General features: G+C 45.8%; 4 protein-coding genes across 8 annotated transcripts; 2 read left to right on the top strand and 2 right to left on the bottom strand.

The window, feature by feature from the left end:
• Nucleotides 1–1,429: 1,429 nt before the first annotated feature.
• Nucleotides 1,430–147,178, top strand: LOC141165128 (17-beta-hydroxysteroid dehydrogenase type 3-like). 2 transcript variants are annotated; one of them, XM_073650767.1, is made up of 11 exons: nt 1,431–1,693; nt 71,407–71,453; nt 73,030–73,105; nt 77,693–77,803; nt 86,405–86,472; nt 88,046–88,090; nt 130,288–130,322; nt 130,580–130,661; nt 134,582–134,647; nt 146,609–146,758; nt 146,982–147,178. In XM_073650767.1, exons 1-11 carry the CDS (start codon nt 1,462–1,464, stop codon nt 147,090–147,092), a joined length of 1,023 nt encoding a protein of 340 aa, XP_073506868.1. In that variant the 5' UTR covers nt 1,431–1,461; the 3' UTR covers nt 147,093–147,178. The 2 variants fall into 2 exon arrangements, with proteins under 2 accessions (XP_073506869.1, XP_073506868.1); XM_073650768.1 differs by lacking the exons at nt 130,288–130,322; nt 130,580–130,661 and having other exon boundaries at nt 1,430–1,693.
• LOC141165613 (posterior protein-like) lies at nt 112,841–120,070 on the bottom strand. Its single transcript, XM_073651339.1, has 4 exons — nt 119,389–120,070; nt 116,738–116,759; nt 113,247–113,987; nt 112,841–112,856 (listed from the first exon to the last, which is right to left on the bottom strand). Exons 1-4 carry the CDS (start codon nt 120,068–120,070, stop codon nt 112,841–112,843), a joined length of 1,461 nt encoding a protein of 486 aa, XP_073507440.1.
• Nucleotides 147,179–175,401: 28,223 nt separating the features above from the next.
• LOC141166193 (hydroxymethylglutaryl-CoA lyase, mitochondrial-like) lies at nt 175,402–199,294 on the bottom strand. Its single transcript, XM_073652650.1, has 9 exons — nt 199,121–199,294; nt 196,836–196,919; nt 196,538–196,645; nt 193,983–194,078; nt 193,269–193,417; nt 190,811–190,874; nt 186,622–186,810; nt 179,094–179,219; nt 175,402–177,537 (listed from the first exon to the last, which is right to left on the bottom strand). Exons 1-9 carry the CDS (start codon nt 199,196–199,198, stop codon nt 177,436–177,438), a joined length of 996 nt encoding a protein of 331 aa, XP_073508751.1. The 5' UTR covers nt 199,199–199,294; the 3' UTR covers nt 175,402–177,435.
• A 116-nt stretch (nt 199,295–199,410) lies between these two features.
• On the top strand, nt 199,411–239,908 carry LOC141166192 (uncharacterized). Of its 4 annotated transcripts, none has more exons than XM_073652647.1 (7): nt 199,468–199,602; nt 210,074–210,742; nt 211,259–211,774; nt 212,794–213,501; nt 214,416–214,865; nt 226,155–226,364; nt 238,152–239,908. In XM_073652647.1, the coding sequence occupies exons 2-7, from the start codon at nt 210,163–210,165 to the stop codon at nt 238,658–238,660; spliced, it is 2,973 nt and encodes a 990-aa protein (XP_073508748.1). In that variant the 5' UTR covers nt 199,468–199,602; nt 210,074–210,162; the 3' UTR covers nt 238,661–239,908. The 4 variants fall into 4 exon arrangements, with proteins under 4 accessions (XP_073508750.1, XP_073508748.1, XP_073508747.1 ...); XM_073652646.1 differs by having other exon boundaries at nt 199,496–199,609; XM_073652648.1 differs by lacking the exon at nt 199,468–199,602 and adding an exon at nt 203,487–203,635.
• Nucleotides 239,909–244,726: the final 4,818 nt, after the last annotated feature.

Below are 244,726 nucleotides of genomic sequence, written 5' to 3'. Positions count from 1 at the left end.
ACGGCACCAGGGAGCGCGTCACTTACCCATTCACGTATATGGGTGTGTGAAAAAAATCGGATGCCATACAGAGACACAATATAGCATCTGATTTTTACAGATACATTGCAATTCTGTAAGATGGGAAACTGTAAATTGTCTTGTAAATGTTTAATAGCTGCTGCTGAGTAAAAAAACGTATGACACACGGATGACAAGTGGAAAAAAATCATCCGAGTTTTCTGGATGAAACTCTGACCAAGTTTTTAATATGCTCATGTTAACCTACCCTAACTAGAATTTGGAATGCATATGTAAGAGGGTGAGCAGTGCTAAAGAAGACATCATGGCAAGTGGGTGGAATTTGATAAGTGTTTTTTTGTTTGCATATGTTATTTATATATAAAAGTGTATCTTATCCTTATGGCCAGTTTGTGTTCGGTTTCCTGGAGGTTTAACCTCAAGGCCATCTCCAGGGAGTGGGGAGGGCTGTCTAATAGGAGAACCAGTGGAAGTCTGTAGGGATTTAGTGAATACACACTTGGTAAGATACAGTTAATTGTTTGGGAATAGCCCATATACTGGAAGGGGTTATAGCAAACAAAAAGTGGAAGCACTTCCTAAATAGGGGAGTTCTCAGACAGTGTTAGTGCAAGGTTCAAGTTCACGTACAAGCTGTGATGGGCCCCATCAATACCAAGCTTCCAAACAGCAGGAGGAAATTCCGGGAGTGTAGCCCGTATCGCTGAACGGTCCGGGACCTATGGCCCGGAGTAGGCATTGGAGTCCATGTCTCATTCTCTCCTAAGAGGAAGAGGCCGGTCGGGGAAGAGCTAGAGGGAATGTTGGTGGGCCCCAAGAAAGCTGGGTGGCCGGACAGGGAGTCCCTGGTGGCAACAGAAGCTGGTAAGGTGGGGATAGTTCAGGAAAGACAGAAGCAGAACCTTGAAGCGTACTGTTTTATGGGAACATCACCCGGAGAGGGGGCTGCCCCATACTGCATGCCACAGCCGAATGTATCTGAACTGTATCGTAAAACCGTAGCTGTTGAATCGGACACAAGGTCTCCTGGTGTGTGTGTTACTAAGTCCAGGTCCAAGAACAGAGGCCTACAAGTAAGAGCAGAACAAATACCGCAACATGGCACACAGGATGAAAGTTTCTGTTTACAAGACGGGTTTCAGGGCTAAGAGAAGTCAGCACCGACCTTGAGCCCCCTTTCACATAATTAGTAGGAGTGAGATATTCCGGAATATAATCATATCTTTTCCTTTACATTTTCCTGTTAGAATATTTTATTGCCATTTCTTTCATCAGAATAGATCTGACATTCTTTTACTACAGTCGTACTTATATATTTCTGACTGCATGATTTCTCCCTGACCTTGAACGTGGAATTGTCAATGTAATGTCTATTCACATACATGTGTGTACTGGTGTGTCTGTAATGTGAGATAGTGGAACACTTTGTCATGTAGTACAATGAGAGGAGGTCCTTGCCCAGCACATCCCAGTTTGTCTCTTCTCTCTGTACTCAGTGGCAGCATGGCCGGAGAGGAGTCCTGTCTGTGCACACAGGGTTTCGCCCTGTTTGGAATATTGGCAGCTGCTTACATAGTAATATCGCAGACATGGAAGGTAATACGTGGGCTGAGAAGCCACATTCTATCCCAGTGGTGGAGGACGGACCTCACACAGTATGGACGATGGGCAGGTAATGAGGCTCCTGCTGTTAGCTAGTCCGGTTTTGTGGTTTTTATTTGTCAACTTTGTATTTTTTTTCTGGGCTAAATGCATCAAGTCCATAGAGAATTTTTTTGCATGCTGTTCAGTGTTGGTGACAGCTACAATGTGTGACAGTACTATTGTATATGACAGGTCTTCCATGCAGTATGTAGCGTACTTAACGTTACTGCTGTTACTACTAAAGTATTACTTGCCTTTTTTCTCTGGAGCTTTATAAGAATTTTAATACAACTAGCTGCAGCACATATTCATCTTTTTAACTCTTTGAGTGTTGTGCTGAAGGCGTTATTCACTCAATTTTGAATTTAAAATTGCAACCATAATGTATTACACTTGTGAAAATCTGTATGCTACCACATTTTGTTCTTCACAATTACCAGACAAGTTCCATTTACGTTATTGTTTTACATTCTATAAGCTATTATATGATATATTCTAAAAAAAAATCACTGACAGACAATATTTTTTACAGACACATTGGAAAACCATAATAAATAAATATCATCATTAATTATACATATCTACAGCCCATAATTCTGATATGAATACATCAGCTACATTCAGTGTAAACTGTAAAATGATGATCGCTACAGTCAGAAAATCTGTATATTTGTTCAACTATTTCTATGGACTGTCAAGGAATTTCTGGACGTTTGGCAACCCTGCATACAGGCTTCATGTGAAATTAAATGTATGTTCATTGCTCAGAGTTCATAATCAATACAGCATTTAAGAACTATCAATACAGAAATTTCAATTTCAGAAAATGTAAAATTATAATAAGCTATGACCTTGATATTTTTTATCTATTTGAAAAACTATTATGATAAAAGCAAAAGGTTAGACTTGGTCTGAATAAATTCACAAGATCCGGTCCATCAGCCACGTCAATAATATATGGACAGAAGCCATGAAAATTGCCTCTTACATGATGGCATCTGCAGCTCCTCTTTTGATTAGCCGGCCTGGCGCAATGACATCATTGCGGTGTGACGTACAGTACAGACCAAAAGTTTGGACACACCTTCTCATTTAAAGATTTTTCTGTATTTTCATGACTATTAAAATTGTACATTCACACTGAAGGCATCAAAACTATGAATTAACACATGTGGAATTATATACTTAACAAAAAAGTGTGAAACAACTGAAAATATGTCTTATATTCTAGGTTCTTCAAAGGAGCCACCTTTTGCTTTGATGACTGCTTTGCACACTCTTGGCATTCTCTTGATGAACTTCAAGAGGTAGTCACTGGAAATAGTTTTCCAACAATCTTGAAGGAGTTCCCAGAGATGCTTAGCACTTGTTGGCCCTTTTACCTTCACTCTGCGGTCCAGCTCACCCCAAACCATCTCGATTGGGTTCAGGTCTGGTGACTGTGGAGGCCAGGTCACCTGGCATAGCACCCCATCACTCTCCCTCTTGGTCAAATAGCCCTTACACAGCCTGGAGGTGTGTTTGGGGTCATTGTCCTGTTGAAAAATAAATGATGGTCCAACTAAACGCAAACCGGATGGAATAGCATGCCGATGCAAGATGCTGTGGTAGCCATGCTGGTTCAGTATGCCTTCAATTTTGAATAAATCCCCAACAGTGTCACCAGCAAAGCACCCCCACACCATCACACCTCCTCCTCCTCCATGCTTCACGGTGGGAACCAGGCATGTACAGTCCATCAGTTCTCTTTTTCTGCATTGCACAAAGATACGGTGGTTGGAACCAAAGATCTCAAATTTGGACTCATCAGACCAAAGCGCAGATTTCCACTGGTCTAATGTCCATTCCTTGTGTTCTTTAGCCCAAACAAGTCTCTTCTGCTTGTTGCCTGTCCTTAATTGTGGTTTCCTAGAAGCTATTTTACCATGAAGGCTGCTGCACAAAGTCTATTCTTAACAGTTGTTGTAGAGATGTGTCTGCTGCTAGAACTCTGTGTGGCATTGACCTGGTCTCTAATCTGAGCTGCAGTTAACCAGCGATTTCTGAGGCTGGTGACTCGGATAAACTTATCCTCAGAAGCAGAGGTGACTCTTGGTCTTCCTTTCCTGGGGTGGTCCTCATGTGAGCCAGTTTCTTTGTAGCGCTTGATGGTTTTTGCAACTGCACTTGGGGACACTTTCAAAGTTTGCCCAATTTTTCGGACTGACTGACCTTCATTTCTTAAAGTAATGATGGCCACTTGTTTTTCTTTACTTAGCTGCTTTTTTCTTGCCATAATACAAATTCTAACAGTCTATTCAGTAGGACTATTAGCTGTTTATCCACCAGACTTCTGCACAACACAACTGATGGTCCCAACCCCATTTATAAGGCAAGAAATCCCACTTATTAAACCTGACAGGACACACCTGTGAAGTGAAAACCATTTCCGGTGACTAACTCTTGAAGCTCATCAAGAGAATGCCAAGAGTGTGCAAAGCAGTCATCAAAGCAAAAGGTGGCTACTTTGAAGACCCTAGAATATAAGACATATTTTCAGCTGTTTCACACTTTTTTGTTAAGTATATAATTCCACATGTGTTAATTCATAGCCTTCAATGTGAATGTACAATTTTCATAGTTTTGAAAATACAGAAAAATCTTTAAATGAGGTGTGTCCAAACTTTTGGTCTGTACTATATATATATATATATATATATATATATATATATATATATATATCTATATATACTGTATATATATATATATATATATATATATATATATTTTTTTTTTTTCACTAGATGTGGGGGAGGGTGGTAGTAGGGAGCTGCAGGACAGTGAGGCTGCTAGTTGGGTGACAGTTAGAAGGGGGGGGGTAGAGGGAAGAGTGCCAGGGAGGTTAGTCCTGATCTGGCACACCCCAATAAGTTTGCAAAGTTGGCAGATGAGGGGAGTAACGGTACAGGGGTAGCACTGCTGAAGCAAGGCATGTCCCCTGAAAGCCGGAGGTGTGTCAGCTCCAGTAAAGAGGGAAATAGGAGAGCAGGGCAGGCCAGGCAGGTGCTGGTAGTGGGGGACTCAATTATTAGAGGAACAGATAGGGCAATCTGTCACAAAGACAGGGATTGTCGAACAGTGTGCTGCCTACCTGGCGCACGAGTCCAGCACATCGCTGATCGGGTTGATAGATTACTGGGAGGGGCTGGTGAGGACCCAGCGGTCATGGTGCACATTGGCACAAATGACAAAGTTAAAGGTAGGTGGAAGGTCCTTAAAGATGATTTCAGGGAATTAGGCTGCAAGCTGAAAGCAAGGACCTCCAAGGTGGTATTCTCTGAAATACTATCGGTACCACGTGCCACGCCAGAGAGGCAACGGGAGATTAGGGAGATAAATAAGTGGCTCAAGAACTGGTGTAGGAAGGAGGGATTTGGGTTCCTGGAGAACTGGGCCGACTTCTCAGTTGGCTACAGACTCTACTCTAGGGACCGGCTGCACCTCAATGGGGAGGGTGCAGCTGTGCTGGGGGAGAAAATGGCTAGAAGGTTGGAGGAGTGTTTAAACTAGGGATTGGGGGGGAGGGTATTCATTTTATAGGTGGGGAAGATAGTGCAGATAGTGACCTGGGCACAAATAAAGAAATTGGGGGTGGGGTTAGAACAGTCAATAAAGTAAGAAGAAATAGAGGTACAGAGAGATACATAAAATGCATGTACACTAATGCCAGAAGCCTCACCAACAAAATGGAGGAATTAGAATTAATTTTGTTGGAAAATAATTATGACATGATGGGCATATCTGAGACTTGGCTGGACGAGAGCCATGACTGGGCAGTTACTTTACAGGGCTTTAGTCTGTTCAGAAATGACCGTACAAACAAGCGAGGGGGTGTGTGTGTTTATATGTAAAATCATCCTTAAAACTCATCTTGCGGGAGGATATATGTGACTCTAATGAAAATGTAGAGTCCCTGTGGGTGGAGATAAGGGAAGGGGGAAAAAATAATAAATTACTGATAGCAGGGTGGCACATGTTAAGGAGCTGAAACTCCTAAACCCTTCATCCAATTTTAATGTGGATACCCTCAAATGAAAGTTGAAAGTCTGAGCTTCAACTGCATCTGAAATGTTTTGTTTAAAATTCATTGTGGTAATGTTTAGAACCAAAATTAGAAAAATGTTGTCTCAGTCCAAATATATATGGACCTAACTGTAATAGGTTTTTGACAACTATGAGAGACAATTACCTTTCACAACTGGTTCAGGACCCAACAAGAAGTGGGGCACTGCTAGACCTAATATTAACCAATAGGCCAGACCGCATATCAAATATACGAGTTGGGGGTCACTTGGGTAATAGTGATCACAAAATAATACGTTTTCATGTAACCTTTAATAAGATGTGTAGTAGAGGGGTTACAAGGACACTAAACTTCAGGAAGGCAAATTTCCAACGGTTGAGAGATGATCTTAGTGCAATAAACAGGGACGATATCCTGAGACATAAAGCTACACAAAGCAAATGGGAGACATTTATTAGCATTCTGAATAGGACCTGTGCACAATATATACCCTATGGGAATAAACATGCTAGAAATAGGAGGAAACCACTATGGCTAAATAGAGCTGTAAGGGGCCCAATAAGTGACAAAAAGAAAGCATTTAGAGAACTTAAGCAAGAAGGTAGTGATGAGGCATTAAATAAATATAGAAAATTAAATAAATTCTGTAAAAACCAAATCAAGGCAACAAATATTGAGGCAGAGAGACTCATTGCCAGAGAAAGTAAACATAACCCCAAAATATTCTTTAACTACATAAATAGTAAAAAACTAAAAAATGATAGTGTTGGCCCCCTTAAAAATAGTCTGGGTGAAATGGTGGGTGAGGATGAGGAAAAAGCCAATATGCTAAATGTTTTTTTTTCAACCGTATTTACACAAGAAAATCACATGACAGATAACATGATTAGTGATAACAAAAATTCTCCATTAAATGTCACTTGCTTAACCCAGCAGGAAGTACGGCGGCGTATAAAAATCACTAAAGTTGACAAATCCCCGGGCCCAGATGGGATACACCCACGAGTACTGCAGGAATTAAGTAACGTTATAGAGAGACCATTATTTTTAATCTTTAAAGATTCCATAATAACAGGGTCTGTACCACAGGACTGACGCATAGCAAATGTGGTGCCAATATTCAAAAAGGGGACAAAAACTGAACTTGGAAATTATAGGCCAGTAAGCTTAACCTCTACTGTGGGTAAAATCCTGGAGGGTTTCCTAAGAGATGCTATACTAGAGTATCTGAAGAAGAATAACCTCATGACCCAATATCAACATGGGTTTACGAGGGACCGTTCCTGTCAAACTAATCTGATCAGTTTTTATGAGGAGGCAAGTTCTGGACTGGACCAAGGAAATGCTGTGGATGTTGTGTATATGGACTTTTCAAAAGCTTTTGATACGGTTCCACACAAAAGGTTGATACATAAAATGAGAACAATGGGGATAGGGGAAAATATATGTATGTGGGTTAAGAATTGGTTCAGTGATAGGAAACAAAGGGTGGTTATTAATGGGAAACACTCAGACTGGGTCTCAGTTAACAGTGGAGTACCACAGGGGTCAGTATTGGGCCCCTTTCTTTTTAACATATTTATTAATGACCTTTTAGGGGGCATACAGAGTAATATTTCAATATTTGCAGATGACACTAAACTCTGCAGGGTAATCAATACAGAGGAGGACAATTTTATATTACAGGAGGATCTATGTAAACTAGAAGCTTGCGCTGATAAATGGCAAATGAGCTTTAATGGGGATAAATGTAAGGTAATGCACTTTGGCAGAGGAAATAAAATGTATAATTATATGCTTAATGGTAAGACACTGGGCAAAACTGTCACTGAAAAAGACCTGGGTGTATTGGTGGACGACAAGCTCACGTTTAGTGGCCAGTGTCAGGCAGCTGCTGCAAAGGCAAATAAAATAATGGGATGCATTAAAAGAGGCATAGATGCTCATGAGGAGAACATAATTTTACCTCTATACAAGTCATTAGTGCGACCACACTTAGAATACTGTGTACAGTTCTGGTCTCCGGTGTATATGAAAGACATAGCTGAACTAGAGAGGGTGCAGAGAAGAACGACCAAGGTAATTAGAGGACTGGGGGGTCTGCAATACCAAGACAGGTTATTACACTTGGGGTTATTTACTGTGGAAAAAAGAAGGCTTAGGGGTGATCTTATTACTATGTACAAGTATATCAGGGGACAGTACAAAGACCTGTCTACTGATCTTTTTACTCTTAGGCCAGAGACGGGGACAAGGGGGCATCTTCTACGTCTGGAGGAAAGAAGGTTTAATCATAATCACAGACGGGGATTCTTTACTGTAAGAGCAGTGACACTATGGAACTCTCTGCCGCATGATGTTGTAATGAGTGATTCACTATTAAAATTTAAGAAGGGCATGAATGCCTTTCTTGAAAAGTATAATATTACAGGTTATATATACTAGATTCCTTGATAGGGCGTTGATCCAGGGAACTAGTCTGATTGTCATATGGAGTCGGGAAGGAATTTTTTTCCCCAATGTGGAGCTTAGTGTTTGCCACATGTTTTTTTTTGCCTTCTTCTGGATCAACATGTTAGGCTATGGGTTGAACTAGATGGACTTTAACCTTAAAAACTATGTTACTATGTTACTATGTTACTTTATGACATTTTTATTACTTTTACACTTTGTTCCACTATAGGACTTTCACTTTTTGCAGCCTAATCGGCTGTATAGCACAGGAATGCAGAACCATCCCTGTGCTATGCAGCCTGTCAGCCCTGCACATGGAGAAGTTACTTTGGTCGCGCACTGCACATAGCCAAAGCAACTTGCTGCCTCCTGGTGACCCGGATGTTGTCATGATGACATCGGGTCACTATGGTAACATCCGAGACAGCTGGCAGAGAAGGTAAGTATCGCGCTTACCTCCTCTTGCCACCGGAATGCTGCGATCGATTTAGATTGCAGCATTTCGGGGGTTAATGTGCCGGGAGCAGTGCAGGACTGCTCCTGGAACATAGCACCGGGTGTCAGCTGTAACAATCAGCTGACACCCGGCGGCGATCTCGCCCGCACCACTTGTGTGCGAGCGAAATCGCCAAGGCATACTAATACGTCTCAGGCCCATAAGGCCCAGGGCACAGATACGTATTAGTACTTCCTGGGCCAGAAAGGGGTTAATAATGTCCCCTGTCCTGGCACCTTCTTTTAACTTCCTTTAATATTGTCTCCTGTCCTGGCCCCTTCCTTTAATAATGTCTTCTGTCTTAAACCACTATCCTGTAATCCTGTAATAATGTCCCCCATCCTGTAATAATGTCCACCATCCTAGCCACTTCCTGTAAAAATGTCCCCCATCCTGACCCCATTCATAACTAATGTCCTCCATCCTGTTCCATTCCTTTAATAATGTCCCCTGTCCTGGCAACTTCCTTTAACTTCCTTTAATATTGTCTCCTGTCCTGGCCCCTTCCTTTAATTATGTCTTCTGTCTTAAACCACTATCCTGGCACACATTCTGTAATAATGTCCTCTGTCCTGACTAGTGTTGAGCCACCCCCGTAGTGTTCGAGTTCGGTTCGGTTCGTCGAACACCCGTGTGTTCGCCGAACTGTTCGTCGAACTGTTCGTCGAACACCTTCGAACACCGTTAAAACCAATGGCAGGCAAACAAAAACACATAGAAACACATAGAAAACACCTTCAAAGGTGTCCAAAAGCTGACAAACTGCTCAGAAGACATAACTAACACATGGAAAAGTGACAAGTACATATAGTCATGCGAAAATAAAAGAGGTGGAGGAGTAAAAGGAGGGGGAGACACAGATATAGGCATGTCATGCCCTTCTAAAATCCAAAAAGTGAGAAGCCGACACGGCCAGTCCGCTCCTGCCCGTGCCACCTCCGTGTCGCCGGGTTTGTGCCAGAGCCGCGGTGAACCCTGACGGCCAGCCCCCCTCTCCCAATACTGGTGCCTGTCCGCTGGTGGGTCGAGCGAGCCCCCCTGTGGTGGAGGCAGCTCTAAGCTTTTTAATTTAAATTGTCTCTCTAATTTGAATGAATACACTTTAAATCCATTTACAAGGATCTATTGGAGGGCAAGTCTCATGCCAGCAGCCGCGGTAATTCCAGCTCCAGTAGCGTCCACTAAAGCTGCTGCAGTTAAAAAGCTTTTATAAGGATCGAGCTTGGCTGTCCACCGCAAGGCATCCTACTGCCAGTCCCAGCCCCTATGCCTTGGGGTGCCTCCTGATGCTCTTCACTAAGTATCCCATGGTCCCGAAGCATTTCCTTTGAAAAAATTAAGTGTCTAAACTACAGGTGGTGCAGCTTGCTTAACAGCCGGGATAATCCGCTGACTAGCAGACACTGCTACTAGGCACAAAGTATTTCCTGGGCTAGATGCAGTTAAAAATTTGTAATTAGATACTCTCGTTGGATGCTGAGAAAGCATTCCATAGAGTCTCCTGGCACGCCATATATGATTCTCTTAAAAAGCTTGGGGTAGGGGTCTAGGGGACCCTTTTATAGCCAAAATCACGGCCCTGTATCGCAATACGTCACCTAGGCTGAAGATAAATGGAACTGTAGCACCCTGAGGGCTCGGTTGCTACAGACGTATTGCACCTCACCCAGAGGTGTGATATCTCACTCTCAGGTAAGGATGGAGTGTGGATCAGGACCCGACACCTGCATGCATTACACCACATTGCCGTGGGGCAGGGCGACCAATATGCCCCTGAGATGGGCACGACAGTCCCTGTCCCTGGCTGGAGTGGGGGGAGGGAACACTGAGGAAGGGGAACCCTGTAGTGCAGGAGCAGGGAGGAAGCAGTTCCTGGGTGCATTGAGAAGGGAGTATAAAAGGTGGGCACCATCTTAGTTCAGTGCAGAGAAGTCTGAGCAGAAGTGGCAGGGAGCAGGGGCTCTGCATGAGCTCTGCTCCAGAGGCGGGCCTAGTAACAGAGGCCCAGGCCTGGAAGAGGGAGAAGGAAGGAAGAGGAGCGGAGAAGGCTCCAGGAACGAGGAATGAAGGGATCCCAGGGGTGCGGACGGGCGAGTCGCCACCGCACGCCCGAATCCACCTGCGTGGAGGGGTCAGGCCAAAGGGGGAGACCGGTCCCCGAACTAGTGGAGGCAGGAAACGACCCTCAGCTAGAAACCGGAGGCTCTGACATTTTATGTGGCGCAGCCCCTCGCTACACCCGCTAGGAAGGCACCACATAGGGTCAGGGAAACTGGCGCCAAGTTTACCAAGAGGAGGCCCGAGGCAGCCGGACAGAAGTGTTGGTAAGAAAGGCCAGACAAAGGACACACAAAGGGGGTCCTGTGAAGTGCTCCAAAGTTATCTGGGAGTTGTCTGAGCCCCTCACCTGGTGAGCACAGTACGACGTGGGCAGCCGTTACCTGCAGACGTGGTCTGGATAATAAGAACTGTGAGTAAAGGCCCTGGACTGCATCACTGACTCCGTGTCGTTACTGCTGCTGCCCTGCACCATCACCCCCATCCTCCGCATACACTGCCCTGAGGCTATACTCCTCCCGTGGGGAGTTATGCTACGCTCTGCTGCACCCACAACACCAGCCTCAGCGGTCTGCCCTGTAGCGGCGGTTCACTCTGACCGCAATCCACGGGTGGCGTAGTCGGACATTTAAACATCAAAACCACATAAATAGTTCCGCCACTGGTTTGACCGCCCTGAGCCACGGAACCGGGTCGCCGCCACGAAGACTACAACCACCAGCATCCACCAAAAAGGGTCCGGCTCCGGGTGTCCCAAGGCCCAGGGGGTGCGTCAGAACATTTTCATCACCTTTCACAATCACCAATGGGACAAGGCAGTGATGTCCTCTGTCCCCTCTCTTATACATCCTAGTGACGGAGCACCTGCTCTCATCAATTCGCCATAACCCCAATATTAGGTGGATTGAGGTGGGAGGCACCGAGTACAAGTGCTCTCTATTTGCTGATGATGTCCTAGTATATATCACTCAATCACATATATCCATCCATGCTGTTATGGCTGAAATAGATCACTTTGTTACATGGTAAAATTTTAAAATCAATGCAGCGAAGTCTGAGGCCCTCGATGTCTCCCTCCCCAAATCCATATAGGATTCCATCCAGTCCAACTTTCCCTTTGCCTGGCCCTCACAGGGTATCAAATACTTAGGAATTCCTATTCATAGAGACCTCTCCCATCTATGTTATCTTAATTTTGGGCCCTTTATTGAACAACTCCATACAGACCACGGTTGGCAAGTTAGAACTGTAAGATTCACTACGTGAACCACTGGTGTTTTGTGGAAAGGCACATGTACACTGCGTTCCAAATTATTATGCAAAAAGTGTTTAGGAGTGATAAGGGAAGAATTTGTTTGTTTGTCAGTTAAACTCATTGATGGTGATGTGTGTCAGGGCTCTTTATATCACTGTAAGCAATTGCAGACACCTGTGCTAATTAGTTTGGCAGGTGTGTCCAATGAAAGGCAAGACTACTTAAGAAGGCTCTCTCACATTATTAAGCAGCCTACATTTTCTGCCAAAATGGGAAAGAAAAAGGATGTGTCGGCTGCTGAGAAGCAACAAATTGTGGAGTGTTTAGATCAAGGCATGACTACAATCAACATTGTGCGATGATCAGGATGAAGTGTCTTGGCAATCAAGAAGTATGTAGCTGATTCACAGTACACACGTGTGCGTGCTGATAAGGGCAAATTGAGGACTCTTTCCTACAGGCAATTACGTCAGGTTGAAAGAGCAGCGGCAAAAAAGCCTTGTCATAGCAGCAGACAAGTTTTTGAAGCTGCTTGTGCCTCCAACGTCCCCCGAACAACAAGATGCAGGGTCCTTCAGAGGTTTGCAGCTGTGCATGCGCCATCCTGTCGACCTCCTCTATCCACTTCACACAAGCAGAAACGGCTCCAGTGGGCCAAACATTACATGAAGACTGATTTCAAAACTGTTTTGTTCACGGATGAGTGCCGTGCAGCGCTCGATGGTCCAGATGGATGGAGTGGAGGATGGCTGGTTGATGGACACCCCACGCAAACACGGCTACAGCGCCAACAAGGAGGAGGTGGAGTAATGTTTTGGGCTGGAATCATGGGGAGAGAGATTGTCGGCCCCTTTAGGATCCCTGAAGGCGCTAAAGATGAACTCCATAATGTATGTGGATTTTCTCAAACAGCACTTCCTGCCATGGTTCAAGAAGAAGAACCGTGTATTTCACAGCAAGATCATTTTTCTGCATGATAATGCACCATCTCATGCTGCACATAAAACATCTGCATCTCTGGCTGATATGGGCATAAAAGGGGACAAACTTATGGTGTGACCCCCATGCTCCCCTGACCTCTACCCCATTCAGAACCTTTGGAGCATCATTAAAAGGAGTGTCTATGATGGCGGGAGGCAGTTCACATCTAAGCAACAGCTCTGGGAGGGTATTCTGTCCTCATGCAAAACAATTGAAGCAGAAACCATCCAAAACCTGACAAATTCAATGGACGAGAGAGTTCAGAAGCTCCTTTCGAACAAGGGGTCCTATGTGAAAATGTAACATCACCTAGAATAAAGTTTTGAGTTGAAAACTGTTTGATTTCAGTTTCTAACAACCTGCTAATGCTTATAATTTCAAAAATGACCATTTTTTTGGTCTTTATTAAAATGAAAAGGTTGATCGAAAAGTTTGGGGGATCTAAGAGTGTGGCAACCCAGTAGTCATGATTACTTCGAATTCTGACAATATGAGGGTCATGCTGCAGGTAGTGCAGCAAGAAGGCACTTATGTGCCTTGCGCATCTCGGAGCCCCAAAATTATTTTCCGGGCTAGATGCAGCTAAAAATTATTTTTAATTTTAAATCTGGTGAAGCTTTAGTATAGATGGCCTAATAGGATCAGTGCTGCACACTGCTACAAAGCCCAAATTATTTTCCAGTCAAGATACAGATAAACATGATTAGTAATTTGAAAGCTTAAAACGGTTGGTAGGGTGATTTTAACCAATCATCAAGCTTTTACTCTCCCCAGGATGACACAGGGGTAGAAAAGTCGTTTCGGATCCATGATTTGTTCATCTTTATGAACGTGAGTCTGTCTACATTATCAGTGGAGAGCCGCGTGCGCTTATCTGTCAGCACACCACCAGCAGCGCTGAACACACGTTCAGACAGAACGCTGGCTGCGGGGCATGACAAGATCTCCAAGGCGTAAGTGGCTAGCTCCAGCCATTTATCCAGATTGGAAGCCCAAAAAGAGCAAGGGTCCAGTGACACAGTCGTGGCTTCAATGTTTACTTGGAGATACTCCTGTACCATCGTCTCTAGGCGTTGACTATGTGTCAGACTTCTTGTCTCCTGTGGCCTTGCAAAGGATGGGCTAAAAAAGTGGTGAAATGATTCCGCAAAATTGATGTTACCAGCAGATACTGTGGTTCTGTTACGGTTTGAGTGCTGAACACTTGACGGTCCCACGGTTGGCAAGTTGGAACTGTGAGATTCACTACGTGCACCACTGGTATTTTGTGGAAAAGCACATGTAAGATTCTGCAACAGTCTCTGCTGATACTCCTGCATGCGTGCATCCCTTTCTATGGCAGGAATAATTTCTGCAAATTTACTTTTGTACCGGGGATCTAACAGTGTGGCAACCCAGTAGTCAGGATTATTTCTAATTCTCACAATTCGAGGGTCATGTTGCAGGTAGTGCAGCAAGAAGGCACTCATGTGTGTTGCGCATCCAGGAGCACCAAGTCCCTGTTGTGTTGGTGGCGAGGTAACAATCATGCTTCCTTCCTCTGTCCTCTCCCCCCAACCTCGCACAACAGAAATGTGATCAAGGTCTCCCTCATCTGATGAGTCTTCCATCAGTTCGTCCTCCACTTCTTCCTGGGCTCCTGCACCTTCCTCACTAGTTTGGCTGCTACCATGCGCCCTGGTAAAACCATCTCCCCCACCCTCACATGCCTGCCGCCTTGGTGCTGCCGACCGTCTGGACCTTGCAGATGTTAGCCCTTCCGCATACAACTCCTCCTCCTCTACTTCCTCCACCTCCTCTTGTGCCACCACCTGACTCCGAATTCTGTTTAACATGTGCTCCAGCATGTAAATCACCGGAATAGTCATGCTGATAATGGCATCGTCAGCACTAAACATCTTCGTCGCCATTTCAAAACTGTGCAGAAGGGTGCATAGGTCCCTGATCTGAGACCACTCCTCCAGCGTGATTTGCCCCACCTCTGAATCTCGTTGGCCCAGGCTATACGTCAGAACGTATTGCACCAGGGCTTGTCGGTGCTGCCACAGTCGCTGCAACATGTGCAGAGTTGAATTCCACCGGGTAGGCACATCACATTTTAGCCGGTGAAGTGGCAGGCCCAACGACTTCTGTAGAGATGTAAGTCGCTGAGCTGCGGGATGCGAACGGCGGAAGTGAGCACACAGCGACCGTGCCCTCTGCAGAAGGCCATCTAGTCTGGGATAGTGGGCTAAAAATTGCTGGACAACCAGGTTCAACACGTGAGCCATACAAGGCACGTGTGTGACATTGCCCAGGCGAAGGGCCGCACCCAGGTTTGCAGCATTGTCGCACACGGCCTTCCCTGGTTTCAGGTCCAGTGGAGACAACCATTCATGAAATTGGTTCTCCAGAGCTGACCACAACTCCTCAGCTGTGTGACTCACATTTCCCAGACATTTCAATGTAAAAACCGCCTGATGACGTTGAGCCCTACTGCCAGCATAGTAAGGAGGTGTGCAGGATCCCTTCTGCGCAGTTAGAAAGCTTGTGGCATGACCAGACAGGCTTTGGGTGCAGGTGGAAGACCGAGAGGAGGTTGAGGAGGCAGAAGCAGTGGAGGAACTTTGACATAAAGAGGATTGACGCACAACTCGTGGGGACGGCAAGACTTGGACAGCAGCCCCTTGTCCTGCTGTCACCATAGTTACCCAGTGCCCAGTCAGCGACATGTAACGCCCCTGTCCATGCCTACTCGTCCAAGTGTCTGTGGTGAAATGCACCCTGTCACACACAGAGTTTCTCAAAGAAGCGGTGATGTTATGTGCGACATGCTGGTGGAGCGCAGGCACACCTTTCTTTGAGAAGTAGTGCCGACTGGGCATCTGGTACTGGGGCACTGCGACGGACATAAGGTCTCGAAAATCCTCTGTGTCCACCAGGCGGAAAGGCAGCATTTCTGTAGCCAAGAGCTTGCAGATGGTGAAATTCAACCTCTTAGCTTTCTCATGGCTAGGAGGAAATGGTCTTTTACTTGTCCACATCTGAGGGACCGAGGGCTGGCTATTGTGCTTAGACGGGGTTGATAAGGGTGTCCCCGGCAAACTGCCGGTCTGTGAGGAAGATGCAGGCGGACATGTTAGGTTGCCTTGATCCAAAGGTGGTGCTATCGATGTCGGACAGCGCTCAACACCAGCTGGTGTTACCACCTCCAAAGAAAATGATGACCTGCCAATCACGCTGGCTGTTGCGGGTAAAGAGGTGGCAGGTCTGCGCCCCAAAACAGGTGTGACTGCTGTCCCCCCAGTCACAGAGGATGAAGAGGCAACGGATGCACAAGATATGGCAGACGGTGGTTGGCCCGGCCGGCTAGGCCACATTGTAGCACACTGAGCTTCCCACTGCAACTTATGCTTCATGTCCATGTGCCGGTTCATGCATGAAGTACTCAAACTATGTATTTTTTGGCCTCTACTTAGCTTTTGCTGACAAATGTTACAGATAACACGAGTTGGGTCATCTTTATCTATCTGAAAAAATGCCCAGGCTATGCAAGGCTTAGCACCCATGCGACCTGAAGAGCCACCACGACTTGTGGTGAGAGGCAGAGTTGTGTTTGAGGATGCAGTTGTTGACGTGCTTCCAGTACTACGTCTCTGTCCAGGAAGGCGCAACCTGACCTCGTCGTCACTAGCATCTTCCTCCACCTCCTCTGCTGACCTCATCTCTTGGCTGACTGTGGGTTGACAGTAAGTGGGATCTCCGACCTCATCATCATCACCCTGTGCGTTATCACACCCGTCGTCCTCAGAGCCAACCTGTTCCTGCCCTGACAAAAAACTAAAGTTGTCGCTCCAATCAGGTATTTTAGTCTTATCATCGTCTTCCTCATTGTCTCCACCAACAGGAGTTACAGTTTGGGAATGAGGGTCTACATTATGGTCAGAACCTTCTGCGTCTGGTCCTGGATCCGACTCATAAAGATTCTGGGCATCAGTGCAGATCATTTCCTCGTCTGGATTCACAGAAGCGCTGGAGTCGACCTCTGATTCCCAGGCTATAGTATGAGTAAACAGCTCTGCAGACTCAACCATCTGTTCTACCTCATACTCAGACGGGCAGCTGGAGATTTGGGAGCTGTGAGGAAGCAAGTGCGATTTGGGTGACACCTTTGAGGACTGGAGTATTTGTGATGTTGAAGTTGGTGTGGAGGAGAGCCCACTTAAAGGAGCACTTGATATCCGTTGAAGCACCTGCTGTTTTTGTGCCTCATCTGGAATTTGTAGCGATTGGCGTGGCCGTAAGAAAGGGATCTTATCACATTGTCCGCTAAAAGAAGTAGACATTTTAGTTTGGCTGGAAGATGGTCTTTCTTCTGCAGATGTTACTGTTGCTTTAACACCTACCCCACGGACACAACCTTTTTTCCCCTTCCCAACACGCCTATTCCCCTTTCCACCAGCAGCAGGCCTTTTTCCACTCATTTTGGTGGTTAACTAATTCACAACTCTGGAGTTGTTTGCACAAAAAAACAATGGATGGTAACCGAGCAGAGCTGAGTGGCCAAACTGTGGTATTAGGCCAAAACTATTGGCTGGGTTAGATGCAGAAAAAAATTATTTTGAATTTGCAACCTGATTGAGGTCAGTATAGATGGATTAATAGAACAAGACCCACACACAGCTAGAAGCCCAATATTTTTTCAGAGGTAGATGCAGGAAAAAAATATATTCAGTTTGCAACCTGATGGAGGTCAGTATAGATGGACTAATAGAGAAAGTCCGACACACTATTAGAAGGCCAAATATTTTTTCAGAGCTAGATGCAGAAAAAAATTATATTCAGTTTGCAACCTGATGGAGGTCAGTATAGATGGATTAATAGAACAAGACCCACACACAGCTAGAAGCCCAATATTTTTTCAGAGGTAGATGCAGAAAAAAATATATTCAGTTTGCAACCTGATGGAGGTCAGTATAGATGGACTAATACAACAAGTCCCACACACAGCTAGAAGCCCAATATTTTTTCAGAGGTAGATGCAGAAAAAAATATATTCAGTTTGCAACCTGATGGAGGTCAGTATAGATGGACTAATACAACAAGTCCCACACACAGCTAGAAGCCCAAATATTTTTTCAGAGGTACTGTAGATGCAGATAAAAATTAGTTTTAATTTGCAACCTGATGGAGGTCAGTATAGATGGACTAATAGAGAAAGTCTGACACACTACTAGAAGGCCAAATATTTTTTCAGAGCTAGATGCAGAAAAAAATTATATTCAGTTTGCAACCTGATGGAGGTCAGTATAGATGGACTAATAGAGAAAGTCCGACACACTACTAGAAGGCCAAATATTTTTTCAGAGCTAGATGCAGAAAAAAATTATATTCAGTTTGCAACCTGATGGAGGTCAGTATAGATGGATTAATAGAACAAGACCCACACACAGCTAGAAGCCCAATATTTTTTCAGAGGTAGATGCAGGAAAAAAATATATTCAGTTTGCAACCTGATGGAGGTCAGTATAGATGGACTAATACAAGTCCCACACACAGGTAGAAGCACAAATATTTTTTCAGAGGTACTGTAGATGCAGATAAAAATTAGTTTTAATTTGCAACCTGATGGAGGTCAGTATAGATGGACTAATAGAATGATGCTATGCCCAAAAGATTTTACTTCACTAGGTGCAGTAAAAAAATTGGTATTCTATACACAGGTGGTATATCTTGCAACACAGATAGGCTACTCCACTGACTAACACACTCTGCAATAGGCCAAAAAGGATTAGCTTTGCTAGATTCAGCCAAATGCTGTGAAAAAAACTTGCACAGCACTGGCACAGACCTGCCTGGCAAAAACTGATAGGAACTGATGTAACCTAGTCCTGAAAAGGACTCCAATTACAATTAGTCTTTACTCCCACAACCTATCTATTTAAGAGCACAGACGTCCCTGATAAAAGTCGTAGGAAATGCTGTAACCAAGTCCTTAAAAGGACTGCAATCACAACTATTCCCTACTCCCAAGCTATCTGTAGATTTGTGCGAAAATTGGCTTGAAATTAACAAGGTATAGCGCACACAGCAACAGCGGTGCCGTCTAACACGCAGCTGCAGCAGTGAGAAAATGGTGGCGACGGGGAAAATGGCTTGGTCTTATAGGGCAAGGACATGTGACATACACTGCCAATGACACATGCCCTTGCTTGTGTGAAAAAAAGCACTTCGCTCCGTGTGTGCGCTGCTGATAGGCTGACAGATTGCACCTCCCCACTGAAAATGCGGGAAAGAGAAAAAAAAATGGAGATCTTCATTGTTCCTGCAGAGATCCATCCCCTGCCCCTCCCCCCACCCCGCTGTACACTCAAACTGCGTATTAACATTAATTTTCATCATTACTGAGAAAAAATCCAGTTATGATTTTGGTGCACGAACAGTTATCGAACATAACCTCGAACAGCCGAATTTTTCTCAAATTGTTCGTGTTCGCCGAACGGCTCGAACACCGCCCAAAACAGCTCGAATTTGAGATTGGCGAACAGTTCGAGTAGAACAACGCTCATCTCTAGTCCTGACCCCCTGACGATTTTTCCAAAGTCTCCAAGGAGCCATCTTTAGATGTTGCAAAATTTTGGCGCCTTTGGCCAACTTTTTAAAAAGAGGTCGGAGTTTCATGGTAAGTTGGTGTAGACCAGCACAGTCAGGAAATTCACATAATTTCCTCAAAAAAAGTGGCATAAATATGTAATGTGGTGCAGGGCAGCAGTTGTTGGTGAGGCTTGCATCATTCACGCCAGCCACGCTACATGAAAATGGGGTTCTGGCTAGGTGTGTGTGCTGGTGTTACCTTGGAGACACGCCTCGGCATACCGCATACTGTCGTTTGACTTGGCAGGACAGGAGCAGATGAGGTAAAAATGAATGAGGGAGACCAAAGTCCAAAAATAAACCTTTCTTTACTTAACAGCAACATGATGAGATGTACAGTGCTGGCCAAAAGTATTGGCACCCCTGCAATTCTGTCAGATAATACTCAGTTTCTTCCTGAAAATGATTGCAATCACAAATTCTTTGGTGTTATTCTCTTCATTTAATTTGTCTTCAATGAAAAAACACAAAAGAGAATGAAGCAAAAATCAAATCATTGATCATTTCACACAAAACTCCAAAAAAGGGCCGGACAAAAGGATTGGCACCCTCAGCCTAATACTTGGTTGCACAACCTTTAGCCAAAATAACTGCGAACAACCGCTTCCGGTAACCATCAATTAGTTTCTTACAATGCTCTGCTGGAATTGTAGACCATTCTTCTTTGGCAAACTGCTCCAGGTCCCTGATATCTGAAGGGTGCTTTCTCCAAACTGCCATTTTGAGATCTCTCCACAGGTGTTCTATGGGATTCAGGTCTGGACTCATTGCTGGCCACCTTAGAAGTCTCCAGTGCTTTCTCTCAAACCATTTTATAGTGCTTTTGGAAGTGTGTTTTGGGTCATTGTCCTGCTGGAAGACCCATGACCTCTGAGGGAGACCCAGCTTTCTCACACTGGGCTCTACATTATGCTGAAAAATTTGTTGGTAGTCTTCAGACTTCATAATGCCATGCACACGGTCAAGCAGTCCAGTGCCAGAGGCAGCAAAGCAACCCCAAAACATCAGGGAACCTCCGCTATGTTTGACTGTAGAGACCGTGTTCTTTTCTTTGAATGCCTCTTTTTTTTTCCTGTACACTCTATGTTGATGCTTGTTCCCAAAAAGCTTTTGTCTCATCTGACCAGAGAACATTCTTCCAAAACGTTTTAGACTTTCTCAGGTAAGTTTTGGCAAACTCCAGCCTGGCTTTTTTATGTCTCGGGGTAAGAAGTGGGGTCTTCCTGGGTATCCTACCATACAGTCCCTTTTCATTCCGACACCAACAGATAGTATGGGTTGACACTGTTTTACCCTCAGACTGCAGGGCAGCTTGAACTTGTTTAGATGTTAGTCGAGGTTCTTTATCCACCATCCGCACAATCTTGCGTTGAAATCTCTCATCAATTTTTCTTTTCCGTCCACACCTAAGGAGGTTAGCCACAGTGCCATGGGCTTTAAACTTCTTGATGACACTGCGCACGGAAGACACAGGAACATTCAGGTCTTTGGAGATGGATTTGTAGCCTTGAGATTGCTCATGCTTCCTCACAATTTGGTTTCTCAAGTCCTCAGACAGTTCTTTGGTCTTCTTTCTTTTCTCCATGCTCAATGTGGTACACACAAGGACACAGGACAGAGGTTGAGTCAACTTTAATCCATGTTAACTGGCTGCAGGTGTGATTTAGTTATTGCCAACACCTGTTAGGTGCTACAGGTAAGTTACAGGTGCTGTTAATTACACGAATTAGAGAAGCATCACATGATTTTTCAAATGGTGCCAATACTTTTGTCCACCCCCTTTTTTAGGTTTGGTGTGGAATTATATCCAATTTGGCTTTAGGACAATTCTTTTTGTGTTTTTTTCATTGAAGACAAATTAAATGAAGATAATAATACCAAAGAATTTGTGATTGCAATCATTTTCAGGAAGAAACTGAGTATTATCTGACAGAATTGCAGGGGTGCCAATACTTTTGGCCAGCACTGTATATACATCAGATAGAAGGCACAACACTTCATTAATGCTTGTTCTTCATTATGCAGGAACTTTATGGTTACACATGGCGGTACATTACTTCCATTACATGTTACAACAGTCCAGCAAACCATTATGGGGAGTTCCATATTCCCCTGTGAGGACAACACAGGTCAAGTTGAAGTGAGAACCAAAGCTCCTTGCTGTGCAACTGCATCTTCAGCTCTCTGTAGGAGAGCCCCTGCCCCAGTATGCAGGGTCGGTCTGGGCTGGCGGGATACCGGGAATTTTCCCGGTGGGCCCCGCCCCTTGCTGCAGAGTAGAGGGGAGAGAAGAGAGCAAAAAAAAATCCTGCGGTTTTAAGGGGCACGGGCCCTTTAAAAGCGCAGGCACAGTGTATGCAGGGACGCGCACACGCGGCGTTCATTACCTGAACCACCGCGGTGCACGTCCCAGTGAAGCAGCTGAAGCTGCGAGTCTCCCTTCGCCAGCCGGCGTATGACGTCATCGTCATGCGGCTGCTGTGAAGGAGGCGCGCAACTCAGGAGAAGGAGGACACCGCACAGAAGCGCAGGAAGGTAAGAGGTGTGTGTGTGTGTGTGTGTGTGTGTAATGGTCTGGACCCACTGGCTGGACACACAAGGGGGGGCCCAGCTGGACACACAAGGGGAAGCCCAGCTGGACATACAAGGGGGGGCCCAGCTGGACAGACACACAAGGGAGTAGCCTGGCTGGACACACAAGGGGTTAGCCGACTGGACACAAAAGGGGGGGTCCTGGCTGGACACACAGGGGGGAACCCTGGCTGGACACACGAGGGGGGGGCCAAGCTGGACACACGAGGGGGGCCAAGCTGGACACACGAGGGGGGAGCCCTGGCTGGATACATGAGGTGGGAGCCCTGGCTGGATACATAAGGGGGGCCCTGGCTGGACACGCAAGAGGGAACCCTGGCTGGACACACAAGGGGGGGAGCCCTGGCTGGACAAACAAGGGGGGGCCTGGCTGGACACACAAGGGAGGGCCCTGGCTGGACACACAAGGAGGGACCCTGGCTGGACCCAGGCAAAGGGGGGGTGGGCAGGATGGATATATGGGGGGGAGGCTGGACACATGGAGTCCAGGATGGATATATGGGGGGGGCAGGCTGGAAACATGGAGGCAAGGATGGATATGTGGGGGGGGGCAGGCTGGCCACATGGGGGGCTAGGATGGGTATATGGGAGGGAGCAGGCTCGATACACGTGTGCTAGGATAAATATATGGAGGGGCCCCAGAACATAACAGCCACCCCCATGTTTCACAGTAGGGACAGTGTTCTTTTCTTGATATGCTTCATTTTTCCGTCTGTGAACATAGAGCTGATGTGCCTTGCCAAAACCTTCCATTTTTGTCTCATCTGTCCATAGTACATTCTCCCAGAAGCTTTGTGGCTTGTCAACATGTAGTTTGGCAAATTCCAGTCTGGCTTTTTTATTATTTTTTTTTTCAACAATGGTGTTCTCCTTGGTCGTCTCCCATGAAGTCCACTTTGGATCAAACAACGATGGATAGTACGATCTGACACTGATGTTCCTTGAGCTTGAAGTTCACCTTTAATCTCTTTAGAAGTTTTCCTGGACTCTTCTGTTACCATTCATATTATCCGTCTCTTTGATTTGTCATCAATTTTCCTCCTGCGGCCACGTCCAGGGAGGTTGGCTACAGTCCCATGGATCTTAAGTTTCTGAATAATATGTGACACTGTAGTCAAAGGAACATAAAGCTGCTTGGAGATGGTCCTATAATCTTTACCTTTAACATGCTTGTCTATAATTTTCTTTCTAACCTCCTGAGACAACTCTTTCCTTTGCCTGTCACCAAACCTCACAGTGAGTATCTGTAGCCCTATATACAGGCCCACTGACTGATTACAAGATTGTAGACACCTGTGATGCTAATTAGTGGACACAACTTGATTTAACATGTCCCTTTTGTCACATTATTTTCAGGGGTACCATAATTTCTTTCCAGGCCTATTTCATGAGTTTAATTTTTTTTTAAATTCTGTGGAAGCAGAAAAGCAATGTCTGACTTTCATTTCTTCATTTTCATAGATTTTTAATTTATTATTACCTTTGTCAGATTCAAGTTATTTCTGTGACCATTGTGGGTTTTTCTTTCATTAAACGAAGGGTACCAACAATTCTGATCACGTGTGTATATAGTATATACAGTTCTCCTGTGTATGTCACTGGTGATCACTGTATTACATATACACTATATACAGAGCTTCTGTGTATAATATCACTGGTGACCACTGTATTACCTGTACACTATATACAGAGCTGCTGTTTATGATGTCACTGTTGATCACTGTGTTACCTGTACACTGACACTATATACAGAGCTCCTGTGTATAATATCACTGGTGATCACTGTATTACCTGTACAATGACACTATATACAGAGCTCCTGTGTATAATGTCACTGGTGATCACTGTGTTACCTGTACACTGACACTATATACAGAGCTCCTGTGTATAATGTCGCTGGTGGTAATAACAGTGTTGTTAGTATTGTGGTTTGTATTCATGATCAGTATTGTAGTATTTGGTCACTTTGGGGTGGTAATATGTGGTCTGGTCATAGTGTGGCCATATTTGTTCCTTGTATGTGGTATTATTCGGTCACTATGTGGTGGTAATATGTGATCTAGTCATGGTGTGGCGATATTTGTCCCTTTTGTATGTGGTATTATTGGTGTTGATATAGTGTTGTATATGGCGGTCATTTTGTTCTTGCTGATATTAACTAGGAAAAGATTTTTTTCCATTAGGCCACAGCCCCACCATTAGTATTTGGTTAGTATTTTTTCTCAGGAGTCGCTGCCAAAACAAGTAGTGGGTGATAAATGCAGAATTGGTGACTTGTTTCTCTGATTGTTCCTCACCTGGTTTTGGCTCCCACTCCTAAGAAAAATTACTGACCGGATACTGACCAAATACTGATAGTGGGGCCGTGACTTTAGAGATTAAAAACTTGGACCACAGCGACAGAGATGCACTTACAGGGGTTCTCCGGTGAAAACAAGTAATCACCTCTCCACAGGATCAGTGATAATATTGATTGGTGGGGGTCTGACTGCTGGGACACAATTGGCAGAATGTGGAGCTTTTCTCCCCATTAGACTGGAGCGGCATGTGAGATGCGATCACTGATCCATTCATTCCTTCAGTGGCTGTGAGCGCTGTTCTTTTTTGGAAGCCCCCAAGAGAATGAATGGAGCTGCGGTCAGACGTCCCAGCTGTCGCTGCATTTTAAAATGGGGATAAGTGTCCTGTCAGGGATAAAACTTCCCCATTCTTCCGATAGGTGCGTTTTCCAATGTTTGGACCCAAACGATCAATAAGTTATCACCTATCCTGTAGAGCCCATGGATCGGTGATAACTTGTTTTAACCAAAGAAGCCCTTTAATGCAAACTACCGTAATTGTACATCCCAGTTACAGTGGAGCACAGTAGATGTGCAGGAGCCGCCAGTCAATGCTCCACTATAACAGGGATAGCGGATAACAGATATTTGCATATGGCTGTAGGTGGGCCCCTAGAGTCAGTTTTCCCTGTGGGCCCCAGACACCCCAGTCCGACCCTGCCAGTATGTGACATTCTAGCTTTCTCTCTAGTGTCGATAATTGTTTACTTAAGTCACGTTTATCTGAGATAAAGAACCATTCCTTCAGCTTAAAGCCCCCGTCTCACATAGCCAGATTGCTAGCGAAATCGCTGCTGTGTCACGGTTTTGGTGACGCAACAGCGACCTCACCAGCGATGTCGCTATGTGTGACACTTTGCAACGATCAGGCCCCTGCTGTGATGTCGCTGATCGCTGCAAAGTGTCCTGGACCATTTTTTGGTCGTTGCTCTCCCGCTGGTCAGCACACATCGCTGTGTGTGACCAGCGGGAGCAGCGATTAGGCTGGTAACCATGATAAACATCGGGTTACTAGGGGCACACGCGTACCTAGTAACCCGTTGTTTATCATGGTTACGAGCCTGCTAAAGTGAGCGGTAACCTCCCGCTCACTGTAGCAGAGTGGTAACCATGATAAACAACGGGTTACTAGGTGTGCGTGTGCCCCTAGTAACCCGCTGTTTATCATGGTTACCAGCCTGCTCCTGCTTCAGCAGGCTCGTAACCAGGAGCAGGACATCGTGGAAAGATTCTTTCCACGATGTCGCTGCTCCCCTGATCGTTGGTGAGCCTGCCTGTTTGACAGCTCACCAGCGACCACATAGCGACGCAGCAACTATCCCTGACAGGTCGTATCGTTGTCGGGATCGTTGCATCGTCGCTAAGTGTGACTGGGCCTTTATTCCCCTTTAATTAGGCCTCCTGGCCTTCCACTTTCCGGGGCAAAATTCCGTACTGTTTAAGTAGGTCTCCTGGCCTGAACTAAGGACCTCGTCCCGCTGCTCACCTCAGTGATGTTCCATTCTGTTAATTAAGCCTGCTGGCCTGGGCTAAGAACCTCATACTCCCCTTAATCTCAGTAAGGCTTTCTGCCTGGGATCCGAACTCCTGCTGTCATTAGATCCTTAATTTCCTTCAAAACATACTATCTGATATATTGTGGTCTTCCCTCTTCGCACCCAACACATTTTCTATGCAGGTCTGTAAGCAGTTAGACCATAGGTCTGTTACTTCTCAAGTACTGTCTCTAACTAACTAAGTAACTAATCAACAGGAAACTGTTTTTACTATGTGCCCAAACAATTAACCCTGTTCACTGCTGACTAACTCCTGCTGAGCAGAAAATAGATGAAACAGCATTTAAAACAGGAAAAAACACACACATTGAGCTAGAGTTTGAGTTGGTATACAGTACATGCAACATATAAATGTTCACATTGGCCATAAAACAGACAAAACCTACAACAAGCAAATAAGCATAAACCCTCCTGTAACTAAATAAGTAAGTAAAAAGCAAAATGTATTTAAATTACATAGGGTTCTTAGTAACACTGTTTTTGATCAAAAATAGCATAAAAGCCATACCACCACGGCAAGGTGACCCTATTCGGGATGGGTCTACACTAAAACCTTACCATGTGTCAGAAGTGACCTGTGTGAATAAGTGCAGACAAAGAACTGGGTCCCGAACTCTGGACACCTCAGCCTTGGGAAGCTTTATAAATGTAATATCCTGTGCAGGATGGCAAACACAACAATTGTGGAAAGACTGACTATATTTGGTGTGTGAAGACCTCCTAACTCTGCCAAACTAATGACATCAAGCGAAAAATGGATTGTACAAGTTAAATTTCAGCAACCAATATTATTGTTATTGTAATGCACACGCCCGGACTGACTGGCGTGTGCGTGTTTATGTAGTGATTCCACTGTGCAATGAACCGGAGAGTGCCTGGAGGGGCGTAACTAAGTATCTGCCCGATCCGACCAAGGTCGCACGACGGCATACGACGCCAGTGCACCAGGGAGGAACCGAGCAGAGGAACCAGGGTCTACTCCAGGTCAGACTCCGGACACGGCTGTTGACCCACACCGGGGAATACAGGAACAGGCAGACTAGAGCGCAGGCTGGGTAGGGTCCAGTACAGACTGGGAGACAAATTCGAAACCGCAGACGCGGCGGACAGGGCAGAGCAAAGCGAAAACCGCAGACGCGGCGGACAGAGCTGAGCAAAGCGAAAACCGCAGACGCGGCGGACAGAGCTGAGCAAAGCGAAAACCGCAGATGCGGCGGACAGAGCTGAGCAAAGCGAAAACCGCAGACGCGGCGGACAGAGCTGAGCAAAGCGAAAACCGCAGACGCGGCGGACAGAGCTGAGCAAAGCGAAAACCGCAGACGCGGCGGACAGAGCTGAGCAAAGCGAAAACCACAGACGCGGTGGGGACAGGGCTCTGTACACACGGAACAGACTAGAAGGGAAAGGCAGAACCAGATACCCACAGGGTACTTGCAGAGAAGTAGCGAGTGGACCACAAAGTCACAAACGGAAGTACAGTGACAACGAGCAGGAGTTAGGTACGAGTTCAGACTCTGCAGAAAAAGGGAAAGTACGGACATAGAGAAAAACAAAACAGGCTAGGAGAGTATTCAGACAAGAACAGACACAGCAGCAAGATACAGGAGCGGCTTCACACAGGCCTGGAAATACAGCCTCCAGGATAGGCAAAAGACAACAGGCTAGAAGATAATACAGACAGGACACAGTTCAGACACGGGAACTGATACCGAAGGCAGGAAACATAAACGGGACCTGGCATATCAGTGACCAAAGGCCAATTGACAGAACACAATGCTCAGGCAGGGATTCATTGGAGCAGCTGGGTTAAATACCAGATGGCAGACAGCAATAGGCTAAGGACGCACAAGGGGTGTGCCTGCAGCAGGTACAAAAAGCAGGAAGTGATTGGGCGCCGCCCTTAAGCAGCAGACACAGAGGCAAACAGACAGCATGCAGGGAAGCCAGCCTAGCAAACTGGACTGGAGATCAAGTGCGCGCTCTTGCACAGTGGGAGATGGACCACTATGCAAGGACACCGCCAGGTATGTTACAGTTATCATGGTAAATAAGCAGCTGCCAGAAGAAAACATGTATGCTTAGTTAACCCCTTAAAGACAAGGACATATATAGTTTGTTTAGCGCTTTTGTCTTTTTCCTCCCTTTCTTGCAAGAGTAATAACTTTTTTATTTTTCTATTGACATAGCCAAGACAAATTGAAGTTATAATTGTCACCATTCATTTTATCATTTAATGTACGGATTAATGGGGAAAAAAATCCAAATGGAGTGAAATGGGGAAAAAAATTCAATTTCACCATTGTTTTTTACATGTGTTTTATGGCACTCATGGCGTAGTGTAAATGAGCTGGCAATATGATTCACCAGGTCAGTATGATTATGGTGATACCAAATTTATATATATATACAGTACAGACCAAAAGTTTGGACACACCTTTTCATTTAAAGATTTTTCTGTTTTTTCATGAATTTGAAAATTGTACATTCACACTGAAGGCATCAAAACTATGAATTAACACATGTGGAATTATATACTTAACAAAAAAAAGTGTGAAAAAACTGAAAATATGTCTTATATTCTAGGTTCTTCAAAGTAGCCACCTTTTGCTTTGATTACTCCTTTGCAAACTCTTGGCATTCTCTTGATGAGCTTCAAGAGGTAGTCAACGGAAATGGTTTTCACTTCACAGGTGTGCCCTGTCAGGTTTAATAAGTGGGATTTCTTGCCTTATAAATGGGGTTGGGACCATCAGTTGTGTTGTGCAGAAGTCAGGTGGATACACAGCTGATAGTCCTACTGAATAGACTGTTAGAATTTATATTATGGCAAGAAAAAAGCAGCTAAGTAAAGAAAAACGAGTGGCCATCATTGCTTTAAGAAATGAAGGTCAGTCAGTCCGAAAAATTTGGCAAACATTGAATGTGTCCCCAAGTGCAGTTGCAAAAACCATGAAGCGCTACAAAGAAACTGGCTCACACGAGGACCACCCCAGGAAAGGAAGACCAAGAGTCACCTCTGCTTCTGAGGATAAGTTTATCCGAGTCACCAGCCTCAGAAATCGCAGGTTAACAGCAGCTCAGATTAGAGATCAGGTCAATGCCACACAGAGTTCTAGCAGCAGACACATCTCTACAACAACTGTTAAGAGGAGACTTTGTGCAGCAGGCTTTCATGGTAAAATAGCTGCTAGGAAACCACTGATAAGGACAGGCAACAAGCAGAAGAGACTTGCTAGGGCTAAAGAACACAGGGAATGGACATTAGACCAGTGGAAATCTGTGCTTTGGTCTGATGACTCCAAATTTGAGATCTTTGGTTCCAACCACCGTGTCTTTGTGCGATGCAGAAAAGGTGAACTGATGGACTCTACATGCCTGGTTCCCACCGTGAAGCATGGAGGAGGAGGTGTGATGGTGTGGGGGTGCTTTGTTGGTGACACTGTTGTGGATTTATTCAAAATTGAAGGCATACTGAACCAGCATGGCTACCACAGTGTTATGCACACGCCCGGGCTGAGCGGCGTGTGCGTGTGATTGTAGTGATTCCACTGGACCATGAACCGGAGAGTGCCTGGAGGGGCGTGACTAAGTATCTGGCCGATCCGACCAAGATGGCACGACGGCATACGACGCCAGTGCACCAGGGAGAAACCGGGCAGAGGGACCAGGTGCTACTCCAGGTCAAACTCCGGACACGGGGGTTGACCCACACAGGGATTACTGGATCAGGCTGGTTAGGCTGGCGCACAGACTGGAGGGTATAGGCAGGCACGACTGGTATGCAGGCAGGCGGGTAAAGGCAAGCGCAGCTAGAGTGCAGACAGGGAGGCACCAGCAGGCAGGAACACAGGCGGGACAGGACCCAGTAAACACTGGGACTCAGGAACAATACAGGCAGAGGGGTACAGGCAAGCACAGCTAGAGTGCAGACAGGGAGGCACTAGCAGGTAGGAACACAGGCGGGATAGGACCCAGTACACACTGGGACTCAGGAACAGGCAGGTTAGGCTGGCACAGACTGGTGGATATAAGCAAACACGGCAGGTATGCAGATGGGTGGATACAGGCGAGTATGCAGGCAGGGAGGTACTGGCCGAAAGGACGGGCTGGAGCACAGAAAGGTTAAGACCCAGTACAGACTGGGTCACAGAACCGCAGATGCGGTAGACAACCACAGCAGAGAGGGAACGCCCGAAGCGGTGGGCAAGAACAGAGCAGGACGGGGCTGCAGGAGCAGCGAGCACAAGCAGGGCAGGACAGGACTGCCGGAGCAGCGGGCAGAAGCAGGGCAGGACAGGACTGCCGGAGCAGCGGGCAGAAGCAGGGCAGGACAGGACCGCCGGAGCAGCGGGCAGAAGCAGGGCAGGACAGGACCGCCGGAGCAGCGGGCAGAAGCAGGGCAGGACAGGACCGCCGGAGCAGCGGGCAGAAGCAGGGCAGGACAGGACTGCCGGAGCAGCGGGCAGAAGCAGGGCAGGACAGGACTGCCGGAGCAGCGGGCAGAAGCAGGGCAGGACAGGACTGCCGGAGCAGCGGGCAGAAGCAGGGCAGGACAGGACTGCCGGAGCAGCGGGCAGAAGCAGGGCAGGACAGGACTGCCGGAGCAGCGGGCAGAAGCAGGGCAGGACAGGACAGGACTGCCGGAGCAGTGAGCAAGGAGTCAGAGCAGGCTAGAACCGCCGGAGCGGTAAGCAAAGGAGTCAGAGCAGGCTAGAACCGCCGGAGCGGTAAGCAAAGGAGTCAGAGCAGACTAGAACTGCCGGAGAGGTGAGCAAAGGAGTCAGAGCAGGCTAGAACCGCCGGAGCGGTGAGCAAAGGAGTCAGAGCAGGCTAGGCTGAGTAGGGGGGACAGGGCTCTGTTCACACGGAACAGACAGGAAGGGAAAGGCAGAGCCAGACACCCACAGGGTACTTGCAGTGAAGTAGCGAGTGGACCACAAACTCACAAACGGGAGTACAGAGACAACAAGCAGGAGTTAGGTACGAGTTCAGACTCTGCAGAAAAAGGAAGGGAACGGACACAGAGGCAAAACAGGTAAAGGATAGGAGAGAGTTCAGACTGGAACTGAGTGTACGGAGGAGACCAACACTGCAGCGGGATACAGGAGCGGGTCTGGGAATACGGCCCCCAGAGAGGCAGGACGAACAGGCAAGGAGCGTGTTCAGACAGGACAGACAAGATACAGGACCGGGTCTAGGTAATCAGCCCCTAGAAGGCGAGAGGAACAGGCTAGGAGCGTGTTCAGACAGGTCAGACAAGATACAGGAACAGGTCTAGGTAATCGGCCCCTAGAAGGCAGGAGGAACAGGCTAGGAGCGTGTTCAGACAGGCCTGGAAATACAGCCTCCAGGATAGGCAGACAAGAGAACACAGAACGGGACCTGGCACCTTCAGAGTGCAAGCACACACTGAAAGAAACACTATGCTCAGGCAGGGATAGATGGGCGCAGCTGAGCTATATACCAGGTGACAGACAGCAATAGGCTGAGGACGCACAAGGGGTGTGACCCACAGCAGGTACAAAAAGCAGGAAGTGATCCGGCGCCGCCCTTAAGCAGCAGAAACAGACACAAACAGACAGCATGGAGGGAAGCCAGAGAGACATTCTGGACAGGAGATCAAGTGCGCGCTCTTGCACAGTGGGAGATGGACCACTATGCAAGGACGCCGCCAGGTATGTTACAGTACCCCCCCCCTTACGCCCCCTCTTCTTCAGGCCTGCCAGAATCTTCCGCAGGGAATTCGAGGGCCAATTCTTCACTTCGAAGAGATCACTTCCACTGTCCACCGGAAAAACTGGTCTCCTCTGGGTAGCTAGGATGCTACCTCCCATCCAGCCACCCTTAGCAACAGACGAAACGGGTGGAGTACCAGGAACAGCACACAAGGAAGTCTCTCTCCACATATTTTCAGGTGGCACCCCAGAGGGTACAGGAGACAACTGGAAGTCCTCCACCGGGTTGGAGGGGGACAGAGACTTGGGGGTAATCTCTGCTTCGAGGTATATCTTGTCAAGCTCACAGGAAGAAATAGACGGGTTATCAGGTACATAATGAGGAAAAGTCACTGTCTCTTTGTTTTCTGGTGGTACCCCGGAGGATTCAGGAAACAACTGGAGGTCCTCTGCCGGGTCAGAAGAGTGCAGAGGCTCAGAGAAAACATCTGCTTCAGAGTACACTAGGTCGGACTCACTGGACGAAGCAGGCGAGGTATCGGGTACCGAGTATAGGAAAGTCTCTGTCCATTCTCCACCAGGTGGCACCCCGAAGGGTTCTGGAGACAACTGGCGGTCCTCCGCCTGGTCAGAGGGGTGTAGAGACTCACGGGTAACCTCTGCTTCAGAGTACACTAGGTTGGACTCACTGGACGAAGCGAGCGAGGTATCAGGTACAGAGTATAGGAGAGTCTCTGTCCTTTCGCTACCAGGTAGCACCCCGAAGGGTTCAGGAGACAACTGGAGGTCCTCCGCCTGGTCGGAGGGGTGTAGAGACTCGGGGGTAACTACCACTTTGGGGTACCCATTGTCAGGCTCACAGGACGAAGCGGACAAAGTATCGAGTACCGGGTGTAGAGAATTCTCTCTCCATTTGTCATCGAGTGGTATCCCGGAGGATTCAGGAGGCAACAGGGGGTCCTCCGCCAGGTAGTAGAGGTGCACAGACTCTGAGGTAACCACAGCTTTGGAGCATCCTTGGACATGCACACCGGTTAAAGTGGGTGAAGCATCTGATGCCGGGTGCAGGAAGTTCTCCTGTGTGGAGTCTGGATGGGCAGAAGTCTCTTCGGGCAGGAGAACTGGTGCACTACCCACGCACATTACCCGTTGGGGCTTCTCCGGGATACAGGGAGATGAAGCTTCAGTAGGGACTTCAAGGTTGGGGTCAGGAGGTCTCAGGGAGGACAGACCCTGGCGTGACGGCTTGCCTCTACGTCTAGCACGTCTGGACTGCCTCTTGAGGTTGGGAGAAGTATTCCGGAAAGCGTAGTCACCCTGTGAGGATTCTGGGTGGGCAGTAGTCTCATTGGGCTGGAGGACTATTGCGCTACCCACACACATTACCCATTGGGGCTGCTCCGGGATATTGGGAAGTGAAGCTTCAGCAGGAGCCTCCGGGTTAGAATCATCGAAGACCATTAGAAAGGCCACCAGGAAGGCCATTAGGTCCAGGAGGATCGGATCCTGTGTTTCATATAGGGGGTTGATCCATTCCAAGGCATCACCCGCCAGGTAAGACATAATGAATGCCACCTTAACCCGATCGGTGGGAAAACATAGAGGGTAGAACTTGAAGTGTAGCATGCATTGCTCCACAAATGCACGACTTTGTCTAGGATCCCCATAATAACGTAGCGGATCCGCGGGAACGAGAGCAGATAGATCCATCTGGACGGGGGCGTAATTCGCCTGGAACTCAGCTAAAGGAAAAAAAAAAAATATTTATTTATTTATTTTAATGCATGTATTCGCTGGAAAACTTCTCAGAGAGCGAAGGCCGTGGGGCTCAACGGGAACCATGGCCTGAGCATGCTGTTATGCACACGCCCGGGCTGAGCGGCGTGTGCGTGTGATTGTAGTGATTCCACTGGACCATGAACCGGAGAGTGCCTGGAGGGGCGTGACTAAGTATCTGGCCGATCCGACCAAGATGGCACGACGGCATACGACGCCAGTGCACCAGGGAGAAACCGGGCAGAGGGACCAGGTGCTACTCCAGGTCAAACTCCGGACACGGGGGTTGACCCACACAGGGATTACTGGATCAGGCTGGTTAGGCTGGCGCACAGACTGGAGGGTATAGGCAGGCACGACTGGTATGCAGGCAGGCGGGTAAAGGCAAGCGCAGCTAGAGTGCAGACAGGGAGGCACCAGCAGGCAGGAACACAGGCGGGACAGGACCCAGTAAACACTGGGACTCAGGAACAATACAGGCAGAGGGGTACAGGCAAGCACAGCTAGAGTGCAGACAGGGAGGCACTAGCAGGTAGGAACACAGGCGGGATAGGACCCAGTACACACTGGGACTCAGGAACAGGCAGGTTAGGCTGGCACAGACTGGTGGATATAAGCAAACACGGCAGGTATGCAGATGGGTGGATACAGGCGAGTATGCAGGCAGGGAGGTACTGGCCGAAAGGACGGGCTGGAGCACAGAAAGGTTAAGACCCAGTACAGACTGGGTCACAGAACCGCAGATGCGGTAGACAACCACAGCAGAGAGGGAACGCCCGAAGCGGTGGGCAAGAACAGAGCAGGACGGGGCTGCAGGAGCAGCGAGCACAAGCAGGGCAGGACAGGACTGCCGGAGCAGCGGGCAGAAGCAGGGCAGGACAGGACTGCCGGAGCAGCGGGCAGAAGCAGGGCAGGACAGGACCGCCGGAGCAGCGGGCAGAAGCAGGGCAGGACAGGACCGCCGGAGCAGCGGGCAGAAGCAGGGCAGGACAGGACCGCCGGAGCAGCGGGCAGAAGCAGGGCAGGACAGGACTGCCGGAGCAGCGGGCAGAAGCAGGGCAGGACAGGACTGCCGGAGCAGCGGGCAGAAGCAGGGCAGGACAGGACTGCCGGAGCAGCGGGCAGAAGCAGGGCAGGACAGGACTGCCGGAGCAGCGGGCAGAAGCAGGGCAGGACAGGACTGCCGGAGCAGCGGGCAGAAGCAGGGCAGGACAGGACAGGACTGCCGGAGCAGTGAGCAAGGAGTCAGAGCAGGCTAGAACCGCCGGAGCGGTAAGCAAAGGAGTCAGAGCAGGCTAGAACCGCCGGAGCGGTAAGCAAAGGAGTCAGAGCAGACTAGAACCGCCGGAGCGGTGAGCAAAGGAGTCAGAGCAGGCTAGAACCGCCGGAGCGGTGAGCAAAGGAGTCAGAGCAGGCTAGGCTGAGTAGGGGGGACAGGGCTCTGTTCACACGGAACAGACAGGAAGGGAAAGGCAGAGCCAGACACCCACAGGGTACTTGCAGTGAAGTAGCGAGTGGACCACAAACTCACAAACGGGAGTACAGAGACAACAAGCAGGAGTTAGGTACGAGTTCAGACTCTGCAGAAAAAGGAAGGGAACGGACACAGAGGCAAAACAGGTAAAGGATAGGAGAGAGTTCAGACTGGAACTGAGTGTACGGAGGAGACCAACACTGCAGCGGGATACAGGAGCGGGTCTGGGAATACGGCCCCCAGAGAGGCAGGACGAACAGGCAAGGAGCGTGTTCAGACAGGACAGACAAGATACAGGAGCGGGTCTAGGTAATCAGCCCCTAGAAGGCGAGAGGAACAGGCTAGGAGCGTGTTCAGACAGGTCAGACAAGATACAGGAACAGGTCTAGGTAATCGGCCCCTAGAAGGCAGGAGGAACAGGCTAGGAGCGTGTTCAGACAGGCCTGGAAATACAGCCTCCAGGATAGGCAGACAAGAGAACACAGAACGGGACCTGGCACCTTCAGAGTGCAAGCACACACTGAAAGAAACACTATGCTCAGGCAGGGATAGATGGGCGCAGCTGAGCTATATACCAGGTGACAGACAGCAATAGGCTGAGGACGCACAAGGGGTGTGACCCACAGCAGGTACAAAAAGCAGGAAGTGATCGGGCGCCGCCCTTAAGCAGCAGAAACAGACACAAACAGACAGCATGGAGGGAAGCCAGAGAGACATTCTGGACAGGAGATCAAGTGCGCGCTCTTGCACAGTGGGAGATGGACCACTATGCAAGGACGCCGCCAGGTATGTTACACACAGCATCTTGCAGCGGCATGCTATTCCATCCGGTTTGTGTTTAGTTGGACCATCATTTATTTTTCAACAGGAAAATGACCCCAAACACACCTCCAGGCTGTGTAAGGGCTACTTGACCAAGAAGGAGAGTGATGGGCTGCTACACCAGATGACCTGGCCTCCACAGTCACCAGACCTGAACCCAATCGAGATGGTTTGGGGTGAGCTGGACCGCAGAGTGAAGGCATAAGGGCCAACAAGTGCTAAGCATCTCTGGGAACTCCTTCAAGATTGTTGGAAGACCATTTCCGGTGACTACTAGTGTTGAGCGATACCTTCCGATATCGGGAAATATCGGATCGGATTGGATCGGACCGATACCGAAAAAGTATCGGATATCGCCGATTCCGATACCGGAAACCAATGCAAGTCAATGGGACATAAATATCGGAATTAAAATAAACCCTTTCTTTCCTTGTAGGTTATTTCTACATGAAGGAAAACAACTAAGAATAATGTAGAATGTATTGGGGGAGGTGGGGGAGACAATAAAGGCATAGAGGTTTAGCCCAGTCAAATGGAATAGCAGGAATTAATATTTTTTTATTATGTTCTGAGTTACGGAAATATTAACTATGTTAAGTATTTTTATATTTTGTCAGATATTTATGTTTCACTACTTCCATGCTCTTCACCTTCTTTTTTACTTCTCCCACACTTTCTCCTTCATCATCCTCAGCATCTTTTTCATCCACTTCTTCTTCACCTTCTTCTTCTTCACCTTCTTCGTATTATTCTTTTTTTTACATTCTTCATATTCTACTTCTTCATCTTCTTCATATTCTTCTTCTTCATCATATTCTTATTTGTGACAGGCATTCCTGTAGTTGTTATCTATAAAAGGTTGGACATTACACCTTTCGTTCTGCCCGTCACAAAAGATTTACAACAGGATTTGTCCGCGTTCAGTTTGGCCTGCAGCAGCAGGTCTTTTCCAGGGGCACCACGAGGAGGAACGGACTCACCCCCATACACTGCTTAGTCATCTTCTGCTTATAATTTAGATATTATCTTTTGCTCTGATTTTTAGTCTTATGCTTAATGTTCTTCCGCTTTTTGTTCTGCAGCTTCTTGTATTTCTGCTTCTTGGTTTTCTGTCTCTTGTTTTTCTGTATCTTGGTGCTTGTCTTCTCTTCTTTGTCTTCTTGGTCAACTTCTTCAGGGTCATCTTCTTGGTCTTCTTCGGGGTGGTCTTCAGGGTCGTCGTCTTCGGGGGTCCTCGTCTTCGGGGTCCTCGTCTTCTTCGGGTTGGTCTTCTGGGTCCTCGTCTTCTTCGGGGTGGTCTTCAGGGTCCTCGTCTTCTTCGGGGTGGTCTTCAGGGTCCTCGTCTTCAGGGTCATTGTCTTCGGGGTCCTCGTCTTCTTAGGGTTGGTCTTCAGGGTCCTCGTCTTCAGGGTCCTCGTCAGGGAGATCCAGAGTGATTACCAAGAACCATTTCAAAAAGCTTGAACTTGGAAATGTAGCAGAAGGTACAAGAAAGCTGAGGAACTACCGAGGACCAGCTGACGGTACTGGAACCCGGATGGATAGCAGAAGGTACAAGAGCCAATGGAACTACCGAGGACCAGCTGATGTTACTGGAACTCGGTTACTAAGCAGGAGGTACCTGTGCCAGAAAGCACTACCAAGGACCAGCAGACGTTGGTGGAACTTGGATACCGAGAAGGAGGCACCTAATCCAAAGGCACTGCCGAGAACCAGCTGACGGTACTGGAACCCGGATGGGTAGCAGAAGGTACAAGAGCCAATGGAACTACCGAGGACCAGCTGATGTTACTGGAACCCGGATGGGTAGCAGAAGGTACAAGAGCCAATGGAACTACCGAGGACCAGCTGATGTTACTGGAACTCGGTTACTAAGCAGGAGGTACCTGTGCCAGAAAGCACTACCAAGGACCAGCAGACGTTGGTGGAACTTGGATACCGAGAAGGAGGCACCTAATCCAAAGGCACTGCCGAGAACCAGCTGACGGTACTGGAACCCGGATGGGTAGCAGAAGGTACCCATGTAAAAAAAAAGTTCAAGGCCGCGAGCCGGCCGCAGTTACCAAAACCCACAGTCCTACAGAGGGTGCTTGTCCTATTGGCACTATGGAACCAGCCTTCATTGCCAGATCCCGCAGCCCACATAGGAGTCACCTAAACTGCAGGCACCATAGAGTCGGCTAACCCGACCGCAACACGACAGGACAACGCATTGGAGGCAAAGTGACGTTGACACTACCCGGAAACAGCTGGCGTGCTGGAACCAGGCTGGGCAGGAGGGAGTACCCGTGCCAAAGACACTGCCGAGAACCAGCTGACGGTACTGGAACCCGGATGGGTAGCAGAAGATACAAGAGCAAATGGAACTACCGAGGACCAGCTGACGGTACTGGAACCCGGATGGGTAGCAGAAGGTACAAGAGCCAATGGAACTACCGAGGACCAGCTGATGTTACTGGAACTCGGTTACTAAGCAGGAGGTACCTGTGCCAGAAAGCACTACCAAGGACCAGCAGACGTTGGTGGAACTTGGATACCGAGAAGGAGGCACCTAATCCAAAGGCACTGCCGAGAACCAGCTGACGGTACTGGAACCCAGATGGGTAGCAGAAGATACAAGAGCAAATGGAACTACCGAGGACCAGCTGACGGTACTGGAACCCGGATGGGTAGCAGAAGGTACAAGAGCCAATGGAACTACCGAGGACCAGCTGATGTTACTGGAACTCGGTTACTAAGCAGGAGGTACCTGTGCCAGAAAGCACTACCAAGGACCAGCAGACGTTGGTGGAACTTGGATACCGAGAAGGAGGCACCTAATCCAAAGGCACTGCCGAGAACCAGCTGACGGTACTGGAACCCGGATGGGTAGCAGAAGATACAAGAGCAAATGGAACTACCGAGGACCAGCTGACGGTACTGGAACCCGGATGGGTAGCAGAAGATACAAGAGCAAATGGAACTACCGAGGACCAGCTGACGGTACTGGAACCCGGATGGGTAGCAGAAGGTACAAGAGCCAATGGAACTACCGAGGACCAGCTGATGTTACTGGAACTCGGTTACTAAGCAGGAGGTACCTGTGCCAGAAAGCACTACCAAGGACCAGCAGACGTTGGTGGAACTTGGATACCGAGAAGGAGGCACCTAATCCAAAGGCACTGCCGAGAACCAGCTGACGGTACTGGAACCCGGATGGGTAGCAGAAGGTACCCATGTAAAAAAAAAGTTCAAGGCCGCGAGCCGGCCGCAGTTACCAAAACCCACAGTCCTACAGAGGGTGCTTGTCCTATTGGCACTATGGAACCAGCCTTCATTGCCAGATCCCGCAGCCCACATAGGAGTCACCTAAACTGCAGGCACCATAGAGTCGGCTAACCCGACCGCAACACGACAGGACAACGCATTGGAGGCAAAGTGACGTTGACACTACCCGGAAACAGCTGGCGTGCTGGAACCAGGCTGGGCAGGAGGGAGTACCCGTGCCAAAGACACTGCCGAGAACCAGCTGACGGTACTGGAACCCGGATGGGTAGCAGAAGGTACAAGAGCCAATGGAACTGCCGAGAACCAGCTGGCGGTGCTGGAGCCCAGGGTAAATACTAAAAACAGAAGAGCCAGAGGTGTATTTGGAGGAGGTTTTAAATCCGTACTACAGTGGATGTGGAGAAAGCAGGAGAATTTGCCGGACACACAGCTGGGGATCAGCTGACGTTACTGAATCCCAATAACACTGGAGCAAGCGTTGACTGTGCAGACGGCACTTCTGAGCAGCAACTAGCGGTATTGGAGCCCAGGGTAAATACTAAAAACGGAGGAGCCAGAGGTGTAATTGGAGCAAGTTTTAAATAAGTAGCACAGTGAATATGGACAGAGCAGGAGAAATTGCCGTGAACACAGCAGGGGAACAGCTGACGTTACCGAACCCCAATAACACCGCAGCAAGTGTTGACTGTGCAGACGGCACTTCCGAGCGCCAACTGGCGGTGCTGGAGCCCAGGGATAAGAATGAAAACAGAGGAGCCAGAGGTGTAATTCGAGCAACTTTAAAATGTGTAGTACAGTGGATGTGGACAAAGCAGGAGAAATTGCCGTCCGCACAGCAGGAGAACAGCTGACGTTACTGAACCCCAATAACACGGCAGCAAGTGTTGACTGTGCAGACAGCACTTCCGAGCGCCAACTGGCGGTGTTGGAGCCCAGGGTAAATACTAAAAACGGAGGAGCCAGAGGTGTAATTGGAGCAAGTTTTAAATAAGTAGCACAGTGAATATGGACAGAGCAGGAGAAATTGCCGTGAACACAGCAGGGGAACAGCTGACGTTACCGAACCCCAATAACACCGCAGCAAGTGTTGACTGTGCAGACGGCACTTCCGAGCGCCAACTGGCGGTGCTGGAGCCCAGGGATAAGAATGAAAACAGAGGAGCCAGAGGTGTAATTGGAGCAACTTTAAAATCTGTAGTAGTGAGAATGTGGACAGAGCAGGAGAAATTGCCGTCCGCACAGCAGGGGAACAGCTGACGTTACTGAACCCCAATAACATGGTAGCAAGTGTTGACTGTGCAGACAGCACTTCCGAGCGCCAACTGGCGGTGCTGGAGCCCAGGGATAAGAATGAAAACAGAGGAGCCAGAGGTGTAATTCGAGCAACTTTAAAATGTGTAGTACAGTGGATGTGGACAAAGCAGGAGAAATTGCCGTCCGCACAGCAGGAGAACAGCTGACGTTACTGAACCCCAATAACACGGCAGCAAGTGTTGACTGTGCAGACGGCACTTCCGTGCGCCAACTGGCGGTGTTGGAGCTCAGGGATAATACTGAAAACAGAGGAGCCAGAGGTGTAATTGGAGCAACTTTAAAATCTGTAGTAGTGAGAATGTGGACAGAGCAGGAGAAATTGCCGTCCGCACAGCAGGGGAACAGCTGACGTTACTGAACCCCAATAACACGGCAGCAAGTGTTGACTGTGCAGACAGCACTTCCGAGCGCCAACTGGCGGTGTTGGAGCCCAGGGTAAATACTAAAAACGGAGGAGCCAGAGGTGTAATTGGAGCAAGTTTTAAATAAGTAGCACAGTGAATATGGACAGAGCAGGAGAAATTGCCGTGAACACAGCAGGGGAACAGCTGACGTTACTGAACCCCAATAACACGGTAGCAAGTGTTGACTGTGCAGACGGCACTTCCGAGCGCCAACTGGCGGTGCTGGAGCCCAGGGATAAGAATGAAAACAGAGGAGCCAGAGGTGTAATTCGAGCAACTTTAAAATGTGTAGTACAGTGGATGTGGACAAAGCAGGAGAAATTGCCGTCTGCACAGCAGGAGAACAGCTGACGTTACTGAACCCCAATAACACGGCAGCAAGTGTTGACTGTGCAGACGGCACTTCCGAGCGCCAACTGGCGGTGCTGGAGCCCAGGGATAAGAATGAAAACAGAGGAGCCAGAGGTGTAATTCGAGCAACTTTAAAATGTGTAGTACAGTGGATGTGGACAAAGCAGGAGAAATTGCCGTCCGCACAGCAGGAGAACAGCTGACGTTACTGAACCCCAATAACACGGCAGCAAGTGTTGACTGTGCAGACGGCACTTCCGTGCGCCAACTGGCGGTGTTGGAGCCCAGGGATAATACTGAAAACAGAGGAGCCAGAGGTGTAATTGGAGCAACTTTAAAATCTGTAGTAGTGAGAATGTGGACAGAGCAGGAGAAATTGCCGTCCGCACAGCAGGGGAACAGCTGACGTTACTGAACCCCAATAACATGGTAGCAAGTGTTGACTGTGCAGACAGCACTTCCGAGCGCCAACTGGCGGTGCTGGAGCCCAGGGATAAGAATGAAAACAGAGGAGCCAGAGGAGTAATTGGAGCAACTTTAAAATGTGTAGTACAGTGGATGTGGACAAATCAGGAGAAATTGCCGTCCGCACAGCAGGAGAACAGCTGACGTTACTGAACCCCAATAACACGGCAGCAAGTGTTGACTGTGCAGACGGCACTTCCGAGCGCCAACTGGCGGTGTTGGAGCTCAGGGATTACAGTTCAGGTGGTAGAAACATGAACAGAACAGGAGACCTGGATACTGTTGCCAACCAATTATTTATTCTGGAAGAGGACTGGCAAATTCATGAGAGATCCAGGCCTTGTTCATTTTGAGAAAAGTAAGCCGGTCAACGTTATCGGAGGATAGTCGCATGCGACGGTCTGTTAGTACACCACCTGCGGCACTAAAGACGCGTTCCGATAATACACTAGCAGCAGGGCAAGCTAGCACCTCCAGTGCATACTGACTAAGCTCTGGTCATGTATCCAGCTTACAGACCCAAAACTTGAAGGGAGAAGAGCCGTCTGGGAGTACACTAAGAGGGCAAGACATGTAGTCTGTCACCATCTGACGGAAACGTTGCCTCCTGCTGACTGGAGCTGTCTGTGATGGTGTAGACATTTGTGGCGGCGGGGACACAAAACTTTGCCACATTTCGGCCATACTGGTCTTGCCTTGTGCTGAGGCGCTGCTTCTGCTCCCTCTTTGTGCAGAGCTTCCTCCACTGCCTCGACGCACTGAGCTGCTTTGTAAAGCACTAGCAGCACTGCTCTCGGTTGGAATGGAGAACATGATGGAATGCACCAGTGCGTCTTGGTACTCCCGCATTTTACGCTCCCGGTTCAATGGTGTTATGAGGCTTTGTAAGTTGTCCCGGTAGCGAGGATCTAGGAGGGTGGACACCCAATAATCAGCCGTGTTGAGAATGTGGGCGATGCGGCGGTCGTTTCTGAGGCACTGCAGCATGAAATCAACCATGTGCTGCAGACTGCCAACTGGCCAAGAAACGCTGTCCCCTGCTTGAGGCGTGATCTCTGCCTGCTCTGCATCACCCCACCCTCGCTCTAGATACTGACTACTAGAGCATTGTGTACCTCCCTCCTCTGGACAGATGTCTTCCTCATCCATTGACTCCTCCTCATCCTCCTCACAAAGTGTCCCCTGCCTAGGCCTTTGTGAGGAACCACGTTGCGCAGACTGTAGAGAAGCAGATGGCATTTGTGACTCCTCATCCTCCACCTCTTCCAAAACCTCGTCCCTTAGTGCTTGCAGTGTTTTTTCAAGCAGGCAGATAAGGGGGATAGTCATGCTGACTAGTGCATCATCTGCACTCGCCATCCGCGTGGAATAATCGAAGGCACGCAAAACGTGGCAAATGTCCTTCATAGAGGCCCACTCAGTGGTGGTGAAGTGTGAACGGCGCGCACTGCGACTTGTTTGCGCCTGCTGCAGCTGGTACTCCATTACTGCTGCCTGCTGCTCACACAACCTCTCCAACATATGTAACGTTGAATTCCACCTGGTGGGTAGGTCACATATGATGCGATGTTCCGGAAGACATAATCGGCGCTGCAGAGCTGCAATGCGTGATCTTGCATTGCTGGAACGCCGCAAGTGAGCGCACTCTATGCGGACCTTGTGAAGCAGTGCATCAAGATCCGGATAGTCCCTCAAAAAACTCTGCACGACCAAGTTGAGCACATGTGCCAGACATGGGATGTGAGTGAGGTTGCCTAGGCCCAGAGCTGCCACCAGATTTCGGCCATTGTCACACACTACCATGCCTGGCTGGAGATTCGCTGGCACAAACCACACGTCACTCTGCTGCTTGATGGCATTCCAGAGCTCCTGCGCTGTGTGGCTTCGATTCCCCAAAGAAATTAATTTTAATACGGCCTGTTGACGTTTGGCCACGGCTGTGCTCATATCGGTCATCATAACAGGTAACCGTTCACGGGTCGATGTGGAGGTAGACCGTGACGGCTCCTGCAGCGCTGATTCAGAGGAACTGGAGTATGAGGAGGAGTCAATGTGTACAGACTGGATTCCTGCAATCCTTGGAGTTGGCAGAACACGTACAGCGCCACTCTCAAGATCTGTACCCGGCTCCACAACATTTACCCAATGGGCAGTGAGGGAAAGGTATCGTCCCTGTCCATGCTTACTGGTCCACGCATCAGTGGTCAGGTGGACCTTGCTACTGACGGCGTTTTGTAGCGCATGTTTAATTTTTCCCTCCACATGATGTTGCAGGGCAGGGACGGCTTGCCTGCTGAAATAAAAGCGGCTGGGCACGTTGTATTGTGGGACTGCCAATGCCATAAAGTTACGGAATGTGTCAGTCTCCACCAGCCTGAATGATAGCATTTCAAGGGCCAGTAGTTTAGCAATGCCAGCATTCAGAGCCTGTGCTCGGGGGTGGTTTGCCGAGTATGGGCGCCTTTTCTCCCATGCCTGTGCTAACGATGGCTGTAGACTGGCCTGGGAGTGTGAGGATGACTGGGAAAGTGGTGCTGTGGGTGGAATTACACTGTGTCTCTGTACAACAGTGCCAGAGATTCTTCCATGGCGATCCTGTGAGGAAGCCGAACCAGCTGTGTGTGAGCTGGAGGAAGAGGCTACAACACGAGCTGAAGAGGTGGTAGGTGGCGCTGTAGGTTGGCCTAGGTCTTCAGTGTGTTTGTGTAACTCCACCACGTGCTTGGTCCGCACATGTTTCCACATATTTGTGGTATTGAGGTTGCTGACACTTTTCCCTCTTTTCACCTTCTGATTACACAGCTTGCATTTGACAAAGCAAATGTCATCTGCAACTGTGTCAAAAAAGGACCAGGCACTGCAAGTCTTGGGAGCGCCCGCTTTGGATTTTGGAAGAGCCATGCTCCTAATGGGTGCCGAAGTGGAGGCTACAGGCAACCAAGTCTGCCCCCTCCCTCTCCCTCCTTTTTGGGCCGTTCGGGGAATCTCTTCCTCAGAGCTGCTCCCACCACCTTCCTGTCCCTCACGCCATGATGGGTCAAGGACCTCATCATCTACACCACCCTCTTCAAACAACTGCTTCTCCTGGGTAGTCTCGACAGCACAGTACGCACCAGAAAGTGGCACCTGAGTCTCATCATCAGATGCGTACTGAGGTGTGCTGCTGACCATAGGCACTGGCCCACCCGCCTCTTCAGATTCAGAGAGACAAAACGGTTGCGCATCACTGCATACTACCTCTTCTTCAAATTCTCGAATTCTGCTTGGCTGGCCCCCTCTTTCCAAGCCAAGAGATTCAGAGAACAGAAGTAGAGATGGCTCCTGTCCAGGGCTCTCTGACTGCCTGGGCAATTTGGCAGGTGGTGAAGAGACAGATGGGTGCTCTTCAGTGCTCAGGACCTGAGAGGATCTGGAACTAATTGAAGTCGATGCGTTAGCTGCCATCCATCCGACAACGGCTTCAATTTGGTCCTCGCGCAGCAGTGGGGTACGGCTAGCTCCTACAAAGCTGCGCATAAAGGACTGTTCCCTGGTAAAACTGGGGGATGCTGAGTCACTGGTGCCCGCAGCAGGCACAGAATCCCCACGTCCTCTCCCTGCAGGCACAGAATCCTCACGTCCTCTCCCTGCAGAAACTCCACGCCCACGCCCACGACCACGACCACATGCCTTACTCCCTGCCTTCTTCATCTTGGTAGACTGATAAAGATAGGCAGAAAAGTACTAAGGGCTTAGTGTGCTTATTCCTGAACAGCTGCTAACAGGTATAAGAAACACTAATTTTATAAAGTGTGGACTAGACTTTAATATGAGCTAATGTGGCCTACACAACTGTAAAGTGGAGTGTTTGGTGAACTTTATTTAGGTTTTTTTTGTCACAAAAAGACACTGGATGTGCCTAAAGATGTAATAACGATAGTATCACAAACTTTTTGTAGCTATTACAATGTAGGAAGGTAACCTACAATGCAATAGATGAGGCTGCAAAAAATAGGCTAATACTAATCTGGCTGGGGCTGCAGGGCCCAATGCTGCAGAAAGGCTCCTCTATCTACTCCTATATAGTGTGTTTGGAATCAATTTAGCTGAATATGGATGGAACCACCACACTAATAGGAGATATCAGGAAAAATTATGAATTGGCAATAAAGGACAATGTATGAGGCAGTGACACACACTGAGTGCACTACAACCAGACGGGGTTGAAGCACACACTACAGGGTGAGCTGCACTCACACACCAGACCTTGCAGACAGCGGTGAACAGTACAGATGCAGAGCACTGTGCACTAGTGCTGCAAGACGGAAAAAAATTTCTCTATCTACTCCTATATAGTGTGTTTGGAACCAATTTAGCTGAATACAGATGGAACCACCACACTAATAGGAGATATCAGGAAAAATTATGAATTGGCAATAAAGGACAATGTATGAGGCAGTGACACACACTGAGTGCACTACAACCAGACGGGGTTGAAGCACACACTACAGGGTGAGCTGCACTCACACACCAGACCTTGCAGACAGCGGTGAACAGTACAGATGCAGAGCACTGTGCACTAGTGCTGCAAGACGGAAAAAAATTTCTCTATCTACTCCTATATAGTGTGTTTGGAACCAATTTAGCTGAATACAGATGGAACCACCACACTAATAGGAGATATCAGGAAAAATTATGAATTGGCAAAAAAGGACAATGTATGAGGCAGTGACACACACTGAGTGCACTACAACCAGACTTGGCTGAAGCACACACTACAGGGTGAGCTGCACTCACACACACAGACCTTGCAGATAGCGGTGAACAGCACAGGGAACTGTGCACTAGCACTGCAAGGCACAGTGATTTAGAAAGTAGCTTGGGTAAAGCAGTATAGAGCAAATAGGTAGCTAAAACTGTCCCTCAGAACAACAGCGTCCTATCCCTAACTGAATTCACAGCAGAGTGAGCTCAAAATGGCGGCGGTGGCTTTTATAGTGCATCATGACATCATTTCAGCAGCCAATCACAGCCATGCCATTAGTTAAGATGCCTACATGCCTAACAGGATGTGCCCACACTTCTTAGGATCCTCATTGGCTGAATAAAATGAAAATGTCTCATTGCATTATGGGAACTTCCGATTCCGGTATACGATATTGCAATAGTATCGGAATTAAGTATCGGAATTCCGATACCGCGAATATCGGCCGATACCCGATATTTCAGTATCGGAATGCTCAACACTAGTGACTACCTCTTGAAGCTCATCAAGAGAATGCCAAGATTGTGCAAAGCAGTCATCAAAGCAAAAGGTGGCTACTTTGAAGAACCTAGAATATAAGATATATTTTCAGTTTTTTCACACTTTTTTGTTAAGTATATAATTCCACATGTGTTAATTCATAGTTTTTATGCCTTCAGTGTGAATGTACAATTTTCAAAGTCATGAAAATACAGAAAAATCTTTAAATGAGAAGGTGTGTCCAAACTTTTGGTCTGTACTGCATATAATTGTCTTATCCCGTCTGTCTGTCTGTCCAGGAAATCCCATGTCGCTGATTGGTCCGGCCGCGGCCAATCAGCTACGCGGGATTTCAGAAAAAAGATGGCGGCCTTTAGCTGCTCATCTGCCGCACAGAGGTCAGCGGCGATGCAGCCGGGAGATGACCGGCGCCAGCTAGGGCCGCTGATCTCCCGACGGCAAGTGTGAAGGGAGGACCAGGGAGCGGCGGCGCCGCCGGTCGGGATGCTTCTGCTGCGAACAGCCGGTCATCTCCCAGCTGCTCGCAGCGGAAGTACCCGCACAAGCAGCACCGCTCCCGGGCCCACACTAATACGACGCTGATTGGTCGCTGCCGATGGCCGCAACCAATCAGCTATATTGGTGCCAAGTCTAAACACCGCTCTGCGCCAATCAGCTCAGCGGTGTTTAAATTTGGCGCCAATATCGCTGATTGGTCGTGGCTAGTGTTGAGCGATACCTTCCGATATCGGGAAATATCGGATCGGATTGGATCGGACCGATACCGAAAAAGTATCGGATATCGCCGATTCCGATACCGGAAACCAATGCAAGTCAATGGGACATAAATATCGGAATTAAAATAAACCCTTTCTTTCCTTGTAGGTTATTTCTACATGAAGGAAAACAACTAAGAATAATGTAGAATGTATTGGGGGAGGTGGGGGAGACAATAAAGGCATAGAGGTTTAGCCCAGTCAAATGGAATAGCAGGAATTAATATTTTTTTATTATGTTCTGAGTTACGGAAATATTAACTATGTTAAGTATTTTTATATTTTGTCAGATATTTATGTTTCACTACTTCCATGCTCTTCACCTTCTTTTTTACTTCTCCCACACTTTCTCCTTCATCATCCTCAGCATCTTTTTCATCCACTTCTTCTTCACCTTCTTCTTCTTCACCTTCTTCGTATTATTCTTTTTTTTACATTCTTCATATTCTACTTCTTCATCTTCTTCATATTCTTCTTCTTCATCATATTCTTATTTGTGACAGGCATTCCTGTAGTTGTTATCTATAAAAGGTTGGACATTACACCTTTCGTTCTGCCCGTCACAAAAGATTTACAACAGGATTTGTCCGCGTTCAGTTTGGCCTGCAGCAGCAGGTCTTTTCCAGGGGCACCACGAGGAGGAACGGACTCACCCCCATACACTGCTTAGTCATCTTCTGCTTATAATTTAGATATTATCTTTTGCTCTGATTTTTAGTCTTATGCTTAATGTTCTTCCGCTTTTTGTTCTGCAGCTTCTTGTATTTCTGCTTCTTGGTTTTCTGTCTCTTGTTTTTCTGTATCTTGGTGCTTGTCTTCTCTTCTTTGTCTTCTTGGTCAACTTCTTCAGGGTCATCTTCTTGGTCTTCTTCGGGGTGGTCTTCAGGGTCGTCGTCTTCGGGGGTCCTCGTCTTCGGGGTCCTCGTCTTCTTCGGGTTGGTCTTCTGGGTCCTCGTCTTCGGGGTCCTCGTCTTCTTCGGGGTGGTCTTCAGGGTCCTCGTCTTCTTCGGGGTGGTCTTCAGGGTCCTCGTCTTCAGGGTCATTGTCTTCGGGGTCCTCGTCTTCTTAGGGTTGGTCTTCAGGGTCCTCGTCTTCAGGGTCCTCGTCAGGGAGATCCAGAGTGATTACCAAGAACCATTTCAAAAAGCTTGAACTTGGAAATGTAGCAGAAGGTACAAGAAAGCTGAGGAACTACCGAGGACCAGCTGACGGTACTGGAACCCGGATGGATAGCAGAAGGTACAAGAGCCAATGGAACTACCGAGGACCAGCTGATGTTACTGGAACTCGGTTACTAAGCAGGAGGTACCTGTGCCAGAAAGCACTACCAAGGACCAGCAGACGTTGGTGGAACTTGGATACCGAGAAGGAGGCACCTAATCCAAAGGCACTGCCGAGAACCAGCTGACGGTACTGGAACCCGGATGGGTAGCAGAAGGTACAAGAGCCAATGGAACTACCGAGGACCAGCTGATGTTACTGGAACCCGGATGGGTAGCAGAAGGTACAAGAGCCAATGGAACTACCGAGGACCAGCTGATGTTACTGGAACTCGGTTACTAAGCAGGAGGTACCTGTGCCAGAAAGCACTACCAAGGACCAGCAGACGTTGGTGGAACTTGGATACCGAGAAGGAGGCACCTAATCCAAAGGCACTGCCGAGAACCAGCTGACGGTACTGGAACCCGGATGGGTAGCAGAAGGTACCCATGTAAAAAAAAAGTTCAAGGCCGCGAGCCGGCCGCAGTTACCAAAACCCACAGTCCTACAGAGGGTGCTTGTCCTATTGGCACTATGGAACCAGCCTTCATTGCCAGATCCCGCAGCCCACATAGGAGTCACCTAAACTGCAGGCACCATAGAGTCGGCTAACCCGACCGCAACACGACAGGACAACGCATTGGAGGCAAAGTGACGTTGACACTACCCGGAAACAGCTGGCGTGCTGGAACCAGGCTGGGCAGGAGGGAGTACCCGTGCCAAAGACACTGCCGAGAACCAGCTGACGGTACTGGAACCCGGATGGGTAGCAGAAGATACAAGAGCAAATGGAACTACCGAGGACCAGCTGACGGTACTGGAACCCGGATGGGTAGCAGAAGGTACAAGAGCCAATGGAACTACCGAGGACCAGCTGATGTTACTGGAACTCGGTTACTAAGCAGGAGGTACCTGTGCCAGAAAGCACTACCAAGGACCAGCAGACGTTGGTGGAACTTGGATACCGAGAAGGAGGCACCTAATCCAAAGGCACTGCCGAGAACCAGCTGACGGTACTGGAACCCGGATGGGTAGCAGAAGGTACCCATGTAAAAAAAAAGTTCAAGGCCGCGAGCCGGCCGCAGTTACCAAAACCCACAGTCCTACAGAGGGTGCTTGTCCTATTGGCACTATGGAACCAGCCTTCATTGCCAGATCCCGCAGCCCACATAGGAGTCACCTAAACTGCAGGCACCATAGAGTCGGCTAACCCGACCGCAACACGACAGGACAACGCATTGGAGGCAAAGTGACGTTGACACTACCCGGAAACAGCTGGCGTGCTGGAACCAGGCTGGGCAGGAGGGAGTACCCGTGCCAAAGACACTGCCGAGAACCAGCTGACGGTACTGGAACCCGGATGGGTAGCAGAAGATACAAGAGCAAATGGAACTACCGAGGACCAGCTGACGGTACTGGAACCCGGATGGGTAGCAGAAGGTACAAGAGCCAATGGAACTACCGAGGACCAGCTGATGTTACTGGAACTCGGTTACTAAGCAGGAGGTACCTGTGCCAGAAAGCACTACCAAGGACCAGCAGACGTTGGTGGAACTTGGATACCGAGAAGGAGGCACCTAATCCAAAGGCACTGCCGAGAACCAGCTGACGGTACTGGAACCCGGATGGGTAGCAGAAGGTACCCATGTAAAAAAAAAGTTCAAGGCCGCGAGCCGGCCGCAGTTACCAAAACCCACAGTCCTACAGAGGGTGCTTGTCCTATTGGCACTATGGAACCAGCCTTCATTGCCAGATCCCGCAGCCCACATAGGAGTCACCTAAACTGCAGGCACCATAGAGTCGGCTAACCCGACCGCAACACGACAGGACAACGCATTGGAGGCAAAGTGACGTTGACACTACCCGGAAACAGCTGGCGTGCTGGAACCAGGCTGGGCAGGAGGGAGTACCCGTGCCAAAGACACTGCCGAGAACCAGCTGACGGTACTGGAACCCGGATGGGTAGCAGAAGATACAAGAGCAAATGGAACTACCGAGGACCAGCTGACGGTACTGGAACCCGGATGGGTAGCAGAAGGTACAAGAGCCAATGGAACTACCGAGGACCAGCTGATGTTACTGGAACTCGGTTACTAAGCAGGAGGTACCTGTGCCAGAAAGCACTACCAAGGACCAGCAGACGTTGGTGGAACTTGGATACCGAGAAGGAGGCACCTAATCCAAAGGCACTGCCGAGAACCAGCTGACGGTACTGGAACCCGGATGGGTAGCAGAAGATACAAGAGCAAATGGAACTACCGAGGACCAGCTGACGGTACTGGAACCCGGATGGGTAGCAGAAGGTACAAGAGCCAATGGAACTACCGAGGACCAGCTGATGTTACTGGAACTCGGTTACTAAGCAGGAGGTACCTGTGCCAGAAAGCACTACCAAGGACCAGCAGACGTTGGTGGAACTTGGATACCGAGAAGGAGGCACCTAATCCAAAGGCACTGCCGAGAACCAGCTGACGGTACTGGAACCCGGATGGGTAGCAGAAGATACAAGAGCAAATGGAACTACCGAGGACCAGCTGACGGTACTGGAACCCGGATGGGTAGCAGAAGATACAAGAGCAAATGGAACTACCGAGGACCAGCTGACGGTACTGGAACCCGGATGGGTAGCAGAAGGTACAAGAGCCAATGGAACTACCGAGGACCAGCTGATGTTACTGGAACTCGGTTACTAAGCAGGAGGTACCTGTGCCAGAAAGCACTACCAAGGACCAGCAGACGTTGGTGGAACTTGGATACCGAGAAGGAGGCACCTAATCCAAAGGCACTGCCGAGAACCAGCTGACGGTACTGGAACCCGGATGGGTAGCAGAAGGTACCCATGTAAAAAAAAAGTTCAAGGCCGCGAGCCGGCCGCAGTTACCAAAACCCACAGTCCTACAGAGGGTGCTTGTCCTATTGGCACTATGGAACCAGCCTTCATTGCCAGATCCCGCAGCCCACATAGGAGTCACCTAAACTGCAGGCACCATAGAGTCGGCTAACCCGACCGCAACACGACAGGACAACGCATTGGAGGCAAAGTGACGTTGACACTACCCGGAAACAGCTGGCGTGCTGGAACCAGGCTGGGCAGGAGGGAGTACCCGTGCCAAAGACACTGCCGAGAACCAGCTGACGGTACTGGAACCCGGATGGGTAGCAGAAGATACAAGAGCAAATGGAACTACCGAGGACCAGCTGACGGTACTGGAACCCGGATGGGTAGCAGAAGGTACAAGAGCCAATGGAACTACCGAGGACCAGCTGATGTTACTGGAACTCGGTTACTAAGCAGGAGGTACCTGTGCCAGAAAGCACTACCAAGGACCAGCAGACGTTGGTGGAACTTGGATACCGAGAAGGAGGCACCTAATCCAAAGGCACTGCCGAGAACCAGCTGACGGTACTGGAACCCGGATGGGTAGCAGAAGATACAAGAGCAAATGGAACTACCGAGGACCAGCTGACGGTACTGGAACCCGGATGGGTAGCAGAAGGTACAAGAGCCAATGGAACTACCGAGGACCAGCTGATGTTACTGGAACTCGGTTACTAAGCAGGAGGTACCTGTGCCAGAAAGCACTACCAAGGACCAGCAGACGTTGGTGGAACTTGGATACCGAGAAGGAGGCACCTAATCCAAAGGCACTGCCGAGAACCAGCTGACGGTACTGGAACCCGGATGGGTAGCAGAAGATACAAGAGCAAATGGAACTACCGAGGACCAGCTGACGGTACTGGAACCCGGATGGGTAGCAGAAGATACAAGAGCAAATGGAACTACCGAGGACCAGCTGACGGTACTGGAACCCGGATGGGTAGCAGAAGGTACAAGAGCCAATGGAACTACCGAGGACCAGCTGATGTTACTGGAACTCGGTTACTAAGCAGGAGGTACCTGTGCCAGAAAGCACTACCAAGGACCAGCAGACGTTGGTGGAACTTGGATACCGAGAAGGAGGCACCTAATCCAAAGGCACTGCCGAGAACCAGCTGATGGTACTGGAACCCGGATGGGTAGCAGAAGGTACCCATGTAAAAAAAAAGTTCAAGGCCGCGAGCCGGCCGCAGTTACCAAAACCCACAGTCCTACAGAGGGTGCTTGTCCTATTGGCACTATGGAACCAGCCTTCATTGCCAGATCCCGCAGCCCACATAGGAGTCACCTAAACTGCAGGCACCATAGAGTCGGCTAACCCGACCGCAACACGACAGGACAACGCATTGGAGGCAAAGTGACGTTGACACTACCCGGAAACAGCTGGCGTGCTGGAACCAGGCTGGGCAGGAGGGAGTACCCGTGCCAAAGACACTGCCGAGAACCAGCTGACGGTACTGGAACCCGGATGGGTAGCAGAAGGTACAAGAGCCAATGGAACTGCCGAGAACCAGCTGGCGGTGCTGGAGCCCAGGGTAAATACTAAAAACAGAAGAGCCAGAGGTGTATTTGGAGGAGGTTTTAAATCCGTACTACAGTGGATGTGGAGAAAGCAGGAGAATTTGCCGGACACACAGCTGGGGATCAGCTGACGTTACTGAATCCCAATAACACTGGAGCAAGCGTTGACTGTGCAGACGGCACTTCTGAGCAGCAACTAGCGGTATTGGAGCCCAGGGTAAATACTAAAAACGGAGGAGCCAGAGGTGTAATTGGAGCAAGTTTTAAATAAGTAGCACAGTGAATATGGACAGAGCAGGAGAAATTGCCGTGAACACAGCAGGGGAACAGCTGACGTTACCGAACCCCAATAACACCGCAGCAAGTGTTGACTGTGCAGACGGCACTTCCGAGCGCCAACTGGCGGTGCTGGAGCCCAGGGATAAGAATGAAAACAGAGGAGCCAGAGGTGTAATTCGAGCAACTTTAAAATGTGTAGTACAGTGGATGTGGACAAAGCAGGAGAAATTGCCGTCCGCACAGCAGGAGAACAGCTGACGTTACTGAACCCCAATAACACGGCAGCAAGTGTTGACTGTGCAGACAGCACTTCCGAGCGCCAACTGGCGGTGTTGGAGCCCAGGGTAAATACTAAAAACGGAGGAGCCAGAGGTGTAATTGGAGCAAGTTTTAAATAAGTAGCACAGTGAATATGGACAGAGCAGGAGAAATTGCCGTGAACACAGCAGGGGAACAGCTGACGTTACCGAACCCCAATAACACCGCAGCAAGTGTTGACTGTGCAGACGGCACTTCCGAGCGCCAACTGGCGGTGCTGGAGCCCAGGGATAAGAATGAAAACAGAGGAGCCAGAGGTGTAATTGGAGCAACTTTAAAATCTGTAGTAGTGAGAATGTGGACAGAGCAGGAGAAATTGCCGTCCGCACAGCAGGGGAACAGCTGACGTTACTGAACCCCAATAACATGGTAGCAAGTGTTGACTGTGCAGACAGCACTTCCGAGCGCCAACTGGCGGTGCTGGAGCCCAGGGATAAGAATGAAAACAGAGGAGCCAGAGGTGTAATTCGAGCAACTTTAAAATCTGTAGTAGTGAGAATGTGGACAGAGCAGGAGAAATTGCCGTCCGCACAGCAGGGGAACAGCTGACGTTACTGAACCCCAATAACACGGCAGCAAGTGTTGACTGTGCAGACGGCACTTCCGAGCGCCAACTGGCGGTGCTGGAGCCCAGGGATAAGAATGAAAACAGAGGAGCCAGAGGTGTAATTGGAGCAACTTTAAAATCTGTAGTAGTGAGAATGTGGACAGAGCAGGAGAAATTGCCGTCCGCACAGCAGGGGAACAGCTGACGTTACTGAACCCCAATAACATGGTAGCAAGTGTTGACTGTGCAGACAGCACTTCCGAGCGCCAACTGGCGGTGCTGGAGCCCAGGGATAAGAATGAAAACAGAGGAGCCAGAGGTGTAATTGGAGCAACTTTAAAATCTGTAGTAGTGAGAATGTGGACAGAGCAGGGGAAATTGCCGTCCGCACAGCAGGGGAACAGCTGACGTTACTGAACCCCAATAACACGGCAGCAAGTGTTGACTGTGCAGACGGCACTTCCGAGCGCCAACTGGCGGTGCTGGAGCCCAGGGATAAGAATGAAAACAGAGGAGCCAGAGGTGTAATTCGAGCAACTTTAAAATGTGTAGTACAGTGGATGTGGACAAAGCAGGAGAAATTGCCGTCCGCACAGCAGGAGAACAGCTGACGTTACTGAACCCCAATAACACGGCAGCAAGTGTTGACTGTGCAGACGGCACTTCCGTGCGCCAACTGGCGGTGTTGGAGCTCAGGGATAATACTGAAAACAGAGGAGCCAGAGGTGTAATTGGAGCAACTTTAAAATCTGTAGTAGTGAGAATGTGGACAGAGCAGGAGAAATTGCCGTCCGCACAGCAGGGGAACAGCTGACGTTACTGAACCCCAATAACACGGCAGCAAGTGTTGACTGTGCAGACAGCACTTCCGAGCGCCAACTGGCGGTGTTGGAGCCCAGGGTAAATACTAAAAACGGAGGAGCCAGAGGTGTAATTGGAGCAAGTTTTAAATAAGTAGCACAGTGAATATGGACAGAGCAGGAGAAATTGCCGTGAACACAGCAGGGGAACAGCTGACGTTACTGAACCCCAATAACATGGTAGCAAGTGTTGACTGTGCAGACGGCACTTCCGAGCGCCAACTGGCGGTGCTGGAGCCCAGGGATAAGAATGAAAACAGAGGAGCCAGAGGTGTAATTCGAGCAACTTTAAAATGTGTAGTACAGTGGATGTGGACAAAGCAGGAGAAATTGCCGTCCGCACAGCAGGAGAACAGCTGACGTTACTGAACCCCAATAACACGGCAGCAAGTGTTGACTGTGCAGACGGCACTTCCGAGCGCCAACTGGCGGTGCTGGAGCCCAGGGATAAGAATGAAAACAGAGGAGCCAGAGGTGTAATTCGAGCAACTTTAAAATGTGTAGTACAGTGGATTTGGACAAAGCAGGAGAAATTGCCGTCCGCACAGCAGGAGAACAGCTGACGTTACTGAACCCCAATAACACGGCAGCAAGTGTTGACTGTGCAGACGGCACTTCCGTGCGCCAACTGGCGGTGTTGGAGCTCAGGGATAATACTGAAAACAGAGGAGCCAGAGGTGTAATTGGAGCAACTTTAAAATCTGTAGTAGTGAGAATGTGGACAGAGCAGGAGAAATTGCCGTCCGCACAGCAGGGGAACAGCTGACGTTACTGAACCCCAATAACATGGTAGCAAGTGTTGACTGTGCAGACAGCACTTCCGAGCGCCAACTGGCGGTGCTGGAGCCCAGGGATAAGAATGAAAACAGAGGAGCCAGAGGTGTAATTGGAGCAACTTTAAAATCTGTAGTAGTGAGAATGTGGACAGAGCAGGAGAAATTGCCGTCCGCACAGCAGGGGAACAGCTGACGTTACTGAACCCCAATAACACGGCAGCAAGTGTTGACTGTGCAGACGGCACTTCCGAGCGCCAACTGGCGGTGCTGGAGCCCAGGGATAAGAATGAAAACAGAGGAGCCAGAGGTGTAATTCGAGCAACTTTAAAATGTGTAGTACAGTGGATGTGGACAAAGCAGGAGAAATTGCCGTCCGCACAGCAGGAGAACAGCTGACGTTACTGAACCCCAATAACACGGCAGCAAGTGTTGACTGTGCAGACGGCACTTCCGTGCGCCAACTGGCGGTGTTGGAGCTCAGGGATAATACTGAAAACAGAGGAGCCAGAGGTGTAATTGGAGCAACTTTAAAATCTGTAGTAGTGAGAATGTGGACAGAGCAGGAGAAATTGCCGTCCGCACAGCAGGGGAACAGCTGACGTTACTGAACCCCAATAACATGGTAGCAAGTGTTGACTGTGCAGACAGCACTTCCGAGCGCCAACTGGCGGTGCTGGAGCCCAGGGATAAGAATGAAAACAGAGGAGCCAGAGGAGTAATTGGAGCAACTTTAAAATGTGTAGTACAGTGGATGTGGACAAATCAGGAGAAATTGCCGTCCGCACAGCAGGAGAACAGCTGACGTTACTGAACCCCAATAACACGGCAGCAAGTGTTGACTGTGCAGACGGCACTTCCGAGCGCCAACTGGCGGTGTTGGAGCTCAGGGATTACAGTTCAGGTGGTAGAAACATGAACAGAACAGGAGACCTGGATACTGTTGCCAACCAATTATTTATTCTGGAAGAGGACTGGCAAATTCATGAGAGATCCAGGCCTTGTTCATTTTGAGAAAAGTAAGCCGGTCAACGTTATCGGAGGATAGTCGCATGCGACGGTCTGTTAGTACACCACCTGCGGCACTAAAGACGCGTTCCGATAATACACTAGCAGCAGGGCAAGCTAGCACCTCCAGTGCATACTGACTAAGCTCTGGCCATGTATCCAGCTTACAGACCCAAAACTTGAAGGGAGAAGAGCCGTCTGGGAGTACACTAAGAGGGCAAGACATGTAGTCTGTCACCATCTGACGGAAACGTTGCCTCCTGCTGACTGGAGCTGTCTGTGATGGTGTAGACATTTGTGGCGGCGGGGACACAAAACTTTGCCACATTTCGGCCATACTGGTCTTGCCTTGTGCTGAGGCGCTGCTTCTGCTCCCTCTTTGTGCAGAGCTTCCTCCACTGCCTCGACGCACTGAGCTGCTTTGTAAAGCACTAGCAGCTCTGCTCTCGGTTGGAATGGAGAACATGATGGAATGCACCAGTGCGTCTTGGTACTCCCGCATTTTACGCTCCCGGTTCAATGGTGTTATGAGGCTTTGTAAGTTGTCCCGGTAGCGAGGATCTAGGAGGGTGGACACCCAATAATCAGCCGTGTTGAGAATGTGGGCGATGCGGCGGTCGTTTCTGAGGCACTGCAGCATGAAATCAACCATGTGCTGCAGACTGCCAACTGGCCAAGAAACGCTGTCCCCTGCTTGAGGCGTGATCTCTGCCTGCTCTGCATCACCCCACCCTCGCTCTAGATACTGACTACTAGAGCATTGTGTACCTCCCTCCTCTGGACAGATGTCTTCCTCATCCATTGACTCCTCCTCATCCTCCTCACAAAGTGTCCCCTGCCTAGGCCTTTGTGAGGAACCACGTTGCGCAGACTGTAGAGAAGCAGATGGCATTTGTGACTCCTCATCCTCCACCTCTTCCAAAACCTCGTCCCTTAGTGCTTGCAGTGTTTTTTCAAGCAGGCAGATAAGGGGGATAGTCATGCTGACTAGTGCATCATCTGCACTCGCCATCCGCGTGGAATAATCGAAGGCACGCAAAACGTGGCAAATGTCCTTCATAGAGGCCCACTCAGTGGTGGTGAAGTGTGAACGGCGCGCACTGCGACTTGTTTGCGCCTGCTGCAGCTGGTACTCCATTACTGCTGCCTGCTGCTCACACAACCTCTCCAACATATGTAACGTTGAATTCCACCTGGTGGGTAGGTCACATATGATGCGATGTTCCGGAAGACATAATCGGCGCTGCAGAGCTGCAATGCGTGATCTTGCATTGCTGGAACGCCGCAAGTGAGCGCACTCTATGCGGACCTTGTGAAGCAGTGCATCAAGATCCGGATAGTCCCTCAAAAAACTCTGCACGACCAAGTTGAGCACATGTGCCAGACATGGGATGTGAGTGAGGTTGCCTAGGCCCAGAGCTGCCACCAGATTTCGGCCATTGTCACACACTACCATGCCTGGCTGGAGATTCGCTGGCACAAACCACACGTCACTCTGCTGCTTGATGGCATTCCAGAGCTCCTGCGCTGTGTGGCTTCGATTCCCCAAAAAAATTAATTTTAATACGGCCTGTTGACGTTTGGCCACGGCTGTGCTCATATCGGTCATCATAACAGGTAACCGTTCACGGGTCGATGTGGAGGTAGACCGTGACGGCTCCTGCAGCGCTGATTCAGAGGAACTGGAGTATGAGGAGGAGTCAATGTGTACAGACTGGATTCCTGCAATCCTTGGAGTTGGCAGAACACGTACAGCGCCACTCTCAAGATCTGTACCCGGCTCCACAACATTTACCCAATGGGCAGTGAGGGAAAGGTATCGTCCCTGTCCATGCTTACTGGTCCACGCATCAGTGGTCAGGTGGACCTTGCTACTGACGGCGTTTTGTAGCGCATGTTTAATTTTTCCCTCCACATGATGTTGCAGGGCAGGGACGGCTTGCCTGCTGAAATAAAAGCGGCTGGGCACGTTGTATTGTGGGACTGCCAATGCCATAAAGTTACGGAATGTGTCAGTCTCCACCAGCCTGAATGATAGCATTTCAAGGGCCAGTAGTTTAGCAATGCCAGCATTCAGAGCCTGTGCTCGGGGGTGGTTTGCCGAGTATGGGCGCCTTTTCTCCCATGCCTGTGCTAACGATGGCTGTAGACTGGCCTGGGAGTGTGAGGATGACTGGGAAAGTGGTGCTGTGGGTGGAATTACATTGTGTCTCTGTACAACAGTGCCAGAGATTCTTCCATGGCGATCCTGTGAGGAAGCCGAACCAGCTGTGTGTGAGCTGGAGGAAGAGGCTACAACACGAGCTGAAGAGGTGGTAGGTGGCGCTGTAGGTTGGCCTAGGTCTTCAGTGTGTTTGTGTAACTCCACCACGTGCTTGGTCCGCACATGTTTCCACATATTTGTGGTATTGAGGTTGCTGACACTTTTCCCTCTTTTCACCTTCTGATTACACAGCTTGCATTTGACAAAGCAAATGTCATCTGCAACTGTGTCAAAAAAGGACCAGGCACTGCAAGTCTTGGGAGCGCCCGCTTTGGATTTTGGAAGAGCCATGCTCCTAATGGGTGCCGAAGTGGAGGCTACAGGCAACCAAGTCTGCCCCCTCCCTCTCCCTCCTTTTTGGGCCGTTCGGGGAATCTCTTCCTCAGAGCTGCTCCCACCACCTTCCTGTCCCTCACGCCATGATGGGTCAAGGACCTCATCATCTACACCACCCTCTTCAAACAACTGCTTCTCCTGGGTAGTCTCGACAGCACAGTACGCACCAGAAAGTGGCACCTGAGTCTCATCATCAGATGCGTACTGAGGTGTGCTGCTGACCATAGGCACTGGCCCACCCGCCTCTTCAGATTCAGAGAGACAAAACGGTTGCGCATCACTGCATACTACCTCTTCTTCAAATTCTCGAATTCTGCTTGGCTGGCCCCCTCTTTCCAAGCCAAGAGATTCAGAGAACAGAAGTAGAGATGGCTCCTGTCCAGGGCTCTCTGACTGCCTGGGCAATTTGGCAGGTGGTGAAGAGACAGATGGGTGCTCTTCAGTGCTCAGGACCTGAGAGGATCTGGAACTAATTGAAGTCGATGCGTTAGCTGCCATCCATCCGACAACGGCTTCAATTTGGTCCTCGCGCAGCAGTGGGGTACGGCTAGCTCCTACAAAGCTGCCATAAAGGACTGTTCCCTGGTAAAACTGGGGGATGCTGAGTCACTGGTGCCCGCAGCAGGCACAGAATCCCCACGTCCTCTCCCTGCAGGCACAGAATCCTCACGTCCTCTCCCTGCAGAAACTCCACGCCCACGCCCACGACCACGACCACATGCCTTACTCCCTGCCTTCTTCATCTTGGTAGACTGATAAAGATAGGCAGAAAAGTACTAAGGGCTTAGTGTGCTTATTCCTGAACAGCTGCTAACAGGTATAAGAAACACTAATTTTATAAAGTGTGGACTAGACTTTAATATGAGCTAATGTGGCCTACACAACTGTAAAGTGGAGTGTTTGGTGAACTTTATTTAGGTTTTTTTTGTCACAAAAAGACACTGGATGTGCCTAAAGATGTAATAACGATAGTATCACAAACTTTTTGTAGCTATTACAATGTAGGAAGGTAACCTACAATGCAATAGATGAGGCTGCAAAAAATAGGCTAATACTAATCTGGCTGGGGCTGCAGGGCCCAATGCTGCAGAAAGGCTCCTCTATCTACTCCTATATAGTGTGTTTGGAATCAATTTAGCTGAATATGGATGGAACCACCACACTAATAGGAGATATCAGGAAAAATTATGAATTGGCAATAAAGGACAATGTATGAGGCAGTGACACACACTGAGTGCACTACAACCAGACGGGGTTGAAGCACACACTACAGGGTGAGCTGCACTCACACACCAGACCTTGCAGACAGCGGTGAACAGTACAGATGCAGAGCACTGTGCACTAGTGCTGCAAGACGGAAAAAAAATTCTCTATCTACTCCTATATAGTGTGTTTGGAACCAATTTAGCTGAATACAGATGGAACCACCACACTAATAGGAGATATCAGGAAAAATTATGAATTGGCAATAAAGGACAATGTATGAGGCAGTGACACACACTGAGTGCACTACAACCAGACGGGGTTGAAGCACACACTACAGGGTGAGCTGCACTCACACACCAGACCTTGCAGACAGCGGTGAACAGTACAGATGCAGAGCACTGTGCACTAGTGCTGCAAGACGGAAAAAAAATTCTCTATCTACTCCTATATAGTGTGTTTGGAACCAATTTAGCTGAATACAGATGGAACCACCACACTAATAGGAGATATCAGGAAAAATTATGAATTGGCAATAAAGGACAATGTATGAGGCAGTGACACACACTGAGTGCACTACAACCAGACGGGGTTGAAGCACACACTACAGGGTGAGCTGCACTCACACACCAGACCTTGCAGACAGCGGTGAACAGTACAGATGCAGAGCACTGTGCACTAGTGCTGCAAGACGGAAAAAAATTTCTCTATCTACTCCTATATAGTGTGTTTGGAACCAATTTAGCTGAATACAGATGGAACCACCACACTAATAGGAGATATCAGGAAAAATTATGAATTGGCAAAAAAGGACAATGTATGAGGCAGTGACACACACTGAGTGCACTACAACCAGACTTGGCTGAAGCACACACTACAGGGTGAGCTGCACTCACACACACAGACCTTGCAGATAGCGGTGAACAGCACAGGGAACTGTGCACTAGCACTGCAAGGCACAGTGATTTAGAAAGTAGCTTGGGTAAAGCAGTATAGAGCAAATAGGTAGCTAAAACTGTCCCTCAGAACAACAGCGTCCTATCCCTAACTGAATTCACAGCAGAGTGAGCTCAAAATGGCGGCGGTGGCTTTTATAGTGCATCATGACATCATTTCAGCAGCCAATCACAGCCATGCCATTAGTTAAGATGCCTACATGCCTAACAGGATGTGCCCACACTTCTTAGGATCCTCATTGGCTGAATAAAATGAAAATGTCTCATTGCATTATGGGAACTTCCGATTCCGGTATACGATATTGCAATAGTATCGGAATTAAGTATCGGAATTCCGATACCGCGAATATCGGCCGATACCCGATATTTCAGTATCGGAATGCTCAACACTAGTCGTGGCCGGCGGCCGCGACCAGTCAGCGAACCGTGTTAGTGAGGGACGGAGAGCCTGTTTAAATTTGGCGCCAATATCGCTGATTGGTCGCGGCCGGCAGCCGCGACCAATCAGCGAATTGTATCAGTGAGGACCGGGGAGCGGCGCTGCGGGAGATGACCGGCTGCTCACAGCAGAAGTATCCCGACCGGCGGCGCCGCTCCCCGATCCTCCCTTCACACTTGCCGTCGGGAGATCAGCGGCCCTAGCCGCTGATCTCCCGACGGTAGCCGCATGGAGGTCAGCGGCGCCGCCGGTCGGGGTACTTCGGCTGCATCGCTGCTGACCTCTGTGAAGAGCGGTGTTTAAAGTTGGCGCCAATATTGCTGATTGGTCGCGGCCGGTGGCCACGACCATTCAGCACAACAGTGTTTAAATTTGGCGCCAGTATCGCTGATTGGTCGCGGCCGCCGGCCACGAACAATCAGCGATATTGGCGCAAAATTTAAAAACCGCTGTGCTGATTGCGCCCGATGTACCACATACATATTCTAGAATACCCGATGCGTTTGAATCGGGCCACCATCTAGTATATATATATATATATATATATATATATATATATATATACAGTGTGTGTGTACATATATATATATATATATATATAATATACAGTACAGACCAAAAGTTTGGACACACCTTCTCATTTTAAGATTTTTCTGTATTTTCATGACTATGAAAATTGTACATTCACACTGAAGGCATCAAAACTATGAATTAACACATGTGGAATTATATACTTAACAAAAAGTTGTGATACAACTGAAAATATGTATTATATTCTAGGTTCTTCAAAGTGGCCACCTTTTGCTTTGATGACTGCTTTGCGCACTCTTGCCATTCTCTTGATGAACCTTCAAGAGGTAGTCACCGGAAATGGTTTTCACTTCACAGGTGTGCCCTGTCAGGTTTAATAAGTGGGATTTCTTGCCTTATAAATGGGGTTGGGACAATCAGTTGTGTTGTGCAGAAGTCAGGTGCATACACAGCTGATAGTCCTACTGAATAGACTGTTAGAATTTGTATTATGGCAAGAAAAAAGCAGCTAAGTAAAGAAAAACGAGTGGCCATCATTACTTTAAGAAATGAAGGTCAGTCAGTGCGAAAAATTGGGCAAACTTTGAAAGTGTCCCCAAGTGCAGTTGCAAAAACCATCAAGCGCTACAAAGAAATTGGCTCACATGAGGACCGCCCCAAGAAAGGAAGACCAAGAGTCACCTCTGCTTCTGAGGATAAGTTTATCCAAGTCACCAGCCTCAGAAATCGCAGGTTAACAGCAGCTCAGATTAGAGACCAGGTCAATGCCACACAGAGTTCTAGCAGCAGACACATCTCTACAACAACTGTTAAGAGGAGACTTTGTGCAGCAGGCCTTCATGGTAAAATAGCTGCTAGGAAACCACTGCTAAGGACAGGCAACAAGCAGAAGAGACTTGTTTGGGCTAAAGAACACAAGGAATGGATATTAGACCAGTGGAAATCTGTGCTTTGGTCTGATGAGTCCAAATCTGTGCTTTGGTTCCAACCACCGTGTCTTTGTGCGACGCAGAAAAGGTGAACGGATGGACTCTACATGGCTGGTTCCCACCGTGAAGCATGGAGGAGGAGGTGTGATGGTGTGGGGGTGCTTTGCTGGTAACACTGTTGGGGATTTATTCAAAATTGAAGGCATACTGAACCAGCATGGCTACCACAGCATCTTGCAGTGGCATGCTATTCCATCCGGTTTGCGTTTAGTTGGACCATCATTTATTTTTCAACAGGACAATGACCCCAAACACACCTCCAGGCTGTGTTAGGGCTATTTGACCAAGGGGGAGAGTGATGGGGTGCTACGACAGATGACCTGGCCTCCACAGTCACCAGACCTGAACCCAATCGAGTTGGTTTAGGGTGAGCTGGACCGCAGAGTGAAGGCAAAAGGGCCAACAAGTGCTAAGCATCTCTGGGAATTCCTTCAAGATTGTTGGAAGACCATTTCCGGTGACTACCTCTTGAAGCTCATCAAGAGAATGCCAAGAGTGTGCAAAGCAGTCATCAAAGCAAAAGGTGGCCACTTTGAAGAACCTAGAATATAAGACATATTTTCAGTTGTTTCACACTTTTTTGTTAAGCATGTAATTCCACATGTGTTAATTCATAGTTTTGATGCTTTCAGTGTGAATGTGCAATTTTCATAGTCATGAAAAAACAGAAAAATCTTTAAATGAGAAGGTGTGTCCAAACTTTTGGTCTGTACTGTATATATATATATACATATATACATATTTAATCTTTCATGTCCTCTCTCCCACCCCCTACCCCCAATTTATTATGCTAGGTTCTCCCATACTGTGTTGGGAGCACCATAGGGGCCTCCGTACTTTGTTGGAGGTACTATGGAGGCCTGAATACTGTGTTGGGGCACTGTGTGGTTCCCCATGCTGTGTTGGGTGCACTGTGGGGGGCATCATACGGTGCGAGCGGGAACACTTAAAGGATTTAATAGGAGAAAAATATGTCTTTAAAAGTTGGGGGGATATGCCTTCCTCTGACTATGTCTATGCAATGTGACCCCACCAGCTCTGCCGAATATATATATATTTTTTTTGGGATGGTGGTGTCCAGTTAGGACTTCTGCTATGGGGCCCATAATTTCCATCCATGTCCCTGATCTTAGTAATTGGTAAATCTGTATTCACTGAATACAGATTTTACCCATAAATTGAGATTGAATAATCAATCCAGGAGGAAAAAGAAGCAGATTTCTATAAGACATATTACAATGTTGCTTATTTTCATATAATATATTGATCTGTGAAATAAGAAAATTAAAACAACAGCTACTCTCTAACCCTTTATGGATCTGGTGTTTTTTCATTTTTGCACTTTCATCTACTTTCAAGAGCCATAACTTTCTTATTTTTCCACCGACATAGCCATATAAAGGCATTGTACTTTTAAATTACACCATTTATTTACCATGCGACGTACTGGAAAATAGGAGAAAAATGCTCTAAGTGTGATAAAACTGTGAAAAAAAAACGCAATTATTTTTGGGGTTTTGTTTTTATGACGTTCATTGTTCAGTAAAAATAGCCTGACACGATTCTACAGGTCAGTACTGTTACAGGGATACCAAACTTGTAATTTTTATTAAAATAGTGAAAAAAATTAGAAATTTGTAAAATAAAAAAAAATAGCTTGTGTCACCATTTTCCGAGACTCTTAATGTGTTCATTTTTCGCTCAATGGAGCTGTGTGGGGGTTAGTTTTTGGTGTAGTGAGTTGTTGTTTTTATCTTTACCGGTTTGGGGTAGATAAAACGATAGCTTTTGATCAAATTTTTTTTCTGAGATGTAATGACTGTTTCTCTTTACGGTTTTTACTGATTGGGTTAAATTTTAGATTTTAATAGATTGGACTTTTATTAATGTAAATATGTTTTTTTTTTTTAAATATCTTGAAATTTTAACGAGGAAAAAGGGGGGTGGTTGTCTAAACCAGGGGTGGGGAACCTTTTTTCAGCCAAGGGACATTTGGATATTTATATCATCCTTCAGGAGCCTAAGTGCCTACTCTGCCTGACCAAGGTCACACGGCGGCTTAGTTGACTCCATGAACCAGTGAGGAACCGGGCAGGTGGACCAGGTGCCACTCTGGGACCGACCTAGTGTGAGAGCAGGTGACTCCCACGGGTCAGATGGCAGGAACTGACCGGTGCAGCGGATGAGCACGGCAGGAAGGCTGAAGGGTAGAGCGGGTAGATAAGCAGGCTTGTTCGGCAGAAAGCCAGACGGGTGCTCTGGGTAGGCGAGCAGGTGGGCACGGCAGGTAACTGGCAGGTGCTCCGGGTAGACTGGCTGGCGGGCACAACAGGAAACAGGCAGGTGCTCCAGTTAGGCAGACTGGCGGGCACGGCAGGTTACATTCAGATGCTCCAGGTAAGCAGGCTGGCGGGCACAACTGTAGACAGACTAGAGAACAGAACTGTTAGACAGGCTGGCGGGCTGGACTGACAGACAGACTGGCAGACAGGTGCCTTATATAGGGGACTTTATAGGACGGCGCGCGCGGCCCCTTTAAGAGGGAGGGAGCGCGTGCGCCCTAAGCACAGTGCCGGGGAAGCAGCGCGTGATGCGCGCCACAGCAGCAGGGGAGCGGGAAGACGCCGGACCTGGACCGCAGCAGTGAGGGGAACGGCGTCTCTGCCCAGCAGGAGGCAGAGACGCTGATGCTACACTGTGTCACGCAATGTGTGGGAAAGACTTAGTGCAACATAGAGGGAAGAAGGAAAGGGAGCCCAGACACTAGGGAAAGGGGGGAGGGGAGACTTCCTAGTCTAGTCTAGTGTCACCCTGTCTCAATTACCATCCCTAAATTTGCTCTTCACCAATCGCTGCTCTCATGCCTCGCCCTGACTTTCCCTGGCATATGGCAAAGGCTAGGGAAGGAAGGAGATGAGCACTAGTCGACCTCCACTAAACTCTGTAGACAACAACGGTAGACAAACGAGGGGGGGGATTGCTTAGCTTTAGACAACTCCAAACAAATGTGCACACGGCCTCAAGCTCCAGAGAGGACGAAGTACTGCTCTTGCTAAAGCCTCATAAGTAGTAATGAATATTGCCAGTACCTCCCTCTCAGACACACCAGGTATTTATACACCCAGGCCAGGGAGCTAATTAGCCAGAGGGAGGTAGCGCTGGGTCATAGAGACAGCCAGCCTATAAGAAGATGTCTGTAATGCCAAACGTAGAGATCTCCTGCAACCAACTGCAGGGCGACTGTCTGTCACCTTTGACACACCCGTGACAGTACCCCCCCTCTACGAGTGGCCTCCAGACACTCAGGACCGGGTTTCTCCGGAAAAGAGATGTGAAATGAGCGAACCAATCTGGGAGTGTTCACCTCTGATGCTGAAATCCACATCCTCTCCTCTGGAGTATTGTAGAGAACGACGTTGGAGATGAGAATCTACAATCCTCAAAATCTGGAACTCCAGATTACCATCAACCATTACTGGGGGCGGTGGTAGAGGCGAGGGCTCAAGAGGTTCCACGTATTTTTAAAGAAAGGACCTATGGAACATGTTGTGGACTTTAAGGACCTGAGGAAGTTCAAGACGAAACGCTGCTGGGTTAATGACGGAGGTTATTTTATAGGGACCAATAAACCTAGGTCCCAGCTTCCAACAAGGGACTTTCAATCTTATATTCCTGGTAGACAACTACACAAAGTCATTCACTTTCAGGTCCGGACCTGGCAAGCATTTTCTCTCAGCCATACATTTATACCTGTCTCCCATGATCTTTAAATTACTCAGCACACCCTGCCATACCGAGGAGAGCGACGAAGCAAACTGTTCCTCCTCAGGAACTCCTGAAGCTCCTCCCCCACTAAAGGTAAGAAACTGTGGGCGATAACCGTATGTACTGAAGAACGGTGACCTGCCAGTGGATTCTAGACGATGATTATTACTGGCAAATTCTGCCAGAAGTAGGTAGGATGCCCAATCCTCCTGATTTTCAGAAACGAAACACCTGAGGTAGGTCTCCAAATTCTGATTTAACATGCTTGCTCTGTCCATTCGACTGAGGTTGGAAGGCAGAGGAAAAGGACAGCTGTACCCCCAGTCGAGAACAGAATGCCTTCCAGAACTTGTAAACAAACTGGGTCCCCCGATCTGACACCACATCTGAGGGAACCCCGTGAAGCTTCACGACCTCATTTATGAACACCTAAGCAAGTGTCTTGGCATTTGGAAGCGCAGGCAATGCGACAAATTGAACCATTTTACTGAACCTATCTACTACCACCACCGTTTTGCCTGCAGAAACCAGTAGGTCAGTAATAAAATCCATGGACAAGTGTGTCCATGGCCTACTAGGAATAGGTAGCAGAAGAAGAGTACCCCAACCCCGACATCCGATGCATCAACCTCCACAATAAAGGGTTGAGAAACATCGGGTTGACTGAGTATAGGTGCAGTGGCAAAATGATTCTTTAAGGAAGAAAAAGCCTGGAGGGAAGCATCCGACCATTTGGAAAAATCAGACCCCTTCTTAGTCATGTCAGTAGGGGGTTTCACTATAACAGAGTAATTTTGGATGAATTTCCGGTAAAAATTAGTAAAGCCCAAAAAACGATGTAGAGCTTTCAGGTTCTCGGGACGTTCCCAGTCAAGGACTGCACGGATCTTCTCCGGATCCATCCGAAAACCCGAAGATGACAAGTACCCCAAAAACTGCACCTCCTGAACAGCGAAAACACATTTTTTTAGTTTGGCATAAAGTTTGTTATCCCTTAATATCTGAAGCACCTGCTTAACATGCCCCCGATGAGTCTCAAAATCAAGTGAGTAAACCAAAATATCGTCCAGATAGACCACCATAAACCTCCCCACCAAATGACGGAAAATGTCATTTATGAAATGCTGGAATACTGCAGGTGCATTGGTCAAACCAAAAGGCATAATCAGACTCTCGAAATGTCCTTTCTGGGTATTGAATGTTGTTTTCCATTCGTCCCCTTCTCTGATTCTAACCAGGTTGGAGGCTCCCCTTAAATCCAACTTGGAGAATACCTTAGCTCCCACCACCTGGCTGAACAAATCAGGAATCAGAGGGAGCAGGTATGGATCACGGATGGTAATTTGATTCAATTCCTGGAAATCTAAACAGAGACGTAGACCGCCATCTTTTTTCTTCACAAAGATGAACCCTGCTGCCACGGGCAAAGATGAGGGTCTGGTATGTCCCTTCTCCAGACTTTCCAAAATGAAATCCTTCATGGCTTGTCTCTCAGGGCCAGAAAGATTATACAGTCTGGACTTCGGTAGTTTAGCTCCGGGGGTCAGGTTAATAGGACAGTCATAAGCATGATGAGGAGGCAAGTCCTGACACCCCCTCATCAAAACGTCCTCAAAACCAGCCAGAAAAGCAGGTAATATTTCAGTAGAGACAGTAGCAAGGGAAATATCTAAACAGATCTCATGGCAGTAATCTCCCCATTCAATAATCTCCCCGGTTTGCCAATCCACCAACGGATTATGTTTAACAAACCAAGGGATACCCAAGACAATCGGTGTGGGAAGATTGTCCAGAACATAGCAAGGGATAATTTCTCAATGAACTGACCCCACCCTCAGTTTTACATAATGTAAATCTGAGTAAATGCTTTCTGTGCAAGTGGCGCCTAGTCGATGGCGAAAATGGAAATAGGTTTATCTAAAATACAGCAAGCAAGACCATGAATTTTCACATCCACCATGCTGACTCTGGCTCCACTGTCAACAAACACAGAAATTTTCTCAGTTTTGCTCTCTAGCACCACCTCTGCTGTCAGGACAAATCGGGAACTGCAGTTTGGCCACCATTGCACCACTTGTTTATCCAACTCCAGACTACCAAGAGTTAATCGAGTTTCCTTTTGTTTAGGAATTGAAAGACAGGTCCCAACAAAATGTCCCTTTTTCCCACAAAAAAAAATACGCCTTTTTTCTTGCGAATCTCCGGGGAGATGTATGATGCAGAGACACCCCTCAACGGCATGGGTTCTTCCACCTCCCCCAATACTGGTTTACCTCCAGACTGCTCCCCTGGCAGAGGTACCCAACCCTGACAAGAAGGCCCCGGAGAAGGTGGTCTCACCCGTCTATCCCGAAGGCGTCTATTAAGACGTATGGCCAAAGATATGGCAGCCTCCAAGGACTGAGGGGCTTCATATACTGCTAGGGCATCTTTTAACCTTTCAGTAAGCCCCTCACAAAATTGACTTCTAAGGGCTGAGTCATTCCATTTGGAATCCGCTGCCCATCTACGGAATTCCGAACTGTATGTCTCCACTGACCGTTTTCCCTGCTGAAGGCGACGTAGCCTAGACTCAGCCATGGCGACTCGGTCAGGGTCATACTAGATAAGGGTCAGAGCCCCGAAAAACCCCTCCACAGACTGGAAACAAACCGAGTCCTGCGGTAAAGAAAACGCCCAGGATTGAGGATCGCCCTGCAGTAGAGAGATCACAATTCCAACCCGTTGCTCCTCATTACCGGAGGAGTAGGGACGAAGCTTAACATACAAGGGCAACCTTGGGTTCAGGCTGGTCAGGCCTACCTGCAGAGATCCCCATATTGGCGACCTGTAGCCGGTGATGCTGCTGCTCAGCTGCCCAGTCAAGAGATAGTACCTGGCAGCTTTTCTTGTCTAATGAGATTCGCCATGAAAATACTCAGGGTGCCTAAAAGTCATTATGATTCTGTTTCTGATGTTTGAAGAAAGTCAATTAGACTCACACATCAAAATCAAACATCATTTGAATTTGGCTTGGGGGAGGTATTTCTGAAAGTCCCAATCAGTTTCAGACAGGTTTGCACTGAAAATCATATAACCAAATAGAACTTCTAGGTTTCATCAACTGAGTTTATTAGCTCAGTGGTTAGAGCACTGGCTTCTAGACACAGAATTTTGGGTTCAAGTCCCATCAGCGAACAGTGCCTTTATTATTATTATTATTATTATTATTATTATTATTATTACAGTTGTAAAAGTCACTTATCAAAATCACTTGTCAGAATCATTTATCAGGATCACTTGTTAAAATCACTTGTCAGAATCACTTGTCAGAATCACTTGTCAGGATCACTTGTCAGAATCACTTGTCAGAATCATTTATCAGGATCACTTGTTAAAATCACTTGTCAGAATCACTTGTCAGAATCACTTGTCAGGATCACTTGTCAGAATCTCTTGTTAGGATCACTTGTCAGAATCACTTGTCAGACAGGGTATTTAGCCTCAAACTGGCATCATTCTGATGTTTGATTTTGATATCTGATCATGTCCTAAAATGGACACTGTAGGTGTGAGTTGTCTCTGCATAAAGGTATGTATCTCCATCTGACTGTTGCAAGACATATTGACAGGAGTGGCATAGTCAAACTGCATATGAATATTTTATTACCTTTTAGTTATTTGACAATTATTTGAAAGAAAAGAAGAAGAAAAAAGAATTTTAATGAAAATAGAGAATAGCAGAAAATACCAGAATATAGAAAAAAATTAGCACTTTTATGTAAAGTCTTTAGGAAGCAGCTGTATACCAGACTTTATAAGGTTTTGTTCAGTGTTTAATTTTTGTCTTTGGTTTTGTAGTGGTCACTGGTGCTACTGATGGGATAGGAAAAGCCTATGCTCTCGAGGTAAGTGATTGCCTAAGGTGGCAGTATACTGCACGCTATTTGTCAGAAATATTGTTGATGGAGGTAAGGTAATGTCATGGAACAAATGGTTGCCAACCTGAACTCTTCTTTATTTATTGACGGCTTTAACCTCTTCCCAACAGGTCGACTTAGCTTTTGGTGAGTTTTTTAAGCTGTAGAATTTCTGCACTATTTCTGCACCCATTATGTAAATTAGGTTGCTTGCGTTTTTTTTCATTGCGTTTTTGCGTGCTTTTTTTTACCGTGTTTTTGACGCAGAGGTTTATGTCTCTTGGTGTGTCATGCTTTAAAGAAAGCTGTTTTGTGTTTGATACTTTCTGGAATTTGGCTTTGACAAAACTTTATTTATATACTTAGTTGCGGACTACATTCGTTTTTTTCTGCATTTCCACCGCTGGAACGCAGTAAAAATGCAAGTGCTTTTTTTACTGGCAGATTTTCCATATGTAATGCAAGTCTATGGGGAAAATCTGCATAGAAAACTCAGCATTAAAATGATAGCTACTGTAAATCAGCCACACTTTAGCCTACAAAATCCCCCTGTTTCAGTTTACAAAATAAAAAAAAAAGAAGGCGTCATTTTATTTTTTTCATCCAACACTAGAAGAGTCCCTTATTTTAGGACTGTCTAGGAATTTTTGTACGGTGGTCAACCCTGGTTACAAGAGACCGAAAAACAAGGATACATTTTTTTATTTTGAACATTTTTATTTGGGCAAAGAGACAATCAACAAACATCAATGATACAAAAATGAAGTTCACATACTCCGCTGTTTTCTAAAATTTTGTATGGTTAAAGAAGTTTTCCAAAAAAATATAAGCAACTCATCTTTAAATAGTTGATTGTGTATTCTTTAATTTGTTGCCTGGAAAACCCATTTAACAGCTGACAAGATATAATCCTACTTAGATACAAGGTTGGGCAAGCAAAAATGGTGCAACACATAGCTGTTCAGTTATCAATAACCTAATAGACTGTCGCAACACTGAGTTATTTCATTGGAGCAGATATCACTGTGGAGCAAAGTATAAAGGAACAGTTACTACTGAGAGGGAATCATACCTGTCTGACATTAAGTGAAAGAGAAGGAAAAAACCCTGAAAAACTGAAAGAAAAAAAAAAGAATGAATGAGATTCGTCGGTCATATAAAAAAGTAACAGATCAGTGTGGAATCAGTGTGTCAGATGCTTGCCATTGAAGATTGTTGCAAGTGCAAAAATAGACTTATAGCACACTTATAGTGGGTCCTTTTTCACTTTCTCTTAACACAGTCTTGGTGGGTCTGATTTTTACTGTTGTACAGTTTTATTGGATACATGCATCATTCAGCAATGGAGTCTATTTAGTTGGTAAGGTCCAGAGAAACAGGGCCCACGCCTGTTTGTTAGTATATTTGTAAATTACTTTCAGCTCCCACGCCAGTGGTATTCTATGGAATTATTTTAGATCAATTCAATAAGATTTTACCATGTGTATGATAAAAATGAATTATATTTATAGTATTGTCAAAAATATTTCTCTGCTTTATTACTAATGATTGACTTTATTCTCAGCTTGCAAAGCGAGGCCTGGATGTGGTCCTGATAAGTAGAACCCTGGAGAAGCTGAAGAGAGTGGCGGCTGAGATAGGTAAAATTGTGGAAATTACTGATAAGACTTAAAAGGATTTTAAATATGACATAGACATACACTACAAATATATTTAGCTATCCAAAGGCAAATTTTTATAAAACAAATGATGATCAAAGAAAGTTTTCAAGTTGATAGAATGGGAACAAAACAGAAGGTCCACTCCATCCATTAGAGTGGTCATAGATTTGTGCTACCTACTGAGCCTCAATAGGGGCCAGCTAAGAATGCTCTTCTATGAAGGTGTAATTTATTCACACAGGGCTTTCAGCCTTGGGAAGAGGGGTAGTCATCCTCTACGAAAGATAGGTATGAATTGGACTAATGTGTGACGTTTTATGGCGGAAGCAGTAGGCTTTTCACCCAAATAGGTGAACTTGTAACTAGGTAACGTGTTTAGTTAGTGACAAGACAGTCTGGGCAAGAAAAATGAAAAAAGCATATACAGAATGGGAGGAATAGGGCTAAGCAACATCACATGTAAAAAAGACTTGGGTATACTAATAGATCATAGATTGAACATGAGTAGTGATGAGCAAGCACTAAAATGCTCGGGTACTCGTTTGAGTCGAGCAAATTGGAATGCTCGAGTACTCGGTCCGAGTAATGAGCCCAATGTAAGTCTATGGGAAACTCGAGCATTTTTCAGGCGGCTCCCCCCGGCGCTCTGCAGAGGGCCTAAAAATTGCCCAAATCGATGGGAACAGTGCTCAAATGACGTGGGAACAGCATGGGGAAGACCCCTGGAAGCATTTCTGACTCCCAGGTCAATGCTGTCAACAATGTTGTTAGAGGTATAATGCCACTTTTACGGACTCACAATAAAACATACAAAAACTAAACCAAAATGGATAAGGAACATCCTTTCCAGGGTAATGACTTGTATATAAGGCAAAATAAATATACAAAAAAAATTTGGGAAAAACCCCACTAACAATTTAAAGACACATAGAGCTGGGCCAAAGTAACAACATGTTCCCATTAGAAAGGAGAGGGTCTGCTATTCAGTTATAGGGTATGCAGTGAGTCCAACGGCTGCCAAAATTTAGGAAAAACCCAAACTAACAATTTAAAGACACATAGAGCTGGGCCACAGGAACGACATGTTCCCATTAGAAAGGAGAGGGTCTGCTATTCAGTTATAGGGTATGCAGTGAGTGCAACGGCTGCCAAAATTTAGGAAAAACCCTACTAACAATTTAAAGACACATAGAGCTTGGCCACAGTAACGACATGTTCTCATTAGAAAGGAGAAAGTCTGCTATACCGTTATAGGGTGTGCAGTGAGTCTAACGGCTGCCAAAATTTAGGAAAAACCCCACTAACAATTTAAAGACACAAAGAGCTGGTCCACAGTAATGACCTATTCCCATTATAAAGGAGAGGGTCTCCCATACTGTTTGCCTATGCAGTGACTGCAATGGCTGTCAAAAATTTGGATACACTCCAATGCCCCTTGCAAGAGATGTAGAGGTCAGAGGGCCTCCTGTAAACAATGTTCCCATTATTAGGAAGTGAGACTCCCATACTGTTTGCCTATGCAGTGAAGGAACGGCTTCCAAAAATTTGGAGGAACTCCAATGCCCCTTGCAAGAGACGTAGAGGTCGGAGGTTCTCCTGAATACAATGTTCCCATTATTTTGAAGTGGGTCTTCCATACTGTTTGCCTATGCAGTGACGCAACGGCTGCCAAAAATGTCTGAGTGTGAAGACAGAGGTGCATGGAAATAGTTAGACCTCCCAAAAAAAAGACACTGTATTTGAGTTTGTTACGCTGCTATCATTCGGTGGTGTTGAGAAGTCTGGCCCAATCCAGCCCTTGTTCACTTTTATAAGAGTCAGCCTGTCAGCATTTTTAGTTGATAGGCGGATGCACCTATTGGTTAAAATTCCACCAGCGGCACTAAAAACCCGCTCTGACAAAATACTAGCGGCAGGGCAGGCCAGGACCTCCAAGGCTTAGAGAGCCAGTTCATTCCACGTATCCAGCTTGGATACCCAATAATTATAAGGCACAGAGGAATCACGGAGGAAGTTAGTACAGTCGGCAAGTACTCCCTCACCATATTCCAAAACTTTTACCTCCTTAGGAGAGTACCCTGCGCCTCAGGGCCTGTGCGATGGGAGGGTCTGAGAAAACTGTCCCAGAACTTTGACAGTGTTCCCCTGCCTCTGCTGGATTGCATTTGTGTCTCTCTCGCCTGTACTCTTTGGTTGTCCAACGAACTATGACCTCTGCCGCCAGTGTTTTCAGATGGAAATTTTTTTAATAGTTTCATAACAAGGACATTCTGATACAGCCCCATTTTATTAGGCTTGTCCAGCTTGGGAATAAGAGACAGAAAGTTTTCCTTGTAGCATGGGTCTAGAAGTGTCACCAATGAGTAATGACTGTCACCCAAAATTTGGACAACGCGAGGGTCACGGGAAAGGCAGCGTAACATAAACTCAGCCTTGTGTGCCAGACTGCAAAGAGGCAAGACTTCCGTGTCCTTACCAAGAGGAGGACTGACCATGCTCTCCTCCTCATCCTCCTCCTCTCTGTCCTCAGGCCATCGACGCTGAACAAACGGTATGAGAGTTGTGCAGGTAGTACCGTCTATAGCAAAGGAAAGTAGCTCCTGTTCTTCCTCCTCCTCTTCCTCATTGTCACCTAATCCATGTTGGGATAAGACGAGGCTGAGCTATGTGTAATCACCCTGTATGGTTACTTGCTCCATCTCATCGTGCTCTGCCTGCAATGCATCCTCCCTAATTGTGAGCAGAGAGTGTTTCAGAAGACAAAGAAGTGGGATGGTGACGCTAATTATGGCATCATCGCCGCTCACCATCTTGGTAGAGTCCTCAAAGTTTTGGAGGATGCTACATATGTCTGACATTAATGTCCAATCCTGAGGTCTTATGTATGGAGAATGAACTGAATACTGATGGCCTTGTTGATGCTGGTAGTCAACAACTGTCCTCTTCTGCTCACAAATCCTTCCCAACATCTGCAATGTAGAGTTCCAACGCGTGTGGGCATCGCAGATCAGTTGGTGAGCTGGAAGCTGCAAACGCTGCTGAAGCACGGCAAGGGTGGCGGAAGCTGTAGCTGACTTTCTAAAATGGGCAGACAGGCGGTGTACTTTGACAAGTAGATCTGGCAGATCCGGGTAGGTTTTGAGAAACCGCTGAATCACGAAGTTAAGCACATGGGCCAGGCATGGTACGCGTGTGAACTCGCCTCACCTCAGAGCCGCCACCAGGTTCCAGCCATTGTCACACACGACCATGCCTGGCTGTATGGTCAGCGGTGTCAGCCACAGAGCTCCCTGCTCTTTCAGAGCTGTCCACAACTCTTCAGCGTTGTGCGGTTTGTCACCTAAGCATATTAGCTTCAGCGCAGCCTGTTGCCGCTTGGCCGATTCAGTGCTGCAGTGCTTCCAGCTTGCGACTGATGTGATCATTTCGGAGAAAGAGGCTAAAGAGGAGGAGGAGATGCAGGAGCTGTAGAATGTGGGGGGCAACCCTGTTTGACCCAAGGCCCTCAATCTTCGGCGTTGGGAGGATGTGTTCCGTCCCAAGGTCTGACTGGCTCCTGGCCTCAGGGTAGCAGGCGCACCTCTGCTACCCTGCTACCCTGAGGCTCCCCCCTTCCCTGCGTTCCCATCCTCTTTGCGGTAAGTATATACTGTTTCCTACCTGGCAAGTGGGGTTTTCCCACATCCGTTTGGGCCACTACTGCAGTGGTGAGTGTGGCTTGAAAATTTGATGGCCGCAACTTCCTCAGCATTTGGGATGGGATGCAGTGAACTTTTGGGGACCTTGGTTTAGGCACTTTGCACTTTTTTTCCCCTTCTCCTACATTTATGTTATTTAAAATGTATGTTTGTACTGTATATTTACAGTATCTATTAATAAACAATCTTCTTTTGTAAGCCATTTATACTCCTAGTTTCTGTTTGGTTTTATATATGCTGAGAGTAGGCTGTCTGGGTAAGGCCCGGTTATCCGGGATTCTAACTCGGTTTTTTGGGTTATTTGACATGTTGGCTGCTGTTTATAAATTGTACATATAATTGTCTGCAGTAAAATAATTTCACATGCAAATTCTGAACACGCGTGCATACTTTTTTTAGTTCATTCAATAAGCATTGAAGTTTATACTGCTTGGAGTTGGAAAATATGCATATACATGAAGATATGGTCAAAATACTCTAAGCTAATAATTCTGCATACAGCATATCAGTCTAAATGTAAATCATTTACAACATAATGGCTTACAAATGGAGCGAGATAATTCATCAGTAATTTATTATCAAGTCCAAAGGGTTCACACTTGTGACAAGGTATATTGGAGTTTATCAGTAATGTTTTATTCATGAGTTTGCTTAGTATTTTGAAATGCTATGTACCTTACACTAAAGTCAATAGCTAGGCTGCTGGAAAAGCTATTTTCTTCTTGAAATTGCAGATATGTTCTTCATGCCTCTAATGACTTGCTTTGTATGTAGTTGGAAGATTTTCCACCTTTTCCACTACAGGATGTATAAGTGCCAATATCTGTATATACAATGTTACAATATGTAATACAATATATATTTGCAGAGAAAGAGTCTGGACGCAAAATTAAATATATACAAGCAGACTTTACAAATGGATCAAATATCTACCATATGATTCAAGAGGAACTGAAAAGCTTGGAAATTGGCGTTCTGGGTAATTAACATCTTTCCAATTTTTATCCTGTGAATTCTGGAAGATGGCATACTCAGTGACTGAAGATTCCAAGATATTAATCTCTGGAATGTTAAAGGGTGATAAAATAGTCAATGTCATGTGGCTGTATAAAGGTAAATTCTTGATCTGATAGTACTTTATGAGTGGTGCACGGAAGGGTTGTAGTACTAGAAGTGGATAGAGAAAAATAAAATCTTTAAACTCTGTATCAGTGAAAACTAACTTCATGAAAAGCCTCTTTCACCACAGCTGTAGAAAAAAAGACCTACTTTCACATATTATACATTGATTTGTTGCGGCTAAGAAAAATTTTTATGATTGAAAATGTAGTTCTTCTTTAAGCTGAATTTTTTACCTCCTAAAAGTATTTACCTGCAGATGTTGTAATCTGCTGGTAAATAGCATTTAAATCATGTCTGGAAAGTTTACTGAAAAGCAGGTACAGGGAGAAAATAAAGTTTTATTTTCCCTCCAGCTGCTCGCTTCCAGTCATCAGATGGGAAGGGTTACAGTCACCATGCTCACACTATAGGGATAAAGGGTACTCACAAACATAACCTCATAATATACAACAAGGAAATATGTATATATAAAGCGGGTGAAATAAGTTTTGAACATGTCACCAATCTTTTAGTTCCATATATTGTTCAGGTGTGATTTTGGCCAATTCTTTCACACAAACACTCTTCAAATCCTGAAGGTTCCGTGGACTCCTTGTATGAACACCGAGCTTTAGTTCCTTCCATAAATTTTCTCTTGGATTCAGGTCAGGTGATTGGCTGGGCCATTCTAAGCAGCTTTATTTTCTTTCTCTGAAACCAGTTTAGAATTTCCTTGGCTGTGTGTTTGGGATCATTGTCTTGCTAAAATGTCCATGCTTGTTTCATCTTCATCATACTGCTAGATGGCAGCAGATTTTTATCAACAATGTCTCAGTTTTCCATCCATTTCTACTTCAATTACATGACGTTTGCCAGTGCCTTATGCTTAACCACAGGCCAACGCTATGATGTTCCCACCTCCAAACTTCACTTTTGGTATGGCATTTTTGGGGTGATATGCAGTGCCTTTTGGCCTGCAAACATGGTGTGTATTTTGGCGGCATCCAAAGAGTTAAGTTTGGGTCTCATATGACTAGACTATATTCTACCAATATTTCACAGGCTTGTCTAAATGTTGTCGAGCAAACTTTAAATGCACTTGAACATGCTTTTTGTTCAGCAATGGCGTCTTGCGTGGTGAGCGTGCCTGCAGGCTGTGGAGGTTGAGTGCATTACTTTGAAACAATTGTACCTGCTGATTCCAGGTCTTTCTGTAGCTCTCCACAGGTGGTCTTTGGCTCTTGGGCAACTCTTCTTATAACTCTTTTCTCTCCACTGTTTGAACTCTTGCTGAGAACACCTGGTCGTGACCTATTTATGGTGAAATAATGTTCTTTTCACTTCCGGATTATGGTCCCAACAGTGCTCACTGGAACCTTCAATATTTTAGAAATTCTTCGGTAACCAACACCATCAGGATGTTTCAATAAGGTTGCAGAGGTCTTGAGACAGCTCACTGGTTTTTACCCATCATGAGATGTTTCTTGTGTGGCACCTTGGTAACGAGATACCTTTTTATAGGCCATCAGTTAAACCTGCTGATATTATTTTTCACCGAGGGGCAGGATTGCTTTCTAATTACTATTTGGCTTTTTGCACCTCTCTTTCTTCATGTGTTCAATACTTTTTATCTGTGTCATTTCTCATTAGTACAAATAACTTAATTTATGGACATCTATGGTTTAATTTTTTTGCCTGTGAGGATTGGATGGGTTGTTACTAACATCTGGTGAGAATTTCATGGCAATAGCACCTTTAGAAATATATTTACTTAGAAAATTGGTGACTTGTTCAATATTTATTTCACCCACTGTATATAGAACAAAACGTTAGGCCAAATTACCAAAAATGTATATAGGGGTCCAAGTAGAGGGAATTGAATATGGGGCAAAACCAAATGTCAAAAATAGGGAGGAAGAATAATGGTCATAAGTAGTGTCAGGAAATATCGTATCGGATTGGATCGGACCGATACCCAAAAAGTATCAGATATCGCCGATTCCGATACCGGAAACCAATGCAAGTCAATGGGACACAAATATCGGAATGAAAATAAACCCTTTCTTTCTTTGTAGGTTAATTCTACATGAAGGAAAACAACTAAGAATAATGTAGAATATATTACGCGAAAAGCCTGCAATTCATCAGCGGCATACACCGGTACCCAACAATTTACAACAGAAAGAATAGAGCTTTACACATAGATTAGATAGATAGAAAAATGTCAGTCACATATATATATGAAGTACAGTGACAGTGTTGCTTACTGTACTTGTCATTTAGTGTAAAGGATTTATTTAAAAAAATAATAGTGTTTTCATGCACCGTCTCTTTAAAAAAGCCGGCCGGCAATTCAGCAGCGGTACCCGACAATTTACAAAAGAAAGAATAGAGCATCACACATAGATTAGAAAGATAGAAACATGTCAGTCACATATATATGAAGTACAGTGACAGTGTTGATTATTGTACTTGTCATTTAGTGTAAAGGATTTATATAAAAAAATAATAGTGTTTTCATGCACCGTCTCTTTAAAAAAGCTGGCCGGCAATTCAGCAGCGGTACCCGACAATCTAGAATAGAAGGAATAGAGAATCACACAAAGATTAGATAGATAGAAACATGTCAGTCACATATATATGAAGTACAGTGACAGTGTTGATTACTGTACTTGTCATTTAGTGTTAAAATAAAGGATTTATTAAAAATAAAATTGGCGTGGGATCCCCCATAATTTTAGTCTCTAGCGGAGGTTAAGCAGATGGCTGGGCAGATGTTTGAAGCCTGGGAAGGGGGTAATATCCACAGAGCTTCCCAGGCTACTAATATCAGCCCCCAGCTGAATACCTACCCTTTACTAGCTATTAAAATGGGAGACCCCCCCAAAAAATGATGTGGGGTCCCCCCTATTTTAATAGCTAGCAAAGGCTAGGCAGACAGCTGGGGGCTGATATTAATAGCCCAGGAAGGGTGCCATGAATATTGGCCCCCTCCCAGGCTAGAAACACCAGCCGTCAACCGCCCCAGAAATGGCGCATCCATAGGATGCGGCAATTCTGGCACTTAGCCTCGCTCTTCCACGCTGCCCTGGTGCGGTGGCAGGGGGTAATAGTGGTGGGGTTCATGTCAGCGCCAGCTGCCATGAAGCCCAGGTTAGTAATGATGGGCGTCTATAAGACACCCCCGTTACTAACCTACAAAGTGTTAAAAAGAAAAAACACACACTGCACCCAGAAAAAAATAATTTATTTGAAATAAAACACACCATTTTATTTAATTCTTAGTTTACTAAAAAAAAATAGTTACCTGTCCACGTTCCTGCGCTGATCTCCCATGCACAGCTGTCACATCTGGAGATGGTGACAGCTGTGCATGGCTGCTGTAAGCTCACACTGCCGGGAACACGTCCGCTCCCGGCAGCGGGAGCCACTGACTGAGGTCACCGGAGTGCATTCAGTCAGTGAAGCTCCGGAGACCTCCTTTACGGCACTGCTGTACCGTGGGAATTTCTCACGGTACAGCGGGGCCGTAAAGCAGCTAACCGGAGCAGCGCTGCCTGAACTCCGGCGAACCCGCTTATGCAATGACGGGGCTGCTTTACGGCCCCATCATTCTAGCGGCGGCAGCGGTTCAGAGCGGTCACATTCTATGTGGCTGCTCTAAACTGGAGATCATCGTGAGACACTCGTGGACTACTACGGAGGGGTAAGGATAAGGTTGTGGTTTATTATTTTATATTTTATTACAGGAGATCGATGGCTTCGGGGAATTAGGTGTCTAGGTGAGTATAGGTGTAGTTTTTTATTTTTTACTTTATTTTAGGTGGCGATCGGCGGGGACAGGTAATGTATAAACTAATTTATTGTAGGTAACCACTGGCCACCAATGACATGTATTTAAAATTTATTGGGGACCATGGGGCAGTTTAAATAGCAGGATCAGGCTGATGGGAACTACTGCTCCCATCGAGCTGATCCTGCTGGCACGAGTGGACGGGGGACAGAAATAGGCCGATGGGAGTAGTAGTGTCACATCGGCCTATGTTTGCCTGCATGCAGACACCGGCAGACATCGCACAGACACCGCACACACCCGCACACACCCGCAGACATCGCACAGACACCCACACACACTAATCATGACGGGTCTGGGAGGTGAGGCTGACCTGTGCGACCGTGGGAAACTTCATGTGAGTTCATGCAATGCAGTCAAGCATGAACTCACATGAACCCTCCGAGGGCACCGCGGCTACTTCAAATAAACAGCTGATCAGCATCACCTGATACCTCAGCTGTTCATTTGAAATAACCGGCGGGAAAGCGCAGCACAGAACGGGAAAGACGGCGGTGAAGTCTTTTCACTGCCGGCTTCCCCGCCCGGGTCCTTCGCTCCCCGCTTCTTGGTGCTGCGCTCCCCGCCCTGTCCTAACTTACGATCGGGATGGGAGGTGGCGAGGGGAGCGGAGGATCGGGGTGGGAGGCTGCGGGGAAGCAGTATGGGGCTGTGTGATTGTTTAAAAGCCGGCGGCTTTTTACCGCCCGCCGGCTTTTAAACAATCAGGAGAATTCTCTCACGCTGGGATGGCATTCTGATGACTGGCTGGATTGCAGCTGAGCGCTGCCATCCAGCTTGTCATCCTTCACAGACACTGCAGAGCGCAGTCATTATGGGAACTTCCGATTCCGGTATTCGATATTGTAAAAGTATCGGAATTAAGTATCGGAATTCCGATACCGCGAATATCGGCCGATACCCGATATTTCAGTATCGGAATGCTCAACACTAGTCATAAGCCAATAAGTATGAGATGTATATCAAAACTTTATTAGTTAAAAAGACTGCAGATTATCACTATATCTGCAAGTAAATAGCAACTTGGGAGGTGACAGTTTACCTTTACTATTTTTCTCAGAATAACATTATTTTATAAAAAATCATTGACCGCACATCCAGAAATGTATATTCCCATGCTGCAATGTAAAGCCCCCAAAGCTCAATGTCACACCACTCCATAGCCATAGCAGCACAGCAATAACAGCAGCCATCAACACCAAGGGAAAGTAGCTAAAAAGCTTACCATCCACACAGTGCTAGTGAAAAAAATGAGGAAAAAATAGCCGGCACCCCTCTTGCAGTCTCCTGCTAATGTGAAAACACTTATACCAAATGAGAGGAGTGCTGGTTCCAAGTAAAAAAAAGTGCTGACAGATTATAACATATCTGTAGAAAAAGATATGGAGCTCACATTCAAAACTTATACATTGTGTCACGATTCCTCACCTCAGTGTGTCTGGGATGCAGTTACTGACAGTTTAGCCATCCAATCTGGTGCAGGGACGTGCTGAAGCTGTCAGTACTTTGATTGACAGCTCAGTTGTCCAGTCTGGTGTAGGGGCTTGCTGAGCTGTCAGTGTTTTGATTGACAGTCCAGCCATTCAATCTGAGACTGGGAGGTGCTGGGCTGCCTTCAGGTGTTCCCTGTTCCAGGTGATTGCCCAGCTACTATTCTGCAAGACATAGATTCAGCTCTGTGGGGTTTGGTTCTCTGTGCCTTGTGCATTGCTTGTGGACCTTTTTACTGCCTGACATTGGACCTCGTTCTGACCATCCGTTTTGCCTAACCCCTTTGCTCTAATCCGTTATCCTCCTGTATTCTGACCTCGGACCGTTACCTGACTACACCTTTGTCTCTTCCCTCTGTCTACGACACTCCCTCCTAGCTCTTGACCTTGGACTCCTTGACTACCCTGACTCACAGCTTGTCTATTGAAGTGACTCAGCACCACACACTGATTGATCTATTGTCATTAAGCAAACATTTACAAAACTTAACAGGAGCAGTTAACATTCTAATCAGACTGTTAAGGCCCCGTCACACTTAGCGACGCTGCAACGATCCCGACAACGATACGACCTGTCAGGGATCGTTGCTGCGTCGTTATGTGGTCGCTGGTGAGCTGTCAAACAGGTAGGCTCACCAACGATCAGGGGAGCAGCGACATCGTGGAAAGAATCTTTCCACGATGTCCTGCTCCTGGTTACGAGCCTGCTGAAGCAGGAGCAGGCTGGTAACCATGATAAACATCGGGTTACTAGGGGCACACGCGCACCTAGTAACCCGTTGTTTATCATGGTTACCACTCTGCTACAGTGAGCGGGAGGTTACCGCTCACTTTAGCAGGCTCGTAACCATGATAAACAACGGGTTACTAGGTGTGCGTGTGCCCCTAGTAACCCGATGTTTATCATGGTTACCAGCCTGATCGCTGCTCCCGGTGGTCACACACAGCGATGTGTGCTGACCAGCGGGAGGGCAACGACCAAAAAATGGTCCAGGACACTTTGCAGCGATCAGCGACCTCACAGCAGGGGCCTGATCGTTGCAAAGTGTCACACATAGCGACATCGCTGGTGAGGTCGCTGTTGCGTCACCAAAACCGTGACACAGCAGCGATCTCGCTAGCCATCTCGCTATGTGAGACGGGGGCTTAAAAAGCCCACTGCCACATCACAGCAAACCACTTAGTGGGATCGTGACCTTAATGATGTTTTTAAATTAGCAGGAGACTGCAAGAAGGATATCTCATATTTGGTTCTCAGCTTTTTGTCTGATACCATGTAGATTCTGAGGTTTTTTTTTATCCTTTCAGTTGGTGTTTGTGCTGTGTAGCATCTATTGTTGCTGTGCTTGTGAGGTGGTGTTGTCTGGAACCATGGGGGCTTTGCCTTGCAGCATTGGTTTTGTAGGGCATCTAGGTCGCTCCACCTACTAGTGCAGTATCTCTCCGTTGCTGACAATGGGCTTCATACATTGTGATCATAGTGTAAACATATAAATCCTCTAAAAATTATGCACATCACACAGACACAGGAAGATGCGGTGCATTTGATCATGGCTTGCGTTCCACAGTGGAACGCACACATCGAACTTCGGGGGTGACGCGTCTGCGCATGCACACTATTTCACTGCGTCGTGCGCTTCAACATGGAACGCAGACATCTCTTCCGATTCCGGTAGTGACGTTAACAGTATAGATGCAGCCTCTAGTGCCTATGAATTATGTCATGTGCAAAAAGGGATCAGGGACAGGAAATTACAGACATAGAAATTGGTTACATACAGAGTGAGCATACGATATCTATCATAAGTTAACCTGGGGGCATATTTAAACCCGGGGATTCTGACAGACTACCATAGCCTGTTATCTTCCATCATGCATCCGTATCAATTTTTCTCTTAATCCTTACATTGGGCCTCCTGATGAACCAACTGGACAGGAAAACGCATTGAGGCAGTCTTAGAACTAAGAGAGAAGTTTATTCATCATGTTGTGTTTATGTAACTTATTTATCATGTAGTTTAGAGACATCTCTTTATTAGAGTAGGCAATCACTCATTTCATGTTTTTAGTTCACTTCATTAAGACTGAACAGGGATAGTGAGGGACAGCCACCGCTGAGCGGGGGCGCCAGATTCGCTATCTAGGGTGCCAACCTCCGCGACAGGTAGTATCATTTCAGGTTATGAATAGGGCGATATAAGCTCACTACTTGGTAACAGTGTGCTACTACTATCTATTCAATTAGGCCCTTAGGGACATATTCTATATACGGTGATCACATACCTGTGAATCATTGTTAATTCTCTTATCACATGGGTATTGGTGCTTTTAATGAATTCTAATAAAGGTTATAATTTTTAGAGGATTTATATGTTTACAAAATACTTTGGTCTCCTCTACTTGGGCAGTTTCTTTAGTACATTGTGAACATAATGTTTACTAAGAACTTTGTCTTCAGTTTTGTTAATTTTTGCTTAGCTGCAATAGATCCATGCATTAGATTTGGATGTGTGGTCTATATCTTTTTTTCGACAGCATTTTTTTCTAGTATTTTTATTAGAATTTATAAGCCTATTGCCAGTTTACGATGAACCTCTTTGTGGAGTCTAAATCTATTAAGCATAGTCCTGAGTGGCGACCACTGCAACAACACACCAGCAGGAGAAGCGACCCAGGTGCCCTACAGCACCCATGCTGCCAGGGTCCCACCACCCCACAGACACAGCACTGTAAGAGCAATAGCCACCACACAGCATCAAGACCAAGTGAACTAATCTAAAAATCTCACCTGCCTTGTCCTCTCCTGCAAAAATCTGAGAACAGGCTAGGTGGCACTGGCAGGCTTGCATAGTTTGGTCAGAATTTTGCATCCGTTTTTGTAAGTGAAACATGTTGAAGAAGTAAATTTTTCTATCATAGATTTTCTCATATATGTTCCATTCCAATTTCTGATGCCAAATACTGATACCTGTTAGCTGTGTGAGGATGGCCTCGTTCCACATCCTATGTAAATTTTAACCGTAAATTGTTGCAACTTGTTAGCCACGATGGCGGGTCTGAGTTTTAGTGTTTGTGATTATTATGTTACTTTTCAGTTATAATTATTTTTTTTAAATAATTTTTCTATTCTTTCCAGTAAATAATGTTGGTATGAAAATATCTGAATCAGCTACTAAATTTCTGGATGCACCTAACCTTGAAAAGGTATGGGTTTTTTTTGTCATTTTTTTTGCTAATTCTGAAATTAAAGACTTCTATTTGCCTGCTACAGTAGTAGTTGAAAAAAATATTAGTCACTTTACCATCCAAAAAAGGTGTATACTCTCTCTAGACAAGCTTCTCTGCTCCTCGCCCTCATGATCAGACAGTAAGAGTGTTTGCAAATAGTGTGTTTGGATTTTCGCTAGAACAGCAGTTAAAAGCAGCTTCTAAAAGAGCATGAACTAGGCAGTCAAAACAATACTTTCAGCATGATGTTTGAGAAAGAAGAAAGCAAAACAAGGTATTTGGGTTTCTTACAAAGACTTATAGCTTTGCAAATGCGTATTAATAATTAAGTTTTAAAATGTTTACTTATGTTTTAAATGAAACAATCAGGCATACAGTATATTAACCGCTTCACGACATGCGCCGTGATTTTTGCTATATACAGCAATGCCGTGGTATCGCTGTATATAGCACAAGCGATACGACTATCGCAGTTTCAAGTTCCCTAAGGGGACTATTAATACCAATAAAAAGCGAAAAATGTGTTAAAAAATATGAAAAAAACAAACAAAAAAACATAAAAGTTCAAATCACTCCACCTTCCCCCTCATTAAAAATAGATATTAAAACAAATACACATATATGGCACGTTCAGAAAAGTCCTATCTATCAAAATATAACAAGAATTAACCCGTTTGGTAAACACCGTATACGCAAAAAAATCAAGAATGCCAAAATTATTGGTCACTGTAATTCCACAAAAAATGCTGTGACAAGCAATAAAAATGTCACATGTACCCTAAATAGTATCAATAAAAACGTAGTCTCTCCTCGCAAAAAATAAGCCATCGTACAGCTCCATCAACTGAAAAATGAAAACGTTATGGGTCTCGGAAAATGGCGACACAGCCCAAAAAAGGTTTTTTTGCAAACTTCTGATTTATTTTTCACCACTAAAGTAATAAAAAATCTGGACATATTTGGTATCGCCATAATCGTACTGATGAGCAGAACCACATTGTGATGTAATTTTTACCACAAAATGTACAGTGTAAAAGCAATTCCTAAAAACAATGTCAGAATTGCATTTTATTTACAATTTCTCCCCACTTGCAATTTTCTTCCCATTTTCCAGTACACTATGTGGTAAAATGAATGCTGTCATTCAAAAGTACAACTCGTCCCACAAAAAACAAGCCCTCATATGTCTATGTGGGAAAAAAATAAAAAAGTTATGGCTATGGGAAGAATGGGAGAAAAAAAACGAAGATGCAAAAACGGAAATTGGGCACGTCGTGAAGGAGTTAACTGAACTAAAGAAACATTTTGGAACTATTTTTCTCAAAGTTGTAGTGACTATGAAATCAAAAGCCTGAAATTAAATACTAGGAAATGAGGCCATAATATTACTTGGAACTTTGTGCATCTCAATATGCATTTCACTAGCACGAGTACTTTCTTTATATTTAAAATAGGGCTGTTCATTATACATATTTTTTTAAATAGTTTTTTTGCTCAAAAAATATCTTGCAATTTTTGGATTTTTAACATTTAATTCTGTCTTTGTCAGATGCTAGAAAATACTATAAACTGCAACATACTGTCAGCCGTACAGGTAAATATTAGTTTTGCATTAATAATGACACAATTGTAAGTGTACATTTTTACAGATAATGATCATATATTGGGGAACATTTATCATATTTTGACATTTTTTTCTATGGGTGAAAAGGGCACATAAAGCATAACCGATGCCGTTCTTAAATGTTAAGACAACGATTCATCAAAAGTTCAAAACTATTGTAAAAAAACACCCTGAAAAATCACAAAATTTTTGTGCAACACAAAGTTAAGCAAAAAAATTGGGCTTTTATATTTTTCAGTTTGAAGCAACTCTGCCTAAATAAGCAGAATTGGAGAGAAACTGGGGCAGAATGGGGGAGAGGGGTTGGCTACTCCTGTCTGCTAAATTAAACAATAGTGCCAGAAATGTTACTCCAGTTCCTGAGAAGATGCGTAGAACTCATTAAGTGGTATGCGCCTTTTAATTAATTTAACGGATTGTATTCCAGCGAGCCCCTTCATTAAGACTGGCGTGAGCTTCTTAATGAATCGGCCCCTAAGTGTAAAATTTCTTAGATTAAGGTTTTCAAATATGATCGACATTGTGTACCAAAAAAATATAATGATGCCTTTGTAATCAAATGAATATCCAGTCTCTATCTTGATGTCTTATAAAATCTAACCATCAAAATGATAGCTAAAACTTACATCAAGATTTAGCCAAGGTTCAATATATTAAGAAAATATACCATGCAATATTGCAAAATATATTAAAGGATGAATTGTTCACAAAATAAACAACAGATAATAATTTGTGTCAAACTACCCAGATTGATATTAACACATAGAAGCAACCAGATTGTGACAAAGTAAGCCAAACCTCAAATATTTCAACCACCACTTCAGACCTCAATGTACGTTTCGCTGTCCAGCTTTTTCAATGGGTACTGAATTAGTGGAAGTCTTGTAGCCAAACTCAGACTCTGAAAAATGCAAAGTGTACATGGCAGGTGTTCCTTTCACTTCATCATGTGTTATCACATTAAGAGCTCATACCCATCACTGTGAAAAAGAAAACAGTCCAATGTTGTTCCTGAAAAGTCGGACCAGTGTCATGCAGGTGTCATGCGAGTACAATGCAAATTTCACACCTAGCAACCGAATGACATCTAAATGACATGTGAATGTAATCTGTATGCAATGCGATTTTAACATGAGCTTTTACATAGAGTAATTCTGTATGACATTTAAAGATAGTTTTCAAATTGAATATTCTTAAAAACATATAAATAGATAGGTATTATGGGCTAATAAATCACTTTTTTTCGCTTTTTAAAGAAGAGGAGAGCTGTCATTTTTTTGCATCTAGATAAGTAGATAGTTTAAAACATGTGAGGGAGATATATAATCAGTGTTTTCCGTGTGTAGCTTACTGTACATGTATTTAAGTAATAAATAAATGAATGAATGAAAAATATGGCATGAGGTCTCCCATAATTTTTGTTAACCAGCTGAGGGAAAGCCGGCAGCTGGGGGCTGATATTTATAGCCTGGGAAGCCGGTAATACACATGGAGCTTCCCAGGCTATTAATACATCTCAAAGCTGTATACTTAGCCTTTACTAGTTATTAAAATGGGGGACCCATAAAAAAATTATGTGGGGACCCCCCCCCAATAATTAATAGCCATCAAAGTCTAGGCAGACAGCTGTGGGTTGATATTAATAGCCTAGGAAGGGGCCATGGTTATTGGCCCCCTCACAGACTAAAAACATCAGCTCTCAGCCGCCCCAGAAATTGCATATCCATAATGTTACGGGTCAGGGTGGTGGAACCTCTGTGCCTTGGAACAAGGAGGGACCCCGAGGGGCAGGTGTTAGTCTGGGGACGACCTTGTAATCCCACGGGTCAGATAGCGGGGACTGACCGGTGTAGCGAGTGGACACAACAGAAGGGTAGCAGTCTCTGGGTGAGCAGGTGGGTGGTCACGGCAAGTGACGGCAGAACGGGTAAGAGTCTCTTGGCAGGCAGGCAGGTGGTCACGGCAAGTGACGGCAGAGCAGGTAAGAGTCTCTTGGCTGGCAGGCAGATGGTCACGGGAAGTGACGGCAGAACGGGTAAGAGTCTCTTGGCAGGCAGGCAGGTGGTCACGGCAAGTGACGGCAGAGCCTCCAGGTAGGCTAGCAGGCGGGTAGCAGGTGATCGCTCCCAGGTGAGCGGGCTAGCAAGTACGGCAGGTAGCAGGCAGGTAACTGGCAGGTGCTTCCTGGTCCGTAGGTGGACTTGCCCATAGACAGACTGGTGGGTGCTTGAGACCGACTGTTGGGCTGAAGAGCAGACAAGCAGGCTGACTAGACTGGTAGTCAGGCTGGCAACGGGACCTGAGGGCTGAAGCAGAGGCGAGTATGCTTTGCAACAACTTTGCTCGGGCACCTCCATTTTGGAGGAGGTGCCTTATATATGGGAGGTCCTACGGCTATTGGCCGGGGACTCCTTAGAATGGCGCGCGCGGTCCCTGTAAGAGAGGGGGAGTGCGCGCGCGCCCTAAGCACAGTGCCCGGGAAGGAGCGCGCGCCGGCAGCAGCGAGGGAAGGAGCGCTGGAGGACGCCGCGCCCGGAACAGGAAGGTGAGAGGGACGGCGTCTCTGCCTAGCAGGGGGCAGAGACGCCGATGCTACAGTACCACCCCCTTTAGGCCCCCCTTTTTTAGGCCAGAGAGAAATTTCTCAAGGAGAAGCGGGGCATGGATGTTCTACCTGGGTTCCCAAGTTCTTTCCTCAGGACCAAACTCCTTCCAATCCACCAGAAAAAAGGTTCTCCCCCTTACCCTCTTGGTGGCCAGGATACTCTCCACCTCAAAGACGTCCTCAGCAGAAACCAGAGCAGGAGGAGTACCTGGATTATCGGAAAAAGTGTTAAGGACAACGGGTTTGAGGAGGGATACGTGGAAGGAGTTGGGAATGCGTAGGGTGGCCGGGAGTTTTAATTTGTAGGCCACTGGGTTAATTTGCCTGAGAACTTCGAAGGGTCCGATGAATCGAGGGCCCAACTTGTAGGAGGGTACTTTGAGCCACACATGTTTGGAGGAGAGCCAAACCTTGTCTCCAGGACGGAATTGAGGCGGATCCAGATGTCTCTTATCAGCATATCTCTTCATCCGTTCGGAGGACTGAAGAAGAGTGGACCTGGTACTCTCCCAAATGGTAGAAAATTCGCTGACAAGAGACTCCGCGGCAGGGTTGTCCACAGAAGCAGAGACGGAAACTGGAATCCGGGGATGTTGGCCACAGACTATAAAGAACGGGGACTTGGAAGAGGATTCGCTCTCATGGTTATTATAAGAGAATTCGGCCCAAGGTAGGAGATCCACCCAATCGGAATGGTGGGCATTAACGAAGTGCCGGAGGTAACTGGTATGGATCTGATTGATCCGCTCCACTTGACCATTGGACTGTGGGTGGTAAGCGGAGGAGAAATCCAGGGTGACGTCTAGCAGCTTACATGTGGCTCTCCAGAAGCATGAGGTGAACTGAACCCCACGATCCGACACGATGTGAAGGCGTAGGCCATGGAGACGGAAGATGTGGCGGATAAAGTCTTTAGCCAGTTCGGGTGAAGATGGGAGACCAGGCAGGGGAATGAAGTGGGTCATTTTCGAAAAGCGGTCAGCGACCACCCAAATGACTGTACACCCGGCAGAAACAGGAAGATCGGTGATAAAATCCATAGCTATGTGCTGCCATGGAGCAGCAGGTACGGGAAGGGGCGAGAGATGGCCGGCTGGTAGGTGTCTGGGCACTTTGTTACGGGCACAAGATGAACAGGCCGCGACGAAGTCTACAACGTCCTTACGCAGGGTAGGCCACCCGTAATGACGGGTAATGAGCTGAAAGGTCTTCTTTTGGCCAGCATGACCAGCTAGTTTAGAAGAATGGCCCCAACGAAGAACCCTCTCCCGATCTGGTACTGCTACAAACGTCTTGCCGGGTGGGAGACGAGTCAGATCCAGGGGGGCCACCTTTATTACCTTGGAGGGGTCAATGATGTGCGTAGGCTCCTCCTCTTGATCGGAGGACAGGAAGGACCGGGACAAGGCATCAGCTTTGCGTTCTTGTAAGCCGAACGGAAATGAAGGATGAAGTCGAAGCGGGCAAAAACAAAGACCACCGGGTCTGGCGAGGATTAAGTCTCTGGGCATTTTGGAGATATGCCAGATTTTTGTGATCCGTGTAGATGATCACCGGTTATAGAGCCCCTTCAAGCAGATAGCGCCACTCCTCCAGTGCTAATTTGACGGCTAGCAATTCATGGTCTCCTATAGAGTAGTTGTGCTCAGACGAGGAGAAGATTTTGGAGAAGAAGCCGCAGGTTACCATTCTGCCGGTAGAAGATTTTTGGGTGAGTACCGCTCCGGCTCCGGAGGAGGAGGCATAAACCTCCAGGTAGAATTGTTTATTGCAGTCCGGATGGTGCAGGACAAGGGCAGAGACGAAGGCTTTCTTTAAGGAAAGGAAGGCCTCCTCGGCTTCGGGCGACCATACCTTGGGATTTGCCCCTTTACGGGTAAGCGCAGATATGGGAGAAGTCCGGGACGAGAAGTGTGGGATGAAAAGATGATAGTAATTGGCGAAGCCCAGGAATCGCTGTATCGCCTTCAACCCCTCCGGACGGGGCCACTTTAGGACAGCAGAGAGCTTCTCGGGATCCATTTGCAGGCCTGTCTGGGAGATAACATAGCCCAAGAATGGAAGGGAGGTCTGGTCGAAGAGGCACTTCTCGTATTTGGCATAGAGTTGGTTCTGCCGAAGCCTAAGCAGGACCTGACGAACATCCCTCCGGTGTGTGGGGAGATCCGGAGAGAAGACCAAGATATCGTCCAGGTACACCACCACGCAGGAGTACAGGAGGTCCCGGAAGATGTCGTTGACCAGTTCTTGAAAGACAGCGGGGGCATTACAGAGTCCGAAGGGCATCACACGGTACTCATAGTGACCGTCCCAGGTATTGAATGCTGTCTTCCACTCGTCCCCTTGACGAATACGGACCAGGTTATATGCTCCCCGTAGATCCAGCTTGGAGAAGATCTTGGTGCCTTTGAGACGATCAAACAACTCGGAGATGAGCGGCAGGGGATATTTGTTTTTTACTGTGATTTGATTGAGTCCTCTGTAGTCAATACAGGGACGTAGCGAGCCGTCTTTCTTTTTGACAAAGAAGAATCCGGCTCCAGCCGGGGAGGTAGATTTTCGGATAAATCCCCTAGCCAGATTTTCTTCAATGTATTCAGACATGGCCTGGGTTTCGGCCGCGGACAACGGGTAGATACGCCCACGGGGTGGAGTGGCGCCAGGTACCAGGTCGATCGGGCAATCATATGGCCTATGGGGTGGCAACGTCTCTGCCTCCCTTTTACCGAAGACGTCCGCAAAGGGCCAGTATGGAGCCGGGAGACCCGGTAGATTAGCTGGAGTAGGCGGAGGGCGAGCGGGGTGGACCGGAATCAGGCAGGTCTTGTGGCAGTCTGGGCCCCACCGGAGTACTTCACCAGATCGCCAGTTCAATACGGGTTCATGTGTTTGGAGCCAGGGTAGACCTAGCAACAGGGAGTGAGAGAGTCCGGATAGCACATGGAAGGAGATCTCCTCAGAGTGCAGCATTCCCACCTGCAGAGTTAAGGGTTCAGTGACGAGCAGGATGGTCTCCGGAAGGAGTCTTCCATCCACGGAGGCAACTGACAAAGCTTCAGCAAGAGGCTTGGTGGGAATACGGTATCTCTCTACCAAGGACTGGGAGATGAGGTTCCCAGCAGCTCCAGAATCCAGATGAGCAATTTCAAAGAGACGGTTCTCTCCGCAGAAGATAGAGACAGACAAAGTCAGGGATGGAGAGGGCTTACTTTTGCCTAGGACGACCTCTCCGAGTGATCCTAGACACTTGAAGTCTCCCGGCCTCTCTGGGCAGGAACGGATGAAGTGCTCTTTACTGCCACAATAGAAACAGCTCCCCTCGGCTCGATGTGACTCTTGGCGAGATTTGACCATCTTGGGGTCGATCTGCATGGGTTCAGGCGAGTGCGCCCGGGGAGTGACTGGTTAAGAGGCAGGTCTCTGGAAAGTGGAAGCAAGGCGGAGGAGCTCTCTCTCCCGGGTGGTCTCTTTGGTACGTTCTTGGAACCGGATGTCAATCCGGGTAGCGAGTGACACCAGGTCATCCAGAGTGGTAGGAATGTCCCGACCAGCTAGCTCATCCTTAATCCGACCGGAAAGACCCTCCCAGAAGATGGACACTAGAGCCTCATTATCCCAGGCAAGCTCAGAAGCGAGGATACGGAACCGTATGGCATATTGGCCCACGGTGAGACTCTCTTGGTGGAGACGTAGCAGAGAGGAGGCTGAGGAGGTTTTTCGCCCTGGTTAATCGAAGACTCTCCGAAAAGCAGCGGGGAAAGACGACAGGTCGGACACCAGGGGATCCCCTCTCTCCCACAGGGGATTTAGCCATGCCAGTGCTTCCCCAGTGAGATGGGACATGATGAATGCCACTTTGGCCCAGTCGGAGATGAACTGATGTGCCAAAAGTTCAAAGTACAGAGTGCACTGGTTTATGAAACCTCGAGCTAAGGCGGGGTTGCCGGCAAAACGTGGAGGTGCCGAGAGCCGGGGTCCATAGCTGGATGCCATAATAGGACTAGGTTGTGGTGCCGCGGAAGCAGGTGCTGCCTGACCAGAGATGGACACAGACGGATCAGACAATGCCCTAGGCGAGAGTTTAACAGACCACAGGAAGGACAGGACCGACTCCTGTTGAGTCCTCTGACGTAAGACCTCCTGGTGCAGGTCGAAGGTTGCGGGTGTCTGGGGGCCACCGGATTCCATGGCCCGAGCAAACTGTTACGGGTCAGGGTGGTGGAACCTCTGTGTCTTGGAACAAGGAGGGACCCCGAGGTGCAGGTGTTAGTCTGGGGACGACCTTGTAAGTGAGCAGGTGGCTCCCACGGGTCAGATAGTGGGGACTGACCGGTGTAGCAAGTGGACACAACTGAAGGGTAGCAGTCTCTGGGTGAGCAGGTGGGTGGTCACGGCAAGTGACGGCAGAACGGGTAAGAGTCTCTTGGCAGGCAGGCAGGTGGTCACGGAAAGTGACGGCAGAGCAGGTAAGAGTCTCTTGGCTGGCAGGCAGGTGGTCACGGGAAGTGACGGCAGAACAGGTAAGAGTCTCTTGGCTGGCAGGCAGGTGGTCCCGGCAAGTGACAGCAGAGCCTCCAGGTAGGCTAGCAGGCGGGTAGCAGGTGAGCGCTCCCAGGTGAGCGGGCTAGCAAGTACGGCAGGTAGCAGGCAGGTAACTGGCAGGTGCTTCCTGGTCCGTAGGTGGACTTGCCCATAGACAGACTGGTGGATGCTTGAGACCGACTGTCGGACTGAAGAGCAGACAAGCAGGCAGACTGGACTGGTAGTCAGGATTGCAATGGGACCTGAGGGCTGAAGCAGAGGTGAGTATGCTTTGCAACAACTTTGCTCGGGCACCTCCATTTTGGAGGAGGTGCCTTATATATGGGAGGTCCTCCGGCTATTGGCCGGGGACTCCTTAGAACGGCGCGCGCAGTCCCTTTAAGAGAGGGGGAGCGCGCGTACGCTCCCTAAGCACAGTGCCCGGGAAGGAGCGCGCGCCGGTAGCAGCGAGGGAAGGAGCGCTGGAGGACGCCGCGCCCGGAACAGGAAGGTGAGAGGGACGGCGTCTCTGCCTAGCAGGGGGCAGAGACGCCGATGCTACACATAAGCTTAGCCTCTGCTCCTCCCACTTGCCCTGGTGTGTTGGCAAGTGGGGTAATAGTATTTGGGGCTGATGTCAGCTGTGTATTGACATCAAGCCCAGTGGTTAGTAATAGAGAGGCTTCTATAAGAAACCCCCATTACTAACCTCACAATTAGATAGTAAATAAACACCCAGAATAAAGTCCTTCATTTGAAATAAAGGCACAGATTCCTTTACTGAGATGAATACCCCCCACTCTTTTACCCATTTATTTAGAAAAAAGGAAAAATAATAAACAACCATATTCTTCTCCAGTCCGACGAGAAGATATTCCACTAAAACCCATTTCCCCTGTATAAGACCAAAAATAATAAACAACCGTATTCCTCACCTGATTTTATTCTCAGTCAGATCTGAGCTGAAAAAAAAAATTGCAGATGAATAGGCATTCAGTCATAGAATAACATTAGTCAGAGTGCAATCTGATGTTTTATCGGATTGCACTCGTCCGTTTTTCTCACAGATGAATATGAGCCCTAACAGTCAACATGTGCTTTGCAGTGGTCATATTAGTCAGTGGAAAAAAAAGAAAGAGGGACATCCAGCTCAGGTCAAAAACACAGTCATGGATTTTCTTAACTAAAGAAATGGTATCGGCATTGGTGCGATTAGTGCGTATTTTTCATTCAAGGCACAATAGAAGAAATAAAAGCATAAAGAGAAAAAATACTTTATTGTAAACATTACAAATAATCAATCTGTTGCCTAAACCTGCCTGCAAGAGTACAATTATCCAGACTGTACAAATGCAAAGTAATGCCACTACTCATTTAAAATTTCCATCTTCGGTGCTCAGCATAAATGGGTACACCCCCTTTGAAAAGGAATATTTTAATCAATATCTCACTGAATGCAAGAACAATTTCCAAAATTTTAACAAGACTGAGTTTTACAGAACATTTTTTAACCCTTAACATGTAGCTAAGGGTAATAATAAAACTTTCAAAATCTTCAGTTTAACTCAAATTAGTTGATGCAAAAATGAATACACCGCACATCAAAAAGTACTACATCTAGTATTTTGGATGACCTCTGTGATTTTTAAGGACTTCTAGGCATGGAATGAGCAAGTTGGCGACATATTGCAACATCTATCTTTTTCCATTCTTCAAGAACTACCACTTCTAAGGCCTGGGTAATGGATGGAGCGTGTTGCTCAACTTGTCTCTTCAGAATTCCCCATAGGTTTTCAATTGGGTTCAGATCAGGAGACATACTTGGCCAGTGAAAAGCTTTCACCCTGTTCTTCAGAAATGCAACAGTGTCCTTAGATGCGTGTTTTGGATCATAGTCATGTTGGAAAAGTGCACATCTACCAAAGGCACAGAGCATCTCCTCTTTCAATAGAGATCAGTGCATCTGTGAATTCATGATACCATCAATGACATGTAGCTCCCTGACTCCAGCAGCACTCATGCAGCCCCATATAAGGACACTTCCACCACGTTTCCCTGTAGACATCATGTATTTAGAAAAATAAATTTGAATTATACACACATTTTACCTTTTGCATACCTTTTTTAATATTCCAATTTGGCGACTGTACACCCCACAGCTATACTGTGGGCTGTTGCAGCAGTTTTAGGCTGTATTCCTGCCTCCTGGCATTTGCTGTTACATGGTCCTTTTTGTGCAGGGGGAATTATTTTGTTTTAATAAAAAATCTGCAAATAAATTATTGCAGTAAATCGAGACATTTAACAGTGCAGGTCTGTTTTGGAAAACCTGTTTAAATTTTCAAATTGGAGACACATATGCACCACACATAAATATTCCATATTTTTCCTGGGTTGATTAACTGTGGTAATAAATTTTTGCAAACAAATTAAATCTAATACTTGTGCCCAAAATGTATGTTAAACCGAAACGTGGCACTGGTAATGAATGTGGTCATGTGATAGAAAAAATAAACCTTACCATGAGCAAAATGTGGGAGCTGCTAGCAACAGCACAACCAGGACTGCTACCAACCAGCATCCCAGCAGTAGTAGTGCCAAACATAGGTCACATTTGCCTTCCGTTGTCGCTTGCAAGGATATTAGTAGGGAGGAAGTAGAAGACATAATGGAAAATTAGTCACATCACTCATCTCAGTCACAGCCTCATGATGTAGCCTCTGACAGCGACACCATCACTTTGAGTCAGTGTTATGCTCAGTCCACCGCCTCTGCCGCCATCGTAGACAGGGGTTTCGAGGAAATTATGCCATCAAAGGAGGAGAGTGTTTACCTCAGCAATACTCAGCACATGTAATATGTGGAGAAGACATCCTCTGAGGAAAAATCTGTTTTTTCTGCAGTCAGCGCTGAAGCCTGTGATGCCTCATATGCAGTTGGTGGAGAAGGCTCAACAGCACCTGAAAAGTCTGGTCGCAGCGGTGGTGAATTGTACATGAACACATCTTGTGTGATTCATTGGCAATCTGCTGTCTCTGCAAGAGGAAAGTAAGCCACTGACACCCCAGCACGTACAGACTAGAAACTATCTCCATCACCACATAAAGCAACATCATCTGCTCAGTTGGGAAAATAAAGCTGGACAGCAAACAGAGTAAGCCTCAAGTTGTCCTCCTCCCTCTTCTCACCATACTTGTCTTTATGACTGCCACACCACACTCTCAAATATTACCTGGTCAGTGAAATCATTACCATCATCATTGTCATCCACCACTACGGCTTATTGTATGCCGACTTATGCCTCCTCCTCTTTCTTCATTGGATCGGCAAATATCCATCCCTGATTGTGTGTTGAGGAAAGATGCTCCCAATCATCTGCTGACTTTCCAACTAAAGTCTCACGTGATAAAGTTGCTGGTGATGCAGACACTGCTGTGTTAACTTCTGGAGTTAGCTGCCTTTTGTTAAATAAGGGTGTACACTCAGCTTTGCTGAAAGATACCCAAACACTACTATTTCTAGCAGAAAGTGGTGCCTGCTCTCTTCTGTCATGTGCAGGAGAAGTAGGCTGCTCTCTCAACTTGTCTTTCAGCTTCAAAGTGCACTGCACCTTAGACATCTGGAACAGCATCTATTGGAGTGGATAATACTTGAGTGAATGTTAGGCTAGAGATGCCGTGCAACAGAGGCATGGAGGACCAAATAGTGGGCAGGGAGTAGCAGGGATGGCCAAAGAGGTAAGTGGTCAGCAAATGGGTAAAAGAATGAAAAAAACCTTGATGCTGCATATGATGGAGTAACTGTATGAGCAGCATAAAGCGGTGATGGACTATATAATGCAGGAGCCAAACTGAAGTGTGGGCTACTTTGGGTTCCGCCATTGGCAGCCGATGAGGAATGCATATCGCCTACTGAAGTCCTTTGAAGAGATGCCAAAACTTGTGAGTAGGAACAAGCGTAGAATCAACAATGTCATCCCCCTCATATTTATCTTGGATAAAATACTCACAAGAATGCAAGAAGGAATGGAGGCAAAACAACAACTTGCACATGTTCATCATCGCCCTGTGACTGTTGGAGACCATTCAGGATGTGGAGGGGAACATCGAGTTGGCAGAGGTAGAAGACGAGACTGACAGAGTGAAAATGATTAATACCACAACAACGCTGGTCATGACAACCAACCATCACAGCGCAGAAATAAAAATGATCCAACAGGTCTCTTGGTTGTGTTTGTAATCATGGCAGGCTGTATGCTGGAGTGCTTGTGAGATGATTGGCTTATATTACCAGGTTAAGCTGTATAACTTGCTTTGTGAAGTTTTCGCCGAGCAGATGCCTACCACCCGCAATACAGAGCAATACTTTTAAGTAACTTTACATGCAGGCTGTACATGCATCAAAAAACAATTCTCTAATACATTTACACACACATACTCACTAATAGACACTCTATATCATACAGAAAAACTGGTATATTTACACACTAATACACACAAACACTGAAGTATATATATAAATACATTCAAACATAAAAACAAACACTGATACACACACACACTGACCTATAATATGATGTATCTGCAATTTGTCTTTGCAGATTCCCATTTATTCCCCACATCCTGGGAGACCTAAGGAAGGGTCAGAAACAAAGGAAGGATCTGCAGACAAAAGAGGAAGGAGGAGGCGAGCACACTCTCTGCAGACAGGTTCCTGCTCCTGCTGTGCTCCACAGTCAGCAGTGCTGTGACTCCTTCCTCTTTCTTTGCTCTGCAGACACCAGAGGTTCCTGGCAAAGGCTCCACAGTCCCTGCCTCAGATGATTACTGCTGCAGCCACTCTATACACAGAGCAGCAGATGAATAAAACAGCTGAATGCTGCAGCTCTGTGCGCAACAACCAGTTCTAGATTCTAAATACATGAATACAACTGACAGCAGTGAATCTGCTTTGTACTGGTTCTCCTAACTGGCTGTCAGTTTTACAGCTGCCTCAGAAAACGGCCGAATCCCACTTCCCTGGCAGACACCTCAGACTGCAGTATAAGGCAAGATGCTAATCTCTCCAAATTGTAGACGTGGCATGATGGTGCCACTTGCTGACTGCACCCGGAACACTTGTCCCCCCTCCCCCCCCCCCCCCGCTATTCTCCTAATCTCAATTTAAAAAAATCCAACAGTTTAAAAGCCTATATACATGGTCAGTGTAGAATCTGCTGAGTTTTGGGGTGCCAGTTAATATTAATTAACAAGAGCTACTGGATCTTCAAAAGGGGATTTGTTACAAATAGGATATTTACAATAACATACATAAGGGAAACCTAACTAAGGGACAAGGGAACAATGAAAGGGAAAAGGTAATAGGAGAGGGTGGTAGAACATGGGAAGTGGGAAGAAGTAGAATAAGAATGCCCAACTAGTTTGATGTGCTACCTTTATATCAGTTACACAGTCAGACATGGCCCATACATTAACCATCCCTGTACCACCTCCAAATAATGGTACCATCCAATCAGGTCACAGTCTTTGGAGTTCTCCAGAAACATGCACATGGCTGCTGATGCAGACACTCTCCTGAAGGTGGCGCTCTTAGGTCCAGAATGGATAAGAGGGTCAGCGGCCATATGTAATTGCAGTGGTCTTCATCTTCCTGCAGATGGTGTCTGGCATACAGCCAAAAGGTCTTTGTATCAAGTGGCCTGAGGACAGGTTCAAATCCATTTCGGCTGGCTCCAAGATATCCATCAGAAGAACAAACACCACAAGCATTGTGTACCATATTCATAGGCCAGAGACAAGATGTCTACCTCAGGAGCAATGGTATATAATCCAAACCCACAGGGGCAGTGTATATATGTAGATTACAATGGGTGACAAACAAGATCTGAATTCAAGATCACCACAGAAGATGTGTGTACCTGTATCATCCAAGAGGCTGGAGGGCCAAAACTCATTTCGTATGTAGATGCTACCTTTACTTTATCACTAAAACAAAAGGCACCAAACCACAGGACACACAATTGCCTTCATACCTCATAGGTTTTATGACCCCCCACAGCATATGGTCGATCTGTTTGATGTAGTCCTTTGATGACTTGTAGTGCCATATAGCGTTTGTGGATCAAATTGTGAGTCATTCATATTACACGTATTATAGATATTGTCCATGTTGGGTTCCAACATACGCCCCTTTGTGTCTGAAGGTCACACAAACTTATGACCAGGGCATGATAAAATAGCGCTCTGCTCCAGGATCATCATCCATTTAACTGTGTCAGGGCGCCATAAATACGAGGTAACTAACAGGGACAAGGCATAGAAATCGCCGGACTCACAGCATTCACTCTCATTCACACCTATCTAAATGCATTTTATACTTCAGCAATTATACAATTTGTGACAGATATACAGGAGCACGAATATAAATAAGGTATAGAACAATAATAAAAAATATATATAGCAATATATCAAAATGTCTACATGTAAAATGTTCATCCAATTAACACATAACTTCAACATCTATACCTTTTAAAATAAAATTGGTGCTTTCAAGTACTCCAAATGTATAATATATATGAAATGACGATCATGATGTTTACTAGTCATACTTTGAGTTAATCCCCTTCTCCTTTAAGTATATCTAATAAATTCGAATCACAAGTAGTTCACAAATATCACATGCATTTTGAATCGCTGCACATGGTACCAATAGATAAATAGTTTAATTCCCTATTAAAAGCATCTTCTTGTTGTTTATTAGAATATATGGAGATCACACTGGCTGATAGAATTATTTGATGCTCTATTACAAAATATTAACAAGTGATAGGTAAATCCATCAAGAAATCCCAACAAAATGCTCCACAAAGGTAGTTTATCAATCCAATTGCCATCAAATCATTGCTCATCCAGGATTCAAATTTCATAAATTAGAGTATGCTCCATCACAGATCCTGGAAAAAAAGAACAAGAGCAGTATCAGATTCTTAGCAGTTGTAATCTACAAATGGTTTCTTTAGAAGACAAAATTTAACTTGAGCATCTGACTTTATTTACAAGTAAAGCACTTGTAGTCATCAAAAATAACTTGAAGAGGAAAAAAATAACAATTACAAAAAATTAAACTTTAATCTCCCTAGCTATATATAGTGCATGATAATTCTTACCCTTATGCCCCTTTGGTACTAAGACATTGTACCAAACAAAAACAAGGGGGAAAACAAAATATTGAATGTGAGGTAAGAGAAAAACAAAACAAACAAAAAATATATATATAAATCTGTAAACAGTACAGACCAAAAGTTTGGACACACCTTCTCATTTAAAGATTTTTCTGTATTTTCATGACTATGAAAAGTGTACATTCACACTGAAGGCATCAAAACTATGCCTTAACACATGTGGAATTATATACTTAACAAAAAAGTGTGAAGCAACTGAAAATATGTCTTATATTCTAGGTTCTTCAAAGTAGCCACCTTTTGCTTTGATGACTGCTTTGCACACTCTTGGCATTCTCTTGATGAGCTTCAATAGGTAGTCACCGGAAATGGTCTTCCAACAATCTTGAAGGAGTTCCCAGAGATGTTTAGCACTTGTTGGCCCTTTTGCCTTCACTCTGCGGTCCAGCTCACCCTAAACCATCTCGATTGGGTTCAGGTCTGGCGACTGTCGGGGCAAGGTCATCTGGCGTAGCACCCCATCACTCTCCTTCTTGGTCAAATAGCCCTTATACAGCCTGGAGGTGTGTTTGGGGTCATTGTCCTGTTGAAAAATAAATGATGGTCCAACTAAACGCAAACTGGATGGAATAGCATGCCGCTGCAAGATGCTGTGGTAGCCATGCCGGTTCAGTACGCCTTCAATTTTGAATAAATCCCCAACAGTGTCACCAGCAAAGCACCCTCACACCATCACACCTCTTCCTCCATGCTTCACGGTGGGAACCAGGCATGTAGAGTCCATCCGTTCACCTTTTCTGCGTCGCACAAAGACACGGTGGTTGGAACCAAAGATCTCAAATTTGGACTCATCAGACCAAAGCACAGATTTCCACTGGTCTAATGTCCGTTCCTTGTATTCTTCAGCCCAAACAAGTCTCTTCTGCTTGTTGCCTGTCCTTAGCAGTGGTTTCCTAGCAGCTATTTTACCATGAAGGCCTGCTGCACAAAGTCTCCTCTTAACAGTTGTTGTAGAGATGTTTCTGCTGCTAGAACTCTGTGTGGCATTGACCTGGTCTCTAATCTGAGCTGCTGTTAACCTGCGATTTCTGAGGCTGGTGACTCAGATAAACTTATCCTCAGAAGCAGAGGTGACTCTTGGTCTTCCTTTCCTGGGATGGTCCTCATGTGAGCCAGTTTCTTTGTAGCGCTTGATGGTTTTTGCAACTGCACTTGGGGACACTTTCAAAGTTTGCCCAATTTTTCGGACTGACTCACCTTCATTTCTTAAAGTAATGATGGCCACTCGTTTTTCTTTACTTAGCTGCTTTTTTCTTGCCATAATACTAATTCTAACAGTCTATTCAGTAGGACTATCAGCTGTGTATCCACCAGACTTCTGCACAACACAACTGATGGTCCCAACCCCATTTATAAGGCAAGAAATCCCACTTATTAAACCTGACAGGGCACACCTGTGAAGTGAAAACCATTTCCGGTGACTGCCTCTTGAAGCTCATCAAGAGAATGCCAAGAGTGTGCAAAGCAGTCATCAAAGCAAAAGTTGGCTACTTTGAAGAACCTAGAATATAAGACATTTTTTCAGTTGTTTCACACTTTTTTGTTAAGTATATACTTCCACATGTGTTAATTCATAGTTTCGATGCCTTCAGTACATGTGTGAATGTACAATTTTCATAGTCATGAAAATACAGAAAAATCTTTAAATGAGGTGTGTCCAAACTTTTGGTCTGTACTGTGTATATATATATATATATATATATATATATATATTTTTTTATATATATATATATATATATATATATATATATATACACGAGGGTCAGTCAATAAGTAATGCCTCCTATTTTTTTTTCTTTTAATTGGCAAGAAATTCAAATGCAATTACATAGGTTGAAAACCACAACATTAACTATTAATTTGTAGTGTTGAGCCACCCCCGTAGTGTTCGGGTTCGGTTCGGTTCGTCGAACACCGGGATGTTCGAGGAACTGTTCGTCGAACTGTTCGTCGAACACCTTAGAACACCGTCGAACACCGTTAAAACCAATGGCAGGCAAACAAAAACACATAGAAACACATAGAAAACACCTTCAAAGGTGTCCAAAAGCTGACAAACTGCTCAGAAGACGCTTTCTTTAAAAAAGCCGGCCGGCAATTCAGCAGCGGCATACACCGGTACCCGACAATTTAGACAAGAAGGAATAGAGCCTCACACATAGATTAGATAGATAGAAACATGTCAGTCACATATATATGAAGTACAGTGACAGTGTTGCTTACTGTACTTGTCATTTAGTGTAAAGGATTTATTAAAAAATATAATAGTGTTTTCATGCACCGTCTCTTTAAAAAAGCCGGCCGGCAATTCAGCATCTGTACCCGACAATTTATAACAGACAGAATAGAGCTTCACACATAGATTAGATAGATAGAAACATGTCAGTCACATATATATGAAGTACAGTGACAATGTTGCTTACTGTACTTGTCATTTAGTGTAAAGGATTTATTAAAAAAAATAATAGTGTTTTCATGCACCGTCTCTTTAAAAAAGCCGGCCGGCAATTCAGCATCTGTACCCGACAATTTATAACAGACAGAATAGAGCTTCACACATAGATTAGATAGATAGAAACATGTCAGTCACATATATATGAAGTACAGTGATAGTGTTGGTTACTGTACTTGTCATTTAGTATTAAAATAAATGATTTATTATTAAAAAAAATTGGCGTAGGGTTCCCCTTAATTTTAGTCTCTAGCGGAGGTTAAGCAGACAGCTGGGGCAGATGTTTGAAGCCTGGGAAGGGGGTAATACCCACGGAGCTTCCCAGGCTACTAATATGAGCCCCCAGCTGAATGCATAGCCTTTACTAGCTATTAAAATGGATGACCCCCCCCCAAAAAAATGACGTGGGGTCCCCCCTAATTTAATAGCTAGCAAAGGCTAGGCAGACAGCTGGGGGCTGATATTAATAGCCCAGGAAGGGAGCCATGAATATTGGCCCCCTCCCAGGCTAGAAACACCAGCCGTCAGCCGCCCCAGAAATGGCGCATTCATAGGATGCGCCAATTCTGGCACTTAGCCTCGCTCTTCCACGCTGCCCTGTAGCGGTGGCAGGGGGTAATAGGGCTGGGGTTGATGTCAGCTTATAATGCCAGCTGACATCAAGCCCAGGTTAGTAATGGAGAGGCGTCTATAAGACACCCCCATTACTAACCCCATAGTCAAAGTTAAAAGAAAACACAAACACCCAGAATAAAGTCCTTTAATTGAAATAAACACACAATCCTTTATTGTTCTAAATTAAACCATACTTACCATCACGCCCATTCCAGCTGAAGCCAACGATCTCCTGCAATAAAAGAAAAATAATAAAGCAACATCATCCTTACCTTTCCATGGTTCCCACGACAGCTTCAGCTCTGCTACATCGAGATGACAGGCTGGACCGCAGCAGAACGCTGCCATCCAGCCTGTCATCCCGCAGACACTGAGAAGCGCAGGCATGCTTGCGCTCTGCAGTGTCTGGCTGTGACGGCATAAAGATGAGACGAGTTCATGTCCAATGAACTCGGCGCACCTCATGCACGTCACTGACAGCGTGGGAAAATTCTCACGCTGAAGCGCTGAGTGCAGGAGAATTCTCCCACGCTGTCAGTGACGTGCATAAGGTGAGCTCATGTCCAATGAACTCAGCTCACCTCCTGCACGTCACTGACAGCGTGGGAGAATTCTCCTGAACTCAGCGCTTCAGCGTGAGAATTCTCCCACGCTGAAGCGCTGAGTGCAGGAGAATTTTCCCACGCTGTCAGTGACGTGCATAAGTTGAGCTCATGTCCAATGAACTCAGCTCACCTCCTGCACGTCACTGACAGCGTGGGAGAATTCTCCTGCACTCAGCGCTTCAGTGTGAGAATTCTCCCACGCTGAAGCGCTGAGTGCAGGAGAATTTTCCCACGCTGTCAGTGACGTGCATGAGGTGAGCCGAGTTCATTGGACATTAACTCGGCTCATCTGGATGCCCTCACAGAGAGACACTGTGGAGCGCAAGCAAGCCTGCGCTTCTCAGTGTCTGCGGGATCACAGGCTGGATGGCAGCGTTCTGCTGCGGTGCAGCCTGTCATCTCGATGTAGCAGAGCTGAAGCTGTCATGGGAACCATGGAAAGGTAAGGATGAGGTTGCTTTATTATTTTTCTTTTATTTCAGGAGATCGTTGGCTTCAGCTGGAATGGGCGTGACGGTAAGTATGGTTTAATTTAGAACAATAAAGAATTGTGTGTTTATTTCAATTAAAGGACTTTTTTCTGGGTGTTGTGTTTTTTTTAAATACTTTACTAGAAATTCATGGTGGTCATGTCTAATATTGGCGTGACCCCATGAATTTTGGGCTTAGGGCCAGCTGATAATGCCAAGCTGGCCCTAACCCCTTTATTACCCAGTGAGCCACCGCATCAGGGCCCTGGATGAGTTGGGTACAGCGCCAGAAGATGGCGCTTCTATGAACGCGCCATTTTCCGGGGTGGCTGCGGACTGCAATTTGCAGCGGGGGGGGCCAAGAAAGCTTGGGCCTCCCTGCGCTGCGGATTCCAGCCCCCAGCTGCCTAGTTGTACCTGGCTGGACACAAAAACAGGGCGAAGCCCCACGTCAATTTTCTTTAAATTATTTCATGAAATAATTAAGAAAAAAATGGCTTCCCTATATTGTTGTGTCCGGCCAGGTACAAATAGGCAGCTGGTGGTTGGGGGCAGCCCGTTCCTGCCTGCTGCACCTGACTGGACACAAATATAGTGCGAAGCCCCACGTCAATTTTTTTTTAATTATTTCATGAATTTCCTGAAATAATTTAAAAAAATTGAAGTGGGGCTTCGCACTACATTTGTGTCCAGCCAGGTACAGCAGGCAGGAACGGGCTGCCCCCAACCACCAGCTGACTATTTGTACCTGGCCGGACACAACAATATAGGGAAGGCGTTTTTTTCTTAATTATTTCATGAATTTCATGAAATAATTAAAAAAAAAATATGTGGGGCTTCGCCCTATTTTTGTGTCCAGCCAGGTACAACTAGGCAGCTGGGGGCTGGAATCTGCAGCGCAGGGAGGCCCAAGCTTTCTGGGCCCCCCCCCCGCTGCAAATTGCAGTCCGCAGCCACCCCGGAAAATGGCGCGTTCATAGAAGCGCCATCTTCTGGCGCTGTACCCAACTCATCCAGGGCCCTGGTGCGGTGGCTCACTGGGTAATAAAGGGGTTAGGGCCAGCTTGGTATTATCAGCTGGCCCCAAGCCCAAAATTCATGGGGTCACGCCAGTATTAGACATGACCGCCATGAATTTCTAGTAAAGTATTTTAAAAAAACACAACACCCAGAATAAAGTCCTTTAATTGAAATAAACACACAATTCTTTATTGTTCTAAATTAAACTATACTTACCATCACGCCCATTCCAGCTGAAGCCAACGATCTCCTGCAATAAAAGAAAAATAATAAACCAACCTCATCCTTACCTTTCCATGGTTCCCACGACAGCTTCAGCTCTGCTACATCGAGATGACAGGCTGGACCGCAGCAGAACGCTGCCATCCAGCCTGTCATCCCGCGGACACTGAGAAGTGCAGGCATGCTTGCGCTCCTCAGTGTCTCGCTGTGACGGCATCCAGATGAGCCGAGGTCATGTCCAATAAACTCGGCTCACCTCATGCACGTCACTTACAGCGTGGGAGAATTCTCACGCTGAAGTGCTGAGTGCAGGAGAATTCTCCCACGCTGTCAGTGACGTGCGTGAGGTGAGCTCATGTCCAATGAACTCAGCTCACCTCATGCACCTCACTGACAGCGTGGGAAAATTCTCCTGCACTCAGCGCTTCAGCGTGAGAATTCTCCCACGCTGTAAGTGACGTGCATGAGGTGAGCCGAGTTCATTGGACATGACCTCGGCTCATCTTTATGCCGTCACAGAGAGACACTGAGGAGTGCAAGCATGCCTGCTCTTCTCAGTGTCTGCAGGATGACAGGCTGGATGGCGGCGTTCTGCTGCGGTCCAGCCTGTCATCTCGATGTAGCAGAGCTGAAGCTGTCGTGGGAACCATGGAAAGGTAAGGATGAGGTTGCTTTATTATTTTATTTTTATTACAGGAGATCGTTGGCTTCAGCTGGAATGGGCGTGACGGTAAGTATGGTTTAATTTAGAACAATAAAGAATTGTGTCTTTATTTCAATTAAAGGACTTTATTCTGGGTGTTTGTGTTTTTTTTAACTTTGACTATGGGGTTAGTAATGGGGGTGTCTTATAGACGCCTCTCCATTACTAACCTGGGCTTGATGTCAGCTGGCATTATAAGCTGATATCAACCCCAGCCCTATTACCCCCTGCCACCGCACCAGGGCAGCGTGGAAGAGCGAGGCTAAGTGCCAGAATTGGCGCATCCTATGAATGCGCCATTTCTGGGGCGGCTGACGGCTGGTGTTTCTAGCCTGGGAGGGGGCCAATATTCATGGCTCCCTTCCTGGGCTATTAATATCAGCCCCCAGCTGTCTGCCTAGCCTTTGCTAGCTATTAACTTAGGGGGGACCCCACGTCATTTTTTTGGGGGGATCCCCCATTTTAATAGCTAGTAAAGGCTATGTATTCAGCTGGGGGCTCATATTAGTAGCCTGGGAAGCTCCGTGGGTATTACCCCCTTCCCAGGCTTCAAACATCTGCCCCAGCTGTCTGCTTAACCTCCGCTAGAGCCTAAAATTAAGGGGAACCCCACGCCAATTTTTTTAATAATAAATCCTTTATTTTAATACTAAATGACAAGTACAGTAACCAACACTATCACTGTACTTCATATATATGTGACTGACATGTTTCTATCTATCTAATCTATGTGTGAAGCTCTATTCTGTCTGTTATAAATTGTTGGGTACAGATGCTGAATTGCCGGCCGGCTTTCTTAAAGAGATGGTGCATGAAAACACTATTATTTTTTTTAATAAATCCTTTACACTAAATGACAAGTACAGTAAGCAACACTGTCACTGTACTTCATATATATGTGACTGACATGTTTCTATCTATCTAATCTATGTGTGATTCTCTATTCCTTCTATTCTAAATTGTTGGGTACAGATGCTGAATTGCCGGCCGGCTTTTTTAAAGAGACGGTGCATGAAAACACTATTATTTTTTTTGATAAATCCTTTACGCTAAATGACAAGTACAGTAAGCAATACTGTCACTGCACTTCATATATATGTGGCTGACATGTTTATATCTATCTAATCTATGTGTGAAGCTCTATTCTTTCGGTTCTAAATTGTCGGGTACCGGTGTATGCCGCTGCTGAATTGCCGGCTTTTCATGTTTCACTGTTGGCACTGTTCCCATCGATTTGGGCAATCACTGTAATGCCACAACCACCATGGCTGTGGCATTACAGTGAGTGGCAGACAATCCCTGCATGATTGGTGCTCTAAATAGCACCAGACATGCAGGACACGCTTTTGGTGCACGAACAGTTATCGAACATAACCTCGAACAGCCGAATTTTTTGCAAGTCGTTCGGGTTCGTCGAACAACTCGAACACCGCCCAAAACAGCTCGAATTTGAGATTGGCGAACAGTTCTAGTCGAACACCGCTCATCTCTATTAATTTGTCACTTTTCAATATAATCTCCATCCATTTCCACAGTCTTGGTCCACCGTTTAACAAGGGCATGTATTCCAGCATGGTAAAAAGCATTCTTGGGACCCACCATGCACAAACTTTTCTGTATCCCAGTTGTCCAATAATTTTCATCACACTGCCTTTACTGAGGCAGATAATGCCACACAATTCATCTGCAGTCACCCGGCAGTCACCACGAATGATGTCATCGACTCGCTGAATGTTGCTTGGAGTCACTGCGGTTACTGGCCTGCCACTCCGCATTTTGTCAGCCAACGGTGATGGCCCTTCAGCTGTGTTACAGCGATTAACACATCGTCTAACAGTACTGACATCCACTGTTGCATCACCGTACACATTTTTCAGTCTCTCATGAATTCGAATGGGCGTTTCACCTTCTGCATGCAAGAATTCAATCACAGAACGTTGTCTAATACGAACATCGATGTCAGCCATTTTGCAAATGGATACAGTCCTGCCACCTGTTGGAGAAGAGGGTTTGAGGAATTGTGCCAAATTCGAATATTTAACATAATTACCTTATTTAAGGAGAAAAAAAAATAGGAGGCATTACTTATTGACTGACCCTCGTATATATATATAAACTCTGAATGCAGCTGTTAAAAAAGAAAAAAATATATATTGAAAAAAATATTTCCTGAACAGTAGGAATATGAAAAGCAAAATATTGTGACTCAATGCATTGCACAGGATGACAAACAAAAAATAAAATAAAATAAAAAAAAACAGACAAACATAAAACAATTAGGGATAACTCAACTTTATCTGTCTTATGATGAATAGAGATTGGTAAAGTGGTCAAGTTGGTGCTGCAGATCTCACACAGAAACTACAGCTTTGCATTGGTTGACATTATCCTATAAATTATCTATCTAATTCAGGTCCTGATTGAAGACTTTTACCCGTGAAACAAGATTAAGAACACACATACAAAACAAACAAACAACCATTAGGCAAACACAATACCGATTCATCACAATGGGATGATTACTTGTTTAATTGTTTGCAAACAATTACCGTATTTTTCGGAATATAAGACGCACCGGACCATAAGACGCACCTAGGTCTTAGAGGAGGAAAAAAAAAAAAAAAAAATGTAAGCAAAAAATGTGTTCATGATGCACTTTTAAGGGGGAGGGGTCTTCTGCTGACACTGGTATAAGGGTAATATCCCCCAATTCTGACAATATCCCCTATCCTGGTATATATGCCCCCCCCTTCCTTTTATACGTGGTCCCCATCCCCATCCTGGTATGCCTTGCACCCCTCCATCCTGGTATGCATGGAACCCCTCCATCCTGGTATGGATGGCTCCCCTCATCCCTATTCTGATATGCATGTCACCCCTCATCCCTGTCCTGGTATTCATGGCACCCCTCATCCCTGTCCTGGTATGCATGACACCCCTCATCCCTATCCTGGTATGCATGGCACCCCTAATCCCTTTCCTGGTATGCATGGCACCCCTAATCCCTATCCTGGTATGCATGGCACAGCAATCCTCATCCTGGTATGCATGGCACAGCAATCCCCATCCTGGTATGCATGGCACCCCTCATCCCTATCCTGATATGCATGGCACCCCTCATCCCTGTTCTGGTATGCATGGCCCCTCATACCTCCCCTGGTATGCATGGCACCCCTCATCCCCAATCCCCATCCTGGTATGCATGGCACCCCTAATCCCTATCCTGGTATGCATGGCACCCCTAATCCCTATACTGGTATGCATGGCACCCCTCATCCTTATCCTGGTATGTATGACCCCCTCATCTTTATCCTGTTATGTATGCCCCCTCAGCGTTACCCTGGTATGTATGGCCCCCTCATCCTTACCCTGGTATGTATGGCCCCCTCATCCTTATCCTAGTATGCATGGTCCCCCTAATCCCCATCAGGCTGCACATAAAATAAATAAACACTCCTACTCACCTTTCTTCTCTCCTCCAGCGATGCGTCCTGTCTGCCCGAACTGATCTCTCCATGTGAGCCGCGCATGACGTCACTGCCATGCGCAGCTCACATGGAGAGATCAGCTGCCGGAAGTCACTGCTCCCCACGCCGGGACTGTGTGCGCGGGGAGCAGTGACTTCACTCTCCTTCATAGCCGGCACACAGCGTAGCCGCGCTGCGGCTCCCGCTGCTGCCGGGCTATCGCGTGTGCCCGCTTATTAAAGGGCATGAATATTCACCCCCTCACCACGCCCATGGGCGTGGAGAGAGGTTGAATATTCATGCCCTTTAACAGCGGGCACAGGCGATTCCAGCAGCAGCAGGAGCCACAGCGCGGCTACACTGTGTGCTGCTATTAAGGAGCATGAATATTCAGTGCTCCCCATGCCCCATATTCATTTTCTTTAGCAGCGGGGACAGTGTAGGCTGCTGCGGGCGGCTGCTGCCTCCTGTGCCCCGCTCCTCCACCGCTACCGCTCCCCCCACACCCCACATATATATACACCCCCCCAACATTCGGACTATAAGACACACCCCCATTTTCCTCCAAAATTTTGGAGCAAAAAAGTGCGTCTTACAGTCCGAAAAATACGGTATTTAAACCTTTGACTTTGAGCCCATTGTCTAAACCACGTGAATTTTAATTACATATTGGCCATATCGATGTATATACAGAATTATTAACTGTAAAGAGAAATAACCAGTTTCATCTATGGTCACAGTACTGTATATGACCTGTTGAACAAACACATTGGTTAGTCTCCTTGCTCTGATATCACGGGCTAAATGGTCTCCAGTCTAAAAAGAAACACAGACATAATTAGAATACAAATTCAAACCAAACATAAAACATAATTTTATCCTGTCCATTATCCGTATGCTAATTGATTCACATCTACTATGACAGCCAAAGTCTCTCCGTGTTTATTCAACCATATTGGCGCATTGCACTGTGCTATTTAGCAACAGGGGTAGGGCAATCTGTGACCAACTCCAAAATAGCCAGAATGGTAGAGTTGCCCATGGATCAATCACAGGGATATTAGCACCTCCCTTTTGTTGTCTATAATAAGGCGTATCCTGCTCTCTTCCTGTGTTGTCCTTATTAGCATTTGGGCTCTGCATTGCTTGTGCTTTTAGTGCAGGTATAGCAGGGTCAGCTTCTATATTACCTATCTCCTGACATGCCTCTGTGAACTCTGTGTTATTAGTGGTAGATTCTCCCTCATCAACTCAATACTATCAATCCCCTGGTGAAACGAATGGATATTTGGTTCTGGGTACATGTAAGGTGTATTACAATACCGTTTAATATGTCCAGGCCTCCCACATCCATAACAATACCTAACATATCCTCTTCTCTTAGGTCTATATACAGCAGACACATTTGTGGATGTCTCATACTGCTCCTTAGACTCATTACACCAGTCCCTAAGTATATTCACAAAGTTTCCATAGGAGCTGCTATTCCTTAGAGCGACCCTTGTGGTGTAATCTACATTACAATGATTTGCCATTGAATACAGGAAATTAGCATCATCCGGAGACATATCCAGACAGTTGTACACAGTCTTATACAAGGTCAGATAATTATTACAGAAGAGCAGTGGATCATCATATCTCCTGAATCTGGTTATTGCTAGAGCATTTTCACCTCTAGTGTCCCGTCCACCTATGATATCTTGCAATTCCTTCCTTCTTAACTCTGCACCTTTACAATTATCACTCATATGTGCAGATGATAGCTGTGCTGCAAGTGGCCCTGGAAGCCAAGCTTGGAACAGAGACCAAGCATTTTTATTGTTCAGACTATACTGCTGGACCACAGCCTCAAATCTACTAGACAGAAGGATTGGAGAAATATGTGAGTCAAACTTACCAAGAAGTTGACACAGATGAAGCTTTTCAGAAATGGTGTGCAATGGGGCACTATCAATCAATGGAAAACTACATCTGACATTCCTTGTATCCTCATTAGTAGAGATGAGCGGTGTTCGACTCGAACACCGCGCCAATCTCAGATTCGAGCTGTTTTGGGCAGTGTTTGAGTCGTTCGACGAACACGAACGATTTGCAAAAAATTTGGCTGTTCGAGGTTATGTTCGATAACTGTTTGTGCACCAAAAGCATAACTGGATTTTTTCACATCATGCAGGGATTGCATGCCACTCACTGTAATGCCACAGCCATGGTGGTTGTGGCATTACAGTGGTTGCCCAAATCGATGGGAACAGTGCTCACAGTGAAACATGAAAAGCCGGCAATTCAGCAGCGGCATACACCGGTACCCGACAATTTAGAACAGAAAGAATAGAGCATCACACATAGATTAGATAGATAGAAACATGTCAGTCACATATATAAGAAGTACAGTGACCGTGTTGGTTACTGTACTTGTCATTTAGTGTTAAAGGATTTATTTAAAAAAAAATAATAGTGTTTTCATGCACCCGTCTCTTTAAAAAAGCCGGCCTGCAGTTCAGCATCGGTACCCAACAATTTAGAACAGAAAGAATAGAGCATCACACATAGATTAGGTAGATAGAAACATGTCAGTCACATATATAAGAAGTACAGTGATAGTGTTGATTAATGTACTTGTCATTTAGTGTTAAAATAAAGGATTTATTAAAAAAAAATTGGCGTGGGGTTCCCCGTAATTTTAGTCTCTAGCGGAGGTTAAGCAGACGGCTGGGGCAGATGTTTGAAGCCTGGGAAGGGGGTAATACCCACGGAGCTTCCCAGGCTACTAATATCAGCCCCCAGCTGAATACCTAGCCTTTACTAGCTATTAAAATGGGGGACCCAAAAAAAAATGACGTGGGGTCCCCCCTATTTTAATAGCTAGCAAAGGCTAGGCAGACAGCTGGGGGCTGATATTAATAGCCCAGGAAGGGTGCCATGAATATTGGCCCCCTCCCAGGCTAGAAACACCAGCCGTCAGCCGCCCCAGAAATGGCGCATCCATAGGATGCGCCAATTCTGGCACTTAGCCTCGCTCTTCCCACTGCCCTGTAGCGGTGGCAGTGGGGTAATAGGGCTGGGGTGGATGTCAGCTTATAATGCCAGCTAATATTAAGCCCAGGTTAGTAATGGAGAGGCGTCTATAAGACACCCCCATTACTAACCTCATAGTCAAAGTTAAAAAAAAACACAAACATCCAGAATAAAGTCCTTTAATTGAAATAAACACACAATTCTTTAATGTTCTAAATTAAACCATACTTACCGTATCGCCCATTCCAGCTGAAGCCAATGTCTTCTGCAACAAAAGTAAAATAATAAACCAACCTCATCCTTACCTTTCCATGGTTCCCAGGACGGCTTCAGCTCTGCTACATTCACATGACAGGCTGGATCGCAGCCGAAAACTGCCATCCAGTTGCAATGCCGCAGACACTGAGAAGCGCAGGCATGCTTGCGCTCCTCAGTGTCTCGCTGTGACGGCATCCAGATAAGCCGAGTTCATGTCCAATGACCTCAGCTCACCTCATGCCCGTCACTGACAGCGTGGGAGAATTCTCCTGCGCATGCGGTGAGCAGGAGAATTCTCCCACGCTTCAATGGCATTGAGATGACAGGCTGGATCGCAGCTGAGGGCTGCCATCCAGCATGCCATCCTTCATAGACACTGCAGAGCGCAGGCATGCTTGCGCTCTGCAGTGTCTCTGAAGGATGACAAGCTGGATGGCAGTGTTCAGCTGCGATCCAGCCTGTCATCAGAATGCCATCCCAGTGTGGGAGGATTCTCCTGCTCAAGCTCTGCTTGCCTGCCATTGGTAACGGTGTTCGACGGTGTTCTAAGGTGTTCGACGAACAGTTCCACGAACATCCCGGTGTTCGACGAACCGAACCGAACCCGAACACTACGGGGGTGGCTCAACACTACTCATTAGAAAGAGTACAGACATTCAATGTCTCAAAACTGCATTTCTTTGATGTAAGAGACTGTATATGTTGCACTTTGTTATGCAGTTGACACTTAGCTTCGCCCAGTTGTCTCTCCAGTGTTGCAATTAACTTCTCCATTTGACTATTTTTCAGTTCTAAAGAGAAAACCTGATTTGCATGTGAAGTAGTGACACTCAATCTACACTCCTTCAATTGTTCTTCCAACTTCTCATTTCTCACAGCTAATTCATCCACATGTGAACAGCTTAGCCAGGGTGGTATACCGGGGTAAATGGACCTCTTTCTCCCCACAATTCAGGATGCGTTTCGGTACTCTCCCCTTGCGGACATCGACCACCCCCTTGGCCGTCAAGATGGTGGGCCTACTATCAGAGTACACAGGTTCTACCAGAGCCTGATAATCCTGACCCCTGAGACCTATTGCTGCCCGACACCATATTAACATTTCACTCCTAGGGGGCATTGCAATGGGAAATAGATCACTCATTCGAACACTGCCGACTGCCGACTTCTCCACCAGACAGCTCTACCTGTTGTCTTTGCATCAGGGCTTTGATCTCCTTCTGCTGAACTCGCTGCTGACTAGAACTGGCAGTCTCTGCGACCTGTTGCAACAAAACAATAATTTCCCCAAGACAATTCTCTATCACATTGGTGCCTAAGGTTATCATAAGATGGCTTTCTCGGTGATCAATATCTACAATAATCAACCCTTGTGATAGCAATTCTACTTGGCCAACCTTTATGGTCACCTCTTTATACCTCACCTGATGCTAGTGCTGACCATTGCTGGCAAAGATGTTAATATGCTCATCTGGACTGTGGGTAATGTCTGAATCAGTCCAGTATCGTTTAAAAAGGATATATGGCATCGTAGTCACCTGGGAACCAGTGTCCAGTAACGCGTTCATCGGGATGCCATCAAGCACGACAGGTAGGACCGGTCGTCCTCCCACGTACTTGTCTCGCCAGCTTTGTGGGCCTGGTCGTCTTACTCCTGGGGGTTGGCCCTCTGCCCCAGGGGTTGCTCGTTTAAATCGCAGAGTCTTGCGAGGTGCCCCGCCTTTTGACAGCGGCGGCAGATGGGTTGTCCGTTCTGGTCGTAGCAATCGCTGTTCTCCCTCTGGTCGGTGGAATTCTTCTCTGTCGTCGCCACGGGACGTCATCTGGACTGGAAGCCAGCTGAATTCTTTCCTTTGGAGACATTTGCATAGCCTGCACGGTTTTGTTTAGTGTAGCCACACTTTTGGTCAGCTCCTGGACCTGAGGGCGTAGGTCTGCAGAGGGGTCATTATCTAGGGCCTCCACAGGTGCCGGGGAAAAGGACGCTGCCTCCTGGTGGTATGTGATAGCTGGGCGCCGGAGGGGTGCAGTGCCACTTGGGGTTGATTCTCGCAGCACCTGGATGGCCCAGTCTTTAAATTGCGCAAAGTCTAGATCAGGGTTTCGCAGAGCCATAATGTGCAGCTGTGTCCGATGAGCGTTAGACAGGAGCCCCTCGATAAACTGTTCGGTTAAGCAATCTGTCCTCATCTCGCACACTGTCGGGGTCTGCCTGTTTAATGGCCCGCAGCGCCTCCTGCAGGTTTAGAGCATAGTCCCGTACACTGTCCTGCACCCTTTGTTGCACCCGTAGAACTTCATTTTAATCTCTGCTGCTGTGCGGGTGTCAAAGGTATTCTTCAACCTTGCCAGAATTTGCTTAACAGTGCTTTTGTCCCTGCCCGGCCAGGACTTCACCTCCCTCTGGGCTGCACCGATTAGCTGGCCTATGAGGATGCTGACTTTTTGCTCCTCAGACAGGGGGTACACTTGAAACAAACTGCACAGTCTCTCCTCAAATTTGCTCAGGGTGTGCGACTCCCATGAGTATTGAGGCAACCACGCCGCCCTTGGAATATACGGCATGGATAAAGGCATTACAGTGGCGGCGGCCGCGCCCACAGCTAGATCTTCCTCCCCCCCTAGTGAACCTCAGCCAGGTCCTGGGTTTCTGCTGGCGTACCAGTATGCTGCTCTGCAGGCGAGAGGGATCACTTACCCGGCGATTCCGGATTGGGGCCTCCTGCTTCCCCTCCACTGACGTCAAATCACGTGATTATACAGCTCAGCAAAGTCTATGGCATACAGCACCCTGTTATACCGGGCTTCGAATCCTGTTTGTGATGCCAAGTTGACGCGCCCCCTGGGGCCATGGGGTACTCGGTAGCCGGGCTGGTTGGTGCTGGGGATGTCACGGTGGCAGTGGCCCGGTCCGTGACCCAGGGCGGTCAATTAAAGGAAAAGTAAATGGGGAATAAAGTTTTTGGAGATAATGTTCGTGACGCCACCTGTGGTATGTGGCTATATGGGGCCATCGCTGCAGTGCAGATCCACTGGTGCTGGTGGTGACGCAGCAGAGTTGGTTCAGCTCTCCACAGGCAGAGCTAAGCTCCAGGGCAGTATATGATGAATTGTGGAGGTAGATGTTGTTGGTGCGGTGTAATGCAGGGCTGAGGGCGCAGATAATGACCAGACAACAAGTTAATGGCTGTTTCCTCTATCTTTACTTGTGGTTTGTCAGAGCAGACCGGGGCACGGGTACTAGCTGGTAGTGGAGGTCTGAGCGGCCTAGCAGCAAGTTGGGGATCCACCCCGCCGCTTAAGTTATGCTCCGGCCTTCGTTCCTGAGTAAAACGTCTATTCCTCATCCGTATGGTAGGCAGCTCGGGCCTTCCTCAAGTGTCGCTCCTTCGTGGCAACGCTGGGCCCTAGGATGCTGCTGAGCCGCGGGGGGCGTCTGGTGGGGCCAGGAGACCTGCAGTCTCCTGCCCTTCAGATTTAGCTGCCGGGCCTTCAGTGCCCGCACAACCACGGACTCCGGTGTCCAATTCCCTTGCGCTTCTCTCTGGGGCGAGCTTGTTCACAGCTCCCTTCCCCAGGTCCTTCCTCATCGCTCTCCTGTCTCCAACTCTCTTTCAACTAACTCTTTCTAACCCCGCCTCCATATTCCAGTTTAAAGGGGAGGAGCTCCCCTTTCTGGTCTGGAGCCAGGAAAGTGTTGGATGCTGGAATACCTGATTAGGGGACCCCTCCTTGCATCTAGGCATGGCATCACCCCCTGTGAGGGAGGCAATGCCACTGTGGCAACCAGACTCCTGGGGTGCCACATCATCATATCTCTTGAATCTGGTCATTACTAGAGCATTTTCACCTCTAGTGTCCCGTCCACCTATGATATCTTGCAATTCCTTCCTTCTTAACTCTGCACCTTTACAATTATCACTCATATGTGCAGATGATAGCTGTGCTGCAAGTGGCCCTGGAAGCCAAGCTTGGAACAGAGACCAAGCATTTTTATTGTTCAGACTATACTGCTGGACCACAGCCTCAAATCTACTAGACAGAAGGATTGGAGAAATATGTGAGTCAAACTTACCAAGAAGTTGACACAGATGAAGCTTTTCAGAAATGGTGTGCAATTGGGCACTATCAATCAATGGAAAACTACATCTGACATTCCTTGTATTCTCATTAGAAAGAGTACAGACATTCACTGTCTCAAGACTGCATTTCTTTGATGTAAGAGACTGTATATGTTGCTCTTTGTTATGCAGTTGACACTTAGCTTCATCCAGTTGTCTCTCCAGTGTTGCAATTAACTTCTCCATTTGACTATTTTTCAGTTCTAAAGAGAAAACCTGATTTGCATGTGAAGTGACACTCAATCTACACTCCTTCAATTCTTCTTCCAACTTCTCATTTCTCACAGCTAATTTATCCACATGTGAACGTAAACCGTCCATTTCACTAGCTGTATTATCAGAAATTTCAATAACAGAATCACTAATTTTGTCTATATCCTCCTTGATTTGTTGCCTTCGCTTCCACCAATTTGCTTCTTTCATTTCACTCAATTCCTTCATCTTAAGCAACACTGAAATCTCATTGCTTAACTTTTCCTTTTTCAATTTCTTACTGAGTACTTTACTATTTAACTTAATATTATAGATCTTACATTGTGATACCAAGTCCTTGTATTGGACTTCTAAAGATTTATCTGCACTGACATGGTAAATAGCAGATGCATACTTCTTCACATACTTTTCCACAAATTCCATTTTCAGCAAACTATAAACACTTACAAACAAAATTAAAACTGAAGGAACTTAACACTAGGCCTTACACTAGGAACTTCCCAAAGGTCTAAACTCTTTTCACTACTTCCACACTTTCCACACACACACAATTCCAATCTGATTCTGATATACACTATTTTGCCAAATACAAATTATATTTCACTTTTACTAAATACATCCAACGGCACTGTTAACAAAACACAATACTTGATACACAGCAACATCAAAATCATTAGGATCAGCATACAAAAAAAATTTACAAGGAAATTCTTAACTCACCAGTGTTTCCGTTTTATCCAAGATCTAGACTCCTTGGTTCTTTGATCTCCACGCCTTTTCCAAATGTAGATTAAAGTAGATTCATTTATTGCGGATTCTCTGTGGAATTTAATCACAGTCCCATCTGGGGTGCCAAATGTAGAATCTGCTGAGTTTTGGGGTGCCAGTTAATATTAATAAACAAGAGCTACTGGATCTTTAAAAGGGGATTTATTACAAATAGGATATTTACAATAACATACATAAGGGAAAACTAACTAAGGGACAAGGGAACAATGAAAGGGAAAAGCTAAAAGGAAAGGGTGGTAAAATATGGGAAGTGGGAAGAAGAATAAGAATGCCCAACTAGTTTGATGTGCTACCTTTATATTAGTTACACAGTCAGGCATGGCCCATACATTGCCCATCCCTGTAACACCTCCAAATAATGGTACCATCCAATCAGGTCACAGTCTTTGGAGTTCTCCAGAAACATGCAAATGGCTGATGATGCAGACACTCTCCTGAAGGTGGCGCTCTTAGGTCCAGAATGGATAAGAGGGTCAGCGGCCATACATAATTGCAGTGGTCTTCATCTTCCTGTAGATGGTGTCTGGCATCAAGTGGCCTGAGGACAGGTTCAAATCCATTTCGGCTGGCTCCAAGATGTCCATCAAAAGAACAAACACCACAAGCATTGTGTACCAATATACATATTCATAGGCTAGAGACAAGATGTCTACCTCAGGAGCAATGGTATATAATCCAAACCCACAGGGGCAGTGTACATATGTAGATTACAATGGGTGACAAACAGGATCTGCATTCAAGATCACCACAGAAGATGTGTGTACTAGTGATGAGCGAGCACTAAAATATTCGGGTACTCGTTGCTCGGGTCGAGCAAATTGGAATACTCGGGTGCTCGACCCGAGCAACGAGCCCAATGCAAGTCTATGGGAAACCCGAGCATTTTTCAGGCGGCTCCCCCCGGCGGTCTGCAGAGGGCCTAAAAATTGCCCAAATTGTTGGGAACAGTGCTCAAATGACATGGGAACAGCATGGGGATGACCCCTGGAAGCATTTCTGACTCCCAGGTCACTGCTGTCAACAATGTTGTCAGAGTATTACTCCACTTTTACAGACTCACAATAAAACATACAAAAACTAAACAAAATGGATTTTCCTGGGAAATATGTTAAGGAACATCCTTTTCAGGGTAATGACTTGTATATAAGGCAAAATAAATAACCAAAAACAAAAATGCTCCTCCACACCTTGGGCTATGTTCACACGTAGCGTTTTTGATGCGTTTTTGCACTTTTGCATTGCTTTCAACCAAGACAAATGCATTCACCAGGTATTGTCATTTTAACATTTTACAACCTTATCTGGCCATGTGGTGTTTGACACATCATCAGACACATGCATATAGTGCTTAAAAGACATGGGAACAGCATGAGAAGACCTCTGGAAGCATTTCTGACTCCCAGGTCACTGCCTAAAAGTGTGCCCATCATAAGTGATCCTTGGCGCATGCGAAGATGCCTCCCGCCATGCATCTGTCATTGCAGACTTGCAACAATCACCGTCCACGTCCTTGTCCCAGTGCATCGTTCAGTTGTCCCTACCCCATTCCCTGGAATGCAAGCGCAAGTATGCAGCCAGCCACCCACCCACAGCCTGCAATACTATACTGCCAAATTTTTGACAGCTGCTTGCACTTGAAATGTGGCCTTTTAGGCTCGTGGAGGCGGAAGCTTTTCATAACCTCATGCCGGCGGCGGCCAGGTGTCCATACTCGGTCCCCAGCCGCCACTGTTTCTCCCGGTGTCGTCTCCGCCTTCCACAAGCACGGGTCCCACAACATTACCCATGCCCTCCCCAGTGCACTTACTGGGAAGGACCGCCTAACCACAAACACGTGGACAGGTAAATGTGGCCAGGGACGGTACGGAGCCAGTCCACAGCTTTTTTTGCTGAGTTGTATTTCACCACAGCCATATTCTTTAGCTTGGTGAAAGGACTTGGGAAACCATATCTACCCAGCTGTCATTTCTCCCAGGAAGTCCTCTAAATCTGCTTTCACTTGAAATGTGGCCTTTTAGGCTCGTGGAGGCGGAAGCTTTACATAACCTCATGCCGGCGGCGGCCGGGTGTCCATACTCGGTCCCCAGCCGCCACTATTTCTCCCGGTATCGTCTCCGCCTTCCACAAGCACGGGTTCCACAACATTACCTGTGCCCTCCCCAGTGCACATACTGGGAAGGACCGCCTAACCACAAACACGTGTACAGGTGAATGTGGCCAGGGACAGTACGGAGCCAGTCCACAGCTTTTTTTGCTGAGAGTAGTATTTAGCTCGGTGAAAGGACTGGCATAGAGGGAAACCATATCTACTCCGGCTGTCATTTCTCCATCACCAAGTTCTGCCCATTGTCACACACGACCATGCCTGGCTGTATGTTCAGCGGTGAGAGCCACAGATCAGGCTGCTGTGTTACAGCTTTCAACAACTCTGCAGCGCTGGGCGGTTTGTCAGTTAAGCATTAAGCATGTTATCTTCAGCACAGCCTGTTGCCGCTTGGCCAAGGCAGTGCTGCAGTGCTGTCAGCTTGCGACTGATGTGGTCATTTCGGAGATGGAGGAGGAGGTGCAGGAGCTGAACAATGAGATTACATTGAGGTTAAATTGGTGACGCTGTTTTTTATACTAAAGAAAGATCCTATTGTTTGTTTTTTTTAACGTTATTTTTTAAGACAAATGCATTCACCGGGAAATGTCATTTTAACATTTTACAACTTTATCTGGCAATGTGGTGTGTGACACATCATCAGACACATCCTGTTTTATTTATGATGGAGGGACTCTGAAAGTCATAAAGCCTAATTTTATAGGGCCCTCCGGCGGCCCTTACTATTCTTAAAAGGCTCGCAGTCGGCCCTCGCTATTGTTAGAGAGCCATCAGCCGGCTATGCTTTGTTGTTACCATTATTAACAAGTGGGTCTCCTATACTGTTATTGCGTATGCAGTGACTGCAAGGGCTGCCAAAAATTTGGACGCAACCCAATACCCCTTTGAAGAGACATAGAGGAGGGTCTCGGTAAAAAAAAATGTTCCCATTATAAAGAAGCGGGTCTCCTATAGTTGTAATGCCCATGCTGTGACTGCAAGGGCTGCCAAAATTTGGGAAAAACCCCATTAAGAATTTAAAGACACATAGAGCAGGGCCACAGTAACGACAAATTTCATTTAGAAAGGAGAGAGTCTGCTATACAGTTATAGGGTATGCAGTGAGTCCGACGGCTGACCAATTTTAGGAAAAACCCCACTAAGAATTTAAAGACACATAGAGCAGGGCCACAGTAACAAGGTACGACATGTTCCCATTAGAAAGGAGAGCGTCTGCTATACAGTTATAGGGTATGCAGTGAGTCCAACGGCTGATAAATTTTAGGAAAAACCCCACTAAGAAATTAAAGACACATAGAGCAGGGCCACAGTAATGACAAATTCCATTTAGAAAGAAGAGGGTCTGCTATACAGTTATAGGGTATGCAGTGAGTCCAATGGCTGACCAAATTTAGGAAAAACCCCACTAAGAATTTAAAGACACATAGAGCAGGGCCACAGTAACTAGTACGACATGTTCCCATTAGAAAGGAGAGGGTCTACTATAAAGTTATAGGGTATGCAGTGAGTCCAGCGGCTGACCAATTTTAGGAAAAACCCCACTAAGAATTTAAAGACACATAGAGCAGGGTCACAGTAACAAGGTACGACATGTTCCCATTAGAAAGGAGAAGGTCTGCTATACAGTTATAGGGTATGCAGTGAGTCCAACAGCTGACCAAATTTAGGAAAAACCCCACTAAGAAATTAAAGACACATAGAGCAGGGCCACAGTAACGACAAATTCCATTTAGAAAGGAGAGAGTCTGCTATACAGTTATAGGGTATGCAGTTAGTCCAACGGCTGAACAATTTTAGGAAAAACCCCACTAAGAATTTACAGACACACAGAGCAGGGTCACAGTAACAAGGTACGACATGTTCCTATTAAAAAGGAGAGGGTCTGCTATACAGTTATAGGTATGCAGTGAGTCCAACGGCTGACCAAATTTAGGAAAAACACCACAAACAATTTAAAGAGACATAGAGCAGGGCCACAGTAATGACAAATTCCCATTAGAAAGGAGAGAGTCTCCCATAGTGTTGGCCTATGCAGTGAATGCAAGGGCTGCCAAAAATTTGGAGGCACTTCAATGCCCCTTGGAAGAGACGTGGAGGAGGGCCTCATAAAAAAATGTTCCCATTAGAAAGGAGCAGGTCTCCTATACTTGTAATGTCCATTTATTAAGTGTATGGGCTGACAAATATTTACCCCTGGGGGGTATACATGAACATACTGTATAAAAAATTTTTTTACGGGCACCATAAACACCCTTTCAAAAAATTATGTGGGTGTTGCATCATGGACCACGGTCACCCTGGTGATATGGTGGTGGAGGATGAGGAGAAGGAGGAGGACAAGAGCAAATAGCCAAAATCAGGAAGCGTATACCCATGTGTGGGTGTGAAAAGGTGCATTGGAATACACCTCCCAAGAAAAGACACTGTATTTGAGTTTATGTTACGCTGCTATCATTCGGTGGTGTTGAGAAGTCTGGCCCAATCCAGCCCTTGTTCATTTTTATAAGAGTCAGCCTGTCAGCATTTTCAGTTGACAGGCGGATGCACTTATCAGTTATAATTCCACCAGCGGCACTAAAAACCTGCTCTGATAAAACGCTGGCGGCAGGGCAGGCCAGGACCTCCAAGGCATAGAGAGCCAGTTCATTCCACGTATCCAGCTTGGATACCCATTAATTATAAGGCACAGCGGAATCACGGAGGACGTTGGTACGGTCGGCAACTTACTCCCTCAGCATCTTCCCAAACTTTGCACTCCTTGTGAGAGTACCCCGCATCTCAGGGTCTGTGCGATGGGAGGATCTGAGAAAATTCTCCAAGGACTTTGACAGCGTTCCCCTGCCTCTGCTGGATTGAAGTTGTGTCTCTCTCGCCTGTACTCCTTGGTTGTCCAACAAAGTGTGCCCTCTGCCGCCAGCGTTTTCAGATGGGAATTTTTTTAATAGTTTCGCAACAAGGGTCTTCTGGTACAGCCCCATTTTTGTAGACCTGTCCGCCTCAGGAATAAGAGATATAAAATTCTCCTTGTAGAATGGGTCTAGAAGTGTCACCAACCAGTAATGACTGTCACCCAAAATTTTGAGAACGCGAGGGTCATGGGAAAGGCAGCGTAACATAAACTCAGCCATGCGTGCCAGACTACTAACAGGCAAGACTTCCGTGTCCTCACCAAGAGGATGACTGACCATGCTCTCCTCCTCCTCTGTGTCGTCTGGCCATCCACGCTGAACAGATGGTATGACAGCTGTGCAGGTAGTACCGTCTATAGTGCATGAAACTAGCTCCTGTCCTTCCTCTTCCTCCTCTTCCTCATTGTCACCCAATCCACGTTGAGATGAGATGAGGCTTGGCTGTGTGTAATCACCCTCATCGTGCTCCGCCTGCAATGCATCCTCTTTGATTGTGAGCAGAGAGCATTTCAGAAGACAGAGAAGCGGGATGGTGACGCTAATTATGGCATCATTGCCGCTCACCATCTTGGTGGAGTCCTCAAAGTTTTGGAGGATGGTACATATGTCTGACATCCATGTCCACTCCTGAGGTCTTATGTGTGGAGTCTGAACTGAATACCAATGGCCTTGTTGATGCTGGTACTCAACGACTGCCCTCTTCTGCTCACAATTCCTTCCGAACATCTGCAGTGTAGAGTTCCAACACGTGGGGACATCACACAACAGTCTGTTAGCCGGGAGCTTTAAACGCTGCTGAAACACGGCAAGGGCGGTGGAAGCTGTAGCTGACCTTCTAAAATGGGCACACAGGCGGCGTACTTTAACAAGCAGATCCGACAGCTCCAGGTAGGATTTGAGAAACCGCTGAACCACGAGGTTAAGCACATGGGCCAGTCATGGTACGTGTGTGAGCTTGCCTCGCCTCAGAGCCGCCACCAGGTTCCGGCCTTTGTTACACACGACCATGCCTGGCTGTAGGTTCAGCGGTGTGAGCCACAGATCTGCCTGCTCTTTCAGAGCTGTCCACAACTCTTCAGCATTGTGCGGTTTGTCACCTAAGCATATTAGCTTCAGCACAGCCTGTTGCCGCTTGGCTGAGGCAGTGCTGCAGTGCTTCCAGCTTGTGACTAATGTGGTCATTTCGGAGATGGAGGCTGAAGAGGAGGGGGAGGCTGAGGAGGATGAGGTGCAGGAGCTGTAAACCGCGGGGGCAACCCTGATTGACCTAGGGCCCGCAATCCTTGGCGTCGGGAGGACATGTTCCTTCCCAAGGTCCGACTGGGTCCCAGCTTCCACTATGTTAACCCAGTGTGCCGTCAGTGAGATGTACCGTCCCTGCCCACAAGCACTTGTCCACGTGTCCGTGGTTAGGTGGACTTTCCCGGTAACTGCGTTGTTGAGGGCACAACTAATGTTTTGGGACACGTGCTTGTGTAATGCGGGGACGGCACACCGGGAGAAATAGTGGTGGCCGGGGACCGAATACCGAGGGACGGCCGCCGCCATCAGATTGTGGAATGCTTCCGTCTCCACGAGCATAAAAGGCAACATTTCGAGCGCAAGCAGTCGTGAAACTTGAGAATTTAGTAGTGTGGCCTGTGGGGCGTTGGCTGCATATTTGTGCTTGCGTTCCAAGGACAGGGATATGGACAACTGAACGCTGCACTGGGAGAAGGACATGGACGTGCTTCCTGATGCTGCTACTTGAGAGTGCGCAACGACAGGTGCAGGGCTGGAGGAATCTTCGCATGCACCATGGACAGGGGATTGGCTTGCATGCACAACAGCGGAAGAAGCAATGGTGCCACCTGCAGACACTGTTCCTGGACCCTGGGGTTTGGCCCACAAAGTCGGGTGCTTTGCTACCATGTGCCTGATCCCCTGCTGATGCTGGCCTGGCAGGTGGTGCAAATGGCCTTTTTGGGGTTATCGGCAGAGTCTTTAAAAAACAACCAGACTCGGGAAGACCTAACAATTGTACTGGCAACTTCCTTCATGTTGGTGTTACGGGAAACGGTTGCCTGCCTTCTGTCTGCGGCCACCACACTGCTTCTTCCTGTCTGTTGGGGTGCTCTGCCTTCCTCCCCTGTGTGCTGCTGTCCTCCCTCTGCATGTCCTCCTGCCATGTTGGGTCAGTTACTATATCATCCACTACCTCATCTTCAACTTACGCACCCTGGTCCTCCTCCTGACTTTCTGGCAATTGCGTCTCATCATTGTCCACCTCTTGTGACACTTTCCCACTATCGCCTTCGTGTGACCGTGGCTGCTCAAATATTTGAGCATCGCTATACGCGATCTCCTCTTGCCCCGCTTCAAGTGGACCGGGCGAGAGGCCCGAATCTATAAATGGAAAAGTGAACAGCTCTTCAGAGTGTCCAAGTGTGGGATCATTTGTCTCCGAGCACTCGGCATGGTGGGAGGAAGGAGGATCAGGGTGAGGAATATGCGGTCCAGACTCATGGCTACTGAGACTTGACTGTGTGGAAGACAGGGTGGTGGTGGCTAAGTGACTGGAAGCATTATCCGCTATTCAACCAACAATCTTTTGACACTGCTCTGGGTTCAATAGTGGTGTGCTGCGGTCCCCTAGAAATTGGGACAGGAAAGTCAGGCGAGAAGATGTGGGTGTTTGTTGTGACACAATTTCGGCTTGCTCACGGCCTTGTCCTCGGCCTCTGCATGCACCATCACCATCACGTCCAGTTTCCCGTCCCTTGCCTCGTGACTTGCCCATTTTAAATGGAGGACAGTATCTTCCACGCTCACTACAAATGACTGAGTTTGGAGCGAACTTATATGTGATCCGTGTGATGGAGAAAACAGAGTTTTAAATACCTGGCCTGTAGGTAAGTAGTTTGAACAGCAAATTGCTGTGAATTGCTTCACTGACACACTGAAGGAAATTTTTAATGGAGGCCAGAAATGACATGATTTTCTGACAACGTATATGTGATCCAATTGACTGAGAAAACATAATTTTAAAATAGCTGGATTTCTAGCGCTGTAATATGGAAAGGACCTGGCTGTATTCTGCAGAGCCAAGAAGCAAATGGCGCAGAAAAACGGTGTTCTCTGGATTGCTTTTTAAGATCCAAAAAAGTATTCCTGGCCCCTGAGACCTGGGCCTTTGTATAGAAATATCTAACAGCAGCAGAAGGCAGAATTGGAATGGAGCCTTGTGCTATATTAACTGCAGTCTGCTATATACACTGCCTGCCTATATACACTGCCTGATATCTCTGCACATGGATTAGTTAGTCCTCAAAAGGACTGTTTTTAAGATGGATATGTGTAATGTACGGTTTTTCTCCCTACACTACCTAATACACAAGCAAATCTCTCCCTGACGTAGCAGCAGCTCTCCCTACACTGTCTGATCCCGTGTGACTGTGACGAGCATGGCGGCGCCAGGTCTGATATACACCTGATGACGCTGTGCGGCCAGCCAATCACTGTAATGCCACAAACAACATGGCTACGGCATTACAGTGCATGGCAGGCAATACCTGCATGTTGATTGGCGCAGTGAGATGCTCGGGCGAGCACCGAGCAGTAGGGAGCATGCTCGCTCATCACTAGTGTGTACCTGTATCATCCAAGAGGCTGGAGGGCCAATACTCATGTAGATGCAGCCTTTTCTTTATCACTAGAACAAAAGGCACCAAACCACAGGACACACAATTGCCTTCATACCTCATAGGTTTTATGACCCCCCAGTGCCCCCACAGCACATGGTCGATCTGTTTGATGTAGTCCTTTGATGACCTGTAGTGCCATACAGCGTTTGTGGATCAAATTGTGAGTTCAGTCATTCAAATTACACATATTATAGATATTGTCCATGTTCGGTTCCAACAGTCAGTATGCAGTATATGTACAACTCCACACCCCAATATAATAAAGCTGTTTCAATATATCGGTAGAAACTCTGAAATACCTACAAAGAACCTACAAACTGGTTCACATAAGATATTACATACAATCAACTGGACGGCCCTGGGATTTATGCACTTATGCATTTTTGGTGAGAGTCAATATTAGGCTGGGGTCTCACATGTGAGAGAACTGGCTTAATTATGTCAATGTCACTCGGATCAAACTCTGTTAAAGTTTGAGCCGAATGTCATCTTAGTGTGATCTGATTCTCTCACATGCGAAAATCGCAACACAGGTGTGGAGAAGATGGAGAAATTAATTTCTCCATTGTCTGAGTATGCGGATATCAGACTGGAATAGGATTACATTTGAGTGCAGTCCGATGTTTCACGTGCACCCATAGACTTGCATGGGTGCATGTGATCCGAAAGCTGGAGCCACTCGCAGCATGTTGCGATTTTTTTTCATGCCAAATCGACATGAGAAAGAAATAGCAGATCTGCACTGCCCCATAGTATAACATTGGTCCAAGTGCGTTCCAATAAAACATCGGATAGCACTCAGGCATGTTTTCGCTCATGTGAGCGAGCCCTTAGTGTCATTTACGGTATAAGCTTTATTCCCTCAATAATAGATTTTGTGATGATCTCTCGCCTAAATGTCTTTAATAAAATATTGTTGTCTTTTGAAATACTCAGTAGCGTGTCAATTTCTTGCAGCACTAGCTATCTTCATCTATGTGCTCCATATACTTATACTTGTACAGGCCGTTCCACCACATCCCAGATGAAAGCTGAGATCTGGTTAATTTTACTTTTTCTTTGAGCATGTATGAGGCCCAAGGTTGATTTCCGAATGCTTAAATATCTGAGCAGTGGCAATGCAGTTTAAAAAAGACACGTTTTTGTTTCTTTCAGATGACACGGATCGTTCTCCCCCAAATGGTACAAAGGTAATTTTAAGTAATGGTGTTTTTAGGTGGTGCAGGACCCCCCATTTTTGTTTGAGCCATGTAATCCACTGCTGCTGACTTGGTGGAACTTATTAATCAGACAAGAGCACAATGCTGGACAGGTAACCAATGGCTGCCCATTGTGCAGAAGTGTTTCTCAGCATTCAATGTGTAAATGAGAGGCGATACATACTCCTTTTGACTTGAAAAAACGAATGAGCAATATTTTAATGCAATATTCCACTATTATTCCTCAGGCAGAAAGGAATAATTATTAATATTTCCTCAGAAGTTGGAAACCGCCCTTATCCAATGGCACTGCTGTACAGTTCTTCAAAGGTATGAATGAATGAAGCCTGTTAATTTCAATCTATTAGTGCAGAAACTAAGAAGCCACAGGACTAACATGTATAACTATGCAGTAATATGAAATGGGTTGACATCTTATGACTCAACCTCTCTAAGGGTCCAATCCTTTATTATTTTTATGCCTTTTTGTCTAGTTTTTCATGTTTCTAGCCTGTTTTTTCATTTATGCCAATTTTTTCTTTTAATTTGTGTTTCTATTAGAACTGTCTTTTATATGAGTTTTGGTTTTTTTATGTTTGCCAAAGTAGGCACGTGTTTTTTTTTTACATGACTACAGATGGGAGGATCTATTTGCAGGACTCCGATTCATCGGGCAGGACAATAATCTGTGACCAATGGACTAGAGGCCTGCGAATCGCCTTGCCTCACAGCATTCCAGGCTCCTCTATTGATTTGCTACGGCTGGCACAATGTCATCATTAAGGAGTGATGCACATTCGACACCAATCCTGCTAATCAAAGTTGGAAATGTCAAGAGCTGAGGAGATTTGCAGGGCTCCCGTCTAGCGGTGAAGGAGTACTGACATGGCCCAAGCCCTGAAGACTTTTTAAAAAAGTTGCTAAATTATTGCACAAATTTACTCCAATCTGCCATGGAGTGATTTAAAGGATGTCTGATTTTTTTTTAGTAAAATTGGAGACATCTTAGAGGAACATGCCACTTATTCTCTAAAAAGGCACAAGAAAATACAAAAATAAAGAGTATTTTTATTTTGAGCAAAATTCATGAATCATGTGCACCATTCTGAAGAATTAAATGCAAAAAACATAAATGAATACTAAAAAGTAAAAAAAGAAAAGTGACTTTAAAAAAACTGCAAAAGATGATTTGGGGCTCTAAATCCCCAGCCATGAATTTGTTTCCTCTGTTGTCACTGGTAAACCAAATACATCTTAACTTCAACTTTCTATGGTCACCTAATTAATTGGATTATATTAGGGTTAAGCTAATTAACATCTTAGGCTCCTTTTTTGTATCCAATTACCCTTTCATACTATGGAAACGTCACACACTTTCTTGGGAATTGGGTAAACATCATATATCCTGGTTTATACATGATACAGTCATGGTTGAAAGTGTTGGCAGCCTTAAAATTGTTCCAGAAAATGAAGTATTTCTCTCAGAAAATTATTGCAATTACACATGTTTTGTTATACACACATTTATTTCCTTTGTTTGTATTGGAACAACACAAAAAAATAGCGGAAAAGGGCAAATTGGACATAGTTTCAGACAAAATTGTTGGCACCCTCAACTTAATATTTGGTTGCACACCCTTTGGAATAGATAACTGCAATCAATCGCTTCCTATAACCATCAACAAGCTTATTACACCTCTCAACTGGAATTTTGGACCACTCTTCTTTTGCAAACTGCTCCAGGTCTCTCATATTTGAGGGGTGCTTTCTCCCAACATCAATGTTGAGATCTCTCCACAGGTGTTCAATAGGATCTAGATCCGGACCCATTGCTGGCCACTTCAGAACTCTCCAGCACTTTGTTTCCATCCATTTCTGGGTGCTTCTTGAAGTATGTTTGGGGTCATTGTCCTGCTGGACAGGACCCATGACCTAGTACTCAAATTCAGCTTTCTGACACTGGGAACTACATTGCGACCCAAAAGCCTTTGGTAATCTTAAAATTTCATGATGCCTTGCACACAGTCAAGGCACCCAGTGCCAGAGGCAGCAAAACAACCCCAAAACATCTTTGAACTTCCATCACCCTGCCTTGCACTACCCCTGCGTGCGTCCCTACGCATTTCATCAAATAAGAATCATCAGGGGACCTAAGGCACATGCTGAGTTCTTCATACTAGTGCAGAGTAAAGAGGGCAACTCCTAAGTTCTTCCTGTTTGGGCCTCCACAATACGGCCAGATGTGGACTGCCCTTGTTAGGGCAGGAGTTTGGGGTTTGAGTATAGACTATCCCTAATCTATAGGGCTGGACTACTGTCCCTGCCTCCCTGGATGTTACCATCGTTTATGATGTACCTCCTGGACCTGACTGCTGACTACTAATGGGTGAGACCACTCCATATCTTTCAATAAGTTGTAGTATCTTGTGTGATGTGTCGGTTGTCTGTTCACCCATTTCTATATAATTTTCCTTATATCTGTCTGTTTTTGCAAACATTATAGCCCTTAGTTGATTATAGTGTTCCTTTTGCCTCTGACCATTGTAGGGACTCATTTTGGTTTTGCCAGAAATATATTACTTGACTAAACCATTTATGTTGTTTGCTATATTTACTGATAACTAGGGATAGTCCAGTCACTATACCTATACAGAATTGGATATTTATTAAACTGGGCTACACGTATATGCCTTGATAGTGCCGAATTGTGAATCATTAAAGGTGTCCGTTGCACTAAATATATTTGGTTATTACCCTATTTTCAGAACGCCTAATTTGGTGTATCTGATTAATTGTTTTATTAGAGAATTAGGTCGCCTTATTTACCTCAACCAACGGCACTGAGGTTGGAGCCATTCTCTTTTTTCAGGCAGCTACTTGTTTAATTAGTCTATTAAAAGTTATGTTTTCTTCTCACTATTTGCTGTATATGCCATCGATTTGTGAGAGAGTCTTCTAAGTGGACCTAATACTTCCACTATTTTGCTGGTTTACACTCCATAGACTGGAGCAGCAGCCAATGCCAGTTCTCATGCTGTGCTCCACGAGAACCCAGCTGCTGTGACGAACGGTGACGTCAGTAAGGTTACCTCAGTTCACAGCTTCCGGGTCTCACATTGGGTAGCGCGAGAGCTGGAATGATGAGCGGTAATGTCACGGCTCATCATTCTCATGCTGCCTTCTGTGTGAACTGTGGTAACCTTATAGACGTCACCACTTGTGACTGACACCTCTAAATTACTAACCCCAGGGTTTGATGTCAGCAGCTATCGCTGACATCAACCCCACAAACCCATTACCTCGATTGCCAACGCACCAGGGCAATCGGGACGAGCCGAGGCTAAGTGCTAAAATTGGCGCATGTAATGGATGTGCCATTTCTGGGGTGGCTGAGGGCTGGTCTTATTAGGCTGGGAAGAGGCCAATATCCATGGACCTTCCCAGCCTATTAATATCAGCCCGTAGCTGTCTGCTTAGCTTTTGCTTTTGCCCCACATCATTTTTTTTAGGGTCCCCTCTTTTTAATAACCAATAAAGGCTAAGCAGACAGCTGTGAGCTGATGTTGATAGGCTGGGAAGCTCCATGGTTATTGGGCCTTTGCCAGCATAATAAGACCAGCTCACAGCTGTCTGCTTTCCCTTAGCTGGTCATTAAAAATAGGGGGGACCCCATGCCATTTTTTTCATTTATTTATTAGCTAAATACATGCACAGTAAACTACACACACGGAACGAATTATGTATCTCATGGACGTCTTTCTATCTATCTATTATATTTATCTATATATCTATGTCTGTATATAAGATTGCTTTATTAGTTTGAAAACTAGCTTTAAATTACATAGAGAATTACAATATCTAAAAGATGATGTTAAAAACGCATTGCATACAGATTGCATAGGCATGTCATACGGATGTCATACAGATGCTAGTTGAGAAAAATCGCATTGTAATCGCATGACACTCGTCCTACTTTTCTGGATCAACATTGGACCGATTTTTTGTACACTAGTGTGACTCCAGCCTTAAGGTTTTTATATTGCCCACACTTGTTACTTGCTACAGGTGAGTTTGAATGAGCATCACATGCTTGAAACAAAGTTGTTTACCCTCAATTTTAGAAAGGTGACAACAATTTTGTCCTGCCCATTTTGGGGTTTTGTGTGAAATTATGTCCAATTTGCCTTTTTTATTTAGTTTTCTCATTGTTTAATTGTTTGAATATGTGATTTATATCTATTCTCTGTTAGGTGTTTGTGGATTTCTTTTCTCGTGGTCTTCATACAGAATACAAGTCTAAAGGAATAACAGTACAGGTTGGAATCCTAATTCACAATCTTTTATAGTATAAAATATGGTTCTGAAACATAACTAACAGGGTATATTAATATTGCTCAGTCTCTAGGTTATTGACCACTACTGCAGTCTACCAGAGGTGTCTGGACTCCTAGGCAAGGAGCACAGTGCTTACAAGTTCTTTCCAATAGAGATTGTAATCACTACAATCAAGCTGTCCAGAGTTATGGATCCGGCCAGCTTTAGTACCACAGCCCTCTTCCAATATTGCTTCTGCTTGCAGCGGTGAAGAGCGCACAGTTCCTGCCAGTTGCGCAACTATAACATTTGTCCACACTGTCAGTCAAAGAGGAGCGCACCGCTTAAAAGCAAGCAGCTAGCTGGGAGACTGGGGAGCAATGCTCTGCTGAAGAATGTGCCATATCTTTATACTTTGTACTGTATTCAGCTTACAATTGTGACGTCAGTGCCGATATGCAGCACACCGAATAGACTAGAAGAACCAACTAATATGTTTTTCACTTAGAACATATACAGTGGTGTGAAAAAGTGTTTGCCCCCTTCCTGATTTCTTATTCTTTTGCATATTTGTCACACTTAAATGTTTCAGATCACAAAACAAATTTAAGTAACAAAGATAACACAAAATACAGTTTTTAAATGAAGGTCTTTATTATTAAGGGAAAAACAAATCCAAACCTACAGGGTCCTGTGTGAAAAAGTGATTTCCCCCTAAACCTAATAACTGGTTGGGCCACCCCATAGCAGCAAGATCTGCAATCAAGCATTTGCGATAACTGGCAATGAGTCTTTTACAATGCTCTGGAGGAATTTTGGCCCACTCATCTTTGCAAAATTGTTGTAATTCAGCCACAATGGAGGGTTTCCGAGCATGAACCACCTTTTTAAAGTCATGGCATAGCATCTCAATCAGGTTAAGGTTAGGACTTTGACTAGGCTACTCCAAAGTCTTAATTTTGTTTTTCTTAAGTCATTCAGAGGTGGACTTGCTGGTGTGGTTTGGATCATTGTCCTGCTGCATAACCCAAGTGCACTTCAGCTTGAGGTCATGAACAGATGGACGGACATTCTCCTACAGGATTTTTTGGTAGACAGCAGAATTCATGGTTCCATTTACCGCAGCATGTCTTTCAGGCCCTGAAGCAGCAAAACAGCCCCAGACCATCACACTTCCACCACCATATTTTACTGTTGGTATGATGTTCCTTTTCTGAAATGCTGTGTTACTTCTACCCCAGATGTAATGGGACATACATCTTCCAAAAAGTTAAACTTTTGTCTCGGCAGTGCACAGAGCATTCTCCCAAAAGTCTTGGCGATCATCAAGATGTTTTCTGGCAAAACTGCGATGAGCCTTTATGTTCTTTTTGCTCAGCATTGGTTTTTGTCTTGGAACTCTGCCATGCATGTCATATTTTCCCAGTCTCTTTCTTATGGTGGAGTCATGAATACTGACCTTAACTGAAGCAAGTGAGTCCTGCAGTTCTTTGGATATTGTTGTGGGGTCATTTGTAATCTCTTGGATGGGTCGTCGCTGCGCTCTTGGGGTAATTTTGGTCAGCTGGCCACTCCTGGGAAGGTTCACCACTGTTCCATGTTTTCGCCATTCGTGGATAATATCTCACACTGTGGATCACTGTAGTCCCAAAGCTTTAGGCTATGTGCCCATGATGCAGAAATGAAGCGGAAAATTTCCACTTCATTTCTGCATGTCCTTGCCCGGAAAAACGCATGCGGAATTTGACATGCATTTTTCGCATGCGTTTTGCACATGCGGAATTGCCTTGTGTTTTCTAGTGCATTTTAGATGGCAATTCCGCATGCGTAAACGCACAAATAATGGACATGCTGCAGAATTTTCTGCACATCAAAAACACTGCGGAAAATTCCGCAGCATGGGCATTGCAATTGCGGAATTACATAGGGGACCATGGGAGAAGGCTTACCAAGCGTTTACCAAGCGTTTCTGCTGCAAAAATTCCGCAGCAAAAACGCTTGAAAAACGCATTGTGGGCACGGACCCTTAGAAATGGCTTTGTAACCTTTTACAAACTGATAGGTCTCAATTACTTTGTTTCTCATTTGTTCCTGAATTTCTTTGGATCCCAGCATGATGTCTAGCTTTTGAGGATCTTTTGGTCTACTTCCCTTTGTCAGGCAGGTCCTATTTAAGTGATTTCTTGATTGAGAACAGGTGTGGCAGTTATCAGGTGTAACATACCTGGCGGCGTCCTTGCATGGTGGTCCATCTCCCACTGTGCAAGAGCGCGCACTTGATCTCCAGTCCAGAATGTCTCTCTGGCTTCCCTCCATGCTGTCTGTTTGTGTCTGTTTCTGCTGCTTAAGGGCGGCGCCCGATCACTTCCTGCCCTGCTTCTGCCCGCTGCTCCGGCAGTCCTGTCCTGCCCTGCTTCTGCCCGCTGCTCCGGCAGTCCTGTCCTGCCCTGCTTCTGCCCGCTGCTCCGGCAGTCCTGTCCTGCCCTGCTTCTGCCCGCTGCTCCGGCAGTCCTGTCCTGCCCTGCTTCTGCCCGCTGCTCCGGCAGTCCTGTCCTGCCCTGCTTCTGCCCGCTGCTCCGGCAGTCCTGTCCTGCCCTGCTTCTGCCCGCTGCTCCGGCAGTCCTGCCCTGCCCTGCTTCTGCCCGCTGCTCCGGCAGTCCTGCCCTGCCCTGCTTGTGCTCGCTGCTCCTGCAGCCCTGTCCTGCTCTGTTCTTGCCCACCGCTTCGGGCGTTCCCTCTCTGCTGTGGTTGTCTACCGCATCTGCGGTTCTGTGACCCAGTCTGTACTGGGTCTTAACCTTTCTGTGCTCCAGCCCGTCCTTTCGGCCAGTACCTCCCTGCCTGCATACTCGCCTGTATCCACCCATCTGCATACCTGCCGTGTTTGCTTATATCCACCAGTCTGTGCCAGCCTAACCTGCCTGTTCCTGAGTCCCAGTGTGTACTGGGTCCTATCCCGCCTGTGTTCCTACCTGCTAGTGCCTCCCTGTCTGCACTCTAGCTGTGCTTGCCTGTACCCCTCTACCTGTATTGTTCCTGAGTCCCAGTGTGTACTGGGTCCTATCCCGCCTGTGTTCCTACCTGCTAGTGCCTCCCTGTCTGCACTCTAGCTGCGCTTGCCTTTACCCGCCTGCCTGCATACCAGTCGTGCCTGCCTATACCCTCCAGTCTGTGCGCCAGCCTAACCAGCCTGATCCAGTAATCCCTGTGTGGGTCAACCCCCGTGTCCGGAGTTTGACCTGGAGTAGCACCTGGTCCCTCTGCCCGGTTTCTCCCTGGTGCACTGGCGTCGTATGCCGTCGTGCCATCTTGGTCGGATCGGCCAGATACTTAGTCACGCCCCTCCAGGCACTCTCCGGTTCATGGTCCAGTGGAATCACTACAATCACACGCACACGCCGCTCAGCCCGGGCGTGTGCATAACAGCATGCTCAGGCCATGGTTCCCGTTGAGCCCCACGGCCTTCGCTCTCTGAGAAGTTTTCCAGCGAATACATGCATTAAAATAAATAAATAAATATTTTTTTTTTCCTTTAGCTGAGTTCCAGACGAATTACGCACCCGTCCAGATGGATCTATCTGCTCTCGTTCCCGCGGATCCGCTACGTTATTATGGGGATCCTAGACAAAGTCGTGCATTTGTGGAGCAATGCATGCTACACTTCAAGTTCTACCCTCTATGTTTTCCCACCGATCGGGTTAAGGTGGCATTCATTATGTCTTACCTGGCGGGTGATGCCTTGGAATGGATCAACCCCCTATATGAAACACAGGATCCGATCCTCCTGGACCTAATGGCCTTCCTGGTGGCCTTTCTAATGGTCTTCGATGATCCTAACCCGGAGGCTCCTGCTGAAGCTTCACTTCCCAATATCCCGGAGCAGCCCCAATGGGTAATGTGTGTGGGTAGCGCAATAGTCCTCCAGCCCAATGAGACTACTGCCCACCCAGAATCCTCACAGGGTGACTACGCTTTCCGGAATACTTCTCCCAACCTCAAGAGGCAGTCCAGACGTGCTAGACGTAGAGGCAAGCCGTCACGCCAGGGTCTGTCCTCCCTGAGACCTCCTGACCCCAACCTTGAAGTCCATACTGAAGCTTCATCTCCCTGTATCCCGGAGAAGCCCCAACGGGTAATGTGCGTGGGTAGTGCACCAGTTCTCCTGCCCGAAGAGACTTCTGCCCATCCAGACTCCACACAGGAGAACTTCCTGCACCCGGCATCAGATGCTTCACCCACTTTAACCGGTGTGCATGTCCAAGGATGCTCCAAAGCTGTGGTTACCTCAGAGTCTGTGCACCTCTACTACCTGGCGGAGGACCCCCTGTTGCCTCCTGAATCCTCCGGGATACCACTCGATGACAAATGGAGAGAGAATTCTCTACACCCGGTACTCGATACTTTGTCCGCTTCGTCCTGTGAGCCTGACAATGGGTACCCCAAAGTGGTAGTTACCCCCGAGTCTCTACACCCCTCCGACCAGGCGGAGGACCTCCAGTTGTCTCCTGAACCCTTCGGGGTGCTACCTGGTAGCGAAAGGACAGAGACTCTCCTATACTCTGTACCTGATACCTCGCTCGCTTCGTCCAGTGAGTCCAACCTAGTGTACTCCGAAGCAGAGGTTACTCCCGAGTCTCTACACCCCTCCGACCAGGCGGAGGACCTCCAGTTGTCTCCTGAACCCTTCGGGGTGCTACCTGGTAGCGAAAGGACAGAGACTCTCCTATACTCTGTACCTGATACCTCGCTCGCTTCGTCCAGTGAGTCCAACCTAGTGTACTCTGAAGCAGTGGTTACTCCCGAGTCTCTACACTCCTCTGACCAGGCGGAGGACCTCCAGTTGTCTCCAGAACCCTTCGGGGTGCCACCTGGTGGTAAATGGACAGAGACTTTCCTATATCCTGGATCTGATACCTCGCTTGCTTCGTCCAGTGAGTCCGACCTAGTGTACTCTGAAGCAGAGGTTACCCGTGAGTCTCTACACCCCTCTGACCAGGCGGAGGACCGCCAGTTGTCTCCAGAACCCTTCGGGGTGCCACCTGGTGGAGAATGGACAGAGACTTTCCTATACTCGGTACCCGATACCTCGCCTGCTTCGTCCAGTGAGTCCGACCTAGTGTACTCTGAAGCAGATGTTTTCTCTGAGCCTCTGCACTCTTCTGACCTGGCGGAGGACCTCCAGTTGTTTCCTGAATCCTCCGGGGTACCACCAGAAAACAAAGAGACAGTGACTTTTCCTCATTATGTACCTGATAACCCGTCTATTTCTTCCTGTGAGCTTGACAAGATGTACCTCGAAGCAGAGATTACCCCCAAGTCTCTGTCCCCCTCCAACCCGGTGGAGGACTTCCAGTTGTCTCCTGTACCCTCTGGGGTGCCACCTGAAAATATGTGGAGAGAGACTTCCTTGTGTGCTGTTCCTGGTACTCCACCCGTTTCGTCTGTTGCTAAGGGTGGCTGGATGGGAGGTAGCATCCTAGCTACCCAGAGGAGACCAGTTTTTCCGGTGGACAGTGGAAGTGATCTCTTCGAAGTGAAGAATTGGCCCTCAAATTCCCTACGGAAGATTCTGGCAGGCCTGAAGAAGAGGGGGCGTAAGGGGGGGGGTACTGTAACATACCTGGCGGCGTCCTTGCATGGTGGTCCATCTCCCACTGTGCAAGAGCGCGCACTTGATCTCCAGTCCAGAATGTCTCTCTGGCTTCCCTCCATGCTGTCTGTTTGTGTCTGTTTCTGCTGCTTAAGGGCGGCGCCCGATCACTTCCTGCCCTGCTTCTGCCCGCTGCTCCGGCAGTCCTGTCCTGCCCTGCTTCTGCCCGCTGCTCCGGCAGTCCTGTCCTGCCCTGCTTCTGCCCGCTGCTCCGGCAGTCCTGTCCTGCCCTGCTTCTGCCCGCTGCTCCGGCAGTCCTGTCCTGCCCTGCTTCTGCCCGCTGCTCCGGCAGTCCTGTCCTGCCCTGCTTCTGCCCGCTGCTCCGGCAGTCCTGTCCTGCCCTGCTTCTGCCCGCTGCTCCGGCAGTCCTGCCCTGCCCTGCTTCTGCCCGCTGCTCCGGCAGTCCTGCCCTGCCCTGCTTGTGCTCGCTGCTCCTGCAGCCCTGTCCTGCTCTGTTCTTGCCCACCGCTTCGGGCGTTCCCTCTCTGCTGTGGTTGTCTACCGCATCTGCGGTTCTGTGACCCAGTCTGTACTGGGTCTTAACCTTTCTGTGCTCCAGCCCGTCCTTTCGGCCAGTACCTCCCTGCCTGCATACTCGCCTGTATCCACCCATCTGCATACCTGCCGTGTTTGCTTATATCCACCAGTCTGTGCCAGCCTAACCTGCCTGTTCCTGAGTCCCAGTGTGTACTGGGTCCTATCCCGCCTGTGTTCCTACCTGCTAGTGCCTCCCTGTCTGCACTCTAGCTGTGCTTGCCTGTACCCCTCTACCTGTATTGTTCCTGAGTCCCAGTGTGTACTGGGTCCTATCCCGCCTGTGTTCCTACCTGCTAGTGCCTCCCTGTCTGCACTCTAGCTGCGCTTGCCTTTACCCGCCTGCCTGCATACCAGTCGTGCCTGCCTATACCCTCCAGTCTGTGCGCCAGCCTAACCAGCCTGATCCAGTAATCCCTGTGTGGGTCAACCCCCGTGTCCGGAGTTTGACCTGGAGTAGCACCTGGTCCCTCTGCCCGGTTTCTCCCTGGTGCACTGGCGTCGTATGCCGTCGTGCCATCTTGGTCGGATCGGCCAGATACTTAGTCACGCCCCTCCAGGCACTCTCCGGTTCATGGTCCAGTGGAATCACTACAATCACACGCACACGCCGCTCAGCCCGGGCGTGTGCATAACATCAGGCCTGTGTGTGGCTAGGGAAATTGAACTCAGCTTCCCAAAGATGTGATAAACCACAGTTAATTTATGTTTTAAGGGGGGCAATCACTTTTTCACACTGGGCCCTGTAGGTTTGGATTTCTTTTTCCCTTAATAATAAAGATCTTCATTTAAAACTGCATTTTTTTACTTTTACTATCTTTGTCTAATATTTAAATTTAAACAAATAATATATAAAAACACGCGCTGCACTGCTGGAATTGTGTGCAGCTGCTGGTAGTGACACAGGCTCTGTGTGAATGACGTGTCCTGAAAAGACGCTGTCTTCTTACAAGCTGTCTGCTGCGCACTGAGTGGATCCTTTCCGGGAGGACACTCCCGCATCGGACATCTACAGCGGGACTAACGCGGTGGCAGCAACGCCAGTCTGTGGAGCATCTGGGCACTTACAAGATATTTTAACATTCACCACTTTTTTACATATGCCCTACTCACTTATCTATAGGCATAATTAATCGGTTGGAGGTGTAGCAGCCACCATAATGGAGCTGTTATCAGTTTTATCAGACTTTATCCTATATTCATCCATTTTTATATGCACATATTGATGCTATCCAGCTAGGTACACTTTCTGGTGTGTTTAGGGAGTGCGAGCGCGGTAGTACGGTTTCAGTTTTTTCCTAATATTTAAATTTGTTTTGTGATCTGAAACATTTAAGTGTGACAAACATGCAAAAGAATAAGAAATCAGGAAGGGGGCAAACACTTTTTCACACTACTGTATGTGATTGGCTGTGTTCAATACACATTTAAGTTAAAAGTCATGAAAATATCGTAACCAGAGATCATTGCAAATCAGGGAACCGCTGCATTTTTAATTAGTGTTCCCTTGTGTGTATTTTGCCAAAAACATGACAAAATTTCATCTATTTTGGAAAAAAAACTATATGGAGAAAAATAATAATGTGGTGTGGTATGTTAGTATATGCTATTATCTAACCTGACAAATGTGATGTATATTTCTTTGGTAAAGTCAAGGGCTGTACTTGAGGCTCCCACAATATCCAGGGATTTAAAACTTAAACACACAGAGGGTCAGGGCCCCACACAGTCCTCCATACAGAATAATGTGCCTCACATAGTCCTCCATACAGAATAATGGGCTCACATAGTCCTCCATACAGAATAATGGGCCTCACATAGTCCTCCATACAGAATAATGGGCCCCGCATAGTCCTCCATACAGTATAATGGGCCTCATATAGTCATCCATACAGAATAATGGCCCCACATAGTCCTCCATACAGAATAATGGCCCCACATAGAGTTGGCGGTTCTGGTGTCGGGGGCCAAATATCAGGGCTGGCTCAAGGTTTTTTTGGGTCCCGGGCGAAAGAGTCTCAGTGGGCCCCTTTAACACATACCACGATTCATGATGCACAGATACCGCAGAGAAATATATATGTAGTACAATGCAAAGATTTCACTTCTTACATTACATGAGTGATATCTATTGTAAATTCCACAATAGCTCAGAAACCGGTGAATCGCTCCACACAGTATACTGGCCCCCATAAAATGCTCCATACAGAATACTGGCCCTCATAAAATGCTCCATACGGAATACTGGCCCCCATATAACGCTCCATACGGAATACTGGCCCCCATATAACGCTCCATACTGAATACTGGCCCCCATATAACGCTCCAAACAGAATACTGGCCCCCATAAAACGCTCCGTACAGGATACTGGCCCCCATATAACGCTCCGTACAGGATACTGGTCCCCTTATAACGCTCCATACAGGATACTGGCCCCCATATAATGCTCCATGCAGGCTGTTCCCCCCACATAATGCCCTATGCAGGCTGTTCCTCCCTTATAATGCCCCATGCAGGATGTCACCCCCAATATAATGCCCCATGCAGGATGTCACCCTTCATATAATGCCCTATGCAAGATGTCCCTTTCCCCCCTATATAATGCCCCATGTAGGATGTCCCTTCCCCCCATATAATGTCCCATGCAGGATGTCCCTCCCCCCATATAATACCCCATGCAGGATATCACCCCTCATATAATGCCCCATGCAGGATGTCACTTCCCCCCATATAATGCCCCATGCAGGATGTCCCTTTCCCCCCTATATAATGCCACATGCAGGATGTCCCTTCCCCCCATATAATGCCCCATGCAGGATGTCCCTTCCCCCCCCCATATAATGCCCCATGCAGGATATCACCCTCTCTCTTTAAAATGCCCCATGCAGGATGTCACCCCTCCTCTTTATAATGCCCCATGCTAGGATGTCACCCACCCATATAATGTACCATGCAGGATTTCACACCCTCATATAATGCCCCATGCCTCCGTACATTAAAAAAAAAAAAAAAGAAAAAAAATCAAATACTCGCCTCACTTCTCCTCACCTGCTGCCGCTGCTCAGGTCCGGACTCCAGCGTCACTGGCGTCTTCCCGCTCTGAGCTGCCTGTGACGGCTCAGAGGAGGGCACGGTGTAAAGACGTCACAGCACCCTCTGACATGAGACGTCACAGGGAGCGCACAGCAGAATACAGCAGATCTGCGGAGGCATGGGGAGAGATAAGTATCCGGCTGCCGGGGCGCTGAGCAAGCGAGGGGAAGGGCGGGCGCTGGCACCGCTCTCCTCCGCCCATAGCCCGGCGGGGTGCCCAACCGCGAGTGGGCCCCCCGCCTGCTCAGGGCCCCGGCAGTTGCCCGGGTGCTGACGCCGGCCCTGCCAAATATAACCACCCTGAGAGCCAGATTTGGCCCACGGCCCAGAGTTTGACACGTGTGTACTAGGTAGACTATCACTACATATAGTCTTGACAAGCATTAATCAATTAATTAACATCTATTAACCAATAAATGAGTTATTGGTTAACATTGTACTAACATTCTGTATTTTGTTATTGTGCTTTATACAAACCTGCAGAACATCTGCTTTCCTGCAAGCAAATCTAAATAAAATGAACAGCTGGTGAAGCTTGTCCACTTCATGTCAGTCCTCGTTATATAACATGTAGAACAGTACAGAGCCCTAGGGCATGGTAACATGAATTCACACCATCTCCACATTCTCCAGCCACTGACATTTTATTTAAGGGAAAAACAAAGCATGAAACAAATAGAAACACAATTATTTATAAAAATGAAACAAAGTTTGAAAAGTGTAAGACAGAACCATCACTTAGCCAAATAAATGTCAAACAGGTTTAGAAAACAGAGAATATTCTCCGGCTGAAGGGACCCGTTGCCAGTATTGATTAAAACATAACTTTTATTAGTTTACCTCTTAATAAAATTGGTTCTACAGTTCAATTGGGTACAAAAACCCTTGAGGTCCTTAGTTTTACTGTGCCTGCAAATTCCCTTTAGAGGACGACTTTAGTCTTTAACTGTCTCTAGTATTTTGTAGTCTTACCATTTATTTATTTGCCTCCAAGCAACCTGTCCAAGTTGCATCTTAATAGAAAAAATATATTACGGCAGCACTCCAAGTAAATTCAGTTCTTAGAAAAAATGGACTTTATTGAGCCCAAATGGCAACTTTTCAGTTTACAGAACCTCTCTCAAGCCGAAACGTTGCCATTTGGGCTCAATAAAATCCATTTTTTCTAAGAACTGAATTTACTTGGAGTGCTGCCTTAATATATTTATATATATATATATATATATATATATATATATATATATTTATATTTTCATCTTTTACATTTTAAAAATTACAAAAAGGAAAATGGACCAATGCCAAAGTTTGGGCACCCTTGGAGATTTGTGTGCTCATATCATTTTGTCCGAGGTGTCGGACCTAATTAGCCTGTTAGAGTTATGGCTTGTTCACTATCACTGTATGTACATAGTTAGATAGGACAGGGAAACTCTGCAAAGAGTAACGCCACAATATTAGATGAAATTAACGAAAAGCACAGACGGGCTGGAGAGTGTTCTACCATATCTGAGACGATTGTCTAGACAAGTAGCGAAGATCTCGTGTAATTCTGCAATATTTTACTCTTTGCTCTCCTATCCTATGGCTATCATCCTCCTGTGACACACTGTAATGGATCTGATAATGTATTGCTATGTTTTGGCTACATTTTCTTTGTGTGTTTTTGCTCGGTTGGACTATTATGGTAAAATACTGTTTGCTGGGGTTCCTTGATCAACCAGTAAATTGTTGTGGAAAACGCATCAGAACTCCCTGTAACCTTTTAAGACTTAAAGAAAAACTGTCACCGGGTTTTTGCCACCTAATCTGAGCATAATGTAGAGACAGAGGCCCTGATTCCAGCAACATATTATTTACTGGGCTGCTTGCTGTACTTACTGCTTACTCATTTTGGTTAAATAAGTGGTTCATCAGCAGAAGATTGTCACAAGAGGACTGGTAAACCTGCTGCTTTTTAGTCCTCCATATTCATGAGCTCTGTAAAACCCCGCCCCACCACTGATTGGCAGCTTTCTGCCTATGTACAGTATACAAAGAAAGCTGGCAATCAGTGGTGTGGGGTTATACACTGCTGAGTATGGAGAAAACTGGTACATCTGCAGCAGAGAAAAGTGATCTTTATCAGAACTATACTAAGCATCCCAGTAAGTGATACATTGCTGGAATCAGGGTATCTGCCCCTACATCATGCAGGACTTAGATAGGGTAGCAAAAATCTGGCGACAGATTCACTTTAAGCTGGCTATACTCAGAGACACAATCCGAGGTTCTACTACAACGCCTTTATGTGGTTGCTTTTGTTTGGAAGCCTCTTCAAAAGTGATAAAAGTGATATTGCTTTTTTAGATAGCGTCTATCAGAAATTAACATTTACACTCTGCCATATTTAGACACAAGAAAATTGGAATCTTTACGTGGAGAAAACTGGGTTACTACCAAATAGTGCTTTGTTTTTCCCTTCTTCTGTTGGACTTGTGACTTTTCCCAACTTGATTATGTAGAAGTATAACAGTTAATAGGACTGTCATTAATAATGGCAAATTCTATGTCATTGATACGGCAGAAGCATGAAGTAGACAGGATAGACGGCTTATTATTTTCGAAACCCCCCGGACCAAAAATACTAATAGAAAATGACTGAGAAAGTATATTGCTTTTCCTTAATATGCAGTCTTCCATCCACAGTGTGTGATGCCATTGTTGGTCTCAACTGAAATGACCTATAAAATGAAAACAAACATTTTTGTGAAATCTGCTGATGATTTTGCCCATGAAGCATTGAACACTGTTGGGTACACGGAAAGAACTAGTGGATGTATGTCACACTCTCTGCAGGTAAAAAAACCCATTATCCTTCTAAGTAAAATTCAAAGTTTCATGTATTTTCGTATTCTAGGTCCGCTGGTGATGCTGTAGTTCACCATTGGTGTTTCTTGCCTAATATGCCGGAAGTGCCTTTAATTATTAATTGCTCCCTTATACTTCATTAAACAACTATAGTTTACATTTCAATTTGATTTTCCTTTTATCATTTGTTATATTATTATTTTCTCTACAGAGTTATGCTCTGCACCTCCTGCCAGATAAACTTTTGTACCTTTTACTGCAATCCGAATTAATGAAGAAACAATTTAATGACATATCCCGCTCCAAAAATAAAGAAAACTGAGGATTATTTTTCCTGCCCTACAAACACAGAACTGATCAATTGTGTGGATGGCTATAAAAGTTCAATAAACATTTGGTTTGAATATTTTTCTCCTTGTGATATTATTCTGTAGAGTATGGTATTAGGTCATTAGCTAGAAAGAAAATGAAGATTACAATAGAAAATGTATATGTTCAGTTGTGGTCAACATTATTGGCACCCCATGGCCAGATTGCTCTCATTATAATATTTTTTGCGCCAACATCGGCGGTGCTTATCACCAGCAGGGCGCGCTCCTATTGCACCGCTGCTGGCAATAGAGAGACGGGGCGTAGCTGCAGCCGTCGCCATCTCGATGATGTCATCGCATGACTGCGCCATTTACCATGTACTTGTCAGCAAGAAGAGGGAGGAAGCAGAGCTGCAGGGGATCGCCAGGAGAGGTGAGTTCTTTTCTCTTTAAAGTGAATGAATTTGGGTGGGGAGAGGGTGAGATAACAGTATGTTACAATGAATTAGGGTGGGGGATGGGTGAGAGCACAGTATGTTATAATGAATTGGAAAGGGGGGTGGGTGAGAGCACAGTATATTATAATGAATTGGGGTGGGGGATGGGAGAGAGCACAGTATATTATAATGATTTGGATGGGGGATGGGTGAGAGCACAGTATGTTATAATGAATTGGATAGGTGACAGCACAATATGCTATAATGAATTGGGATGGGGATGGGTAAGAACACTGTATGTTATAATGAATTGGGGAGGGGGATAGGTGAGAGCACAGTATGTTATAATGAATTGGGATGGGTGAGAGCACAGTATGTTATAAAGAATTGGATTGGGGATGGATGAGAGAACTGTATATTATGAATTGGGGTGTGGGGTGGATGAGAAGATATTGCATTATAATGAGGTGGGGGTGTAAAATAGGACATTGCATACTGAATTGGGGGTATGTGACTATAATGAATTGGGGGATATGTGACTAGAATGAATTGGGGGATATGTGACTAGAATGAATTGGGGGTATGTGACTAGAATGAATTGGGGGTATGTAATTTTAATTTTGGGATATGCAGGTGCATCTCACTAAATTAGAATATCACCAAAAAGTTAATTTATTTCAGTTCTTCAATTCAAAAAGTGAAACTCATATATTATATAGAGTCATTACAAACAGAGTGATCTATTTCAAGTGTTTATTTCTGTTAATGTTGATGATTATGGCTTACAGCCAATGAAAACATAAAAGTCATTATCTCAGTAAATTAGAATACTTTATAACAACAGCTTAAAAAATGTCTTTAAAATCCGAAATGTTGGCCTACTGAAATGTATGTTCAGTAAATACACTCAATACTTGGTCAGGGCTCCTTTTGCAGCAATTACTGCATCAATGCCACGTAGCATGGAGGCGATCAGCCTGTGGAACTGCTGAAGTGTTATGGAAGCCCAGGTTGCTTTGATAGCAGCCTTCAGCTCTTCTGCATTGTTGGGTCTGGTGTCTCCCATCTTCCTCTTGACAATACCCCATAGATTCTCTATGGGGTTAAGGTCAGGCGAGTTTGCTGGCCAATCAAGCACAGTGACGCTGTTGTTTTTAAACCAGGTATTGGTACTTTTGGCAGTGTGGACAGGTGCCAAGTCCTGCTGCAGAATGAAATTTCCATCTCCAAAAGCTTGTCAGCAGAGGGAAGCATGAAGTGCTCTAAAATTTCCTGGTAGATGGCTGCGCTGACTTTGGTCTCGATAAAACACAGTGGACCCACACGAGCAGATGACATGGCTCCCCAAACCATCACTGATTGTGGAAACTTCACACTAGACCTCAAACAGCTTGGATTGTGTGCCTCTCGACTCTTCCTCCAGACTCTGTGACCTTGATTTCCAAATGAAAATTGGAACTCGGGGACCTTGTGGAGTGTGTCAATGACTGCCTTCTGGACATCTGTCAAGTCAGCAGCATGATTGTGGAGCCTACTGAAACAAACTAAGGGACCTTTTTAAATGCTTAGGAAGCCTTTGCAGGTGTTTTTTGTTAATTTTTCTAATTTACTGAGATAATGACGTTTGTGTTTTCATTGGCTGTAAGCCATAATCATCAACATTAACAAAAATAAACACTTGAAATAGATCACTCTGTTTGTAATGACTCTACATAATATATGCGTTTCACTTTTTGTATTGAAGAACTGAAATAAATTAACTTTTTCATGATATTCTAATTTAGTGAGCTGCACCTGTACAATTAGAATGAATTGGGGAGAGGACATGTAATTATAATGAATTGGGGAGCAGAAAGAGCACAAAGTGGGGTTGAGGGTGCAGGAGTGTGACTAGTAATGAATTGGGAGAAAGAGCACAGGGGCTAATTAACTTATATTTTTATTGGGCAGGGAAAAGGGACTACTGCCATTATAGTTAGTGAGTGTAAAAGTGGTGATGTATTAATTTATATTTTGAATGGTGGGTTGCACAATGGCTAATTATATATTAATGGTGGGTGCATGTCTGTATTCGGAGGCACAGTGTGGGGGATTCTTGTGTGTGTATATATATACAGTACAGACCAAAAGTTTGGACACACCTTCTCATTTAAAGATTTTTCTGTATTTTCATGACTATGAAAATTGTACATTCACACTGAAGGCATCAAAACTATGAATTAACACATGTGGAATTATATACTTAACAAAAAAGTGTGAAATAGCTGAAAATATGTCTTATATTCTAGGTTCTTCAAAGTAGCCACCTTTTGCTTTGATGACTGCTTTGCACACTCTTGGCATTCTCTTGATGAGCTTTAAGAGGTAGTCACCGGAAATGGTCTTCCAACAATCTTGAAGGAGTTCCCAGAGATGCTTAGCACTTGTTGGCCCTTTTTCCTTCACTTTGCGGTCCAGCTCACCCCAAACCATCTCAATTGGGTTCAGGTCTGGTGACTGTGGAGGCCAGGTCATCTGGTGTAGCACCCCATCACTCTCTTTCTTGGTCAAATAGCCCTTACACAGCCTGGAGGTGTGTTTGGGGTCATTGTCCTGTTGAAAAATAAATGATGGTCCAACTAAACGCAAACCGGATGGAATAGCATGCCGCTGCAGGATGCTGTGGTAGCCATGCTGGTTCAGTATGCCTTCAATTTTGAATAAATCCCCAACAGTGTCACCAGCAAAGCACCCCCACACCATCACACCTCCTCCATGCTTCACGGTGGGAACCAGGCATGTAGAGTCCATCCGTTCACCTATTCTGTGTCGCACAAAGACACGGTGGTTGGAACCAATGATCTCAAATTTGGACTCCTCAGACCAAAGCACAGATTTCCACTGGTCTAACGTCGATTCCTTGTGTTCTTTAGCCCAAACAAGTCTCTTCTGCTTGTTGCCTGTCCTTAGCAGTGGTTTCCTAGCAGCTATTTTACCATGAAGGCCTGCTGCACAAAGTCTCCTTTCTGAGGCTGATGACTTGGATAAACTTATCCTCAGAAGCAGAGGTGACTCTTGGTCTTCCTTTCCTGGGGCGGTCCTCATGTGAGCCAGTTTCTTTGTAGCGCTTGATGGTTTTTGCAGCTTCACTTGAGGACACTTTCAAAGTTTGCCCAATTTTTCGGACTGACTGACCTTCATTTCTTAAAGTAATGATGGCCACTCGTTTTTCTTTACTTAGCTGCTTTTTTCTTGCCATAATACAAATTCTAACAGTCTATTCAGTAGGACTATCAGCTGTGTATCCACCTGACTTCTGCACAACACAACTGATGGTCCCAACCCCATTTATAAGGCAAGAAATCCCACTTATTAAACCTGACAGGGAACACCTGTGAAGTGAAAACCATTTCCGGTGACTACCTCTTGAAGCTCATCAAGAGAATTCCAAGAGTGTGCAAAGCAGTCATCAAAGCAAAAGGTGGCTACTTTGAAGAACCTAGAATATAAGACATATTTTCAGTTGTTTCACACTTTTTTGTTAAGTATATAATTCCACATGTGTTAATTCATAGTTTTGATGCCTTCAGTGTGAATGAACAATTTTCAAAGTCATGAAAATACAGAAAAATCTTTAAATGAGAAGGTGTGTCCAAACTTTTGGTCTGTACTGTATATATATATATATATATATATATATATATATATATGTATATATATATATATATAATGAGGGACATACATATGTGACGTTTTTATTTTCAGGAGCTCGGTGATCAGTGTGACAAATTCTGCAATGGCCACATCACGGCTTTAGGACATCGACAAGAAGTTTTGACAAGATGGAGAAGAAACAAAGAAAATGGCTGTAATCAGATGAGACATCAGCGGTGAGTTACTGGTTGCAAATATTTTTTCGTTATCTGCACCATACAAAGGACTCTACAAAAATCACGAGCGGTACTAAACTACTGCTGATCAATAAACCATGATCATTGTTCTCGGCAGTGTGAGTCCTGTTTACAGAGGATGATGATCTTTTGTGCTGCACAAAAAGTAATTTCACCTGATGAACGAGCATTTTGCTCATTCATCGGGTGAGTGGCAGTCTATTCACACTGAAAGGATATATCATAAGAACGCTTCTTCAACGATTATCCTTCAGTGTAAATGCATCTTTATTTGCAGAGAGATGACTGTAGTAATACTTTTGTTTGCAAAAGAAACTCCCGTATTATGTAAAGCGCTGTCCCTTAGTATAAAGGGTCTTCCCTTATCTTCAACGCTGTAAAAATGTTTCCCTTTTTCCATAGCATACCCTCTTGTTATGTATAGCCCCATCCCTTATTACATAGCATCCCCTCTTGTTATGTATAGCCCCATCCCTTATTACATAGCATTTCCTCTTGTTATGTAAAGGCCCATCCCTTATTACATAGCAATCCCTCTTGTTATGTATAGCCCCATCCCTTATTACATAGCATCCTCTCTTCTTATGTATAGTCCCGTCCCTTATTACATAGCATCCCCTCTTGTTATGTATAGCCCCATCCCTTAATACATAGCATCCCCTCTTGTTATATATAGCCCTATCCCTTATTACATAGCATCCTCTCGTTATGTATACCCCCATCCCTTATTGCGTAGTATCCCCTCTTGTTATGTATAGCCCCATCCCTTAAAACATGGTATCCTCTATTGTTATGTATAGCCCCATCCCTTACTACATGGTATCCTCTATTGTTATGTTTAGCGCTGTGCATAAGAGAAAAAAATTGGCGTCTACAGATGTGCACCAGAGCACCTGTGTGTTCATCATGTGACTGGTCACATGACCTCCCAAAAATATCATGTGACATGTCATGTGATACATCGGGTGCTGGGGGGCCCATAAACCTTAAACTGCCCGGGACCCTGGCTACCTTTAATCCGCCCCTGACAGCCAGACATGTCTAGTGACGGCTCTCTTCCTGTGAGCACAGGGGCACTCACTCATTAGCGCTTCTGTATATAGGAAACACATAAACCAAATTTTTAAACAGGTCACAAATTAATTGTGACAAAAAAACATAAGAAACCAATATTCAAGCAATCCAACAGGATATTAATGCCTCACATATACCCAAGGCCATTAACATGAAAACTGAGTGCCATCAAAGGTATCAGATCACTGGTTTAAAGAGAATAACAATAAAGGAGCAAATATTGCTAAGCCAGATACTACAAATCCACACCCATCCTGCTTTAATGCAATGCAGTATAAATACTACAATATCCAGTGAATTTAGATGGTAGTCCCTTAAAAAATATATAGGAACTCATTATAAACATAGCATATGGATGATGCTCAACCTCTTCACGACCTTAGACATATGGATATGTCCTAGCGATTTTGTGCACACAGGGGCTGTGTGAGTGCGATCCCCGCCGGGTGTTCAGTGATTCTGACAGCTGACCCCCAGCTCTCACTGCCAGGAGTGGTGCCCGCACCCTTCCCTGCAGTTTAACCCCCTAAATGCTGCAATCGATATTGATTGCAGCATTTAGAAGGCAGGGAGAGAGGGCTCCCACTCCCCTCTGATCGGCATCCCTGCGACGTCATTGCGAGGTGCCGATCATCGCCATGGTGACCCGATGCTCCTGCATTGCTATGCTTTATAACTGAGATCGTGAAAGTCCCATAGTGGGACAATGTAAAAAAGTAAGAAAAAATTGTAAAAAATGTTTTTAAAAAAATCCCAAAATTTATAAAAAAGTAAAAGAAAAAAAAACGAGGCGAAAAAATATGCTTTTTCATCATACCGCCGAACAAAAGTGGAATCAAAAAGACGAATGTAAATAAAAATGGCATTGCTGAAAATATCATCTTGTCCTGCAAAAAACAAGCCGCCATACAGCTCCATCAGCGGAAAAATAAAAAGTTATAGCTCTCAGAAAAAAGTGATGCAAAAATAATTATTAATTCTATAAAAAAAAAATTATTGTGTAAAAGCACCAAAACAAAAACATATATAAATGTGGTATTGTTGTAATCGTACTGACCCAAAGAATAAAGCTACCTTATCTATTTTATCACACGCGAAACAGCATGAAGAAAAACCCCAAAAAACTATTCCTGAATTGCTGGCTTTTGTTCATTGTTCCTCCCAAAAATCAGAATAGAAAGCGATCAAAAAATGTCATGTGCCCGAAAATGGTACCAATAAAAACGACAGCTCGTTCCACAAAAGTCAAGCCCTCACATGACTCCGTCGGCCGAAATATGGAAGAATTATGACCCTCAAAATATGGCGATGCGAAAACTAGTTTTTGCAAAAAAAAGTGTCTTTCAGTGTGACAGCAGCCAAACCTAAAAAAGCTATATAAATCTGGTATCGCTGTAATCGCACCGACCCGAAGAATAAAGTCATCTAATCACTTATACCGCATGAGGAACAGCGTAAAAAATAAATAAAACCAATTCTTCACCTGCTATTGATTTGTTCATTCTGCCTCAAAAAAATCGCAGTAAGACTCAGCACATATTTATCCTGTGCTTGGCGCTGAGCGCTTACACCGAGTTTTCTGTGTAAATCTCTGAAATACGTGATTCAGACGGAACCCCCGGTGGAAGATTCCCTGTAATGAAGCACATGGGGACACTGTGGACGCTGTCTGGCCTATGATCCTGTGTTGTCCATCTTTTTAGGTGTGCATAAAAGTGCCATCGGCCACAGTTTTGTGCACATCTGAAAAGAAGGACACCACTGAACAGAGGCCAGACGGAGTCCAGAGTAACTCTGCTGCCTCATAATAGTAAATGGATCCCTTGAAGGTTTCATCTGAATCACGTCATTCGGAGATTTAGATGGAAACCCCAATGTTAGTGCTCAGCATAGAAATGTAAATGTGATCATAAATGTTATGGAAAATGTTCCCAATAAAAACTTCAACTCAATCTACAAAAAAAGCAAGTCCCCACTCAGGTCCATCATCTGTTAATGGAAATATAGGGGGCTTCCACGTTACTGGTAATACAAAGGCTCTGGAAAAGCGCTATGCCTACTTGCCCCCAAAAAGAAATTCAGCAAATCCAAATGCCCCCCTCCCTTCTGAGTCCCAGTGTGACTAAACCACATTTAGCGTCCATATGTTTGGCATTTCTGTAGCGATGAGATCCCGCCTAATTTACGGGTGCATGTCTCCAGAAGAACGAGCTGGGCACAACATACTGGGCACTACAACATACTGGGCACTATAATTGCAGATTTGCAATTTTCCCTCAGCAACATCCACTGCTGCTTGTTTCTGGAAAACACCCATGGAGTCAAATCATCACTACACCTGTAGATAAATTCCCAAAATGGGGACACTTGAGGGGGGATTCTGCTCTTCTAGCACTTAGAGGCTCTGTATATGGATTCTGCAAACTATTCCAGGAAAATCTGCGCACCAGGAGTCAAATACCATCCACCACCTGTCTCCTCCATACATCTGTGACTTAATCTCCCAGTACCTACCTGCACGCAACCTCCGATCCTCACAAGATCTCCTTCTCTACTCCCCTCTTATCGCCTCTACCCACAATCATCTACAAGATTTCTCCCGTGCATCCCCCCTACTCTGGAACTCTCTACCCCAACAAGTCAAGACTCTCGCGTACCGTGGAAACCTTCAAAAGGAACTTGAAGACCTACCTATTCCGAAAAGCCTACAACCTCCAGTAACCCCCGCTCGAGCATACCGCTGCATGACCAGCTGTACCCTCACCTACTGTATCCTCACCCATTCCTTGTAGATTGTGAGCCCTCGCGGGCAAGGTCCTCTCTCCTCATGTATTAGTTGGTGACTTTTTGTTCAAACTATTGTAATTGTTGTTTGCTATGTATACCCCTTTTTCACATGTAAAGCGCCATGGAATTAATGGCGCTATAACAATAAATATAATAATAATAAATAGCTCTCCGTCCCTCCCGAGACTCGCCGTGTGGCTAATCAGTACTGTACAGCCACATATGGGATATTTCCAAATTCAGCAGAAATTGTGTGTCAAATTTTTATGTCATTTTTACCCATTTTACCTTGTGTAAATGTAAAATCTGGGGCGAAATTTTTTTGTGATAAAAGTGTGATTATTTTATTCTTCACTACCCAATGGCATACAATTCTGTGACACCCCTGTGGTGTCAATATGATCACTGCACCCTTAGATGAATTCATTGAGAGATGTAGTTTGTAAAATGGGATCACTTTTGGATCATAACAGTAAAATCTGCACTAAATTATGGCGCTCCTTCCCTTCTGAGTTTTGCACTGTACCTCAAAAGTAGTTCCCGATTACAAGTAGGGTATTGGCGCACTCAACAGAAATTGCACAACAAACTGAGAGGTCCATTTTTCCTATTAACCCTTATAAAAATAAAAAAAATTGGGGCTAAAACAACATTTTAGTGGTAAAAATTTAATTATTCTTTTTTCACCACCCAATAGTATAAATTTCTGTGAGGCACATTTGGTGTCAACATTTTCACTGTACCCCTAGATGAATTCATTGAGAGGTGTAGTTTGTGAAATTAGGTCAATTATAGGGTTTCTGCTGTTCTGGCACCTCAGGAGCTCTGCCAATGTGACATGGCACCCTCAAACTATTCCACCAAAATCTGAACTCCAGTATGGCGCTTCTTCCCTTCTGAGCTTTGCACTGTGCAAAGTAGTTTTCGATCACATTTGGTATCGGTGTATTTAGGCACATCAGAGGCTCTCCAAAAGTGACATGCCATCTGCTCTTGATTCCAGTCAAATGTTGCTGCTTCCCTTCCGAGCCCTGCCATGCGCCCAACCAGTAGTTTTCCCCCGCATATGGGGTATCTGCGTACTCAGGAGAAATTGCACAACAATTTGTGTTCCATTTTCTCCTGTTACCTTGTGAAAATAAAAAAAATGTGGAGCTAAAAGAACATGTTTGTGGGAAAAATGCGATTTTTTATTTTCATGGCTCTATGTTATAAAATTCTGTTAAGCACCTGGGGGTTCAAGGTGCTCACTACACATCTAGATACATTTCTTGATGGGTCTAGTTTCCAAAATGGCATCACTTGTGGGGGGTTTCCACTGTTTAGGCACATCAGTGGCTCTTCAAATGTGACATGGCGTCCACTAATGATTCCAGACAGTTTTGCACTCCAAAAGTCAAATGGCGCGCGTTCCTTTTGAGCCCTGCTATGAGCCCAAAAAGTAGTTTTCCTCCACATATGCGCTATCGGCATACTCAGGAGAAATTGCACAACACATTTTGGGTTCCATTTTCTCCTGTTACCCTAGTGAAAATAAAAAATTGGGGCCAACAGATTTTTGTGGGAAAATGATGATTTTTCATTTTTTCGGCTAAATATTCTAAAATTCTGTGAAGCACCTAGAGGTTCAAGGTGCTTACCACACATCTAGATAAATTCCTTGAGGGGCCTAGTTTCCAAAATAGGGTGACTTGAAGGGGGTTTCCATTGCTTAGGCACATCAGGGGCTCAGCAAATGCGATCTATTCCAGACAATTTTGCACCTCCACATAACTTTTCCCCCTCATGGGGTATCGGTATGCTCAGGAGAAATTTTCCAACAAATTTAATGGTGCATTTTCCACTGTTACCCTTGTGAAAATGCTAAATTTGGGGCTAAAGTTAAATTTTTATGAAGAAAAGTAAAATGTTCATTTTATTCCTTCCACATTGCATTAATTTCTGTGAAGCACCTGCAGGGTTAATAAACTTTTTGAATGTGGTTTTGAGGTCTTGAGGGGTGCAGTTTTTAGAATGATGTCATTTTTGGGTATTTTCTGTCATATAGGCCACAAAAAGTCACTTCAAATATAATGTGGTCCCTAAAAGAAATGGTTTTGTAAATTTAGTTGGAAAAATTACAAATTGCTGATCAATAGTCATGAGCGAATGTGCTCACCACTACTCGGTACTCTCCTGAGCATCACGGTGCTCGACAAATTCTGAGAGTATTTCCGGGTTGCTCAGGCGGGAACTCGGGTCCCTGCCCTGCATGTTTGGTGCTCTTTAGAGAGCCAATGAACATGCAGGGATTACTTGCCACGTACTGTAATGCTGTAGCCATGTTGGTTGTGGGCATTACAGTGATTGGCTGGCCGCACAGCGTCATCAGGTCTAAATAAGACATGGCGCCGCTATGCTCGTCACAGTCTACCCCAAAAACAGGCATGGTAGGGAGAGCTGCTGCTGAGTCAGGGAGAGGTATGCTTGTTTATAGTTAGTATAGGTATTCCAGAACACAGCTGAGTCAGGGAGAGATATGCTTGTTTATAGTTAGTATAGGTATTCCAGAACACACATATATATATATATATATATATATATATATCCGTCTGAACTAACAGTCCTTCTGAGGACTAATCCAGGGCATTTTTTTTATCTTAATCCTGGTTATTTGATTAAAAACCAAGGCAGGCAGGGTATGTGACAGACTGCAGTGCATTATACAGCACAAGAGGGTCCATTGCATGTTCAAATTCTGACTGATCCTGCTGTGACAAATATTTGTAGACATAGCCCCAGGTATCAGGGGCTAGGGCAAATTTTCTTTTTGATCTTAATCCTGGTTATTTGCTTAAAAAGCAATCCAGAGTACACCATTTTTCTGCTCCATTTGCTTGTTAGCACTGCAGAATACAGCCAGATATTTTCCACATTACAGCGATAAAAATCCAGAATTTTGAACTGAACGTAGAAAATATAGGCCTCCTTTTCCATTTTGTTGCAGTGTGTCGGTCAAGCTATTCACACTAGGTCTCTGTGAAGACTAGTATTAGTAAACTACAGGCCTGCTATTTAAAACTGTGGTTCTCTGTCAGACGTATCACATATAACTGCATTCCAAAATCAGCCATTTCTGGCTTCCATTATCATTTCGCTGCAGTGTGTCGGTTAAGCTATTCACACTAGGTCTCTGTGAAGACAAGTATTAGTAAACTACAGGCCTGCTATTTAAAACCGTGGTTCTCTGTCAGACGTATCACATATAACTGTGTTCCAAAATCAGCCATTTCTGGTGAACGTGGAAAATATTGTCCTCCATTTAAAATGGGAAAGGTGCGTGGCAAGGGATGAGGAAGTTGAAGTGATGGTGCATGCAGAGGCCGAGACCATGACCGTGGGCAAGCTGAAATTGTGCCACAACAAACACCCAAATCTTGTCTCTCGACCTTCCTGTCCCAGTTACTAGGGGACCGCACAACACCACTATTGAACACAGAGCAGTGTCAAAAGGTTGTTGGTATGATAGCAGATAATGCTTCCAGTCACTTTGCCACCACCATCACCCTGTCTTCCACACGGTCAAGTCTCAGTAGCCGTGAGTCTGGACCGCATATTCCTCACCCTGATCCTCCTTCCTCCCACCATGTCAAGTGCCCAGAGACAACTAATCCCACACTTGGACACTCTGAAGAGCTGTTCACTTTTCCATTTGTAAATTTGGGCCTCACGCCCGGCCAGCTTCAAGCGAGTCAAGAGGAGAACACGTGTAGCAATGCCCAAATATTTGAGCAGCCACGGTTTACGAAGACAATGGTCAGAAAGTGGAATTACTGTCGCAAGAGGTGGATGATGAGGATGAGACACAATTGCCAGAAAGTCAGGAGGAGGACCAGGGTGCGGAATGGAAGACGAGGTGGTGGATGATATAGTAACTGACCCAACCTGGCAGGGGGACATGCATAGCGAGGACAACAGCACACAGGGGAAGGGAGGAGTAGCACCACAACAGACATAGAAGCATGTGAACTGAACAATATGGTGGAAAAATTTCACCATAATTAGAGGATCAGTATATATGGGTACTCCTAATGTGAATAGAGCCTACAAGAAAATGGAGTAATAATACCCTCAATAGTGTCATAATGGTAAGAAATTGATTTGTAATAAAAATGTCAATCTTTATTAAATATGAATAAATATAAAAACACAACAGTGACATTAAAATAGCAGGTCATTGGTGGGGATTACACAGGCCAGAGCGGTTACCAATTCAGTCTATATGGGGCATATACATATGGAGATACTAGTATGCCTATTCCCCACAATGTCAATATAGCAAAAAACCCATGCATAAGAAAATCCACAAAGAAGGTCCAACTGGATATATACTACAGAAAGGCTGTCAAGAGTGGAATAGAGAAAAGTGCATGTACATCAGTCAGGGTGAACTAGTGTTGCTATAATCAGAGGGGGAATGATAGGAGGAGTTCAAGGGACACTCCAAGGAGCTAGGTCCAAGACTCACCGATATTGATTATCAGGACCGGTACCGCGCTGAGGCCCCTATGCGCATTTCAAGTATGCTTCCTCGGGGGACGTTGTGGTCATGTGTGCAGGGCCTACCAATAAATACCCAGCTAACAGGTGTTTTGCTGAACGTACGCTAGCATCACAGCACATGCGTGGTGATTTCCCCTCCCTCCATCCGCCGCGTCATTTCCTGCCTATTCCCGGCAGTGGTGTGGACGGGAACAAGTGTTCTGATGATGTCAGTGTCCCACACCACCGCTGTGTGGACGCCTTGTGTGATGTGGCCGGACCGGAGTCGCACCGTGCATGCGCAGCTAGGAGCGGCCATTTGTAAAGAGGGACAGTTAAAGGGCAAAACCCAGAGTATTGGTAAGTATGCAAAGGAAAAGGTACTAAAAAGGGTGTAAGGTGGCTAATGGTCTTGTAATCAATGGGAGGTATGTATCCCAGAGATGGCTGGTCTCTGGGATGTAACCCGATGCATTTTCTCTAGTGCACACATGCACTAAGAGGATTAATTGGTGCAGCTGGGAGCCGGGGTACGGGTTGCTAGGAGAGATGGGCGGGTCCAGCAACCCACATACCTCACCTATAAATGGAGGCTGCTTGTTTGGCACATGGTTTGTGTTTGGAGGGACAAGGCCTCCAGTGTGTTGTTTCCAGACTGAGCTGTGTGCTGTACGCTCACAAGCCTGTGTGACCACAGGTTCGGTGTTTAACAGAGACTTTATTCAAAGTTCTGTTCTCCTTTGTTGTGCCTGCACTAAAGGCTGTTTATTTGCACAATTTACTTTTGTCGGTTTATGAAGTTAATAAACAGCTGTGGACATTTAAAGGAACCTGACTCCTGTTTGCCTCTCAACGCACCAGAGTGAGTACCATCCCTACAATTGGTGTTAGACATGCGGGCAGTGTTCCTAACAGAGACGTGTGACTGCTACAGAAAGGACTTCAAGTCTGTTGCCAGCAAGCATCGCCAGACAAAATGGAGGACCTGCTGAAACACTTGGTCGCAGCAGCAGGAGACCAACAGGCTGTTGTTACAGCAGATCCAGTAGCACCAGCAGGAACAACGGCAGCAGATGCAGCTTCTGGCAACCGCCATCCAGGGAAGGATGAGCGCCCCAACCCTGAGTCCGGCTGATGACTCCCACGTCCGGAAGGCGGTAAGACGGGCTTTGCAGAAAATGACCCGGGGGGATGATGTCAATGCCTTCCTGACCGTGTTTGAAAGGGTCGCCGAGAGAAACTTCCACCAGACCAGTGGGCAGAGGTACTGGCGCCATACTTGACGGGAGAGCCCCAGAAGGCATACTATGACTTAACATTGCAGGACGCCAAAGAGTATGGCAAGCTAAAGTCTGAGATCCTCACACGCTTGGGTGTGACAATGACTATCAGGGCGCAGCGGGTTCACCGCTGGGCGTATCACCGGAACAAACCACCTCGCTCCCAAATGTTTGACCTGTTGCACCTGGTCGAGAAGTGGCTGCAGCCGGAGTTCTCCATGCCTGCGCAGATGGTAGAGCGGGTGGTGATGGACTGGTTTGTGCACTCTCTACCGAGGCCCATACAGACTTGGGTTGCTCAGGGTGATCCCCGGAATGCAGATGAACTGATTGGACTGGTAGAGAGATACCAGGGAATCGAAGGCTCTTTGGGAAGGCAGCCCACTCCATACAGGGGGTCCCAGCAGGGGGCGGAGGCCCAAAAGGGGGTGGGGCGTCCAAGGTCCAAAGGGGTTGGGGAGGTGGTGCCCAAGGTTCCTACTGGTGATGTTGGTTGCTGGAGGTGCCACAGCCCCGGCCATATAGCTGCCCGTTGTCCCCTGACCCCCGAGCAGATGGACTGCAACATAGGACGCCATTGTTATTATTATGCGTATCCGGCCTGCAGTGTGAACTGTCCACCCAACAAGGACACACAAGCCTGTCCTGTGAAAGTGAACGGGCAGCAGGTAACAGCACTGCTAGACTCTGGGAGTCTGGTGACCTTTGTGAGGGACACTCTTCCCCTCCAACTGATCCTGAGGAAAAAATTTGGCGTACGGTGCATTCATAGCGATGCAAAGGACTATCCGATGGCTAGAGAAGACATTGAAACAGCCCACGAGGTCGGCGTCATTCAGGACTTGTTGCACACTATTATTATAGGCCAAGACTTTTGTTTATTTTGGGATCTGTGGGGGAAGGGTTCAGGATTCGCTGGCGCGGTTGAGAAGCCAGGTAACCCTGAAGAGGTAACACCACACCCAGAGTCAAATGGGTTTCCTTTTTGTGTTCTTGTGGGGGATGAGGAGGTAGTGTCCCCTGAGCCTGACATTCCAGAGTTAGGGGTGACCAGTAGGGATGAGCGAGCATGCTCGCTACTGCTCGGTGATCGCCTGAGCATCTCACTGCTCGAGATGCTTGGCGCTCGCCGAGTATTTCCGGGTTGCTCAGGCGGGAACTCGGGTCCCCTCCCTGTATGTTTGGCGCTCTTTAGAGAGCCAATGAACATGCAGAGATTGCCTGCCATGCACTGTAATGCCGTAGCCATGTTGGTTGTGGGCATTACAGTGATTGGCTGGCAGCACAGTGTCATCAGGTCTATATCAGACCTGGCGCCGCCATGCTCGTCACAGTCACTTCGGATCAGACAGTGTAGGGAGAGCTGCTGCTGCGTCAGGGAGAGATTTGCTTGTGTATTAGGTAGTGTAGGGAGAAAAACCTTACATTACACATATCCATCTTAACAAGCAGTCCTTCTGAGGACTAATCCATCTGCAGAGATGTCAGGCAGCGTGTATAGGCAGGCAGTGTATATAGCAGACTGCAGTGCATATAGCACAAGAGGCTCCATTCCAATTCTGCCTTCTGCTGCTGTTAGATATTTCTATACAAAGGCCCAGGTCTCAGGGACTAGGAATACTTTTCTTTGGAGCTTAATCTTCATTATTTGCTTAAAAAGCAATCCAGAGAACACAGTTTTTCTGCGCCATTTGCTTGTGTAGGGAGAGGTGCTGCTGAGTCAGGGAGAGATTTGCTTGTGTATTAGGTAGTGTAGGGAGAAAAACCTTACATTACACATATCCATTTTAACAAACAGTCCTTTTGAGGACTAATTCATCTGCAGAGATGTCAGGCAGGCAGTGTTTATAGCAGACTGCAGTGCATATAGCACAAGAGGCTCCATTCCAATTCTGCCTTCTGCTGCTGTTAGATATTTCTATACAAAGGCCCAGGTGTCAGGGGCCAGGAATACTTTTCTTTGGATCTTAATCCTCATTATTTGTTTAAAAAGCAATCCAGAGAACACCGTTTTCCTGCGCCATTTGCTTGCTGGTACTGCAGAATACAGCCAGGTCCTTTTCATATTACAGCGATAGAAATCCAGCTATTTAAAACTATGTTTTCTCTGTCAAACGGATCACATATACGTTGTCGGAAAATACTGCCATTTCTGGCCTCCATTATCATTTTCCTTTAGTGTGTCAGTGAAGCAATTCACAGCAGTTTGCTGTTCAAACTACTTACCTACAGGCCAGGTATTTAAAACTCTGTTTTCTCCGTCACACGGATCACATATAAGTTCGCTCCAAATTCAGTCATTTATAGTGAGCGTGGAAGATACTGTCCTGCATTTAAAATGGGCAAGGCACGTGGCAAGGGATGGGGAACTAGACGTGATGGTAATGGTGCATGCAGAGGCTGAGGACAAGGCCGTGGGCAAGCCGAAATTGTGCTACAACAAACACCCACATCTTCTCGCCTGACCTTCCTGTCCCAATTTCTAGGGGACCGCAGCACACCACTATTGAACCCAGTGCAGTGTCAAAAGGTTGTTGGCTGGATAGCGGATAATGCTTCCAGTCACTTAGCCACCACCACCACCCTGTCTTCCATATGGTCAAGTCTCAGTAGCCGTGAGTCTGGACCGCATATTCCTCACTCTGATCCTCCTTCCTCCCACCATGCCGAGTACCCAGAGACAACTGATCCCACACTTGGACACTCTGAAGAGCTGTTCACTTTTCCATTTATAGATTCGGGCCTCTCGCCCGGTCCACTTGAAGCAGGGCAAAAGGAGATCGTGTGTAGCGATGCCCAAATATTTGAGCAGTCACGGTCACACGAAGGCGACGGTGGGAAAGTGTCACAAGAGGTGGACGATGATGAGACACAATTGCCAAAAAGTCAGGAGGAGGACCAGGGTGCGGAAGTGGAAGACGAGGTGGTGGATGATATAGTAACTGACCCAACCTGGCAGGAGGACATGCAGAGAGAGGACAGCAGCACACAGGGGGAGGGAGGAAGAGCACCCCAACAGGCAGGAAGAAGCAGTGTGGTGGCCACAGACAGAAGTCAGGCAACCGTTCCCCGTAACACCAACACGAAGGAAGTTGCCAGTACAACTGTTAAGTCTTCCAGAGTCTGGTTGTTTTTTAAAGACTCTGCCGATAACCCCAAAAAGGCCATTTGCACCACCTGCCAGGCCAGCATCAGCAGGGGTGGCAAAAATACCAGCCTGACCACCACCAGCATGATCAGGCACATGGCAGCAAAGCACCCGACTTTGTGGGCCGAACCCCAGGGTCCAGGAACAGTGTCTGCGGGTGGCACCATTGCTTCTTCGCTGTTGTGCATGCAAGCCAATCCCCTGTCCATGGTGCATGCGAAGATGCCTCCTGCCCTACACCTGTCGTTGCACACTCTCAAGTAGCAGCATCAGGAAGCATGTCCACGTCCTTGTCCCAGAGCAGTATTCAGTTGTCCATACCCCAGTCCTTGGAACGCAAGTGCAAATATGCAGCCAACGCCCCACAGGCCACACTACTAAATTCTCACATTTCACGACTGCTTGCGCTCGAAATGTTGCATTTTAGGCTCGTGGAGACGGAAGCATTCCGCAACCTGATGGCAGCGGCCGTCCCTCGGTACTCAGCCACCACTATTTCTCCTGGTGTGCCGTCCCCGCATTTCACAAGCACGTGTCCCAAAACATTAGCCGTGCCCTCAACAACGCAGTTACCGGTAAAGTCCACCTAACCACGGACACGTGGACAAGTGCTTGTGGGCAGGGATGGTACATCTCGCTGGCGACACACTGGGTTAACATAGTGGAAGCCGGGACCCAGTCGGACCTTGCGATGGAACATGTCCTTCCGACGCCAAGGATTGCGGGCCCTAGGTCAGTCAGGGTTGCCCCCAGGGTCTACAGTTCCTGCACCTCATCCTCCTCCTCTTCAGCCTCCATCTCCGAAATGACCACATCAGTCACAAGCTGGAAGCACTGCAGCACTGCCTCGGCCTAGCGGCAACAGGCTGTGCTGAAGCTAATATGCTTAGGTGACAAACCGCACAATGCTGAAGAGTTGTGGACAGCTCTGAAAGAGCAGGAAGATCTGTGGCTCACACCGCTGAACCTACAGCCAGGCATGGTCGTGTGTGACAATGGCCGGAACCTGGCGGCGACTCTGAGGCGAGGCGAGTTCACACACGTACCATGCCTGTCCCATGTGCTTAACCTCGTGGTTCAGCAGTTTCTCAAATCCTACCCGGAGCTGCCGGATCTGCTTGTTAAAGTACGCCGCCTGTGTGCCCATTTTAGAAAGTCAGTTACAGCTTCCGCCGCCCTTGCAGCATTTCAGAAGCGTTTGCACCTTCCGGCTCATAGACTGGTGTGTGATGTCCCCACGTGTTGGAACTCTACACTGCAGATGTTGGGAAGGATTTGTGAGCCGAAGAGGGCAGTTGTTGAGTACCAGCAACAACAAGGCCGTCGGTATTCAGTTCAGACTTCACACATAAGACCTCAGGAGTGGACATGGATGTCAGACATATGTACCATCCTCCAAAACTTTGAGGACTCCACCAAGATGGTGAGCGGCCATGGCGCCATAAATAGCATCACCATCCCACTTCTCTGTCTTCTGAAACGCTCTCTGCTCACAATCAAAGAGGATGCATTGCAGGCGGAGCACAATGAGATGGAGCAAGGAACCATACAGGTTGATTACACACAGCCAAGCCTCATCTCATTCCAACGTGGATTGGGTGACAATGAGGAAGAGGAGGAGGAGGAAGGACAGGAGCTAGTTTCATGCACTATAGACGGTACTACCTGCACAGCTGTCATACCGGCTGTTCAGCTTGGATGTGTGAGAGTGTGAACTGTGATAGCAACAGGAGAGCATTAGGACCCTGTGACTTTTGCCGGGCTGAGCTCAGAGCAGGGGCAGACCTGGGGACCCTGTGCGTTCTGAGAGTGTCTGCTGTGTGAGAGGCGAGACAGGAAGTCTGTGAGAACTGAGCTGCAACAAGACGCTGTCTCTACACGCTTCCCTGTGGAGTTTAACCCCTGTCCCTGCTTAAGAACAAGTGCTGAGCTGGGGAAAGCTGCGTGGCTCTGTGGAGTTTTGTGGAAGTCCATGCTGAGTGGACTAGAGACTTTGTGCTGAAGGAGCCAAGTGTCGAGTGAGAAGGGAAGAGTCTGAGGAATCCATTTCTGTGATGGAGCACATGGTCGGTGGTCTGGAAAAGAGTGAATGACTGCGAGAGGAAAGAAGGGGTCCGGTGCCATTCCCATTGAGAGGATACTGACAAGCCTTGTGAAGAGATCTTCCCAGACCTTAACCTGAGGCTACAGGACTAAAGTCCCCGGCGTGTGGGCTCGGCCTCGGCCGACAAAACAAGGAACCTTTGCTGATTTTATGAACGTTGTTTTTGTTTTGGCGTCAAAGTTTTCCGGGACTAGCTGCAGCCACCGCGATTCACAGGCCTGTGACAGACTACATCTGAGGTTAACGGTACCGTAACTTTAAGATACCTGGGTATCCTTGTAATAGGGGTATAAGAGCAATTGGTATAGTTTCATGCATTGTTATTGTTAATAGTGATAGGATTATACTCAGTGTGCCATCTCAAGGGGTCCCCATAGACCACCCTCACTAGACTGACACGGTGTTTAGGTAAAATTGTTCCAGACCCCTAGAATAATTCACATAAGCTGGAAACCTTGAGATTGGCACATTGATTTCAGCTTTTGCTGATTGTGTGTATTTAGTAGAGACAGTGTCCCAGGTAGAACCTGAGGCTCATCCATGCAATACTGAATTTTAATCTTATCCCTGTTTTGGTAAAGAAAGTGTTGTTTATTTCTGTCTCTGTCTCAGTTCGTGACTCACTGGATCTCTCTCGGACCTCCGGTCATTACAGATGGCCAGAGAGGAGGAGGAGGTGGAGAGCATGGTCAGTCATCCTCTTGGTGAGGACATGGAAGTCTTGCCTGTTAGTAGTCTGGCACGCATGGCTGAGTTTATGTTACGCTGCCTTTCCCATGACCCTCGCGTTCTCTAAATTTTGGGTGACCGTCATTACTGGTTGGTGACACTTCTAGAACCAGGCTACAAGGAGAACTTTATATCTCTTATTCCTGAGGCGGACAGGTCTACAAAAATGGGGCTGTACCAGAAGGCCCTTCTTGCAGAGCTATTAAAAAATTCCCATAAAAAAAACGCTAGCGGCAGAGGGCACACTTCGTTGGACAACCAAGGAGTACAGGCGAGAGAGACTCAACTTCAATCCAGGGGAACACTGTCAAAGTTCTGGGAGAGTTTTCTCAGATCCTCCCATCGCACAGGCTCTGAGGCGCGGGGTACTCTCACAAGGAGTGCAAAGTTTGGGAAGATGCTGAGGGAGTACCTTGCCGACCGTACCAATGTCCTCCATGATTCCGCTGTGCCTTATAATTATTGGGTATCCAAGCTGGATACTTGGAATGAACTGGCTCTCTATGCCTTGGAGGTCCTGGCCTGCCCTGCCGCCAGCGTTTTATCAGAGCGGGTTTTTAGTGCCGCTGATGGAATTATAACTGATAAACGCATCTGCCTGTCAACTGAAAATGCTGACAGGCTGACTCTTATAAAAATGAACAAGGGCTGGATTGGGCCAGACTTATCAACACCACCGAATGATAGCAGCGTAACATAAACTCAAATCCAGTGTCTTTTCTTGGGAGGTGTATTCCCATGCACCTTTTCACACCCACACATGGGTATACGCTTCCTGACATGGATGTCAGACATCTGTACCATCCTCCAAAACTTTGAGACTCCACCAAAATGGCGATAATGCCATAATTAGCATCACCATCCCGCTTCTCTGTCTTCTGAAACGCTCTCTGCTCACAATTAAAGATGATGCGCTGCAGGCAGAGCACGATGAGATGGAGTAAGGAACTATACAGGGTTATTCCACACAGCCCTGCCTCATCTCATCCCAACTTGGATTGGGTGACAATGAGGAAGAGGAGGAGCAAGAACAGGAGCTAGTTTACTGCGCTATAGACGGTACTACCTGCACAACTGTCATACCGTCTGTTCAGCGTGGATGGCCTGAAGATAAGGAGGAGGAGGAGGATGAGTAGAGCATGGTCAGTCGTCCTCTTGGTGAGGACACGGAAGTCTTGCCTGTTAGCAGTGTGGCACACATGGCAGAGTTTATGTTATGCTGCCTTTCCCGTGACTCTCACGTTGTCCACGTTTTGGGTAACAGTCATTACTGGTTGGTGACACTTCTAGACCCACGCCACAAGGAAAACTTTCTGTCTCTTATTCCCGTACCAGACAGGCCTAATAAAATGGGGCAGTATGAGAAGGCCCTTGTTGCGGAATTATTAAAAAAATTCCCATCTGAAAACGTTGGTGGCAGGGGTCACAGTTAGTTGGACAACTAAGGACTACAGGTGAGAGAGACACAAATGCAATCCAGCAGAGGCAGGGGATCACTGTCAAAGTTCTGGGACAGTTTTCTCAGACCCTTAACTGAAAATGCTGACAGGCTGACTCTTATAAAAATGAAGAAAGGCTGAATTGGGCCAGACTTCTCAACACCTCCAAATGATAGCAACGTAACAAACACAAATACAGTGTCTTTTTTTTGGGAGGTCTAACTATTCCCATGCACATCTGTCTTCACTCCCAGACATGGGTATACACTTCCTGATTTTGTCTATTTGCTCTTGTCGTCCTCCTCCTTCTCCGCCACCATATTTACGTCTCTTGCAAGGGGCACTGGAGTCCCTCCAAATTTTTGGGAACCGTTGCATTCACTGCATAGGCCAACACTATGGGAGACCCACTCCTTTCTAATGGGAACATGTCGTTACTGTGGCCCTGCTCTATGTGTCTTTAAATTGGTATTGGGGTTTTTCCTAAATTTTGGCAGCTGTTGGACTCACTGCATACCCTATAACTGTATAGCAGACCCGCTCCTTTCTAATGGGAACATGTCGTTACTGAGGCCCAGCTCTGTGTGTCTTTAAATTGTTATTGGGGTTTTTTCCAAAATTTTGGCAGCCTTAGCAAACACTGCATGGGCATTACCACTATAGGAGACCCACTTCTTTATAATGGGAACATTTTTTTTTTTACTGAGACCCTCCTCTATGTCTCTTCAAAGGGGTATTAGGGTGCGTCCAAATTTTTGGCAGCCCTTGCAGTCACTGCATACGCAATAAAGGTATGTGCCCATGTAGCGTTTTACAAGCGTATATGCTGCGGAATTTCCGCAGCGTAAACGCTTGTGAAGCGCTTGGTAATCTGTCCCCCATGGTCCCCAATGAGAATCCGCAATTTCAATGCCCATGCTGCGGATTTTTCCGCAGCGTTTTTGATGCGCTCAAAAATCCGCAGCATGTCCATTAATTTTGCGTTTACGCATGCGGAATTGCCTTGTCAATGCAACAAAAACGCAAGGCAATTCCGCATGTCCCAAACGCTTCTAAAACGCGCGAAAAATGCTTGCCAAATTCCGCAAGCGTTTTTCCGGGAAAGGACATGCAGAAATGAAGCAGAAATTTTCTGCTTCATTTCTGCAACGTTGGCACATAGCCTAACAGTATAGGAGACCCACTCTTTAATAATGGGAACAACAAAGCATAGCCGACTGCTGGCCCTTCAACCGCTTCCCGACCGCCCACTGTACATAAACGTCGGCGCTGCCTGTGCTCTGTTTAGCGCTGTTTATGAACGGTCGGTGGTCCCGCAGCGCTCAGGACCCCCAGGGTCCTGCAAGCGCTGCAGGTATGGTGCAGAGCGACAGCTCTGACAGGGGACATCATCGGGACCTGGTGGATCAGGTCCCAATGATGTTAACCCTTTGCTATCTTCAAGATGATGCGATCTATAGTGATCGTGGCATTTAGAAGATAGTGAGAGGAGAGGGGGTCGTCCACTTACCTCTCCGACTGCCCCCTGATGTCTGAGAGGACCTGCCGTTGTCATGGCAGCCGGAGGTCACATGACCGCCTCCGGGTCTGCCATGTACGGTGTCCTGCTAGACTCAGCATGCAGCTGAAGTCTAGCAGGAGACACTGACAGTGTAAAACTGTCAGCAGAGCTCTCATGCAATGCAATACATGTCTACTGCACTGCATGAGAACAGTGATTAGAAAAATAAAAATTAATGTCCCATACAGGGACTAAGTAAAAATGTAAAAAAAGAGAGTCTAAAAAATGTTTTCAAACTGTTAAAAAAAATAATAAATCACAAAATAAATAAATTAAATATTAAAGCAATAAATCCGTATATTTATGCAAAAACAAAAAAAGTACACATTTGGTATCGCCGCGTCCGAAACAACCCGATCTATAAAACTGTCACACTAATTAACTCCTTCTGTGCTCACCGTTAAAAAAAATAAATAAGAAACGGAGCAAAAAACTAAGCTTTTTCATCATATCGCCAAACAAAAAGTGGAATAAAATGTGATCAAAAAGCTAAATGGAAATAAAAATGGTACCGATGAAAACGTCATCTTGTTCCGCAAAAAAAAAGCTGCCATACAGCTCCATCAGCCGAAAAATAAAAGTTATAGCTCTCAGAATAAAGCGATATAAAAAAAATATTTTTTCTATAAAATTGTTTTGTGTAAAAGCGCCAAAACATAAAAAAAAAAATATACGGTAAGTGTAGTATCGCTGTAAACGTACTGACCCGAAGAATAACACTGCCTTATCACTTTTACCACACGCAGAACGGCATAAAAAAAACCCTCAAAAAACAATTCCTGAATTGTTGTTTTTTGTTCATTTTACCTCCCAAAAACGGAATAGAAAGCGATCAAAAAATGTCACATACCCAAAAATGGTACCAATAAAAATGTCAACTGGTCCCTCAAAAAACAAGCCCTCGCATGACTCTGTCGGCCGAAATATGGAAAAATTATAGCTCTCAAAATATGGCAATGCAAAAAACTAGATTTTGCAAAAAAAAGCGTCTTTTAGTGTGTGACAGCTGTCAATCATAAAACCCGATATAAATCTGGTATCGCTGTAATCGCACCGACCCGAAGAATAAAGTAATCTCATCACTTATACCGCACGAGGAACGGCGTAAAAAATAAATAAAACCAATTCTTCACCGGCTACTGATTTGTTTATTAAGTCTCCCAAAGATCGCAGTATGGCTCTGCTCACATTTATCCTGCGCTCTGCGCTGAGCACTTACACCAGAATTTCCGTGTAAATCTCTGAAATACGTGATTTAGACGGAATCCATGATGGAAGATTCCCTGTAATGAGAAATTGCACAACAAATTTCATGCTGCAATTTCTCCTGTTACCCTTATGATAATGCAAAATTAGGGGATGAAAAACATTTTTTGTGGGAAAAATGTGAAAATTGTATTTTTACGGCTCAATATTATAAACTTCTGTGAAGCACCTGGGGGAGCAAGATGCTCACCACACATCTAGATAAGTTCCCTAAGGGGTCTAGTTTCCAAAATGGTGTCACTTGTGGGTGGTTTCCACTGTTTAGGCACATCAGGAGCTCTCCAAACGCAACATGGCATCCGCTAATTATTCAAACAAATTTTACATTCAAAAAGTCAAATGGCGCTCCTTCCCTTCCGAACCCTGCAGTGTGCCCAAACAGTGGTTTTCCCTCACATATGGGGTATCAGCACGCTCAGGAGAAATTGCACTACAAATTGTGTAGTCCATTTTTTCCTGTTACCCTTGTGAAAATAAAAAAATTGTGTCTAAAGTAACATTTTTGTGAAAAAAAGTTTAATGTTCATTGTTTTCTTCAACATTCCAAAAATTCCCGTGAAGCACCTGAAGGGTTAATAAACTTCTTGAATGTGGTTTTGAGCACCTTGAGGGGTGCAGTTTTTAGAATGGTGTCACTTTTGCGTATTTTCTGTCATAAAGGCCCCTCAAAGTCACTTCAAAGAAGATGTGGTCCCTAAAAAAATGTTTTTGCAAATTTTGTTGAAAAAATTAGAAATTGCTGGTCAACTTTTAACCCTTAGAATGTCCTAACAAAAAAAAATGTTCGTTCCAAAATTGTGCTGATGTAAAGTAGACATGGGGGAAATGTTATTTATTAACTATTTTGTGTGACATATCTCTCTGATTTAAGGGCATAAAAATTCAAAGTTTGAAAATTGCAAAATTTTTGCCAAATTTCTGATTTTTTTCACAAATAAATGCAAGTGATATCGAAGAAATTTTACCACTATCATGAAGTGCAACATGTCACGAAAAAACAGTCTCAGAATCAGGGGAATCCGTTGAAGCGTTCCAGAGTAATTACTTCAGAGGTCAGAATTGAAAAAATTGTCCTGGTCACGAAGGCGAAAACAGGCTCTGGCGCGAAGTGGTTAAGAATAGTAGGGGCCCGCTTGAAGGCCCTATAAAAATAGGGTTTGTGACTTTCAGAGTCCCTCCTTCATAAATGAAACAGGATGTGTCTGATGATGTCTCACACACCACATGTCCAGATAAGGTTGTAAAATGTTAAAATGACATTTCCCATTGGATACATTGTTCACCATTGAAAGAAATGCAAAAAACACATCAAAAACGCTACGTGTGACCATAGCCCAAGGTGTTGAGGAGCATTTTTCTATATTTATTTTGCCTTGCATACAAGTCATTACCCTGGAAAGGATGTTCCTTAACATTTTTCCCAGGAAAAACCATTTTGGTTTCGTTTTTGTATGCTTTATTGTGAGTCCATAAAAGTGGTGTAATACTCTGACAACATTGTTGACAGCAGTGACCTGGGAGCCAGAGATGCTTTCAGGGGTCTTCTCCATGCTGTTCCCATGTCATTTGAGCAATGTTCCCATCAATTTGGCCAATTTTTAGGCACTCTGCAGACCGCCGAGGGGGCTGAAGGAAAAATGCTCGAGTTTCCCATAGACTTACACTGGGCTCATTGCTCGGACTGAGCACTAGAGCATGAGGTCTAGTGTGAAGTTTCCACAATCAGTGATGCTTTGGGAAGCCATGTCATCTGCTGGTGTAGGTCCACTGTGTTTTATCAAGACCAAAGTCAGCGCAGCCGTCTACCAGGAAATTTTAGAGCACTTCATGCTTCCCTCTGCCAACAAGCTTTTTGAGATGGAAATTTCATTCTCCAGCAGGACTTTGCACCAGTTCACACTGCCAAAAGTACCAATACCTGGTTTAAAAACAACAGTATCACTGTGCTTGATTGGCCAGCAAACTCGCCTGACCTTAACCCCATAGAGAATCTATGGGGTATTGTCAAGAGGAAGATGAGAGACACCAGACCCAACAATGCAGACGAGCTGAAGGCTGCTATCAAAGCAACCTGGGCTTCCATAACACCTCAGCAGTGCCACAGGCCGATCGCCTCCATGCCACATCGCATTGAAGCAGTAATTACTGCAAAAGGAGCCCCGACCAAGTACTGAGTGCATTTACTGAACATACATTGGCATAGGCCAACATTTCGGATTTTAACCCCTTTACGACCTTGGGATTTTCCGTTTTTGCATTTTCGTTTTTTGATCCCCTTGTTCCCAGAGCCATAACGTTTTTATTTTTTGGGCAATATGGCCGTGTGAGGGCTTATTTTTCGCGGGACGAGTTGTACTTTTAAACGCCATTACCAGTTTTACCATATCGTGTACTGGAAAACGGGAAAAAAATTCCAAGTGCGATGAAATTGCAAAAAAAATGCAATTCCACAGTTCTTTGTGTTTTTTTTCTTTCCAAGTTCACTGGATGCTAAAACTGACCTGCCATCATTATTCTCCAGGTCATTACGAGTTCGTAGACACCAAACATGTATAGGTTCTTTTTTATTTAAGTGGTGAAAAAAAAACAAACAAAAGTTTGCTTAAAAAAAAAAATCAATAAACAAATGGTGCCATTTTCCAAGACCCGTAGCGTCTCCATTTTTCGGGATCTGGGGCCGGAGGAGAGCATCAGGCTGACGTTTTTATTGATTCCATTTTGGGGTAGATACGATGTTTTGATCGCCCGTTATTGCAATGTTGCGGCGACCAAAAAAACGTAATTCGGGCGTTTGGAATTGTTTTCTCATTACGCCATTTAACGATCGGATTAATTCTTTTTTTATATTGATAGATCGGGTGATTCTGAACTCGGCGATACCAAATATGCGTATGTGGGGTTTATTTTTTATTATTTTATTTTGAATGGGGAAAAAGGGGGGTGATTTAAACTTTTATATATTTTTTTATATTTTTAAAAACTTTTTTTTTTAATTATTTTAATTTTTTTACACTTTTTGCATGCTTCAATAGTCTCCATAGGAGATTAGAAGCAGCAACTGTCTGATCGCCTCTGCTACATATAGGTGATGAGCAGATCACCTCTATGTAGCAGAAATGCTCCTGTGCTATGAGCGCCGACCACTAGGTGGCGCTCATAGCGATCTTTACATGACAACCACTGGAGTCTGCTGCAGACCCAGGGTTGTCATGCCCACCCATCAGTGACCCGTGATCACGTGACGGGGTCACCGATGGGCGGGGTAAGTGACGCGCTTCCAGCACGACGCTGTTAAATGCCGCTGTCAGAGATTGACAGCGGCATTTAACTGGTTAACAGCCGCAGGTGGATCGCGATTCCACCCGCGGCTGTTGCGGGCCCATGTCAGCTGTAAGAATCAGCTGACATGTGCCCGGTTCAGTGCGGGCTCAGAACCGGAGCCCGTGCTGAACCGGGGGTGATGGCCTGGGGCGTACTAATACACCCCAGGCCAGTAGGGGGTTAAAAACATTTTTCAAGCTGTTATAAAGTATTCTAATTTACTGAGATAATGACTTTTGTGTTTTCATTGGCTGTAAGCCATAATTATCAACATTAACAGAAATAACTTGAAATAGATCACTCGGTTTATAATGACTCTATATTGAAGAACTGAAATAAATTAACTTTTTGATGATATTCTAATTTAGTGAGATGCACCTGTATATCAGAATGGATGGCACTAGTGAATTAGCTCCCACAAAAAAATGGGTATATCAATACCAACTGCCATTCAATCGATTACTCATGTTCCTGTTCTCTGCAAATCCACCTCAACCCATGGCATATAATAACCTATTAACCATATAAAAGTAAATACTTTACATCTCATCACCTCCCTTACATGTAACAATACTAATTTTCCCTCATTAAAATATATTTGCAATGACATTGGATTTCTACAGTACACAGGCAATTTCTCATTGAGATATGCAAAGGAATAGCGAGACATTTTTCACGTAACATTGTATGGCTTCTACGCAGCGTGTGGATTTGTTCTGCTTTAACGTTTGACACTTTTTAAATATATATTTTATTTTCATAAGTCAACATAAAAGATAATAGCAGATACTAACACGTGGGTTAAATTTTGGACAAGTCCGAAGTACGATTGTGTCAATGTATTAAAACCAAAGATATACCGTTGTCAATTTCACACAATCTTAATAATGTATATCATATCATGACTACAAAATTATTCCATCTCCTACATTTCACCATTATAATTCTACCATCCAATATCCAAATGTTCCCTTCCGTCAAAAAGGAGAAGGTAACTATTTGATTTCTTTCTTCCCTAGTATTTTAGAATAAACTGTTCAGATCTTGTCAGGATATTTTCCTACTTGGATTTCTTTCTTCCTTTCTGTGTATAGTCTACTAATATTTTTCATTTGTGCCATTAGCCCTATAATGATAGGGATGGCATCTAGTAAGCCAATGGTTTAGTAATAACCTTTTGGCCACTGTAAGGATATGTTCAGACAGATTTTGTAGCAGAAACTCCTGAAACTCTCTTCAAAAACATAAAACTTCTTAAAAACTTGGTTTCTGCTCCAAAAACTAAGCAAAAAGACTCAGTGTGCACATTCCTTTAGTGTATGCAAAAGTAGGGGAGCATTCTTGAAACGTCAAGATCTATCATTTCCCTCTCACCAATAGTGGATCAACATCTATTTAAATTCCCTTATATCTTTGGCCATATTCCAGTAAGACAAGTTTGAGTACATAGCCAAGGACCATGATAAAGATCTGTAGAATTAATTTTATATTTTGGGCAAGCAGTTACTCTATAAGGTATAAATTTAGTTTTGAACAAGTTAGAACAATTTATGCTTTTATGCATGATCCTGAATTTGGTTCTCTCCATAGTTCCTTAACAGCTTTATGCAGTCAAGACCATCCAACTCTTATTTTCCCTGAAATTTACCAATCTTGTTGCGTGCCCCATTTCTTGAAAAAAATGACTATTGTTTTCTTTCATTACATTACGTTGGTTTTTCATTTCTGCAGGTACAACTAATTCTAATTACATTCTTCATCACAAAAGTCTTTGCTCTGTACAGAGCAACTGATGTATATTGTAAGTTCTTATTTGTACCTTCTAATTCAATCAAATGATTAATTACAAAACTAAAGAAAAAAAGGACTGTTTTAGACTGATCAACAATGAGCCCTGATCTCAATCCAATGGGAAATCTTTGGAGATAACTGAACTCTGCTATTGGGAAGAAGAACCATGGAAACATTCACCCCCTGGCACTGAGTGACACCCAGGGCGTTGTTACATCCGCCGCTCACTGTATACGGAGTGGTGACTGAAGCCACACTTGCCGTACCCTTATGACTGAAAGCCCGAAGCTGCCGGGAGGAATTAAGTTCATTTCCTCCCAGAAGCGGGGATCTCGGTGCGCTGGCAGCTTCAATAACCCCATATCTGAGGGTTAATAGCATTTTTTTTTACATGACAGGTTCCCTTTAACACAGCAGCATTGCTTTGGAGTAAGACTATAGTAGCATCATATCGGCAAGAAGTGTCAGTGTTTCCCACAGTAAGCAATCTGACCACAGCTGGTTTCCTGGCAAGAACATAAATGAGAGTATTGTTACCTTAACCTTACTTGGTTAATAAAACCTAAGGTAACACCATATATTACACTGTGGGAAATAGGGACACTGCACAAAATAGAAATATGCACCATACATATTATTTCGCATTGAATAGTTATAAATATTTTAAATCTAATAGAACAAAAACTTTCCCTAGTCTCTGAAATATTGTGGCACTGGACATTTTTCTTCTTGCCCAGTTTCTCTTCCTTTTTTTTAGCAGAGTACTTTGTGTGTGGTCAAAGGCAAAAACTTTTTTGGAGAGGATTGTCTTCATTGCAAGTATAATTACTGTCAATGACACATTATCTCACTGGGATCAGAAAACAAGTGAAATACCACAACAAGGAGCAGATCCTGTAATCAGATGTGGCATGGAACATTTGATCCATAATAAACAGATTTTGAAGTGTCTAGAAAGGTCCTGACATTGAGAGTGGACAATTGTGCACCCTTCATGAGTTCATCTTCACAGTTTGCACAGTGCTTGTGCCACTTTAGAATTGCTTTTTCTTCCGAGAGCTTTGCAGATAAAGGCCCCAGCGTCTGTAAGTTTCTTTAAATCAACACCCTAGGAAAAAAAGAATTCATGCAATTCAATTAAAGACAATGTCTTCATTTTAACAATAAGGGGGTTGGCCAATGCTAAACTGTTATTCTCTAACTAACAATCATAAGTTACTCCCATTTCTTACCCTTTGGCTGAATTTTCACCCCTTCTCGCAGCTGACAATATCCGTATTTTCTGTTTTACCTTCTCTTTCCAAGAGCCATAACTTTTATTATTTTTTTGTGTCCAAACAGTATGGGAGCTTGTTTTTTTGTGGGACGAGTTGTACTTTTGAGTGGCACCATTCATTTTACCACACACTGTACTGGAAAATAAGGAAAAATTTCCAAGTGTGGTGAAATTGCGAAAGAAACGCAAGTCTGACAATGTTTTTTGTGAATTGTTTTCAAGGCGTACATTTTGTGGTGAAAAATGACCTGACAATGGGACTCTCCTTATCAGTAGGATTACAGTGATAACAAACTTCTCCAGTTTCTTTTAAATTATTTTAAATGGTGAAAAAAAAAAAAAAAAAAAAAAAAGTAGAAATTAGAATTTTTTTTTTTATTGCGTTGCCGTTTTCTGAGACCCGTAACACTTTCATTTTTTGGGTCGATGGGGTTGTGTTGGGGCTTAACTTTTGTGGGGCAAGACAACATTTTAGTGTGAGAACATTTTGGTATTGATATCACATTTTGATCGCTTCATACGGTATTTTTTTTTGCAGTTTTGCAGAGACCAAAAAAAAAAAACCGAAACATTCTGGTATTTTAAATTTCTTTTTACCAATAGGGTTAATTATTTTTTATATTTTGATAGATCAGACTTTTGAGCTATACCAAATGTGTATTTTTTTATTTTCAATGGGAAAAGAGGGGGATGATTTGAACTTATGTTTTTTTTTATTTTTGAAACATTTTTTTTCTTCTTAGTACTGTATTTATTATTTCCTTAATGGGACTTGAACCTGCGATCATCTTATCGCTTGTACTATACACAGAAATGCCACAATATTGCTGCATACAGTAAAAATCATGGTCTGCTTTGAAGCCTGGCCACAGACCCCTGGCTGTTATAGCAACCCATCGGTGCTCCGCAATTGCATCATGGGAGCGCCAATGGGTGCATAGAATGATGTGCCCTTATGCCAGTGTGCAGCTGTCAGAGATTGACAGCAGCATTTAATTGGCTAACAATCACTAGTGGCGCTCCACAGCCATTACCTGCCGGGTATGGGGCAAGATTACACTGTGAGCCCGCTCCATACACCCGCTACAGACTTGCACTGTACATGTATGGTGGATGTCGGTAAGCGTTAAGGCAGTGCAAAATTCTTGATAATAGTGCCGTTCAGTCCTGGATCATTCCTCATCTGCGTAGATGATAAAAGTGGCCGTATAGGTAAATCACAAGACCATTGCCATCTCACAGGCTATAGATGTGACTGTGCTAATAAGTTTACAACAGGTGGTCATGGGGCACTGTAGAAATTTGTCTAGAAAGTGCCCAACTGCTTCAAGCTAATATCTTCTGAAATGTTGGAAACAAGACGATCCTAGAAAGAGGATTGCACATACCGTGTTAATGCCAAGCCCTTGGAGCATGTAAACAACATCTTCTGTGGCTACATTCCCAGAAGCTCCTTGTGCGTAAGGACACCCACCTAATCCTGCAATAGAGGAGTCCACCACCTGCACGCCCATCTGTCGTCAAGGAAGAGACACAATGTTATTGACAGTGTATCAAATGGGGAGATAAGAAACAGTAGCATATACGTGTGCATGTGTAAATTTACAGATATTAGATCATTATCCTCAATTATAGTGACAATCAATCATATTATACATATCGACACACTCCTAATGCACGTCCAGGCTAATTTGTATGTGACTTCAAAGCTTGCTTAGTATAAGACAGGTATCGTCGTTTTACTATCAATACGACCATACCATTAATTTCATTATTAACCAATTCACTACCCAGCGATTTTCTGTTTTCGTTTCTTCCACCCCTTCTTCCAAGAGCTGTTCTGGCACATTAGGGGCTCTGCAAATGGAGCCCACAAACTATTCCAGGAAAATCTGAGCTCCAAAAGGCAAATGGCACTTCTATGATTTTTGGCCACATATGGGGTATTGCTGCGTTCACAAGAACTAGTGTAATAAATTGTAGGGTTCATAGTCAATTACTGCCCCTTGTGAAAATGAAAAATATGAGGCAAAAACAACATTTTTTGTGATAAAAATGTCTTTATTTTTATGAGCCAATGGTATAAAATTCTGTGAAACACTTCTGGTATCAACATGCGCACTTCCTTCAAATATGAAGTTACTGGCGTGTCTAGATTGTAAAATGGGATCACTTTTTTGGGGGTGGGGGGTATCGTCTACTGTTCTGGCAATTCAGAATTAGTTTCTGACCATATATTGGATATTGGTGATACAAATTCCAGGGTCCATTTTCCTATTACTCCTAAAGAAAATGCTAAATTTGGGGCAAAAGCAACTTTTTAGTGGGAAAAATGTAATGTTTCATTTTAAACCCAAGTGTTATAGAATTCTATCAATTACCTGTATGTTCAAGATGCTAACTACACCCTAAGATGAATTCCTTAAGATTGGACGCTTGTGGGGGGGATTTTTCTGTTTTGGCAGAAAGAGGCTCTTCAAATGCAACATAATATCTACAATCCATTTCACCAAAAACTACGTGCCAAAAGTTAAATAGCGCTTATTCGCTTCAGAGTACTGACTCAACAGTAGTTTCCCTTCACATATGGGGTTATCTGTAGTTAGAAAAAAAATGGACCACCCAATTCGTTGTGCAATTTCTCTGTTAACGTGAAAATAAATAGGGCTACGTCTGAACGCTCCAAATAGGCTGCGTCATTAAGGGTCAAAATAGGAGGCTAAAGGGTTTTCAGCAGTCAAATAACCCTGACTAATTGCTGTAATCCCCAGTGTAAAGTAAAAAAAGATCCTAGTTACTTACCGGTAACGGGATTTTACAGAGCCCATGACAGCACCACCTGAGAGAGGGTATCCGCCCACCAAGGACAGGAACCTACTGAATAAAAAGGCGGTACCTCTCCTCCGCATCAGTTTTGTTTCAGAGCATGAGAGGGCCTCCGAAGACAGGTTAATACATAACCACCACCTCAACATATGTACTAAACACCTTAAAAAAAGTGCACACCACAGTGATAAAGGGGAGGGAATTAATAGGGTGCTGTCATGGGCTCTGTAAAATCCCGTTACCGGTAAGTAACTAGGATCTTTTCCCCTTCTCCCATGACAGCACCACCTGAGAGATTTATAGAGATCAAATACCAGAGGGAGGGATCACCGCTTGCAACACCCTTCTACCAAAGGACAGATCAGTAGAAGAGGAAAGGTCAAGACGGTAATGTTTGTAAAATGTAGCAGGGGATGACCAAGTTGCCGCCTTACATATAATGTCGATGGGCACATCCGCCTTCTCAGCCCAGGAAGCAGCTACCGCTCTGGTGGAATGGGCCTTCAGGTTCTCAGGAACCGGCAGATTGCTTAGAAGAGTAGGCTAAGGTAATAGTATCCCTGACCCATCTAGCTATGGTCCCCCTTGTAACCTTAAGTCCTTTCCTAGCCCCCTGAAAGGATATAAATGAAGCGTCACTCTTTCTCCAGGCTTTTGTCACTTCCAAATACTGGACTAACACCCTCTTAACATCTAAGGTGTGAAGCTTATGTTCCTCAGAATCCCTAGGATTAGGATAGAAGGAAGGGAGAGTGATTACTTGCGTCCTATGGAACTTGGAGGCTACCTTTGGAAGATAGGCCGGGTCTGGTCTTAAGATTACTCTATCCATACATACTTGAGTGAATGGATGGTTAACGGATAGTGCGTGTAAGTCACTGACTCTACGAGCTGATGTCAGGACCACCAATAGCGCAGTCTTTAAAGTTAAGATTTTTTCTGAAACCTTCTCTAAGGGCTCGAAGGGAGGTTTGGTTAATGCTTCCAGAACTAAATTAAGGTCCCAAGGAGGCATTCTTGGAACAGGAATAGGTCTGGATCTATGACAGGCTTTAATAAATCTAATGATCCATCTATTTGCTGCCAAGTCATAATTATACAGTGCCCCCCTTTGCGTCAATAGCGACCTCTCAAAATCCAAGCCGTCAAATGCAGGCCCGCTCTTTGGGGATGACAGACTGGGCCCTGCCTGAGGAGATCCGGGATGTCCGGAAGAACCCATGGATCTGCTTGGGACATTCTCTTCATCCAAGTGAACCATGGTCTCTTGGGCCAGAACGGGGCGATCAATATAACCCTCGCCCGTTCCTCTCGGATCTTCCTCAGGATAATAGGGATCAGTACTAAAGGGGGAAAGGCATAAGCTAGAGTGAAATCCCACTGAATCTGCAGCGCGTCCACCGCAAACGCCCCCTCTTTTGGATTCAGGGAGCAAAAGGTTTCGGTCTTCCGATTGTGTCTGTTTGCAAACAGATCTATCTGGGGCTGTCCCCACCGATCCACAATCTGCTGAAAAACGGCTGGATTCAACTCCCACTCTCCTTGTTTCAAGATGTGACGACTCAAGAAATCGGCCTTTATGTTCTCTTCCCCTTTTATATGCAGTGCCGAGAGCGTAACCAGCCGACTCTCGGCAAACCTGAAGATCTGATCCGCTATTAACATCAGAGGGAGAGATCTGGTACCCCCCTGATGATTGATGTAGGCGACTGTTGATCTGTTGTCTGACATTATCCTGACGTGAGGACCCTGAAGAACAGAACTGAATTCTTTTAGCGCGTTTCTGGCTGCCAACAGCTCTTTCATGTTGGAAGAGAGACTTGTCTCGCTGTCCGACCAGAGGCCTTGTACAGAACGATCCCTTAGGTGAGCTCCCCAACCTTCCGCACTTGCGTCTGTTGTAATTGTATCCGACACCTGGAAGGTCCAAGGAACCCCCAAAGATAGGTTGACCGGAGATGTCCACCAGTCCAGGGAGTTGATCACAACATCTGGAAGAGATATTTTCCCATTCAGGCGACCTTTGAGCCGCCTGTCCGCTGCCAGAATCTCCTGTTGAAGACATCTGGAATGGTGCTGGGCCCACTGAACCGCCGGGATGCAAGACGTCATTGTACCCAACAGAGACATTGCACTCCTCAGGGTCATGGTCGGATTGCTGACAACCTGAGATGTTAGGGATCTGATCTTCAGTTTCTTTTCCTCTGGCAGAAGACAGGTTTGGTTTTCTGAGTCCAGAATGAGACCCAGGAAAGACTGAACCCTCTTTGGTTCCAGCCTTGACTTCTCCAGATTTAACAGCCAACCTAGGCGTCTTAGACTGGCCATGACGTCCGCCAGGGCTAGAGCACAGAGTTGACTTGATCTGCCCACTACTAAGAAGTCGTCCAGATAAGGGATGACCAAAATGTCTCTTTCCCTCAAGTGCGCTGTGACCTCCAGAATGATTTTTGTGAAGACTCTCGGCGCCATGGAAATGCCAAAGGGAAGAGCTGCGAACTGAAAATGCCTTACGTGCCTGCCGAATTGTACAGCTACTCTTAGAAACTGTTGATGATCTGGCAAAATCGGGACGTGGTAGTAGGCGTCCTTCAGATCGAGGACGCACATAAAACAGTCCGGAAATAACATCTTTATGGCTGATTTTATTGTTTCCATCTTGAAAGGCCTGTAGATTAAATGGTCGTTCAGTCTCTTTAAGTTCGCAATGGTCCTGAAGGAGCCGTCCGGCTTCTTTATTAGGAAGAGAGTCGAATAGAATCCTCTTCCTTGCTCGGGTGCAGGTGTTTCCACCAGAACTCCTTTCATGAGCAGAGAGAGAACTTCCTGCTGTAAGGCTATCTGTTCCGCTAAACCTCTGGGGCTGATATTTTGACAGTGTTCTTGGGCCTGCTTTTGAACTCTAATGTGAGCCCCCTCCTGATTATCCCTAAGATCCAAGAATTGGATGAAATTTCCTTCCAGGCAGGCAGGAAGTGGGACAATCTTCCTCCCACCCGGGGGGAACTGTCACTTAGGGGCTTTCTTATTCTCGGAGGAGGGACCCCCAAACATGAAGCCTCTGCTATACGGCTTTCGGTCTTTCCAGCTACCTTGGTCTCTGGGAGCTTTACTGCGGCTGTATTTTCTCTTCCGAAAGAAACTGTTAAATCGGGAACCAGACACCGTGGGAAATCCATGTTTTTTGCCTGCGGCTTTATCTAGGATGTCATCTAGACCTTTGCCGAACAAGAAGTCCCCCTCACAAGGGATTGAGCACAGTTTAGACTTTGACTGCACATCTTCTGGCCAGCTCTTGAGCCATAGCGCCCTACGGGCTGCATTAGAGAGGTTTGCAGACCGGGCAGCCAGCCTAACTGAATCTGCCGATGCATCTGCCAGGAATGCAGCCGCTCCCTGCACAAGAGGAAGGTCTGATAGAATTTTCTCCCTGGACACATTCCCCCTGATCTGGTCTTCCAATTGTTGAAGCCAGATCATCATAGATCTAGCAGTGCAGGTCGCTGCTACTGCCGGTTTAAGGGCCCCTGCTGACGACTCCCAGGTTTGCTTAAGGAAGGACTCCGCTTTTTTATCCAGCGGGTCTTTTAAGGCTCCTAAATCCTCAAAGGGCAGAGTGGATTTTTTTTTTTTTTGAAGATTTTGAAATGGCCACGTCAATCTTAGGGGTTTTGTCCCATTTAGCCGCATCCTCATCCTCAAAGGGGTACCTCCGCTTGGAGGATGACGGCAGCTGACCCTTCCTCTCCGGTTTCTTCCATTCCCTTTCTATCAGAGATTTAATCCTGTCATTGACCGGGAATGAGCGTCTCCTCCTTTGGTCTAAGCCCCTGAACATAACATCCTGGACTGTTCTGGGCACTTTGGTATCGGTAATACCCATAGTCCCTCTGACGGCTTTAACTAGTCTCTCAGTATTCTCAACCGAAAAACAAGGTCTGCCCCCCCCATCATCATCCGAAGACTCCGATGACGATGAGGAGTGATTAGAGGAGGAAGGCAGTTCTCTCGTAAAACGGGACTCCACTGATTCCTCTGATTCTGAAGAAACTAGTTTTTGCTTCTTCTTTTTGAGTGAGGTTAAGCCTCTTAAGGACTCTCTGACCTCTGTCTGGATTAGATCCTTTAATTCTAAAGAAAACCTGGGGGACTCCTCTGCAATGGTTTTCTGAATACAGTCCGAGCATAGGTTTTTGGCATAGGAGGTGGGAAGACCGATTTTGCATAAAGCACACTCCCTGTTTTTACTTTTAGCACTACACTTCTTCGCCTCCTGCCCCAAGAAATAAAAGGAGAAGAAGGAGGAAAAGAGAGAGAGAGAAGAGCACATTATTCAAGGTGAGACTTTCACGAAGATCACTCACCACACTGCCGTTCAGACTAGGGTACCGGAGGCGGTGGTTGCCGTTCACATGAGGGCTCCCATCTGGCGGAGGTGGACTGACGAAGTCTTTTCTGACCAGTCTTGTCGGAACTCGTACGCCCCTCACTGCTGTGACTTTGTCGATGGGAAGATTCCCGTTCCATTTGTTTGAGCTGCTTGCGCTGCTTTGATGGCTGTGGCTGCTGCTGTACTTCCTGTGGCGGTGACAGCTGCTGCCCAGGTGACTGCGGTTCCTCATCCATCATGGCGGGGATGCAGACACCGCCATCCTGATTGCTCCCCATCCTTAAAAGCAGTAGGGCTCCACCTCCTTTAGGCTCCTCCCTTTCCGGCAGTGTGCTCATCTCTCTTTTTTTTTTTTTTTTTTTTAAATTTTAGCCAGCTGGCGCGCTACCCGCAGATCCACCTGCCTCTGCGCGTGCGCAGCCCAGCGGCACCCGGCGCGCTTGCAGCGGGATGACAGCTTCCCACCCGCGCATGCGCAGACCCGGTTTCCGGCGCACTCCGTGATAGGGCGCGTCAGCACCCCGCGCGTGCGCAGCCCGGACTTCCGGCGCGCTCCGCCACAGGGTGCGACGCGACCCCCACGTGCGCAGTCCAGAAGACCTGCCGGCCGGCGCGCTCAGTTCATCTTTGCGAGGCGCAGACCCGGCCGCAGGCCCCGGCGCACGCGGGGAGGAATCCAGAAACAGCACCTCCTCCCCACACGCAGACCCGGGCAGCAGCCAGACGGGCTGGGAACAGGGACCATCTGCTGCTTCCACGGCCTCCAGGCCGCACCGTCCATAATCCAGGTACGTGAGGTACCACCTGGTGAGGCTCCCATCAGGGACAGGAACCAAAACTGATGCGGAGGAGAGGTACCGCCTTTTTATTCAGTAGGTTCCTGTCCTTGGTGGGCGGATACCCTCTGTCAGGTGGTGCTGTCATGGGAGAAGGGGAAAAAAAAAAGACAGCTACTCACAGCCTGGTCTCCGGCACTTGCGTGACACTGCTATGGCATGTGAGGGCTGCAGCAGCTGCTAATGGGCTGTAGTCCTCACATTTCCATTAGATGTCCAAGTTTTGTCTGACTGAAGCATGAGAGAAGCAACCCATTAGCAGCCGCCGATTGGATGCAGCGCTTACATGGCACACCAACGTCATCTGAGTGCTGGAAGACGACGTCCAATATTGCTGCAATGGCACCGATGCAGGAGCTGAGCATCTTCCAGGATGTGGAAAATCACTTTAAAGGGAGTAGATATGCCAGAAAAAAATGGTTTAAAGTCTGCTAGTGCCAACCCCATAGATCTTATAGCACCCCTTGTTCCTGGTAGAGAGTTGTCTGTACATACAACATTACACTGTAATAAACTGGAAACAGCCAAGCGCGCTAATTCGGCTATTTCTGTATAACCCATGAGAGATCAGAAAAAAGCCAGATGTGCTGCTTCATCTGTTTCTTTAGCTCCGTGTTGTGCTGCAAGCAGATAATCGCCCATAAAACATTTAGGGCATATAAAAATCCCTGTACGAAAACCCAAACAGACCTAAGGAAACCACAAATATATAATCTATTTTATACACACATTTACATACACACACTGTGTATCTGTTTAAATGGAGGATGGACTAAGACAGGAGGCTGGATAATTATCCTCAAGCCCCAATGGTAGAAATGGCAGCACACTTACACATGGAAATAAGCAAAATGCACACATTACCTGCAGAGCCACAAGTATGTTGGCCAGAGCCTGCCCATATGTATCATGACAGTGAACTGCTAGAGCCTTGGCAGGAATGACATCCAGAACTGCTGCCAACATTTCTCGCATGCTGCCAGGTGTCCCCACTCCAATAGTGTCCCCTAAGGAGATCTCGTAGCAACCCATGGAAAACATCTTGAACGCCACCTGACAACAGACAAGTACAATCTAATTCTTGTATGGTATGCAAGTGTTTACTTTGTTTTTGTCTAATTGCTAGTTAACATTAATGTAGGATGTTAATTGATTAAAATAGTACTTCTACTTGCATCTATTTTAGACAATTAAAAAAGTCTCAGTAATCTTTTGTTTCCCTTAATCATCCTAATTATGTATGTGATGCAGTGCGAGTGTATTAAAATACTTATCGATTGACGCCTTCCCTGGTTTCCAACGCCGCTCCAGTCCTCTTCTGGGTCACATGACCTAGAAATAGACTAATCAGCTCACACTGGGCCACAAGTCACTTTCATAATGTAAGCCTATGGAGCCGCTCTCTGAAAGCAGCACCACCCACACAGCAGTGCGGGTGTTAGCTGGAAGAAAGCGCTCGTGACTCAGAAGAGGACCAGAGCGGCGCTGGAACTGGGGAAGACGGCAATCAGTAAATATTTTAATACATTAGCACTACATCACATACAAATTAGGAGGGTTTAAGGAACATAAAATTTACTGAGACGTAAGTAAATGGAATTAAATATTATATAAGGGAAGGATGAAATTACTTAGAGGGCAGGGATACTGAAGGGTGCAGTCAGAATACAATAGGCAAAGGGATAGACATCCTTTTTTCTTTGCCTAATCAGGGCAGCTCTGCAATATAGTGTTATTAGCTCCCAATGGAGGTATTTAGTGTCATATAATTGTAGTGTAACAGATGAAGTTCTCAAATATGTTTGGAAGTCATTAAGCTGAAGCTCCACCCAAGGACAAATATAAAGGTACTGTCACACTTAGCGACTCTACAGCGATCCCGACAACGATACGACCTGTCAGGGATCGTTCCTGCGTCGCTGTGTGGTCGCTGGTGACATGTCAAACAGTCAGATCTTCCCAACGACGCAGCAACGATACGGCGACCCGTAGCGACCGGTATAACGATGCAACGCAAATGCACGCCTATGTGTCTCAGTTCTGAGTCGCCAACGAGGTCGTTGGTAAGGTGTCAAACACACCGATGCATGCTTCCTAGCGGGACCTCAACGATCAAAAAATGGTCCAGGCCATTTTGACACGACCAGCGATCTCACAGCAGGGGCCTGGTCACTGCTACGTGTCAAAGGTAGCGAGATCCCTGCTGAGGTCGCTGTTGCATCACAAAACTGGTGACTCAGCAGCGATCTCGCTAGCGATCTCGCTTAGTGTGACGGGGGCTTAAGACTCGCTGTCAGCTGGAGGCACTTCTCGTATAAGAAATACATCAGAAAGGGAAAACGCAGCGCACTACAGTCATGATTTCAGTAAACCTCCCGGCTACTAATTCTAGGACTCAGATCCATGTAGTTGAATTGCTCAGGACTAGCAATGTGATTAATATGAAGGTGATTTTGTGTGTGATTTTAAAGGTTTGGAAATGTTTTTTGAAAATGAAGGGAAGACTAATATAGGACTAAGGCTATGTGCCCACAATGCAGAAATGCTCAGGATTTTTTCCTGAGCGTTTCTGCATCTCCCTGGCAGAAAAAAACGCATGCAGATTGTACATGCGTTTTCCTGCCAGGGACATGCGGAAGTGAAGCGTTCTTCACTTGCATTTCTGCATGCGGGTTGACAAACGCTTTCCAAGCAATTTTAGCATCACTTGGAAAGCAGAAAATTTTACTAAGTATATATATCAACCACTAAAATGAGTATAACTTTAGCCAAAGTCTATACCCATACAGATTCAATGCATACCCAGAAGATATTGCAGTAAGGTAGGTTAAAGATAATAGAGTTATACACCTACCTAAGAAACTAGGCAAATGGTGACCAGCTGTACGCAAATTGCACTTAGGAACACTGATAATTTAGAGTCCGACATAAGTATAATAAAAGGTGCTACTGTGCCGCACACCTATCCTTAAGATAACAAACATACAGGACAAACATCTAAATACACAAATCACCACAGAAAACACATAGTGCACTAAGACAGACTCTGACAGTTATCCTCCTAGGTGGTCACATTTGACCATGAGCGCCATAATGGCTCCCAACATGGAGCTTCTATTTATGCCAGTCGCCCTTAGAGTTCACGGCTGCGTCATTTCCGGTCGCATCTGACCTACTTCTGGCATCTGGAGCGCAAGCTTCAGCCGTGGAGCGCATCCTCAGCCGCCTGGTCATCATTTCCGGTGACGTAGTGCTGCCGCAGGTCACCAGAACGCATAATATAGCAGTGGAACACACTTGTGCATTGAGAGTCAGCGCTATGTTCTAGGCGGTCATGCGCTACTTGGGGACTGCAAAGAAGCAGCGCCATGTTAGAGGCAGTCACCACAGGTGACAGGTAGGTGTATAACTCTATTATCTTTAGCCAAAGTCTTTACCCATACAGATTCAATGCATACCCAGAAGATATTGCAGTAAGGTAGGTTAAAGTTATACTCATTTTAGTGGTTGATATATAATTTTCTGCTGTAGAATTTTATATCAGTACATGCACTTGTCTCTGGATTTGGGGTCATGAGGACCTTGCAAGTTTAATTTGTGATTTGAATAGATACTCACTTTGATCTATTTTATTGCATATCAAATAAAAGTTACATTTTAATATTACCACATCTTACTTCTACATGGTTATGTATAACCCCTAAAACATAGTTAACCGTGGACTTTTAGAAGGTTTTTTTTAGCAGGTCCTCTACAAAAAGCACCTGTTACAATGTTTTAAAATGTTTAAAGACTCTTCCTATTCAGGTCTATTGTAAGGCTATGTTCCCACATGTTGTGTTTTTTTTTACTTCAGAAATCTGCAGCAAAGCTGATCTCTGGCAGGAAATTAGCGGCATCAAAAACGCAGGTTTTGCTGCGTTTTTTTATGCGTTTTTTTCACTGTCCTTCTGTCTCTATTTATGCTGTACATAAACTTCTGTGAAAAAAAGAACCCCATTCTATTTTGCCATCAAAATCGCTGAAAAAAAATTTACCTGCATTTTTGGCACGTTTTTTCAGTGATTTTTTTACCACCCATTACTTCATATGGGTGAAAAAAACGCTGAAAAAACGCTGAAAGAAGTGTCATGCTCTATTTTCCAAAAACCCAACCAAGACACAAAATACGCAGCAAAAAAAAACAAAAAAAACCCAAGATGCGTGAACAGAGAATTCTGGTTTCTCATAGACTTTGCTGGTACTGCGAAATGCAGCTGAAAATTTGCATAAAATCTGCAGCAAAATATGCTGAAAAAGCCAACATGTGTGAACATAGCCTATAACCACTTTGTTTTCCTATGTTCGGTTTTTTGAGCAAATAATTTTTTTCAGTATCAGGCTTTTTGAATGCCCCAGAAAAAACTTTGTATGCATCTACACTTAGTTGTTTTTTTAAAACCAAATCTGAATCTCAGCCTGGCCTAGAGTAAAAGGCTACACATGTATTCCCGTCTTAATAATGGGGTCTATATACACGCTATATACAAATAATGCATGAACACAACGTTAGAGTTAACAGGCTGAGTTGAATACTTTGGGATGGGAATTTACAATGCATTTTGTGAAAGGGGTGCAAAGAACAGGGGTTGGCCTGTAGACCTGGCAGCCCCATTCTTGGTGTGACCACAGCCAATAGAGCTCTACAATTGCACTTTTATGGCGTCCAGTGGATGAGGGACAGACGTTTTTCGGTTCTACAGGCAGTTACCATTCCACTTGTCAATGTGTCATGTCTTCCATAGTCTCACATTGGACAATCAGTGCCTGTAGGAACACATTTGTGGACAGGAGAATGATAACACCTAGCTGTTAATATATTCTTACTTTTCCACGAAGCACAACAGATGTTCGGCAGAACACACAAGCGTTTTAACAAAAGGTGCTCAAGCATTTTAAGCCATGGAAAATGCAGATATTCGGTATACGGTCATTTTTCACCACATGTCGGTCTAAAATACGCCAAATAATATATAGAAAATATTTTTCTACAACTCTTTGTAATGCGACTTACCTCAGCCACTTTACTGGGAGACACTTTCCCCTCATATGGGCAACCAAGAACACAAGAGACATACCTGACAACAGAAGTAAAGGTGACTTAGTGCAGAATAACAGAAATCATTTCATCAGCTCCAAGTAATGCAGAGAAAATACTTAATCAAATGATTTGGGTCTGAAAATGATGCTGGGCTCAGGAACTACTGGTGCCATGTTTATCACCCATCGTTCTACAACCTTTTTCTACAGCTTTCCTGGCGAGATGCACAACAATGCTGAGAAGATGCGACAAATTCATTAAGATGTCACTCCTAATGAATCAACCCCATAGTTTTTTTTTGTTGCACGAACTACACCAGAATTCTGGCACAATTAGTTTGATAGATTGCAGCTTCTCAGAAAGAGTTAAGCCATTCAGATTGTTCGGCCTCATTCACACTTGTAGATCTGGTCAGAATTTTGAAGACAAAATTATGGTTAAAACAAGGGTAATATAAAAGCAAGTTTTATATTTGTCTTTGCATCCACTCCTGAATTTAGCTTCAATACAATAATGAAAAATACTGATCAAGTCTACAATGTGTAAATGAGACCTTCCAGTTAAATACTAATATATACCGGCACTTAAAAGGAACCTATCAGGAGGAGTTTCTACTCTAAAGTAATTGCATTGGCGCTGTTACCCTAATTAATTTATAACCTTCTTGTAAAAAACTGCCCTGAAATTCCTGAAAAATCTGACTTTGAAATTTTATGCAAATTAGATGAAAGTGCTCTGGGCGTGTCAGTGCACTTCCAAGTCTCCGGCCCCCACAGCTTATTCCTCGCCTGGCACTTTTATCATGCATGATTCACATATTACCGTAATCCAGGCAAAGTTATCTACCTTCCCTTGTTGAGATCTCCTGGGGTGGTGCAGCTAGGTCTGATCTGTGTGCCAGCAACAGTCTATATAGGCAGAGACATTGCTTGCGAGATATCACCAAAAAGAAAGGCACACGACTTCCCCTTGGATGATATGTTAATCATAGACTAGAAGGAAGTGCCGAGCAGGGAAGCAGTGAGGGCCGCAGACCTGGAAGTGCACTGACACGCCAAGAGCACTTACAGCTAAATTGCATACAACTGCAAAGTCAGACTTTTCAGGTATAATAGGGCAGTTTTCTACAAGAAAGGTATCATTGTAATCATGGTAACTGCACCCATACAATCATAACATTAGTTTAGAGTAAAAATTCCCTTTAGGCTATGTGCCCACGATGCAGAAATGCTCCGGATTTTTACTGAGCGTTTCTGCATCTCCCTGGCAGAAAAAACGCCTGCGGATTGTACATGCAGATTGTACATGCATTTTCCTGCCAGGGACAAGCGGAAGTGAAGCGTTCTTCACATGCATTTCCGCATGCGGGTTGTCAAGCACTTTCCAAGCGATTTTAGCATCACTTGGAAAGTGCTTGTCAACTTGGTCACACTATACAAATCCATGCAACCGGCAGGGATTTATATAGGGTGACCGAAAGAATGGTAAAAAAATAAATATTATACTTACCTTCTGATGGCCCCCCGGTGTCTTTATCCGATGAGTCTTAGCTTGCTGGCAGCTCGCAGTGGACTAAAAGGACCTGCCATGACGTCATCTAGTCATGTGACGGGTCACATGACTAAATGACGTCATGGCAGGTCCTTTTTAGACCATTGCGAGCTGAAGGCAAGCCAGGACGCATCGCTAAGGACACTGGGGGCCATCAGAAGGCAAGTATAATGTATATTTTTATTTTATTCTTTTTTTTTTTACAGGTACTATGGTACCCGGGTCTGGAGGAGAGACTCCTCTTCTCCAAACCCGGGTACCATCCGCACATTGAAACGCATGGAATCCGCATGTACAGATCCAGTGATGCAGATTCCATGCGTTCCAATGCAAGTCACTGGCGCCGAAAAAGCCGCGATTCCGCAAAATAATTGGTAGTGCTGCAGATTTTTCCGCAATGATAATCCGCAGCGGAAATTTCCGCAGCATGTGCACAGCACATGCGGATTATCATTGGGGAACATGGCAGGCCTTCTACCAAGCGATTTTTAAGCATTTCAGCAGCGGAATTGCCACTGTGGAAACGCTTAAAAAACGCATAGTGGGCACACAGCCTAAGACACAATGACTTATGTCATGTGAGAAAATAAATAGTGATAGTTCCTAAAGAAGTATCCTGTACTGGACCATTACATTACAGTGAAGCATCTTTATAGATATGCCTGATGCTACTCCCAGATTAAGGAAGCCAGTCTGTGACGGGAGGCCGCACTGGGGCTGTCATGGTGGTGGCGAACTTACTGCTACAACCACTTTATTATCTCCATTCATAGATTACAGGGGCTGAAATGGTTCCCTTTATTGCAAATTCCTCCTTTTACAAGAGTAAGAGATCAAGAATACTGATCTTCACATAAAATTAATAATCCATGAGTCTTACCCTCGTACAGGTATTTTTGCTGCTTTAGCTGCCTCTGTCACTGCCTCAAACCTCTGTAAACTTTCTTCTATGGTGCAGTTAATATTCTTCTTACTAAAAAGCTCAGAAGCTGCACCAAATATGGCTACTTCTTTGGCACCACATTCAACCTGAAAGAGAAGCATGATGATAACCCACACATGCAGCCAAGTTAATGCCATTTATTAAGCCTGACACTAATACATATTGTTACCCCATGTGTGGACAGACCTTGCTACAACATTACGTGGTTCGGTTGGACAATAGTCACAAAGCACCAAAGTTTTTAAGTTCATTTTTTAAGGATTATTCCAAGAACTAAACAATTTTGCTTCTGGTTGAGATTTCCGTCCCACCACCCTGCATTCACAACTCACAGAAATGTTGTTTTCTCCAGAAGGCTATGGTTATATGTGTCACATGATAGCAATTCTTAGAAAAAAAATCTGTTCAAGTTGTCTGCGACTTGCTAATGCACAACTATTTTAGAGACACGATAGAAAAATCAAGCACATTTGGAAACATTTTGCAATTTTTTTTTTCCATCAGTGAAAAATCACTATTAAAACACTAATGGTAAAAACGAACACTATCAAAACACTGATGAACATTGGATTGAGAACATTGATTAACAACGGGGCACATTTTTACCTATGTCTGAGTGAGGCCTAATATAACAAGTCAAATGAAACTTACCGCCTTTTGAAAACCAGTGAGATTTGGAGTCAACACAGGATAGCTGACATTGGGGAACCTCTTTATTCCATTCATTATATTGATATGATCCGACATCTAAGTGAGAGAGAACGGTACTGTTTATTAAGCATATTTCACACTGTGAGCACAATTGTAGTGTAGCTCATACTCGTGCTTCATACTCCTACTACTGACTGTAAAGCTCAGGCAGTAGACACCTGTGTTTCATACTCCTACTACTGACTGTAAAGCTCCAGCAGCACAGACACTCGTGCTTCATACTCCTACTACTGACTAAAGCTCAGGCAGTAGACACCTGTGTTTCATACTCCTACTACTGACTGTAAAGCTCCAGCAGCACAGACACTCGTGCTTCATACTCCTACTACTGACTAAAGCTCTGGCAGTAGACACCTGTGTTTCATACTCCTACTACTGACTGTAAAGCTCCAGCAGCACAGACACCCGTGCTTCGTACTCCTACTACTGACTGTAAAGCTCTGGCAGTAGACACCCGTGCTTCATAATCCTACTACTGACTGTAAAGCTCCAGCAGCACAGACACCCGTGCTTCGTACTCCTACTACTGACTGTAAAGCTCTGGCAGTAGACACCCGTGCTTCATAATCCTACTACTGACTGTAAAGCTCCAGCAGCACAGACACCTGTGCTTCATACTCCTACTACTGACTGTAAAGCTCCAGCAGTAGACACCCGTGCTTCATACTCCTACTACTGACTGTAAAGCTCCAGCAGCAGACACCCGTGCTTAATACTCCTACTACTGACTGTAAAGCTCTGGCAGTAGACACCCGTGCTTCATAATCCTACTACTGACTGTAAAGCTCCAGCAGCACAGACACCCGTGCTTCATACTCCTACTACTGACTGTAAAGCTCCAGCAGCACAGACACCCGTGATTCATACTCCTACTACAGACTGTAAAGCTCCAGCAGCACAGACACCCGTGCTTCATACTCCTACTACTGACTGTAAAGCTCTGGCAGTAGACACCCGTGCTTCATACCCCCGTGCTTCATAGTCCTACTACTGACTGTAAAGCTCCAGCAGCACAGACACCCGTGCTTCATACCCTTAATACTGACTGTAAATCTCCAGCAGCACACAAAGTCCTGTGCGCTTTCTTCTAAATGTTCATAAACAGCAAGAATGATCCACTGCAAAGTCTTTTAAAATTACAATATAACCAACACAGTGAGGCTTCAAGGTAACTAGGAGACACACAACCCCTTTAAAAAAAAAAAAAAAAGCCTGTTTGGTTACCCTGTGATCGGCTGTTATTGCTGTTGGTGCATCTGACTATATTTCCCCAGCAGCGACTGCAAATCACTGGATCACTGACAGTCCATTTAATGCATGGATGAGAAGAGACTAGATTGGTGCAAAATGAGGCTTCTGGTCCAGTGCCACCATGTAGGTAGTGTTTGTAAAGATGAACTATAACCCTGCAAACCTCGCACCTCTTCTGATTAGCATACTAATCAGAAGATGGGCTGGAGGTCCCAGCTGGTAGAAGGTTCACAGGTCTCTGGTGTGCAGACACGGACTACAGATAAGGCTTCTGGACAAGGGTCCTGCAAATCTTTTTGCTGAACTCTAGAAGGAACCACTGTCATAGAGAAGTTCTCCATTTTATCTCTATGACAAAATCCCTTTAACAACTTACATACCACTGACTGACTTTATAACGTGGAGAAGTACGTGATTACTTCTTCAATAACACTGTTTATACAGTTTAGAAAAGAAACTTGCTCTTTCTTTTCTACCCCCAGGGATCTCTTGTTATTACATATGGAAGCTACATCTTGGATCTTTATTTCCTGGTCAGCAACCGCAAACAGGTAATGGTCTATGGATTGCACAGACGAGCAGTTACTCTTCAGTATGGCTTATATGGTGTCCATATGCCCTAACATAGCAGGGGGCTGAGGTTATCTTTGATAGAATCTGTTTAACCACTTGCACGCCACTGACTGACTATGTAAGTCAGAACTGTAAGCTTATTTCTTCAGTGCTGTTTTTATGTGGCAGCTGTATAGGGTGCCAGCGCCCAATGGTGCTGCTAAGCCTGAAAAATGCTGCTGTATCATACATTATTGGCCACTCCGCAGGTATGGAATTAACCTCTTAGATGTCCAAGTTAATAGCGACCCTGGCATATAGGTAACTAGACAGAGGGAAGAGTAAGGCACGGACCTGATGGGTGAAAGAATAATAGCTGAGAGCCTAATAAAGGCCCCCAGGTCTCGCTTGGCTCTATACTTAATAGGCTGTACCAAAGGCATTGATTAACAGATTGACTGTCAGTTTATACAGGTTATAGAAACGATCAGCGGATCGAAATGTAAAGTCTACCTGGTTAGGTAAAAGGATCCTTCGACACCAAATAATTTCATTGCATGTTACATAATTACTCACCTACCCTACAATGTATGATGTAGCTGCTGCAGCCATTACTCATCTGCTACTTTAGACATGCCTTTTCAAGAGTGGACTGGCCAATTAATGTGTTCTTGATTACCTTATCTACATACCTGCGGAACCCACTTTGGAGACACAAAGCTTGTAGCTTCTATTGCTTGTAGGCCAGACTCGGATAACATGTTAATCAACTGGATTTTAACTTCAGTTGGGACAATACCCTGCAAAAAAATAAAGAAATGTCGGCAGAATTTCAAAGAATATTAAAAGATTGTTACAAATACAGGACGCCTAATGTACGACATAACATACGACAACTGTATGAACGCGCAGATAAAAGAGGAAGGTGATAAGTATTACTCACTAATATATCATGAGTTAGAAATAATTACAGGCAGAGATGGCACACACCTTTTCATTCTGCAATCCATCTCTAGGTCCGACTTCCACAATCTTTACCTCTTTGGGGAAAGAATAGTTTGGTATTGAGCTGACCTGTCAAATATACGAGTTCCATTTAATACAGGAAGCAGTGTTATAAGATTATATCAATACAAGCATATACACAGATTTCTATGGGCAAAATATATGCTAAAAGCTTTCTTTTATTATGTCGCCGTGAAGGCATTCAATACAGCATGAAAAGTATGATCTATGTTTCTAGGAAAAAAGGAGACCCTTCTATAACTACTGGACAACACCTTTAAGTAAAAGAGGAAAAGCTGCAGGAATCCTGGTGGTAATGCCTGAAATCACCTCGCTTTTTCCCAGTGAAAAGTAAATGAAATGATTTATTCATCTCATCGCACTTCCAGTTTTCCCCCATTTTTCAGCACATTGTACGGTAAAGTGAATGGTGCCATTCAAAACTACAATTTGTCCATCAAAAAACAAGCTCTCATATGATGACGCGCATCACTTCACCCCCCCCAGCATGGGCTCGATGGGCATCACTCCTCCTCTGCAGTGTGGGCTGGACGCGCGACACTCTGCCCCCCCCAGCATGGGCTGGACGCGCATCACTCCTCCTCTGCAGTGTGGGCTGGACGCGCGACACTCTGCTCCCCCCCCCCCCCCCCAGCATTGGCTCGATGGGCATCACTCTGCCCCCCCCCCCATCCAGCATGGGCTCGACGGGCATCACTCTGCCCCCCCCCCCATCCAGCATGGGCTCGACGGGCATCACTCTGCCCCCCCCCAGCATGGGCTCGATGGGCATCACTCTGCCCCCCCCCCCCCCCCCCAGCATGGGCTGGACACGCATCACTCCTCCTCTGCAGTGTGGGCTGGACGCGCCACATTCTGCCCCCCCCCAGCATGGGCTGGACGCGCATTACTCCTCCTCTGCAGTGTGGGCTGGACGCGCGACACTCTGCTCCCCCCCCCCCCCCCCAGCATTGGCTCGATGGGCATCACTCTGCCCCCCCCCCCATCCAGCATGGGCTCGACAGGCATCACTCTGCCCCCCCCCCATCCAGCATGGGCTCGACAGGCATCACTCTGCCCCCCCCCCATCCAGCATGGGCTCGATGGGCATCACTCTGCCCCCCCACCCCAGCATGGGCTCGATGGGCATCACTCTGCCCCCCCCCCCAGCATGGGCTGGACACGCATCACTCCTCCTCTGCAGTGTGGGCTGGACGCGCCACATTCTGCCCCCCCCCAGCATGGGCTGGACGCGCATCACTCCTCCTCTGCAGTGTGGGCTGGACGCGCGACACTCTGCTCCCCCCCCCCCCAGCATGGGCTCGACGGGCATCACTCTGCCCCCCCCCCAGCATGGGCTCGATGGGCATCACTCTGCCCCCCCCCCAGCATGGGCTCGATGGGCATCACTCTGCCCCCCCCCCAGCATGGGCTCGATGGGCATCACTCTGCCCCCCCCCCCCAGCATGGGCTCGATGGGCATCACTCTGCCCCCCCCCCCAGCATGGGCTCGATGGGCATCACTCTGCCCCCCCCCCCCCAGCATGGGCTCGATGGGCATCACTCTGCCCCCCCCCCAGCATGGGCTCGATGGGCATCACTCTGCCCCCCCCCCCCCCAGCATGGGCTGAACGCGCATTACTCATCCTCCCCAGTGTGGGCTGGATGTGCGACACTGCTCTCCCTTCCTCGTGGGCTGGTCACGCATCACTTCCCCCTGCGGGCTAATTGTAAGTCACATTAACCACCGCGCTCCCGTGTGGGCTGGACGCGTCTCACTCTGCCCCCCTTCCCCTGTGTGGGCTGGACGTCACTCACACCTTGCAGGCTGGACATATAATCTATGACCCCCCCCCCAATCTTTATTCTGCAATAGACTGCACTTTTTCCATATTCCTTCCCAATCTGAAAGGATACTCAGATCGCATTTTATGTGATCTACATTCATTCCACTTTAATCTGCAGATATTTCATGTTTCCTCCATGGCTGCGATGCCCAGGAATCCTATTATACCAACAACTTCTAACGTTCATTCTTCCAGCAGGTGGCACTAGAGCTCCTGTCCTCTATGTAAGCTTCCAGAGGAGCACTGCACGGCCTGTAAGACTCCTCACACCCGCAAGCCAAGGAGAAACACTACCACTGAGCTCTAGATTCATTCTTTTTAGTACCTCCCCAAATAATAAGAACATGGTCACGGCTCCAGTGTAATACAGGGCGGACACTGCTGGATATGTAACGGGTATAAGGCGTGTACGTTGTGTCTGACCTGCCGCAGCATCACCACAGAGGCCCAGCCTGCCCCGAGCCCTCTGGGCACAGCCCTCCTCGCAGTCACCGCCAACATTGTCTGACCGCTTGTCCCGGTAGTCTCTAGAATGGAGTTGGTCCTGGAGGCTCTGACGTAAGAGTCACATGATATGAAGCGGTCACATGACTGATCCTGGAGGCTGGCACAGGAGCTAGATGTTGATTGGTAGAGAGCATGATTCCTCCCCGCGTCTCATCAGTCGCTGTTGTTGTCTTAGTAACTGGAGCTCCCTACTCTGCACTGCCCTCTGCTGGCACTTCTGATCCATGCATGTTTACCATTCCACAGTATTCCGTGTTGTGCTCAGGCTTCCTGGCTGCTTACAGCCCACGTGTCGTGCAGGACTGAACTACAGCTCCCGGCAGCCCTTGCTGCGAGAACCGGAAGAGGGAACTCCGGCAACTGGGGGTCACACAACGGCTGGGATAGAAGAGACTGAGGTTTGGAGTAGGTTTTACCGTGTTATAAGCGTTTGTATAGGCGACGAGTGGTGGCTAGCGGCAGCGCCGCCATAGTCTGCTGTGCCTAGAGGTGTATGGCGGGAGATGCGGCACTGCTGACATCACGTGGTATTGAACCATCCCGCATGCCGTGGACGGAATGTGCATAGACCTAAGGCTCCATTCACAGCTGTGTGACACCTCCCAGTCCTATGTTTTTCTCGTGGACAGCTCTCATATAGAGCTTCAATGATCAATACATCAGTTTTCGACCTCGTTCAGACATGATTTTTGCGTAGCAGTGCGATCTGTGGATTTTAAGCATAGCACTCATACCTGTGATAGTCTGTGGAGCAATTCACATGTCTGTGATTTTTCGCAGACTGAGAGGTCAACGGAAATTGGCAGAGACATGTCTGAATTTGATCTGAGGGTCATATCGAGACCCTCAGTGCAAGTCTATGGGTCTGTGAAAAAAAATCCGACATCCGAGTGCAGTCTGATTTTCACGGACTATCAGAATAGAGAAACTCTGATCAATTTTCTTTTTTCTCGTATTTGGAAAAATCAGTTGTGTGAATGAGCCCTTAAAACCGGGTCAGTACCTCCTAATCTTATTCGTTGTGTGGATCAGACTCGGCCATTAACTATAGGGATCCATGTAAATCAGAAGACAGACTTTGTACTTCATATTTAGATCTGAGTTTCATCCGTTTTTTTAAACTGATCCAAGCATCCCAGGAAACATTTATTTATCTCACTTATATAGCGCCATTAACGACACAGCGCTTTACAGACAATATCATTTTTGTCCACATTGGGACTCCTAATCTACATTTCCTATCAGTATGTCTTTGGAGTGTGGGAGGAAACTGGAGAACAAGGAGGAAACCCAGACAAACACAAGGAGAACATACAAACTCTTTGCAGATGTTGTCCTTGGTGGGATTTGAACCCGTGACCCCAGCGCTGCTAGGCTGTGTGACTGTATAGATCATGTAAGTATTAATATACTCCCTGATCGGTGGTGTCCTCTTCTTGCTCACATGACTGCAGTTCCGGCATGCCAGATCACACTGAGGTTTATGTGGGAGCCGGACATTGCTTTTAGGCCGGAGTCACATGAGTGTAGATTCCGAGAGAATCAGATCGATTATGCTAATGACACTCTGATCCAAGTCTGAGCTTAGAGTGATCTGATTCTCTCAGATGAAAGAACTGTACCACAGCTGTAGAGAAGGAGAACCACATTTCTCCATTCTGTGAGTCCGCGGAAATCGGACTGCAGTCAGATGTCATCTGGGTGCAGTTCAATGGTTTCCACTAACCCATAGACTTGAATGGGTGCGTGCCATCCAATTTGTGCTGCAAATTTTTCTTCTTTTTAGACTCAGAATGAGGCTCCATAGGTTTACATTGTAAATGCGATTTCAGGTCACTCATAAACCCCAGTGTGATCAAACGTTCTGTGAGTATATTAATACACTTGTATTACATTACACGCACAGTTACAAAGACTTAGGGCTAAATATAATTTAGATGGAAAGCAAGCAGGTAGGAAGATGTATATAAATGATTGGCTGCCATGATGCACCGAGCACCTGTACTTGGTTTGAACAGTCATTCTGTGCTGACAGTCTTTTTAAAGGAGTTGTCCACTACAGAACAACCCGTGTTGAATGAGCCCCAATCTGCTGAATAAAATCAGTAAAAAAGCATTCTTTCCTCCCAAACTGGTGCCACTTGGAGTGCTGCGTCTCCTGGCAATCTCGTGAGATTGCTTATTATGCCATGTGAGCGCTGCAGTCTATCAGTGGACGGATCAGCATGTAAGCACAGAGGTGGCTGGCAATTAAGTTGCTGGGAAGTGATTTCAGTGTCATAAGAGGTGACTGTAACCTCTCCCTCCCTGCACCGCCCCAATGACTATGCTAGCGGCTGCAGGGAGAATATAACTTCATTTTCTCCCTGAAGCCGCTGCTCCAGTAGCACAGCTAGACATGATTTAAATGCCATTTACCTGAAGATTACCCCAATATCTGCAGATAAATGGTGCTTTTTGAGGTGACAAGTTCCCTTTTAAAGGTGTTGGCCACTTACACTTGTTAGTGCGGCTTTCTTCACAAACTGACCATACAGTGGCGGCTGGTGGAGGAGCATGTGACCAGACCTGCCCATCAGCCTCCTCCAATAGAAAAACTTTCCCATGTAACGTCTTTTACAATTGGAGGAGGCTAATGGACTGATCTGGTCACTTGCTCCACCACCACCAGCCATTGTATGGACAGAGTGCAGCTTTCCTCACTTAACAAGAGAAGGTGGCCGACCCTTTTAAATGGTTAAAATTGCAATTTTTTTGTAAAAAAAAAAAAAAAAAAAAAAAAAAGCAACTTGGCAATTTGCTTGCTCAAGTATGGAGAGATTTTTAACTCTATAATTACTGCTCGTTGCCAAAGTCTTTCAGAGTTGGCCAGTTTCCTAAGAAAGGTGTGTGTTGCAAGCTGTTTGCTATAGAGCTTGTAAGCGCTGCTCTGAAGCTAGCCAGCTTGCCAGATGTCCCTCCGATGCTGCAGAGGCAATGTTGCCTCTGCTCGCAGCATCAAAGAGCGTAGTTGGGACTGGCGGCCTGAGCTGTCAATCTTCAGGTGTGAACTATTCCCTGGCAAATGAGAAGATGGGAGGCAGGTGAGCCGTCCACTGCTGAAAAAAAGGATCCTGACAGAACCCCTTTTAATTTTACTTTCTACAGAAAGTAAAAAAAAAATCTATGCTTACCACCTGTACTATCCTCCCTCTTTGGCTCTCAACCCTGTCCCCCCCCCCCCCAGTTACTTGACATAAAGTCACATGTCTGCTGCAGCCTTCCCTATTAAATCAGTGCGGAGGAACACTGACCATTGTGGACATGGTCTGAGAGCAGAAAAGCAGGTCCAGAAGTTAAGTATAGATTTACTCTGTCGCCTCATTGGGGGACACAGGACCGTGGGTGTTATGCTGCTGTCCACTAGGAGGCGACACTATGCATAATCTGAAAAAAGATGAACTGTGGCTCCTCCTCTGCAGTATACACCCCTGGACGGCATCAGCCTTCTCCAGTTTTTGCTTAGTGTCGCATAGGAGGCACACCTAAAATTTTTACTCCGATTTTTTTTACGACAGGATTGCTGATGAAGAAAAGTGGGTCTCCTGCGAGACTCCCGGCATGGCTCCTTCCTCTGCCCCCTATTATGGGGTGCACAGTTGAAGTCGAGATGATTATTCACCATGTTGCTCCTTCCCCAATTCCTTTTGGTTTCTGGGTTGAGGTCAAGGCGAGGATAAAGCCCCCTGATGGTGACAACAGCACCCTCCCTAATCCCCCTCTGGGGCATTAGGTTGAGACGCCTCAGGTAGGGCCTGTACAGGCATAAATCTGCAGCTCCCAGTAGCTAGCAAACTGCATTGAATCTAGGGACCCCAGCCCTGCTGCGGACTCCTGTTGGGGCCGGGGGGGAGTGCAGGCAGGCATGGCACAATACTGACACAGGCCTTCCTGGCCCTGTCTCTGTGGCAGCACCAGCGCTATGGTGCCTCAGGGGGACCCTTCAAGGCCCCCCCCCTTCCACTGACACCCCCACCGCTATCCTGCCTTTCAATCCGGGGGGGTGGGGGGAGTCCCGTTCAGATCCGGCCCCCTCCCGGACTTCCACGCCGGCCTGGAGCCCCTTTGGCCATCAGGTTTCTAATTTACACCACGGCTCCTGCCTAGCCGAAGCCGCCACCCCCTCTCTGCCCCCCGGATGACGAATATGACACTCTACAGTGTCACAGAAGGGACAGATCCACACTGAAAGGGTTCGTTTTCACAGCAAACTGCCGCCCTTTTTCAGCTCTCCGCCCCCCCCTTCTTCCTCATACTCCAGCGGCCATTATCTACTGCAGGAAAAGATTAACCCTGCAGCTACCGGTCGGCACATACAGACCAGGCCTGCCAGTCTCTGGGGGGCACAGGACTGTGGATCTTCGGCGCTGGACCTAGAGGCACACTGGTGGGGTAAGATCACAGCTGGAGTTTCTCCATCTGCTGTGAATCCTATAAGCTCCTCTGCATAGCCAGGGCCCTCTGCATAGCCACCCCTGTGCACTATGCCGGGCTCAAGGTCCAAGAGAACTAGTCAGGACTGCTATTATGCACTCTGTACAGCCTGCAGTAATACTCTCCCCAGTGGCAGCACGTACCCGCACTGCCAGGACTGCATCCAGACTTCTGTGCCAGAGCCCCAAGAAGCCCCTGACAATACTTCGGTGTCTAATGCCACGCCGGAATGGGTCACTCAGATGTCGCAATCTATGACGCTGTCTATAGATAACCTCACATCCACATTGCTTCAGGCTCTGCAGAGTCATGCCTCGGATATGAACACTACCCAGCAAAGGGAGAGTTCCACTCAGGGACATGACGGCACGGGCACATCCACGTCTAGGTCAGGACGCAAGCGGACCCACAGGTCACGTTCATTTGCGTCATCCCATACCACACGGTCATCCCCTTCTAGGGAGAGACACTGTAGTCCCAGCTCATCTAGACCGTCCCCTGCCAGGTACAGACAATACAGATCCACACAGCCATCCCTGACCAGAGAAGGCCTCCGCTCCGGTTCACCCAGCTGGAGACGCCTTAGTGATACACAGGATTCGGAAGACATCTGTGATTCTGACTCAGACAAGGAAACTGAAGGGTCCCTAATCCCAATCCCCCCCCCCTAGCAATACAGTGCTAGTTGATGATCTAATCTCATCCATCCATCGGGTGCTGGACATCTCTGATCCACCCCCAGAGACACCAGGACATAAGATTTCCTTTGAAGGAGTTCTGAAACCGCCTAAGGTCTTCTTTGACCACCCAGAGTTTAAGGCGATCCTTAAAAAGCAGTTCTCACAGCCTGAGAAGAAGTTTACTAATCGCAAATATCTGGAGGCGCGGTACCCCTTTCCACAGGAGGTCACCAAACAATGGACAGATCCACCTGAAGTGGATCCCCCAGTCTCTAGGCTAGCAGCACAGTCACTCCTTTCACTGCCAGATAGCTCAACCCTCAGGGACACAGCAGACCGGCAGGTAGAACGCATGGCTCGTTCAATTTTCGAGGCCGCAGGGGCCTCCCTGGCTCCCGCGTTCGCCTCAGTTTGGGCTGCCAAGGCCATCCTGGCTTGGGCCCAAAATTTACAAGCTAGCCTACAAGTATCTGCCCCTGAGCTATCGGACCAAGCGGCCCAAATAGCAGTTGTAGCAGATTACATGCTTCATGCAGCTCTGGATTCTGCAAGGGGTGCAGCGGGGATAGCATCAAACGCCATCACGATTCGGCGTATCCTCTGGCTGCGGGAATGGAAAGCAAATGCAGCCTCAAAGAAGTCCCTCACGCACCTCCCGTACCTCAGTGGTCGACTTTTCGGTGAACAGTTGGACACAATGATATCCAACGCCACCAGGGGTAAGAGTACCTCTCTCCCCCAACTGAAGCCCAAACACACAAGAAGTGCAACCAAACTCGATTCCCATCCTTTCGGAACTCTTCCGGCTGGTCCGTCTCGCGACCAGCACAAAATAGCAACCGCGCCCCACGCAGAGACAACTCGCAGTTGACGCAAAAGTTGGACAAGACCTGGCAGTCAAGAGCAGGCCAGTCAAAGTTTAAAGGAGGAAAATCTCAGATTTCCTCCTCATCATGACTCACGGACTCCGGAAGACACCCCACCTGTAGGCGGCTGGCTTTCGCTCTTTCGTCAAGTCTGGCTGCCTATTACAGAAGTCAGGTGGGTCAGGGAACTAGTGTCTTCGGGATACAAGATAGAGTTCACTTCCAACCCACCAAACAGACTCTTTCTGTCTGTTCCCCCAAAACAGCCAGCCAAGGCTCGTGCCTTCCTCCAAGCAGTCTCCTCGCTTCTTCAAGCAGGAGTCATAGTACCGGTCCCCGGGGCCGAGCTCTTCCAAGGGTTCTACTCAAATTTATTCGTAGTCCCCAAGAAAGGAGGTGGTGTAAGACCCATACTGGACCTAAAACAGGTCAACAAATATGTACAGGTACGTCATTTCCGCATGGAGTCCCTTCGGTCCATCATTGCGTCCATTGAGAAGGGAGAATTTCTCGCCTCCATAGACATACAAGACGCATACCTGCATATACCAATTGCGCCCGCCCATCAGAGATTTCTCAGGTTTGCAATCGACCAGGACCACTACCAGTTCGTGGCTCTCCCGTTCGGACTCGCCACGGCTCCCAGAGTGTTTACCAAAGTCATGGCAGCCACCATGCACGTCCTGCACTCCAGAGGCATAGTAGTCGTTCCATACCTGGACGATCTTCTTATCAAGGCTCCCACCTTCAAGGACTGCGAGCTCAGCGTCTCAATCACAATCGACATTCTGAGTCGCCTGGGTTGGTTAGTCAACCTACAAAAGTCATCACCAACCCAGAGTCAGTCTCTGACCTTCCTGGGAATGTTATTCAACAGCTTCAGGGGTCTAGTGCTCCTTCCCAAGGACAAGGCACTGCCTCTCCGTTTAGGAGTTCGCACCCTCCTCAGCAAACCCCCTCTATCTCTCCGGTTTGCCATGAGAGTCCTTGGCAGGATGGTGGCAGCAATAGAAGCGGTCCCATTTGCCCAGCTTCACCTCAGGCCTCTCCAACTAGCCATCCTCAAGTCATGGGACAGGAACCCTTTTTCTCTCGACAGGGAGTTCCTGCTGACGTAGTCAACCAGGAGGTCCCTGCACTGGTGGCTCAAGCCAACCTCACTAACAAAGGGGAAATCCTTTCTCACGGGTCAGTGGAAGGTTCTGACCACCGACGCGAGCCTGACGGGTTGGGGTGCGGTGCACCTACACCACAGAGCACAGGGCAAGTGGTCCCCAGCAGAAGCGACCATGCCCATCAACATCTTGGAAATTCGTGCCATCCTCCTGGCGTTGAGAGCCTTCCATCACTTACTGGCAGCCTCTCACATCAGAGTACAGTCGGACAATGCCACGGCTGTGGCATATGTGAATCACCAAGGGGGGACCCGCAGTGCCCAGGCAATGCGAGAAGTGACACACATTCTCCACTGGGTGGAAGACACAGGTTCGGTTCTCTCTGCGGTCCACATTCCAGGTGTGGCCAACTGGGAAGCAGACTTCCTCAGCCGGCAAGGAATGGACTCGAGGGAGTGGTCTCTCCATCCCGAAGTTTTTCGCCAGATCTGCCATCGCTGGGGGACTCCGGACGTGGACCTAATGGCATCCCACTTCAATGCCAAGGTCTCCAACTTCATGGCCAGAACACACGATCTGCGGGCGCTAGGAGCGGACACCCTGGTTCAGGACTGGACCCAGTTCCAGCTCCTGTACATTTTTCCACCTCTGCCCCTGATATCCAGAGTGGTGAAGAAGATCAAGCAAGAGGGAGTTCCAACCATCCTAATCGCACCAGACTGGCCCAGACGTGCATGGTACGCCGACATCGTACAGCTCACAGCGGACGTCCCCTGGCGTCTCCCCGACCGTCCGGATCTTCGGTCACAAGGCCCGTTCTACCACCAGAACTCAGGGGCCCTCAATTTGACGGCATGGCTATTGAGACCTGGGTTTTAACCCAGTCAGGGTTCTCGCCTGACGTCATTGGAACCATGATCAGGGCACGGAAGCCAACCTCTGCAAAGATTTATTACCGTACCTGGAAAGCCTTCTTTACCTGGTGTGACTCTCGTGGCCAGACCCCATTCCCTTATTCCCTCCCCAGGGTACTTGGGTTTCTCCAATCGGGTCTGGAGACCAGACTGTCCCTGGCCTCCCTTAAGAGCCAGGTGTCAGCTCTCTCAGTGCTTTTTCAGAGGTGCATTGCTAACGAGCCGCAAGTAAGGACATTTCTTCAGGGGGTTTCCCGATTGGTTCCCCCCTACAGACGACCACTAGAAATGTGGGATCTCAACCTGGTGCTGACAGCATTACAGGAAACACCTTTTGAACCCCTTAGGGAAGTCTCACTCCGCCTTCTATCCCAGCAAGTGGTTTTCCTAGTGGCAATCACCTCGCTACGCAGGGTGTCTGAACTCACAGCACTCTCCTGCAGACAACCCTTCCTGGCTTTTTACCAGGACAAGGTAGTTCTCCGTACGGTCCCATCCTTCCTTCCGAAGGTTGTGTTCAACTTCCACCTCAATGAGGAAATTTCACTGCCATCCCTCTGTCCGGTCCCAGTTCATAGACCTTGTCAGGGCATTACGTATCTATGTGTCTAGGACTGCGCCCTTCCGGAAGTCTGATTCTCTTTTCCTTCTTCTGGAAGGCGGCCGCAAGGGTCTACCAGCTTCCAAAGCTACCCTTGCTAGGTGGATCAAATCCACCATACAAGAGGCCTACCGCCTCAAAAATTCTCCTCTTCCAGCAGGTATTACGGGGCACACTACACGTGTGGTAGGGGCCTCCTGGGTCATTCGGCTCCAGGCCTTGGCGCAACAAGTGTGGTCTAGTCTACACACGTTTACCAAACACTACAGGATTCATACCCAATCCTCGGCAGACGCGAGCCTGGGTAGACGTATCCTGCAGGCGGCAGTGCCCCAATTATAGGGGCCTGTCTACACAATATTCGTCCATTGCTTCCCACCCAGGGACTGCTTTGGGACGTCCCATGGTCCTGTGTCCCCCAATGAGGCGACAGAGTAAAGGAGATTTTGGTGTACTCACCGTAAAATCTTTCTTAGCCTCTAATTGGGGGACACAGCTCCCACCCTGTTGTGTTTTGCAGCACTCTGGGGTGTTTCAATATCTCGATTGTAAGCATCAGTCATAATTGTGACGTCTGTGGTCTTCAACCATTGCGTGTAGCAATCAATTAAATTTAATTAAAACAAGCATAAGTCATTTCTCAGCTGGAAATGGGATAATGGTGTATCATTCCCACCACTGCTCGTTGATCATCTGGCTAAGGAAAAAAGCAGGACTTATAGGTTGGTGTTACAATAAGTAAATGTGTAAGATAATGGTTTACTGCGTGGAATGATGGGAGAGGCATATAGCGAGTGTATACATGGAGCAATTGGTGCTTTCTGAGCTACTTCGTGGTCAGATGGCTCAGTAGTTGGTGATTTGTTACCCTGGTTCTTTGTCAAGACCAAACTGAAAAGCAATAATCCTATTCACTCTAGTGTTTTTTCTTATGGCAGTATGTAAAGCCGCCCCTTCTAAAATCTTATTGGTTTTGTGTATATCACGACTGACAAACATACATACATATAATGTCTATACAGTGGGTATAGAACGTATTCAGACCCCTTTAAATTTTTCACTCTTTGTTTCATTGCAGCCATTTGGTAAATTCTAAAAAGTTCATTTTTTTTCTCATTAAAGTACACTCTGCACCCCATCTTGACTGTAAAAAAAACAGAAATGTAGAAAGTTTTGCAAATTTATTAAAAAAGAAAAACTGAAATATCACATGGTCATAAGTATTCAGACCCTCTGCTCAGTATTGAGACACTGTGCTGGAATAGTCACTGCTCCCCATGTCGGGGGGAGCAGTGACTATTCAGTCTGTTCAATAGCCGGCACACTGTATAGCAACGCGGCTCCTCCTGCCGCTCTGTGGTCAGTGTCCTGCTATTAAAGACCATGGATATTCACTACAACCCATGAGAGAGGAACAATCAGAGAAAAGGTATAATAGAAACAAGTCACCAATTCTGCATTTATCTCCCACTCCTGGTTTTGGCTCCCATTCCTGAGAAAAAATTCTGACCAAATACTGATAGTGGGGCTGTGGCCTTATAGGCAAAATTTTAGGCTGTGTCTCTGGCATGGCCTAATAGTCAGAGACAGATGGCAGACCAGGGGGGCTTTTGGTTAGCTCTTTACGCTCATGGTAACCCGTTGGCATCCTTCCACCTCTGTCAAATGCTTTAAATGCCACAGTTGCTATTGGGTGTGGCATTTAATGGATTAATCTACGGGCATCTGATGTAATTACTGCCATCATTTTCAGCTGGATCCTGACTGTGTATTACAGCTGAGCTTTTGCCATGAACTTATTAGTACAGTGGTCAGTACCTAGGAGATCATCATTACAGATATATCCAAAATGGGACATTAAGGGGTTATTATATAAAGAAGCATAATACATAGTGCCATGATATTCCACAGCGTTTTACAGACATTATCATCACTGTCCTCATAGGGAATGTTAGATTGTGAGGCCCAATCAGTATGTCTTTGGAGTGGGAGGAAACCGGAAAACCCGGAGGAAACCCACCAAACACTGGGAGAACATAAAAACTCCTTGCAGATGCTGTCTCTGGTGGGATTTGAACACAGGACCATATCACTGAAAAGCAAAAGTTAACCCCTGAGCCACCATGCTAATTTATGGATTATACTATTAGATTTATAGATGGTTTTTGTCTTATTTTTTATTGTTATACTAACAATTATTATTCTGTACCCTTTCAACAGAAGCTAAGAATGAGCCGTGGAGGAGCTGAGCATCGGAAAAGGGATATGATAGACTTACTACTCTAGGTAGAGCCTATAGGCATCTGGATATGGATACAGAAAAGGGTGATATCGTAGAAGACCGAGAAGAAACTGGAAATTGGGAAGCTGTAGCTAACGCTAGGATGCAAATTATCGACATTAGTGATAAAATGTACAGCGGACAGAAACAGTGTTTGGACTGTGGGAAAAGCTTCACGCGGAAGTCATCCCTCATTGTGCACCAGAGAGTACACACTGGGGAAAAGCTCTTCATGTGCTTGGAGTGTGGAAAGAGGTTTGGTCTCAAGTCTTCTATGGTGAGACACCTGAAGACTCACATGCCAAAGACGCAAAAAATCTGCCCTGTCTGCGGCAAATGCTTCAGTCGCTATTCTAGTCTTTTTCAGCATCAGAAAGTGCATGCAAAGGACAAACTCTATAGATGTCAGTACTGCGAGAAGAGCTTCTCTCGAGCATCACAATTAGTGGTTCATCAAAGAATTCATAAACAAAGGCCCCTGCCTGTTTGGCAGGAAAATGTTAATAGCCTGGACCAACTTGGCACCCAGAAGAACTTTGCATGCCTGGAGTGTGGGAAATATTTTAAAGAGAAAAGATCTCTAACGAGGCATCAGAGAATTCACAAAGGTAAGAAACAGTAATACATTCTGGCTTGCAGCACGGTTCCTCAGTGGTTAGTACTGCAGCCTTGCAGCGCTGGGGTCCTGGTTTCAAATCCCACCAAGGACAACATCTGCAAGGAGTTTGTATGTTCTCCCTGTGTTTGTGTGGGTTTCCTCTGAGTTCTCCTGTTTCCTCCCGCACTCCAAAGACATACTGATAGGGAATCTAGATTGTGAGCCCAATGATAATGAATGTAAAGCGCTGCAGAATATGTTGGCGCTATATAAAAATAAAGATTATTATTACTGGGAACTGAAGCTGTCAGATTGCATTAGGCTACCTGGAATGCACCAGTACGATCCCATTTAACATCTGCATCTACAGTGTGGGTTGGCAAATTTACTGACTGAGCTTGCATATGTATATTCCTATCAGAAAAGTCCACTTTAATCCACAGCTTTAGTGATCTATGGCTTGTGAGCTACTGAGATTGTATAGTTTGATTACAACTTTTCATTTTTCTCTTTTTGTTTGTGCTAGAATCTTCTACCGTCCCCTTCAAGCAACATGATGAACTTTCACATGACATCCCCTTTAATGCCAATGAAGATTGTAATGTACCACAGGCCTTACAAGTTGTAAATCCTTCAGTGAAAGACGGGTCATTTTATGCTGAAAATGAAACTCTCAAAGTTCAAAACCAATATCTGTGTATGGACTGCGGTAAAAGCTTCACGCGGAAATCGTCCCTTGTTGTACATCAGAGAACACACACAGGAGAGAAGCTGTTTATGTGCACAGAATGTGGAAATAGTTTTGGCCTGAAGTCTTCTTTGGTCAGACACATAAGAATCCACTCTCCAAAAATTCATCTCCAGCATAAGAAGGTCTGCAGAAGAAAGAAACCCCATAAATGCCCGCAGTGTGAGAAGAGCTTCTCCCGACCGTCACGATTGGCAGCTCATGAGAGAACCCACAAAAAAGAAATGTTTTATCCAAAATCAGAACCGAAAAAGTCAGACTGTCTTTACAAAGAAAATATTAAAGATGCAAAAGGTTCCCATAAATGTCTTGAATGTGGAAGGTTCTTCAGATGGCAGTCAGCATTATTAAGACACCAGAGGATGCACAAAAGTTAAAGAAGTTGTACACTACTTTATATTACCCCCCCAATGTATCCCCCCGGGGCCCCTAAGACTTTTTGTAAATACCTTATGTTGCAGGTTCTGCCTCCTTGTGGCGCTATCGGTGCCGCTCACAGGCATCACGTGACCACGCTGACGTCACGACAAGTGAGGCGTGACTCAGTGCTGGGGTTCCACCGCGCGCTTTCCCAATGAATGGGGAGAGGCAGAGCGTGCGGTGGATGCCGGGTGTGACACGGGGAGGTAACCCCGCCCATAGCCTGGCATCCACCTGGAACGCGGAAGACAAACACCATCGGCTGCTGCTAGCACTTGTCATGACATCAGCAGATGTTAGAGCTGGCTGCAGCCGGGGGTCACGTGATGCCTGTGAGCGGCCAGTGATAGCGCCTCTCACAGGCAGTATCTGCAACATAAGGTATTTACAAACAGTCTTAGGGGCCCCGGGGAGATACATTGGGGGGGGTGGTAATATAAAGTAGTGTACAACCCCTTTAAGTATCATTTCCGTTCTATCGAATTACATTTTTGTGATAAATGAAGATGTAGCTTTTAGCAAACCAACAATTATTATGCAAAAGTACATTTATGCAAAAGTAGCTTGGCCCCTCTAATACAAAGCAAATGCTAGGCAAACTGGATAGGTGTGCAGCGTTAATGCCATGGCGAGCTTCCCTTGGTCATTTAACGCATGCTACTTCTGTAATCCTTTGTCGTTAACCATGGGTGGTATGAAACAGGGACAGGCTCTCTCAGATAGATTAACAGGTCTCTTTAGGAAACTAGGACAGTTTTTCCCATAAGTGAAAAAAAAAGAGCTGTGTCCTAATAGTGTATATCTCATGTTCTATGTGTATATTTATATAAATACAGTTATTGCTAATTTACTGAAAGCTGTGTGTTGTGTTTTTTGTTTTTTTGTACTATTAGGTAATACTTATCAATTCAGAATCCAGAATAGTATTTTTCATCCGGTTACTGAATCTGGAGGAAACTGCAGCACTTCTGCACAAGTTCATAAAGATGACACAGAAACACTCAAGCAAGAGCTGCCTGATGTCACAGAGGAATTAAACCAATCCATAGATAAAAAGAGTTACATTGCCATGAGATATGAAGACGATACAACCTGGAAATCCAGCAATGAGGCCAAAAATATGTGTATGGACTGTGGAAAAAGTTTCACTCGGAAGGCATCCCTTATTGTGCACCATAGAACACACACAGGAGAGAAGCTGTTTATGTGCATAGATTGTGGCACAAGGTTTAGTCTGAAGTCCTCATTGGTCAGACACATGAGAAGTCACTGTCCAAAAAAGCTGAATATCTGTTCGGATTGTGGCAAGTGCTTTAGTGACTACTCCAGCCTTTTCCAGCACCAGAAAGTTCACAGAAAAGATAAGTCTCACAAATGTCCTCATTGTGAGAAGAGCTTCTCAAGAGCTTCACAACTTTTATTTCATCGGAAGACACATAAACTAGAGAAGTCCTGTCTGCCGCAGTCAGAGCCTGGAGACAATACTGATGAATTAGGCAAACCGAACTGTTATGTAAATGATAGCTGTGCAGAAGAGCCTCATGTATGTTTGGAAAGTGGAATACATTCCATGGAACAACATCACCAGAAATCACGTAGAAGTGAGTATTGGTATAGCATGGTATAAAAATAGCCTTCATCTAGTGGGAAAATTTAAGTAAACTAAACCAGTGATCTGTCACGGATTTACTGTGAGGTGCCAGTAGACCGCAGGAGGTCCCTTCCAACTCTACCATTCTATGATCTGTTTTCAGGTACTCCTACACTGATTAGAAGCACTTCTGCTTCATATTAAACATTGCGGGATTCTGTTAGCAGTGCAGGGGTTAAACTGTTCATTTTAGAGTCTCTGAAGCTTCCCTGCTTTGATTATCTGAGCTGTTCAGTATTGGCCACTCCCCTCTCCTACATATACTTGCCTCTGTCAATCTGGATTGCCGCTGTTAGTCTTGAACTGCCTGGTGTGGAGTGGAGTTGTTGGTAGAGGTTTGTGTATATACATGCACGATTACTCCTCACTTCCCTTGGGTGGGGGAGGGAGGCAAATATAGGGCTGATTCAGGGGTTCAGCAAGGTACGTGGCCCCAGCATCTTCACCATAAGAAGTAATCTGGTGAGCAAGGATAGCTAAGGGCGCCCCTAGTGTTAGGGACAGGGAAGGAGCCCCTCGCCCCCACCCGGGTAATCCGACAACAGGGTTGTAACATGATCTGGCAGACTCCACATGATTTTCTTGGTCAACCAGTTGATCGATTGGGATACAATACTACAAATCTATGGTTGGTCTCAGCAACTTCAGATGATATCTGGGTTTTAGAAATGGGTCTGACTTCTAAAACTCCTGGCAACCTTTTTCTAAATGATGCCAGTGCAAAAAATCAGTTGATCTGTAAATATAGAGACATGCCAAAAGGCAATAATAAATGTCAGTGTGTGGTTGTGTCCATGACTGTGTGGATGATTGTCTACAATTTTCATTAGTAAAATAGCCAAGCATTTTCTTTTTACTTCTCAGGTGCCAGTAGAGCCTCCAGTTATACTAATCCGGACTACAATGCTGATGCAGGAAAACCTTTACCAGAAATCAACTCCAAAAAACACAAGTCAGAAGACATTATTTGTAATGTGGAATCAACTGACCCAGAGCCTGTGGAGGTGGTGAAACGTGAATGTGCAAATAGTAACTCCATTTGTAAGCCAAGATTGTCCAGTCTTAGAAGCCCCTACCATTGTATCCAGTGTGGGAAAAATTTTACCCGCAAGTTATCTCTTACTGCCCATCAGAAAATACACTCCGAAGAGAAACTTTTTATATGTACAGAATGTGGGAAACGATTTTGCTTTAAGTCTTGTCTGGTCAGACACCAGAAGAGCCACACGGGGCCCATGCTCAATATCTGCTCTGAATGTGGCATATATTTCAGCCGATACTGCGATCTGACATTACACTTGGAGAATCATATGGGTAAGTGACCTTGTATAGTAAACTACATAAGAAAAATGAAAAGGTGATTCCTACGTCTTGGAGCGTGTGAATGGTGGGAATTTAATGAAGGAAACAAGATATGAAGGAATGTGCGTTTTGGTAGTGTTACTCCCGGAATGATTTAGATTTCTCAGAACCTTGCCAAAATGTGTGAAGATGTTCATTTCATAGTACAAATGGGGGATAGAGGAGAGACACATTGGCCTCTGATTTATTCAAGCGATAAATCACTTTGAAAAGTCGCACTTTTTTTGCGCAATGCTGAAACACAAGGGGTCTCCAGATAAGTGACAAACTCACCTTTGCACTGTAGATCCCATGTGTCAGCTATCTACACATTGACATGCATGGAGAGCATTGTCTGCTACTCTCCTCCTCATCCTTAATCAACAGACTCGTCCAGCCAGCCTCCACTCCCAGCCCTCCAGTGAGTTGCAGCACTGTGAGGCTATGTGCCCATGATGCAGAAATGCTCAGGATTTTTTCCTGAGCGTTTCTGCATCTCCCTGGCAGAAAAAAAACGCATGCGGATTGTACATGCGGATTGTACATGCATTTTCCTGCCAGGGACATGCGGATGTGAAGCGTTCTTCACTTGCATTTCCGCATGCGGGTTGACAAGCGCTTTCCAAGCGATTTTAGCATCACTTGGAAAGTGCTTGTCAACTTGGTCACACTATATAAATCCATGTAAACGGCATGGATTTATATACTGTGACCGAAGGAATGGTAAAAAATAAATCTACTTACCTTCCGATGGCCCCCACACTCTTGCTTCCCTCCGTCCTGGCTGCCGGCTGCGGTACACTGAAGGACCTGCCGACGTCAGCGTCGCGTGACCCATCACATGACTATGACGTCAGCCCAGGTCCTTTAGTCCATCGCGATTTGCCGGCATGAAAGGACGAGTGCAGCGGGGGCCATCAGAAGGTAAGTATAATCTTTATTTTCTCATTTATTTCACCCCACCGTAATAGGGACAGGAAACACAAGGAGGTTAAATAGTCCCTCCCTCATCCTCCCTCCCAGTGTTTTTCCTGTCCCTATTGGGATGAAGAGGTCATCCAGGGTGCATACCTTTAAGCCGAGCAGCTGGGACCGGGCAGTTTTTTCTCCTCCTCCGGGACTCGGGACCCCTGTCCCCACCGAGTCCGCGCCTGCGGGTAAGGTCCGGTGGGTGTCGGGCTGGAGGCCTCCTCGAGCTCTCCAGCCCCGCTCCTCCCCCCTCTCAAGGCTGCCTCCATAGTGGAGAGACTCGCGCTGGATCCCGGAAGTGACCTGGACCGCTGATAACGCCACTTCCGGTGTGCATTCCACCCTGGAACGCAAGAACTTGGGAAAGGCTGGAAAGTGACTTGGGACGCCGAAAAAGGGTCCCTTAGGTCACTTCCGGGTCTCTCAGCAGTAAAAAAAAAAAAAAGAGAATAATAAATACCCCCACAGGTGATCGCAGGTGTTCCTGCTTCACCAATTGGACCAAGGGGGAGGAGCCTTGCCACCCCCTTCCCCAGGGAAAGAGGGAGAGCGCTGAGTCCAGTCGCCTGTATAAGAGCCCTGGACTGAAGACATCTAAGGTAGGACCTAATCCGTTTTGTATTTTTACACTGGATGGTCAGGGATTTACCTTCTCCATGTCTGCGGAGCCCAGCGCAATTCAAGTCCCAGTAAGTTTGGCACTGGGGGTCCTTTCCTAGGTGCAGGTTAGAAGTGATACATTAATTACCCTTCTCCCTCTTTTTTAGGGGGGGACGAGGATCCTGCACCAGGAAATAAATCTAGCCTGAAATGCGCTATATGTTCAAAAAAATGATCTTCTTCAAGCAAAAGATATTTATGCCAGAAATGCACGGAGAAGATTATTAGGGAAAAGCAGCCGTCCCTCATAGACTAAATTAAAGGGATAGTCCGTCAGGAGGTTCAGTCTTCATTGGCCTCCTTTTCCCGATCCACTTCTGATTCGCCTCCAAAGGCTAAAAAGAGGAAGATTTCCCTGGAAGAAAAAAGAGACTCTGACTCCCAGGACGAAGTATCCCTTCCAGAAGACCTTCTAGAGGAAGGTGAACTCAGCCCAGCAGAGGAAGGTCTGGAAAATAAGAAATATTATTTTTCAATGGAATTTATGGAAGACCTCCTCTCAGCAGTAAGAAGAACGATGGAAGTGGAAGAAGAGAAGCCCACTAGATCAGTCCAGGAAGAGATGTTCGTTGGTCTCCGCTCAAAGAAAAATATGGTGTTCCCGATACATAAAAATATTCAGGATCTAATCCTGGACGAATGGGAAAATCCTGAAAGACGACTGAATACACCAGCAGAATTGAAAGACAGGTTTCCGGTAGATGAAGAAACCTCAAAATGTTGGACCGAGATACCTAAGGTCGATATTCAGGTGGCAAGAGTCGCTAAAAAGACAGTATTGCCATTCGAGGACTCGTCGCAACTAAAGGATCCTCTGGACTGCAAAATGGACAGCCTTCTCAAAACCCTGGAAACATCAGCAGTCCTTCTGAACACAAACGTAGTCTCCACGTGTGTTGCACGGTCCATGTCAAGATGGCTCAACCAGCTTGAAGGGCATCTGGCTATGGGCACATCCAGAGAGGAGATACAAGCTTCCCTACCTTTACTGCAGAAGGCCACTGACTTTCTGGCGGATGCTTCAGCGGAATCTGTGAGGGTAACCGCCAGGGCCGCAGTCCTATCGAACTCCACAAGGCGAGCACTATGGCTGAAATCGTGGAACAGTGACGTGGCCTCTAAAATAAAACTTTGTTCCATTCCCTTCAGGGGAGAATATATGTTTGGCCAAGCCCTTGACGACCTCCTGGAGAAGGCGGCTGATAAAAAGAAATCCCTGCCTGAACTCAGACACTACAAGAAGACCCCCTTTCGCCCCCCTCAGGAACAGAATCCCCAGTACAAGGGGAAAGGCAAGTCCGGTCGATGGAGCTACCCCAAAGGGGGGAAAGACAGGAATATTTTTTTCCCAAAAGGACAGCAACAACAGATGCGGTGACGCCAGAGCAGTGGGGGGACGAATCATGAAATACCTTCACCAATGGCAAAAGATCTGCTCCAGTCAATGGGTCTTGAAGGTAATTCAAGAAGGGGTAAAGATCGAATTCTCCTCATATCCTCCAATAAAAGTAAGGATAACTTGTCTAACCTCCCCGAGATTAAAGACCGCACTGATGTCCGGCCAAAAAAACCTACCATCCTTGGGGGCTATTTCACCGGTCCCAAAAACAGAAAGACACACAGGCCACTATTCACGCCTGTTTATGATAAGGAAACCAAACGGCACCTACATAATAATAAATCTGAAACCCCTAAACCAATACATGATCTACAGAACATTCAAAATGGAGTCCATCAGATCAGCAGTTCCCTTGATAGGACAAGGCTATATGATGGCAACCATCGACTTACAGGACGCATACTATCACGTCCCTATACATCCAACATACCGGAAATTTCTAAGGTTTGCGGTGGTTCAAGAGGATCAAACGTTACATTTTCAATTCAACGTATTGCCTTTCGGGATATCCTCACACCAAGAATATTTACCAAAATTATATCAGAGGTAGTGGCTTCAATCGACGACTTCTTACTAGTAGGTCCCTCAGTGGAAGCACTCCAGGAAGATCTGCAAAGAAGAATCCAAATCCTGACCACCCTAGGTTGATAAATCATCAAAAGTCAGACCTGGTCCCTGCCACAGAAAAAACGTTCCTGGGGTGTTCTACTAGACTCTGCCAAACAAACCTCCTTCCTACCAAAGGACAAACAGATACTTTTGAGATCTAAGATATCGAATCTGAAGACCCTGAACAGGGTGTCCCTAAGGTTTGCCATGTCAACCCTCGGCTCCATGACAGCCTGCATCCATTCCGTAGCCTGGGCTCAGGCTCACACCAGGGTATTGCAAACCCATGTTCTTGCACAATGGGACGGATCCCCAGACTCCCTAAACAGGAAGATCATGATCCCTCATTATGTAAAAACATCCCTGTCATGGTGGCTCAGCCCAAGGAACAGGGGTTCCATGGTCTCAGTTCGCTCTGATAACAGTCACGGTAGACGCCAGCAAGACGGGATGGGGAGCTGTCGTTGCTCAGACCCCCTTCCAAGGGGTCTGGACAGAAGAGACCAGCAGGAGATCCTCCAACTTCCGCGAGTTAAAGGCAGTGGAGGAGGCACTCAAAATGTCAGCTCCAATCATTACGGGCACACACGTAAAAGTCTATTCAGACAACATGACTACCGTAGCTCACCTGTCCCATCAAGGGAGTACAAGATACGAGAATCTAAAAGGTATCTCAGCAAGAATATTCTTCTGGGTGGAAAGACATCTTCGTTCCTTATCAGGTCTGCACATAAAAGGCTCAGACAACATCCAGGCCGATTTTCTGAGCAGAAGGAATATCCATCCGGGGGAATGGGAGATGGACTCGGACATTTTCCACATGCTGACCAGACAATGGGGTCGTCAGGAGGTGGACTTCTTTGCAAGACACCAAGGCAGAAAAATACTTCTCCCTAGATCCAGACGACGTATGCCTGGGGATAGATGCATTCGCTCACCCTTGGCTTTTCCATCTGGCTTACGCTTTTCCGCCAATTCCATTGCTACCCAGGACCTTACAGAAAGTAAGGACCGAGGAGGTCAGAATAATTTTGATAGCCCCACTTTGGCCCAAAAGGAGCTGGTTCTGTGCACTAAACAGTTTAAGCATAGAAGGACCCCTCATTCTGCCAGCAATCAAAAACCTTCTCCATCAGGGTCCAGTACTCCATCCAGATCCAGAGAACCTCCATCTAGCAGCCTGGCTTCTGAGTTCACAATCCTGAAGGCAAAAGGACTCTCAGACCGAGTAATTCATACCCTACAAAAAAGTAGGAAACAATTCACAAACTCCATATACAGCAAGATATGGAAGACCTTCCTAACATGGTATAAACCAAATATACCAGATCTTCGGCATCCTGACATGACCCAGATCTTGGATTTTCTACAAGAGGGGCTGGAAAAAGACCTTAGACCCAGCACCTTCAAGGTTCAGATCGCGGCGCTGAGTATCTATTTCGACCAGAGCCTAGCCGAACACCGATGGGCAAAAAGGTTCATGACAGCAGCTACTCGTCTGCGTCCCAGAATAATCAACCCCGTTCCCTCCTGGGATCTTAATATCGTCCTTAAAGGTCTGACACTACCACCGTTTGAACCTTTGGCCTCAATAGAGCTGGATAAATTAGCCTGGAAAACAACATTTCTAGTAGCGATTACCACTGCCAGGAGAGTGGGAGAAATCCAGGCCTTCTCAGTGAATGACCCATATCTGAGAATCCTGGATGATAGGATTATTCTACAACTGGACCCATCTTTCTTGCCAAAGGTAGTCTCAGACTTTCATAGGTCTCAGGAGATAATTCTGCCTTCCTTCTGTCAAAACCCAAAGAATAAAAGGGAAGAAGAATTCCATACTTTGGACGTAAGGCGGGTTGTTCTTCACTACCTCCAAAAGACAGAGGCCTGGAGGAAGGATCAGAACCTCTTTATTCAGCCATCTGGTCAGAACAGAAGGAAGAAGGTCTCAAAGGTTACCATCACTACTTGGATCAAGAAAGCAATTGTGGAATCATATCAGGTCCAGAATCTCTCACCACCAGAGAAACTGAAAGCACACTCTACTAGAGCCATGTCCGTCTCCTGGGCAGAAAAGGCTAGCGCTTCCCTCGAGCAGATATGTAGAGCAGCTGCATGGTCCTCGGTCCATACCTTCACCAAGCATTACAAACTTAATTTAATGTCCATTAAAGACTTGGCCTTTGGGCGGAAAGTGCTTCAGGCCATTGTCCCTCCCTAAACATGAGTCTTTGGTACTCCTCCTTTGGTGCTGTCGTGGGGGGTTATTGGAGAAAATAGAATTAGACTTACCGGTAATTCGGTTTCTAATAACCCACCACGACAGCACTGGTAATTCCCTCCCAGGCTTGGTTAGCCAATCATTTAATATGAATAAATATAATTTGAAGCATCCATACTTGTGTGGTCCTTTATAAAAACACTGGAGGGAGGACGAGGGAGGGGCTATTTAACCTCTTTGTGTTTCCTGTCCATGTAAGGGTGGGGTGACATCCTCCTTTGGTGCTGTCGTGTTGGGTTATTAGAAACCGAATTACCGGTAAGTCTAATTCTATTTTTTATTTTCTTCTTTTTTTTCACAGTTTCTATGGTACCCGGGTCTGGAGGAGAGTCTCCTCTCTTCTAGACCCGGGTACCATCCGCACATTAGAACGCATGGAATGCGCATCTACAGATGCAGTGATGCGTAATCCATGCGATCTAATGCAAGTCAGTGGCGGCGAAAACACAGCACTTCCGCAAAATAATTGGTAGTGCTGCATTTTTTTCCGCAGTGATAATCCGCAGCGGAAATTTCCGCAGCATGTGCACAGCACATGCGGATTATCATTGGGGAACATGGCAGACCTTCTACCAAGCGTTTTTTAAGCGTTTCTGCAGCGTTTTTGCTGCTGCGGAAACTCTTAAAAAACGCATCGTGAGCACACAGCCTAACCCTCCCTCCCCATGGTATCAGCAGTGAAGTGACAAACTCAGCAAGTGCACTGCTATTGCCATTTGTCTTCCATATATATTAACCCCTGCTACATCTCCTAATTCCTATTTCAGTATATTATACAACTTTTGCTCTTTTTTTTTTCCAGGGTAATATATTATGTACAGGGCTGAGCAATATATGAGTACACCCCAAAAGATTTGTCAGAAAACCTTTAGTTTCCTTTCAGAATCATTATTTTCTATGGAATACCATACTGCAAAATACTCCCACAAACGAAAACCATTGATTGCAAACAACATTTGTTATTTTGCTCATCCAAAAAAAGTAATCTTTATAACAAAGTCATACAAGACCATATTGCAAAAATTAATTCATTCCAACCGAAATTTTAGGAGCTAAGCTAAAGTTTTAGACTAGAGAATTTCAATTAAAAAGAATTCAACCACCAGTACGTCTAATTATTCATTAAACAAGGGTCCAGAAGATAATGGACTATAAGGCTGCGTGCCCACGTAGCGCTTTTCAAGCGTATATGCTGCGGAATTTCCGCAGCGTAAACGCTTGTAAAACGCATGTATATCCGCACCCCATGGTCCCCAATGGCATTCCGCAATGTCAATGCCCATGCTGCGGATTTTTCCGCAGCGTATATGCTGCGGTCAAAAATCCGCAGCATGTTCATTAATTTTGCGGAAGCGCTGCGGAATCAATGTGCGGATGGTACCCAAGTCTGGATGAGAGGAGACTCTCATCCAGACCTGGGTACCAAAGAACCTGTAAAAAAAAGAAAAAATAAGTATAAACTTTATCTTCTGATGTTTTTCCTCCGTCGCGCTGTTGTCTGAAGGACCTGCCACGTCATTGAGTCATGTGACCCATCACATGACTCAATGACGTCACCGCAGGTCCTGCACACAACAGCGTGAGCCGCTCAAGACTCCGGACGGGGCAGAGAATGAATCTGTAGGTGAGTATAAACTTTATTTTTTTATTTTTTACCATTCTGATTCTTTTTTTTTAACTATTACTGGTCACACTATATAAATCCATGCCGGTTGCATGGATTTATATAGTGTGAACAAGTTGTCAAAGCACTTTTCCAAGTGATGCTTAAATCACTTGGAGAAGTGCTTGATAACCCGCATGCGGAAATGCATGCAAAGACGCCTCACAAACTTTTCTACCTGGCGGGAAAACCGCATGTAATATCCGCATGCGATTTTCCCGCCAGGGAGATGCGTAAAAAATATGCTTCAGGTCCGCAACGTGGGCACATAGCCTAAAAGGGCATTACTTAAGAAAAAGCCTTTCCCATTTCGTGCTTTCAGCCAGCAGTGGCACCATATGGAAGAGAAATGTCACAAGACCTGAGAAAGAAAATGATTTCTTTACTCAAAAATTTGAAGGCTACAAGAAGATCAGCAAAGCTTTACTTTTCAGTCAGAGTACTGTAGCAAAAGTGAAATGTAGCAAACCTAGAACTGCAACCTTCTCAGCGACATCCAGGCTGACCATTGAAATTAGCACCGAAATAGGAGTGTCTTCTGATGAGATGAATTGACATGCACGTTCTCTGCAGTAAGCTATAAAAGTAAATAGTCAAACTGGGGTGAGTGTTTCCTGTGACACAATATGGCGTACACTGCAAGGGAATGACATGCATGGGTGCCATCCACAAGGAAGCCTCTCCTAAAGCTCATGCACAAAAAAAGCCCGCCTACAGATTGCAAGGGCCCATGTTGAAAAATATGAAAACTACTGACACACTATCCTCTGGAGTGATGAAACCAAGCTAAATGTTTTTGGAACTGATGACTTCAAAACTTTATGGCATCGCAAAGGTGAGTACAAAGAAAAGTGCATAGTGCCTACAGTGAAACGTGATAGCCGTGTCCTTATGTGGGACTGCATGAGTGCTGCTGGTATCGAGAAGCTACATTTCATTGATGGTATCATGAATTCACAGATGTACTGCTCTGTATTGATAGAGAGGATGTTACCATCACGCTGTGCCCTTGGTAGACGTGCACTTTTCTATCATGACAGTGATCCAAAACACATATCTAAGGCCACTGTTGCATTTCTGAAGAAGAACAGGATGAAAGTGATTCAGTGGCCTAGTATGTCTCCTGATCTGAAACCGATTGAACATCTATGGGGAATTCTGAAGAGACAAGTTGAGCATCACGCTATCCAGCATCCATTCTTTAAAAGAGGTCGTTCTTAACCCCTTCACGACATTTGACGTATCTATACGTCATGGTCGAAGGAGCTGTGCCCACACGATCGCCGCCGAGACCCAGCTCTCACAGCCAACAGTGCCCGTATCGCTCCTGGCTGTTTAACCCCCTAATTGCCACGATTGCTATCGATTGCAGCATTTCAGATGCTAAAGGGAGGGAGTTCCCACCCCCGTAACATCATCGCAAGGGCCCGATTGTTGTCATGGTAACCTGAGGTCGTCTTGGCGATCTCCAGGTCTGCTAGCAACTTTGGCCTGCTTAGACAATACCAGGAAGGAAGATTGGCGTGCACACAGTTACATTTTCAAGGTGCAGGTGGAATGGGATGTGAAATCCCTGGAATATGTAGACAATAATTCATCACACACTCCTCCTTTTTGAAAGATGCAATCAATTCATTTACTCCTTCAGAATTTGCAGACATGTGCACAAACATTAAAGGTGCAGGCAAATATTACAAAGTAATACAAAAGTATTAAAAATGAATATCTTATTTATGGTAAAGTTAATTTGTCCAATTACTTTTAAGCCCATGAAATGAGGAGGCTTTGTAGAAAATGGATGAACACAGAACTTAAACGCATACTAAAAAGGAAGGAAGAAAGAAATGCTTATCGAATGGAAAGAGGGAGGCATATCTAAAGAATATAATGCTGTCTGCAGGGCATGCATCAGATTAGCTAACGCTGATAATGAATTAAGTCAAAAGCAATAAGAGAGGATGTTGGGGGCATGTAAAGTAAAAGAAAAGTCAAAGATGCTATAGGATTTTTACAGGATGAAAATGGTAAAGTGGTAAAAATGATGCTGAGAAGACCGAACTTTTAAATTCCTATTTTACATCTGTTTTCACTCAGAAAGTAAATGTAACCGCAACTGATCTTCACTGTATTATTGACGGAATAGAAGAATCCACACTATCTATTAACAGAGATCACTGATATCAGCATTTAAATTACACCATTGCTGGTGCGCAATCATGGCAACCTGATGGTTAACATGGAAGCCAGGGGCCCTTAACCTGCCATCTCAGTCCTCATGGAAAGCTCAGCTACAGGCTGGGCTTCATAGGAGAATAGTAATTATACTATATACTGCAATACTGTAGTCCCCTTTTGGGACTGAAAAATAAAGTAAAAAAAAAAAAAAACGTGACAGAAAAAAAGAATGTAAAAAAAAGTTTACAACTTCTCCTTTTACACAATATAACATTATTTAAACTGTATATTAAACAAAAGAAAAAAATGGGATAACGCCAAAATGACCTTTTCAGTTGCCACACTTCCCCAGAAAAATGGAATTTAAAAGGTATAAAAATGTTATATGTACACCGAAATGGTATCTTTAAAAACGTTAGCTTACCTCGCAAAAAAACAAGCCTCAACCCAACTCCATGGACAGAAAAATGAAAAATTACAGGTCTCAGAAAATGGCAACACAATTTTATTTTTATTTTTTTTTTAAAGGTTCTAAATTTTGTTTAACCATTAAAAGATGAAATAGAAAAAAAATGTCACCACTTTACCCCACTTGGAATATTTTTTCCCCCATTTTTCAGTACACTATATGGTAAAATGAATGGTGTCATTCAAAACTACAACTTGTCTTGCAAAAAAATAAACAAACCCTCAAATGGCTATATTGCCGGGAAAAAAAACAAAAAAAAGTATGGCTCTTGGAATAATGGGAGGAAAAACTGAAAGAGGAAAAATTTTAAAAAATGTCTGGTTCCTTAAAAGGTTGAAGTGGTCATCCACCTTAGAATGCTGTTGGCTGAACTCTTAAGGGTACGATCCCACGATCAGGATGTGGCCCTGAATCTGCAGAACGTCTGCACCACCTACGCCCTCATTATGCAAATGAGCGGACACACATACTTTTTTTTTTTTTTTTATTTCACAAGCTGATTTTGCTCATTGATGCAGGTCTATGGGGAAAATCCACATACGTACCCGCAAGAGAAATTGACATGCTGCGGATCTGAAAGACCGTATGTCAGTTTCCGCGGGTGATCCACAGGAGCATAGAGACGCACAGTGGACATGGGATTTCTAGAAATCCCATTCACTATGCTGGAACATCTGGTCGCTGCGTTTTGACGCTGCATAAATATGCAGCTTCAAACCTGCAGCAAATACTGAACATGGGAACGCACCTTAATTTGGTGAGCTCTATTCCTTCTGACTCCCCCATAGACATGCATATTCAGCAATTTGTTGGAGAAGAGAAAAAAAAACACTGCTTCATTCCCTGTTTTTAAGATGAGTCAGGACAGCCCCACACACATGGCATGGTCAGCTTACACATAATATTTATTGGTGCCTTAGCAGTATGTAAAGCTGTCTGCACATCCACACAGTTCAGCATTTTCCGAATTGTATCATTGGCTTTGTCTTCTTAATGAATAAGTTAACCTGCTCTTAATCTTACTTCCAATTCCTCAGAGTCAAAAGGTGAGCCATGCAAAAATAACTTGCAGCACTCTCTGAATGAAGATAAAGATGGTGTGACAGTGGCTTTAATGGAGGGAAAAGAATCAAGCCTAATACAAAAGGACCAGCAGTGTTGTGAAAGGGGATCCTTCTCAAATGACTATGTTGATTCGCAAGGGTCACAGCGTATAAAACAAGAGACTTCTGAAAATCACTTTGCAGGTGAGTAACTGCTCATACTTATACGTGGCATGAATAGTCTTAAAGGGAATCTGTCCGTAGGTTCAACCCTCCTAAAATGGGTATTTAGGTCATAGAAAGTTGAGAAAAATTATGCCTTGATACGATATGTGTGCAATCTAATGTTTTATTCCAGAGAATTTTCCTAATGTGTAAATGAGCTGTTAAGATCTACGGGCAGGACATGGATCTCCCAGTGAGTCTGCCTCCAGAGCTTGTTTTAAATTAAACTGGGCGCTACCAGTGTGAGGCATGTTATGACTGACAGTCTACTACCCTTATCTCACTGCAAAGCTGTGTATGATTACAACTAACACTTCCTCAGTTTCCATCTCATAGGCAGCTAGTGTGGATGGAGGGACTGGTACAACAAATCTGATCTTTCTTATTACAAACACATCTGCATCTGTAGCTCTCCTCACGGCTCTGCAGTAGATCTGACAGCACAATGACCTAAATACCCATTGTAAGAGAGCAGGAGGCCTTGGTAATGTAAAGTGTGTACCAGTAACACTAGGTTACCTAGAGAGTTTTAATTTGACTGGATTTTAGGTCCAGGATTTAGGAGCAACCAAAAGATTCTGGGTGGAAAAGGTTGTTCCCATAATCCAGCTGGGACTTACAGGCCTAATTACCGCAGCTGAGTTAGCTCAGCAGTGTGAAGTTTGGGCTGGAGCTGAGAGGTGTGTTTGTCTGGTGAACACGTTCATACTGCTGGAGCTGCAACACCCTGAAATACTGAGAGTGGTGAAATTTTTATATTTACCTTGTTTCATTGTTCCAAAAGGAAAGACTTTGTTACTCGCTTGTCCTGGAGAAGGGCTGTTTTCATTTTGAAGCGGTAAAGTTCATGATGGACCATAAACTTTATGCTATTTTGATATAAAAACCATGTGCTGTGTGTATGTAAGCCGCTACCAGAGAGCTGAAATCATACAATTGGTGTTTGAAAGTCGGCATGAACTCCCAAAGACCACAGGTGATCACACTTTAAAGACTGAATGGCTTGGGTTAGGGCTGCTACAGCATTGCAAACAGGGTCTGAAACCATGGAAGAGCTTGTTAAACAACTGGTCCAGGTCAATCAGCAGTGGCAGCAGCAGGCGCAACAAGAAGCCAACAAACTCCTGATCCTGCAGGTGCATCAGCAGCAGATGGCTCTCTTGGCAGAAACTGTCTGGTTTAAGAAGACGGCACCTCCCGCCAGCCAAAGTGACGGTACCGGTGTGAGGCGAACAGTATGCGAGGCCTTGCAGAAAATGACCCTGGAGGACGATGTTGAGGCTTTCCTGACTGTCTTTGAAAGGGTGGCTGACAGGGAGAAATTGCCCCCAGAACAATGGGTAGAGGTCCAAACTCCATACCCTGCTGGAGAACCGCAGAAAGCATACTACAGCCTTGCTCTGCAGGATGCAAAAGGGTACGGCAAACAAAGTGGAGATTACGGCACGTTTGGGAGTAACCTAGGCAGTCTGAGCACAAATGGTGCACCTCTGGCACAGCCAAAGGGACAAGGCGCCCTGGTCCCTTGTTTGACCTGTTACAAAAGGTGCAAAAATGGCTGCAGCCTGAGACCTGATCTCTGGCACAGATGGTGGAAAGAGTGGTAGTGGACCGATTTATCCACTCACTACCTAAGTCCGTGCAAAGCTGGGGTGTCCAAGGAGATCCCAATAATGCACATGTGAACCTTGTGGAAAGATACTTGGCTGTGGAGAAATCCCTGAGCAATCACGGGAGCCTGGGGTCACCTTTCTAGGATACCCAAAAGGGGGGGGTCCAAGTCTGAGGGTTGCACAACGACCGAGGAAGGGTCAGAACCGGTTTCAAGGGGTACATCTTGTACCATTGTCTGTTGGAGATTTCAGGCCCTGAGTCATGCAGCAGGCCATTGTTCTATGTTTCAAGAACCGATGGATTGCTCTGTAGGTTGATGCTTTTCATTTTTTTCACATCACGTGTGCAGTGCCATACTTCAGCTGTGCCAGGTGACTGTGAACAGTGTTACTGTGGCTGGACTCAGGAAGTTTGGTGACACTATTAACTGCCCCACTTCTGCATCAGCTAGTCCCTGGGAAGAGGGTGGGGGTAGGTGTATCCGTGGAGGCGCCAAGAACCATCCCATGGCACAGTTTGACATACGCTCTGACTGTGGTTCAGTGACCCACCGAGTAGGAATTGTTGAGCACTTATTGTATGCTATTGTAGCACCCAGTAGTTCCGTATGCTGCCAGGAGTCTGCTATGGTAACAAGGTCACATGATGTAACCGGTGAATTTCCTTTCATTGTACTGGCTATAGAGGAGGATGAGGAAGCATCCCCTGAAGACAATATCCCGGACCTGGAGGAGTCCCAGGACAATGTTGGGACTACCCAGCTAAGAGACTTAACAGTGAAAGGTACTCTGGAAAATCTAACAGTGTTGAATGGGGTTCCCAGGAGATCAGTGGGGAGTATAGACCCAGTAAGCTACATGGAAATGTTGATGCCCAGTCAAGGGTGATATATCCATGCACCATAGGGTGCTTGGTACCACAGCGCCATCTCACCATGTCCATTGGAGTCCAAATCCTAGTAAAACCTATACACGCTTTCCTATGCATCCGTAGCGGTGAGCGCTCCTCCGGGTTGCTGTGGAGAAGCGTCTATAGTTCCGCATGCTCCATGCCCGCATACTGACCCGTCGGATGGAGGCGTTTATGTGTGACCCTGACCGACTGTGACTCGACTTCCGGTCTTCCGGCAGGAGCGCCTCTTCCAATCTGCCGCCCCCATTGATTTCACTGAGGTATAAAATGGACCACATTACCCCTCACCCCCTATACCAACTCCCCAGGAAGAAGCTTAACCTCAAAACGTGCATCGGGGCCTGTAACACATCCTCATGTTGTATCTCCTATTCCCTGCACTTTGCACTTATGTCTGCATCTATGATGACATGTTTGCACCTTTTCCATACCTCATTGGCTTTGAGATTGACTTTTATGATTTAACAATGTACAAATTGAGCATACCTTGTTTTTAGCAGGACTTGTCTGCTTGAGTATTATGCATTATATTCTGGATCTATAGGTGCAGTTCATTTACTTTATTGGGCTAAACTTCATATCATATTAGGCACTTTCCTTATATCAGTTTTTCTGAAATTTGGGTTTAAAAACATATGTTTATTACTGAAGTTATGATTGCATTTACCTTTAGCAGGATGTGTTTCCTGTCTAGCAGGATTTGTTGTTCGCCTTACATATACAGTACAGACCAAAAGTTTGGACACACCTTCTCATTTAAAGATTTTTCTGTATTTTCATGACTATGAAAATTGTACATTCACACTGAAGGCATCAAAACTATGAATTAACACATGTGGAATTATATACTTAGAAAAAAAGTGTGAAACAACTGAAAATATGTCTTATATTCTAGGTTCTTCAAAGTAGCCACCTTTTGCTTTGATGACTGCTTTGCACACTCTTGGCATTCTCTTGATGAGCTTCAAGAGGTAGTCACCGGAAATGGTTTTCACTTCACAGGTGTGCCCTGTCAGGTTTAATAAGTGGGATTTCTTGCCTTATAAATGGGGTTGGGACCATCAGTTGTGTTGTGCAGAAGTCAGGTGGATACACAGCTGATAGTCCTACTGAATAGACTGTTAGAATTTGTATTATGGCAAGAAAAAAGCAGCCAAGTAAAGAAAAACGAGTGGCCATCATTACTTTAAGAAATGAAGGTCAGTCAGTCTGAAAAATTGGGCAAACTTTGAAAGTGTCCCCAAGTGCAGTTGTAAAAACCATCAAGTACTACAAAGAAAGTGAGGACCGCCCCAGGAAAGGAAGACCAAGAGTCACCTCTGCTTCTGAGGATAAGTTTATCCGAGTCACCAGCCTCAGAAATCGCAGGTTAACAGCAGCTCAGATTAGAGACCAGGTCAATGCCACACAGAGTTCTAGCAGCAGACACATCTCTTCAACAACTGTTAAGAGGAGACTTTGTGCAGCAGGACTTCATGGTAAAATAGCTGCTAGGAAACCACTGCTAAGGACAGGCAACAAGCAGAAGAGACTTGTTTGGGCTAAAGAACACAAGGAATGGACATTAGACCAGTGGAAATCTGTGCTTTGGTCTGATGAGTCCAAATTTGAGATCTTTGGTTCCAACCACCATGTCTTTGTGCGACACAGAAAAGGTGAACGGATGGACTCTACATGCTTGGTTCCCACCGTGAAGCATGGAGGAGGAGGTGTGATGGTGTGGGGGTGCTTTGCTGGTGACACTGTTGGGAATTTATTCAAAATTGAAGGCATACTGAACCAGCATGGCTACCACAGCATCTTGCAGCGGCATGCTATTCCATCCGGTTTGCGTTTAGTTGGACCATCATTTATTTTTCAACAGGACAATGACCCCAAACACACCTCCAGGCTGTGTAAGGGCTATTTGACCAAGAAGGAGAGTGAGGGGGTGCTATGCCAGATGACCTGGCCTCCACAGTCACCAGACCTGAACCCAATCAAGATGGTTTGGGGTGAGCTGGACCGCAGAGTGAAGGCAAAAGGGCCAACAAGTGCTAAGCATCTCTGGGAACTCCTTCAAGATTGTTGGAAGACCATTTCCGGTGACTACCTCTTGAAGCTCATCAAGAGAATGCCAAGAGTGTGCAAAGCAGTCATCAAAGCAAAAGGTGGCTACTTTGAAGAACCTAGAATATAAGACATATTTTCAGTTGTTTCCCACTTTTTTGTTAAGTATCTAATTCCACATGTGTTAATTCATAGTTTTGATGCCTTCAGTGTGAATGTACAATTTTCATAGTCATGAAAATACAGAAAAATCTTTAAATGAGAAGGTGTGTCCAAACTTTTGGTCTGTACTGTATATGCACTTTAATCACATTTGCACTTTATTAATGTTGAAACCCCTGTCTAAGATTCATGCTAATCTTCATGGTAGCTGTTGATACTTGATACATTTCCCTGTGCCAACATAACTTTCAGCCTTTAGAGCTTAGGCTCCCTCTTGTGAAGTAGTCTGGTACTGCCAGTTGATGTCGTTAATTCTGCATGGTTTCCTCTTGCTTTTAGCGTTTTTTATACATTTTGATTTTTGACCAATAAAGATTATTGTATTTGAATCTGGATGGCTTGCTACTTTCGTTTCGTTGTAGGTTGATAATATCTTGTGGAAGTGCCATTATTGTATGGGCCTTATTTAGGTTTGGCTATAGAGGAGGATGAGGAAGCATCCCCTGAAGCCAATATCCTGGACCTGGAGGAGTCCCAGGACAACGTTGGGACTACCCAGCTCAGGGACTTAACGGTGAAAGGTACTCTGGAAAATGTAACAGGAGATCAGGGGGGAGTATAGACCCAGTAAGCTACATTGAATTGCGGATGCTCAGTCAAATTTTGTAATTTTACCACCATTTAGGACTTGGATTCGAAGTTTTTACCATGGACAAAGAAACATGAAAACTAGATTGTGAAAAAAGTTATTTATTCTGTCAAAATTCAATTTGAGGTTTAAGGTCATGGATCAAAGTCTGTTTCACACCCCCCCCCCCCCCCACGGAGAATTTTTACCTGACATAAAAAAGCCCCAAAACACTGACCCAAAATGTTTTGTTGTGCTTTAGTGGCCATTCTGAAGACAAATGTGCTATCAACATGAAAAATGCTGCCAATGCAGATGTGATTTCCAAGTCATGATGGCATGTTCCAGTAAGACCTGGCACCCTACCATAATTCCAGACACACCAAGGACTTTTTGTCACACTAGCTTACAATGCTAGAAACTTCACCAGATTTGACCCGATAAAAAAAATCTGTGTATTATTCTAAAGTAATGAATAGGAAACAAGGAATATGCAGCAAAATCAAAGATGAATGCAGGTGTGATCAAAGTATTCAGGCTCAAGAAGTGAAAGGATTGTGCAAAAAACTGTGACGCAAATATGGAATCTGATGACTGAATCTCTAATCGGCTCAATTATTAGTGCCATGTGTGTTTCACACTAAAATGCTCCAGTGTTTCTGAAAAAAACATACTTTTAAATGCCAGCCGGGATCAGCCGGATTTGTTCTTCTCTTGATTGACAGATCTTTCACTATACACACTTGTAGGGAGAGACCTGTCAGTCAAGATGGGTGAGGAGAAGCCACCTGGGACCTGCCTCTTGGATCGGTCATCCTAGTCGCCTTTGTCCCCAGCTAGTATTTAAGAGTATGTTTTCTCTGAAAAGTTTAACATACAGTACAGACCAAAAGTTTGGACCCACCTTCTCATTTAAAGATTTTTCTGTATTTTCTTGACTATGAAAATTGTACATTCACACTGAAGGCATCAAAACTATGAATTAACACATGTGGAATTAGATACTTAACAAAAAAGTGTGAAACCACTGAAAATATGTCTTATATTCTAGGTTCTTCAAAGTAGCCACCTTTTGCTTTGATGACTGCTTTGCACACTCTTGGCATTATCTTGATGAGCTTCAAGAGGTAGTCACCGGAAATGGTCTTCCAACAATCTTGAAGGAGTTCCCAGAGATGCATAGTACTTGTTGGCCCTTTTGCCTTCACTCTGCGGTCCAGCTCACCCCAAACCATCTCGATTGGGTTCAGGTCTGGTGACTGTGGAGGCCAGGTCATCGGCGTAGCACCCCATCACTCTCCTTCTTGGTCAAATAGCCCTTACACAGCCTGGCGATGTGTTTGGGGTCATTGTCCTGTTGAAAAATAAATGATGGTCCAACTAAACGCAAACCGGATGGAATAGCATGCCGCTGCAAGATGCTGTGGTAGCCATGCTGGATCAGTATGCCTTCAATTTTGAATAAATCCCCAACAGTGTCACCAGCAAAGCACCCCCACACCATCACACCTTCTCCTCCATGCTTCACGGTGGGAACCAGGCATGTAGAGTCCATCCGTTCACCTGTTCTGCGTTGCACAAAGACATGGTGGTTGGAACCAAAGATCTCAAATTTGGACTCATCAGACCAAAGCACAGATTTCCACTGGTCTAATGTCCATTCCTTGTGTTCTTTAGCCCAAACAGGTATCTTCTGCTTGTTGCCTGTCCTTAGCAGTGGTTTCCTAGCAGCTATTTTACCATGAAGGCCTGCTGCACAAAGTCTCCTCTTAACAGTTGTTGTAGAGATGTGTCTGCTGCTAGAACTCTGTGTGGCATTGACCTGGTCTCTAATCTGAGCTGCTGTTAACCTGCGATTTCTGAGACTGGTGACTCGGATAAACTTATCCTCAGAAGCAGAGGTGACTCTTGGTCTTCCTTTCCTGGGGCGGTCCTCATGTGAGCCAGTTTCTTTGTAGCGCTTGATGGTTCTTGCAACTGCACTTGGGGACACTTTCAAAGTTTTCCCAATTTTTCGCACTGACTGACCTTCATTTCTTAAAGTAATGATGGCCACTCGTTTTTCTTTACTTAGCTGCTTTTTTCTTGCCATAATACAAATTCTAACAGTCTATTCAGTAGGACTATCAGCTGTGTATCCACCAGACTTCTGCACAACACAACTGATGGTCCCAACCCCATTTATAAGGTAAGAAATCAAACTTATTAAACCTGACAGGGCACACCTGTGAAGTGAAAACCATTTCCGGTGACTACCTCTTGAAGCTCATCAAGAGAATGCCAAGAGTGTGCAAAGCAGTCATCAAAGCAAAAGGTGGCTACTTTGAAGAACCTAGAATATAAGACATATTTTCAGTTGTTTCACACTTTTTGGTTAAGTATATAATTCCACATGTGTTAACTCATAGTTTTGATGCCTTCCGTGTGAATGTACAATTTTCATAGTCAAGAAAATACAGAAAAATCTTTAAATGAGGTGTGTCCAAACTTTTGGTCTGTAATATAAATATATATATATATATATATAAGAACTGACCAGCACATCCTAATGTGAACAGGTGCAAGCTGCGGAAACTGAATAAGATATATAAAAAGAAAGCGCAGCAGCACTCCATTATGGCCAAAATACATAAAGACAATAAAAACGTTTGATTTAAACTGTGTTATTACTCAATGAACTTTACTTACAAAAAACTGAGGTTCTTAGCTCATAAATTGGCCAATTCATGTGTGCCCATCAACTGCTGCAAGGTGACATGTTCTGTCCAGAGTTATAGGCTTGTAGCCCAAGAGAGGCATGTAGGCAGAGTAGTACCCATCAGATGGGAGGTCACCTTGCAGCGGTTGATGGGCACACATGAATTGGCCGATTTATGAGCTGAGAGCCTCCGTTTTCTGTAAGTAAAGTTCATTGAGTAATAACACAGTTTAAATCAAACGTTTTTATTGTCTTTATGTATTTTGGCCATAGTGGAGTGCTGCTGCACTGTGTGTGTGTATATATATAATCAGACCAAAAGTTTGGACACACCTTCTCATTTAAAGATTTTTCTGTATTTTCATGACTTTGAAAATCGTACATTCACACTGAAGGCATCAAAACTATGAATTAACACATGTGGAATTATATAGTTAACAAAAAAGTGTGAAACAACTGAAAATATGTCTTATATTCTGGTTCTTGAAAGTAGCCACCTTTTGCTTTGATGACTGCCAAAAGTGTGCAAAGCATTCTCTTGATGAGCTTCAAGAGGTAGTCACCGGAAATGGTTTTCACTTCACAGGTGTGCCCTGTCAGGTTTAATAAGTGGGATTTCTTGCGTTATAAATGGGGTTTGGACCATCAGAGTGTGTTGTGCAGAAGTCATGTGGATACACAGCTGATAGTCCTACTGAATAAATTGTTAGAATTTGTATTATGGCAAGAAAAAAGCAGCTAAGTAAAGAAAAACGAGTGGCCATCATTACTTTAAGAAATGAAGGTCAGTCAGTGCGAAAAATTGGGCAAACTTTGAATGTGTCCCCAAGTGCAGTTGCAAAAACCATCAAGAGCTACAAAGAAACTGGCTCACATGAGGACCCCCCCCAGGAAAGGAAGACCAAGAGTCACTTCTGCTTCTGAGGATATGTATAACCGAGTCACCAGCCTCAGAAATCGCCGGTTAACAGCAGCTCAGATTAGAGACCAGGTCAATGCCACACAGAGTTCTAGCAGCAGACACATCTCTTCAACAACTGTTAAGAGGAGACTTTGTGCAGCAGGCCTTCATGGTAAAATAGCTACTAGGAAACCACTGCTAAGGACAGGCAACAAGCAGAAAAGACTTGTTTGGGCTAAAGAACCCAAGGAATGAACATTAGACCAGTGGAAATCTGTGCTTTGGTCTGTTGAGTCCAAATTTGAGATCTTTGGTTCCAACCACCGTGTCTTTGTGCGACGAAGAAAAGGTGAACGGATGGACTCTACATGCCTGGTTTCTACCGTGAAGCATGGAGGAGGAGGTGTGATGGTGTGGGGGTGCTTTGCTGGTGACACTGTTGGGGATTTATTCAAATTGAAGGCATACTGAACCAGCATGGCTACACAGCATCTTGCAGCAGTATGCTATTCCATCCGATTTGCGTTTAGTTGGACCATCATTTATTTTTCAACAGGACAATGACCCCAAACACACCTCTAGGCTGTGTAAGGGCTATTTGACCAAGAGGGAGAGCGATGGGGTGCTACGCCAGATGACCTGGCCTCCACAGTAACCAGACCTGAACCCAATCGAGATGGTTTGGGGTGAGCTGGACCACAGAGTGCAGGAAAAAGGGCCAACAAGTGCTAAGCATCTCTGGGAACTCCTTCAAGATTGTTGGAAGACCATTTCCGGTGACTACCTCTTGAAGCTCATCAAGAGAATACCAAGAGTGTGCAAAGCAGTCATCAAAGCAAAAGGTGGCTACTTTGAAGAACCTAGAATATAAGACATATTTTCAGTTGTTTCCCACTTTTTTGTTAAGTATCTAATTCCACATGTGTTAATTCATGGTTTTGATGCCTTCAGTGTGAATGTACAATTTTCATAGTTATGAAAATGCAGAAAAATCTTTAAATGAGAAGGTGTGTCCAAACTTTTGGTCTGTACTGTATATATATAATTATAATACACACACTACCGTTCAAAAGTTTGGGGTCATTTAGAAATGTCATTATTTTTGAAAGAAAAGCACTTTTTTTTTTTCAATGAAGCTAACATTAAATGAATCAGAAATACACTCTATACATTGTTAATGTGGTAAATGACTATTCTAGCTGCAAACATCTTGTTTTTATTGCAATATCTACATAGGTGTATACAGGCACATTTACAACCACCACTCCAGTGTTTTAATGGTACATTGTGTTTGCTAACTGTGTAAGAAGGCTATTGGATGTTTAGAAAACCCTTGCACAAGTATGTTAGCCCAGCTGAAAACAGTTTGGCGGATTTGAGAAGCTATAAAATTGACCTTCCTTTGAGCTAGTTGAGAATCTGGAGCATTACATTTGTTTGTTGTATGAAACTCTCAAAATGGCCAGAAAACGAGAACTTTCATGTGAAACTCGACGGTCTGTACTTGTTCTTAGAAATCAAGGCTATTCCATGCGAGAGATTGCCAAGAAACTGAAGATTTCCTACAACGGTGTGTACTACTCCCTTCAGAGGAGAGCACAAACAGGCTCTAACCAGAGTAGAAAGAGAAGTGGGAGGCCCCGCTGCACAACTGAGCAACAAGACAAGTACATTAGAGTCTCTAGTTTGAGAAATCGACGCCTCACAGCTCCTCAACTGGCAGCTTCATTAAATAGTACACGCAAAACTCCAGTGTCAACGTCTACAGTGAAGAGGCGACTCCGGGTTGCTGGCCTTCAGGGCAAAGTGACAAAGAAAAAGCCATATCTGAGACTGGCTAATAAAAGGAAAAGATTAATATGGGCAAAAGAACACAGACATTGGACAGAGTAAGATTGGAAAAAAGTTTTAAGGTGTTTGGATCACACAGAAGAATATTTGTAAGACTCAGAACAACTGAAAAGATGCTGGAAGAGTGCCTGACGCCATCTGTCAAGCATGGTGGAGGTAATGTGATGGTCTGGGGTTGCTTTGGTGCTGGTAAAGTGGGAGATTTGTACAAGGTAAATGGGATTTTGAATAAGGAAGGCTATCACTCCATTTTGCAACGCCATGCCATACCCTGTGGACAGCGCTTGATTGGAGCCAATTTCATCCTACAACAGGACAATGACCCAAAGCACACCTCCAAATTATGCATGAACTATTTAGGGAAGAAGCAGGCAGCTTGTATTCTATCTGTAATGGAGTAGCCAGCGCAGTCACCAGATCTCAACCCCATTGAGCTGTTGTGGGAGCAGCTTGACCGTATGGTACGCAAAAAGTGCCCATCAAGCCAATCTAACTTGTGGGAGGGGTTCAGGAAGCATGGGGGGAAATTTCTCAAGATTACCTCAGCAAATTACCAGCTAGAATGCCAAAGGTCTGCAATGCTATAATTGCTGCAAAGGGAGCATTCTTTGATGAAAGCAAAGTTTGAAGGAGAAAATTATTCTTTCAAATAAAAATCATTATTTCTAACCTTGTCAATGTCTGGACTATATTTTCTAATCATTTTGCAACTCATTTGATAAATAAAAGTATGAGTTTTCATGGAAAACACAAAATTGTCTGGGTGACCCCAAACTTTTGAACTTTTTGTGTGTATATATGTGAGTGTGTGTGTAGATAGAAAGATAGATCTTGTAGATTCCAGGGCATTTTACTTTTGGGGTTAATGCTAACATATATTGTTTAGCTCCATTTGTATAATGACATATATGAACTTAATAAGTAAACTATTGCTGGATTTTGGTTTTGTAGATGATGGACTCTCTAAGAGCCAGAAGAATGAAGATGAATGCACAGATCCATATGGTCTTTATTTGAACAATGAGCTGAACATTTCAGAATCTGTTACTGAGGGATCTACAAGGAAATCCGATGAAACCAACAAACATTCAGTACACCCAATATTAAATGTACTGGGTATTCACGATTTAGAAGGAGACATATGGGATGGATCTGATGAATTGCAAAAGCAAACTCAGTCCAGAGAAAAGTGCTTCTATTGTTTAGAGTGTGGCAAAAACTTTACGCGGAACTCATCTCTGATTGTACACCAGAGAACACACACAGGGGAGAAGCTTTTCATGTGCACAGAATGTGGGAAGAGATTTGGACTGAAGTCTTCATTGGTCAGACACATGAGGACTCACAACACAGAGAATTTTAAGTGTGTGACATGTGGGAAAAGCTTCAGAGACTATTCTAAGTTTTTAAAACATCAGACTAATCGTCACTCAGGGGAGTTGCCGATTACAAAATCCTAGCTTTCAGTGCATTAGATTTCACATGTCCAAAGCTTTCATTAATAAAAAGTTCAAAAACTGCTCATCAGTATTCAGCATATTGTTAATTTGTGAGGACAAAAGTTATTATTGATATCAGACGTGGAATAATTGCTTGATCCCATCATGAGTTTGTTTGTATCAACAATAAAAACTACAGTACCTTGTCTGAATAATTTTTTAGGGACTCTGTCATGTCTCCTGTACTATAGTTGGGAATTAGACTGGAGTAAAACAATTTGCAGAACCCTGGTTCAACGGCTACATCCTTACTCTACGGCAGCTGCATCAGATCACTGCCGACTGCCTACCGGCATCCTCGGCGACTCTTCAGATTAGTAGTTGCGTGACTACATCATGAGGTCTTGGAGGCTGCTATTCAGAAGAGGCGCCGAGGATTCAGACAGTTGTAGGCAAAGTACATTGGTACTCTGTGGCATCCAGACTAGAGCAATGTGGCAACTAGACCATGGTCCTGCAAATCATTTTTCTCCTTTCTAGGAATGTACCGTATTCTATGATTTTAATTCAATATTTTCGTGTAAAAATCTGGTTATGTATTTTTTTGATCCATGTAAAGCTTGTGAGTCATGTCGATTTCCCCCCCCAACACAACTAATGATTGACTTCTCTTTCTGTAACTCATACAGGAAAAGTATTCAGTTATTCTTTGGGATTGGGTGAAAGTTGGACCTGCAGACTGTCAGAATAGAACACTTTACACATACAGCTCATTGTCTTCCCTGTTAAGTAAAAGATTGTGGGCTAGACTTAATATGTTACAATACCCACATCACTGGTTTACCTGAGCCTATACTGTTTACTATAATGTGTTTTATGCCACTTTCAGATGAGCATAAGACAGGTGCCTTTTAGTAATTGGATAACGAACAATAGGACACTATAGACTTTTGCGATTAAACTCCAGTTCATATAAACCATGTGAGGTCCAGGTGTTGTGTCTATAGTATGTGTGCAAAATAAGCGCCTGTATTATGCTCCTCTGAAAGCGATCTAAGGCTGTTTGTTAATTTGCAATATCCAAATGGGAATTTATCTGAAGTAGTTACAGTTGTCAGGATAGTAACATTTTATGTAAAAAAAGTTGTGTGAAGCAGATATGATCATTTACCTTTTTGTTTTATTTTACAAAGGTAATATCTGGCCTCTGTATGGCAATATTGTTGGCGTACTGGATGATTATAATAAAACAGAGATACTGGCTCACCATGTGCGTCGTTGATCCCTGTGCATAAACTTCACCTCTGGTTTCACTAACGGAAAGAACTTTGAAAACTATTTGGAATTCATTAACATTTCCAGATATACAGCATCAGTCAAAGTTTGACTCGCCTGTTAATGCAATGGTTTTCTTTGTTCATCGTGGAATGTGCACATTGTAGATTCAGACCGAAGGAAATAAAAAACACAAAGGAACACATTTAGAAACAAGGAGTAAAGAAATGTGTGAAACAAATCAGAATATGTGTTAAACCATAGACTACTCAGAAGATGGCTTTAGACCGCCTGGCATTGTCTCAAGCAGCTTCATCAGGCAGTCACCTGGAATGGCTTTCCAACAGTCTTGAAAGAGTTCCCTGATGTGCTGAGCATTTGATGCCAGCTTTCCCGTCACTCTGGGGACAGACTCTTCCCAAGCCATCTCAATTGATGGTGGTCGTTACCGTTTTTACCATCAATGCCTAAGGAAAATGCCCCTAAAGAAACCTATACACCTTTTCTGCCAATTTTCACGTGGTTTCATGCCTTTCTGTTTAATTTCCTGTTCCTTGGCACCAACTTTGCTATCACAACCATCACTTCATGTTTAGATTCTTCTGCTCCTTTCTGTCTACATTTCCCATCATGCTTTCTGCTTGGCTGCAAGCCAGTAGTGAGCACATCCTCTGTAACTCAGTATAGACCACTTCCACTCCCCCAGCTTCACATAGCTTCAGCATGTTGCCCTGTCTAGGACACTGCTGCAGGCAAATCACTGATACAGTGCATAGAAGTAACATACACATAAGTAAGCACCAGACCATCAGCCCTGGCAATAAGGTTTATTTCCTGCTAGCCCTTAATTACTAGAACTCTTATTCAACTGCAACAGGATGGATGGGGAGAGAGATGTATGTATACAACAGAGGGAATACAGCAGGACTTATGTACACGCATTATAATCATCCTAATGTATAGAGCAGGGTATATTTATGTGCGCTATGCTGTATACAAAGGAGATGGGTGAGCTGTGTCTGCAGCCGTATGCACAGACGCAGCAGTGAGTGAGCTCTGCTGAACATCGTCCTGCCCACCCACACAGCATGAAGGTCACATGAGTGTGATCACATTCCAGAGCTAGGAAGTCAGGGAGAACCTGATGTGATATCACAGAAAGTCAGCGTTCTCAGCCAGAAATAATGTGACCAGAAGAGCAGGTCAGGTTACAGAAGGATATGGGAAAGCAAGGTATTTACAAAAGAGCTTGTCTATGGCAGGTAGGAACAGTAGTTACCAACCCCTTTAATCCTAGAGGGGTCTTTGCTTCCATCTAGTGGACATAACTGGTCATTACTTGCATATGCAGTCGCTTTACAATATAATAACAATAAGCTTCGAGACCTATTCTTGCTCCACAATTTGCTATATAATTATACAGGCACTGCCTTAATTTTTCAGCACTTTCTATACATATGCAATCTTTTTCTATATACAGAGACCTGTGAACTCTCCTATGCTGGAGACTCCATTTCTGCTATAATACTAATTCCAAAGCATAATTTCAGTCTATTTTGAAAGCCTTTTCTGGGTCTGTTCAGGAGTCATCCCTTTAACTATGGGGCCCAGGAATGTGGCCTGACATGCTGGGTATGTAAGAGAGCCTCATGGCACCGTGGCCTCTCTCTCCCGTAGCTTACAAAGACAATTATTTGCTGATTGCATTCCTTTAAATATTTCAGATTTCAGCACTGCAGTATTTTTTTTTCTGTTACCCTGATGTCAAGAAGAGCGAAGGAGAGGTCTGTGACTGTGAAGGAGTCTGGTTGCAAGTTGGTCATCTACCTCTTTATTATTTAGTTATTTATTTATGGCCCCAATATGTCCATCCTCCCCTACACTGTCAGGGAGCAGCCAGAGGTTCCAGGAAAGAACTCCCTGTGGAGTGTTCTCCCCTCTACTCTGATCATCAAAGCTCACCCTTATCTGATCTGGAAGATGCTGAGGCTCCTACCCCTGGTGCAACTCAGAATGTGGCCTTTAGTCAAGCTGATCCTCTGCCTCCAATTTGTTAGGAGCATTCAGGTGACTCTTAATTGTTAGATGGTATGTTACAAGCTGAATTGGCCAAGTCCACTGCCCATATTGAAGCCTCCTTGAAGAGAGCATTTTTCACTGAGCAAAGGGCTTTGTGCTGCCAGAGATCGACCATCTATTACTATGGCAGGTCATGAGATTCAAATATTCACTGCTCTTGCTGTGGGATCAAGTAATTACAACAATGCAGGCAAGTAGGAAACCAGTTACCGTATATACTCGAGTATAACCCGACTTTTTCAGCCCATTTTTTATGCTGAAAAAAAAACCCTCGGCTGATACTCGGGTATATACTCGAGTATATACACTGCTCAAAAAAATAAAGGGAACACTTAAACAACAGAATATAACTCCCAAGTAAATAAAACTTCTGTGAAATCAAACTGTCCACTTAGGAAGCAACACTGATTGACAATCAATTTCACATGCTGTTGTGCAAATGGAATAGACAATAGATGGAAATTATTGGCAATTATCAAGACACCCTCAAAGGAGTGGTTCTGCAGGTGGGGACCACAGACCACATCCCAGTACCAATGCTTTCTGGCTGATGTTTGGGTCACTTTTGAATGTTGGTTGTGCTTTCACACTCGTGGTAGCATGAGACGGAGCCTACAACCCACAGAAGTTGCTCAGGTAGTGCAGCTCATCCAGGATGGCACATCAATGTGAGCTGTGGCAAGAAGGTTTGCTGTGTCTGTCAGCGTAGTGGCCAGAGGCTGGAGGTGCTACCAGGAGACAGGCCAGTACACCAGGAGACGTGGAGAAACCGAATCCATGAGGGTGGTATGAAGGCCCGATGTCCACAGATGGGGGTTGTGCTCACAGCCCAACACCGTCTAGGATGCTTGGCATTTGCCACAGAACACCAGGATTGGCAAAGTCACCACTGGCACCCTGTACTCTTCACAAATGAAAGCAGGTTCACACTGAGCACATGTGACAGACGTGACAGAGTCTGGAGACGCCGTGGAGAGCGATCTGCTGCCTGCAACATCATTCAGCATGACCGGTTTGGCAGTGGGTCAGTAATGGTGTGGGGTGGCATTTATTTGGAGGGCCGCACATCCCTCCATGTTCTCGCCAGAGGTAGCCTGACTGCCATTAGGTACCAAGATGAGATCCTCAGACCCCTTGTGAGACCATATGCTTGTGCGGTTGTCCCTGGGTTCCTCCTAATGCAGGACAATGCCAGACCTCATGTGGCTGTAGTGTGTCAGCAGTTCCTGCAAGATGAAGGCATCAAAGCTATGGACTAGCTCGCCCAGTTCCCCAGAACTGAATCCAATTGAGCACATCTGGGACATCATGTCTCGCTCCATCCACCAACATCATGTTGCACCACAGACTGTCCAGGAGTTGGCGGATGCTTTTGTCCCGGTCTGGGAGGAGATCCCACAGGAGACCATCCGCAACCTCATCAGGAGCATGCCCAGGCATTGTAGGGAGGTCATACAGGCACGTGGAGGCCACACACAATACTGAGCCTCATTTTGGCTTGTTTTAAGGACATTACATCAAAGTTGGATCAGCCTGTAGTGTGTTTTTCCACTTTAATTTTGAGGGTGACTCCAAATCCAGGCCTCCATTGGTTAATAAATTTGATTACCATTGATGATTTTTGTGTGATTTTGTTGTCAGCACATTCAACTTTGTACAGAACAAAGTATTCAATGAAAATATTTCATTCATTCAGATCTAGGGTGTGTTATTTGAGTGTTACCTTTTGAGCAGTGTACATAGTCCAGTGGTGGATAGTGGGGGGGGGTTGCGGTGGCGGAGGAGCGGGACACACGCAGTAGCCGGCTGCTGCAGCTACCACGTGTGCCCGCTGCTAAAGGCAAATGAATATTCACCCTTCTCCACGCCCATGAGCGTGGAGAGGGGTGATTATTCATTTCTTTAATAGCGTACGCACAGTGTCAGCAGCGCCGTAGCTACCGCTGCGGCTCAGTGATCCTCTGTGCCCGCTACTAAAGAGAATGCATATTCATCCTTCTCCACGCCCATGGGCGTGGAGAAGGATGAATCAGCATTATCTTTAGTAGCGGGCACACAAGACAGCTGAACCGCAACGGGAGCTGCAGCGCTGCTGACACTGTGCGTACACCATTAAAGAACAGGGATATTCACTTTTCTTCACGCACATAGTCCCAGTGTGGAGCAGAGTGAATATCCCTGCAGCTCACCTCGGCATATGAGAGCGCATGGCAGTGATGTCATGCGCTGCTCAGATGCTGAGGCGAGCAGCAGAACACAACAGCGCTGGCAGAACAGGAGCAGCGCTGGAGCAGAGGTGAGGAAAGTGAGTATGAGTGTTTATTTTTTTAAATGTGTGCAGTGATGGGGGGCAATGCATACCAGTATTGGGTCTGAGGGGGCCATGCATATTAAGATTGGGTCTGAGGGGGCCATGCATACCAGGATTGGGGATGAGGGGAGCCATGCATAACAGGATTGGGGATGAGGGGAGCCATGCATACCAGGATTGGGGATGAGGGGGCAATGCATACCAGGATTGGGGATGAGGGGAGCCATGCATACCAGGATTGGGGATGATGAGGTCTTGCATACCAGGATTGGGTTGAGGGGAGCCATGCATACCAAGATTGGGGATGAGGGGTGCCATGCATACCAGGATTGGGGCTGATGGGGCCATGCATACCAGGATTGCGGATGATGGGGCCATGCATACCAGGTTTGGGGATGAGGGGTGCCATGCATACCAGGATT

Source organism: Phyllobates terribilis, unplaced genomic scaffold (genome assembly GCF_046119375.1).
Source record: "Phyllobates terribilis strain yellow unplaced genomic scaffold, ASM4611937v1 Scaffold_11__3_contigs__length_659146591, whole genome shotgun sequence".
In the NCBI taxonomy this organism is placed as follows: Eukaryota; Metazoa; Chordata; class Amphibia; order Anura; family Dendrobatidae; genus Phyllobates; species Phyllobates terribilis.
The sequence above is the reverse complement of the archived record's forward strand: the minus strand, read 5'-3'. Positions and strand labels throughout refer to the sequence as shown.

Excerpts from the sequence above, each read along its gene's own strand:
- LOC141165128 (XM_073650767.1), top strand. The coding sequence starts at position 1,462 with ATGAGAGGAGGTCCTTGCCCAGCACATCCCAGTTTGTCTCTTCTCTCT. Across the intron at positions 88,091-130,287 it reads ACATACTGTCAGCCGTACAG|ATGACACGGATCGTTCTCCC; the intron begins GTAAATATTAGT and ends TGTTTCTTTCAG. Across the intron at positions 134,648-146,608 it reads CTAAAGGAATAACAGTACAG|TGTGTGATGCCATTGTTGGT; the intron begins GTTGGAATCCTA and ends TTCCATCCACAG.
- LOC141165613 (XM_073651339.1), bottom strand. The coding sequence starts at position 120,070 with ATGGAATTTGTGGAAAAGTATGTGAAGAAGTATGCATCTGCTATTTAC. Across the intron at positions 116,760-119,388 it reads TCATCTGTGTCAACTTCTTG|CAATGGTCAGCACTAGCATC; the intron begins GTAAGTTTGACT and ends CATCTTTGCCAG. Across the intron at positions 113,988-116,737 it reads ATGGTCAGCACTAGCATCAG|TGCCCCATTGCACACCATTT; the intron begins GTGAGGTATAAA and ends ATTGATTGATAG.
- LOC141166193 (XM_073652650.1), bottom strand. The coding sequence starts at position 199,198 with ATGTTGGCGGTGACTGCGAGGAGGGCTGTGCCCAGAGGGCTCGGGGCA. Across the intron at positions 194,079-196,537 it reads CTCCAAAGTGGGTTCCGCAG|ATGTCGGATCATATCAATAT; the intron begins GTATGTAGATAA and ends TCTCTCACTTAG. Across the intron at positions 177,538-179,093 it reads AAGGGCTTGGCATTAACACG|GGTGTTGATTTAAAGAAACT; the intron begins GTATGTGCAATC and ends TTTTTTTCCTAG.
- LOC141166192 (XM_073652647.1), top strand. The coding sequence starts at position 210,163 with ATGGATACAGAAAAGGGTGATATCGTAGAAGACCGAGAAGAAACTGGA. Across the intron at positions 210,743-211,258 it reads GCATCAGAGAATTCACAAAG|AATCTTCTACCGTCCCCTTC; the intron begins GTAAGAAACAGT and ends TGTTTGTGCTAG. Across the intron at positions 226,365-238,151 it reads TTCTGAAAATCACTTTGCAG|ATGATGGACTCTCTAAGAGC; the intron begins GTGAGTAACTGC and ends TTGGTTTTGTAG.